General features: G+C 41.4%; 1 protein-coding gene and 1 long non-coding RNA gene across 10 annotated transcripts; one reads left to right on the plus strand and one right to left on the minus strand.

Moving 5' to 3' along the window:
* Positions 1–52,826: 52,826 nt before the first annotated feature.
* Positions 52,827–68,857, minus strand: LOC148055576 (uncharacterized). Of its 2 annotated transcripts, none has more exons than XR_015705250.1 (3): positions 68,767–68,857; positions 68,615–68,689; positions 52,827–59,558 (listed from the first exon to the last, which is right to left on the minus strand). It is a non-coding gene; the product is annotated as an uncharacterized LOC148055576 (long non-coding RNA). The 2 variants fall into 2 exon arrangements; XR_015705251.1 differs by lacking the exon at positions 52,827–59,558 and adding an exon at positions 65,681–66,109.
* Positions 68,858–69,145: 288 nt separating this feature from the next.
* Positions 69,146–183,824, plus strand: ZSWIM6 (zinc finger SWIM-type containing 6). Of its 8 annotated transcripts, none has more exons than XM_087759762.1 (15): positions 69,146–69,659; positions 70,559–70,640; positions 132,262–132,618; positions 142,129–142,277; positions 142,806–142,956; positions 157,218–157,397; positions 158,992–159,168; positions 159,464–159,610; positions 162,611–162,757; positions 164,928–165,188; positions 168,445–168,580; positions 173,443–173,600; positions 174,128–174,291; positions 178,761–178,842; positions 181,214–183,824. In XM_087759762.1, the coding sequence occupies exons 1-15, from the start codon at positions 69,213–69,215 to the stop codon at positions 182,074–182,076; spliced, it is 3,501 nt and encodes a 1,166-aa protein (XP_087615888.1). In that variant the 5' UTR covers positions 69,146–69,212; the 3' UTR covers positions 182,077–183,824. The 8 variants fall into 8 exon arrangements, with proteins under 8 accessions (XP_087615888.1, XP_087615887.1, XP_087615890.1 ...); XM_087759761.1 differs by lacking the exon at positions 70,559–70,640 and adding an exon at positions 119,089–119,197; XM_087759764.1 differs by lacking the exons at positions 70,559–70,640; positions 157,218–157,397 and adding an exon at positions 119,089–119,197.
* The last annotated feature ends 104,534 nt before the right edge of the window (positions 183,825–288,358 follow it).

Here is a 288,358-nt window from a genome sequence, read left to right on the forward strand (position 1 = left end):
GGTGTTTGGTCTGTTATTTTACACATTATATAATGTTTGCTGGAGAAAGCCAATGGCTTTGGTGTCCTTTTTGAATGGAAGTGATTCATAATGTGGTTGAAGACTATGATTCAGCTTAACCCTTATATCACGTGGATACTGAATTACCTGCTCTCACTTGCATTTCAAGACTGCTTCAGCCTAATATGATACAATGTTCTTGATTCTGAGACTTGCCAGTAAACTCTCATTAACAAAGGAACACCTGCATAACTAGGACTATTTCTTCCATTCAAAGTTTTGCTTCATTTCTTTCCTTGAATTTTGTGCTTTTTCCTCCAATTTGCTTCTGAAAAGGGAAGCCTTTTACTCCCTGCTCCCATCAGGCATACATTACAGGAGGCAATGTCTTTTCTCCAAGGAAAGCTTTCAGTTCATCAAAAACACCAAGGAAGCATTTAAAAAACCAGAGGCCACACTTTTTCTTGCTCTGATTCAAAAACATTTTTCACATTAGTCACAGTCCTTTTCAAGGCAGGGAGAGGCGGGGCCCCTCGTTTTCATTCTTAAAACATTTTGAACCAAACAAGGATGTTTATACTCAGCCCTGAAGTTTAACTACTCCGTGCTTGTTGTGTTTATTTAATTGCTCAAACATTTCCACTGGAAATTCTCTCTCCATTTTGGAATGGAGAACAGAAAGACATGTGAGTTCTGGTGGTTCCCACAAACTGCCCCAATAATTGCATTGCCCACTCTAGCGGTGGAAATATCAGCCCTCAGACTCCTTTCTTAGATGACTCCTGGACCAGTTCTGCCTTGCTGATGTTGGTATTGAATTCCCCATTGACTTGAATGAAAGGAGAATCAAACTCACAGGAATGACAGTGAGAAGCAGGATGCCAATTTTATACCCACAAAACCATTGCTGACACCAGTCTAGGAGAGGCAGGTACTGAATTGTTTGGCTTTTTGGAAGCTGCTGCTTGATTCTACACCACTGGAGAATCTACAGAAACAAAAAATTGAATGCAGAGGAGAGGGCTATTTGAATTGTTTAGAGATGATTGCCTATGCTGAATTTGCATGTTGGGCAAGTGCTTTACAAAATGCCTCTGCCTCAGGGAGCTAATAAATTAAAACAGATTCATATAACCAGGACAGGTAAAACAAGTAGGAGGACTTCTTCCTTGCACTGCACTTTCCTCAGAAAGCACAGAATAGTTGTGTCCCAGTCCCCTGTATCAAGGATTCAAATTAGATCCCTTAATGCTAGCAGTGGCTGACTGGGGAGGAGATATTCTCAGATATTCTTTGCCCTCTTTAACATCCTAGTAGTGCCAGAGAAGTATAAACCAGCTTTAGTGTAACTGAGGATTGGGCTGGCACAATGTTAAGTTTGTTGCTTCTTTCATAGGAAATGCCTATATTAATTTACAAACACTCCCATAAATCACAACTGGAAAAAAATGTGTAAGTTAAATATCTTCCCTTTGCTGCCAAGGGGTAGAAATTGGGGCCTTACTGGTTATTTGCCCTTTGGAGACAGATCAGTAATGTGATGTGTGGATATCCTCCAAGCACAACTTCTGCATTTACATTGTATACATCCTTCGTGAGAGGTGCTGATAAACCACACCCAAACAATTCTGTTTTCTCAGGAATCTTCAGTCCTGATTCCAATCAGTTCCCTGGAAGCAACTTTTAACAAGACTATGACCTTCTACCAATTCTAGGCTGTGCAAAAGTTCCCCACAAAGGATCTGCATTATAAATAAACCATATGTGACCCATTGTGCTACACGTTCGTCTCTTATGTTGTGTTTAGCATCTTTCACCCTAAGTTGAGAATGCATTAAAAATGTATTGAACACAATATAGTAAATGAAAATGTAATAATGTAGTGATTTCATGAAATGGTATCAGTTTGATGCTCACTTAAAAATAATTTTTTATTGTGTCCTTCCGCTCTTTGAAATGTTGGCCACTTCACTAATGTTGTCAGTAAATATGGAAAAGAACATGAGATTCTGACATTTACCTTCTGAAATGTTTTAGGCAGGTTGCACTTTGATCTCAGTTGCACTTCTCATATATTTGGAGTTCAATACCAAAACTTCTTTGACTGTAACTTAGCCAGGAGCTCTCCCATGGCCCCACTTCTCTGCTAACTGGGGAAGTCTATAGTGGGAATGCTATATAATAGTGTCTGCTGATGTATTATTAAAGCTCTAATTTTAATAATGCACAAGGTAGGAAATTTCAAACTTATTTTCAGAGATGTTTCTGCCGTCATTTTTCACTTTTACACCCTGATAGGGCATTAAATTGCATAATCACAAAGCATCAGGTACCAGTGTGATGCAGTGAAAACTGAACTGCACTGTTGTCTGTAATGAACCATGCAGATATATATATACCTATAAATATATGTATAAGTACATGTGTAATTGTGCACATACATATATATATATATATATATATAAACACACACAGAATAGTGTTCTATCATACTGTATTTGGGGATATATATTGTACAATCATTCAATGTAAAGAAACACTTAACAGTAACGTCTATCACTGCTATCTTTAAAGGTAGTTGGGATTATGCTATGTGAACACCAGAGGGATTTGATTTAATGTCTGTGCAGAAAGTGGTAAATTAAGAGGGAAAGTAATTCTATAAACACAATTCTCAGTTACACAAAAGCTTCTTTAAGATGGGCCTAATTGTATCTACATTTATGCCTGCTTTAATGTCCTTGTATTTTGCCTAAGTGATATAAAGGGGCCATAATGTGAATATGTCTGTCTTTGTAGTTAGTATTATTGCACTTATGTTAAAGGTTTTTATTGTTTTGATTTTGGTTTGGATGGAGATTTGTATATAATTACTTACTACTTGTTTGGTTAACAATTATAGCATAAATACAATGCATTAGATAACCTCACAGGCTGCTGAAAGTAGATATAGCTCAGACCACCTTAGTTTTCAGACCACTTCAGTATTATTGTATGAATCTTTCTCAGTTATGATTTGTGGTGTTTAAGAATGTTATTCTCGTTGACCAAAATTCCTTCAACCATTGCATTTTACTTCTCATAAAAAAATAAAGGACAACATAGTGCAATGCTTTCTTTTTACAGTCTACATTTCTTTTTATTTATTGATTTGATTTCTGCAGCACCAATTTGATTTCTTAGTGTATAAGGATACGTTAGTGTCCCTTTAAATCACTTGTGAACCTTTTAATAGTACCCTATGTGTTTATAGAAGCTGCCAGAAACCAGTCAAAGCAGCAGCATGCCCCTAGCTATACCTTGCATGTTTGTGTATTATTTAGTAAGTGTGGTTATTTGGGACTCAATTATACTGCATGGTTTCTTCATACTGTTTTTGTTGTGGAACAAGCAAAAGACCCACAGCTCTAAGTACCTTTCAGCATTTAGCATGCTGAAAGCCTGCAAGGTTTCAATACATACTTCAGTTCATCAGAATTTCCAATTGTGAATGCTCCTATTTACATATTGTCCCTCAAAAAATAAAGACACTCTAGGGACCAATGTTATGAAACCCCACCTACATCGTTCTTTGTATTTCCAGCCCTTCCATCTCTCAGGCCTCATCCTCTTCGAATGCCTGCAAGATAAGAGGGACTATGTAGCATGCCTGGAATGTTTCTAAATCCAGCAACCAGTAGAGAAAAGAAGGAATCAGATTCCAGAGCCTAGGGCCTTGTATGGGGAGTACTCTCTTACCCCTGGACTCCCAAATAGTTTGGAAAGCGTGTAGATTTGGGGCCCTGCTGCTGGGCCATAGCTATCTAACATGTATGTAGTTATAACATACAAGAAATGTAAAGCAGAAGATAAGGAATATGTAGTTCCTTTGTCTAAGTGTTGGTTAGCAGCTGTAATTCTGAGGGGTAGAAGAGCGATGGGGGGAAAGAATTGTCAGCGTTGGTAGCAGCTGGCTGTTGAATTTTTTTGGCTGTAATGTCAAACTACATCATCAGTAACCCAGTCATGGAATTCATCTGCCATACAACAGAATCACATCAGGTTGTCTGTAACCGGATTTTCAAATGGTGGCCCATGGGCCATCTCTAGACTTTAGGGCACATCAAGAAGATCTGACTCCAACAGTTGCCAATCCTTAGGATGGACCTAGGTTGTAGTGACAGCCACCAAGCCTTTCATGTAACCCAGACTGAAAAGCTTCCAGAAGCTGCCATTTGAATTGGCGCTGCTAACCATCATGATATTGAGATTCCTCAGACTGCTTCACAAGGTAATGGGCACAATGAACTGCATTTGAAGTGTTTTTACACAAATGCGTGCAGCATGAGGAAGAAGCAAGAGGAGCCAGATGCCTTGGCCCAGTCCCTGAGATATGACATCATCGGCATAAGTGAAACCTGGTGGGATGAGTCCTGTGACTGGCGTGCCATGATGGATGGTTACAGCTCTTCAGGAGGGATAGGCAGGGCAGGCGAGGCGGGTGGGGTGGCATTGTATGTAGTGGAGGGGCTGGAATGCACGGAGGTAGCAGTTGGCAATGGCACAGTTGAGAGCCTCTGGGTAAGGATTAAGGGACAGACAAATAAAGCAGATGTCGTTGTGGGAGTCTGCTATAGGCCACTGAGGCAGGATGACGACACGGATGAGTTATTCTTTAAGGAACTAAGGGATGCTTCTAAGTCATCTGCCATTGTCCTTATGGGTGACTTCAACTTGCCAGATGTCAACTGGGAATACCACAGAGCTGGTAGAAACAGGACCAGAAGATTCCTAAACCATCTGGAGTACCTGATGTACTTCTTGGTACAGGTACTAAGGGAACTGACCAGGAAAGGTGCCTTCCTCGATCTGTTTCTTATTGACAGAGAGGGTCTTGTGGGTGAAGTGGTGATTGGTGGCTGCCCTGGCCACAGTGACCATGAAGCAGTCAAGTTTAAAAGCTATGGTAACAGGATGAAAACTGCCAGCAGGACCTCAACTCTGGATATGAGGAGAGCTGATTTCAGGCTGCTCAGGGAACTACTTTGCAAGGTCCCCTGGGAAAAAGCTTTTGAAGGTGCTGGGGTCCACCAGTGCTGGTCACTTTTTAAGTACCACCTCCTAAGAGCACAGGAACAGGCAATTCTAAAATGTCGGAAGTCAAGCACGTGAGGCAGAAGGCTGGCTTGGCTGAGTAGGCATCTTATGCTAGAACTAAGACAAAAAAAGAAAATGTATGACCAGTGCAAGCAAGGTCAGGTGACATGGGAGGACTACAGAGAGGCTGTTCGCCACAATGGGGCCTGATGGGATTCATCCAAGGATACTTAAAGAGCTGGCTGATGTCATAGTGAGACCTGTCTCAATGATTTTTCAATGGTCTTGGGAATCTGGAGAGGTCCCAGTTGACTGGAAGCTGGCAAACATCGTCCCAATCTTCTTCAAGAAGGGCAGCGGGGATGACCCTGGTGACTACAGGCCTGTCAGTCTCACCTCTGTGCCTGGCAAAATCATGGAGAAGATTATTCTGGGAGTTATTGAAAAACACCTGAAAGACAAGGCAGTCATTGGCCCCAGCCAGCACGGGTTCACGAGGGGAAAGGTCTGCTTAACAAACTTAATTTCTTTATATGACAAGGTTACCCACCTAGCTGACCAAGGGAAGCCAGTCGATGTAATCTTTTTGGATTTCAGTAAAGCCTTCAATACTGTCTCTCACAGTATCCAGTATCACAAAATGTCCAGCATACAGCTGGATAAACACATAATGCAATGGGTGAGCAATTGGCTGACGGGTCGGGCTCAAAGGGTTATAGTAAATGGGGTTACATCGGGCTGGCGACCAGTCACTAGCGGGGTTCTGCAGGGATCCACCTTAGGGCCAGTGCTCTTTAATGGCTTCATAAATGACTTGGATGCAGGACTTGAAGGTTTGTTATCTAAGTTTGCTGATGACACAAAATTGGGAGGAGCTCTTGACACTCTGCAGGGCAGAGAGGCCCTGCAGAGAGATCTGGACAAATTAGAGAGCTGGGCAATCACCAACTGTATGAAGTTTAACAAGGGCAAGTGCCAGATCTTGCACCTGGCACAGGGCACCCCTGGCTGTACATACAGACTGGGGAATGAGAGGCTGGAGAGCAGCCCCGCGGAGAGGGATCTGGGGGTTCTGGTCGATGGCAAGTTGAACATGACCCAACAATATGCCCTGACAACCAGGAGGGCCAACTGTGTCCTGGGGTGCATCAAGCACTGTATTGCTAGCCAGTGGAGGGAGGTGATTGTCCCGCTCTACTCTGCACTGGTGCGGCCTCATCTTCAGTACTATGTGCAGTTTTGGGTGCCAAAGTACAAAAAGGATACGAAGCTACTAGAGAGTGTCCAGAGGAGAGCCACAAAGATGGTGAAGGGTTTAGAGGGGAAGCCGTATGAGGACTGGCTGAAGTCACTTGGTCTGTTCAGCCTGGAGAAGAGGAGACTGAGGGGAGACCTCATCATGGTCTACAGCTTCCTCACAAGGGGAAGAGGAGGGGCAGGCGCTGATCTCTTCTTCCTGGTGACCAATGATAGAACCAAAGGGAACGGCAGGAAGATGTGCCAGGGGAGGTTTAGGTTGGACATTAGGAAAAGGTTCTTCACGCAGAGGGTGGTGGAGCACTGGAACAGGCTCCCCTGGGAGGTCGTCACGGCACCAAGCCTGACAATATTGAAGAAGCATTTGGACAATGCCCTCAGACACATGGTGTGAATTTTGGGGTTGTCCTATGCAGGGACAGGAGTTGGACTCAATGATCCTTGTGGGTCCCTTCCAACTCAGGACATTCTATGATTCTATGAATCTATAATATGTACTGCCTGTGTTTTCAGCTCTTCCAAGCAAATGGGTAGTGCCATCAGCAATATTGTGGCAGTCAGAGAAGAAATCTGCTCAAGCAGGAGTCCACAACATCTTTTTCTTCTTCTGTGCGGCATATAGGCTGAGGAAGAACCACTTGCATTTTGGTGCTATGCCAGGAAACAGCTGTGCCCAGAGAGATCAACTCCATTCACTTATTTACACTGTGCATGGTGTTAAGCATTTTGGCTGCATGGACTTCTCTCTCAAGCTGCTGGCACTGCATCCTTCCAGCTGAGGAGGGGCCCCCTTCCAGAAACAGAGAACTGTTCTGTCCCTAATGCTCTCCCATTCCATCCCTATCCTGAATCAGATCCCATTCCTCGGTGTTTTTACACATGCCTCTTCCTCTGCTTCATTCACTGGATTTTTTTCGTCTCTGCTTCTGATTCAGCTGTGTCTCTAATGAGTATTGGTGGAGGGATTCATCTTGCCTACCTGCTACAACTGAGCCCTAATACCTCATTACAGCTGCTAAAAAGAAGTGCCAGTTTAAGGGTGAAATTTATCTGACCCAACTCAAACATTCAGTTTGGGATAGGATGAACTGTAACCCTGGAAATGCCTAGTTGTTTCTGCAGTAATGTTAAATGGACTTCATATGAGTAGACCATCCATAAACACCTACTTACATTCACTTAATCCCAAATGTACATGCCGCTCCTTTCTTCCTTCTTCTCGTGCTGTACCATAATAGCCCTCCCACCCAGAAATTACGTGACTCCTCATCATTACTCCAGAAGCATATGTGGGTGCTTCAGGCACACATACTCTTGGAAATCTAGTATAGCAGCCTCACAGCAAAGAGAATGGCATTCAGAAGACATTTTTCCTCCAATATAAAATGAATTTGCACTGTATAGTTTTCATGACTAGACTAGGCTTGCTTTCACACTACGTAAATGTTTAGTAAAAAAGATTCCTTGCCTTCAGAAATAGACACGATTTTATGTTTCTGTGTTTTGTGTTTCAGTATAGATTTTGATATTTTCTTTGCCTGCCGCTTTCCAGAATGACACTGTGCTTATTGGATTGTATCATGAACTACTTGGTATTGCCTAAACAGCTTTGAAAGCAATTTATAAACCAGAAAGTAACATCCAGGAGAGCCTTTATAAATGCACAAGAGAATCTTGTCATTACATCTGGAAATTAAAGTGTTTGTCTTGAGATTGTATGGCAGAAACTAGGCAAGCAATTTTTAACATGCATACTTGGTTAACATGTTTGTCTATAGAAAAAAATACCAATAAGGAAAGAAAAATTTATGACATAAAAATAAACATCTTAGTTATCTTCTAATAAAAACAGTTTAATTAATAGCAACATTGTGTGTATAAATGTCTATATGAATTCGAGTTATTGCACATCACATAAAGGAGAATCATCTGGTCTCTCAAGTCAGTGCTGTCCCACATAACAATAAAATTAGGTAGAGAATTCTTCAGCATCCTGGCAACAGAATCTCCTTGGAGTCATATGATGAGGAGGTGGGATTTTGTGCTCTCATGCATATCTATGAAGCAAAGCACATGGAAAGACCTTTACCAGTTAAAGGAACATCAGGGTGCCTTCAAATTGCTTTTCTTATTCTTCTTTCTCTAGCAGTATAACTCCTTCCTGAGTCCCACTCCCATTATTCAGGCTTCTCACAGGCCTCCCTGCACTGAGCGGGGGGCGTGTGCTGTTGTGACCTACGGAAGAGAATTGTGAAAGTGCTGAATGACCCATAACTGCAAACTGGGAGGCAGAGGGCTATGTTGCTTGGCTTGCTCTCACTCTTCCCATATTTATTTCACAGAAAGTGTGTATGCGTCATTTGTGAAATTCTTTGTGTTAGCTGTAAGCACTGTAGAAGTCAAAAGACACAAATTAATAGATAAACTGGCAATGTTTTTGAGAATCTCTCTGAGAGTCTCATATCTTCTACCTTCTCACTCTGTCTGTTGTCCAAAACCAAGGAAGCCCATAGGGCCAGAGCCTCTGCATAAGGAGCTGCTATGCCTCACATGAAGTAAGTATTTCTGTACACAATGTAATGCTTTTTAAGTATTTCTGCAGGTGCTTAAGTCATCTTCTTTTTGGAAGTTAGCAGCTTGTCTCATAATATCCTTGAGGTAGCCCAGGGAGATGTTACTATAAGTAATTCTTGTTCCCGGTGTGTATAATTCTTATATAACAAAATCACATATTTTCTTTAGGCTTTGAAAAGAATTGTTTTCATTTTCACTTTGTTTTTTACTTGCACAGATAAATGTCTAAAATGTCGTGGACGTCCCCTGGGGATGGATACACTTGGATTGCATGGGATAGCTCCCAACTTTGGTAGTAAACCATGACCAATTTTTGTTCTGTTGTGCCATGTATTCACCTATTCATAAGAAAAAAAAGGAAATGGACTTTTTTTCTATTGGCCTACACCAGACTAAAATTAGCTCTTTGTTGTATCCATTAAACTTGATTGCAGTTCTCTTATCTAACATGGAATTAAAAAGTTAAGAGGTAAGCATGTAAGAACCTGACAAAACTCTTATCTTTCTTTACACATGCAAAAACTTTTCTATTTTAGCTATTTTTGGACATGCAAAATGTTTACTTTAAAAAACCTAATCCCTATTTTCTCTTGAGCACAAGTAAAGATTTGTAAAGGGAATTCCACTTTAGTGATTAAAATATGAGCATATATATTTATAAGAAGAAAATATCCATCTATTTGTAGTTTTAAAATCATGCAATGGTGACTAACCACATGATTCAGTGCACTTAGAAGTCAGTGGAAGGTCTTCGATTAATTTCGGTGTGTACTGGATGAATTGGTGCTGTCGACCTCCATTTTGGGACATGGTCTAGTTTAAACTCATGTATATTAATGGATATAGATGTCTTCCTTTGTTCACAAGTGTAATACTTCAGCATTTTAAAGAAAATAAAACAATGCAAATGGATGTTCTCTCCTGCATTAAATGAAGTTCTGTTAATATTTACTTTGAATGGCTGTTTGCTTAGTGGAGCTAATGTGGAGCAGAGTCTACTTTGTCCACAGAATGACATTTCCAAGTGCTGAGTAAATGGCTAAGAAATTATAAAATTAGTTGTTCAAAATTTAGCCAAAGGGATGATACCAGTTTCTACAGAACTGTATGTATATTCCAGGTATTAAGTAGTTTCTATTGCTGAAGTGTAACAAACCAATTGCAAAAAGAAGTGTCAAAAGATTTTTTCCCCCTATCTTTAAGAGAAGTATTGCATTATGCCTTTTTTCTATAGCTTTTTTTTTAAAGTCATATTGAACAGGAAGCACTAAAAAAATACCTTTCTGAGATTGTTTATACTGTTTATACAGTACTTTCCATGAACAAAAATATAATTGTGAATCCAGCAGTGAGCACACAAAGAAAACAACCTGTTAGTTTTTTTTTTTTTTCTTTTTTTCTTCATGTTTATTTTAAAACATACTGCACTTCTATTTATAGGATAATGTTTCACAGCAGAAGCTATCCTGGCTTTGTGCAACTTCCTTGCCTATAGAAAGCTGTTTCTCCTGTGCCCACAGTCCTACTACTATATTAATTTAATTTATCAGCTTTCTTTTGGATAAGGAATAATTCTGGATATGTGTGACTAATGCAGGCCGCTTTCAGGTGATGAAGGTCATTCTTACTGAATGCACTGTACTCGGTACATAAATGATTGCTGTGATTTCAGCTAGATGGTCCTAATGATGCCCTAATGTGGTTGCACATCATTATCAATCTTCAGAATAATATTTAGATATTAATCTTTAATAATAATCATGTATCGTCAGTTATATATAAAGCATGAGTTTGGGGATACTGGTATATGTTTGGGACTAGGGCCCATATTTTGTCCATATTATCAGGTTATAGGAAGGTTATGGGAGTATAACCACATAGCACTGGCTTTTTATTACTGGTCGTAGTTTGTGTTTCAGTCAATAAATCTGCTTATAAAATACTTTGTATTAAGAAGCAAAATTAATATAACTGAATTGGTTATTGCTATTGCTGTTAATCACTGAGTTGCATAATGCACTACCTTCTCATGTGGAAGGTAAAAGCTAAGTTCATGTGGATTTTTTATAATTAGTTGCTAACAAATGTAGCTTGAAGCTTCTTGTGCTCTTCTCCAGGTAGTCTTTCAGTCTGAAATGTATGGCAAAAAAATATCCACCATACCTTTCAGCACCTGTTAGCTCTAAATATGGTTTCGTGGTTAACATCTACCCTCCTTTTCTCACAGCCATGCTAACTGGCATATCCATCTCTGTGGGGGCTGTCATGGTGCAATAATGGGTGGTCTATAACTACAATAACTCCTGAGTTAACTCAGGAGCAGGGAATAACCTTCTACAGGTGAGCCTGAAAATCCTGAGCCTCAGTGTGTTGCAGCTGCATACAGAAAATGGGTGAAATCCTGGCTTCGCTACAAGCAAGTGGCAAAGATCCCACTGCCTTCTTCACTATAGCCAGGATTTCACTAATTGAGTATTTGGAGTGGTAATCCTTCTCAAAGGCTGTTGTGGAGTGGCATTGGCAGACCAGTGGCTATCCTACTGCAAGCCTTTTCCTCCCAGCTGATGAATTGGAAGCAGCACCTCCTGTCAGGCTCTGTAAGAGGCACTGATTGAGGAGTGCTGTTTCAGGGTACAAGAAGCAGCAGCACAGCTGGAGTGAAACTAAAAGTGATAGGCCTCGTTTCAACATACAAGCTTGATTAAAAGCACTATACAGTGGGCATATTTCAATCAAATTTGAATTGAAACAAATACATGTGTTGAACAGCATTAACGAGGAGAGAGGTGAGAATGACAAGAAAGGAATACATTGGGCAGGGTCATGGAGAAACATGAGGATAAGAACATTTTAGTTAAGATTCGTATTTATATGGAGTTGCTCTTAGTCTTTGTACTTCCTCATTCTTATTCCCATTAGTGTAGTCTTACAATAGCCTGTCCCCACCTCTATTTTACAAACAGTGAGACTGAAACAGATGAATGGTGAGGATAAGACATATGGGTTCAAAATTAGCCTGGAAATGTTGCTGCCTCAGAGGGAATCGTTGCTCCTCCTTACTGCCTCCATGCTCCCCTGCACCTCTTTGGTGCTTGTGGGGCCACAAAGGAGGATGACTCAAGGAGCTAATCCAGAAGGTATGTGTGCCCCCACAAGTGAGTATTTCTGCCAGTTTAGCTCCTGGCTCTGTGAGGTCAGACCTATCCAAGAAAAGCAAAAGCAGCTCGTGTGAGAATCAGGTGGGAGCAGGGCAGCTCTTTTACCAGCAGTTAGCCAGCCGATCAGTTTTGCCATAACATGAAACCTCACTCTTAGTTATTCAGAACTTGGCTTCAGATATTTATGACTTCATCCAGAGAATATCCCATCTGACTGCAAAGAGAGCTGCAGGTGTCCAGCACTTTTGAAAAGACAGACTTGGTGTCTAAGGCAAAGCATCTGGAATTAGAAGCTGCTTTTGAATATTTGAATCTTTGTGATTCACTCAGTTAAGAAAGAAGCCAGTGGCACAGTCTGAAATAGATCTGCTGCCTCCTGCCTCTTAGGCACGCTCCCTGTGCAGTAATGCTCATGCTAGACCCTGCCATCTCCCACATACTTTGTGACTCATTCTGTCCCTAAAGTTATTTGCACCTGGTGTTTTATTAACAGTGTAATGGTTAAAAATATGGTCTTCAGAAGTGTTTAATTAAACCACAATAATTTTCTTATCATAAATCCCCAAGCTTTTATCCTTTGTATGTTCCCAAGTACCTGTATTCTTCCATGACATTTTGCCCTTGACTCTCTTCAGCAGCAGTTAGGCTCAGATGCACACATATAGGGAGGATGTAACGTCCATCTCCCTTACCTCCCGTTCCTGCTTGGTATACCCAGCATACTCTATTGCCATTAAATCCATCTTTAAAATTCCTTCCTTCCATGAAGCTCTCTTGTGCTCCTCAGCAAAGACAGATCACAGTTGTTTTTTTTTTTTCATTTCTGTACTGTTCTGTGTTGCTAAGTCAGAACACAATATCTTTAGAGCTGGCATACTGTCTATGTGCTTTACTAGAACAACAAAGGCACCTGCAGCCCTCATTAATATCCCTACTGCCATTGCTCCCCAGGAATCCTTAAACTCTTATTCCCTTTTACAGCGTAATCAGTTCCCTGTGTATGGATTTTGTATATCTTCTGGCATGACATTAGGCAGAGCTGAGTTTGTGAATGTGAGGTGCATATCCCAGAAAGACAGAAGTAAGCTGAGTAGCTAGCCAGATAGAAATTTCTCTGATAGAGTAGCCATTTAGGATCGCTTTGGTGATAAAGGCATAATATTTACAAAGAAGTGTGCCTGCATAGTGAAAATATTGTGACTATTGTGGGCCTTAAATGGAAGATGTTTGCAGATTGTTGTTGGAGGAGAAGCACAAGGTCAATTCTGACTTTTCCCCCAGGAGAAGGCCTGAGAGCCACTAAGCACTGCAGAATCATGCCCTTTGCTTGCTAGTCTGCTGTCCAGTAAACCTTGCTTCTTTGCTTACATTTGCTTCATAGCCTGTATCCTGGGCATTTGGATTGTCTTTTGTGAAGGGAGATTTGTGGACTTGAACTCACTGTGGCCAAAGAAGGATCTGAACTTGCATTTCCCACTTCAGATAAGCACTCTAGGCATTAGGTTGGATAGATAAGTTACCTGTGCCACCAGGAACAGGGTCTGAAAAGGATAACAAATGCAACTGCATTTTGTGAAGCATCTTATTCTGTCAGCTTCAGTTAGGTGTGCTTGGAGAACATTTACTGAGCAGGGCTTACATGTCACTTTCCAAGTTTCTAGGTCCTGTGGTGATTGTGTAGTGCTTGCCTGGTCTGGTGGGAGCAGTCACAAATCAGATAGTGCTTATGGGACTTTAAAGCCCAAAGGCTGTGAGCCTAATTCATAAAATGCCCACTGTGTGGATGAAGGGTGGCATCACAGATAGGGACTTAAAACACCTCAAACATGCCTAAATCTGATTTTGATTGCTCAAATCCATTGCTAATTTGTCTAAGGCTGCAAGAGGTAGCAGGCAGAAGAGATGTGAGCAGAATCCAGGGTATTCTCTGGACCAAACTCTTCTGCTCAAAGCCCTGCTTCAGCAAAACTCATGTATGTAGGTCTGAATGCTCAAGATCTCTCAGTGACTTCAACAGCCTGTTTGGCTAATATAGGGCTTTGCTGCATTATATTAGTCTCAAATTAGATTCTTTGTTCTAAGATATTTACCATTTCTGATTTTGGTTCCCAAGGTTATTACAGAAAAATAAAAACATCAGTAGGTCCAGGCTGTCCACTGAGCTGATACAGTGAGGGGTAAACTCCAGGTACAACCCAAATGGGACACAATTTATTCCCAGCATTTCAACCTTTAGCACTTCAAAGAGAAGAGCAGAAAGAAATTTTTGGAAGCAAGTATTTGCCTTTCCTGCAAATTCTCAGTTATGAAGTATGACATTATATGATTTCATTAAAAATAACTGATTCGTTATCAGCTGGGGTACATGAATAACCAGCCTCAGGTGGAAAGTTTCTGGAGTGACATTTCACATACTGGAGTGCCATACTTTTAGTAATATGCTAATAAGCCTTTGTTAAGGAATCTAAAAATAGCTTTGGGGATAAGCATTGAGTTTTAAATGAGGTTTCAGAGACAAAGTATGTACATCTGTGATTAAATTGTACATTATAGAACAACATATTTCTTAAAGTGAAATCCAATTTGGTGCTCTTGTATCTTCTGTAGCTGAGGCCAGTGAATTCAGATCCTTTCTGTTGATCATAAGTGATGGGAGTTTCATTCCGTTTACAATTTTGTGGACCAGAACTAGTGTATTCACAGCTCTGGTAGGCCTTGACTCCTACCACCAAGAAACAGTTGCTTTCTGTGGAAGTGCCTGATCTAAACCCTGCAGAAGCAGCTGCAAATGGAGATGAAATCAGCTTTGCTGATGACAGCTGAGCTGGCAGCCCATCTTTATTCTAAGAGTTGTAGTTATCCCTCCCAGTTTTACTGTGTTTCTGTGTTTTGTTTTATATTTAATGTTGTGGAAAATACACAATACACTGTAATGATGAGCAAAAGATGGCAAATGTTATTCTGGATTCCTAGACAATTACAGCAGTCCTGGTAATGGCAAACATCAGAACTACCAAGGAATGCTGAAACAGGAGAGCCATGACATGTCCTTTCCTTGTATTTCTTGGGCTGCTAGCTGTGTGTCCATTTCACTAGGACAAAGGCATTCTTTATTTTATAGGTTTAAAATGAATGATTATAATATGTATTGTGTGATTTTACTGGGTTTGGGGCAATGATTAACATGTGATAAGCTCCTCTGAGAGCAAAAACATTAAGTTGTTAACAAGTTGCACAGTGTGCATATGTAGAGTTTACAGTAAGATATTGGATATCTGCCATAAAGTGTTTAAGAGTGGCTGAGCAAAATCCTGCCGATTAAAGTAAGCATAGCTTTGCCACTAACTGCAGTAGATCAGGATTTCATGCACTGGGGAGGGCTACTGGAAAGAAGTTTGAGCAAAATTCAATATTGGCAACCTTTTTTTCTCTCATTCAGGAACTTAACCTAAAACGTAGCTTAGTAACGTCTTCTTGATAAGTGTTTACAAATCTTGTGACAAGAACTAGGGGCCATTGAAACTTCATGAAAAACCTTGATTAAAAAAGTAGCAAGGTGAGAAAAGTTTATTGCTCATCATCTCTTCTCTGCGTGACAAGACCAGCCACCACCCTGCATTCCAGTCAAGTTACTTGTTTTGGAGAACGTAATTCCTCTGACTTTTCCCCCTGCATGGAAAGTATCTAACAAAAAAAAAAAAACCCAAAAAAACCCAAACAACCCCAAACTTCAATAGAAAGCTTCTAAAAGATACTACATGATGTTTTCAGTAGCCAACCAGATGTGTCCAACCAGTATGCTGTGGAGCACATGAGACACAACTGCCAAGCAGCAGAACTGATGATTTGACTTTGATTTCCTTAAATTTAGCCTTCAGAATTATTCTTTATTCTCATTTTAGTCTTAGTGATTTTATATTTTAAGTGTCTTTGGGCATTTAAATCCATTTGGGTCAGAATTTTCTCTGTAATATCAGTTTTCTGTATCAATAGAAGAAATATCTACAGCAGGAGCTGACAAATGCTCTCCTTTAAATGGATGCGTTCTGGTGAAAGCATGGAAATATTATTTGTGGAAGCACATCTGTTCTCATGGCATGCACGATTCAAAGCTAAATTGTCAAGACTCGCCTCTGAATCAGAAAAACTAGGAAAGTGCTGGTAGAACAGTACAGCTCTAAAGAAAGCAGTATTTCTGTCATTTCAATGAATTGTAAGAGAGGAATTCACTTTGCTGATCAGAAGTTTTGCAAGTGGCAATTAGAGGTCACGCAGTACTTCTCTATAGGGGCAGATCCTTGATGTTTTACACAGCTTTCTCCATCCCAGTGATCAGAGGGGATTGGGGGAATCTTACCAATATGTCTAAATACCTGATGGGGGGGGGGAAATGAAGAAGAGGGAGCCAGACTCTTCTCAGTGGTGGCCAATGACAGAACAAGAGGCAACGGGCACAAATTGAAACACATGAAATTCCATCTGAACACAAGAAAACACTTTTTACTGTCAAACACTGGAACAGGTCACCCAGAAAGATTGTGGACTTTCCATCTGTGAAGATACTCAAAACGCAACTGGACATGGAGCTGGGCAACCTGCTGTAGCAGACCCCACTTGAGCAGGAGGCATGGATTAGTTGATCTCAAGAGGTCCCTTCCTGCCTTTGATGATTCTAACAGTGGCAGAGACTCAGGGTAGACTCTTCAAGTGCATCATTTCAAAAAAAGCCAAAAGGAATAGCAGCACATATTTTATTGCACCAACACTGACAAATACTGGCCACTGTAAAATTCAGGATGTTTTCTTTATCCACAATTGAGTTCCGTGTTAGTGTGAATTCTGTACCTGGCTGCCAGTGTTACCCTGGATTCATGGTAACATGGCTTCAGGGGTTTTTTGTTTCATTGGGTTTTAGTAAGCAAGATCTTAATTTATTTCTCATGTTAACAAAACTAGGAAAATACATTACTTTTTATCCTTTAAGTTGCATGAATGACCATTACTATGCCACGAAAACAACGCCACTAAAAACAGTTTATAAGAAATATGACAAATTTCTAGAAGGGAATCCCATCCTGAAATTAAAATGAAGGAAAATTCTCCCTTGAAGAGGGAAATGCTATATGAGTGCAAAATCGTATTGAGAAAGCTACACTCTGAAGACACGTTGTCAAGGCAAGTAACATGATTGTTTGGTGTTTACTGAGAGCGCAGCAGGAAAGAGGGATCTGTTTTCACACTGAAAGTGGCTGTTAGTGAAGAAAAAATTGACTAGTGTTTAATACTTAAGAGAGACAGGTACATAATACTGAAGTTTTCATGTAAGCAGAAGTATGAAACATCCAGTATAAGCTGACACCATGTAATTTAGTGAGAGACTTAAGGACAAAATGATAGTCTCACCCCTTAAGCTTGTATTCTTTTCTTCATTTTTCCTGTACCCTTGGTGTTTTTAGATATCCATGGAGGCTAGATAGAAATGTTACTATTCTTTAAAGTCTCATGCTAACATTTCCTCTATGTATCATTTATCTAATAAGCAAAAATGATTTTAGGGGACATTCCATTGTACTATTTCAATGAAAAATCCCACATCTGAACAGGCAATCTGACAGTTTAGAAAATGACTACTTTGATAAATGCACTGCAGTGTTTACAAGAACGTGTTTTATTTCTCTCTCAGACACATTTAATCGGTATATTAGATTGTAATGGTGCAAAGTCTAATAAGACTTTAATGGCAAGAATTTGGAGCAAGCATGCTTTGGCATACATTTCTTATGCAGATAATCTAAAATTTTCAGTAGTTAAACCTTTGTGGTACCTGTGAGCGTTACTGTTTTGCTTATAGAACTTATTTTATATTTAGTTTTTTTCTCCTCCTCCCTCTCTTGTGCTTTTCTCTTGGAGGTACACTATTTTCCAGAAAAAACAATGTTATTATTGCCCTAGAGATTCATCTATGCCTTCTAAATCAGTTTTAATGACATTTAAAATGTTCACAGTGGTTTTTGATAAATCAAAGTTTCTGATAATTCTTTTGATGACATGTGGTCAAAGTATGCTTATTGTTACCAATAACAGACTAATTCCTCCCCATTGTATTAATATACATTTCTGGTATCTATATTGCATACCTACCAAGTTTAGATGAATTAGAAAATATAGTTGTGTCTGTGCAGCTTTGATTGTACGGAGATGTTAGTAAATAGTTTGGGGAATGTTTCTGAGACTGTTTTGCTGCATGAGATGACCTTTTATTTCTAGTTTACTTTTTAATCCATTGGTGGTTTGTAAAAAAAAGTTCCATCCTAATGTGGCTCTGTTCAGTATGCTTGCTCTGCTGTTACAAAGCCAGCTAATCAGTACAGGGAGCACAGGCTAATAAATAATTATTAATCCCCAAATTATGTTGGAATCATATATGTCTAAGATACCAAAACGAGTAAGGCAGGTTATCTTTATATTATTCCCCTTAAAAAGTGTTGTTGCAATATTGGCCAAAACAAAGCTGGCAAAAAAATGCAAGTTAATTTCCATTTTTCTAGTGTTACAGTCAACAAGGAATTAAAAATAAAAACTCTAATGATAAAAGATTCATGCTGTTATAATAACAAAAAGAAGAAAGGACCTAGGGCTAACAAATGCCAAATGCAACTTTAGCATTCATGTCAAAGATGATCCCCTTGCCATCTTTGCTTTTTTAAATCCAAGTTTATTTAGTTAATTGGACAACATATGGCCCAGATTTTGCTTCCATCACAGCCTTGTCCATTTACAACACCAGTGGCCTGTATAACGGCAATTCAGAAATACTGCCAGGACAGAACTATTGTAAGCTGAGTCTTAAATATTTTCTACTTCAGGGAGCAGTAAAAGCTGAAGTAGAGAAGGCAGAGCAGTCTCAAGAGCCTGGGCCATGAACAACCCATGGGCACCTGTGCAAGGTGATCATGCAGAGGTTGGTCCCTGGTGTAAGCTACAAAGCTGTGGGGAGCACCTTAGCAGGGTAATCCATATGTCTGTCACAACTCATGCGGTGTAACAATGTGCATATCGGCCTTTCCTCAGGATGAGCTGAACTTCTGTTGTGCCTCCTCAGTGTAATACCTAATTTGTGAGGTATTACAGTTCTCTCCTTGGATGCAATGGAAAGATTCTCACTGACTTTGGTGGGCTTTGGGACAGTCTATGATTAGCTGATGATCATCTTCAAAAGATCACCATGAACATATGTATCTAATTTTCTATTTTAGAACTGTAATCTTCCAGCTGTGCTGCAATTACAAAGACCTATCAATTAAAAAAATATAACCATATCTTTATACAATAAACAGCAGCTGACGCAAACTATGAAGTAGAGTTTTTTAATCACCATATAAATAGAAGTTCTTAGAACACTTAACACATGCCAAACTTCATCAAAGTCATTGGGAGTTTGGGACAGAAAAAATGCTGTCTTGTGACACACTCTGTCTGACGTGCTTCAGATGCAAATCCCCCCACTGGACACTGTTGCAATAACATGCCTGTAGGGAAAAGCAAAAGGGCACTCACTTGCCTTTTGGGATTACTTTTGTAAACTGGCCCTGAAAGATGTTTCAGAAATTATAGCTGGAAGACGCAACTGCATGACTAAAGCCTACGTAGTTTGGGGACGTAAGGGCATCATATAAGACTAGTCACAGTTATACTGTTAACACATGCTCCAACCACATGCATACATGCTGCATTTTTTAAATGTTAAGGCCATGACAACTTTTGATCTTTGCTGTACTTGTAAGTATGTTCAAGGCAATGGCGCAGAACAATCTGAGCTGTTAAAAATTCTGCTGCACGCTTCCTTCTACTGGTGTGACTAACCATGAAATGGTACAGAAATCACACACAGGCTCCTAGCTCAGTACTGTAAGACAGAAAAAAAGAATGTTTTGACTACTTGGATCCTATGAGTTTTATTCATTAAGTTTTAGGGGTTTTTTAAGCATCTAAGTATTAGGCCTGATCCTGCTGCTTAAACCTCTTTGGAGTTAAATCCATTCATCCTGTATTAGTGGGTTTCCACACATTCCACCAATTTCAGTAGCATTGAATTTACCTAAATCTGCAGTAAGAAGACAGGAGAGGGGAGGGGAGGGGAGGGGAGGGGAGGGGAGGGAATATTATCAGTTGGAAGGGACCTACAACGATCATTTAGTCCAACTGCCTGACCAATTCAGGACTGACCAAGTTAAAGCATGCTGTTAAGGGCATTGTCCTAATGCCTCTTAAACTCTGACAGGCTTGGGGCATCAGCCACCTCTCTAGGAAGGCTATTCCAGTGCTTGACCTCCCTCTCAGTAAAGAAATGCTCCCTCATGTCCAGTCTAAACCTCCCCTGGTGAAGCTTTGAACCACTCCCATATGTCCTATCACTGGATACCAGGGAGAAGAGATCAGCACCTCCCTCTCCACTTCCCCTCCTCAGGAAGCTGCAGGGAGCAGCGAGGTCGCCCCTCAGGCTCCTTCTCTCCAAACTAGACAAGCCCAGAGTCCTCAGCCGCTCCTCACAGGACATGCCTTCCAGCCCTTTCACCAGCTTTGTTGCCCTCCTCTGGATGCATTGAAGGACCTTCACATCCCTCTTAAATTGTGGGGTCCAGAACTGCACACAGTACTCAAGCTGAGGCCACACCAACACTGAATACAGCAGGATAATAATTCCGTCTTTTGACGGGCTGGTTATGCTGTGTTTGATGCACCCCAGGATGTGGTTTGCCCTCTTGGCTGCCAGGGCACACTGCTGACTCCTATTGAGCCTGCTGTCGACCAGCACCCCCAGATCCCTTTCTGCAGGGCTGCTCTCCAGCCACTGCTCTCCCAGTTCACACTTGTGCCCAGCGTTACTCCATCCTAGGTGCAGACGACGACATTGTGTTCTTGTTAAATGTCATGCCATTAATCATTGCCCAGTGCTCCACTCTATCGAGATCCCTCTGCACGGCCTCTTGTCTCTTGAGACAGTCAACATCACCTCCCAGTTTGGTATCATCAGCAAACTTGCTAAAGGTGTGTTCAAGTCCTGCATCCAGATGACTGATCAATACATTGAACAGCACTGGCCCTAGAATTGAGCCCTGAGGAACACCGCTGGTGACCGGTTGCCAGCCAGATGTAGCCCCCTCCACTACAGCCCTTTGAGCCCTACCCTTCAGCCAGTTCTTCACCCAGTAAACTGTGAACCCACTCATCCCACAGTTGGACAACTTGTCCAGAAGGATGCTGTGAGGCACAGCATCAAAAGCCTTACTAAAATCCAGAAAAACTACATCCACTAGGTGGGTGACCTTATCATAGAAGGATATCAGAATAGTTAAACAGGACTTTCCTTTGTGAACCCACGTTGACTGTGCCTGATGATTGCATTACCCTTTAAATGCCTTTCCATAGCACCCAGTATAGTCTTCTCCATAATTGTTCCAGGAACTGAGGTTACACTAACAGGACTGTAGTTTCTTGGGTCTTCCCTCACACCCTTCTTGTGAATTGGAATAACATTGGCCAGCTTCCAGTCAGCGGGGGCCTCCCCAGACTCCCAAGACCTTTGGCAGATAATCGAGAGGGGTCCGCTAGCTCCTTCAGTACTCTGGGATGAATCCCATCAGGCCCCTGGACTCGTGAACATTCAGCTGATTCAAGTAGCCATCACAATTTCAGTGTCCACAAATGGAAAGTCCCTGTTCCCGCACTTGTGGTCCTCTGCCTCAGAGGACCACGCAGCCCAGGGTCTATCAGTATTATTAAAGACTGAGGCAAAAAAACCCCAATGAATGCCTCCGCTTTTTCTTCCTATCATCCCTGTTAGTCAGATGACCATCTTCAACAAGTATTGGTCCAAAGTTTTCTTTAGACCTCCCCTTGCTATTAGCATTTAAAAAAAAGCCCTTCTTGTTACCTGAAACAACACTGGCCAGCCTCAGCTGTAACTGAGCTTTAGCCTTTCATGTCTTCTCCTTGCAGGTATGAACCACAGCTCTGTAATCTTCCTGCGAAGCCTGACTTCGCTTCCAGAGATCATACAATTTCTTTCTCCTCTTGGCCTTCATGAGGAGTTCCCTGTTCAGCCCAGCTGGTCTTCTGCCCCACTTGCTTGACTTACCTAGAATTGGCTGCTCCTGTGCTTCTGAAAGGTGGTTGTTAAAGACCAACCAGCACTCGTGGACTCCTAAGCCCTCAAAAGCAGATTGCAGGGTACTCTGCTAAATAGCTCCTTGAATAGCTTCAGGTTTGCTCCCCTGACATCCAGGGTAGCAACTCTGCTGTCCTTTTTTCTCAGTGCACTGAAGATCTTAAACTCAACCATTTCATGATCACTGTGGCCAAGACAGCCACCTACTGTCACATCTCCCATGAGTCCTTCTCTGTTCACAAATACCAGAATATAATACCAGAATAATTGAAATATCTCCATGTTGAAATATGTGGGAACAAAAGGTTGTGCTGGTAGATCAACAATAGCTCCTGAGTTACTTACAATAGTTTTAATAGTTGTTCTGATCTCTAAGTGATCACAAAATCTCCTACTATTGGACTGTACAGACAGCTATGGCTAAGAATAATGGCAGCAAATAGAGTTTGGAAGGTGCATGAGCTGAAGAGAACAGCAAGAAAAATCCCCTTCTAAAAATGTCTTCTTTCATTTTATGGATGAAGAGCCACACATAACTGCGAAATGCAGACAAAGTTTAGAAAAATCTTAACCAGCAGAGAGGATGGAGGTGAACACAGAAGAACATGATGGAATTAGGAACACAGGCTGTGAAACAGCTGTTGCTTTGCCACACCTCCTCTTTGATTTGGAGGCTTCTTATCAGCTGGATCTTCTTCGAAAGGTCACAGCTCACCTCCTGTACTCTGCTTTCTGCAGTAAGGCTCAGATTTAGTGGTTTCCCTGAAAGGCAGTTCGTGTATTCTCACCAGTGGAACTTTTTCACCTGAATAGGCATAAACAAGAGCCCTAATGTGGGCTCTGTTTAGTGACTGGACCCTCTCAGGCACATAGGAAGTCATAGCATCTAAGTTTGCTCCACACAAACTATGATTCTGCTTCTGGCTCTGTCATTGGGCTCTTGCGTAAGTTGGGACTAGTTATTTCATCTTTTTGTGCCTTCCTTCCCCAGTCTGTTTGAGCAGGGTGGGGGGGAAACACAGAGATGAGCTCCAATGATAAAAAATACTAGGTTAAGTCCAAAGCCCTGAAATTGTTGTTATTTGAGGTTTTATTATTAATGTTACTCTTATTCAGTGAAATCATTGAATTCTGTCACTACTGATCATGGATTCATTGTGGTCAGACACATTTCATACTGATATTTGTTCATAAACATCTAAAAATTGTTTTTGCCATCATCTTTTTACTTGTAAATTTGAGACTTTTTTCATTGATGCTTCTTATGAACACTCATAGAAAGTACTTTCAAAATATCTGAAAGTGTCTACAGTGAGTTTGTTTATAAAAATAGAGTATATGTGTACATTTTCAGTGTACACACCTAAGTGTGGTTGTTACTTCTAATCACTATAATTTGAAAAGTTTATTTCCTGGTTCAGTGAAATGTGCTATTTTCTTTTTTTTTTTTTTCCTTTAAATGAAACTTTTATTAACACTGCAATTTCCTATTAGTAAATAGCAGACAAAAACTAACTGCAGGTAGGCTTCAGATATATGACATCAGAAACTATACCTAATCAGCCAGCCTTTTTTTTTTTTAGTTCAAGAAAACAAGGCAATGCTTTTCTTTGTTTTTCATCTCTATAGCAAACTTGTCATTGGATATTTTTTCCTGTGTGCCTCTGTGGTGTGTGTGTATATATATGTATCTATATTGATATATATGGCAGGTTAAAACTGACTCCCGAGCATGTCACCTGTTTAGAAATTATTTTTGCCTTAATGGATAGTGAGGAATTCCCCTGGAGCATTCCAAAAGGAAATCTGATTTTTCAGCTTGAGAAAAATGGCTGCTAATTCTAAACTACCATTTTCATTTTTCTACAGCAGAAATGCACATTTTCCCCAACCATAAAATTTTCTCATAATAGAAATGAGCCAGTCCCCAAGGGTGTGGTTATCAAAAGATAATCTCACCCCAATCTGATTAGAGGCATAAGGCTCATGCCTCAAAATGCTCCAGGGTGTGATTATCTTATGATAACCATACCCTGTATCATGTCTTATTGATTAACTAATAAAGCTTCAGCATTATTATTCAGAGGAGGAACTAAGATATCAGCAAGAGATCTGATTCTGGGATGGGAAAGATTCTTTGAAGCTCTCCAAATAACCTTTCTTGTTCTGATTATAGCATTTCTGAAATTATGGGATCACCAGATGACAGTTTTTGTTTCTTATTGGTGATTATATCAATGGTATATTAAAACTGAGCCATACCCAGATAAATACTTATGTAAAGACACATTTACACTAAACTGTTCCCTTTGCATTTATATTGCAGATTTAGGTTACACAGCAGAATAGAATTACATTCTCTGGAGAGGATTTTTTAGTCCAGACACTAACTGTGCACTTCATTCAGGGCAGCTCTAAGTTTTGTGTATGATTAACATCTGGAGGTATCTCTGTTCCACCAGGGGATTGCCCTCTCTGTGCCCGCACACTGTGTACAAAAAGGGACGATATAACCAGCCCTTGGGCTCCTGAGTCTCCCAGTCCGAGTCTTCCAGAGCTACAGGCTTAGTACAGCTGTTTATCCCTTAAATCTCCTAAAGAATAGCATGAAGTAGCCTTAAACCAGGGCTGGAGCTTTAACTGCAAAGCCACCTCCCCCCTCTGCAGTGTAGTTTGTTCTGTATAAAAAAAACCTACTTAATGATGTGGGACTTGCTTGAACAGGCAATCTGAAGGCTAATATCACAGCCAGCAGATTCTGATCTCCTCTGCATCAGTGAAAAGCTGGAATTATTTCACTGGCTTCAGTGGAGCAAACCCAGGTTAATAGATATATCTAAGAAGAAAATATGGCTGGTGTATGCAAAAAGAACCTCACTAGGAATTCCCTTGTAGTGCAACTTCTATGTACTGATGGCAAAGGAGACAATATGCCCCCTCTGTCAAGAGTTAGATGCTTTTTTTGGAAACAAAAGGCAATATTTACATCTGCATTGCAATCTCATCATTACATGAAAATTTAAAACAATGAAACAGTCGATCAAACCTCTCATGTAGGGATGTGCAGCTTACACCTAACAAAGGGATTGTTATACAGCAGTGCAATCCACACCACAGTAATCCACTCTAATGAATTCTTTGGCAAATTTACTGTGTCTGTTGTGTTGCCATCCACTCTGTTAATGGAGAATGTTAATTTCTGTAGCGAGCTGGAGAGTTGTCATCCTGCCCTTTCATGCTGTGTGGCAAAAATAGCTTGCTGTTTCTACTGCCAGCCCAGCTCCCTTTTGGCTAGTCCCAGAGGGAATGTGGGTATAGACTGGGCTCTGGAAACCACTGGCATTTTCATTATCACTTTACCTACAACATCCCAAAGCAGGTTCACATGACTAGTAGCCAAAAATGTTGTTTTCCTTCAGCATTCTCACAGATGCCTCCACCACTGTGGCAGTGCTGCCATTTTTAATTGGGAATTGCTAAAATCTCTGGAAGAGACAAGGTGTTAAGACTGTAACCTGTCTCTATTCAAAATTTCTTTCAGGATGTGAGTGATGTTATCCTAGGGCATGCACCCATAAGAGGAAGGATAAATCACTCTTTGGAGTCTCTCACCATTGAGAACAGTGAAAGAGTCAAGATGACTGGTTTGAATGGGATGCCTAGTTTTTATACAGCTAGGTGAGGTGAGGGGATGTCTGCCTTAACTATTATCCAGTCTTAACTGGAACTTGGGTTATTAGTTTTTATTATTAGTTATTATTATTAGTTATTATTAGTAGTAGTATACAATCTTCACTGTTGCACTTCCTTTTCTGATCTGTGTAGAAAATGCTGCATTGCCAGGCTGCATGCTGTGGAGCTCTGTCTGTCTTCTGCACTTAGGATTTAGTGCCAGAGCTCCCTATCTTCTGCACTATCTTCTGCACTTAGGATTTAGTGCCAGATGCCGGGCTTGCTCTCAAGACTCATCTTTCTCGGTACAATGGTTCTCCTGAAGAGAAACGTACAGTTCCTACTAAAGACACGTCCTAGCAAGGAAATTTCCCTCTTCAATGGTCCCCTTCTGTTCCATTGTTAATTACTATGAGTAGAGTTCATCCTGAATCATAATACATATTCTTCTTGTCTTGAATAGATTACAGTCCAGCTGTCAGAAAGGGAAGAGGCAGGGCAGATTTAGAAGCCCAGAAAGCAAAATGCACCCATAAAGTGGTCTTTTTTTAAACGTCGAGACATTTTATCACTCTCTCTCAACTCCCTATGACAGTTACTACTTTGTTTTTCTATGGTGTCCATAAAGTGTATTTGCAAAAGTGTTTCTGTTTTTATCCATATTTTTGTAGTGCAAAATGTTATGTTCTCTAAGAAAAAGGCTATGTACCATGAACTTAATCTTGTTCCAAGAATTCTTTTTTTTAATTATTCTTTTCAGAGAGGAGAAACCCAAATGGTAATCCTGACCATGAAAAATAAAGTCAGTATCTTTGCATTCCCTGAAACATCCTAGAATGAAAAGCACACCTTCAGGACAGGGCAAATAGGAGACTACTAGACCAAAGGACTCCCATGCTCCCCATTGTATATCACACTTTCTACTGATATTAACCAAAAGCCCACTGGCTGAAATACATGTAGTATGCAGTTCTGCTCCCTTCAATAGGATGGGCAAGGAACCTGACTTGCACTTGAAGAGCTTTGTAATAGTCCCAAAGCCCTTTTGAAATTTAAGAACTGATCATCTGTTTCCAACAGAATTACTTTACACGCAGAAAAATTTTAGTTGAATATAAAATCTCTACTCCTTCAAAATCTGAGTCATATTGGTATGAATGAAAAAAGTCTTGGGGCACTCTTTGTCAAATTCAGGCTTACATTCAATGGCTGGGCTGTTTTTTTCCAAGCTGGTCACAGATATACAAGCCAACAGCAGATACAGTGAGAATGTCCTTGTGCCTTTCTTTCTCTGGCATACAACTTCTCTTCCCCTGCTCTTGTTGCTTAATTGCCGTGGCCCTCACTGTGGGTACCTGTGCGGTGTCTGCCACAGCGAGGCCCTCCAAGTGTGAGCAGCAAGGAGTTCAGAACCCTGTGCAGCCTACGGAGTGTTTCTAGTAGCTACATAAGATGATTACTGATCTTCCAGCCCCCTTCGTTGCCAGCACAAATCCTCAGCAACCAAAAATGTCATTTCAATGAGGCAAGGATAATACATCTGAACCACAGTGATGCTGTAGAACAAGATGTTCTATGTTATCGTGAGCCTAAATGTGTGTGTGTGTGTACAATCTTCAGAAACTGGTAATACCTCATTTAAAACTTCAACTTTCCCTGACTTCTTGACCCATTTTCCCCAAATCTTAACAATATTTTAAACATCTTGGAAGAGCAGAGCATATAAACAGACTTTAATTTTCTGCACAATAATTTTAAAAAAAATAAATATTTAATTAAATCTTTATATAAAATAGAGACATAGAAGATGTTACATCTGGAAAATACTAATTCAAGAAGTCATATATAGTTTGTTGCCCATTTAAATGTAACAGCATGCAGTTATTCATGAGAGAGGATTTATTGTTTGTTTGCTAATTTGTTTAGGTCTTTTGTTGGCATTATCATAGAATCATAGAATCGTCAAGGTTGGAAAAGACCCTTAAGATCATCAAGTCCAACTGTCAACCTATCATTGCCAAGTCCATCTATACCATGTCTTCAAGCACCACATCTATCCGTTCTTTAAATACCTCCAGGGATGGAGACTCAACCACTTCCCTGGGCAGCTTGGTCCAATGCTTGACCACCCTCTTGGTGAAGAATTTTTTCCTAATGTCTAACCTAAACCTCCCCTGGCACAGCTTGAGGCTGATTCCTCTCGTTCTATCACTCGTTACTAGGGAGAAGAGGCCGACCCCCACCTCGCTACAACCTCCTTTCAGGTAGCTGTAGAGAGCAATAAGGTCTCCCCTCAGCCTCCTCTTCTCCAGGCTAAACAACCCCAGCTCCCTCAGCCGCTCCTCATAAGACTTGTGCTCTAGACCCTTCACCAACTTCGTTGCTCTCCTCTGGACATTCTCCAGCACCTCGATGTCCTTCTTGGAGTGAGGGGCCCAAAACTGAACACAGTACTCGAAGTGCGGCCTCACCAGTGCCGAGTACAGGGGCACTATCACCTCCCTGGTCCTGCTGGCCACACTATTCTTGATACAGTCCAGGACGCCATTGGCCCTCTTGGCCACCTGGGCACACTGCTGGCTCATGTTCAGGCGGCTGTCAACCAACACCCCCAGGTCCTTTTCTGCCAGGCAGCTCTCCAGCCACTCCTCCCCAAGCCTGTAGCATTGCATGGGGTTGTTGTGACCCAAGTGCAGGACCTGGCACTGAGCCTTGTTGAATCTCATGCAGCTGGCCCTGGCCCAATGATCCAGCCTGTCCAGGTCCCTCTGTAGGGCCTTCTACCCTCCAGCAGATCAACACTTCCACCCAACTTGGTGTCATCTGCAAACTTACTGAGGGTGCACTCGATCCCCTCATCCAGATCATCAATGAAGATATTGAACAGGACTGGCCCCAACACTGAGCCCTGGGGAACGCCACTCGTGACCAGCCACAAACTGGATTTGGCTCCATTCACCACCACTCTCTGGGCTCGGCCGTCCAGCCAGTTTTTAACCCAGCGCAGAGTGCACCCATCCAAGCCGTGTGCAGCCAGCTTCTCCAGGAGAATGCTGTGGGAGACAGTGTCAAAGGCCTTACTAAAGTCCAAGTAGACAACATCCACAGCCTTCCCCTCATCCACTAAGCGGGTCACCTTGTCATAGAAGGAGACCAGGTCAGTGAAACAGGATCTGCCTTTCATAAACCCACGCTGGCTGGGCCTGATCCCCTGGTTGTCCCGCACGTGCTGCACAATGGCACTCAAGATGACCTGCTCCATGACCTTTCCCGGCACCGAGGTCAGGGTGAAAGGCCTGTAGTTCCTGGGATCCTCCTTCCGACCCTTCTTGTAGAGGGGTGTCACGTTTGCTAGCTTCCAGTCATCCGGGACCTCCCCTGTTGACCAGGACTGCTGATAAATGATAGAGAGTGGCTTGGCAAGCTCCTCTGCCAGCTCCCTCAGTATCCTCAGGTGGATCCCATCTGGGCCCATGGACTTGTGTGCATCCAGGTGGAGGAGCAGGTCAGTGACTGCCACCTCTTCAACAACTGGGACTTCGCTCTGCATCCTATCTCCGTCTTCCAGCTCAGGGGCCTGAAAAACCCGAGGATGACTAGCTTGACTATTAAAGACTGAGGGAAAGAAGGCATTAAGTACCTCTGCCTTCTCCTCAGCCTTCGTGGCAAGGTTACCTTCTGTATCCAACAAAGGAGGGAGATTCTCCCTGGCCCTCCTTTTGTCACTAACATATTTATAAAAACTTTTTTTGTTCTCTTTAACAGCGGTGGCCAGTTTAAGTTCCAGCTGTGCCTTCGCCTTTCCGATCTTCTCCCTGCATATCCTCACAACATCCTTGTAGTCCTCCTGAGTCGCCTGCCCCTTCTTCCAAAGGCGGTAGGCTCTCCTTTTTTCCTGAGTTCCAGCCAAAGCTCTCCATCCAGCCAGGCCGGTCTTCTCCTCCGCCTGCTCGACTTGCGGCACATGGGGACGGCCTGGTCCTGCGCCTTTCATATTTCCTCCTTGAATAACATGCAGCCTTCCTGGACTCCTTTGCCCTCCAGGACTGCTTCCCAAGGGACTCTGTTAACCAGACTCCCGAACAGCCCAAAGTCCGCCCTTCTAAAGTTCAGGGTAGCGGTCTTGCTGACCCCCTTCCTTACCTCTCCTAGAATTGAAAACTCTATCATGTCATGGTCACTGAGCCCAAGGCAGCCTCCGACCACCACATTGCCCACCAGGCCCTCTCTGTTTGTGAACAGCAGGTCCAGCGGGGCACCTCCCCTGGTTGGCTCGCTTACCAGCTGCGTCAGGAAGCAGACAATCCTAGACAATGTGTTGGGTTTGGTACATGGCTACAGTTACAGAGTCACTGCTGTAATGAAAGGTTAAATGTCAGTATCCTCACTATTCCCAAATGGTGCTTTATTGCACAGATAGTTTCACTGATTCAATAGGAAAACTTGCACAGTGAAATATTCTTCAATACCAGAAAAGGAATAAGAGCCTGGTCCTGTGCCATTTGGGACACAGTTTTGTCCACTGGAAGTTGCAGAGTAGTTTTAAAAAATATATGGGTTATTTTCATCCCTGTAACAGGAAATGCAACTACCTAAATCAATACATAAAAAGGCAACCCATGGAGTTAAGTGTGATGCCTAAAAGTAGTAATGCAAGAGAAATGATACTTTACATGCTGTACAGTGCTATTTTAAGCAGAGGTTTTTGGCAGATATTAATTTTTTGTAATGACCACAAAAGTGTTGTTATTGTTGGATAAAAATAACAGCTGCAAGGGAGGCTGAAATTCTTTCTGAGATAACAAAGAACAAAGGAAAGACTTTGCATCAGGATTTGTGTCAGCTTTAACATCTAAATTGTGCTCTCAGCTCAGTAGGCAGGATTGTCACTGAAGGCATTGTGTGACCACATTAGGCCATGCCAAAGGGGAGAATTTGGCCCAAATGGGTAACAAAATGCAGGGCTGAGGGCCAGCAGCCAGTGAATGAATTGTCCTTTCATTGAAGCCCTCCAGAAAGTGAAGAGGCTCATCTCTAAGTCTGTGTGCTCTGGCAGAAAAGGGAGAAAGAGGGATTTAAGCCATGTCAGTGCTCTACCCTGGCTGTCAGTGCAGCCCAGCAAACTCTGGTGCTGAGTATCTACACTTCTGAAGAAATGGAATACACCTGAATGCCATTTTTAGAGTGCAGAGTGTTTTTGCTGCTGCTCAGAAAATGAGTAATGTCCCTAATTGAAGTCTTTTGTTTTCAGGTCTAGGACCAAACAAAACACAATACAGTCCCTAGTTCCCTAAGCCAGAAATGGGCCTTTGTGTATGATGTGTATCAATCTGGAATGTTTATTCTGTGCAAACCAAAGAACAACGGGATAAAGCAGAGTGTGCTCATTCCTGAATAAGTTAGTACATGTGCCCTGAAGACGTTCTCATCTTGCAGACTTTGGTCTACTGGTTCTTTGGTCTATGGCTTCGGAAAATTATATGCTTTTCTAAGTTTTTCACACCCCTTTTTAACAGATAGGACTGGCTCTGCACATTTTGGCAGTGCAATGTGGAATGAAAAATGCACATGTGAATGCTCTGAGAATGTATTTTTTTAATTACTGGAATATGTGTTTCACTTCACTTCACCGCAAAGACAAAAGGCAGAAGGGACTAGCAATGTGGAAGTCCCTCAGACACTGAGGCTAAGATACAAGATACATCATATTCTGCCCTTCAACACTGGGCCTGAGTCACACTGCCACCCTTTGCCGGGTGATGCACTGAGACAGAAGGATGCAACTCCCATCAGGCACAGTCAGTGCCAGCAGCCACTCACAGGTCACCCAAGTCCTCCGTATCAAACTTATTAGGGACCCAGACTAATCCATGAGCCTGTGCATTATGGTTCTCTTGAAAACATGTTTTCTCATTTTGGAAGATGATAATATAATTTGCTTCCAGTTACTGTGGATGTACAACGGGTTTGCTTGATTTAAAAGCTTTTCTCCAGTTGGGAATGAAGGACAGAACAAAATAACTTCATGCCGAATCCGTTCCCACTCTGTAGGTGACTTACAAGTTATATTTTAAGCACAACTTCATGTTTTCCTGGCTTTTGCCTTGAACTGGGCAATACGGACCCCTGTAAGATATAAATCCAAGCGTGTAAATAAATAAATACATAAATAAATCACAGATAGATGTTACTGCTGAGCAATACACACCTAAAGACAGGGTAAAGGGAATGAGGAGATGTACAAATGTTTGTTTCAATATAAAAGACATGTCTGTGGCCTTTTTGTTTGCTTCTTGCAAATATTTCCATGCTCTCTGATTACTGCAAAGATTGAATATTAAGCTAGACCTGAAGCAAATAAACCCTTGCACAAGACCTGTAAAAAGCCTATGAGCTTCTCATGAACCACTAGCACCTCGTCCCACTCCTCCAGTCCGAGCCACCAACGCCACTAGGCCATGAAGGAGAGGAGGCAGCAGGTAGGGCTAATGAGGTAGGGTGATGAGCTACAGTTTCTCCCCACCATGCTGCAAGTATACGGTAATGGAAAGCAGCCAGGCTAGTCCTAACACCTTCCCTCTCCAAACCTAAACCACCCTGTTTCAGTGATGATCTGCTGTAAGGGAGTCCCTCAGGGTCCATTGCACTCAGCAGTATGGCTTGTTTGAATTCTGTATACCTTTGGCCCTTGTTCTTAATGTGGCACCTGCCCTATGGGTCTTGTTGGAAAACTGGAGTCTTTTTTCTTTTCTTTAGAAAGGAGTGTACTGAGCATCCAGTGTGCTGCAGACTGGAAACTGGCAGGGCACAATCTGAGGCAGCCTAGAAAGAGATGTCCTATTGCTAGCTAAAACATATGTGAACAGCTTCTATTTCTCGTTCTATGAGGCCCTTCAGTGTCTTTGGTCTATAGCCAAAAAGAGACTTGGACATTATAATGCCGAAGGTCATAGTTCCTGAGTTATAGGCACCCAATGGCAGTTCTAACATCCAAATCTGATCTATGGGTATGCTGGAAATTTGGCACCTTGGAGTGGGATTTGTGGAAGGCAGCTGAGTGGGGAGCTGCCAAAGCTGGGCAATAGTGCTGCCAAGGAGAGAAGGATATGTTTTAAAATCTATCCTTTGCTGAGAATTTACAGTCTTACTCTCGGCAACAAAAGATGCCATTTTTGAATCACTCTGCTGAACCTTCTCCTTTCTCTGAAGGAGCAGAGAGCTTCATGTTTGGCTTTGAGAAAGCCCATGTTGCCCTGGTGCTCTGGAGTCCTCTGCAAGCCTCTGCTGAATGCCAGCTTGTCTCCATCAAGCTCTTTTCTTCCATGACGTTTGCAGAGGCCTGAATAAACCAGGCTGCAGATGTGCAATATGTACTGCCTGACAAGCTGTCTGTTACTGCCATTTTTCTTGTACTCCCCTCTGTGCCAGCTTATTGTCTCTTTTTTATATTAAGACTGTAAGGCGTTTAGGGAAGGATATGTCATTTTGCTCTTTGTTTTGCTTTTTGGTCTTTGCATGACATTAGTTCATTGTGGTCCTAGACCAGGAAAGAAATGCAGATCTTACTCTGTGTGTGTTCTTGCATCTATTCAGGGAATAGATGCAGTGTCACCTGATGTGTAACCAAGAAAGCAGAAATTAGGACTACTGGTGGTGAGCTTTTTACAAACAGTTTGTTGGTAAGGAATTACTTGCTGACTACCATAGCAGATAAGTAATTTGGAAATCTGGAGTCGTGGGTAAGTTCAAACAGTCTATATACTATACACTGTGTATTTATATATGGCCAGACACCTTTACATCTGAGCAATTCTTTGTTGTCTGCTTAAATAGGAGGGAGTGGAAGAGAGAAACCTTTGAGAGTCTTCCCCTGGGATGTCATGGGATCTATGATATCTGGGATAGACTTTTATTAAAAGGCTACCATGGCACAGGATGGGAATGGTGCATTAGTTGTCTTATGTGGTAACAAAACTGCTGCTAATCAACAGGCAGATCTATAATAGCTGGTTTGACCTGTTTCACTGCTAAATAAATATTTGGCTTCAGATAATAGTTAACATTAAAAAAGAAAAAAATCAACATTAACTTTGTAGGAGAACAGCTAGGGGATGGTATCCAAAGGAAACTCTCATGCCCACGTTTATTTTTATCTGTATTGCATTGAACTCATCTCACCTAATTTTTGCCATCTGAAGGTTAGACACCCCGTTGTCTAGACTCCCTCTCTAGCCTTTGGAGAAAGTGCTAGATGGAATGAATCACCTGCCAGCGGTGCTGTCTTTTAGATATCTGTCTCAGATGGCATGAACGGGTCTCTGGAAGTGCCTGTTTCTCTCCTTTATCTATAGGTGGAGGTTTATGACTACCCCAGCTAAAAGCCTAACTTTTAAATACACACAGCTGAGTAAGACCAACCCCGCCCTTCCATGTGTGCACGCCTCACCTTTCCATCTGCTCTCTTTCACTGGAAATGGAAAAGCTTTTTAAGTCAGGAATTGTCTTCTATGTGATAGGGTAGCACTATGCTACCCCTCACTTGCCAGCTCATTGTAATCACCAGGTCTGGGCAGGGAAGGGAAGTCCTGGGCTGATGAGACAACTCATCTCCCATGAAAAGCAGTGGGAAGTGCCAGGGCTTCTAGCTGTGCTGGGTGAACCAGCACCTCCTGGCCTCACAGGACTCAGGGTGGGATCTTCAAGGGTTCTGCAGGTTACTTGTGGCTATTGTACCAAATATATATGCATGTGCCACAAGAGTTGAACAAGCTAGAAGAACACACGTCAGATTTGCATAGGGCATAGGAAATAGATTTCCACATATAAATAGTGACACAGACATGCAATAGACATGGTTTTTTCATAGGAAGGAGGGACTGACAGAACTGCAGCTACATCCCCTCCTGGAGAGCTTCTCCATTACCCCGAGTAATTCCATCTGCAGCGGACTCCTAACTTGGGTCCCTTGTAGGAGGTGTGGAAAGAAATCAGACTGTGTCTGCCTCTTGCTTCTGCCAATAAAGCAAGAGTCATTCAAGTCATTCATTCTTGTGCTCCATGCAATAACAATCAGTTGTGGGCAAGCTGAGATGATTCCAAATTTCAATTTTCTTAGCAAAAAATTTAATAAACAGCATTGTGAAGCTCACATAGAGCTAGCCAGCTTAACCAGCTACCAAACCCTGCTCAGGAGAGAAAGCAGATAAAAACCAAATACATTATCACTCCACTTTAGCTAGCCCTTACCACAACTTCTTTCTCTCTACTTGTCTGCCACTCAGACATTTAGACAGGCTGTCATTATCAGCCACCCGCTGCCCCAGCTTTGCCCCAATTTTTTTAAGCCCTACAGCACTGTCATTTGATGTGTCTGGTGAGAGAATTAAAGTAGATGAAGACCGAGGATACCACTCCCTTAGGTAATGATATATTCTGATTCCCTCCAGCTATCTTCCTGACAACCCTGTCCTCCTCATCCTGGCCCTACTCCCCTCTTCCACAGACCGAAGAATAATTAAAACTCCTCTACATAAGTCATGGCTTCATTCAACATTCAGCTTAGACTCTGTTAAAAAATGCTTGTGACAGATGGGGTATATTCTGTGCCATAGCAGTAAGTTAGTTGGCATGCCATAGCCAGCAGGAAAAGCACACAAAAAATACCTGCCATGCAAAGGCCAGGAAGGAAAGGAGACAAAACCACTGAAGTGTTATGTACTTTTGAAACATAACCTTAAATAAGGCCTCATCAATTTAAACAACAAACACTAGACCTTGAAATTATTATGCAGGTACTATCCTGAATGCATTCAGCAGATATAAAACCACTGAAATATATCTTTTGATCCATCAGGTATGCAAGAGACCTTAGGATGAGGTGGGACATACAGTTATTTTGGAAATCCATCAGTAATGCAAGTCAGGAGAGCTGCACCTTAGAGATCAGCATGAGTGAGTCAAATTCACTTGCTCCAAACTATATTGGAAAGCAAACGGGAGATCTTTTTAATCAAGTGAAACACAGTTGCTTCAAGTTGCCTAATAAGGGAGCATTGGGAAGAAAGTTTCTAGAATAAGCAGTTTAAATACCATCAGGCTGTTAAAATGTGTATGCTGGGGTGATTCTGGAAATTTTCATTCTCAGAAGTTGTTCTTCCTATCAGCAGTAGCACTGCTTGTCTCTGGTGTAATTAGTCACATGTTTAGATGCAGCATTTGGCACTAGGAAGCTTCCTTGCTATCTTAAAAAGGCAGGCAAAGGAATCAAAAGCTGTGTCCAGAAAACCCTACAAAACTAATTTTTAACCCACACTCAGTCATTCTGACAAAATGATACTCTCTCAAAAAAGCAAAGCTCTCATGACTTGTGATATTATCACAGCCTTGGAATTTGTGCACAACCTTACTTGCAGAGTTACTGTTTTTTTTCTTAATTTTATTAAGTAGTTGATGGATCACATGCTATTGTAACAAGAAAAACAGGTTTGATAAAACAAAACAAATATGCCAGTGAATAGAACGTGTAGTCATAATTATTTTTTAAGAGATAAAATAGGCAAGCATGAGATGTAGGGCCAGAATAAGACTGAATGTGCCATGGTTTCCTTAATTATGTGCACACAGTTTCACGTTCCTCCAAGGTGGTACAAAGAATACGCACTGGCTGCCAGATGATTGTTCTCCAGGCATTTTTTCTTTGCTGCATATTGGGCAAGGCAACACACATGGCTCTAACCCAGGCTGAAAAGGGAGCCCTGGCTGCAATGAGCCAGGGAGCCCTGCAGTGTGCATTTATTCCATTCTACAAACTCCCCATCGCTTTCAGTGCAACCTGAATTGTCCATTTTATGTCAGGAAAGGGAGACTGTCTGAGAAACTGAGGTATTCCTTTAAGAGTAATAACCAATAGAACTGTGTTGCCTGGGCAATAATGGGTACCAGCTAACTACAGACTACTAACAACTCTTGGTGAGAAAGTTTAAAAGAGGAAGGAGAATGGCAATACTCAGTAAAGGAGAGGAAGTTCTTGCCATGACCAGACTGGAAGAACGAGCACAAATATGGGGAAGCAGAAAGACTTGTGCTGCCCAGATGTACTTAGGATCCCAAAAAGAGAGCTCTTATTTTTTTGCCAAGCTCTTAACTCTCTTGGTGTTTTTACCTATAAGTGAAAAGGGTGACTGCATGGTAAAAAGTTTGTTGACTGCATGGTAAAAAGTTTGTCTGTGAAGGCTGTAAATGCTCTACCTATCATGTAGTCCTCAGAGAGTTAAACTGGGAACTGGAACAGCTATGTCGTTGACTGCATAATCCCCAGAGAGGGCATCTGTGCCTGAGGAAGGTCCATGAAGGCACATGAAAGCTTAGACACTCTGTCGGTGCAACTCCAGCTGGGCTGGCTTGAAAGCAAATGAAATCTAAAAAGTGGATGCAATATGTCAGTCCTGTGACTACTTACAGAGAGGAACTCAACCAGGGCTATAACAAGAGTTCCTGCAGGTAAGCAGCTGTGGCTGAAGGTGTCAAATTGCCCCAAAGGTAAGCCAGTACAAGTTTTGTGGGTTTTCTTTTTGGTTTCATGACCTTCATAGATTAAGTTTTCAGGAGGTCATAAATCAACAATTATACACTTGATTAAAGTTTATTTGCATGTAAAATCCTATTGCTGTTTCATGACATAATTTAATGAACTGTCAGATACTGCTTTTTTCCTGTATGGTTGGTGCTGGTAGCTGTAGTTTTGGACTTACATGGTGAAGGGACTGGAGGGGTCCAGCAGGATGGTGCCTAGGTAGAAGTGTTGTTATCACCGTGTGTGAGGTGTCCGCTCTGCACACAGTTATATCTGTAACTAGCCAGTTACAAAAGAAAAAAGAGAATAAATTGTTCTTGGTCAAAAGGTCTTGCTTTAGTGGCTAATTCGAGAGTCTTTCTGCCAAACTCATGAAGAGGAGAATGTATTTACCCTCTTACCTGGGGAAATGGAAGGTGGCTTCCAAGAATGGGATCTGCTCCGGACTGGCTAAGGAAGAAGGTCTGAGCCTCCTAAAGACAGTTGTGCTGAGCTGGCTGGACAGGGAAACTGTATTTCTTTCATGTGTGTACTTTGCTTTGATATTTCCTGGTCAATAGCTGACCTTCTTGCCTGAGACTCAGAGGAGGTTTTATGGGAACAGCTCTGCTGAAGGTATAGGCTTTAACATGGAAGAGTCTGGGTTTTCTTGCTTGCATCTGTAACTAATAAAGGAAGAGGAGTCACTTTGCAACCTGTGCATTTTACACTCTGTTGCCTATTATTCATGGAGAGACCTGGGATAACAAATGATGCACTTTGCAGAGCCAGCCTAACCATTTGGAAGAACATTCACAGCAGGAAAAGCAGGGGGAGTGTGGGAGAGCATGGGTTGAGAGAGCAGCCTCGCTCCTCAAAACTGCTTTTGTAAAAAACCCCGTTAGACATGGGTGGCTCTGATCCTTTTGTTTTTTCTTAAGGGAAATATGATACAGCACAGCATACTGCCTACCAGTGATTCCTGACTATGCCAAGTGATGGGGTAAAAGAAACACATTTAAGAGGATATTTCTATAAAAGAAAAATTTAAAAAGACATCACGTTTGGTATTTTCATGTGAGCGCATTGATCTGAGGTTTGTCCTGTATAACAGGAATACCGTATCTAATTAAGTCTGAATGCATTTTTAACACATTTCTAGTTTTCTAAGCAAGTCAAAGATTTAACATGGCACTCTGATGACAACCTGAGAATATGACTTTTCAGTAAGTTGTAGTAGTTTTGCTTAACTTTCCTTACATGTGTTTGAATATATAGTGCATGAAGTAGAAGTAATGTGGGGATTGAGAGAGCAAATACCAAAAATCAGAAAATTCCCCAACTTGAGGGTGCCATATTAATTTGTCAGTGTGCATCTTGTATGTTTTACAGGAGTGAGCTAATAACGAACTGCCCTAGGCTTTCATTAGGTCTGCGTGTACCATATGGCGAGAATACCTTGGGCGTTCCTAGGCATATAGTCAGCCATCTGAACCATTCTGCTTATCTTAGCGAGGGTGTCAGAGCACATTTGAGACCAAATGGCGTCTAGATCTGCCTGCTTGATGTTACTTCTCTTTCTCCCCTTCATTGCTCCCCACCCATCTCCCTGGCTATGGTTCTGGAGTTTTTCTCATTGCTCCTGCCCCGTCCGCTCCACCAGCTCCCACAGCTCTTCGGCCTCCCTCGCTTGCCTGTGTATCCGCTCTAGTCACTTCCCCAGTTTCTGTGGCAACCTCACAGCTCCTGTGGGCTCCCCCATTCCCACCTTCAAGTTTCATTGCTGAATCCAACAAAAAAAGTGTGAGAATTGAGAAATGAAATAGAACGCGAAACTCGGGGCAGAGTTGTGAATGCTTTGATGCTGATCATGTAAAGGATCTCAGCGTGAGCCCAACTGCGTAAGCTGCCTTCTGCAGTGCAACTGGGATTGTGTGCATCTGCTAATCCTGACTCTGCCTGCATCCAAGGCTGTGTTTATTTTCACTACAGAGCTCTTATTCCACCCCTTCGTCTCTTTTTTATCTATCCCTACACAGTGAAGTAGCAGGAGCACTTTAAGCCTCATAACAGAACAGTATCAAGAGAGTAACAGATTAATGTTGGCTGGAGTGAGAGTGAACAAGTGACAAAAGAGAACATTAAAAGTTCACTATTTGTGATATATATTATGTTTTTTTCAATATCTAAGAGGCATTTGGAGAGGCAGAATATTAGGTCATTATTGATGCAGCTCTAGAGGGATGTAAAACAGTGCACTCAAACAGGTAAAATGCTACTGAAAATAATTTTGAAAACATTGTAAGGGGAAATATTGAATCATCATTCAAAGCCTCTTTACTGTGATATGGACATTGCTGCCATTATCAGTGACACTAAGTTGGTATTGGCTAACATGACTTACAGTGGCATAAACCTTGGGGTTAAAATTAGCTGGAAGTTTTTTTAGGGATGCCACTCCAACTGCAGTTATTTTCTGGGAGTGTTACCCACCTTCAGCTGTAGCCCTAAACCTGTTGTTATCACCATAAAACTCAGCAAGGACCAAGTGACAGCAGAAGAACTGAAGCATTCTGCGTAGCTCCAATCTCTGTTCCCCAAACCTCTCTTCTCAACTCTTCTCCTTGCCCAGTAACAGAAGTGATTTGAAGAACATCTTATTTTTAGGTAGGTCATCTTCCCATCTCTCCTTAAGAAATTAGTAGTCCCGGTGGTTTCTTTACTTCTGTTGTCACAATTATAAGTGCTGGAAGGTGAAAACTGTGAATTCAACCTGTGCAGATTGAGATGAATGCATAGGGTGGCAATGGAGAGAGCTGATGCTTTCAGTCATGGATGTAGTCAGCTGCTTCTTGACTTCCAGTGCTCCCACATAGCCAGTGATGTGGGGACCTCAGCAAACTGGTAGTGCCAAATAATTCAGTGTCATGCTCTTGGGCCAGCAAGATCCATTCTAAGGCATGCACAGGGATAAACATATGTCACACAGGTAATGGAAAATTTTAATCCATGTGAAGAGTCCTCCATCCATTCCCCTTCTTACTCATGCACTGTAATTTGCTTAGACAATTACCGTGCAAATTTAAACCAGTGCTGCAGCATGTATGGCACCTGATATTTGTATTTATGCAAAGAAACATGACACTAGGAAAAAAATGTAACTGCTTATTCTAATAGCATGTTATGCAGCTTGCAAGAGCCTAAAAAGTGCAACAATAGGGTTTAAATTCCCTGTAAGAAACAAGACAAGGATGCTCAATCTTGTTCTTCCCTGACTAATTACAGTGTGTGCTGGGATGCAGCCAGACACTGTGCACCCTGCAAGCCCTGGCAGACCACCAGAGCTGGTGAACTCAGATCCTTGGTCTGCCACTGCAGATAGATGCTTCTGTTTCTCCAGAATGAACTGTTTGTGTACTTGGTCTTTATGTGAAGTCCGTGGTCCCTGAACACCTCGCTCAGCATCCCACTGTGTTTTTGGCAAAGCAGGACTCCAGAAGGGTAACAGAAGTGATGGAGTGAGAAATGTATTATCAAAATATTTCTGTTTGGGGCAGTAGAGTACGTACTTGTTTCTCATATACACCAAACAGATCAATCTCGCTTGTTAATTTACTGCTGTGACTGCACAGCTGGGTGGATGTCGGTGATCTTCTAAACTTGAAGGAAAGAGCATATAACTGTTTCATAAATGTATATATATAGGCAAGAAAGACAAAAGACAGTGAGACACTCTAGCACTTTAAGATAGGGAGCAACCTACATGGCTTGATATCCATATTGTTTCAACATCCAAAGGTGAAGCAGGCCAGGAATCTAGAGCAAACCAACCACCACCTGTTTGTTAAATAGGAAACATTTTTAATGACAATGGGTCGTAGGAAAGATGCCGAAAGTTCTTCCAACACTAGCTTGTGCACCAGTTCAACAGTAGGTTTATGCACAATCAGCTTTTGCATCTTTTCTATTTATTTTACATTATTTTATTTATAAAATTTGTTTCCTTACCAACAAATATGGTGTTGACCTGGAAAAAAAGGGAAATTATTCAGACCTCCCTTCTTTGCTCCTGTCAGGAGAAAAAGGAAAAGTCAAAAACCAGACCTTAGAAGAACAATTATATCTCTTGTCCTTTGGATCTTCTTTCCCCATGACCCATCCCAAGTCAAGAACTTTTCTTTCTTTCTGAAAAAACTTTAAGAAGCTTTTCTGTGCACTAGGTATCATGAAACTTATTGATGGATCACAAATGGAAATTATCTGGTGATTTAGACCAGAACTTGCTGGTGAAATGTTGGTAAGCTGATACACTAAAACTGAACCTCTGTATGTTAATATGATTCAGACCAGAACACCTATATTTAAACAATGTATGTATTAAAAGAGTATTTAGGCTGGGTCTCATATTTCAGTGATGCAGAGATAAGCAAACAATTTTTTTTCCCTTTTAAACCAGAGTATATTAACTTTTCTAATTAATTTGCAATGTTGTTAGAAGATGGTGCTTATGACACATAAGAGAAGCATACCTGATCCTAAATGGATGCTACTGCTTAGTAACATCAATGCCTGCAGTGCAGGCAAAGCAGGGAGTACTGAAACTGGGAAGAATTTGAATTCTGGGATGATTTAACTTGTTTTTGTTGTTTTTAACTACTAAAGAAACACTTTTCTTATCTCTACAGCACTAGTTTTATACTAGATATATTTTATTTTTTCTGTGAGGAGTGTTCTTCTAAAAATCTCTAACCAAAAGGAGAAGGAAGATACTTTAATTGCATAAGGATTATTATCTTGCACCAGTTTGCAGATCTTTTCATACCTAGAGACCACAGCAAAGGTGAGAAGACCAGGCTGGGGCACTGGCTACATCCTGAAGCCCTTACTCGAGCCAAACTCCAATCTACCATGTCATTAAAGTGTCTTGTATTATAACAGAACCTGTGGGTCAAAATCAAATTTGAACGTCGGCCATCTCCTATCCTATCTTACAGATGTTCTACATTTATGACATGGTGTAACGGATTTTAGTGAAAGGAAGGTGCGGAAAACTAAAGGAAAACTAAAGGGAAACTAAAGGGAAAACAATATAAGCAGCGTTTGTACAGCAGACAGGAGCCTTCTCACCTGCTTAGTTGCTGTCAGCTGGCACAGTTACGTAGTATTGGTTGCAACTTCAATCACTGTAGTTACAGGTTCAGTTACAATTTGTTTGCATTACTCACAATGTTCCAAACCCTCAGCTGGCCCCGCCAGAAGATGAATATTTTCGGCAAGATTTTCAGTATATATGTGCAACTTTTTTTGAGCTTTTAACAAAGTTTGAATGAAGTAAGGCTGAAATTAAACTGTTCTGCATGCTTCTTTTAGAAAATCCTTAGGATGGCTATGATATGCATCAGACTTGCTTGTTCATTTTGGTAATGCCTTGATACTAGCATAGCTCCAGGACTCACGCTGTGAGTGCTTCAGGCGCATGGACAATTGTTTGGTTGGTTGCACAGCACCTGGCGTGCCAGGCAAGCGTGGGTGATGAGCGGCGTGTATAACAGATGACTGGAAAGGAGCAGTGTTGGTTCCATCTCAATCAGCTGGGTGTGAGATCCAGACCAGACAGTCTGTGCCTTCACTGGATGGCTTGTGCAAAGTCACACTACCCTGAGTATCTTGGCTCATGGTCTTCTTCCCCGGCATGCTTGTTTCTCCTCCGTGCCCACCGTACTGCAGGACCCGGGGCAGGTTACATTGCAGTTAGCACTTTTCCCTCTGCGCTGTGTTTAGCCTTTTTATACTTGTTGGGCAAAGCCCTCGACTAGTGCTTGGGCTGTCCCCTCAGCTAAAACTGAATGGATTCTTTAAATACATTAGCTGGGCTTTGGGTTTTCCAAGGTCTACAAGGGACACTAAAATGACGTTAAACTTGCCTTGCCGCTGTTCCTAGATGTACTGCTCTGTCCCATCTCTGTTTGTCTGGCTTGAATAGCGAGAGCAGACTGGTTTCACTTGCAGGTTCTCACTGAGAGGCATGCCATTATTCTTTTTTCCAGAACAGCTCATCATCCTTCTTTCACCCTTTCTAACATTAAAAATAACAATAACCCTGAAATGTGTCAATGAAGCACAGTTTCTTCCTCTGTTGTCTCATCAGAGAATTGGGACACTGTTTAGTCCATGATATCAAAAGTAAGGAAATGCAGTAATTGATTTGATGCTTTTAGTGATCTCCTGGTTTTATTATATGTTATTCTCCATTTTTCATGTCTAAGTCACAAGTATTTTAGCATCATTTTCCACACTTTTACATATTTACTGGGTCTTAAGACTATCGTTTTATTAATATGACAGGTACTGATGAAATAGAAATGTGGAACTTTTGCATGGTATAGAACAGAAGTGGTACACAAAACTGGCATAGAGATATTGTATATTTATTTAATGAATTTTTGTTTTGATTCTGATAACATCTTGTAAAAATCAGGGTTAGTGCAGTTCTCATGAAATTTTCTGCAAATTATCTTGAGGCAAGTATGGAGTAATTGGGTGTTGAAAAAATGTACTGTAGAAACAGCTCTGGACAAGTACAGCCTGTATTACTCAGGAAGTTGTAACATGTAAATACTTAAAGTGCATCTTTGAAATATAATGATACATAAATTCCTAGTCTAAGCATCATCAGCACAAGGACATTTATTGGCGTGGGTGGAAACATTTTGGAGATAGGGAGCTTGTTTCTTTTTCTCTTTGTTTTGTTAAAGTGAAATACAGGACTAAAAATGCAATAGTGAGCCAGTCTTGGCTTGGAGAATCCCAGAAAGTCCTCAGCCTCGTCAATGGCCCGTCAATGTTTTTGTCCTGTTGAGTCTGGCTGGAAAACAATAACTATCTATGAAAAAATTCAAAATGTCTTTCATTTCTGTATTGGCACCAGATAACACCTTTCACATTTTAAAGAGAAAGCGTAAAATTGCACTTTCCAGTAAAAGGAGAAAAGAGAAACAAGATGATCCCGCAATGACCAGTTCTGCAGAAGTGCTGGTATTTCCCAGCACGGGGGCAAGAGCGGGTCGGCCTCACAGCTTCAGCCCCGGCAGCTGCCTCCAAGGCCAGCGCGAGCAGCTGGAGCCTCCCTCCTGCAGCCCAGCATGGACAGCTCTTGATTATTTCTGTGAAGTTGAATATCTCTAGCAGAAAAGCAAGAAGGACGGAGCATCGCTCCATGGTCGGGACGCTGGCCATGGAGGTGGGAAAACCCTTTTTTCCTGATGCATCTGACTGGCACGGGGGCATCCCCTTCCTCCTCATCCCACAAAATCCGCCCTGGCCTGGCGACACTGTTCACATTTCTGTGTTGTTGTTGCTGTTGTCAAAACTGTGACATTCCTGGGAAACATTCAGTTTAACCAACTGTTATTTTTAGATGGAAAAAAGCTTTCCTCAAAAATGTTTCCACCTGCTGTGCTGAACACGTACCCACTCCTGTGCACAACCCAGTCATTTTGGAAGGATTGTTTGCAGCAGTCGTTATTTGTGAGACCCTCACCGTGGCCCGGTACCCCGTTAATTTAATTGGGGAAAATAGTAATACAAAACTGAGGGGGCTGTTATGAATTATTTAAGCCCTTCAAGCTGCGACTCACTTAAAAATCAGACCCTACAAACACAAAGCTACTACAGACATCCAGGTTGACAGCTAATCAAAAAAACAGTTGTTAAAAACATTTGGCATTTTGTCTTCAAACTTCTCAGAATTAGTAATGCTGATGACGTGTCTGCCAGCTTTACAGGAAGAGGAAACTTCCAACACTTGCCTATGGACATTATTACACAGATAAAATGTTTATTTGGTTTCTTTTTTTAAAATGAAACAGAGGCATACAACAAATGACTATCATAATTTAAAATATTGCTGTCTTTGTAACAATGCAGAGCAAAGCCTGATGATGCCTTGACTGATCTGAGAGAACCATATCCAGCTATGAGAGGACTTCAAATGAAAAACAGATAGGAGAGATGTCCATTTCCATTAGACACCAGCTTGTCAGGAATCCTTTCTCCCACTGGAGCAGCACTAGGGCTGAGTAGAGCACTGATGCTTGCAAGCCAGCCTGAAACTGGGGGCTTTGCACATGCAGGCTGACCTCCCACCTCCTCTGCCAAGCACAGCACTGCTCCAGAAAGGTGCCCCTGGGGCGCAAGGAGGGCTGGCAGGGTAAGAGAGACAATTTAGCCTACTTTAAGAGCCTTTTTTACAAAATTGCTTGGTAATTACAGAAAATACATTCTGATTCAGTATTTACATTGTAATTAGATTTATCCAGGAAAATCATTTTGGATTTAGTTTGACAAGGTTTGAATTGCAAAACAAGCTTTGCAACTATATTAATCAAGTCAGCTTGCTATGAGAATGACAGGCTGTTTTGCCACAGTGGGACTTTTGTGTTGGTAGACTCAAGTGCCAAAATAAGCAGAAATGATGCGCTGCTTCTCTAGCGGCAAGTATAGGCCAGTGTGTTTTCAATTCACCCTTTGAAGGTCTACCCACAAAATGATATAGGTGTAAGCCCTGTCAGAAGTTCGTTGCAGCTGAGAGGACAGCACGGGAACTATCTGCGCATGGGTCTGTGGAGCAGACAGCCGTTCTATCCAGCTGCAGCTCACCTGCATGGGAAAGCTCAGTTTAGACACAGTACCTGTAGGGTGCAATGATGTGGCTCCTTCATTTACTGCCTTTCCAGAGGCTGACCAACCAAACTGAATCTCTGCAACCCCATAGTTTGCGATCCACGACCAAAACTGAAATATGTGTAGAGTGGGGATGCTTGCTTAGGGCTCACTGGTGCTGCCCAGCCCCACAAAAGACCCCTGAGAGCTGCACGCTGCTCCCCTTCCCAGCACCCCGCGCCGGGGCCAGGGAATCGCTCTGGCAGCTGTTGCACCCCTGTCTGAAGGGCTCTGTGCATCTTCCTCCATTATGTGCTTGGGAATGCACCCACCCGTGCCCATGATGTGACAGGGCTGTTCCTGTGGTAGGAGGGTACAGACTACTCTCTCCTCTGACCGCATTATAATGGAAAGCTGGGGAGCTGGAGCCTGTGAGTGCCTCAATAGGAGGTAACGGGGCCCACCTCCACTAAAAAAAATCAGATAATGCTGCTCTAACATAATAATAAGCCCTTATGTAAGCACTTTTGATGTGAATGTTCACAGACAAGAAAAGGTCTTTGCCAAGGTCCCGTCCTGAACCCCTTAATTAAAGGAGTACTCCTGTTAATTTCATAAGATTACTTGCCTAAATATGTACCACTCCTGTGAAGAAAGTGATGTACTATTTAGCCCTAAACAAATTAGGCTATGCGAAGCAGATTGACAGGTGAGGAGACCATTAAAAGATGAAAAGGGATCACAGAGTCTGTTTTGTTTTGAATATTTGTTTGATTATTCTTTACAAGGGCACAGAGTGGAAGACATTCGCATTTTGTTTTTATTAGAAGTAATCCAGCCCTCTCCTAACCTTCATTTTAGGAGGCTAAATAAGCCAATTTATGGAAATGTGTTTGATTTGCCACTTCCTCTCTGAGAGCAGTTGTTGTATGTCCTGGGACACTCTGCATCTGGACGGCTTGTGTCCCCCAGCACCCCAGCCTGCTTCGCTTTCCCGAGTTCCTCCTGCGGTGCAGATACATCTGAGATCACCTGGAAAGCTGCTCCCACTGAACCCGATAGCCGTCTGGGAGACATCTGCGCCGCTTCAGGCTAAGCTGGATAAGCAGCAACTAGAAAACAAAACCTGCTTCAGAAGCATTAGGTGCATTGGTGGCAACGTAAAATAAAAATCGGAGAGGGAGCATGATCATTTCTATTTGAATCATGGTTGCAGTTCCTCGTAACTTTCTGCCTGAAGGCACGTTTGAAAAAAGTTCAGGCATCTTTTTTTTTTTTTTTTCTGAAGAATCAGCTGTAGGGCCTCAACACTGGGGTAGAAATAGAGGAGTTAGCACTCAGCCCAACAGCAGAGTGCCTCCACATGTCCCTTTGATTTTTGGGTCTACTTCAGCTGAATGCTAAGTCTTTGGAAATTGGATTTACCTATGGTCATTGATGACTGTTCATATAAGCATTTGCCAACAACTGCTGAAAGATCTCTGCTTTTTACCTTGTTTATCTGCACTCAGGTGTTTAGCAGAGCTCTCAAGCCAGACAGGTCCTACATCCAGATATCTTTGCTAAAAATCATGTCTTAGAGAAAAAATAGTGTTATTTTTTTCCCCTTCCTGAAATTTTGTCTTTCAGTTCAGTAAAGAGCAGGGTTGTTACCAGCTGGTGGTAGTACATTACCTTTCCTTTGCCATCACTGATGGCTCACAGGCTGTCTCCTTCTGCCAGAGTCCCCCCGTATCATATTTTGAAAGTGTTTTTTGATGAAAGGGGCTTTAGAAATATATTTCATAGTTTATTCTAATTCAGTGAGAAACAGTATATCAGATCACTTGTTTCACTAAGGTATGAGCCTAAGAACCAACTTAGTCAATGATACAGAATAAGAGTATCAGCTTTGGTTTCTAAAGAAACTGACAAACCAAGTCTACATTAATGGAAACAAAAGAGAGATTTATCTAATTTTCTTCCTGCACAATTATTTTCTGTAATCGCTGGGGCTTTGTTTCATGCACTTTCTCTGGTAGTGAATACTGTCAAGGAGGCGATGACAGAGAGTGCGAAACTCTTCCACAGGATATACTTGTGGTGCTTTTTTACCTATACTAGGCATATCATTTACTGAATGTAGGGTTTTAGATTAAAATATACATTTGGGTATTTAAGGTAATATAAATATAAAGCCCTTCAAGGTAACTAAAAGACTCCCTTTTAATTGTAGCTTTATTATCAGAGGTTTATTAAAATAATTCTCAGCAAAATTAACTTCCTTTCAAGGAAGAGAACACCGAATTAAAAGAAAAGTAATTCTGAATTATGTGCTAAGATACCCAGTAGGGGTTAAATTTAATCAATAGGCATTGCATCTAATGAGCCCAGTTGCAGAGCCACCCAATTAATGTATCCTTGTTACGGTGGAGTTAGTCTGAATTAAACACATACTACCAAGAAGGAACTAGCTATTTAATCAGCTCTGTTAAGACACTGAGTTTTTTAACCTGTTACTACTTAAAGCCGCTACATAATGATGAAAAGATATCTGTTGGTAAAGACAGGAACTTGATATCAAAGACTGAGACATCTGTTTTACTACAAGTATCTAAACAGCAGGTAATTTCTCTTAAACAATTACAAGGTAAATTTTCTTTGGTATTGGTTTATCCTAACTAATTTTTTTAAAAACAAAACAAACAAAAAGGATGGAACAAATGCTTGAATGAGTGACTCTGACAAACTAACACTGAGGAAATCTTATTAATTTAACATTGTTGAATGGGTTGAGTAGCAAAGCAGCTTGGAAACCAGAGTGGAAGAAACAGAAAATTTAAAAATGCTGTAAGCTTTAAATAAAACATAAAAAAAAATTGTGTATATGTGTGTGTGGGGAGGACCATTACACATGAGTCTGTGTCTGATATGTGGCATATAATTACAGGAAGTTTGTAGAAGGTGCCATGATACCTGTCAATTATCAGTAGGCACAAAATGCAGATAACATACATAATTCATCAGCATACTGCCCTTTGTTGTTAAGCCGACTGATTTAGCTCCATAACATAACTGCTTATTCAAAACAAGACATTTAAATTCAAATGAAATACTGTTACCTCTTCAAAATGTGTTCAGTTATTATACTGATTCAGATGTATATATATGCATTGCTAAATGTTAGCAAGGAAGACTACAACTACACAAATCTATATGTGCACACAAATCTGCTGTATTACGAGGAAGAAAAGAGGTGTTATCAATATCAGTCAGTCCTTATATTCTTGCATGAGAGAATCTGTTAGCCAATTCTGACTTTTAATGGAAAACATTTAACAATTAGAATTATTTTAGTGTTCTTAATATATTTGTTATTTATTCTGCTAGTCTCACGCAAATTATTTTAATAGTTGCAAATATACTTTAAATTGATTTAAAAAATAGTGTAGAGGTCAATTCAGCTTGATTTCTCCTGCTATAGCCTTTAATTGTGCTGCTTGAAGTCAGATGGATCTTAATAAAAAAGCCATCTATCTAGATAAGGGCTAGCAGTACGTACTGATCAGATATTGTGTGGAGGATTTTCAGGCTTTTTTCTGAGTAGAAGTGCCCTCACTTAAAATAAAAAAGTAAAAAACCAACATCTAGCAAGATTTTAAAAAGCCTAATAGAAATATGGAGGTTCTGGAAATTATTAGTATCCATTGCTTGGGTATGAAGAGACAGAAAACAGCTCAATGTTTGGAGGGAAACAGATCTGAGATACAATAGAAATTCATGTACAGTACAAAAAACATAAAGAGGAAAAAAATGAACTGCTTTTATTTACTATTTCAGAATACGAGAAGAAGACACATTGTGAAATCAACGGGATATCAGATAGAAAACTCATCAAGGGAAAAGCCTTCTACATAAAAGAAAGGCTTTCGCAGTTGGAGTTCACTCCCATAAGGTGAGTGGGAGCAAAAAGCTCTTTTGCGTAAGCAGGATTTCTACAAAGTTTGAACTTTTATGAGTGATGCGTGCATTCACTCCCATATATAAAGGAAGCTGTGTATGTTTTCATTGTGTACGAAGGTCCATGCTGCTGTACCAAAGCTGCCACTATCGGATGGATGCATTTCCCTTATGAGGAGGTTGTCTGCATTTGCCTGTGCTGGGTCTCATTCTGGATAGACAGATGAACTGTGCACCTAGAGTCAACTACATCTTGTGTTATTACTAAACAAGCATAAAAACCTTCTGAGAGGCAAATCCTTTTTATTCAGAAAATTATTTTCCTAGGAAGAATAACAAAACTAGTAAATCAGATGACATGTAGAGACACATGACATGGAAGTGATCTGAAAAGGAGAAGAAAGGTAGAAAAATGGGCAAGGGATCTGTCCTCTCCTCCTGGGCTGCAGTTAACCAAAGACCCTCACTGGCAGCTTCGCCTTGGCCTGTAACCCTTTCCAAGCTTCTGTATTGCCATTACTGGCCTGAATGAGGCCTTGAACAAGAACAAAACCTCCCACAGCTGAAGAGGAAATCCTACCAGTTCAGCTTAGTAAAAAGTTTTGGGTTAAGTTTTAAAAAAAACCTGTTGATGGGAATAGCAAAACAATAAGCAACTGATTACATCTCAGTTTATACAGTTTAAAAAAAGGCAGGACAGGCTGCAAAACTGGCTTTGTGGGAGGAGCTCAGGCTGACTCCCTTCCCCGCCTCTGAAGATTCCCCCGGAGCCCAAGTACTTTCCTCCCCAGCTGCCAAGGTGTTTATCCTCGCTGCGTGGGTTCTGGAGCCAACTGACAACTCAGGGGATGGGGCATCCTTTGGCGAGACCTGAGGAGAAGTGGCAGGTACTGCATCTTGTTTTATATTTTGTCATCCAAACTCATCTCTGACATAAAATGGTGTCTATTTGTTCTAGCAAATGCAAAATTGAATAGCCATAATTAAGATCAGGTTTTGGATATGGCCCTTTGGTTACCTGCAAATAAGTTAAAATCAATTTGTCAGCATGTAAAACAATACAAAGTGTTGCCATATTTGTGTCCAACACATAACATAGGCTATTTGTCTATCCATAGTAGCATTGCAAAAAGTAAGCAGCATATTTTGAAGCTCATGCAGAACAAAGTCATTTCGCATAAGTAGGTAAAGCTGTACTCAAACGTATGTATGTGCTGCATAAACAAAATATTTATTGTACTCACAAATTATCTGTACACCCTAAATGTAAAAATGACTGTACTACTGATTATTTCCCCTGAGGACACATAAAATGGCGCCAAAGGGCAGAACATTACCAGACTAGTTCAACCACACCTCAGGCTTCCTGCAGGCTCACTGAGATGATGATCTCCATACATTTATTTGTCTTTGTTGCCCTTTCTCTCACCCTTGGTGATTACTTCACACACATGGCCACTACGTGGGAACAATATGGCAGGAAGATGAGGAATGTAAGAGCTAGAAAGCAGTTTGGGATGGGCAGAGGACGTTGTCCCTCTGTAATAAGATGGAGTCACCCAAATACATGGACAGTGGTCAAACAGCAGTGAGGGTAAAGATACTGGGAGGCTGAGAAAAGGAAGGAAAAGAGAGGAAAAGAAGAGGAAGAAGAGAGAAGGGGAGGTCCTTGCTTAAGTTTTGCCACCAACCGATAGACAAGGACACTCTGGCTGCGCTTGATGGAGTTTTATTTACCTAGGGTCAGCTGGGTAATTTTTGTCATGCTTCTGTTTGCACCTCCAAAAGCCTCTTGAATGGTGAATGTGTTCCTTTTGCAGGTGCTAGGCTCTGCTGGGTGATGCAGCTACAGCAATTCTCCAAATCGACTAACTCCAGATCCCCTTAACAAGTCCCATAACTTGTAGAATCTGACGCATATTGCCAAAATATTTCTCCCAGTGTGGGACTGTAAACACCTAGTTTCTTTAGATTGGTGGTTCATAACTCATTCTTGTTTACATATTTCTAAGAAAATTTGACAATGAAGGAAAAAGCAAAAATACTTCCCCTGGCCTCCCCTCAACGCCACCACCTAACTGAAAGGTTTAGGGCTTAGTACTAGCTAAAGATAAAGTATATGGTAGAGTATTAAACAAAGGGGATGATGCAGAGGAAGCATGAAACAACCAGCCCTAGAGATGTAAAAGATGACTTTCAGGCAGCAGGAAAAAAAGTTCATCTCCTAAAATCCAGCATTCTGTCATTTATTAATGCTTCTACTCACGCATACCAGGAAAAGTTACTTTCAGGTCTAGATGAAGTCTCTGCAAGATGCAAAGACAGTCAGACCAGTGATTTCTGAGGAACAAGCTGGAATAAAAGTTTATTCTTTTTCTTGCTGACCTATTAAGGATTGTTTTAGAGCATGGACAAAAACTTCTGTCATTCACTAGAAGTGTCCCCACTGGGTAGCAGTCATGGAGTATGCCTGAGCCAGCACTCTACGTGATTTACAGAAAAGGTGGTATTTATAGCTACACCTTGTTGTTACTAAAATAAAGAGCACAATTGTATATACATTTTAAATAGGGGAAATTTGATGCTTTATGTCACAAGTAGTTCTTTACAGGCAAAATTGCATAACATACTCTAGTCATATAAAAATGATGACTTTTGTGGAGAGCTAAATCAAGAACTGTAAATAAAGAAGACACATTTTCTTCAAACATATAGTGATAGGCACTTTATTTACAGTATCACATTCTGGACTAGGTCAGAGACCGTGTTTTCTGTGAAACACTTTACAAATTCGTACCATATTCTTGATATAAATAGTTGATATCTGTGCAATCTCATATTCTTTACAAGTTCAAATTGATACCGAACATCAAGTAATGTTCACATGGCTTGAAGACGAATATAGAAATCAAAACTAAAACACATTAAAGTGATGAACCTAAGTAACTGCTCTAAAATATTGCATATGTATAATATATGTAATGTTCATGGTCAGTATAAAGATATGACTAGCTTCTAGCAGAGCCAAACTCACAGGCTTTGCCAAAGGAGTGTGGGCTTTCGGGTCTCCCAGCAAAGTTGCTGTCAAGGACTATGGTAGTCTCTGTTCAACTTTCATTTTTGATAAAACAGAGGACACAATCCCAGTTACTCAGATGCAGGACAAAGGGCTTTAATTCTCCAGTATGCAGTGGTCTGCTGGCAGCTGAGTAACAGGTATTAAGACAGCTAGACTGAGACACATACTAGGCACTTATCATTTTTCAGATTAGTTAAAGTAGCAGCTGCTTTTTATTACAGAGTTTTCAGATGCAGAACCTCAGATGGCATAAATTATCAAATCCATTGAAGTTGACTGGAACTATGATAATTTACAGCAGATGAGAATCTAAGCTATCATCGGAGATACAGCCTCACGACAGGAATCTTAAATGAGAAATGCTGCCTAGTGGATATAGCAAAAAGTCTGGAAAATCATTTGATCTGATTGTGTCAGTCAACCCATATGTTAAAAGCAAAGTGTGACAGTCTGGGGAATGCCTGCCAGTTTGTGGATATGATTTCATTGTAATTTAAAGTGCAGATTAGGCTCACCATTTTGTAGCAGAAACAAGATTATATCTACGGAGCTGAAACAACCTTCAAGAGTACCTCAGCCAGGAATACTTTCAGCCTGGAAGAGCAATTATATTGCTGTTACAAACAACTGACTGCTATTACAGCACTTTGACATAAACCTGGTGTGTATCGCAGGAAAACCTCATCAGAAGCCCAAAAGACTTGGGCTCTTTCAGAAGAGAAACCTCCTTCAATGCAAAGACAGGGAGCCAAACTGGGGATAGGAGGATGGAGAAGGTTTTGTCTTCTTTCCCCCCACAGCCACAGATCGAAATTTGTTTCTTCAGATGCCCATGAGAAAGGTGGAAATGATGGTCAAGAGTAGCTGTGCGTAGACCAGCTAATGCTGTGCTGCTTTGCAAGGTCTCTCCTTGTGACTTTGTTGCAACACAAGCAATAGCATCTGAGACACAAGACTCCAGTAGGACAAGGCAAAAATCAGCTGTGGAGGCCTGAGGTACTGAGCCATCGTCTTAATGATGATCAACATGACAGTCAACATGACAGTTGTACTTTGGAGCCTCCTGTCTCAGTGAGATCTGCCAGGCAGAGTCTTTACTATGGAGGGGACACACAAAGATCCAAAGTTAAAGATGATTCTTAAAAGCAGTCAATCCAAAACTGGGAATCTCAAGGCACAGAAACATCGGACCATCCACGTGAGAGGTTCAGGCGTATGACATAAGGCCTACTTAGAGACTTGATGCTTTGCTTACCCATAGATTTCCAGAGTAGCTCAAGTATAATCGAACAGCTATCTGGAGCAAAGATGGATGAGGAAGGAGTGACACATCACATGTACTCCTCAATGAGTGTTGACCAGCGAAACTACAAAGAACATGCAAGGCAGTCTGATGAGAATGTAGAAGAGAAAAGCTACCCCTAGAGGAGAATAAAGAATCTCCTCAGTAGTAAAATAACTGTTCGGGAGCTTAGTGAGAAACTAGCTTCATCCGAATAGAGGCTAAGCCCTGGAGCTACTGATATCAAGGACAGCAATTAGCGCAGCTCCCTCCTGGTCAGTGCTGCAATAGCGAGGTGACCAGTGCTACCTACTTCTTCCATGACACCACTGTGGCTCCTACTTCTCTTGATTTCTTAAGATCATGCAATTTATTAGCTTCTTCAATACATAACAGGAAAACACAGGGTCCTTTGTGATGCTTTTTAAACACATCCCTTCCTTATCAGCATCAAAGTAATTAAAGAAGTTGGGAGACTTGTATAGGATACCTAGGCCAACTTTGCACCAAAAGGCTGTTAAGAAGGATTGCTATCAGGTGTAAGGTCTCAGCTTAGAGGAAGCTTAACAGAAAAATTCAGATGATCAGTCATAAAGAAAAATGAGTGGCAACACAGATACAAATATCCAATTCTTGTTAGGGACTACTTGGAATGCTAATCTCATTCAAACATGCTCCCCAACTTATTTTAAATTTCTTATGTAATTATATTCTGTTTTCAAGTTCTTGTCACTGCACAGAGGTCCCTTTTGTATAAGTTCATATCCAGGTCGAGTTCAGAGAGGCTTCACAGCCATCAGAAACCAGACATTGTCCTTCTGCCAATGTGGTTTTGCCCCAAGCTGCAAGCAGGCTGAAGTAGCCATTGTAAGGGATATTTGCTTTTTTTATAACTTGCAGAAAGGAAGTTTTCAGCCAAGCAAGGATATAATTTTAGTTTTCTATGCACAAAGAGGGAATTGGTTTGGTGTAAATAATGATAAACTAATGTTACTAATTACTTTTGTACTTTTTATTTGAAGGACTAAATAACACTTTACAAACAAGTGCCCAAACACAAGTTGCAAGTTTTGGACAAGCTAGAAAATCAATTGTCAATATGGACATACCCTTAGTGCATTTAAAATCACAGAGGTATGCAAGAGTTAATACATGAGCAAAGAACCCAAAACAGTATTGGAGGCATAAATGACCACAAGCTTACATAGTAGCACAGAATCACCAGATACACTGTTAATTCACAAGACTGTTGCTCAGAAACTGGAATAAACAAGAAAAAGCAGTCCTAAAATGCCACATGTGGCTGCCTATCCTCTGCATACATCTTTAAAACAGGCTTGTATGCAGTTTGGATCCCTTGCCACACTATACCATTTACAGATGATTATGCCCTTTCGTAAACTGCTGCAGCTGCACTGAAGCTCCAGTACAAATGTCAGCATCCCTAGGCAAAAAACAGGATCATGAAGTAAACCTATAGTAGAGCTGAAGGAAGAACCAAACCACCTTGGTACCCATGAGAGATAAGGCTGGAACATCCACTGTGACCATCTGGGCTGATCTGTTTTGCCACAAGAAGTCCCTGAGATTTCCTGAACTACTGTGGAGTACAGCTAGAATATGTCTTTTAAGACAGACATGTCTTGAGGTTAAAAGTACTAGAGATGGAAAACCCATTATAATTTTCATTGAACTGTTCCAATGGTTAACTGCTCATTATTTAGGGAAAACTGTACCACTTGGTTCTAGTCTGATTTTTTTCAGTGTCAACATCCAGCAATTGGATCCTGTTATGTCTTTGTCAGCTAGATGGAAAATCCAGGTATTAAGTTTCTGTTTCATTGCAGATACTCTTGGACTGCAGTCAATACACTTTTCTGTTTGATAAACTAAGCAGAAAAACTTTTTTTGTATCATACCGCATGAATCAATGATTTTTCTGGCTCTTCTCTCCACCTTTTCTGTCTACCAACAATCTTCTTGAATCCTAAACTGGACGAAGCAAATTCCACCAAGAAATGTTTCAGTGCCAAACATAGAACTAGTACTGTCTTTGTAGTCCCTAGAAATTTCTCTTTGTATAGCCGACAATTACATGAGGCGTTTTGACCAAAACACCATATTTAAGAGTTCATTCATTGTTACCTTCCTCGACAAATCTCTCTGCGCCTCTTCATTCCTCCTCCAAATCCCCAAATAAAAACTTGTTAACAGAAGAAAAATTCCAACCAGCATTTTCAGTTCTTTTTATAGCCAGCAAAACACAAATGTCTGAAGATGAAAAAGGCAACAGCAACATCAACTTTGCCATAACATGACTGATGATTAGACTATGGGAATTATCTGCAGACATGGCTTTATTCCCTTTTTTGTTACAGCTGTACCAATAGACTTGTTCAGAAATTATCTGGAACAATTTCATAGAGCTCTAACTCTTGATACTAGTGAAGCTGAGAGAGACAAAGAAGAATGAGTGCATAGAAAGAAAAAGACATACTTTTTTGTTGAGCCCCACTAGTTTTAAGGCTGCCTTGCATGCATAAGCTGGGCCAGTTAGAGAGCCAAGAGATCATCTGTCATGGGGATTGTCTTCATAGGGGAAAAACATCGTCGGCAAACTTGCTGATGATTAGATGATAGTGTAATGTTGAATGATAGCAAATACACATACATGTGAAAAGGCAATGCAAGGCAGAGAAAGAGTAACAGAAGTAGTGACGCATCTATGGTATAAGACATATTTAAAAAGACTGGCTCAAGGTTCAAAAGTAGAGTAAATCTATACCATAAGGATGTTCTAGCATTACTTTGAGATGCCAAAATAAAGTTATGTAAGCATGTAACATAACTGAACGCTTTAGAGATGATCAGAGCCATGATACACAAGGAAACCCAGGAAAACAAATTGAAGGCTTAGACTCCCCTAAAACAAAAGGCTCTGTTTGCTAGCGAATTTTATTTTGAGAACACCTTGCTCAACTGACCTTCAGTGGCTCCAAATTTGGGTGTCTTCTCCATTCTTGAGCTCTGGTATTTGGTGGGCAGACCAAATGTACAGGTAAAAAGGACAATCTGCCTTCACTGTTCACAGATACATTACTTAACAGCCACAAAACTCTTGTCTGCGTGCACCCAGCTTATTAAATAAAGTCATCTGGACTGCATCAATTACTTATCTTTGTTGCTCATTACATCCCCGATATTTTGGGTCATCTATGAGTATCATTAATAATTTTGCACAATCTTTGATGTTATTTACAACAAACATTAAATAACACAAGTGTGCTGGTTTTGGCTGGGGTAGAGTTAATTTTCTTCCTAGTAGCTAGTATGGGGCTATGTTTTGGATTTGTGCCGAGAACAGTGTTGATAACACAGGGATGTTTCCGTTACTGCTGAGCAGTGCTTACACAGAGTCAAGGCCTTTTCTGCTTCTCACCCCACCCCACCAGCGAGGAGGCTGGGGCTGCACAAGAAGCTGGGAGGGGACACAGCTGGGACGGCTGATCCCAACTGACCAAAGGGCTGTTCCATACCATATGACATCATGCTCAGCATATAAAGCTGGGGGACGAAGAAGGAAGGTGGAGGCGTTTGGGGTGATGGAATTTGTCTTCCCAAGTAACCGTTACGCGTGATGGAGCCCTGCTTTCCTGGAGATGGCTGAACACCTGCCTGCTGATGGGAAGGAGTGAATGAATTCCTTGTTTTGCTTTGCTTGTGTGCACGGCTTTTGCTTCACCTGTTAAACTGTCTGTATCTCAACCCACGAGTTTTCTCACTTTTACTCTTCCAGTTCTCTCCCACATTCGACCGAGGGGGAGTGAGCAAGTGGCTGTGTGGGGCTTAGTTGCTGGACGGGGTTAAACCACGACAACATGGCCAAAAGCGATTCCTAAAATAACCCTAATATGAATATACTTGCTCAGTTAGAATCCTCCATTCACTGTTTTGTTTTCAGCTGTCAGTTAACCAATATTCTATTAATTAACAGGTCATATTGATTAAATTAGCCTGACATACAAAAAGTGTCAGGCAGTGGTAAGCAAAAATATTTGCAAAAAGTCTAAGTATTACATAAACACTACTGTTATGTAAACACTGTATTTTTTATCAAGTGTGTTGTTTAATAAAACTGTGGTCAGGTCTGTTTTTCATATACCCATATTGACCAACATTAGTTCTACTGATTTTCTTTAACAGCTTACCTATCAGTTATACATTTTTTGCCTACATGGATGCTAGCCAAAAATCATCTGGATTGTCCTCTTTACCCTTTTTACTGCCAGTACTTTAAACTTCGTCAAATCCTCTGGATTGTCTTTCTCAGTTTCAAATTTACTGAAAACAAACAGCAGCAATACAGACAGCTGTTTGGTCAGTTTGAATATAAACACTGAATTAAGGTTATCTGAACGTGTTACTTTAAACCTAGCTTTGATAGCTAACATGCTCCTGGGTTACTCCTGGAATAGGATGTGTTTTCTCACCTAGTGAAGTTACAGAAGTTTGGGGTTTACCCGCATGCTTCAAACATGAAAAATATTTAATTATTCAGTCTTCTGTCTTTTACTAGCAATATTTCCATAATTTCTATAGATCCACATGATTCTTATGACTAACACAACCTTCCCTAAATGTACCACTTCTAGCCATGAGAGCAGCAAGGTACATGAATGATGCTGTGTTCTTTGCAGACGTAATTGCCATTTACAGCACTGACTCACGGGAAGTAGTAACTCTACATAAAATATTCCATCAGACTGGCTGATGTGTTATCCCAAGATGGTGTGTTGAGGCAATAAAGAGCAGTCACTGTTCTGAGCATCTGTTGAAAGCGCAGAGTCAGCTTAAACTCCAGCCAACTTTCGAAAGTTAGTTAAAAGCATTTCTATATTTTCCTACACATCTCCTAAACGACTTGTGAAGCTTACTTACAGAAACATGTCTTTCCTGCTATGTGACAGATGCACACAAAAGAATAAACTGACTTAAACAAAAACAGTGAAGCTAACCACAGATAAAAGTGCAGGCAGAGTAACCAGGGAATTATTTTTGTTCAGCATTACTTGCAACAGCTGGTATGACTCAATGAGAAACGTGTAGTTGGGTTGACTCTGCTCCTTTCGGAAAGAAGTGACCTGTGGAGAGACATGAAGCAGCAAGCTATTATTCAATCCACTTTCATTCTGTCAGACCATAACTTCCCATATAAATGACTTCTGCAAGAACATCACAACGTGCAACAACAAAAAATATTTATTAGACTAAGTTTATGAATAGTTTATACCTGGGACAGCAGAGGACTAACTCAGATTTAGAACTTCCTTTTATATTCCCCTCCTTATTCCCATTCACCCCACACCTCTTTTCTTTATATGCAGCCAGTAGAACCTTCACCTTGTCTAGGAATTGTCATTCTTTATATTTTTTCCAAGTAGACTTGGAAAAAAGATTTTAGCTATCTTTGCATTGCAGCTGAGCATGAAAGGCTAGTAGTATTTGTATTTTTTACGTATACTTCACACAAAATTATGGTTGTTATGGGGCTAGTAAGAATCACCACTGGCTATTAGTATTTACACCATTATGCTTTCACTCATCAAGGCAAGATCTATACAAATGATACCACAAATACTCTTGCTGATATCAGCGTAAGCCAAAGTAGTAAATATTGCATAATGTTCACTCTGCAGATGCTGAAGTATATTCTCATCTGCACTGTAGTCTGAAACATGATTTTTCGGTTCTCAAGCTACTTTCAAACAGTTGTCTTCTGCATACTAATTTCAGTCTCGTGTTGGCAGATCCATACAGAGGGTGTCATGAATGTTGCCATGGTTATACTCCCCATTTAGTAAACAGTATGAAATAAACCCACATTCAATGTCAATAGTGCAACTTAGACCAATCCCCAGGTACTCTTAAAGTGGTTCCTCTTCATTTACACCCCTTAAAATCTGAGTAAGCAGAGATTGCAGTTTCATTTCCAAGTTGCCAGTACAGAGGACACCATGCCTTTTAAGAAGCGCTGAAACTTAGCAAGTGATTTTTCACTCCTAGGACCATCATTGCAGACAAGGCAAGAGATTCTGAGCAAAGGGAAAAAGTTGCCTTCTTCCCCTTAGCAGATGTGGTGACTGCAACTCACGAGTACCAGATGGAGGTTGCCACCACAGCATCAATTATTGGGAGAGGAAACTGCAACTTCTGCAAGGCCCAGAGCTATTTTAGGAGGATTTTCCTGATGCTAGAATCAGTCCAGGGTGGATCCAATTTCCCTGGCAGTAAATGCCATTTAGAGGGTGGAGTTGGCAAAGGACTGGGTTTATACATTCATCCTTCAAATCTTACTCGTATTAGTTTTGCCCTTCTCTTCCTCAGTTCTTCCACTCTTAACTCATATCCTAGTGATTTCTTATTTTCTTTTTTAAAAAAAGAATCTCTAGCTTTCCTAGTGAACTTCAAAAGCAGCCATTCAACTGCAGCCAGTAAACTTTTGTTTTAAAAAACAAAAATCAAAGCCTTTATGTTTGCAGAGATAAATTGAAAGATCAGAGTGGAATGCAAACTGACTCAGTACTGGTTGTCCAAGCGTGCATATGGAGAGCTTTGGTGCCTGCACTGCTGGCCCGAGCAGAGTGAAAACCATGCTCAGGCTCTGCTGCTCCTGCGCAGAACCATTGAAAGTGATTTTTGTGCTGTCTGTAACAAAGCTCTGAGAAGCATATATTAAAAGTACTAACTGGGAAGCAGTTCTGAGGTAGGGTACTGGAAAGATTCTTCCATCTGCTCAGACTGGGGGAGCAGTAACATAGCACCGGACCTTCACCACAACTGGATGAATTCAGAGGCTCCATAGAGACCTGTCCCTGCCCAGAGGCTCCATTTTTTGGAACCACTAAAAACCGTATTTTACATGAACACACCAGAATAGATTTCTACCCCTCCTGCTCATGGATCACAACATCCGCAGGATGACTGATGGTGACACCTGCCTAAGCTTGCAGTCACAGTATCTGACACAGTATCTCCTGGAGCATTCGAACCACACCACACACAGTGCCTGTACCTGTTCCTTCTGAAGGACCCCAGTACAGACCAGCAGAGGACAGTGTCTAGCAGTAAGACAGCTGTCCCATGAGTCCTGCCTAATGTATTGAAGCAAAGAAGCATGGATACGTACTAAGTATCAAGGGGTCCCTTCCTTTCCAGTAGTAAAACTGCCAAATTCTTGCAGCTCCTAATACCTCCCTGGAAGAGGCTCAAAGCATTAACTTTCCGGAAATATGAGAATACATTGTGCCACTATTATTCCAAGTGGAGAAGTGCAGCAGAGGCATATCTCTCAGCTCATCTTAATCCCTGGAGCACAGAAGAGGAAAAAGAAGAATGCTCTCCCTTTCTATTCAGAGCAACTTCAAAAGTCAGATGTTGTTATTCAGAGCAACTTCAAAAGTTAGATGTTGTTTAGTGACAGACCAGTAGGAAAAAAAAATTAAATCCCTGCTCCAACAAAGAGATTCCAATGAAACCTTTGAAGCTACTGAAGTGGAAAGAAGTACTGGTTTCTCTGACAAAATTTTACTGCAGAGCTCTAACCATAGCTTATCTCTATCCTCTGAATTTGATTACAAGGCTTAGCTTGGGATATTAGCTCTGGTACAATTTCCAAGACTGCAGGACAGGAAGAATAGGAAGAAGGAAGGTAAGCGGATGGAAAGTTTACAGGGCATTAGTCAGGACAGAGCAGTACAGTGTACAATGAAGGGGCAGCACCGAAGTAGGGTCAAAAGAAGATGGGAAAGAGAATGGAGGGATAGAAACAGGCAAATACACAATGAAAATACTTACAGTTGGGGTATAATATAAAAGTGACAGCACATCAGCATCATCCAAGATATACATTGGTAAGCTGTGTTTAACTTTGAAAGTTGACTGCTCCAAACAGATGCAGTATTCCACAGCTCAGTCACTAGGCATTGCAGGGATAACTTGGTAAAACAAGTACACATCAGTCTAATTAGCACTTGGGCTACAAAATTTCAAATGCTTTCTAAAGCCCTGGGACAAATGCCCAAGTTTTACTTAGTTAAACCCAACCTGCAAAAGTACTTCAATAGCACTTTGCTTAAGGATGGAGTTGACACCAAATACTGCTATACAGATACAAATAGAAGACTAAATTGGAGCAGGGGGGGAGAGAAGGAGTGAAAACAATTCCACAAAATGTTATACTCTCGCATTGAGTCTTATATTAATTATTCCTCAGTGCATAGTCCTCTTAGACCAAATGAAGCTTAACCAGATGGCACAGCATAATTTTTCTGCCATACAGAAAAATCTCAGTCCTAAATTCATAAGGTGTCTGAATTATACAGAAGCCCTCATATTTAGAGCACTACCTTGTTAAGTTTGTCTCTGATACAACCCTAGAAAAGAGTCAGCTGTAAATCCTGACTGGGTGTTTCAGTCCTAGCAAAGCTAGAGGCAGGTTTGCAATACTGTTCAAATACTTGTAAACGAAGAATTTAAGTACCTGTAGGAATCAATTTTTAAATAGACTGTTACGAAAAAAATCTTAAAGCCCAGCTCAGTTTCCCCAGCTTGCTAAATGCAATCACTGGTGACCAAGTTAGGGGAAGCAGACATTGTACCCAAGCTTTTTGTGTAATGCCAGTTTTTTAAAGAGGAACCATTTAAGTGTTGCTTAGCTGTCTCTGCCTTTTCTCTGCCTCCATACTTTCTGTGGGTCCTCAGCTATAATTTATAAAGGCAGAGAAGTTCACAGAAGGCTGGCAAGTATCCAAAGCCATTGCTGGCCAGTTAGCTATACTTTCCTCCTCCTTGCACTGCTGTCTTGGCTGTGCTGGTGGAGACAAGGAGGCACCAGCACAGCAAGGGTCCTACTGATACACACCTCATCTCTATAGCGCATAGGCAGGGGCTTCAGTTTTTGGCATATTTAAGCTGTTCCCTTCTAAGTACAGCTCTCTTGCCGTCCTGAATGAATCTGGACTCAGACTTCTTGAAATGGGAGAAAGAGGGTTTTGGAGGAGTTTTTTGTTGGTTTTTGGTTTGTTTGTTTTTGGTTTTTTTTGGGGGGTGGGGTGGGTGGGTGTTGCCTTTTTTTTTTTTTTTTTTTTTTCTTTAAATCCATTCTACCAGCACCTAGCATCCTGGAAAAAGCACTTGTCAGGATTTTAGGATATGTTGTTTCTCTCTCTTTGCCACAGGTGAAAATCTGGGTAAGCAATGCCTTTTGTTCCTGACATTAGTGGATTGAGGCTTGCATGCCCTTCTTCATGCAGAGTTTCTGCCCAAGAATTATTATGTTGCCTGCCACAGCAAGGTAGTTATTTGGTCTAACGCAAGGAAGTCTAAAGTAAAGTGCAGTTTAAAGGGAGGAAGCTCGAGAAGATAAAAAGGAGGTCTGTTAGTGTAGGATGCTTATCCACAAGAAGGCAGTCCGATAATGTTTCCTTTTAGACCACCAGTCCACTTCACTTTCTGTACATTACATGTTCTGAGGTGATCCTACATCTGCTGGTAGACCGATTGGTGGCATTTTGCACCTGATTAACTTCTGAACTGGCCTATCACATTTTTGGTGGAGGATGTATGACCAGAAGAGGATAAAGCTTTGAGGAATCTTTTTTTTTTTTTTTTTTAAACTACTTTACTACAATTAAGTGTATGTATTTGCAGTAAAGAGAGAGAATACCTATAAGAAAGTTATTTTAAAACCTGAAGTTTTCATCAAATTTGCTTTTATTTTGGTATTAGAAAAATATAACCCTTTAAAAATAAAGTTTACAAAAGCCTGTGAGAGGAATAACACTGATTTTACTTTGAGTGTTCATGAATTCTGCAACTTGGATCTATAGAAGGTCACAACAAACCCAGAGGGATGTTAAATCTAGATTCCTCTCAGAGACAGGATTTTCTGCTTTTGACTTTTTGCAACTAGTAAGTAAGTTAAAACTCTGAAGAAAGGTGAGACACTCTTATTCCTCTATTCCAAGACTTTGAAATTCTGAACCCTCTAAATCAGTCCAACATGTTTAATTTTAAGAAGCCACTTGCACATTATCATTTTACAGTGATGCTTTTATCCCTAGTAACTTAGTAGTGAGCTAAACTGCCCCAACAGCTATCCCAACACAAGGCTCCTTATAAGGAAGAAATAATTCATTCCCAGGGTCTATTCTCAATAAATGTAAACTGAATGTGCTCATTGCTTGAGGAAATACAGAGCAGCATTAATTCACACAGCTCTGGGACTATGGCAGACACAATGCCTTCCCCTTCAGTCCATCTCAGAATGACTTCATACGTCAAGTATCAAGCCACAAAAAGGCAGAGGAGACAGAAATGAATGTCAAGAGGATTTAGCTCAAATTAAGATGTTTGTCTCTCTTCATTATTCTAGAATACTGGTAAAGCACCCTTAGTATTTTAAGTACATTTTCCTAAACGCTTTTAGATTCTAGCCTCTGACTCCAGTTTTGGAATCATCATGGAATTTAATTAGAATAAAAAGCTGCACTTTGAAAGGGCTCATTCAGTGCTGCTGGTTTATTTTCACTTTAACAGAGAGACTCTGAAGCACTGGCAATATTTATCCTACAGTGTTTGATTTAAAAGGCTAGTAAAAGGCAAGTGTTCTTTTTTTTAACTCCTTAAATTAAAAATAGTTTCTGATCATAATGAAGGAAACCGTTTTAAGAAAACATTGTAAAACCAAAGTTATTGACCAACTACACTGTTTTCTTCATTGACCAATCTTAAGATGATAACTTCACCGATGCTCACCACGACTGCCCATTTTTCCTGTATTTGAATTTCCAGAGTGACTACACTGCAAAGCGCAGTGATAATTCACTATGTTTACCTACAGCAGGGTTTTTCAAGCTTTCAAATGATAAATGTTAGAATACATTTGGTATCTGTAAAACCTATAGCTTTCTTATAAGAACTGAAGTGCCTAGTTATCTAAAAAGGCTTAAAGAAACAGGATAAAAAAAGACTTTGCTTAGCATTGTAAATTCAGCTGTTTCAGTAGGTCCATCAGTCATTCTTGTATTTGATTATTTTACTGCTGTCACCTCAAGTAATTTTTCTTGTGGTGTTTTTTTTTTTTTTTTTTTTTTGGCTAAAGCTCTAGCTTGAGAACCCTCTGGCCTCCCTTCCCCAGTTTCCTCCTCTTCATCTCTGACCCCCTACCTCCCCATGTTTAGAAATATTTTATGCAGCACATGAATCCAGATTCTTGTTCAGCTTCAGTGCAGGAATGCTGAGTCTCATCTTTCCAGATAAGATTTAACCACCAGAGTGACTCGTGTTGGCCAGCATTAGGTTGTCTGCCATCCATTTGTCTACATTTAGACCATTATCTGCTTCGTACAAAGACAACTGTTCAGCTGTATGCGATCTTTCTTTTAAATCAGCACAACTGGTAGAATGCTCAAGCCCCACGTGTTTTACTGGAATGAGCAAAAATGACTGCAAGTGGCCTAACGCTTTGAAAGATTATTAAGAAGGAATTTCACTGAGTGGTGGCCAAGGGTATTTTTCCAAGCAGCTCATAGAATAGCCTTTGATTATGTGCAGGAAGTTAACCAAGTCAAGGTTGCTGTTCTGCAGCCATTCCTTCTTCTCTGCGTAGCTCTGGAACACAGACCTCCCAAAACTGTGAGGCAGAAAAAGAAGAAATGAACGCTCAGTTCAGCAAGGTCTTTGCACAAGAAGAACATCCACTGAAAGAAAAACTAACTAGAATTTAAAATACGGTTCAGGTGTGGCTTTAACACATTTTAGTTTCTTCCCTGGAGTTAATGCATCTTCCCACTTGCTTTCAGAAAAGTAAAGGAGCTCAAGGGGAAAAACTGGCAGGACAAAGGAACTTCAGTCTCAGATGATAATTTGCAAGCCGTTGTGGTGCTACACCAGTGCAGAGGGAGCCCAAGGAGAAGCATACCTGGTGCTTATGGCGGAATGCCAAGAGCAAAGATGCCATTACCTCTTCATGGGCTCTATAGCCCAGAAATAAAAAAGCTTCACCAGCATCCCGTGTAGCTACTGATATTCATAGACTTAATGGGAAATAGCTATTCCTGTTGAGTGGCAGATGGATGAAAGAGGTGGATCTATGGGCTTTTCTCGGGGATTTCTTAAGCAAATTTAATAATTTCTGCCAGATCTGAAAAGACAGAAGAATGACCAAGTTGAGATAAACGACACATGGGCTACTTATGCTGATTATGGATGTTTTGTTGTTCACGAGCATTCCTCTCACTCTTCTTACTTCTCAATTTTTCCTGTAAAGTTTCTTTACTATGATGGGAAGAATTCTTTCAGTGGCATTAGTGTGTTATTTTTACTGCAGCAGGTGGCTAAGACCTGGTAAAGAACAGCCATTACCCAATTTAGAAGAGCATTTTTACTGACTTGCTAGACACTTGTTTAAAACAGAAATAGCGCTAGGACAACATAGAAGAAAAATTGCTTCGAGATGTGAACAATTATTAACAAAGAGTAAGTGGTGGGGTGAAAATTAAATATCATTTTCCTCTGCTCTCATACACGTGCAATCATGAAGTTCTTTTTTTACCTCCTACACATTCCACTGCTCTCAGAAATACCAAAACCAATACCATATTAATAGGAAAAAGAAAGTACTACATCCTCATCTCTGGCCTTTAGCATTCAGGCTCCTTAACACCTCCAAAATATAGCTGGAGATAAGTTTATAAATCCAGTAGATCACTTGTAAAATATATGCCTAAAATGAGGAAGAGGCCAGTTAATATCCCAGCAAGGTATCTGTGGACTTATGAAACTCGCACCTCAAGAGTAATTATTTTGTGTGGTCTATACTCAGAAGCACAAGCATCAGTTCATACACATTTCTTACCCAGAAGGTAGCTCTCACGATCCCAAAGAAAAAAAAAAAAACTTGTAGTATATACAAAAAGTAAACTATACAGAACATAGCTTAGGCCCCGTCTGTAGTCCGCAGTTTAAACTCCTTGGTTAAAAAAAAAATCAGTTGTTTTCTTACTATAAGCAACTGACTGCAGAAAAAGAAAAAAAAAAAAAAAAGTTCTAGATGTAAAAAAATTCTCTACCTGTCAAATTCCAAATCAGCGCTACTGTCTAAGAGCTAACAAGCATATAAAGAAAGCCAGTGCTTGCACATTCTAAACCACCTTCAGGTTTCTGCTGATCTTTCTTCAAAGTCAGCAAGTCTGATAGGGTTCATTCAATTTGCCATCCACTTTTAACGGAAAATGCAGTTTCTGCAAACCTCTTCAACCCCCTGTTTATAAAATAAGCTATTGTTCTAGTCTGGGGTTTTGGTGGAAACAAAAAGTAGATGTTAAGTTTCGAGTCAAGCTTGATGTCATTCGTACTTCTTCGATCCCGGCACACTTGACACTCTCTCGCCGCCTTCCCTGACGAGGCCGCCTCACCTCCCAGCTGGAGACGTGCGTTGCATCATGGAAAATGTAGTCTAGCTGGGTAAACCAGCCTACGTGAATGAAGCCAGCAGGCGCTCCAATTACGGCCTCTGCATTGCACGCTAGCAAGTGCTGGTTCATTGTTAAATCCAAGCCGGATGCATAAGTATTGTTGTCAACCGCCAGTCGCCAAAAATGCAACATCCATGCCAAAGTTCCAAAATAATTAATAAAAAAATGTTGATTGCTCTAAAACGATACGTCAAAATAGGAGAGACGGTATCGGCTTTATTTGCGAGCCCTGATCCGTGCCGTACAGTGTTCTCCTAATACGCTACGTGAGCAGCGTGGCTGTGATGAGGGCCAGAACCCCCTGCTGCAAGCAGGGGCAGCGGCTGGTCTTTACCCCGCGCTACCCAGCAGCCGGATACCCTCAGCCTGCCGCCGTCGTTCATCTTCTCATTATTTTAATTTTTTTTTTTTAATTTTTTCAGGAAGGCCGTTTAATCTGAGGAGTCGGTGCGATCCCGAACGGTACGTTGTTTTTGGGTGGGTTTTGTTTGTTTGTTTGTTTGTTTTTCAGCGAACGCGGAAAAACAAACCGAATCCTCGCCACTTCGCGCTCTGCCGCACCCTCGCCCCTCGCTAAACACCAGCCGGGGCAGGTGGCCAGCGCCGCCCCCGGCGCGGCCCCTTCCCGACACCCGGGCCTTGATTGCCTTCAATTGACTCACCGCGGGTCTGTGGCCACCGGCCCTTCACCTTGGGCTACCGGAGCTCTTCCAAGCCGGACCATCTGCGAAGCCAAGCTGGCAACGGGGAGGAGTGTTGGGGGCGGGGTGGGGGGTGGGGGGGGGGTTGCAAACCCGCGCGCGCGCACCGTTACCGTAGTGCCTCTAGTAGAGGGGTAAGCATATGGGGCGCGCCTCGCTCAGATGCCTCCCGGGCCGGTTGCGGGCACGGGTCGGTGCATCCACCCGGGCTCCTGCTCCAGAGGCGGGCCGAAACGGGCTTTGCCCGTTTCGGCCCGCCTCTGGGGCAGGAGCCCAGGCCTTTTGCCCCTTCGCGCCCCTCCTACCTGCCCTCCGAGACTCCACCACCCTTCCCCGGCCCGTTCTATTTACGTTTGTGACGGCGATTTGCATACGGCACCGCCCCTGCCTCCATATAAGGGCAGGAGGGGGGCGTGTCCCGCCTGGCGGCCGTTCGCTGCCTTCCTGGAGCCGTTTATAGGGTACAGCCACTTCCGCTGTCTGCTTAGAAGCGGCGCGATCATGGCGGAGCGCGGTCAGCTCCCTCCCCCCGCCAAGCGCCTCTGCTGCAGACCCGGCTATGGCTCGGGGTGCAGGCCGGGCCAGCGGGCGGGCGGCGCCGGACCCGGCAGCGGGGCGCTCTGCGCCGGACCCTCCTCCGCAGCCGCCGCCGCCGCCCTGGGGCTGCTGCCGCTCGGCAAGACGCAGAGCCCCGAGTCCCTGCTGGACATCGCGGCTCGCAAGGTGGCGGAGAAGTGGCCCTTCCAGCGGGTGGAGGAGCGGTTCGAGCGGATCCCGGAGCCGGTGCAGCGCAGGATCGTCTACTGGTCCTTCCCCCGCAGCGAGAGGGAGATCTGCATGTACTCCTCCTTCAACACCGGCGCCGAGGACCCCGCCGCCGCCCCCGGGGGAGCCGTCACGGCGCCCGGCGGGGCCGCGGACGCCGCCGCCGACGAGAACCGCCTGCCCTTCCGCAGGGGCATCGCTCTGCTCGACGGCGGCTGCGTCGATAACGTCCTGCAAGTCGGTGAGTCACGGGCCGGGGCCGCGCTCCGGAGCCGGGCCGCCGCCAGCCGGGCAGGGCGCCGCCGGCCTCCCCCGCCGCGGGTCTCCCCCCTGCGTGTCACCCGCCTGCCACCCGGGCAGCCGCCTCCCGCCCGCCCTCCCTCCGCGGCCCCGGCGGCCGGAGCCTCCCCCGGCAGCCCCTGGAGCGGGGCGGGGGGCGTCCGGCAGCGCGGGCGGGGAGCTGCCCCCCGTCGCCCGGCCCGGACGAGCCCTTCGCTCCGCGGCTGTAATGCGGGCCGGGCAACTTCCTCCGCCGGTCTCCTCCCCCTCGCACCCGGGACACGGAGTAACTCCCTGGCTCCGTGACAGGGCCGCGGCCCCCGCCGCCGGGCGGGCCGCCCCCCGCCTGTCCCTTTAACTCCCCCCGCCCCCCGACGGCGCCGTGCCCGCTCCCGGTAATCTAGCCCGTGTAATCCCGTTTGGCTCTGCCCCCTCCCAGCGCCCACCCCCGGTAATCCGGGTCATCGCCTTACCCCGAGCCACAATAGCGAGGAGATGCCGCCCCCCCATCCCGGGGGGACCGCCGGTGGAAATGAATCAGCAGAAGGGCGGCCGGCGGGGGGGGGGGGGCGGGCGGGATGCGCCAGCGTCCAAAATAAAGACATAAAAGCGGTGCGAGACCCCGGCAGCGGGTGTGCGGGGGGATCGGCGAACAAAGGCATTTCTAGGGCAGCGGCGGCGGCGGCGACGGCGAGCCGGAGGGAGTGGGCGCGATCCGCCCCGCCTGGGGGGGGGTACGGGGAGGGGGGTTGCTTTGGGATGAGCCGCTTCGTGACAAGGTTGAGGGGGGGGCGGGAGCGCTGCTCTTCCTCCTCCTGGAACAATACCCCCCATCCTCTTCCTCTCCCCCACCCCCCCCAGCCCCGCCGCCTGCCGCTGCTCTTCACCCGCTGCGGGCGCCCCTGGTTAACTCCTCCCTGCCTGTGTTTAAAGGGCTGCAGAGGTGGGTACCCCCCTACTTTTGGGGGGGCTGTCTGCCGGGGGCGGCTCCCCCCCCGAACGGGGGGAGCCGCCCCCGGCAGACAGCCCCCCCCCCCCTCCGCCTTTGGGTGATGCTCTTTGTGCGACCCGGCTACTTTGTTCTCATTTTCATGTTTATTTGTGTCTTTTTTTTTTTTTTTTTTTTTTTCCCCCCCCCCTCTCTCTCCGGTTTTCTGTCGCTTCCCTTCCTCCTCCCCCGAAAAGGGGAAGGCAGACAAAAGAGGCTACTGTTCGCCTTTTGTTAGCGGCCGCGGCTCGGGGGGGGGGGGGGCGGGGGGGCACGGACGGGACGCCGGGATCCCCACCCCCTCCCCAAAATCCTGCGGGTTTGATTTGGCGGGCAGCTTGCAAACGTGCCATCAATTTTTTTTTCCCCGAAGGGAAACCGTGTCCCTGCTCCTAGGCTCAGTGCCCTTCCCTTCTGCCTAGGGGGAGTCCAATCTTTTTTTTTTTTTTTTTAATCTAATTAACTTTCTTATAAGTTTCATCTTTTGGCTTTCTCTTTCCAAAGGTCTGAGGCGCATCTGTGGTTCCTCAGGAGTGGCAAAACCAGAAGTAGGGCTTTTTTAGTTTGTTTGGCAGTGCTGAGATTATTTTGTTTTTTCTCTTTTGCTTGCACTTGATTCTGTTTGCAAGCGATGAGGAATGACAGGAGTGCACATAGGGAGGGTTTCTTGGCTGATTACATTTAAGCCAGGAATTCGCTGTGAAAATAAAGCCAAGGGGCGATAAATAAAAGATGCAATCTTCTGTAGGAGACAGACACCCAGCGTGGGCTTTGCTTCGCTTGCTTTCAGCAGTGGAATAGGCCTCAGTGAGTAGTTGTGGAAAAAAAAAAAAGTAACTTTTTGTATGGCTTCAAAAGGGGGGGGGGGGGCATTGAGTAATGTTGGCAAGGGTCAATGTGAAGAAAGAAAATATGCATAAATACAACTGAAGTGTTGACTGCTGCTTCTGGAGCCCTTAATTGCATTCCAAACAAATGCTATACCTGCTGCTGAAAATACATTTTCTTTGTTTTGTATTTTTTTTTTCCCCAACCTTATGTGAGCCTCCTTTGGAAGGCTGTGCAAAAGTAGTAGTGGAAACTGGTGATATGAAACATGTCAGTTGTTGTGACAGAGGCCTTTGGCTTGCCTGGCGAGGGAGTTGTGGAGCACTTGGGTAGGCTGGGTGGTGCTGTAGGAAAGTCCTTGTGTAATTTGGGTAGGTAGCTGTGTCATGAGGGCCAGCCTTTGCCAGCAAGATACTGCTTGTGAAGCAGAAACGTGCAACTGTTAAAGCCAATTCAACTGGAGTGAGTTACATTGGGCGGAGAATGGAATTGGTTCCATGTAATATGGCTGAATATATAGCATTGAGGAAAACTTAACATTGAGTTTATGTAAGTGCATGTTTAGTGACCATTTAAATGTGAACTTATGTTCTTTGCAGTATGAGTAATGGAAACTCTGTAAATGTTTACTGTTGTACTATGGAAAAGTGCAGTTATTGGACAAAGTACATTTTATTACATATCAATTCTAACAGCTTACTTGTAACTCTAAGTATTACTATAAACAGGGAATGCAGGATTTGATTTCTGAGGGAGATGCATAAATTTCAGTTCAGTGGTAGTTAAACGGAACCATTTGCTTCTGAATTTTACTTCTTTTTTTTTAATTCGCCAGTCTAGCCCTGAATAAACATTCAGACAATTTTATCATGGCAACTCATTTCAAGCACGAGAATTTCAAAACCCTTGTGCCTATGCTCTGCTAAAACTCTTCATGTCACCCTGCTTTGCGCCCCCCCAACTTCATCTCATGTGTGATGAAAAGAAAATCCTAAGTAAAAGGAAGATGACATTAGCAATATGCACAAATAATGTTCTTAATAATCAAGCAGTAAACTTGTCTGCTAGCCTATTTTGAAGTTGAACAATATTGTCCTAGCATAATAATTAGCCTCACTTAATTTTGAAAGATTTTTCTCCAAAGAAGTTGGTTTTGAAATTAAATTTGCACCTAATTTATTGATGTTTTTGTAGCTTTTTGGTATGTTTCAATTAGACATGAAGGATTTTCTTTTTTAGTTTATTTAAAAAAAACCACAAGAATGCGGGCTCCTAAAGCAAACCTTTTCAACTGCATGAAACAGAGCTTTTCTACTGTACGTGTTTTTTATTTATTTCAAACCAAGTATTTTTAGTAAAAATTATAGTCTAAACATGAAAGCACTTTGTGAGTAAATACAACAATCTGGAAGGAAAATTAGAAATTGACTGTGTTTCATTTGGCCAAATTTGAAGATGGCAGGAGCGAGCAGACAGTTTTAGATGGTGAAGTGTATATTTGGTTCCTGAGGTTAGCCCTGAATTAGTATACAGTACTGTATTGTCGTCACAGCTGTGGCTGTCAAGGTTAGGAAGAGGTGTGATCCCTCAATAGCCCAGTTGACCTGGTGAGAGTCCTTAATGCAGCTATTCTAGGAGAAGGAGGAAAAAAAAAAAAAACCAACCAACCAACGCTGTGCCTCTGCTGGTATGACTCTTCTTGCTTGGGGAAAGACAGAGACTGCCTTCGCTCTAGTGCTGTAAAGCTTGGCTTTACTGCTGTAGCTGCATCCACATTAGAAGTACTTGAAGTGTTTTTTTTGATATGGCATATAAGTACTCCTAGAGTATCCTTGTCTGTCTAATTTGAGGTCGGTTTGTCTTTGTTGCATAGATGCTGCTTGCTCATACAGGTCTTCCTTTAAGGCTTTACCGTCCTTTCCACGGCAGCGTGAGGCTTTGTAATCACGGTAATCATGCCTCTTAGGTATGAATGGCAAGGGAGTGAGTTGGAGGGAAGAGACTCCTAGGGAAGGAAAATAATGTAAAGAATTAATTGACTGGCACTTACCACAGCTCTAGAACTTAATGTTAATATTGTGAGATGGAAAACTGCCTTGTCTGTGGAAGAGTTCAGCCAAACAGCATCATCAGCATGGAGCTGCAGATTTTTCTGAAGCCCCTTGGTGATATGTGATCAGGAGGTTGTAACCAAAATACTTTTTAGAGAAAAACTAAGTAAAATGTTTCAAGTGTAAAATAATGGTTGGAGCTCCCTGGATGTTTCTTTCGTTGATTCTTACACGAAGTTAGACTTGCGATTTTTTTTTTCTAATTTTCTTTTAATGAGAAGTATTAATCTTCTGACTCAGAGATGCTTTTATCATCTATTGTTACAGCTGATTATTCCCTCCCCCTTTTCCTTTTTTTTTTTTTTTTTTTTCCCATCTTTAAATATGAACTAAAAGTTGGTGATTGCTTTCAAAACTGGGAGAAGCCATTTTTTTAACCAGGAAGAAGAGAAAGCTTTAACAACACCATGTTCGTAACTGCTACATGTAATTCTGGTGAAATGTGTATTGTAGTTGGCAAATTTCAGATCCTTGTAACGGATGATGATTCTAGTTTTTTGTTCTTTCTAGCCATCTTTACTCAAAATAATGTGAAGTTGTGGAGCAAGTTAACAAATGTAATTTCTCTTCTTTCAAGGTTTAATTGTTTGAGTGCCAACAATATAACCTGAAACACCTTTCTGTTGATAAAACCACACCAAGTATTTTATTAGCAAAGCTGGCACAAACGTTTTTGTGTTGTGGTTTGAAATGCATTTTTTAGCAGACATGATCATCTTCCGTGATGCATGCGATATAGATCTAATTGTTGATGACACCTGTAGGACACATAGATTTAGTAAAAAAAAATTATTTAATGCAAGTTAACACTCAGTTGCCTGACAGAAGGAAGGCAGTCATTTGTGGAAATGCAAGCACTGTGTTTTGCATTAACTTGTTGGTGTCCTGTGATAGCAAATTGTCCTGGTATGCGTAGTGACCTTTTTCCAAGGGGAAAAGGTTGTGTTAAACTCTGCCTCTTGAGGAGAAGTTTATCTGCTGGCTTGCTGAAGGAACAAGCATGGTTTCTTCCGCAGTCAGCCTGATGTTGGGGTTTGGTTAGGAATGTATGACTAAAACAAGTAATCCAGAATTTGTTAATACAATATTGTGGTAGGGGAGTAAACAAATGTCGTCTGACTTTTTTGATGGACTTTTTTTGACTTAGTTCCAAGACTACTAGAGTCTTGCGAAAATATCTTCACTGATTCCAGTTTCAGTTTGCTTTAAGAAATAACTACCAATATTTCCAAGTTCTGGAACAGAAACAAGTAAACTAATTTTTACATATTTCTTCCTGAAAGGGAGACATCTGAATGCATTCCAGTTTCCTTGTTAGATTTGGAATGCAATGCATTAATTAGGGAATGCACAAGCTATTTTCAGTGTGTGTGCTCTAATGTACTATCCTTGACCTTGAATAATGTCTTTGGAAACCCTAAAAAAAAAAAAGGAAGGGAAAAGAAGGAAAAAAGCTTTCTTTCAAGACGAGATCACTAAATGTGGAAAACTTTGTGAATCGGCTTCTGTTTCTTTTCAGTCCTTCTGAAAATATCTAATCTGGATTTCAAGAGAAAGTAAGCATTTGAGAGTCATTTCAAGATACGAAAATAAAACTTTATCCTTTATGTAATTATGAATAGTAGGATAAATGGAATAGGACAGTGTCAATACTGCTCTAGAGTTTATTTAGCTTTTAAGGAGAAAATGAATTGTAAATCACTACCTATCACAGTTTTTAAAACAAGGAATCTTCTTTTATGGAAAAGTTTTATATTGGGTTGACCTAACAAAACTTTTCGTTGTTTGTTTAAGGTCAGTTTTCATGTTTCTCATGTTTCATTTTTCTCCTAACTTCAAGGCTTTCCTCACTTCCAAGAAAACAATTTTCATTTTCAAAGCTTGCTTTCTGTTTTAGAAAGTGATTCCATCTCTGTATATGATCAGATGTTTTGGTATGTAGCAATTCTTTAATTTGAGCCAGTTGTCATGCCAGCAACTGATGCCTGCGTGTGCTTTCTCTCTCCCTGTACTCTAGCTTTCAGAGATGAACAATTAATTAAAAGCAAAGTCTGTGTGAGGGTAGGCTGCAACTATTTAAAAGTCAGCATTGGACGAACTGGTCTCCTTCATCAGTAGCAAGTTGCCGCGTTTTGCTGTATCATTTGCTTTTTTTTCATGCACCTGGTAAAATTGAACCCTTCCATAAGACTCTGGTAAAGTTCTAAGTTTAAAAAAAAAAACCTACTCCAAGTGAAAAAAGTATATTATCCTGTATAGCAGTTTTGACTAGTGAAGGATAAAATACATTAGATGGCATGCTATAAGATATGTCTGCATCGGTTCAATTTTAATGTTGCCTGCTGTCTAGGTAATCTAGTTATACGTCAAGACAAATCGTGAGGTTTTGTAGTAGTGTAACAAAATGAGTGCAAAGTTATGGTAGTATAGGAATGCAGTTGACATCCCTTAATTTGCTTTCTCTTTAGCTGGTTTTCTTTGGGGATTAGGTGGGAGAATTTACTGCATCTTTAAAAAAAAAACAAAACAAAACACCAAGCAAAAAACAAACAAACAAAAAAAATAAAAAAAAGACCACACTATTTTAACTGACAAAAGCTATCCTAATTCATGAATATGCTGTCTGTGACAGGAACTAATTTGAAATTTTAAAAAGCTTTCATGTGCAACAAGGGTACAGATTTAATGCGAATTCTGATTGCCTGGAATGCGGTCAGCCTGACAGCATGTGAATACTTGAGTACTGTCCAACAACTGCACTTGTTGTTCTGGGAGATCTGTCTCCTTGAACTTCCAGTTTTTCCTCTCAGTTTACTATCTAAGACGACCCATGTAAAATGCTTCTCTCAGCTGGATATGTATGCAGCCCTTGACATGGCTTCATAACCTTCTGTGACCTCGATCACTAGAGATGTCGGCTGGTACTGTACACTGGTTTGCATTCTCCTTCTAGCTACATGCCAATTACCATGATTTATGTGATGCCCTTGCGGTGCATTACCCTGCCATCCTCTGACGAAGTAGCAATATGCATCCAGTCTTTGTTGCCTTGGCCCCCGCTATTGAAGACCGGGACGTCTAGAAAACTTGTGATGTAAGTCACTATCTTAAAATAGTTTTTTCTGACTTAATTCTGCAAATGTGCAAACAGACCAGAGCAGTGTAGCCTTCTAATAGTAACTACAGTGTAGAGGATTCCTTTGTGGTTAAGTCAGAACTGATAAAAGGCTTGCTGTAGGAGCTGAGCGGTCGTACAAAAGACTTTTTCTGGTTTGACACAATTCAGTGTAGGCTGAAGTGTCTCCTAATGTGGGCTTTTTACCAACACTTTATTAAACCCTTCTGAAAAATGAAAAACAAATTGTGAAAGAGGGGGTTCTTTAACAGTGTTTAAAGTCTATTTTAAGGTAATTGTGATGTGCACCATCACACACCATAAAAAGGAGAGCTTAATCTTTTTTTTTTTTATTTTTTACTCTAACCCTCTACTCCTTGTTGCAAGCGAGTACATTCGTCAGTCTTGAAATATCTGGAAATTTTTGCTTTGGAAATGCATGGGCAGTGGCTGAGAAGGTCTGATGCTAATTGGAAGGATGCAGTAAAACCTGTCAGTAAGTTTAAATTCACACTAGTAGAGCTGGCTGATCAGATAAATCAGAAGCTCATTTACTGAATTAATGCGCTAAAAATTCAGGTGACTTACATTTTGTAGTGCTTTATTTAACAATTTGCCTGTTTACATAAGTCATCTTTCATTGTTAATTGGTGTCAGACCTTTAATACATTATGGGATTGTTGGAAAAAATAAGTGGGGGAAAATAGCATAATAGGAAGAAATTTCACAGAAGTAGGCATTAATATATATCTTCATCGTGCCTATTTTTTTTTTTTTTTGGACAAAAGTTAATTGCATGCAAATGATCATTTTAAAGGCTGGGAAAATCAAATGCTGCATAGCTGTATGACTTCTAAGAAATGAGACACTTTGTTGTACACGTGCCAAATTTAACTGCTAACTGGTTACTGACAGCCAGTAGTAATGCAAATACAGTGCAGGAACTGTGCAGGAATTGTGCAGCTGACTACAATATTTAATTTATACTGACTAATGAAATAAAGAACATTTGACCATTGAGGCACTTAAAATTGGATAAACTGTTTTACAAAGTGTGAGACAAATTTACAATCTGTAGTAGAGTAGAGGATCAAGTTTGCATGTATTCTAATTATTTTTGTGTTTTTAAAACTTGTGTTAAAAGCAAGGTTTTGGGTTAAAGGCTTTTACCAGCACTGGCTCTCTCAGATTTCTTTCCTTATGCTTAAAGTTCGACTCTTATTTGATACTAGCGGCCTGCCTTCTCTCTGCATAGCAGAGTTCAGCTATGTGTGCAGGGCATAGTGGCAGCACAGGCTCTCTTCAGCAAATCAGCTTCTAGCTTATCCTTGTCAAGAGCAGCTGGTGAGGTTTATTATTAGTATTTAATTTCTACATTCAGCTTTGATATTTTGACTGGCCTAAAGTTCATAGTGCACCAATCCATACTTGGTGATTAATGATGGGATTGATAGTACGTTTATGGAAAATATAAAGAAATGCAGGTAGTGTCGTGTTCAGGGTTTCATATGCTTGGTGGTTGGTCGTTTATGCCACTTACCTGCAGCTTTGGTTATGAAAGGATGGTAGATAAAATGTCTGTGTTAAGAATTCATGAACAAATACATCTACAGATAGTCTTCCTAGAATCTTCTGGAAAATGTGAGCGAATCAGCGAAGTTGAGTGGAGAATCTTACAGTAAGCTATTGATTACTTGCACAGCAGTTGCCTCAATGAAGCACTTATTTTGCTTCTCCTGTTTGTGGAATACAATGCACTGCTTTGGGAGGGTAAAGAATACTCTTAGTAAAACACTCGTTTGCATATTTACAAAGCTGGCCTCAGTGACCACATTAAGCATGGCTTGTGCTTCTTCAGAACAATTCTGCTGAGTCTGCTGATTTTGAAAGTTCAAGAACAGGGAAAAAATCAATAGTCTAAATGAATTGTTTAATATATTCGCTAAAGGAAGGAAACCTGTAACACTTTTATTCCGAAATACTGTGTTATGACCAGTGACAACTGGGACAACTGGCTGTGCTGCTGCTGTTGTACATGCAAAATGAGTCTCTGTTCCTCCATTGATTTAGGTTGTAAACTGAAACCTTGCAAACTGACTACAATTAGTGTCTTGGGGATAAAATATCAAGTCCGTTATATTCTGTATCTCTGTCTGGATTTAGTGTAGCTATATTACACAGAAGCATGAAACTTCAATTTTGCTTCTTCTAGAGCAGAGGAATAAGGGTGACGTAAAATGTGAGGCTGTGTTTTAGCTTTTTGTTATTGCAAGTCACGATACATGAGAGAGCCATCATGCGGCTTTCCTGGTCAAATCTAAATGCATGAATTAACAGAGGTGACTTCAGCTAAATGTGCTACTAATGCATGAACGGTAGGCAGTGACTAGGAATGGGACGTGATGTAACAAACGCTGTGGTGGTCTGATGGGATAAGGAAGCTGAGAATAACTTGATTAGTGCTACTTAAAAATTTTAGAAGCAGCATACCACTTAGTTTTACTGACAGTTTTCAGTGGTCAAACTTTACATTGTCCTGTATCCTAGCAGTAACTTCCAGGCTTGATTTCTAGGTAGTTATGTAGATGATAAATGTAAGCGGCTGTTTGGTGGCAGAAGTGAAGAAGTGTTTAGGAGGAAACAAGAGTTTGGCTCATTGAATAAGATGTACTTGAAGAGAAGAGAGGTGGTAAAATGCTAAGTTGACCTTTACAGATGAGAGGCTGGGAAGAGAAGTGGGGAAGTGGTGATGCCTAAGATAAGGTAGAGGTCAAAGACCTCAGTAGATCCCTGAAGAGGTATATTTAAGGAGGATATAGTCTGAATGACTGTTCCCTCTATATAGCCTACATCTAATTTTACTTCCCAATTTCAATTTTATAGATGAGAGAACATTTCCTTTGTGTATCAGATATGTGTTTCAGAGAGCGCTGAATTTCTGTTTATTTGAAGGGTGTTTGGATTGTACTTTATCAGAAGTAGAAGCTATTTCTGTTGAGTCATGGTGGAGCCTCCACCATTACAGTGGTAAAACAAAACCATTGACTTCATTTTGTACAACTATTTGAAACAGATTTACTAATAAAATTAAATGTGCATTGATAAGATCATAGAATATAACTGAATTTCTTTTACTATAAGCCACAGTCAAATTGTGGTTTAATTCTCCTCAACAGGCAATGAATGGCTTAATTTTAAAGCATTGTATATTGCAAAAAGAGGAGACATGTTTCTTATCTTTTTTCCCCCACAGTAGTGAGTATTTGTGGTACCCAAACTCGTGAACAACAGAGATATATTTTTCCCAGGGCTATATATTGTGCTGACCTGAGAATAAGGTTTGGGGGGGGGGGCAGTGAAGAAAGACAGGAGTCTGGTGAAGAGTGATGCACAGCTTTATTAGGCACTTCTTTAGACAAAGGTAGGAAGTAGGAAGGGGAAAGAGGAAGAGAACTGTCTGAGTTGCTACACTGGTGATCAGAAGGACTGGAGAAGTTTTTCCTGTGGATAAGAGGCCATGTGGAAGACAAACCTGACGTTGGTAGGGGTAGAAATGGTAAAGATTGGAAATGTAGAACAAATGCAAGCATTGTAATCTCGGGAGCTAAGATATCCAAAGCTTTGTTGGGTTTAAAAGGGAAGACTTGTATATGCACTGGGGGACAAGGAAGAATGCTGATGTGGTCAGAAAACTGAATACTAGCATGTAGAGTACGTTTGAAGGGAGCAAGATGGCAGTAAGATCAAAGCTGCTACTTCCTGATTACTCAAAGTGTGAAATGATAGCTAGTGAAATGTTAGACTGGATGAATGGAAAGAAATGTGAATCATGGGCACGCACTTCAGTGAATCCTGCCTGTTATGAGGTCCATCTTCCCCTCCCTCCTTGAATAACAAAAGGAAGTTAAGAAGTAGAGGTAAAATGTTGAGAAACGTCTACTGAAAGGAGGAAGCGGAGAAGGATGACTGTGCAATGAGACACTGAGCTGTGATTTTAGGAAGTAAAAGGAGAACCACAGAAGCCAGTAAAGGTCAAAAGTTCTGGGAGAGGAATCATCACTTTTTATAAGCACTGAAAGGTAAAGGAATCCAAATCCTGAAACACACCCAGAGAAGATCTCCACTGGGAACCTTGGTGAGAGCCATCCCAGTGTGATGCACTGCACTGGAACCAGCAGAGGCCCAATGGCAGAACCACATTCCAGGCAAGGGCCTTGGTGTACTCAGTGACTTGGCTGTGGGAGCGAGAAGATGGTGATGTGGGACAGGTGGTGGTGTGATACAAAACAAACATCTCGGGCAAAAGTTAATGGATGAATGAGGTGGGGGAGTCAGCAGCATAAGAGTGCAAAAAGAAGTCTGTGTATTAGCCTAGCACAGGTGTAGTTTGATTGCTTACGCGGGGTGGGGGGGGTAATCTGTTGCTGTGTTTTGGGCCAGACAGCCAGGGAGGGATAGCATCGCATTCAATCTTGATGAGGAAATGAATGTCCTGAGCCTGGGGATGGGGGAGTATGGTGTGAGTGAATAAGACAGAGTCAGAGCAGATCCACCTGTATTGCAGCTGATGCTGGTTTGAAATGCCAGGAGTGGGAAGGGTATGTTTGCAGGGTGGGCTGGAGGTGGGACTGCTGCAGAGGCAGCCTGCAGTTTAATCTTCCATCAGTAGCTGAGTACAAACAGTGTAAGTTGCTAGCAGCATGTTCAGCACAGGCTGGAGGAAGGGACCTTTGACAGGCTCATTACCTGCAGAGCTCCATGCCCTCACCCCCTGCTCTGGGCACCAAGCGGCTCCTCTTCCACAGGCAAAAGCACTGCTGGGCCTTTGGTCACTTTACTTTCCTGCAGGGAATGTATCTGTGAGCAGGGGGCTGTTGTGAGTTTTATTAGCAACATGTGCTGTAGATGTCTAATAGCAGTGTCCAGTGTGGTGGTTACAGCTCGTTAGCCCTGACATGGGCATGCTGGTGCAGCGATACAGGGCCTCCATTAGCTTGAGCTGTGCCTGTCAGCTGTTCAGAAGTGCTTGTATTGCCCTACAAAACCTGGGCTGTGTCATAAAGGTGCTGATCAAAGGCAGAGACCAGTAGTCTACGTTCTTCGTAAATACAGGTTTAAAGCCAAAATACAAGCCTGATATCTGTCTTCTTCCTAAGGCTGCTAACCTTAGGTTGCCTGACAAAGATTATAAATGACAAAGGCCATAAACCTGTACTCTGAGCGAAGTTAAAACTGTATTTCCAGTTAGGATTCAGCAGCGTTATCACTCTTGCCCCTCCCTGTTTGTAGGGAGGGGGCACATTCCTGGTTGACCAAGCCTGCTGCCCTAAGGAAAGCTGCTGATACAGCAGCAAGGCATGGCTGTGAGCGCAGGAGTCCTTCTCCAAGAGCCCATTTCGGCAGACTTGCTCCCTCTTGTCACTCAGTGAGCTCTTCCAAGGACGGCCTATGAAACAGGCCTATCGAAATAAATGTTTTCCATTGTGAAATGCTCTAGTCATGAATATGGTAAATGAAATAACTGACTCATTTGCTGTGCCGTGACTCGTTTACTGCTCTGTGCCTCATTGTGTAACTCTAAGAACAGAAAATGTACATTGCTGTGCTTATAAACTTGTATTTTGGAATGGTTTTTTTGTGATTGTCATTTGCAGACTTCACTCACTGTGAAGACCCCTGTGTGTTATTTACCCTGAAGTTATGTGGTTGCTTTAGGCTGGCTTAAATGCGGACTGCTATCAAAGGGACGCTGCAGTTCTCCTCAAGCTTGCAGCTTGTGCCAGGGCTTGTGGAGCTGCGTGGTGAGCCAGAAAGCTGTCCTGCTTATGAATTTGAATCTCGCTGGGTGAGTTTTACCCGGTTTATTGGCCAAGAAAATGCTACTGTTGATTCAAAGGAGAGGAGGTTGCAAGAGGGGGGCACTGAGAAGGGCAGGGCTCCTTTCTGTGTCTGTCAAACTTAGACTGGCTTAAAGTGATCATGAAGCCCCAACTGCTCTCTGGGGAAAAGAGATGGCTGCTGTGCTTGGGAATTCACCTGTGCCAAAAGGCAGCCTGTTTGTTCCAGAGACAGCAGCATGGGCCTTTCCTGAGCCAGGGTTGTGTGTTGGGCCTGTATGAGTGAGTCGTCATCCACTTCTCTTCATCTACAGTGTTTTTCTGTGTTACAAAACCTTGGCCAAGTGATGAGTACCCTTCCCATACTCCACCAGTAGTTAAAAGAAAGCCAGACAAATCTTTAATTCTACAGGAAAGGGGAAGGAAATGCCTGTTTACTCCAATCATACAGGTTCACTTCTCTCTATGTCTGCATAGCTGTTGCAAAAGGTGCTTTTTGCCTTCAAAGTTTGTATCTTTCCTCTTCTTTTGAGACGGTGCTGAGCTTTAGCATATTTACGTATAACACAGACTTCCACGGCAATTTTTCTGCTTATTATGCAGTTGTTTGGTGACCAAATAACGTGGTCTATGTTTATTTTCATTCATAGCTGTTGACTTCAATCACTAAAGTAAGCGTTCATAGCTTTTTGTCTGGTTAGGCCTGCTGAGCCACCATAGCTAAGAATGAGCTGGAATCTCCTCTTTGCTTCTTGGACTTTGATCTGTTGCCACTCAGCAGCCTCACTGGAGGCTTCAGGGTCATGGTAGTATAGCAGTTGTCTTGCATGGTCTTTATTACTGGTAGTAATGCCTGAGAAGGAAATGATGGAGGATGACTTGGAGATCTCAAGCTGAGTTTGTTGGGCTGGCACGTAGCAGGAAGAAACCCTTATTGCTTCTAGACTGAGTACTTCTGATATGGACCTCACTGAGAGTCTAGAATAGCTTTGTGGGGTTCCAGTATCATTACTGCTTCCCCAAGTAGAACAGCAATTGAGCAGAATGTTTGTGCTTTTGTATAACTTGCTTAGTATGGAAGCTAAATGACAGACAGCTGCTCTGTTAAGTGAGGTGTATTTGCTGAAATGATCTGTTCTCAGGACTCAAAGCCGATGGGTGACCTATTCCAGATGGACCTAACTAATGCAGAACTAAGCTTGCCCATAACTGGTGGAGGAAGAAGTGCATTGGAAGCCCTGTTGCACACTTCACAGTGCCGATGAGTCCATTTTTAGGGCAGAAATGGCTTTGCTTTACCGTAAAGAGAGATTTCATGGGGCTTTATGTGGGCCTGTCTGGGAGAGGATGCTTTGGCTTTCTCAACTGCTTCACTGGGGGAATTTAAAGCTTATTACTGGCTTGCTTTCAACAGTAGCCTGCTTCAATGTGGAAGGATTGATCTGGGTTGCTCACTTCCTAGAGCCCTCCTACAGGTCTGCCTACACAGTTGTGGCTGTCAGACTCTTTAGGGAATGCATGAGTGAGAGACTGGGTCCTTAAGTTGTATTGAGCTTAAGCAGGGTACTTTACGTCTCTTGGTTGTCTCCTGCTGGAGGGGAGCCTCCATGACGTCCAACCCTAATTGAAGTGTCTAGTTCCTTCCTAACCTCTGCAGGTGGTGGTTATTGTAGATGTTTATCCAGGCTCCTAAGTCAAATATTCCTCATTTGAGGAAGGCGAAGTTACTTAGGCTGGTATCTTTCCTGTTCCACTGCTGCACCGCTAACAGTCTTACAAAATTAGATGGCTCCTTTCTGTCAAACCATGTTTTAGGCTTATCACAGGTGCTTAATGTGGTACTTCTGTAAGCTGACCATGATTTCTGTGGGCTAGCTTTGTTAAAGAAATACCAGCTTAAACTCTTCTCCACTTAGGAGAATGAAGAGCAGTCAGGTATATCAGTCCTTCAGTTTTTGTACCGATTAGTGTGGTTTCATGGCTGTCTTCCTTTTAACCTCCCCATCTCTACCCCTACTTCCTCTGCTATTTTGAAGACATACAATCAGGGGAAGCTGGCTGCTCAGAACAGGGTATTGAGCTATACACAGTGCTGTTGCTCACATGAAGCGAACAAATAGGAAAAAGAACAATCCCCGTGAGTAATGCAAGAAGTTCTTTAAACACAGTCAAATAAAACAAAAGTGTTCAATTTTGAAGCTTTTCAGCATAAGAAATACTATCCCAGGAAGGATGAAGGGTTATGGGCCCTGAGTGGGAGGAGGGGAGCAGTGCTTGTAGGCTTCCTTTATCTTTATGAAATTCTAAGTTATGTGAATTCTTAAGTTAAGTGAATTTAAGAATTTTAAGTTAATTGAATTTTCTTTGTGAAATTCTAAGAAAAGTTATTTCATCTGCTATGGGTGGATGTGTGTACTTTAATTATTTAATTACTATATTTGCACAAATCCAAGAATGTGACACAGGTTCAAGTTAGTTTAGAAAAAGCATTTTAAGTCACATTTTATTTATAACTGGGTATGTTTTGTCTTTAATCTGGGGAAAACTTTTTTTCCTCAGTGAAAAAGCATTATTTTATTGGAAAGGCACTTAAAAGAGGGTTAAAAACCTGGGATTTTTTTTTCAGTACAGTTGAGTGAGCCTCGTCAAATCTGCCAAACTTAAAACTTATTGGGATTGATGTTTTTTTAATGGAACAGACAGCTCAGAGTGGATGTTCTCATCACAACTCTGCGGTTGAGTGAAAAACAGTCTACCACCAAAAACTAAAAGAGCGTACCTAGCTCTTTGTGTACAGATTTGCTCACAAGTTCAGAATTTTGCAGAACTGGTTCAGGAATCCTGACTTGCACTTGCCATCCTTGCCAAAGCCCTCCAGAAGCATTACGTAAATACCTTCACACCAGCTGGAGGTGAGACTGCTGCCTGGGGGTGCATAGAATCATAGAACTGTTAAGGTTGGAAAAGACCCTTAAGATCATTGAGTCCAACCGTTAACCTGTCGCTGCCAAGTCCACCACTAAACCATGTCCTGAAGCACCACATCTACCCTTTTAAATACCTCCAGGGATGTGGACTCAACCACTTCCCTGGGCAGCCTGGTCCAATGCCTGACCACCGTTTCGGTTAAGAAGTTTTTCCTAATATCCAAGCTAAGCCTCCCCTGGTGCAGCTTGAGGCCGTTTCCTCTTGTCCTATCGCTTGTTACTAGGGGGAAGAGATTGACCCCCACCTTGCTACAACCTCCTTTCAGGTAGTTGTAGAGAGTGATAAGGTCTTCCCTCAGCCTCCTCTTCTTCAGACTAAACAACCTCAGCTCCCTCAGCCGCTCCCCATAAGACTTGTGCTCTAGACCCTTCACCAACTTCATTGCCCTCCTCTGGACACACTCCAGCACCTCGATATCCTTCTTGGAGTGAGGGGCCCAAAACTGAACACAGTACTCGAGGTGCGGCCTCACCAGTGCCGAGTACAGGGGCACTATCACCTCTCTGGTCCTGCTGGCCACACTATTCCTGATACAAGCATGGCCAGAAGCTGCTGTGTGTCAGCTGCTCACTGTAATTTCCTCTCCTCAGACCTTTGTCTTGCATATTCCTCAAAGACAGCTGACTGCTTTCCACCAAGGGGTAAAGTCCTGTGGATTACTTTCCAGTCACTGTTGGAAGACTGTCCATAAGGCAGTTTCGATGGAGCAATGAATGTGCCACCAGCTGTGCCTTTGCATAGTTTTTTGTTGCTGCAGTAGGTGTGAAGTTACAGAAGGTTGTTTGACCCAGAACAGAAGTCTAAGACAACTCTTGGATTTTAAATTTTGAAGATATGAGGGAGAGGTCATACTGGATTCAGATAACTATTACTACTAAAATTGTTTGTGTAGTTTTATCTGCTTTGGTGCTTGTTGAATTCAGGCTAGAGTTCCTGTCAGTTACACTGTGCAGGTGGCAGGTTTAGTTCATCTAGTAGTCTCTTTAAATGTATGCATCTTTAATGACAAAGTTGTGTGCAAACTAGGAGCTGGGACTCATGAAATTACTTTTACCACACAATTTCTGCTAAATGCATCCCAGAAGAACCTGGAGTGTGTACAGTGATTTGATAGGCTTCCATCAAGTTGAATCTGTTACAGATTCAGGATGGAAGTACTGGATCGGTTTCAGCTCAGAATACTTGGGCAGAAACAACAGGCACAAAACTGGCTAGTCTGAGTCTTTAAGAGGTGCCCTTTAATAGTACCTTCCCACAAATAGCATTACACCAGGTAATAAAGCAAATAGAAGATGTTTTATGCATAATGATTGAAACTTTAGCTATTGGGAGGCCTCAGAACACTGTTCATTTGAATTGTGTATGAAACTTGCTTTTAGATAGGAGTGGCTATTCTTGACTTAGACCATTGTGAACACCTAGTAGACTGAGAAATTAAAAGCAGTGTGTCAGTTTTGGAAATACTGACATCCTTAAAAGAAGGAAAAATGTATACTGAATGATGAATTATGGTGAATATGCAGGTCCACACTGTGCTTATCGTTAAGCTTCATGATGGTTTCAGTGCATTTCTTTTTCTTCTTCCCGCCACCACATAGTAGTGATGAGAAGAAAAGACAAAGGCAAACGTGGATGAGAAGAAAAGACAAAGGCAAACCTGAACCCTGGGCTGCTTACTATGAAGAGACAGTTGAGATTTAAACCACCTGTTTGTAAGCAGAATGTGACATTGACTTCATTAGATGCAATGGTTGTGAACCTTTTGAAATCCTTCAACTGTTAATTGCTAAAAACTTGAAGTACATTCCTGATGATTGCAAACTTTTTAATATCTTTTTGCATTCTGGTTATTCTGAATACAATTGGGCACATCTTGATTAAGCCTGCTTTAATTTGATGCATACGGAGAGAGTGAACAGAACACAAAGGGGAAATCTCAGCTGAAAGCTGGAATAGTTTCACTCAGCCTGGTCACTTAAGAAAAAATGTATTGCCTCAGAAGATGGGATAAAGTATGTGTGTGCTGTATCTTGGTCATCGTTTGAAGTTTATACCTGAAATAAAATATCAAACTGGGAACTGTACCATAATTGGAAGGTTATTTTAGAGAGGAAAACATAGCAGGTGAAGGGAATCTGTGGCTTTTAACCAGTTCACTGAAAGTTATGAAATTCTTGAGCATGCCTGGAAAGGTAGAATAACTTTTTACTTCTGTTGACAGTGTTCAGAGTTGATATACATCTACCTGGTAGATTCATATCGGCCCACTTAAAGCAGGAACAGGACTTGTTGGAAAACCTTCATTAACCCTCTGTGCTGATGACAACTCTGCTGTTCCTCTTGCTAACGCTGTCGCATTTCACATTAGCACTTAGCAGGGGGATAGCCTATTTTTGGCACTCTGAGGTTAATTATGTTTAGCATGCTGTTTACACAGACTAATTTTGAAGGCTTATACAATATAGGTGTAAGAGGAAGGGGGGAAAAAATCTCTTGGAATATATTGAAATGCTTACATGTTTTGGAGACTTTCTTCCATTGTAAACACAGAAACTACTTGCCAGCCTTCATTTTCTGCCAGTGGTAATAGGTTTTCCATACATCCACAGGTGTTTATTGTGTGAACAGCTGACAAAAGCTCAGGCTTTCAGGGGTAAGGTGAGCTGGCCTCTGGGTAGAACAAAAACCTTTAGTAGGGGGGAAAGGCTTTTTTCTCCAGAAGCACAAGTGTAAAGGCAGCTGGCAGCATGAGTGCAAATAGGAAACATGTCTGGAAACTTAATTCCCCCAATTGTGGTGTTAACTGAAGCACAAAGATTTATTTTTATCGTACTGTCTTTAAGGATGTTAATACTTAGAAAATAAAACTGTATTCTTTTGTATGCTGCTTTTTGGATTGTAAAAAAAAAATGCTGTAATGCACGCAGAATAATTCTGTTAAAATAGAGGGAAGGAAGTGCTTGCACAAGTGGTGTGATTTGTCTTGTGGTGAGGAATGGGGGGGTCGCTGGGGTTAAACTAGATTAAATAAATAAACCCTGTAGGTCTTGGAGCTCTTGGGTTTTCCTGAATTCAGCATTATGTGGGAGTGTTATGGAAATAGTCATTCAAAATAAGCAACCCCTGATGTTTGTAAACCAGTATCTTGATGTGCTCCCTTTTGTAATGCTCGTTCCACAGCCATAGTACCTCTTGTTTGCATGTGTTATTACTTAGATAACCTTAAGGGGATGCTACTCATCTCCCCCTTGTTCTTCCTTTATATCTAAACCATTACCACAAACCCTTGATCTAAACTCTTGAGTTGTTTGTTTATTCTGCCGTTTAACCCTATAACTCGGCAGCAATGCTCGGAGAGAACTTTCTTAAGGAGAAATGCGTGTTCTGCTTTGAAGGGTAGCCGCTGCTAGCGTGTGGCACTGGGCTGCGGGAGGGCGGTGCTGGCAGAAATCAAATCAAGTTCTCCAGGCACAAAGAAGAGGAACTTGAGTGCAACAGCATGATAACAAGAAAGCAGCCCAATTGCACTGTACAGGCTAAATGACGTATAGAAAGTAAGCTCTTCCACAAATGGAGCAAGGCAGTGTTGCACAATTCGGCTTGTTCATTTGCTGAGAGTACATTGCTTTGCCTTGAAGACTAAAACAAAAAAAGGTTTTATTACAACCTTCATAATTGGCAAACAGATGTTTTTCTACTTTGGTTTGTAAACTGTTCTGAATCTACCAGTCTAAAACCAACAACAGAAACTACTTCCTTTAATTTGAAGAACATTTCTAATACGATGTGCTACCTCTTAAAATGTGTGCTATTGAACACTTTGGGAGGCTTCCTGGAGAAAAGAGGTTTAAACCTAGCTGGGTTACGTGATATCAAACAAAAGAGCATTTCCATGTTTAACATTTCATTGGGACCTTTAACTGATACTGAATATTAAAAATGAAAATATTTAAATTCACTAATTAGAATAAGCTGTTTTACTGTGGTAGTTGAAGTACATTTTTTATCTTGTTCAGTTCTGTGCCAGTCATAAAATCTTAAAAATATGGTGGTTCTAAGTTCCATGTCTTGCATGTAGTAGGCATTGAACTTAGTTACAGCAGACTTGAGCACTTAGGCTGCTTTTGGAGAGGATAAGATGCAATGTGTTCATTGAAGAATAGAAAACAACTTTAAATTGGTTACAGCCACCTCTTTTCTGAGAGGTGTTTTTAAATCACTCTGCTTTGCAATTATTCAACTATATTGTCTGTAAAGAGCAAGAGATTGTCAGATTTTAGGATTCTTTTCTTAAAGGGCATAGTGCATATTTGAAAACCGTTGAGTTGAAACAGTTCACTGACTTATGTATAGGACTATGAAAACACAGTATGCTCAACACTAAACGATACAGTGAATTATACCATTCAGAATGTTTTTCTGTATTAGAGATAAAGCTGAACTCACTCTGACATAGAAAGGTCATGGATGGCAATCACTCTGTTCGCCCCACCAAGCCAAAATGACCTATCTCTGTTGTAGGCTTGACACTCTTTTTTTTTTATCTCGCTTGTGGCAAGCTCTTTGTTAGCTATTGAAGGCACCTTTTACGTTATGGAGAGCAGCATTACTGAAGCTCAAGAAGTCATTTTGGGGTCCCTTTGGCTAGATATTGGTATCAACATGTTCCCTTTCCTGCTCTTCTGGTCCCCTCTCCAAATTTTTGTTTTGTACCGTGTTCATCTGTTGCAAATGACTAGTGGGATGAGTCTCTTGTCCATGACCCTCACTGCTGTAGTTTTTTCTTATCTCATGTCATTTGAAAGCTTGGTTGGGTTCTTTTGTAGTTTGGTACTCTAGATCAAGTTTTTTTTTACTGTATTTATTATCGGTTGTGTTTTTGAAACTTTGTATAAAAAGTCACCTTTTTCAAGGGGCATCTGCAGTTCTTGAAACATGGTTCATCCTGTAAGGAGCTGTATGCAGTAACGCTAATTAAAAGTTATAGTATACTTTTTCTTTGTTTTAGAACTTGATTGCCTTTCTAGAAAGATAGGGCTGGGTTATACTATGACATGTGTTTGCACAGCGTGTCATTGGACATTCCTGGTGCTAACATAGCTTTGGCTACATCTGCAGTTGAAGAACATCCACTCTTGCAGTGTTGATGGGTCTTAAATTGAGTTCACATCAATTACATGTGCTGTGAGGCATGTACTGCTAATGTGGAACCTACTGACAGCTGATTAAGTGATTGCAGAACTTAAACCTAATTTTCACTGAAAGCATAAATGATTGGAGTCATATTTGTAGAGTACTTTATACCTAAGTCTGTGGACAAGCATATAGCTCAACAGTAATTATGCAGCTAATCACTTGGTGCCTGTTTGTATTTGGCACTAAAACGTCTTTAAAAACAAAACAAAACAAAAACAAACAAACAAAAAAAAAAACCCAAAACCCCCTACAATAAAAACCACACACTAAACCCCAAACCAGGTCCTTGCTGGTTTCTTTCAAGAAATAACCGCTCCATGAAGAATGAGCTTTAACAAGAGATTCTTAAACAAAAACAACACAGCCCCTTTTCCTTTGAGCTTTTCAAATCTTTCGGCAGGCATTAACCACTTTTGATGGTGTGTTGGCTGGCAGCTGAATTTAAGCTTTAGAACTTTTGGACAGTTATCAATATAGCTTATGTCTATTGTCTCCTTGGGTTGTGGCATTGTGGGTTTTTGTTTGTTTGTTTTTTAAATGACTAGCTGAAAGTCTTTAGTCTGGATTTTTGGCAGAGTTAATCCAGGGAGAAAACTAGTTCTGTTTCTGGGATTTTGACCTCTCCGTCAACACTGAAGAATATTGATGGGCATGCTTACCAAACTGATAGGGCGATACATGCAAGCTGTTTAGGAATCAACTGTTTTATCCAACTCCCTCCCAAGATTTCTGTCTAGTTTAAAGCCATGGCCTAGAAGACTGGTGAGGAAGTCACTCTCATGGTAAAAAAGTGTTTCCTTATGATCAGGAGGAACCTCCTGTGTTTCACTTCATCCTGTTACAGGGCGCCACTGGCAAGAGCCTGGCTCAATGTTCTTTACACTCTCCCTTCTCTTATTTGTACGAATTGATGAGATCCCCCTGAACCTTCTCTTCTCCAGCCTGAACAATCCCAGCTCTCTCAGCCTTTTCTCTTACGTGACGTGCTTCAGTCCCTGCATCATCTTTGTGGCCCTTTGCTGGATTCTCTCCAGTATGTCCGTGTCTGCCTGGTACTGTGGAGCCCAGTGCTGGACACAGGACTCCAGGTGTGGCCTCAGTAGTGTGAGCAGAGGGGGAGGATCACCTCCCTCAACCTGCTGGCAGCACTCCTCCTGCAGCCCAGGATGTCACTACCTGCTGCAAGGGCTCCTGTTGGACGTGGTGTCCACAAGAACCCCCAGGTTCTTTTCTGCAAAGCTGTTTTCGAGTTGGTTGGCCCACAGCACAATACATAGCACAATACAAATACCTGGCCACATAAAAAAGATTTTTTTATATACTGTTGATGGAGTTACATTTTCTGTGCAACAGTACAGATACAGCTTGTGTTACTGCAGAGCTGAATGTCAATGACCAGAGGCTTGCATAGCAGGTAATGCATCAGAACTTGATTTATTCTTGGGCACGGGAGGCTTCATGCAAAGAAGTTCTGACCAAGACAGTGGACCGTGGATCTGAGCCTGTGGGAGCTGCCTTTCTGCAGCCCATGGGATGCAATGGCACATTAAGGTTTGGGTTTTGTTCAGTAAGCTCAGTGATGTTGTGCAGGTGCAGTTTAGCTTATTGCAAATGACTGCTGGGTCTGAGAAATCTTGCGCTCAGTCCCAACGTACCTTTAAGAAACATTTTGGGTCTTGACTTCAAGCACAGTATGCATCACTTTGGGGGGGGGTAAAAAAAAACCCCAACATTTTTACTTCTCAAATTTACTCAACTTTTGCTTGGGAAGGGGGATGACTGTTGGAGCAAGAAGAAAAGCTATATAAAATGGCTAGCCATGTTCTTAATCCAGGGTGCAGATACCATGGTGATAGCTGTAAACAGTTGTCATGTGTTGAAAGTTTGAAAAAATTTCTGCTCTATTTGGAAGTGCAAGTTGCACGCACTTTCTTCAAACTAGTTCTTGGTGGAGCAGGACTCAGTGGAAATAATTTGATTTTTTCAGCCTGGAAGTTCAGCGTAATTAATGGTGATTCTGGCTGAGAGTGGAATACAAATTACTTGCTTCTAAGTATCCTTCCAAGCTTGTTAATGAACAAGCGCTTGCACTTGTTTGTGAAGTTGGGATTTTCTTTGTTGTATTGATATTTTTTTCCTAATATAAGTCAAAAGTTTAAGCATTTTGAAGCTTCTAATTATTTTTCAGCTAACAATCAAAAGAGAGCAATTTAACTTTTTTTGGATTCAGACTACCCTTAACCCCAAACAGCAGTGAAATAAAAACACTTGGCTTAAAAAGCAATCACCACTCCTCATTTGCCCTGTCTGTGTAATTGGAACAATTTCATTCTTAAGTCTAAGAGGGAATAGTTTTCAAGGTTGAATTTGTAACACTGGCATTAATACCTATCTGTTAGTGGATGGGGATTGGAATTGGTGCTGCTTTTATTTGGGAGGAGCTACAGAATGACTTCATGAATTGTGTATTTTCTTCTCTGTTAGCATATTGTTTGCTAACCAGTGTTAGTTTGTTATAGTCATTTCTATGATTTGCTTGGATTTCTGCTTAACTTGGTTGCAGGTGACCAGCTGCTGCTTTGGTTCTCACAGACAGGTCTCAGGGGCCTGAGCGTGCTAATGTAAGGTTTACCTGGATTGCCCCTCTCCCCCCCTTTTCCCATTCCCCCAGATTATCTTGAATAGAGCAAAGCATGGGTAAAGAGGAGTTGAGGATATCTCTTGGAGAAGTTTTCGTTACTGTATTTTCCATTCTGCATACAATAGAAAACTGCTGCAATTTTTAATAAGTGCTTTTAATGGGAGGTCATCAGAGAGCTCTACGGTCGTTTAACCTTTTGGCTTTATTACTAGCCTCAGCTGAAATGGAAATAGTGGTGTAGGTGGAGAAGGCTGTCTGTCAGGACCTGTTCCTTGCCCTTTCTTCCTTCTCCCGATCTCTGTTCCACCAGCAAATGTCAAGATAGCTCCGTCTGGCTCTTCCAGAATGTAAATAAATCTTAAGATGAATCTCTTACAACTAGATGATACTTCAAAACAAAAATTATAGTTGCAAAATACATCTGAGTGGCTACTTTCTGGTCAAATGGCAATGAATGTTTTAATGTAGAGCAGAGAATGCTGTGAGAGTGAAGTAGTTTTCATGGCAATGATTATTTGTCCTTAATAGCCATCATATTTTTATATTTTATTCAGTTTATCACAGTTAGGGAAAGTGACGGGCAAGAAAAACAGCTGCAAAATTACATTTGAAAAGTGAAATTAGTTCATGTTCTTTTAGCAGCAAATCTTTCCTTGAAAGTGGTCTAAGAGGCTCTCAGTTTCCACAGTCTATGTGACTTCCGTGTACAGTAAGACTTACAAAATAAGCATTTTCATGCAGGTGAAGAGGTAACTAAATAGCAAGATGACTTTTTTTCCCTTCCCTAACGAAAAGTTGAGTTTTCTGTTTGCAGTTCCACTCAGAAGCTAGCTTTCAAATGGATTGGTGGACAACTGATTCATGCTCCACTCTGCTCTTCCTTCCATGCTGTTTGAGAAGTCACTTTTATTTGCAGAAGATAAGTAGTGCAGGAGGGACTTTAAAAGAAAGAAAGAAAGGATTACCACATTTTTAAAGAGGTTTATTTCTTAAAGCTTACATATAGGGTCCACTATTGGTTTTGTAGTCATTATACTAAACAACTTCAAACTCTGTTTTTTGATTACAGTTGAGAAATACAGGTAGGCTGTGGTTTAGATAGAAGGCTGGTGTATGGATGGAAGACTGGAAAGTAGGTGATAAAACAGATGTAGATACAGATACCACCTTGCAGTCAAAGTTTTAGCCCTCACTCTTTGAAGTGCAGTAATGATACAGCTTTATAGATGTTTGCAGATAATTCCTCCCAAATAAAACAAAAAGAAGGAAGCAAGAAAATGTTCTGGAAACAAGTAACTATAGTGTCTTTGACTTTTAACCCCAGTTTATGTGCTTGACCCCATCACAGTAGAATTCTAATATATTGTTCCCTTTGCAAATTCTCGTTTTTTAAAATGGTCTTCCTTTGGGGGAATTTAGGCAAAATTTCCTACTTCCCCTCCCCAACAGTGAAGATCTGCTTATGTCTTTGAACACTTGGTGGAAAACCTGAAGCATTTTCAGCCATTACTTCTCGATGTTTAAGGATGAAGTCATAGCCACAACCTAATTGTCAAATACTCGCTTCTTGTTGGGTGTGTGCATTTAGGTGGACCTAAGCTGACTTGGAATCTGTAAAGCTGTAGCCTTTCTACATACTCTTGAGGACATCTTGCAGTAGGTGGATATAAACATGCAGGAAAAGGTCATGGTAGAGATTATATGGCTGACTCAGTGTTTTATTTAGAATACATTGCAGAAATAGTTGCTTTAAGAGGATGTTAAAAAAACCTCTTAAGTTATGGAAAAAGACATGGAGTTGACCTTGAATGTAATACAGAAGGTTTCATGGTAATTAAAGATAGGTTGATATATTGCGTAATGGATCACTGAAGATGTGTGACTAGGTAGAAATTTAAAATGTTTAGGATCATGCCAGACACAAGAAAGTATCTCAAGTGCAGCCAGAGGACTCATAATTATTATGTTAGTGACAAGTGAGCTTTGCTCATTCACGTTCCCTCTGTGCCATGAACATGTTTAGCAAAGTATTCGTTTCACCAGTCCCATCCCCACTAAAATTTTGCCTTGCATCATTTAAAATTATTTTAATCCAGTCATCCAAATTGGTAAGAAAATGTCTGTCTGAGTACAAGGGAGCTAGAGTAAATCAGATTTTTCCAATTAAGACTTAATTACGGAGAACTTGGAGTTTTACAAGTCCATAGTGAAGTGGCATAGTAATGGAATTTAGGGACTGAAGAGCATGTTAATGGGTTTGAATTTAAATACCTAACCAAACAAGGCAAACGGATGATTTCAGTCCAAAAGGCAAAGTTATTTGGGTCTAAGCAACTTGGTTTGGCAGGGCTGTTGGGGCAAATATGTGGGTAGGGTTTTTGTTTTGTTTTGGGTTTTGTTGTTTTTTTTCCTAACAGAGAAATTGCCAGCTAATAAAACTCATCTTAGCTCCTTCTCTTCGGGTCCTACTGCCTCTACAGTTCACTGTCACTGGACAGCAATATGACTGAGATGACATTGGTGTGTTTGGGATCTTCTTTAGAAGTTCTGCACACTTTATTCAGTTTTCTGATCTGCTTTGTCAAGATGACAGTGACGGAAGAGTTCTCATCAGCAGAGGATGTAAGCAGGCAAACCACAGTCTGTTGGCTCTGGCTGTTTGTGCTTCAGATCCTTTTCTTGGTAATTAAGAGTGGCAGGTTGGGCTAACTTCTGTCTTTCCTGCAATTTTTGGAACATAAAATAGAGCTCTGTGAGGTTCAGGCTTTGGCGAGCAGATGTGCTTCTGTTTTGCCAGAGCAGAGGCTCTGTCTTTTCTTCAGTGTCTTTAGGTTAAGAAGTTACTGCTTTGTCCAGAGATTAGACCATGTCTCATGAGGTAACTAGGATGAAACCATATTTCCTTCCCAGTTCCCTCATTCTGTGCAGGGCCAGTGAAGCAACATGGGAAACTGGCTTGCAAGTGCATCAGTAGATCCTACCCAGCCCATTTCATTTGACAGAAAGGGAAGTGACACTCCTGGTCTGGCCAGCACCATCCTGGAGGGAGAAGATAATGTAACTTAGAGAAGTATTTGCTAGCTTGGAAGTAGATGTTGCTGCAACCAGATCTGTGACGGCAGGTAGTTAAATACTTTGGTTTCACCTGTAAACCATTCATGTCTTCACCTTCTATAGTAATTACTAAGGTTGTCCCTTCCATCAAAAGCAAGCTTCATTGGAACATGAGACATGGAGTGAATTCTCAGTAGGAGTTTTGGCATAGCTTTGGCTTACATGTTATAATTTATGCCCTTGCATGGTGACTAAGTATGGTATCAGGTTTTCAGATAAAATCTGAGGTAACCACCACCACCTAATTAAAAGACTTGAAAGGCTGCTCTTTCTAAAGATAATTTTTTAAAAAGTTGCATTCCCTGAAGTAACAGCAATGAAATAAAAGGGTTTGAAGTAGAGAATTTTCATTGTGACTTAGTCCTTGAGAAATACAGTAGTTTCGGAGCAATGAAAAGGAAATTGTGTGTAAATGTTGTTTGTATTTCATTGTTGCTAAGTTCTTTGTATTAAAACTTAGGAGACTTTTCTCCAACAAAGTTGGCCATTCTGAGGAAACAGGTACTCCCTGGGGACCATTTTCTTCCCTAAAGATCTCTGGGGAAGATGACTTATGCAGGGTTTTGTCGGTTTCTACATCTCAATTTTGCAAAGCAGTTTCTGTCATTTAGTCTGTTGGGAAGTTTCCAGGAGGCTACTGAGAGGTTAGGTGGCTGCTAATCTGCTTTGACCTCCACCTCATCTCAGAGAGACTGCCCCTTTACAAAGACAGTCTGGATCAAACTCCTTGGGACCTCAGTACTGTTGTTGTTAGCTGACAGACCTTCCTGTTTTTTACATCCTATCCTTAACTTGGGGACAAAATCTTGTAATGCATCAGGATACAAATGAACACACCTTCTCCTGCCCCGCACAGCATTCTGTAAATAGAATTAGAGCCTGGAGGCTTTGTTACTAACTGTGAACATTACTGCTGTAGGCGGTGTTTTTGCTATGATGTTTAAACATCCTGCAAGTTTGGCATTTTACTAGTGTCTCAATTTTTTTTTTTTCTGCAATGGTAGCTTTTCTTGGATAGTAAATATGATATTACCCACTTTTCTGGCATTTGTTGGGGTAGCTTTGAGTCACTAATGCCTCTTAATTTTGCCCTATAGCAGTTGCACTGCAATGTTTCAATGTACTTGGCAATCCTATTTGTTCATTTTATTTTGTTTTGTCTCAGGAATACCACAGTTCTAACAACTGGCTTTTCTGTGTTGGTGCAAGGCAGGAATGTTTCCATTTTTTTCTGATCCATTAAAATGTCAGTAAGAAGGGGCGATTCCTCAGAAGAGTCTGTTTTGAACAGATTAATGGTCTAGCAGCTTATGAGCTGTGTTTAAGTATCTTAAGTTCCTTCTTTCCATGATGATTTCTGTTGTCCAATACGCAATTGTAAGGACTGTACTGCTGGAGCATCCTAATATACTGCCATTGTATTCTTATGTTTTGTTTGAACCCTGTGATGACACTCCTTCAGTTGCTAGAGTTGCAGTTCTAATTAACTGATGATGCTTCCTTGCAGATTACTGCATTTTATTATGAATGCTATCTTGTAGGCAGAAAATACAAGGCAGTTTGTAGTTTGAACTACAACAGCTCTGTGTAAGGGCTGGAAGATACCACAGTAAACTCCAGCATGTTGCATAAGCAGCGTTTGTGCTAATTCTTGTGGGGGCTTGACATTTCAAGAAAACTGGTTTAACCCTTTCTAAACGTTTGCAAAACTGTTCTGAAAGAGAGTAACTGGCAATATATACTCTGAACCATGTCATACTGAAACACAGAGGTTGGAACTTAGTGTCTTTTACTTGAAATTGCATGGGGTACAGTTTTGTGTATTCAGGGTGCTTGTGAAAGTTTCAGACTGCTTCATGAGGGTTTATGGTGTGGTGGCTTGTTAGCTAAAGTAGTGGTGAGAATAAAAACAGTTCAGGGACTGATGTTTTTGTGTCAGGTCAGCAACTTAACTGACATGTAGTTTCTGGGGCTTTTTACAATTTGAAAGTGCAGTGGGGAGAGGAAAAATGTTACCGGTGTGTGTTTGTCTACTGTCTTTGTGTGGAAGCTGTTGTGTTTTTCGTTTAGCCAGTTTTACTTTGAAATTTACATTTTGAACTAGTAAAACCTATCAAAATAATTTCTAAGATGGGTTAAATATTTGCAAGTACATTTTGTCATGTGCTGTGGCCAGTGAGGGAACTCAATGCATACTTAAGTATGATTTAGGTTGTGGTTTCACATACATTTCTTGCAATGTCAGTATGAGCTGGAGTTGCTCTCAGCTGCTTCTTTCTGTCTTTGCCCTACTCCTTTACTTGTGCCAGCAGAAGTGGGGTTTTTGTTTTGTGTGTGGCCTGGTGTGGTGATGTGGGTCAGGGAGCTTACCCAGTGATTTTTTTTTTTTCTTTTCTCCCCTTGATTCAGTTCAGGACATAAGACCACAGAGAGGAGTTTTGGTGAAACTTGAGAGGACAGAATAGGGGGCAAAAACGAGTGTCAGTGGCTGGTGCAGTCTGCAGCAGCTTCTGCCGCTTCCCTAATGCTGAAAGTAACACAGGTGAGGTCATGCCTGTAGGTATGTTAGCCTGAGGTGCTATGGATTTCCCAATGCTAATCATAAGCCATTAATGGAATACTTTATTACCTTCTTTCTTCTAATCTGTGCTTATGCTAAGGCAGAAAATCTTTGTCCAAGGAGGAGCATGGAGTCCCCTTTGTATCTAGCTTATCTAGTTTCTCCTAGCCAGCTCTTAAATTACATTAGGCCCGGCTGCTGAAGTTTTTCCAAAAAACAAGATGGAAGGCGGAAACAATAACCATCCCCTGCCACCCAAAACTATGAGGAGGAAGAAAAATACCTGACAGCAAAGTGTCCCTTTCCCCCAGATGCTTTCAAGGATTTGGTTTATCTGATGTAGTTCTGCACGTAAAAAAGACCATGTAACAGCCTCCATGGGCAAGCTTTTTTACACTTCTGTCTTTGCTGGTTGAAAAACAGGAATGTATGCTGCCCTGCTTCCTGAAATACATCCAGGTTGGCTGGGAAAATTGAAGGGAGAGTTGTTCCCTGTGCAGCATCTGTCATTCCTTACGTCTTTGCTGTAGAGTTCATGAAATAGCCTGATGCTCAAAGCTTCATTCATATGCCACAATGCAAAGTCGTAATAGCTGCTTGAAATTGCTTGGTATCTGTGCACTTAACTATCTATTGCAGTACAAAGTGTAAAGGTAGGTAAGGGACAAGTTAAGGTCACTTGAATCTCCCTTTATTTTTACGCCTCTTATGAATGAAATATGGGTTTGTAGAGACGACCAAGAACGAGATCTTTTGAAAGTGCAGAGCTCACAGAAGAAAACCATGTCTTAATGCATAAGAAATGTAAGAGTTCAGTTTGTTCTTAAATAGAACTTGAAGAGTTGCCAACTTTAAAAAGGGTGCATTTTAGCATTGAAGTTTGTCTAGTTGCAAGGCTAGTAATTCATATTTAACTGCAATAAAAATAAAAATGCTTATTGGTTATAAAAGCCACCTTAGCTTTTCTCTTCCGATGGAAATTTTAACTGTATGATCTTTATGCTGAGTTGTCCTTTTGCTTCCCTTCACTTCCTTGTTCATGTGTTAGAGCAGTTTTTCCTCTCTGAATTTTCTTCTGTACTATTAATGTTTAGAAGCTTTTTACAATCATACTTATCCACCTCGCAAGGAGTGATTGATTTGTTTAGTGTTTATAAAGTCATCGTCTTTCATTGATTTGGTAGAGATGTCCATAGGTGACTGAAGGATTTCTTCCGAGCTCGTGTACGCTGCCACTCCAGTACTGCCCCATCTATTCTGCCCTTATCCGCCTCTACTCTACTGCACGATGTTTATAATTTTGTCCTGTTTGTGCTAGATCCTCTGTAAACTCATGTTTCCAGTCAGTCCTGGCTCTGAAAAGTTTATTCTTAAATTATTATGCAAAAGAGTGTAGCAAAAAAAAAAAGGGAAGGGGAAGAGTGAATGAGAACAATGAGAACAAAGATGTGTGGTTTCACAGGCTAAATAGGTACATAATTAGTGTTGTGTCAACTGAAGTGTTCAAAAATCATGATTAACTTGTGAAATCAAAAGGCTTAAAAAGTAATAATAAAAATCTCTAGGAGATAGTTCTGAAATTCCATAGTTACTTGCCTCTTGTAATGCTTCAGGAGTTCGCAGTTTTCAAACTGTCCTCTGCAGCTAAAAAAACAACCCAAAGGCCAAAAAGCAGACAGAAATAAAACTTTACTGTTTTAAATGAGAGAAGCCCGATGGCAAGTAGAAAACAGTGAGAAATTTAAGAATGGGATTATTCTTGGAAGACTTTTGAAGATAGCAGTAGCTGCCCATGCCAGTACTGAGATGTTCAGCTTTTTCAAATGGTTAAGCTAGTAGTGAAACACAAACCTGGTGATACTAAATGCTGCTAGGATCGTAACGGCCTGTAGACCATCAGTCATTTCCCTGTTTTCAGATCCTGAGAGGAGCCAGAAACAGCACGTGATGTGGTTGGCTTCTGTGCTAATGACCTTTTTTCTTTTGAGGACTAGTGAGATAATTGCAATGGTGATATGGTAAAAACCACCGAAAGGACATTGTTCTCAATGAGAGAGCTACGTGGAATCACCCTGAGGAAGTGTTATAAACATAGCAGAAAGTTAAATCTAAATTTAAAATACCTGTCCACTTGTGCATCTGAAAGTAACTGTTAGTTTCAATTCTGTAATATTCTGTAGTGTCTAAAGAGGACATATACTAAATGTTTCTCAACTTGTGTTCTATCAGCAAAGGTGATTTAGGGCATTACTGGAACAGTAGGAACAGGGGAGGCTTATGGGGAGCTATTTGTAATAGTTCATGCAAGTACCACAAATGTAAACCCAAAACTAGGAAGGTGGAAGCTCAATAACTGAAATCCTTTTAATGCTGCTGTCAGTTACCCACTGGAACATTTTAGTCAGTTTGTGGAATTGGCATTGTTAGGAATATTTCAGGAAGATTAATGTCTTTATAAATCTGTGAATCGTACACTGCAATGATTAGAATAGATCAGATACAGCAACAGATCCTTTCCAACTCAGTTATCTGTTAAATGTAGAAGAAATACAGAGCTCTCATGTTTAAAGCAGAGACCAAATTTGTAAACGTCAAGAAAACTAAAAGTTATGGCCCCCACAGCAAGTATTAAGTCATCCCCCAGTGCGCTTGAGTTTTGTGTTGCTGTATATGCTGATAAAATCTTGCCTTAAAATATGTATGTTGTGGCAGTTATAGTAGCTATGGGGAACTTCTATTCAAATAAGCACCCTGGTGCTTTGAAGGTGTTGAACTAGTTCATTCCATGCATACTGGTGTCAGTTATGCCTTCAGATAAAATGCTTCTACTTGTTGTAGTTAACTCTTCAATTTGTCCAGCTTGCCACCGCAATGCAATCTGTGCAAGATTCATAAAACTTAACATAAAAGGAATTGTAGAAATGTTAGGTATTTGTTAATATTTGAAATCATTCATGCTATCAGTTAAAATTGCATGTGCCATATGTGTTGCTGTCTTGTGACATTGTAAAGCTTCAGCTCTGGAGAGTCTTGACAGGTGGAGCTTCTATACTTCTAAAGGTGGTGGCTACAGAATACTGGAAAAGGGACTTTTCTTGAAACCATGCTTTAGACTGCATAGGTGGCATGAAGGGCGTGGGGGGGAAGAGACATCTTTTCTTTTCTCCCACCCTACCTGCTCATTCAATTTAGGAGTACAGGTTGATAATGTGATCTCTCTTTCAAATTAAACAGTAGCATGAAGAAATTATGGTTCAGAAGTCAAAGCTTTTGTTTTGCTTTAACTGACACCGAGCAATGTCCTGTTCTGAAGAATGCTAGGTGAGATGTCTGTCTTTCTGTTTTGTCTTGTTTTGTTTTCTTTTTGAAGTTGGAAACTTTAAAAATCAGAACTTGTTTTTATGATTAAAAACATGAACATCCATTGTAGGGACTCTAATTTGTCATTTAAAAAAAAAGGTAAGGGTAAACTTACGAGCCCTTGCCAACACTGTACTTGCCCCTCTTCAGGAAGTACGTAGATTTTTTTTTTTTCTTTGGACTTGGGTCATCTGACATGGTTACAGGAATATGATTACTTGTGCTGTAAATGGTGGTGGCAATCTGGAAGCAGCTGATCAAAACCAAACATCTGTGAAGTGCTTTCCTGCTTTTTGTAACGAATTTTCTGTGACAGAGTTGTGCATTGCCAGCAATCTACATGCTAGCTGAATTAAAAATAATTTCTAATTTTACTATTACATTTCTCAGATTATTTGATTCAGGTTTGCAGTATCTATAATGCTGTGGTACTGAGGTGATGCTGACAGTCAATATCGAAGAGTTTTATACAAATATTTCTTAGGGTGATTACTGTTTCAAAATTAGTGCCCCTTGCTGGGTGAGGCAGCATCTACTGAGTAGATGTTCACCTAAAAGGGCAAAACCTTGGTATGTTCTAGAGAAGTATTTTTGTATGGCATGTATTCAGAAAAGCAGAGCTAAATTTGATGATGTAGAATAGGGATCTGTGAGAAAATGTCACAGAATGGCAGACAGAGTATGCTTTATCTGGGAATTTGTTGAATGCTGTGGGTGACACTTGCACTTGACAGTGTTAAATTAGTTTGAGCTCTTGTGTTTAACTTCATTCTTAAACTTCTTTTGAAAAAGAGGTTCAGGGGTAGCGAAGCTTTCTTTGATGCTTGTCGTTATTCTTGGTATTAGTTGCAAAACAACTGGTGCGTGTTTGGAGGGGGAGAGTTTGAGCAGCGACAGTTCTGTAGCTGTAATGGGGCTACAGTCCGGCTGCAGAAGTCTAAAACGGGGTCGTCTTTTTCAGAGTCACAAAACAGAGTGGATGGGGTGGTGGGAAGGAATTTACTACACCGCAGTGTCTTCACAGCTTTAGAACAGGAGCCACGCGGTCTCAAAAGTAGCAAGGCTATGTGAATGAAATGTGGAAACTAAGGTTACGTGACTTTCAGAAGGCTTTCTTCATTTTCTTCAGACTTGTAGAGATTATTGGAAATCATTTGCATAGCAGATGTAGCAGGCTGTTACCACAGCTATTCTTAGCCTCCTCCCCACCTCTGGTTTTAGATCTGCTTGCGTTGAGTTCTCTCTTAGCTCGGATGGCCAGCACAGCGTGACAAGGGCCGCGTCGTGTTGTGTTCGCCCTGAGCCCCGAACCAACCCCACTGCGGTACCAGTGGCCGTCTGCCACGTGTGTGGGTCGGTCTGTGTGACCAGTGGCACTTTCAGGATTCACGTGTAAGTATCATGTATAAAAATCAGATTAAAATCAGAGCTGCCGTCAATACGGCCTCTGTCTGGCTGTCAGCGCACAGACTCGGGTAGAGCCAGGGGCAGCGAAGGCGATGCTCTGGCCGTGGATGTGACTGCCGAGTTTTACATCCTCTTTGCCGCGCTTGGGGCGAGTTCCGCTTCCTCCGGCGCGCAGTTTTGAGGACCAAACGTGACGGTAACTCCCCGGTCGCTGCAGCCTCGCCGTTTGTTTTCTGGTGCTGCTGACGGAGCGTTGCCGGCGGGCGAGAAAGCGCCGCGGCCGTAAACGCGATTTCAGGGTGGGGGGGCGCGGGTGAACAAGGGGTTAAAGGTGGAAGGGGCCGAGGCATTATGCAAGCTGTTAAGTAAAAAGGAAGTGCATTACAAAATGCTGAGCTCAGTAGTCTGGCTCCCGGCCAAGCCTTTGCTTTCTTCACTACAGCTGAGGGCTTTCTAAGCTTCCCACCAGTGGGTTTGTCTGAACTGTTGAGGAATGCTGCCGCCGCCGCCAGCTGACGTCAGGGCGGGCGGTTCAGCTGAGGGCCAGGCGGGCGGGCGGCGGCAGCGCGGGGGAGCGGGCCTCCGCCTCACCGCCCGCCTCACCGCCCGCCTCACCGCCCGCCTCACCGCCCGCCTCACCGCCCGCCTCACCGCCCGCCTCACCGCCCGCCTCTCCCGCGCCCCTGCCCCGCCGGCGCCCAGCGGCCTCCCCGCCGCTTCCCTCGCCGCCTTCCCCGCGCTCCGTCAGGCCGGGGCCTGCGGCATGAAGGCGAAGTTGCCGTTTGACTGAAAAAAAAAAAAAAAAAAAAAAGCGTCTCCCCCGCAACGGCACAGGTTCTGCTTTTGCATTTCGTTTTCAGTGCTGCAGATGGGCCTGTGGAGAGGGCGCAAAAAAATCGCCTTCAGCTTTCAAGGTGTCAGGGTTGGCAGATTTTGGGAGGCAGCGAGTGTCTTCCACCGTCAGAGCTCCTTCTGCCAGTCCGGTCGGGTGGCGGAAGCAGAGTAGCGGTCGGGACACCACGGTGCCATCGCAGCCCCTTTTTTCTTAAACAAGGGGAAAACTTGGGTAGAAAAGTATTTTGAAGGTGGCAAGGTGTGAAGCTTTCAGTTAAAAATGAATAAAGTTAGCGTGGTATTGGATTTGATTGCCTTCTGGGTGATGTTCTCTTCAGCTCTATAATCAGATTCAGTGCGGATCTATGGTTCTCGATTATTATGAAACAAATACAAAAAATGATCGTATCTGGAAAATATGCAGGCTGCGACAGTGACAGAAAGCATGTTTCACTATCAGTGTTACTGGCAATATAGGTAAATGGAGCATTACTTAAATGTTTCCTTTTTTAAAGGATTTTGGGAGAACTGTTGATTGCAGAGACTTCTGGGCTGCCTGGGTACTTGCTAAGCAGGTCTAGGCAGCTTTTTTGAAGCTACTCCCTTGACTTTTTAAATTCAGTTTGTTTAGGGCTACCTTTCCTGCTATAACCAGTCTTGTTGCTTCTAGTCTTCACTAGTAAATCTGCAAAACTTTTGGGGCAGTTTTTCTCATCACAGGTCTCTGGTGCGCTTGTCACCAAGTCTTGTATAAAACAGTCTAATTCTGTTGTAAATCAGAGATACAGGTTGCAGGACTCCATTTGGAGTTTAAATATAAATACATGATGGAACCAATTGACTAATAGTTCTATGAAGGAGAGGGGAGATGGAGGGGAAAAAAAAAAACCTCAAGCAAAGCCCATTTCTCTTTGCTCTTCCACTTCCTATCCTGTGAATGATATTGCAGATGTAGGTGGCATCAGTATAGTTACCTGTTCCTAATAATAAAGAAAACAAATTTTGAAACTGTTAAAAAGAAACTTGTTTGTGCAAGGCAGGACTGGTTCATGAAATTCATTGTCAGATGGTATTGGGGCCAAGTCTTAAGTGGAGCCAAAAAAGACCAGATGTACTGGTATGGAAAACACCTTTTAAAATTTGAGACATAACCTAGTCAGTGGTTGGGGCTTTAGGAGTCAGAAGTAGTGAATTTCTTCTGTACTACTGAGGTGCAGCTTGACTCTGGGTGAGTCACTCTGCTTGTATGTGTTGCTTTCTCCACTGTCCTTTTCCTGTCTTGTCTGTTGGAGATCATTATTAAATTTCATGACTGCTGCTGGACAGTGCATACCACAGCGGTGCCTCAAGTTCTGTCTGGGGCATCCGGGCAGTAGTAATACAGTAGTGTGACTACGAGGAAGTCTCTGGGTTGCCTCTGTGAATCAGACTAGTTTTACATCTCTCATTCTGGTGAGCACAATCTGGGATTTCCTCTTGAGCTATAAAATGACTAAGTCTAGTTAAATGCAGCATAGATAATACAAAACAGGAGTTTGGAGCTTTCAAGCTTCCTAAATACTGCTGTGTATTGAATAGAAATTGCAAATACTGGGTTTGAGCCATGAGAGACTCATTGAAGTTCTGCATTTCTGCAAAGAAGAGGCACCACATAAAGCTTAACATATTGCTTGCTTCTGAAGTTCACTGTCAGAGGTTTAATTTGATGTGTGGAGATGGCTTAAACTTGAAGGTTGTGGATTTTACTAAAATGTCTACGTAACCATGCATTTTCTTCTATTTTTCTTTTTTGATTAAATCTATGAATTAACATGGCAGAAGCAATCTTGGTTGTGTAGTTGGCTTTCATTGGTGTTATTGTAGATAGTGTTCCTCATATTTGCTGTTTCACTTCTCTTTTTCAGAGCCTGGTTCTTCAAGGTGCAGTGCTCCTTGCTCTTGTACCTCGAAGTCCCTCATCATCATGACTCATAATGAAAGAGACCTAGAAGCAGTTCGGAGAGAGATGCCCTTCCCCTGTAAACTGAAGGGAAACATACCCAGTAATGTATCCGCTAAGAAATCCTCTGCAGCATAGTGTTTACTGTAATTTTGAGAACAACAGAAGTATAAAGCAGTGCTGCAGTACCGGTACCCAAATGGCATGTTGTTTTCCCTTTGTGCTGTACTGGCTGATGGTCCTGTCTTGTACAGGTCTTGTCCATCTGTACTGGTGCAATATTAGTAATTCAGTACAATGTCAGCGTAAGTGTGCAGGAGCAAAACACCACAATGCTTCTAAAAAAGTTAAAACAACATTGTAGCAACTCCTTTGCAATTACAGGTGTTGTGTCCCTCTGTTAGTGGGCAGAGAGTAATAGTCAAAGAGGTCAGGCTCCTAATAGACGCCATGTGTCTACTAGCTGCTTTCCCTGGGTGATCCTCCTTTTCCCTGACAAAGTATTAAGTGCCCTGTTGTTGTTTTCGTGTATCAGCTATCTGGGCAAAGGGTTACTTGAGCTAAATCTGCATCTTTGCCTTGAGTTTTAATAACTAAATAATTTGAGACACAACATATCCTTGCCTCACTTCTTTGCTAGAGGCATTAACTAAAAGGCAATTTCACACACAGCTTCTGCAGAAGCTACTTTAGTGAGGGCTGTGATTAAGACACCACTTTTTCTTACTCTCCTTTCCCCCACTAGGTCTGTCTTTGGGGACTGCCCATCTGGTGAACTCGTGCAGCCAGAAGGCTGAGAGCAGAGAACTCTCACAGCTGGAGGATAAATTGGAAATAATAAATTAGGCAGCTATTTGATTAGGTAAGAAAATAACACTCAATAGAACTAGTTTCCGGGGTATTATGAGTAGCCAAAATAATTTGATTTTAAGTGCAGCAAAAGGCATTTCTAGTGATGCTAAGTAGAACTCTTTGCTGAAGGTGAATGTGAAAGTTTACCAAGTGTCTCCCCCTGCCCTTTTTAATGTGCCATGGCACAAAAATGGCTTTGTTTTGCAGCTGTTTCTTAATTTTCATGGGGTGGGGATGGAAATGCCCCTCTAGCTTTAAAAAGGCAGAGTTGTTTTGTTGTTGGTTTGTTGTGTTTTGCTCTCTCTCCCGCCTCTGGTTTGGTGAATCAGGAGAACGAAAATCTCTCTTGCTTGACGCTTGCCTTGATGGGATTTGGACACGGTAGGGGTGACAAATAAACAACCTGTCTGTCCCATCCCATTTGCTGCATATCACTTCCTTTTTCATCTCTCCTTCCCCAGACACTTGGCAGCTTTTGCTTCAAGTCTGTCTGCCCAGCATCCCATATTGTCCCTATGCCAGGATGTGAGCCATAGTGACATAGTGTAATTGGTGCCCTTTGCCAGGAGATCCTGGGGGGCTGCAGGAGTCTCAGCTGAGCTGCAGCAAGGAGAAACTGCATGTTAATGCCTCCGGGAACCCCACACCAAATGCAGTGTGTGGCTCAGAGAGCTCTTCTGCACAGTGTAGACCCAGACCTGTCTGCGGGTGGCTGGCTTGACTGTTACAACAGTCATTTAAATCTTTGTCCTAATGCTTCTAATAACAGTAAAATAACTGTATCCACAGGGGACTGTAGCTAAATGAGCGAACAGAGCCTTTTCTTAAACTTGCGTTAAAATGCCTTTTCAGTCCCCGTAGAAAGTTTTTTGTTAACTTTGACCTCTTGTATCTTTTTGATTTGAACCTCGATTTGAATCGTGTATGTTTTGGGTCTGAACCTTGATTTGAATCTTGTATATCTTTTGAATTTTGATTTGACCATATTCCACTCTTTTACCTTATTCTGCAAAATATAAACTGCGTTTTATTAACTTTAGGGTGTAAATGGCACAACTCATTGTGCTGAGTGTATCTTTTGTTTGCATACTGAAAGCAAGACACCAGTTGGGGTGGTTTGGATGTGGCTGGCCTGTGCTAGTAGGAGGCCCAGAGTTAAGAAAAGCTGTATCCTGCTCAGTTGGAATTTGGTTAAAGAGATTTTGAGTCCTCTGTGTTGTTAATTGCTTCTGATGGTTCAAGTGTGGATGATTATTTTCCATGAAACATAGTATAACCTTGTTCTAGCCTTGAGAAGTATTAGAGCTCTTTTGTACTAGCTGACAAATTCTTGTAACACAGTGTGATACTTGTGTCACAGAGATACTGTAATAGTACATTGAGATCCTGCATTGTCTGCATTTCTCCAGTGCTTTGAGATTTGTTGTTATCTGTGGGAGCAGACTGGAAGAGTACAAGCTTGGTTTTGGCCGACTTCATGAGATTTTGGGAACTCTTTCTCTTGAGGCTATTTCAGAGTATGCTCTTTGAAGTAACAGTTGCTACACAGATCCTTATAATTGACATGTTGTAAAGCTAACTGAAATTAAAAAGAATAAGTTTTGACATAATTGCTCCTGCCTGTCTGGAATTACATGGTGGTTTTAATAGGAGTTTATTAAAAACTTACTAGCTGCAAGATTGATAATGTAGAAGTATGGTATCTGGCCTTTCATGCTGATAACAGCATACTCTAAAAGACTAATTCATCTGTGTTCGGAAGTAACTTCTATGGGTAACTCTGTACTAATACTTTCTTTTCCGTGCATTGATGTTTCAACAAATAACACAAATAACAATTACAGGAAAGTGACAAAGCAGCATTTTTATAAGCAGATTTATGCAGGTTGGGTTTTTTTCTTTGCTCACTGCTCTTTTTCCTGTTTTGGCATAAAGCAATGAGATACTTTTCACATCAACAGGTGGAAACACGAAGAAAATTTTGACTTCACTTGCCTGTGTAAGAATCTGTTGTCTGAAATCTTTACCTGTCTTCAAAACAGCTGTTTTTGTACTAGCAATTTACAACTGTATTTACTATGAACTAGTGCTTAGCAACATCTAGGCAGTGCTTTTGCTGCTACAGACTACTCCATCACAGAGTCTATATGGTCTAGTTGATTTTGAGGTGAGCAGTGTCTGTTTAAGACACCATGAAGTGTCTGAGTTTCTGTGAGTCTTGCCCTGGCTGGAAGTGAAAACATTTGGTAATAGATACTTGAGCTTTTGGGGATGTTGAGTCTGAAACAGTTCTGACTGTGAAAGAGCAGAGAGGAGATTCTTCTTTTTGGCTGAAAAGTTTGGACAATTCTTAAAAGTTTTTACCGTGAATGTGGCTTGTTCGCCATAAACACAAATTCAGCACTGAAGGGAGCATTGAAAACCAATCCCCGGTGAATTCTGGGTGATACTTCTTGGCAAGTGGGGATGTTTCCCAGGGAGGTTGCCAATATAAACATCTTGTGTGTATGTGTGCTACCTTGGGCTCCTCCTGCTGCCCCACCTCTTTGAAACAACTTACTTGGCACTGACTTTGTCTGCCACTGTTGTGCAGGCTGCTGGAGTTGAGCTGGTGGTGCTATTGTTTGGGAATTAACTGTCTAAAATTAGAGTCTCACTTTAACCAGCAAGACCTCCATGTAGCAGGGAATGTTACCTGCAGTTTGTCTTCCTGCTTCTGTCTACTGGGAGGGGGAAACAAATGCAACACAACTGAACAGATTTCAGAGAGCTGGAGAAAGCAAATCACGAGGTATGAGTTTTTGCTCAAACTGTACCTGTTTGGAATAATTTGAGTTCAGCTTGATTGTTTTTGAACAAATTTGTGGGTTTGCAAGTATTTTGTAAGCTTGTAAGGTTTTCACAGAAATGCAATTCTTAGTTTAGCCAATGCTAGTTGTGAAGGGTTGATGAAAACCACATGTGCTTTCAGAGACTGTAGGAAGGCTTAATGTTAGAGAACCTGGTCCCAAATACCGTACTGTTATCTGATTTAAAAGCACATAGGCTCTGTTTATTTCTTTTAAAACCCCTGAGACTTATAAATAATTGTATTTGTGTTATAAGTAGAGACATAGTTTGACTAGCAAGATGAGCAGTATTGTGTTAACAATTGCAAGTTAGTGCAAAGCATGCTTGGAGGTTGTTGCTGTTAGTGGGGATTTCACATTGTGAGTATTGGAGCTTGTCTGTGTGGAGGGGAGGAGAAAGTTGGCAAAAAGTATTTCTTGAGTAATTAAACAATATTTTTATTGGACACCGTTTCAACTACCTGCTTAATTTGTGAGGCTTAATTAAGATATAGACAGCTTGTGGTGACATGGACATAAAATCAATGCCTAGTTTGCCTGAGTAAAAGTCTCGTTTTCCTTTTGGGGTCTGGCTATGTCTTTTCCTTTTTTCTTTTCTTTCTTTTTAAAGAAAAAATCATTAGCAATTCAGAGAGCAGAAGCAAATAGCCATTTTTAAAATTCATGTCCTCAAATGTTAATTTGATGCTTTGAGGCATAAATGACCTTTCTAACCAGCCCAAACTTGTCAAACAAAGGAACGATAGAAACAAGCTGCTTTGTTCTAATACAACAGGCTGCTTTTCAGGGAGAATTTCAAAACAATTTTGCCTCCCTTTTCTCAACAACATTAAATTAAACTTTGGCCTGTGCTACACTTGAATTTAGATGTGTATGCATCATTGGAGAGATGGTGATGGAATCTAGATAACCTGTGCAAACTGAACCATAGACTTCATCCTAGGAAGCCCAGAGCAAGTGAATAATGCTTTCATCCATAGCTACCCCAGCTGGTATTACTTAACACTGGAAAAGCAGTTAGGTGTGGGTCAGAAGCTGAGGGGAGGATTAAAAGGGGATTTCTGTTTGTCACAAAACAAATAGTGGGGCGGAAAGAGGGGACGAGAGAAAGAAAATGACCGCCTTTCATTGAAGTGTTTAGATTGCTGTATACACCTTGGAGGTCAGATTTAAAAACTATAGATCTTTTTCTAGCTCCTATGGATTTCATTGACACTGGAACTGTATGTAAGTATATGCTGTGCAAACAGAAAAAATACTTAGTACATCAGTGCCAACTCTCTGTCATTATCAGGTTTACCAGATAAAAGAAACACATAAAAGGTCAGGGTGGAAGATATAAGGCAATATCAAAAATGAATATGTCTTTATACAAGGTAATGCATTCTTTTTTTGTGCTTCTTTCCAAAAAGAAGTTAAACTAAATTTGGTGCTTGAATACCATTCTTCCCTGCCAGCTGTGCTTGTAGCATCTGAAATTAATCTTTTGAAAGAGTGATGTGTTTCTGAAGCAAGCATCACAGTAGTAAACTTTTTCTCTAGGTGATGAGTAGAATTAGAGTAGTAATCTGGTGTTGCAGTTCTTGTATCTTGTCTGGTTTTATTTTACCTATATTTTTTGTCTTTGCTCACTCCAAACAAGGAATATATAATTCTTGAATTTGTTCAAACTTCACAAATTGAAAGACGTCTTTTAATTGTTCACTATTTTTTCCATTACTTACCTGTTCAGAGATTTGCCTGACATGTTCTGCTGTGTAACCTGTATTGGCTTTGGTTATCTGAAGCACGGTCCTGCCGTAAGTTTCCCAGCTAGATGGGAGGAGACAGCACTGGTCATTTTCAAATACTCAGCAGCTGAGCAGTATTGTAAAATCTCAGGATCATGTTATTACTTTTCATTAATATTTGGTTACTTGCATCCTTTATGTTAGGGTTTATTTTTTCTTGGAGTATTTTACTTTGATAGACTCCCTGGTTCCATGTGTATTGCGTGATTTTCCTACATAATTGTGTGATGTTGGGTTTTTTGATTGCTTATGGATCAAATGTATATACATTTTGGTTTTTTAGATTTTCTTTTTGTTTTGATCCCTAGCAAGAGGAAGGTGCTCTTATGGCCTGACATCTTGTATAAAGCACTCAAGGCAGCTCAGGCTAAAACTTGGCCAGATGCTGTACCTGTGTCAGTCATGGTGGACTGGAACATGTCACTTTTACAGGGGCTGCGGTTATCTGACTCGAAAGAGAGGAGAAACAAAAGTAAAAGCTGCATTATTGCTTCCAAAAATACTGAATTCTTTCTAAAACATCAACACGTGAACAAACTGTGGGACACAAAGTTCTGCTCTGTGGATGAGAACAAAGAAAGCCTTCTTTTCTACTATAGTGTCTGCAAAATCAGCCTGCAGAGCTCTTCTGGACTGTAAAGCGCTTTATCAGTCTGCAGTCTTCATTCAGATCTAGGAACGAGCTGTGACTGCCACAAGGAATGCATATGCATTTACTAAACTCGTACAGAGTTACTGGTGGAAAACTTGGGCCAACAGCCCATAGCTCAACATATTGACATAAGTACGAACAACGCTTGTTAATTATCCCATAGCTTATTAAGTTTGCAGTTGATTCTGGTAGTTGATCCAAATTGCTGTCAGACTGTATTTTCTTGCACACAAACACATGTGCTTTTGCTTTAAATTGGTACAGCTATTTCAATTCTAGTTATACATGTTTTAAGCAACTGCTAGATTCTTTTATATTTGGTTATTTGAGTACTGAAGTGAGTATCTGGATGGAGCTTTAGGCAAGGTTTTAAACACAGTAGAACTTCAAAAAAAAAAAAAATGCTGTAATTACATTGTCACTGGCTTTTATCCAGCCAAGGTTTATCTACTCTCTGAGGCCACAGCGTTTTTTTAAAGATTGGAATTCCTCTATATGCTATACACCTATAAGATATCCACACAGTAAGCTGCTGAAAATGCTTCTTCATCTGTTTGGCCTTGAGTGTGTTTTGTGCTGCCATGACAACTTGGTCACAAAGAGTCTTGGGTTTGTGGTTTCCAGGCCTGATTAATACAATGTACTGTAATTAGAAATAGGAAAAACCCCCACAGGCTCTTTTCCAATTTAAATATTCTCACTGCTCCCAAGACTTCCCCAGCTTTCATTGTGCATTGTTTCAGATTAGTCATAATTGAAATATTTATTTTGTTTAGTGTGGCCCAGACACCAGGAAGAGTCCCTGGAATTTATCAGAGCTTTCAGCCTCTGAACAGCCTGGTTCTGGTGTCTCTTTGAGAGGGTTGTATGATTTCATATGCACACTAAGAATGACCTGAGGTACTAGTATAACAGCATTTCTGTGTTGTACTTTTATAGCACCAGTGCTTATCCAGAAGAGAATTACAGATAATACAAGCAAGACTACTTATTTTGCTCTTGACACATTCTTCAGTCGCTGTTACTTCTTTCCTGTGCCAGTGGAGATGGGAAATGAGTTGAAGAACATGAAAGCACTGAAATGGGAAAGCAAGCAAAGCGCAAAGCTACATATATTTAATTTTGCTAGGTACAATGGTAATTGGTTTGACAAAGTAGTTTTAGAGTTTTTCCATTTTTTTTAATGTGAATTGTAACTTAACCAAATGGCATTACTTAAATTTTTTGACTGCAGCTGCTGTGGAAATGTGTGCACAGCTACTGTTTTGGTAAACAAAGCCTAGTAGCCAGATGGCAGCAATATTTAAAAAGTTGAGCGATATGGTTTGGGAAGCATCCAACTGGAGTATGCTGTGCTTTGCTTAGGTACCTTAGATTTAGTACACAGTGGAAGACTTTAAATGTGTTATCACTGTAGTGGCTTGAAAGAACAAATAGACTATTATGTAGAATACAAATAATGCTTATTAAACTTGCAGTTGATTTTTTTCTGATAGATGATCCAAATTGCTGTCAGACTGTATTTACTTGCACATAAACAGATGTGCTCCGGCTCTAAATCAGGATAACTATTCCAAACCTAGTTATGCATGTTTTAAACAACTGTTAAATACTATGTTTCAAATAATTTCTGGTTTCATGAAGGCTTAATTTTTCTAATGGGTCCTTTCCTTACCCTTACTCTGTTCCATCCTCCTACTTGAAAGGTTCAAACTTGATATATTTGTCTAGCTGCTGTATGACTGGAGAACTGCTGTTGAGGGAAGAATGAAAATAGTTTTCTTGCAGGGTATGGATGCCCAGAGTACTCTGCTCTTTTTATATTTTTAATCTGTTGGGTAATTGTTTACTGTGGTGCATTAAAATAGTCAGCTTAGTGGTTTTGCCTAGTTTCTAAAAGTAGGCTATAGACTAGGCTGGAAGATTCTTAGCATCAACTTAGCCACTGTCAAATTTATTGGGAGATAATGAATCGGATCCAGGTTGTGGTGACACAGCTATGGGAAAATGCGATCCTCGAGCTATTAAGTGGCAAAATAACCTTTTCTAAGACATAAAGTAAGTATCATCAACAAATGGTGGCGGACTTCTTTCTTTCTTTATTAAAAAATGGGGTAGGTCTTCTTGCAAGGCTGCCTGCCTCTCCCCCTGCCCCAGCTTTTGATGTGGGAAAAGTGCATTGTGAAACAGTTGAAGCAAAGAAGCCGGACACCACCACCCCCCCACCACCCGCCCCCCCCCCCCCAATCCTGTCTAGACTGCCTGTTTCTCATGCACTGCTCCTGCTCTTCCTTGGAGCAGACATTACTCACAGGTTGTGCTGCTTGCTGCTCCGTGAGCAGCAGTGTGGGCTCTTTTCCTCTCTTCATCTGGAGTTCACCTTCTGCTGGTGTTAAACATCCTTCTCATCTGAGGGGGTCAGTTTACCCTGCAAGCTTTTTACATACTTCTGCTTTTCAGAGTGCTGCGCATAGGAATCAGTTTTTTGCAACTGCAGCCTGACTCTCCTCTGGGGCTGGGAGAGGCCGGGTGTTGCACAGGCATTCCTCCAGGATAGCCGTCAGCCTTGCCGTGGCTTAGCCCACTGTGCCATCGCGCTGTCCCTTCACTATCTTTCCTCAACGTGGCCCTGTGCAATCTATAATGAAGGGAGAAGTAGCTGCTCCCCCCCCCCCCCCCCCCCCCCCGTGCAGTTGATTTTTGTGGATTATGGGTATAAATAATACTCTAGTGCTGCAAACCTTAGCAAACTGCCTCTGGTGTGTTGGAAGCTTTTTCCCTGCCCTTTGAAGTGGTGGTGGAGTTGTGTCAGTGGTGTGCAGCATCCAAGTGTGGGAGTGAGTAGCTTCCTTACAGCAGGGCCTTTGGAGTCCTGGGGAAAACAAAGCAAAACAAACTTCATTAGGTCTTTGGAGGCACAGGTACTTAATGAGATTACAGTCATTTTCTGTCTCTTCGTTACCCTTAAAGAACGGTAAGAATGGAAGTTTTCTCTGTTTTCAAGAAAGGGGTCTTCTTACTGGAGAACTTCAGGCCAGGAGCTCTGAATCCAAACAAATGTTGTTCTTTTTTTATTAAGGCTTTTTTTCTTGTTTAATAGGTAATTAAGCAAGGAAAAAAATGGTTAAGTAGTTGGTTTTCAGTAAGTTTTACTCCTGATTTCAATATTAACTCTAAAAGAATAACTACAAGTAGTATTTGTTTTGGGCTGGTCAGATTGTAGAACATCTCTAAAGCAATTACTCCTTCTCTTACTAAACCACCATTTCATTATAGCAATAAGTCCTACAAATGTCCTCAGAAACACTTTTGACTATAAAAACAGTTTATCTAAAAATTCCCTGTCCAAATGTGGTAAACAATAAGGTTGCAGGGACAGCTAGATTAAAAACAAAATCCCTGAAACTCACCTGAAATAGAAATAAGGCTTGTGGCTTTTCCAGTGTTCATTTATTTGGAAGACAGACTGAAGAGAAAATACAAAGGTTACTTCACTTAATATCCTGGACAACTGGACAATTTATTTCTTCAGTTTAGCTTTTTCCAGAAATGAAGTATTAACCTTCTTTAAAAGGTGGTTTCTTCAGCTGTCTTTTGTTTTTCATGGTCTAGAAGGTTTGGAATTTGCATTGCCCTCTCATGCAAAAAGCAAACATCACCTTTCAAAACAAAATGTGTGGACTGTGACATACTTACTCTTAAAGAAAATAAGTTCTTTTTTCCTGACCAGTTTTATCTCTGGCAGGAATATTTTAAAAAGCACATTAAATTTGCAGAACTAGAATATAACAGTTCCATTTTCTACTTAATGAATTTTATGTAGAAGAATAAAAAAAAATAAAAATATATTAGCCTTTTTTAGAAGAGTCTTGGTTCTGCTTCATGATTTTGGTATTTGGATTGTTTCTCTTCATATGGACTACAAAGGGGTTGTCTTTGTTAAATATGCCTGTGGTGGAAGAACTAGATTTTTTTTTGTTTGCTTTTTCTGAATCTAGCATAATTCATTTGAGAAATGACTCTGCTCACCCTCATGTGCTTCATAGATTTCAATAGTTGTGATGGTCCTTTCTCAGTGATAGGGTCACTATTGCTTCATCTTGAGAGGTATTGATGTGTTGTTTGAATAGCTTACTGCTTTAAAAGGAGAAGCTTTGTATGTTCCCATAACAGCACAAAAAAAGATTAAAATATTCTTTTTGCTTTATAGAATGTCTTAAGGAGATCCAAAACGGAGGTCAACTGACAGTTTTTCCTGTTGTTCTGATTGCACGCAAACTCTGTGTGTGTGTGCATATGTGTGTAAGGGGCGGGAGTGGGGGGGCAATGTTGGTCTACCCTTCTGCAGTTCCTCCCTGGTACAATCTTCTCAGCATCTGCAGTCCGTACTCTGATCAGCGGTGCGTAGCAGGCAGCAACCTACTTCAGCCTGCTGATTTCTCTAAGCTGTCAGGCAATGCAGTGATGCTCTGCTTTACGAAATTCTCAGGGTGGTATTTGGGTTGCACATCAGACCAGCCTACATGTGTGTGTTGGGTGAGCAGAAAGGCCCGGTCCACGAGTCCTTTGGTCTTCAGGAATGAGGCTTGTCTACTTTGTAAATAAAAAAGGGATAGGAAAGCCTTGGGCATCCTTTCATATCAAAACAATGGGCTGTTTGACTGTCACATGCTCACAGCAGATAAGAGAAGACTAGATTGAGGCTCTGTCTGGCTGACAAAGGCTGTCTCTGCCACTTCTTTCTCATCTGTAGATCTGTTTGTAGCTTGGAACAAGGAGAATGGACCAGTTTGGATTTTGTTTCTGACATCCTACAGCAGCCTGTGGGGGTACTTCAGTGTTGCTAATAGCCCCCAGATCTTCCTAACATCAAAACGATCTGAAAACTAATTCTACAGCAAATGTCTGCCTGCATAATCCTAAGCGTCTAGTTGAGATAAAGCTTGTTTTAGCGAAGTATATTGGAATCTCCTTCACCTTGCGTTACATTCGCCCTCCAACAGAGAGCAGATTATCACTTGTTCCGAAGGAGGTTTAAAGTAGTATTTCCCAGAGGGCATTGCTTCAGTAATGCAGAGTAGATTCATTACCTTTACTTGGACTGCTTTGGAAATATGTAATTCAAGTCAAAATCTGAGCCGGGAACCATACATGCCAGTACTCGCTGCTTTCTACACAGGATGGCCAATCATTTTGTCACCTGAGAAGACATTTGGCATAGGAGCCTACTGAAGTCTTTCCTGAAGGACGTGAAACATTTTATATGTGCTGGTCCAATACTTGACTCCAAACCCCTTGTTTCTCTAGTTTAAAACTTTGATTTCTTTCCTCTGAGGTAGTTTGCTATTGTGAACAAAATGATTAACAACTGTATGAAATTAATATTACTGCTTTTGAGTATACTTTAGTAGAAAGAATAAGATCTGTTGTGAAGGCCACTGCTCTAATTCACATTTCTAGTGGCAGGAGTAGCCTGGAGTAGGTTTCCCCCCCAGTTTTTGAGGTAAGATTCCCTTTCCACTTCCCTTCATATCAAAACAATGTAAAACTATAGACTGGGGAGTGAAACCCAGGAAATAAAGTAAATTATATTAACAGTTGCAGGCCAGAAGCTTGTCACATTTGGTTATCTCGCCCTGAGTCCTGGGGTTTTTTGGTCTAGAAAAGTCTACAAGCTGCTCATTTGGGGCTCTGTTACAAAGAACACCAGGGAGAAGGCCTAATAAAAACTACAATGTTTTTCAAAGGGAATAATGCTACTTAAGAGTACATAATATCTGAACAAACAGGCAATGAACAGCATATTATTCTGCACATTATGCAGCAGCATTAAATATACATATTAGTAAGGTAGCAGATGCCGTAGTTGTGAAATTGCCATGTAAAGTAGCAGTCTTTAGCAGCAGGGTGCTGCTCTATGTGAGACTCCTTCACATGTAATGAATAGCTAATTTCAGCTCTATAGTCCATGAGAGACCGGAGGGTATCGGGGAGGGGGAGAGCGTTCCAGCAACCAAAACCAGCAGGATGTGCTGAGATGTGCTTTTAATGGAGCAACATTTCTGAGCTCTTGGGGGTAAATTCATAAAGAAGGATGCTCATACGTTACTTTGTATTCAAACTGAGGAATTATTGCTGCAAACGAACAAGTAGGCATGTGAAGTGCATGTTGCGTGAATGAGATGGTCATAGGTTTTCATGCCTCTTCTGAGGTGGTGGATGTCTTGTTTTTTACTTTTTTTTTGTGCAACCAACAGATGAAATAAAAGCAAGCAAAAGCATACAGGAGACCTGGCACTGAAAAGGTGAGCAATGTTTTCCCTCTTTCAGAGCATGCGAGGACGCTTGTTGATCCAATTAATGTATGTCACAGATTGGAAGATTCAGCTAGCAACTGAATCTGGCACTCGCACATCTCATGGGCATTGTCTTGCGAGAGGTGAGAACTAGCAGTTTTCTGGCTGAGAAATAGGGTTTTCTTGCTGAGTAAGCAGGGACCAACAAGCTTTGGGTATTCCAGGTTCATTACTGATAATTCTGTGGTTTTAAAGTATTTTGAAAATAGTTGGTCTGATGTTCAAATATTTATGTAGGGAAGCAACCCTATTTAACCTTAAAACATCATCATTGCTTGTTAGGACCAAGCTAGGGCTGTGAATCAGAACTTCTAAGACATGCTTGGAGAATTTAAGAAGGGCAGGAGGTATCATATGGACATCTGTCGTGCTCTGATCCAGAGATCCAGACTGCACAGAGGAAAGCCAGATTTCTAAGGAAATGGCTGATAATGTTTGCAGCTCCTGATATCTGTCTCACTCCTTATCAGAGGAGGAAGCCTTCTGTTTGACTAAGTAAACAGGAAAAACTAGATGTGGGGGTAGTAATCCTTTCTACATAGTCTGATCTACCATGGTATAGTGAATGATTTATTTAAACCATTTCAGAACAGATAAAAATAACTTGAATCATAGTCGACCTTCTGGAAGCATGATGCTAGTTAAACAGTTCTTTTACTTCCTATTTGACTGAAGAGGGTATGGATGGGTATTTTTGGGGAGTCATTTTAAAGTGGACAACGCTGCCATAGTGCCCAGCTGCTTCCTTCAAAATACTCTGCTGAGAGAGAGCAGGGGAGATTCGTGGAAAGGGATGGAGATGATGTTGCATGGGAAAAGACTGAGAGCATTCTTTCTAGATACATTTTTTTTCTTTTGAACCATTTAAAGTATGCAGAAAATAAATCAATAGTCTTCTATGTAAGGGGCCTGACTTTGAAATATTTAAGTTTATTTTGATGACACCTGCGATATTGACAGTGTTAGAAGTTAAAGGCCCAGTTTCCAGTTTATGGTTCTTCATCATCGTAACAGAGGCTAGATACAGAATTTCTGTTTCTGCCTTTCTTCTTGTGATAGAGAACTACTTTAAATACTAGCAGGTCTCTTGATCTAAGTATCTTGGGCAACACTGAAAACTAATTTGTATGTAATCTTGTCTCTGTCTTGCTATTTAAGTGCATTGTGACAACACAGCCTTAGGCAGGTGACAACGGTGTGATGTAATAGTCCAGTATGTTGCTAAATTTAATCTTAATTTAATCTAAACCAGAAAATAGTCTTTAACCATTAGTAATAATATCAACAGCTGGTGTTAGAGGCATGATTACTGTTCAGCTTTTTTGCCAGAAAAGGACACCCTCTGTCTTGACATGCATCTGATTCAGAATTTGTATAAATGTCTTTTTTTTTTCCTTCAAGAACTTGGAATGGTCTTCCTTTTTTTTCCCTCCCAATTATGTTTATGTAGGTTATGATAAAAGTGAAGAGCATAGACAGAGAACCCCTTCTAATCACAAAAGGTAGACCTATAGGCATGAGACCTGCATCAAAAAGGAGTTTTAGTACTACTACAAGACCAATGTCTAGTTTGAGATAAGTAAAATCAACAAACAACCTTGAGTCACAAAATTAGTCAGCAATGTACTTCAGTCTTGTGGGTTGGGTTTCATGTTCATCAGCAAGCCTAACCCTTGACTGTTTTAGTAGGCAACCAAAGCTATCAAAACGAGGCATTAACCACACTTCCACAAGTACACCACCTACCAGCTTATCACAAATGCTAATAGTTGTAGTATAGATAAGTTATCAGAAGCTAAGCCCAAAAATAAATGCCAAGAGACTGTAGGGATCTGGAAGGGAGAGTTACTTCTTCATTGCATGACAGCAGTTTGTTGCTTGGCTCACTGGTAGATAGACTTGCCATCCTTGAGCTTTTTGTCTTCTGTCTCCTTGGTTTTGTGTCTCCCTGCAGTGCACTGTAAAAGTGAAATACATGATGGTGGTTTTGTATTTGTTTCCTTTTCCTCTGTCAAAAGGTAGTTGTAAGGTGCTCCTTGGCTTGTCAGAGAAAGTTAGAAATGTTACATTTTACCAGATGTGCATTTTGTTGGGGTCGTCAGTCTGATAGCTTATGTACTGTAAAACCTGGTTTGGAGGCCAAGCCACAGCATGCTGAATTCCAGTAACTTGCTTAATAAATCTAAATAACAAATTAGATTGTGTTTAGCTGTATAATTTGTTCTCCTTCCTTAGATTATTTGTTTTCTTTAATTTGATTGTGCAGTTCTGTTTTTTCCTTCGTTCCCCTGCCTTTCTGAACTTTTCACTTATCTCTGTCTATGCTGTTGTCTGGAGAGTATTGATGTTGTGGGTATGAGGCAAGAATTTAAAAAGAGAAATCTCATGTTGCATTTTATTGTTCAACCCTATGCATGTTAATAGAGGCTTGGATAACATGTTATGTACTAATATATTGTCTAGAATATGATTAACAGCTAGAATAACTGTAGCTTGTTAAACTTCTGGGTGCTGCAGGTTAGAGGTAAATATTCCTAAGAATTTCTTGGCTCTGGCAAGGAAGAATGGTATGCCTTGCTCATTCAAGGAGAACTAGTGTGTGGCTTTAGAGGAAGGGGTGGCCTCCTAAATTACCTCTTTAAGAAAACTGCATATTAATCTCACCTGCATTGTATGAGGAGCAGCTGTGTGCTCTGAATGTGCTAGTGTTGGCTTAGTCAGTAGAAGAATGTAGATCAGGCTCCCACACACATGCCTACCCTTACTTTTTCCAAGTGCTTGCTGTGCATGCAGCTCCCAGAAATCAAGAGATGCCAAGAAATTGGGGCCTGGGAACATAAATAATTTTTTTGTTTGAACTAACAGATATTTGTATTTTATAAACATGAAAAGTTATGTGAGCAGCTTACACTCAAAATTGTCTGTGCCTTTGGAAATCCATTTTTCTTACAGGAAACCTATTCATTTGGCATTCCATGTCTGGAAAGAGGTGGTACACCTCTATATGGAGGAGTACTACTATGGCAAGTTTATCAGCCAGTTTTGATGGGGTGCAGTAGCCACAACTACTGTATATTGGTTTGATTTCATTGAGTAATAATTGGAACAGCAAGAAGTGAATTAGGATCTAGCCTAGCAAAAGTATGGAAAAACTGTGAACCGCAAGAACCTTATTTCATACAATATATCCACTTGCATGGGTTTAGGCTGTGTGCTGGTGTTATCAAGGATATTCTGATGTATAAGTGACCTTTGTATGACCCTTTTTTTAAAACACTTTTATTGTTAATTACAATAGTTCTTGGGATTCCAGTCTGCATTTGGGGCTCCACTGCAGTTGGTCCTGGACAGCTAGAAAAAAAGGTGCTTCCCCTGACGTTGGCTTCAGCCATGCAAGGATGACTCACTTGTGATGTTGGTGGTTTTCTAGACTTTCATCCTGGAACTCTTTCAACACTATGGTTTTAGTGGCTTTTTCTCTGCTGCTTTGTCAGGAAATACTACGTCATACTTCATTATTTTTGCTGGAATCCCTTGTAATGCTCTGGTGACCAGAGGAAGTTGCTGAAAACATTTATCTTGTAAAATTTACTGTCCAAAATGAACTGAGCCCTGCCCAAAGTCCTATGCAGTGACTGTTGTTTCTACACTTAAAAACCCCTTTTTCTCTTTTTACTTCCACTTTGAGTATGAATAAAACAAGTTCAGTGAACATCCTGAGTCTTGCAGTAGTACAAGCATTTGTTAAAAAATGAAAAGGAATAAAAACATTTTGTAAATGTTAAGAATGAATATTTAGTATACAAGTGGAAGAATAGAATCATGGCCATAAAGAAACGGTCTCTCTCACTTTCTGGGAGTTTTAATGCCATTTTTAATTTGGCACAAGTGCAGCATTGATCTCTCCTCCTCCCCCCACCTTAAACAAAAGAAAATGATTTATTCCACGACTAGTAATGGAAACGGGAGTGGTAGTTTCCTCTTTAGGCCAACTATAACATTTCCTGATGGAAGGTCAGTTTAGTTTCAAAATCATATTGGCTTGTGCTTTTGCATAACTTAAACTAGAACTGTTTGAGTACAATCTTAAATTACTAGATGAGTTAAATGTTTTGTCTTGTTGGAATGACCTAAATACCTTTTACTGCAGGATGCCTGTGTTTCAGACATCCTGTGCTGGGTTTTCCCAAACTGTAAATATGGCTGTGGAAATCCAGATGCACTCTTTTCAGGAAGTAGTAATTTTCTAATATTTTAAAAATATCTTCCCAAGTTTATATCAGTGATTGCTATTGTCTTCCTTTTTAGGGTTTTATCCACTTCCCATTAAAAAATACAGTGGGAGTTTGATCAAGTCCTTATCAAGAGGATGAGAAAGCAGTTTTTCCTCATGATAAAGCATTGTTATGAGTCAAGCAGGATGTAATTTTTAAGGTTTTTTCCTTCTTGCTTTCATCCGTCTTCTGACGAAGCTCCGTGCTGTTCTGTGGCTTATGTTAGTTGAATTCAGTTTGTCTTTGAAAAGCCGTGTAGACAACTGCTGCTAGTCATGCTTTATTTGTAAAAGCCGAGCAATGTTGGAGCCTTACAGGGGCACTGTATTTAATTAAATTAAGTCGAAGATGATCCCTAACTTAAGACAATAAAGTGAAGCTGATGCAGCCTGTGTGACATAAGCAAAGGATATGTGGTAGCGGCAATAAAGAGTGTGAAAAGAGCAGAGATGTGGTTGGACTAGCAGAGGGAAATGTTGAAATAAAAAAAAAAAATTTGGTTAGACTGGGTTCTTCCTCTCTTTCCTTCCCTTAAAAATCAGCAGGTCTTGCTGGAGGTGTTCTTCAGGCTCAGATGATTTAATTTCTGTTACTTCCTTTTGGTGGAGACAGATGATTCTTAGTTGAAGGTAAGCCTTTACATGTAGACGTGCAATACAGAAAATTTCTCCTCTTAGCAAGGGGATGTAAATAGTAACTTTAAAAAATGACCATATTATACCTGTTTGACAGGCATCTTCTAGGTTGCTTAAAAGAATTGATAGTCTCTAAATATTTACTTTCATGAATGTAAAAGTAGCCTATTTCTTGTTGTATTGCTTTAAGGATATTTTAATGAAAGCAGGAGGTTTAATCTGAGTTTGTTTGGTTTTGCTCTTCCTCATTTGCAGTCACTTTCCCATTTGTGATATTTATACTTGTGCTGTAGCAAGTAAGCATAATTTCTCCCTGCAAATGTGATGCGAAAACTAAGTAGCAGTATAATGTGAAATGGCATCACCTTGGGAGATAGATAGCCTGGGCTATGGGATGAGCCTCTGCTGCCTGCGTCCTGCAGGAGGGATGTCAGCTTCTGCTCACTGTAGTAGAGCAAATTCCTCCTCAAAAGCTAGCAACAAATGTCCTTGCACTGATCCTCTGAAGACTGTTTGTGGTCAGTCCTTGTTCTTGGGCACCCTCAATGTGTCCCTGGGATGCAGATCCTTGCAGACTGTTTGCACATCCTGCTGTCTCAGTCTGTTCCCTTTGCAAGAAAACAAGGGCCTGTGAAGTTCATCAGCAGAATGAAGGTTTGTTTATCAAAATTTAAATGTAGATTAGTAATCTGTCTTAACCTCTTCTTTTTTCCAGCCTTTGTTATGGCTGAATGTAAACTTGAGCCTGATGCTGGCCTACATCTATATTCTATTACAATTCACCTATAAACATTTTAGTGTATGTTAGCTGGACAGTCTGGGCAGCACAGTTAGTTAAAAGCTCAATTATTTTGGAGTAGCTCCACTTATAGCAACTTCCTTGAGTATTAATTGTCCTTTTTTTCCTTATCCTTAATTTTGAATTTACTTCCAGTTTCTGTTCAGCACCAGTGTAGTTTTGATGACTCCCATTTCACATTTTTGCCGCAGCGAGCTGCTGTATGATGGATCCAGCCAGTTTCCCTCAGCTCAGATAGCCTATTAAGTCTCCCTCAAAAGTTTGAGGCTTACTATATTCCATGCGTTATAAACAATGAAATGTTAATTTGCCCACATTCTGCAAAGCTTATGATTTCTTTGGCATCCTTGATTTTTTTAATAGCTGTCACATGATCTCTGTGGGGTATATTATTAGAAAAATTGTCATATATAAATAAACCTCCTGTCTGCTGGTGTCTCACAGTAAACTGTACCTTCCTACCCATCAGCTTCAAGGTTTCCAGGCTCACATTGAGATTTCTTTTTTATTTCGTTTATGGTGCTCTTATGATATGTTGTACTGAGAGAGGATCTGTTTAGACTCTTAGCTTAGAGAAGCAAAGTTTGTTTTACACTGATGCCCTTTTTAAAAAAACAAACAAACAAAAACCAAAACCCCAAAAGGCTTGGGTTGTATACCCGATAGAGGGTGACCTGCAGCCATGGATTGCTAGCCTTCTTGACCTGACAGGAGTCAGTCAGCATTCACGCTTCTAGCAAATGCTCAGCACTATGTTAAGCGTTTAATTGAAGAGACTTGTCTGCTTCTGCTCTGCTTCTGCTTTGTTTGCCATAGCATCCCAGATCACAATCTGAGCATCACTGTGGTAGAGGTAGAGTTCTATATTAGTGCTCTCTGACAGGTATTTTTTTAACATATCTCTTATTTACACCAAGGTTTTGCTTTGCCCACATGGCTAATGCTACAAACACCTAAAATGGCGTTGATTATATCCATATTAAATGAGTTGGAGTGCAGATGACTTTCAGGTTTTGCAGAGGTGTAATCTGAGGCTGTGAGCAGTGCTGGTGAGAACGTCATTCTGTAGTTTGTATGGGGTTCCTCTGGGGTGTGTTGCAAGTTGTTTAACCACCAGGATAGCAGTGAAACCTTGAGGGACCCTTGGGGCCATGCTCATGGGGTGCGTGTTTTGTTCAATGCCTCCACCTCCAGACAGCATGAGCTGCTGCAGTCTGCATCTGTCTTAAAACGGCCCAGATACAACAGTCCCCTGTTGGGCAGGGGAAGGCATTTGCTGTGGTATTTGCTGTTTTGAAGAGCCTTGCCTTCTCTTTAGGGAAGAGTAGTCTGGATGGATCTTTCCCATCCATAGTCATCCATGACCCCAGTGTGGACCACAGTGATAAGCGGTCGCTTTTGAGCAGCAGAGATGTGATCAAGCTTGGCTTGAGGGATTAGTGGAGGCCTTTGTCTAATGAATGTAATCAGTTGAACAGTTCTCAGACTTGAAGGTTTGCTGAAGTAAGTCCTGGAAGATTTTTTTTTTTTTTAAATGCAACTGTTGAATTCACAGTATTAGGACAAATAAATCTTGCTGTTAAAGTCATAAGTGCTGTCACTGTTACAGCGTGCATGTTCTTGGACGCACGACAGCAGTAGTGAACTTTCAACTTGTCAGTGGAGTGTGCGCATGGAGTTATTTAATGCTACTCTATCTCTTGCTTGCAAAAGTCCCGAAATATCAAATCCTGACTATTGTCTTTATGAAAGGGAGTTGTGAAATCTGGGCGGTTGTTTGTGATGGGTCCTCTGTTAATGTTTGGTTGCAGCAGTAATGCCAAATTTGTTCTAGGTGGCCATGCTCTCAAAACATAAGCTCTTCTATACCCTGTGCACTCATTACATACAGTAAACATCTTATGTGCTGTTCTTGTTAATTAATCATCTCCCCCCTTTCCCCCCGTTACCTTTGTACTGGCATGTTTAAGGTACTGTGGGTAAGTATTTTCCATTTTAAATCAATGTTTTCTCTGGTTTATAAATAGGCTGTGAACATTAGCTTCAGGCTGAGTGGTGGCATGCAAAGTTTTGACTTCATAGTAATTTCAAAGTGTGTTGTTATCTGTTTTTAGAGTGTTCCAAAGTTCAGACAGAATTGAATGTAGGATACTAGTTTGCCGTCTTAAAGGAAAACCACTTCTTAAAAGACAAAATTCAAATGAGGTAGACATGGTTTAGACTTTTGCTTGTCTTGGGAAAAAAATGCAACCACTGTTGTAAGTTGTGAAAAAATAGCTAATGGGCATAGTTGGAAACTACTTTCCATAAACATTTCTTGTTGTTTGGTAGGCAAGATGAAGCAGAGGTGTTTTTCACTTTACACAGTGATTATGTGTTTGCCAAGTACTATAGTAGTCTGAATAAATCTTAGCTGGTAGGCCTGCAAGTTAATTTAAGTGACTGTTAAAGACAGAGGGTATGATTCTGATTACCAACATAAAGTTATGTAGTGGGAGGCTACCCGCATGGGTCTTGCATGCTGAAGATTCTCCAGCTCCTAGAACAAGCACTTCCATTTTTTTTATTTCCCCCCCCCCCCCCCCCCCCCGTAAGTAACTTTATCTGCTGGTCTCTTCTTCTGTGAATGTAAAACAGCTCATGTGTTTTCCTGACAAGGAACATATATATGGTCCTTGTAAACTACTGGGAAAAAGAGTCAGTGGATCAATATTAAGGAACATATTCGTTTTCCAAATACAGTTGGTAGTCTATTTTCTAATTTTAGGATAATGTCCATAGTAGATGAGGCATGCATGGGGTTCTCAAAAGATACATGGCAGAAAGATATTCAAAAGCACTGATTTTTAAGCTTTAGGGTATTTCTGTAATCCAATTCTGACACTTTTATATTTTCTGTAAAGGATAAACAATACCCACTGGCGACGTATGCTTGCATTTCAATCAAAGCTTTCAATTGCAAGTGTGAGTTTAAAGTGATTTTTTTTTTTTTTAACCACTGGAATTCTTGACAGCACAGATATATTTTTGATATATGCAATGCAGGTTTGCATTTCTTAATACATTTTTTTAAAGTACTATTATTGTATGTTCATAAAAATAGCCTTCTGTTTTTTTTAAGCTGGTAATGTGTCTGTTTTGATGTCATGTTATTGGAATTTTTGAATAGGCAGCAAAAAAGTTTGAGAAAGAATTATTTTTTTGAAATAAACTTGACTTCGTAATAGCTTGCTGTATTGTTGACTGAATCACAAATGAAAGCGGCTCCCCTTGAATGAGAAGGTTGTTTTCTTTAATTTCTTTTTCCTCTGTCTACAGGGACATCTTAAAATTTTCAATTCTAAACTACTGAGAAAAAAGAAACCAACCGTCTAAAATTTTAGATTGAATTACTATTTTGATCTTAAAGGTCTTTTCCAACCTTAACAATTCTATGATTCTGTGATTTATAGTTAATTTAAAAGTTGTATTGTACTCATTTTATTTCCTTGAAACACACCACCATATAATCTCAGCATAATTCCTCCCCTGCCCCTCAGCATTTTACATGGCTTGTTGGTCTGATAGTTTTTGTTCATTTTTGGTATGTATCTTTTTAAAATGCACCTTTGGACTTGGGTATATTGAGGAAGATTCTTTGTAACACCAGGTGACAGCAGAAATGAATTAAGCTTGTGAGATGTCATTGATGATGCTTATTTAGTGCAGTAACTTTGCTGCTTATCCCATTGGATTAGTGGAACTCACTATTTCAAAATTTGTTTTTGACTTGAGTAACTAAAAGCAGACCTGCTGCTGCTTCTCCACATGACACCATTGTCATTTCTTCTCTTTAGTGCCTTACAGTTTGAAGTTTCTTTTGTTTTATTCTAAAGTATTTATTTTTTTATGACAAGCGTACGTACTTGTGCTGGCAAATGCTACATTGTAGTAATGTGAATTTTCATTTAGCAGACAGCTTTACAGTCCCAGAAAGTTTTTAGTTAATGGATTGGATGCTGTCAAACAGATTTTGGCAAAAATTGCTTCGTAAAATTCACTGACTTCTTAATGCTTTCCTCCTGATGGCACTTTGGCACAGTCCCCTTCCAAAAGTACGGAAACTGAAAATGCTATTTTTTTGGCTGTTAAATAATTTTTGCGGTGTGTTTGAGGTGCGTGTTCAACAGAAGCAAAATAGCTTTGTAAAAGAGCTTCATTTGATACATTGTCTTAATGCTCCAGCTGCTTTTCTAAACGCATTTTTGCGGAATCCGAATCCTCTGCGCATTGAAAATGTCAGCAGAGCTTGAATTACTGGTCACGTGCTGGTTTGAAAACAGTAAAACATTTCGAACTGCAGCAGCTGAAGGGAAAAGGTGAAACATGCCTGCTCTATAAATAGCTTCTGTAGTGAACACAGGGTTTTCTGCCTGCAACTCTTTTGTTGTCTTTAGATAATAATGAATGAGCTTCTTAGTTTAAAAGTGAAATGTTAGTGTCGGGTTTTTTTGGAATGGATAAATATTTTCAGGAAAGGTTTGTAACTTTGAGTAAAAGAGGAATTTTCCCTTTGAAGGGAAATACCTGTTTGGAGTGAGGGCTTGCAGCTTTTAGCTGAAGTGACTTTCTGCTCCTTTGGATCTGTTAGTGAAATGTCATTATCTTTGTGTCCCCACACAGGTGATTCCTTTTGCCTTCTTCCAGGAGCATGTAACATCTCTCTTCTCGGCAGGCTATAAATTACTGCCAGTGAAAGCTTCCTAGCAAAGCACAGTGTGTCAATTTTTTATCTGCTACTAACTTTTCATACTTTATTTGGAGAATATTAGATGGTTAGGTTAAAGATTAAGGCTATGTCTGCAGGAGGGGAACAGCCCTCCCTGTTGAGTACTCTGCAATGTTGGAGGCAGTGCAGAAGGTGGCATTTGATGTCTGATAGGCTAAATTATAACAGCCCTACCAGGGCTTCTGAGCTGAAATTTCCTGAGTTGTTTTCTCTGGTGTGTTGAAACCCTTTTAAAGGTCGTATTTACGAATAACAATTTCTTTCTTTAAAAACACAAACCGAAAAAGAGGTGGAAAATAGTGTTTCATAATTACCACGCATAGTACATCATTGTGGCATATTTAATACAGAACTCCTACATTTTAGCCTGCAAGGGCAGCTGATGTTTTTGTTTAAACCGTCTGTAATTTCAGAAGGGTAGGCTAGGTAACTTGACTGTATTAGTGCTGTCATTGTTTAGATCAGGATCCGTGTTTATAAATGTTGCTGCTTGTAACATGAATTCTCAAAAAATCTCAGTGGAGAGGGAGGGTGAGCCGTGTTTGTGTCTGATGGTGTAAAGACTTAAAGGCAGGCCTGCTGTTTACTCTAAATATTTCTGGAGACGCTCATTTTTCCAAGAAGATTTTAACTTTTTTGAATGCTTGCATTATATACTGACAAATTAAAAATGGTAATATTGTTGGAGTAGCTTGTTGGGCTTTTTCTGTTTTTAAAATCAGTTTAATAGAAAAATCTTCCATTGGGTGTTTTTCTATTGGAATTAATAGGAGTTCAGGTACTTACTGGGAGTAGGAAGGAGTGGGATCAGGCTCTTTGTGTTCAAGTGTTAGGCTTTTCCTCAGCTCATAGATGAGCGAGAGTTTTATGTATGCTTCATAGGAAAGAGATATTAAAAAGAAAAATCTCCCATGCAGTTTCTTTGGGACCACCAATCCAACCTTCACTTACTGGGAATTAACCTGAAATAGATAGAGCTGGCTAAATTTTAACAAAGCCCCTCATTTTGAGAGAAGGCACTTGTAAGAGCATGCTGTGACTACTTAAAAGCCAAAGGCAAAGGCAGAGGGAGGAGCTCACGATGCAAGGGGCAATTCTGCTCTGCTTCTCTGCAAGTGTTAGGTGGAGAGAAGAGCAAGAATACCATGTACGACTAGGCTTGTTCATCCACTCCCCTTCCTCTGTGCACTTTACAGCTTTCTGCCTCTTCACCCTCGACTCTTAACTACTGTTACTGGTAAACATCCTCTTGTAAAGTTGAGGTTAGGATGCGCATAGGACCTTCCTCAGTGTGGAGTATTGGATTACTGCAGTTGAATGTAATCCAAACAGTGATGCTGACTGCACAACCTGCTCTGAAATGTACAGTGTAAACAGGGAAAAAACGAGAGATTTTTCCTTTTTGTTTCCTGTAACTTGAAGAGCTTTTTTTAAAACAATTGGAGATACATTTTGGACTAGACCTATGTATATATTTTTCTTTTCCACCGAATTTTCATGTGATACTCCTTCCTACAATACACTTTTCTGGTATTTCAAGAATACTAAATCAGTTTTGGACTTTGAGGGAGTGTGGTTTTATATTATTTCCATTATAAATAGTTAACGTGTAACATCTTACTTGTAGTCTCCATCCCAGATTTTATGTGCACTGTCCAAGCTTAATACTGGTACGGCATATGAAATTTAGCCTCTGACTTAATGCCTGAGTCAAAACCAATGTCATGCTTACATAAAATCCAAAAGAAACCCCGAAATTCTGCTATTCAGTGATAAAGTATTGAGAGCCAAACCTGGGCTTTCATGTTGGGCAAACAGAGATGGGTTTGGGTCTGATTTTCATAGTTTGAGACCTTGGTTCAACAGGGTGCTGTGTCGAGTAGTGGCATCTTTGCTGAAGCAAGCATCTTTCTTATGGTATACTATACCTTCTCACAAGAAACGTAACTCTTTTGCCTTGTGCTTTATGATGCTGAATGGAAAACAGGACCATACTGCAGACTTCTGAAACAGTGCGCGCATGTCTCATTCAGTATTATAAATGTGATATCCTGTGTATTGGTTACTGCAGCAGTTTTCATCTCCAAAGAGCTACACAAACACAGCCGTCCTCCTGGGTCGTTTGGGTGAAGGTGAGCTTTAACATGAGCTCAGAGGTGGGAGAGGTGAAAGCAAAGAGGTTAAGTGACTTTGTCAGTGAGTCAGTGGCAGAGTTGAGACGAGGACCTGGGTTCGTGCCACTAGAGTGCACTACTTCCCTCTTACTTATTGAGAGAATGGTTAAATTTGCTGGCAGGTGCTGCAGGCTCCCTGGTGGGGGCTTGGGAAAATTGCTGCCAACTTGCTGAGGTCCTGGGAGTTTCACATTGGCTTAATCAGCTGCAGCTATCATTTACCAAATAAATGGTTTTCTTACTATCAAACTTTTATGAATGTTGTGTTTGAATGGCAAAGAGGGCTTATAAGCTAGCTTTTTACCCCCCCTTTTGATTTTATTGGAGATGAAAAGGGTACATACGAAAGATAGGGTTAATCAATTTGTAATGAAAGCAAGCTCTTTAAGATATATTATGTCTCAGAAATAGATGATGACTTTTATCAGTGAAAAGTTTTTTTTAGTATTTTACTTATATTAAGTTCTCTTTTTTTTTTTTTTTTTTTTGCTGCACAGGTTTCCACTTGAGTGGCACAGTGACAGAGCCTGCAATGCAATCGGAGCCAGAAACTGTTTGCAGTGTAGCTATCAGCTTTGATCGTTGCAAGATTACCTCAGTGACCTGTAGCTGTGGAAACAAGGACATATTTTACTGTGCCCATGTTGTGGCGCTTTCCTTATACCGGATCCGCAAGCCAGATCAGGTCAAACTGCATCTTCCCATTTCAGAGACACTCTTTCAAATGAACAGAGACCAACTACAAAAATTTGTACAGTATTTGATCACAGTGCACCACACAGAAGTTTTGCCAACTGCTCAAAAATTAGCAGATGAAATTCTTTCTCAGAATTCAGAAATCAATCAAGTCCATGGTGAGTTTGATACTTGTTCTTCCTTTTGCTTCATTCCCTCTGTGGTTTTCAGCTTTTTTATGGCATTCAGGAGTGTGACCTGCTAACGTCCCTTCCAACCTGAATTGTTCTGTGATTCTGTGGTGCTCACTAAAGAGGATTCTGTTATTGAACCTTCACTTTTAAGATGTTTAGAAAGCAGTACTCTTTGGAAAAGAGAAAAGAATTCATAAGCAATGAGCTTGATGTCTCCAGCGCTGTTAATACGTGGCCTGATCTGCTTCACACTTGTATTTTCCAGCTATGAAAAACTGAGTAGTGGTGTTCTTTGTATAGCCGCATTGCTTAAAGGAACTATGTTACAACTTATCAATGGCATCTTTTTGTTTTCTTTTTTTTCAACTAATCTTCTGACATTTTGGTTGTGTAATTTTGTTTTAATGGCAAAGCATAAAAGCAAGCAGGTGTTACTGTTTTTTTCAGGTATTAAATATACTTTCATTATCCTTTGGGTTTTGATTTCTATATGAAGTCAGGAAAAATATAAAACCTGTATTTGTATGCCTTTTTCTTGTTAGTGCTGCAGCAGCTTACAGCATCAGGAAAGGTCTTGATTTTTCCTGCTCTTTCTGCTTCACATGGTTTTAATGGCTCTCAGGTTTTTGTACTGAGCATCTTATGTTTGTTAAAGGGTGCTAGGTGTGACTTGAGGCTTCTGACGTGGCTTTTTTATGGACCCTGCTGAACTGAAAGTGGGTAATAGTGGGTTTAAGGTGGCCCAGGTGGTTTATGGGAGTCCTGTGTTCCTGTAAGGTCACCTGTTAGAAATGCCCTCTAAGGTGACCAGAGCTGTAAGCTTAGAGGGGAAGAATAAGTTATCTAAATATCTAGAGGTATCTTTTTTGTTTGTTCATTGGCAGGAACAGTTCTTCTGTGTTAGATATTTAAGAGGGATGACCATTATTCCAAAGAATTTGCAATACAAACACAACCAAGCTGCTTAATATTAGAGGAATAAAAACACGTGTGTGTTTAGATACAGTGTAGGCAGAACAAAAGAAGGGAGTCTTTCCAATAACAGGACTCATCTAGAGCCTAGCCCCAATCCTTAGGTCGGGTGACCCTGGCAGGCGCAGGCAGGCGGTGCTGCAAGAAGGTGAATTTCAGGAGCGGTGCTCTTTTTTGGCTTTGGGGGCTATGCGGACGTGGCCAGAGGCAAGGCGATTGCTCTAGTTGTTATGGAACCTAATGAGAAGGTGATTGGCAGAGCAGCCTGGTGATGGTGGAAAGAAAGGGAAGGTAAAGCAGATGCAGGACATTAAGCAATAGAGGAGGATGCTCAGATGTTGCAAGCTGAAGGCATGCATCGCATGAGAGTTGGTAATAGCTTGAACATAAGGAATTAAGGGGAAGGAAGAATTCTGGTGAGTATGCAAGTGGCACAGAAGATTCGAACAGTCAAGGGAGATTCAAACAGAAAAGGGGAAGGCAAGAGTGGGAAAGGAAGGACAGATGATAGCTACTACAGCCATATATAGCCATACTATCGCTAATGTGAGAGAAATGATAAGCTGTTGCAGAGAGTGCTTAAATTTGATCAACGTTAAGTCTGTAATTATACTAATCATAGGCATGTTAGTCTTTGTCAACTATTTTCTTATTGTCAAAATATCTCATTACTCATTAGTATTTAAAGTATTTTTAGAGAGGTATTTGATGTTTATATCACAGCCCAAATAGCAAAAAAAATAGGAAACAAAAAACTAAGTTGATGATCAATTATGAAATTTCACAACAGATTTGACTAGGGTAGTTTAGAATTATCCACAAAACTAAAATGTTTTACACATGTTGCTGTGTTCCTAGTAAGTGAGATTTCAGTATGTCTTTACTGACTGTTGGTATTTCTTAATAAAATACCAAAAACTGAAGTAGAAAATCCAGGCAGCATAAGAAAATAAACTATTATTACCAAAGAAAGCTGGTTTACAAAAGAGGATATATAGTCTCCTGCTTTTCCTTTCAGAGTCCCATAAAACCATGGTCTGATTTTTCTTTTAATAGGTTTACAATGTTAAAAAATTACAGGATTCTTTTAAGGAAAAAGTAAGTTCGTCTGATTATGTAGCAAGTAAGTGTTCTTCTGGGATTCATACTGTAATTCTGTTATTTTTAATTTAAGAAATTTGATTAAAGATCAAAATAATAAAGTTAACCAAAAGAATCTGTGAAAAATAACTGAAAGAAATCTCTCTCTCTGGTTCTAATAGCATGGGCTGGTGAACATAAGATCACTCTTCACTCTGTCATATCTCCTGTGCTGCAGATGTTCAGTTTGTAATACAAAACTGTCTTGTAGACCTGCCTTGCTTTAAACAGTTTAACCCCACTAAACTAGTGTTTGAAGAGGAATTATATTGAACACCGCTTGAAGGCACAGGTAAGTAAGAGGAAGAACTTAAAAAAACTTGCTTATAAAAGTAAGAGGAGACCTGGCACAGAAACACCAGAAACAGCTTTGATCAAAGGGATGTCCTGAATCTGGAGTTGGAAGACAACATTCTTTTCAATGTTACCTAAAGGTGTTTTAATTTCAGGGTTGTTGCCTATAAAACTTCAGTTCTGCTCCCCCCCCGGTGGCTGTGCTAGTTCTAGTTTTCATATGTTTTCTGCAACAGGCAAAAGAAATCAGCTCTTGAATACTATTTATTCATACATAAGAATGATCTGGGACTTTGAAGAGCTCTGACCACAGCGGTCTTGTTGACTTGCTTATGAGCTGGCTAGGGAAATGGAACAACTCTGCAGTACTTTCCTTTCACAAAAGGTGAATTGGATAATTGTTCATTTGCCCAAAATTCTGTCTTATGCAGCATTCAATGACTGGCTTTGGCCACCTTCCTTATGAAGGGCATTACTGGGGGAACTACTGAAGTGACTTAAACTGATGACACGGGTTTTGAAATGACAAATCCCTTTTAAAAAGTTCCTCAGTGGTTACAAATGATGCAATATTCTCTCTTGCTTCATAGTGAGCTTCATTGCAGGAAGAAATAAGGGGATGCTGTTAGAAGCACAGGAATGTGTTGTCTATTCACTAACTTCTTTAGGAGAGCTGAGCGATTTATTGGGAATCCTTTTCTGTATTTGCCATGCTAATTTTCACTTGGTGGTGATTACATTACAAGAGGGTTTTGCATATTTTTAGAGCAGAAAAGCACCTCTTACATTTGAGAAGATTTATTGTGTTCTGATTTTCTCATATGACTGCTACAGCTGTACGTGTTCCTGATGATTTCCCAACTGGACATCTGTGGGGTCTAGTCTTCTGTACTGTAGGTATTCATACTGATACCCTAATGTCTGCACTGCATAACTGTTGGCTTCACATTGGGTTTCAATTTGGGGATGCTGACTCAGGAAGCTGGATGTAGATTTGGATCCTGCTTAGCTGAGGCATTTTTCCTCCCTGTTAATTTTTGTACTACTGTAGCAGAGGAAGCTGGCAGGTGTGTAAGGCTAGGAAGAGAACAGTCAGGGTGATGGATTATCAGCCGGGTTTGTCATCCTGGATCTGTCTTTTCTTAGGTATGAAACTTTCACTTACATTGGTTGGAAGTTCAAACTACATTCCTGAGAATTTGAATGGAAATAAGAAAGCAACTGCAAGGCGAGGGGGGTGGGGAGGAGGGAAGGTCTGTTTGCATATTGATCTCATATTAGCATTGATTTGTTATTATATGCATAGTGAAAAAGATTCTGCCTCTTATTCGTGTAAGGACCTAGCAAACCAATTTCGCTTTTACCTTTTAAGCTGTACTGTTTTTTTCCTGAGTATTTAGTGCTGCTGTTGCAATCTCTCTTCTTAGAAGAATTACATGGATTTCTCCAGACTTTCTGCCATTCTCTGATTCTTCAACTCAAAATACGAGCCACTTGCCAGTACAAAACCACATGCAGATGAACTCAGATTTAAGAGGGAGGAACTTGAGAGAAAGCAGTTTAAGTACATTTGTCTTCTCAGAAGCAGAGGTACCTGAGTAGTTGTTTCTGTATTTGTCCAGGCAGATGCAGGTCCATCTTCTGCAAACACTAATCTGTAACATATATTAGGAGTGCCGGTGGAGGCATTCAAGAAGGAAACATCTATCCAAAAAATTGCTTTAAAGGAAAATTTCGGAGTATCTAGTGCTGTTCCTATATATTGTAAGTTCCAAAGGGCAATCCGGAGGTACAGGTGAATATATGTTAATATGAACTTACTATATTTCACTGAAATGATGGGGATTTTAGTAGAAAATTGTAGGGTAGGACAGGGCTGAACAACAGAATACAATGTATTGCTGGTCTACTAGAAAAGGGAATGTTTAATGTTAAAGAAGCTACATTATTAAAAAAAAGGAATCTTTCATATGACCCTGCTTACACCGGGAGAATTGTTTGAGAGACTAGTTGCAAAAGAAGAATGTAGGAAATGGCAGGTGAGTTTCCTTTCAAGAAGGATGAAAGTGAAGTGCTCCAGTGCTTGGCGTGCGAATTGTTTAGTGAACCAGATTTGGGAAGGAAGGAACAACAAGAATAGCCAAAACTAGAGAAATTTCAAAACCCAAATGGAGTTAAATAGGTGGTACAATGTAAAATAAAATGAAAGATTGATAGCTACAAAATAACACGAAAAAATAATTTCTGGAATTGATATTTTTAGGGAAGGTTTTTTTAGATACATTAAACATTAAAATAAAACTTGTTATATAGAATATAGTGAGATTTTGTTTTGAGACATGGAAGGTAAAAATAAATGAAAATAATGCATGCTAGTCTGTACTGATAAGAAAGTTTTTTTTATCTGCCACACACAAGTAGACTTTGAAACTTATTGCTATATAATGTTTGTGAGACCTGGATTTTAGCAGAAGAGGTTAGATATTGTCAGCAGTTAAGTTTATGCATTTTGCTGTACGTGCAGATGGAAGGGAAAGAATTTTTTGGAAGTTAAAAACCTGTTGGGGCTTTATTAACTTTCCTCAGCAACTTAGCATGGCCTGTCCTGTCTTTCTATTTTCTGTTGTTAGCACTGGCTGCTTCACAGCAGTTGCTGTTTTTCTTTGACGCTGTGTGCTGCTGAACAGTGTTATATTCCACCCGAGAGTTCTGAAATTAAGTACAAGATGAAGTGACTTATGTCTAAACTTTGAATCATTTGGGGAATCAAAGGCATAATGGTATTTTTGAATCATTAATTTTATGATCTTTGTTTTATGTAATTACTGTTTAGAATAATTCTGAGCACACTCAGTTTATAAAATCAATTACTATTCTGTTGTGAATCAGCATACAGAAGTACTGGTTTCTAGCTGGGACCATTCAGTCTTTGCATAGTACTCAGTAAGTCATGCTTTTTATTTGTAACCATTTTTCCATGTCTTCTCCTTAATGCTGCTGTGGGATGACATTTAATAGAATTTAGCTGATCTATAGTTCATTTTTGTATACTTAATAAGATTTTTATAAAAATGAAGTTCAAAAAAGTTTCAGTATGGCTATGAGTGAGTAACTTGGCATGGTTTCATTTGAAGATAACTCCTATGGTACTTCAGAAAGGATCAGGGAAGTAGTTTGCCTTAAAGACTACTTTCTGTTGCTTTAACTAAATTTAACTGTTGATCTGCACCTGAGTAGTTTGCAATATAGGCAATTCTTAGCTTATTTTAGTCAATGCTCCTTGCTTTGCTTCTACTTATTTTTTGATGTTAAGTACTCCGTATACAACACCAGTTTTTAAACGTGGTTGCTCATATTGAAAGCAGTTGCTCTTAAAATTTCTGGTAAATGATCGAAGTGTTTATTTTTTTAAAATGCTGCTGCTTCTTAAACTTTGGCGTTGATTATATTTAACATGTAACCTGCTAAGACCATAAATATAAAAGGCTGCAACCCTGTTCTCAAATTTTGTTTTGGCGTTCAGTGTTACAAACAATTGTGCACAAGTATTCCTGCTTTGATTGCTTAGATTGCAATTTAGTAGTTTTAGTAAAAGAGCATGAGTAAGTATGTATGGCCGTATCTATATACTGAGTATAAATACTTTATTTATTGTCTTTAACTGTAAGTACATGATGTAAAACCTATTTCAAAGACCAGTCATGACAGAAGTTAAAAAAGCCAGAGGTTGGAGAGAGATTAATATGTTACTGTCTATAAACTGACACAGTTTAATTACAGGTTTTAATATTTAGTATAATTATACAGTGCTTTTCACTTTCATAGTTCAAATGTGAACTAATTTATCCTCATGACACCCTTCTAAAGCACGTAAGTAATACTTACCCCAAGTTTACAAGTGGGGAACGGGATTTGGCCTTGGTACCAAACTGCGCTGCAGAGATTAAATTTAGGGCTGCCGACGTTCCTCTCTGTAGCCAAACTGTCCATGTGCTGAAGCCTCACGGTGCCTGTTCAGGGTCCGCGCTGCACCCTGAGCCAAGCCACCACCTTTGGGCTGAACCTTCAGCTGTGCCTGCTGTTGAGCCTGAGCCTTCCTGCTGGCTATTGCTGGGGCTTCATCTCACAGCTCCTAAGGCAGCTCCCTCCTGTTGCTCATTCAGATAGTTTGTCTGCTCACCTGGTCCCATGTCTTCAGAAGAAAAGTGGCAGTGTAGAAATCCTGTCCGTTGCCCAAGAGTGATCTGTGTTTGAGTGGGAGAGGTAACAGGCTAGATCAATCAGTGTTTGCCTGACTAAGTGAATGTAGTGATCTTGAAAAGTGCCTGGATGAGAGATGTGGAGATGGTTGTGTCTCGACCCCAAAACAAAAGTGATGTAGGCAATGGAAGCTGAGGCTTCCCCAGCAGCACCGCTACGATGTCTGGCTGCTGCCGTGGGGGGAAGGTGGTTTGGACTTATGTCCGATCAGACACGCTGTCTCCATGCCTTGTTAGTCCATGCTATTGCTGGGGACTGCCAACGGTGTTGAAAGATCAATGAATTACAACTGTAGCTGGTGCCAGTTACATGTATACTGAAATTTCTTTATACAGCCTGATTAAAAATTTTGATAATACTGAGTGTAGCCTATGTAAGATCTTGTAAGGGAACATTGCTCTGAGTCAAACATATCTGTAGTACCACGCTGAACAGCATCATAGAGCTCAGACCCTTGGCTTGTTGTCTTCAGCTTTTACAGTCTTCTAGCCTGCTGGCATGAAAATAATCCTGGTGTAAGTATAGTGATGCTGAGCCCCTGGGGAAGGTATATTTGGGATCTTGCTGGGAGACGAAGCCTGGGTGGGGGCAGTGCTGCTGGCCTGGGGCAGCAGATGCCCTTGTTCTCGTAAAGGAACCCTGTTGTTAAAGAATCTGCAGTAGCTGTGTTGAAATTTAACCTTCTAGCACAAACTGACTGATGAGCTTTTGATAAAATGTAAACAGTTACGGAAGGAATTTTGGTTTTTTCCCTAAATAGGGAAGCTTAGCTGAGGAATCTTAGGCTATTTTTAGTTCAATTTAAAAGTAGCCATACCAAGATTATTTAAAGATAAATCTCCATTGAAGTGAGGGATAAATATAAGTGTATTTTGTATATTGGTGCTCTTATATAGTTCCTTTTCACAGGTCTTTTCTCTGTGTTTGAACAATGAAATATTTAAACTATTTGCAAGGTGATACTGCAAACCTGGGTCTGTGTGACAGCTGCACTGCTTGTTCTCACGTGGCTTCATTTCCCTTTTTATCTCTTTCTTTGCAACTGAAGACTTATCAGTATGTGTTTCATGTAGCTGACTGAATTGAAAGCCCCTTAAAACTAACATACTAAAGATGGAAGCACTCACAGAAGAGGAGGTTTTTCATTCCTTGGTTTTTGTACTGTCTTGGGCTTGATTCCTGTCTTCTGAGACACTGTTATGGTTCCTGCAGAAGGCAGGACAGTTCATTCACATCTTCAAAGACACAATTTCTTACTAGGCTAAATATATACATACACACACAAACACACTTATATACACACCATTGTATCGTTCCCAGATGTAGGCTCTGAAGTTGGAGGCAGTTTAGGAAGTTGCTGAGCTGGAAGATTTTTTTTTTTTTTTTTTACTCTTAGCAACTAGTAGACAAGACATCCCTCTGCTTTAAATCTTCCGGTTGTATTTCCATTGAATAAAGATTCCAGCATTCCCTGCAACTGCTTAAAAGCTTTACCTACATGGCAGAGCTGCAATTGTGAAATGAAAGCTCGAATCAATGGAATCAATGTTTAATTCCTATACCCCTGAAGAGTTGTAGCTGTCTTTGCTTTTCAAGTTCACAGGACTTCTTTGAAAAAGCAAGTTTTTACCAATCTGACTATGTAATTTTCCTTCCCCACCAGTATCCTTGTGTTTTGTTGGTGGTTTTTTTTTTGGGTGTTTTTTTTTTTTTTTTGTTACAGAGGTAACATGGACTCGGATTTAAGTGATAGATTGTGTAACGTGATTCAATTTCTAACATCTTCTCAAAATCTAACTGAGATGGAGATTACACAGTTGTGACAAGCCCAAAATCGAAGTGTCAAGTTAACTTGAGCCTTGGGCTTGCTTAAAATACCTTATATCTGGTATGGTGATGCACTGCCTTGAGTTGTTTCCTGGACAGCCTAGAGAAATGCTTTTCAGCCTTTTCAGTTTGAATACCTTTTAAAAAATATCCAGTGGAAGTGCAGGCTTCTTCAGAAAAATACAGATTGCTAGATGATGCAAGAACTTGTTTTAGTTAATTTTGTTAGCCTTTAGAAGAGGCCACCAGTGGAAAATCACTGATCTCAACTGCAGAATTTGAGTTAGAGCAGCCTGTGGCCAAAGCACTGTCTGATGTAAATCTAGTCATGTCCGTTCACACTAGGCTAATTCAAGTAGAGTTGCTCTGAATTAACTCTGTGCTGATTACATTGTCTTTGTAAAAATGCTCCTTTGGAATCACCACAGTCTTAAACAGCTGTAACTCTTACTTATGATGGAAATGCCTTTAGTGCTTTGAGACTTTGGATTTGTTTGGGGATTTTTTTTTACTCTTTGTTTAGCTTTGCAGAGCCATCACAGCTCAGTGGCACCGAGGTGGTGATATTCATGTTCATCGATAGCAGTGCTCACTAGCAGTCACTTAAACCTGAGCAAGATTGCTGAAGGTACAGGAATAACACAGATGTTTTGGGGAGAGTGGTTTTAACATCATAGTTAATAGAAATACTATGCAAAGTCTAATTTTCCTTGTAAAAGCATTCTAGTGTAGCTGCTGAGATAGGAAGAAAAAACCTTACCTTAATGTTTTGTTATAAAATATTGTTTATTTAAATTACTTTTCACAGGCTGTAATTTCTAAGTGCTTAAGACTACTGAGGAGAAATTTAACTCTATTTAAAAGAATGTTTAGATTAAAGCCAAGACATCCAAAACAGCACAAAACACAAATCCAAAAACCTTGCAGTAGTCCTTTCCCCTGGACCCATGAACCTTTCTTCTTTATATAGAACATAATGATTTCTTTTCTTGCTGTTTGCAGGTGCTCCTGACCCAACAGCAGGTGCTAGCATAGATGATGAAAACTGCTGGCATTTGGATGAGGAACAGGTCCAGGAACAGGTTAAACTCTTCCTCTCCCAGGGTGGATACCATGGATCAGGGAAGCAACTCAATTTGCTTTTTGCAAAGGTGTGTTGAGTACTCTGAACCTTCCCTTTTTTCACTCCCCTAGTCCCCAAGCCAGTCTGTACTTGTTTGTGTCTTACTCAATGTCTCATTCTAAAACAAGACAAAGCCTTGGGAACATAGTGGCAACTTAATAATGAGTTGTGCAGCAATGGACCACAGTCTGATGTGTCTTGAGATCTGTTTAAGGATATGAAGTAACATTTCAATCATTTGCAGCTTTGCTGTTCTCTTCCTTCCCACCCCCAAAATGTTGGAGAAACCTGTAGAAATACATCTTGCAGCAATTTGCATAATACACCTGTGGATTACGTGTGGAAGAAGTGTCTTTGAGGAATTGCAATGGGATACTGAAACCAAAAATTGTTAAAACTGGGAAGGCAGACTACTTTTTCTACTTAAAAATTTCACATCACATATATAAATTACATTTCTTATTTAACAGAGGTGGAATATTTAACACTGCAGCATACTGTCTGTACTGTGATTTCTTTGTTTTTTCAAGTTTGTATTAAAAGACTCATTTCCTAGGTGCGAGAGATGCTAAAGATGAGAGATTCAAATGGAGCTCGCATGTTGACGTTGATAACAGAACAGTTCATGGCTGACCCTCGTCTGTCACTTTGGAGACAACAAGGAACTGCAATGACTGACAAGTATAGGCAGCTCTGGGATGAACTGGGTAAATGCACAGACTTAAAATCATTTAGGTGTTCATATGTATAATGAAGAAACAATTATGTATTTGGGGTGGAGAGAAACCTTATTGTGGTACTAGGTAAAGCAGGTTAAGAGTTTTCTGCAGTTTTGCCTGTTCAGTTAAGGTTGGGTGAAATTCAATTTCTGATGACAGTGTGAGACAATTGAAGTTGGAGGAGAGGAAGCATGGTATGAAACAAGTACAATTGCAACAGGTTGTAAGTACCTGAGGATCTAAAAAGAATAAAGCAGAAAGTGGAAACGTAGCTACACAACTGAGCGTAAGTATATAATCCACTAGTGCTAAACTGGAAAGGTTAAGGAAGAAATCGATTCACAACTAGAGAGAAATAGAAGGCAAAAAGAGAAGATTCATTAAGAGTATGAGAAGATAGCAGCAAAGGAAGGTAGAAGTCCATTACTGAGCAGGAAAGGAGATCAAATAACAGAGGGCTAAAACAATTAACACTGCTTTTACAGGAAAGGTCAGTTGTGACCAGATACATGACTTAGTTGTACAATGGAGAGAGGAACACAGGCTGAAATGGGAAAGGAATATTTAAGCTGGTAAGGTCTGAGGACACTTGCTCTAAAGTGTTCCAGAAACTCACTAATACTGTTTTGAATTACTGCTTCAGAAGTTCTCAAAATCTATAGGATTTTGTGGTAGGGAGGACAAAGTCAAAACAACTTGACCGTAAGTGTCACCATTGTAGGTGAGTGGAAGGAATATTAAGTAACCACAAACATTGCTTTCCTAGGTATAAGGTACTGGAACAAACTACAAATCAGTTAGTGTGTAAGTGTGCAGAAGATAAAAGCGATAAAAGACAACCTGAATTATTTAAAATACAGTGGTAAATCTAATTTGTTTCTCTAAAAGATAATTCACTGAGTGTAAGAGTGAAGGGATTCATGTGTATATCTTAGCTGTAGTAAGGTTTTGAATGCTGTCTTGGAGGCTTTCTCAAAGCAAGCTGAAGACACACAGTGTAAATGGAATCGCTTTGTGGTTCATGGAACTTGGAGTAGTTATCTGTGCTCTCAATCTGGAAGGACACTTCAAGTCTAGACTTAAAGGAGTATGGAGATGTGTTCTGGTCAATATTGCTATGCCTGACTTATATGGCATGGGACATAGAAATAAATAAATATTAAATAAAAATGAATCAACAAAAAAAACTTACAGATGATGCCCTATGGGACATTATGTAAACACTGCAGAGAAGAGAGCCAAAGACCATAATGCTCTTGATATATATTCTAAAGGTCCAAAATCAAGCTAAGTGAAATTAATCCAGGCAAGAATAACATGCTTCATTTAGAAAGGAAGCATCAAAAGCAAAACTTAAGCTTTCCTTGTTAAAGGTTAAAGATGACAATGATTGGTTGCATGTTGACTGGTGGAGCTAAGACTGGATATAAACTCTTCAGCGTAACTTATGTTCACTCTAAATGAAGCATTAGGCTAATAAAGCACTAGCGATCTAGTTGAGATTATAGACTTCTGTGGTAGAAAGCCTTAATATCACAGCAGGCAAAGCTCTGTCAGACAGAGTGTAGATATACTACTTGTCTTCAAGAGTAACAACCCTTTTAGTATGTAATTTTTATGATGCCTTGGCTTGTTGGGGAATAACAGTTTTTGCCAAGCAGGGCACGTGCTTAGCTGGACATGTACGCAGCAAAATTGTATTCAATTGTATTCCACCATACTGAAAACTGGAGGGTCTCATGCTTCATTGCTTATGTGGGTTGAGCTGGTAGGTGGTGGGAGAGGCAGAAATGTGTTCTCCATCTGTTACCTGTAGCAGTCTTACCACATGCTGCCAATAAACATAAAAGATTTTGTTAAATTTTCTTAGTGGTTCCTCTTCTTGTTTCATCAGTTTCATATTAACGTCATCTTCTTGACAGCACCTGTCTGAAGGTAGAGGAGGTGGAATCTCTTTGCCTGCAGCATTGAATAGGCAATATTTTAGATTAATTGAATTGATTAGTTTACCTCTGTTTAATCAGAATTATAGGTGCCACTCCCAAAAAGCTGCAGTGCAACCTCTAGCCTCATCACTACTGCAGCTGCTTTATTTGCAATCTGAGGCAGACCCTCTTTGAGCCCTGAACTGCTCTGCTGCATCTAGCAGTATCAAAATGTGTTGATTGTGTACCATGGTTTCAATTGCAAATACGTTTCAATCACTTCAGGTGTGTGGTAGGCGAAGGTAGAACTTCAGTTGGTTCTTACACCTTCAGCTTGTGTTTATGTTGCTAAAATGTCCATTTCTTCCCCACACCAGTAGGGTTCTTCCCACGGGTGCTTAGCAAGTTCATTCAAAATTGCTGTTAATTGGATGAATATCTCCAGCTTGACTCCTCCCTTGTGTGAAAGATAGAAGCTGCTGCCATGTTTTTGCTAGGATTTCACCTTGAGTTTCACTCAAATTAAACACATCCCTTTTTCCAGGTGAAATGTGCATCTCTAGAGAAAAAAAAAAAAAAAAAAAAGAATGTGCAAAAGTTGAAGGAGATTTTAAGGGAGACCAGAGTTTACAACAGCAAGCTGCAGAAGGAAGAGCAGGATGGCCCTGGCAACATATGATTGTGCCAGTAGTGGCAGAGAACTCAGACATTGGGTTTAAGGGGGTGATGTTGTTATGTTCTAAAATAATGTTGGCTTCCTATCTTGTCATCCTCTAGGATGTCAGAGAACTAAAATATCAATAAAGGGAGTGAGACAGGCCTTTACATACTTTACTTTTTATATTATCTGTTCAGAGTAATCTGGGAGTGGCATATATGTATGTCTTTAAAAAAATGTTTTATCTAATCTCATTTATTTCACAGGTAGGTAGCAATTTTAACATTGTAGGTATGGAGAATTTTAGGACATAAAAAGTATGTAAATATAGCCTCTGCTTAGTAAAGGCTTGCTTGCTTGGCCTGGTATGCTGTCTGCCAACTGCTACACATATGGCCACTTTGTCAGTTCCATCTTGGCATAGGTTTTTAGGAATACTTAGATAACTTCAGCTTTGCTCCTTGACTGGGTCACTTGAGCCTTTCATTAGAACTTAACTGATGCTTCCTGCCTGGCATTGGCAAGGGTACTGGAAGGACAAACTGGGCTCTTATCAGAGTTCCTGCTGAAGTTTATGGCAAATTGTTGACTTCAGTAGAAGTCAGATTGGGTTTGAATGTTTGAAAGTGCTGATTAAAGAAAATAAATAAAACAAACAAAAAACCAACACACCACAAAAAAAACCCCACCCAAAACCCACTAATACTTCACATGTAAGTATGAACCTGGCAATTTTCTAATACAATGTCCTGATTCCATAAGCAATTTATGATTCAAAAGCCTCAAGTTAACAAAAAAGCCTTATACATAACTAGCTAGTTGTTTTTTAAAGCCTTTAGATCAGGAGGAAGAATATAATAATTATGCTCAGCAAATTCCCTGGTTGTACATCAAAGAATGGGTTGAGCTAAATGCTACTTATGGAACTCCAAAGGTGTAGTATTGGAAAGATCAAGATTACAGGTCAAAGCTATAAGGCTTGCTCATATACTTCTCATACTAGAATAATTTAGATGCAACTTCAGTGATGCACTGGTGAACACTTCCAACTTGCCACAGTAATATATGAATGCGCTTTCCAGAGTTTAGAGTGGAGTTGGAATTCTTCGTGTTGTTGCTGTTTAAATGGTGTCTCAGTAGGTAAATTTCACATGCTGATCTCTCTTGGTGACCATGGTTGAAGACTTCAGTATATCGGAATGATTAATTATCTGAAGCCCCTTGGTTTGCCTTTTTAATTAAATTCTATTGGTAAAATGAGTGGATATGGAAATGCACAGTAAATACCTGCTGTTGCCTGTTGAGCCGAGATCTCTGATTTGAAGAAAAGGTCAGTTAACCTTCTTTATAGTCTAGACAGAAAAAATGGACCATCGTACTACAGCAGTAATTCGTTAATGTTCATCCATGAAAAATTAAGTAGAAGTTGCTTATTCTCTACAAAAGTGAAAAGATCCCCTTAAAAAAGGGGGAAAATTTGACTTTGTGCCCCAGCCCAGGGATCACGATGGCTGTGAGGCTCTGCTTTGGAATTAAATGTTGAGCACTGCCAGATGCCAGACATCGTGAAGAGGCTGAGTTTTGTCGGCAAATGGGATCTGCAAGTTAATTGGTGTTTTCTGCAGGCTTCTGGCTGTGAAATGAAATTGGAAGCCCTTTAGCCACATGGATAATACAGGACCTGAATACAAATGTCACATGTCACCATCAGGGCCCACTGTGAAACAATAGTGTTCCCACTCGAATGCTGCGCCATTACAGATCATTTAAATATGGGGATTACATTTAAACTAAAAGCCCCATTTGCCTTTTACTGCAATTTAAATGTCCTCTTAGCAAAAGCTAAGTGACAAATTAAATGAAAAAAGTGCCCACATTTTTAAAGCTGTAATGCAAAACAACCTTTTATTGCTTCTCATGTGCCACGAATGAATCATTATACTTGTCAACCCTAAACCAAGCCATAATTGGAACAGCTACTGTTATCAAAGCGGGGTTGCTCTTCTGACAGCTTAATAAAGCTGAAACTGTTAAATTAAATCCCAGATGCTTAATCTGATGAAAGCAGTCAAGTAGAAGAATCTAAGACAAGTATCTACTGCGTGGTGGAGTGATGGAGCCCAACAGCTTGTCAACACGTAGATTACAGGATCAGATATTTTTTTGTGTGTGAACTACCATTTTCGGTATCTTTATATCCTCTTGCTTGCCTTCCGGGTGAAGAAACTTCACATAATTTGCATGTTTCAAAACAAACATTTCTAGTAGATTTCCTCCATTTTGATATTTAAGAACTGTTTAAGGGGGAGGAGAGCTGTTTTGGTTTTTTTTAAAGTCAAGGATCAGTTTCTTGTGGAACAAAAATATGATGCCTGTGTTATGGGGAAGACAATGTGTCCAAAGAGCTCTTGCAACGCAGGGCAGTGGATGAAATTGGTGAATGTGTTCTGGGTTTGCATCATGCTGATCCTGGTCTTTGTTGGTCCTCTCATTTTATGACGTTGAGGAGAACTTAAAAGGTATTCTGTGCTTCCAGCTGGGTAGTCTCCACATTTTAATACATAAGCTTCTCCTGTCTACCTCAACCACTTGTTGGTATCTAAAGTTTTTAAGTGTAGGAACCTCTCACAATACTGCCATGAGCCTTATTCATGGGATAAAGCTTTCCTGAGGGACATCTTTAGAATCCATTCTGTTATGCATACTAAATGGGTTGTTGTCATAAAAGTATTTCCCGAGTGGAATAACGTGTCTTTGCCTTAGTAGTTCTAGTAGTTGTAGTAGTTTTTCACTAGCACTTTACCCTGTTGTGGGCCGCTTCTTAAATGTTGGAACAGCCTGATGGTCTACTTTGAATTCACATTTGCTGATCTTTTCATCACTTCCTGGATTAGAGTGATACATTCTTGTGTTAAAATTTAAAACTAAAATAACGCTTTACAAGGTCATGTCACATAAAGAAATAGTACAATATATTTCCTGAAGGATCATGCCTAAATTTTTATTAGTAACGCTTTGCTCCTCATCTAAAACTTAATTCTAAATGTTGAGTTCAGGCAAGGAATCATTATAGATTAATTACAAGAGATTTAATTATCATTTTGCCATGAGCAAACTACTGATTGAGTGTTAAATAATGCTTTTTTTTTTTTATTTGGAAACCACTCTGAATTTTTCTGGTAAAAGTTTAAGTTCGTCTCCAGAAAATACCAAGTGAGATTCTTTTAACCTTAACTAAATGAAGCTATTCTTCATCTGTATTTCTATCTCAGGCATTCCTTCCCTTTGCAATTAGAGAGACAAACCTGTATGAATGGGACATGCTGGCTGTTCTAAACAGATTATCTCTGCTTAGTACTTACGTAGAGGGGGAAAAAAAGGACAAAAGCAGCTCGGGTTGTTGCCAGTATGCCCCTAGAGAAATTCCTTCCTGATGCCAGATTTGGTGACTACTTCAGGGTTGCCATGAAAAAGAATCACTGAAGTTAAGCATTCATTACAGTTTTTGTGCTCCAATACCATTTTTCTGGAGCTGCAGTACTTTGTGCAATCCCTTTTTAGGATCAGCTATGCAGTAGAAACATTCACTTTTCCCCATATTTTATGGTATTTCAAAAATGGTGCAGCAAGGCTCTAAGTTTCAAATTTGAGTGCCAAGCTTATATCCCTATTTTCATGATTTCTTCAAGTATCCCAAGTTTTAATTGCATCGTGGTCTGCCTTAAAGCTAAGGACAGTACCAGTACCCTCCACCTGTAGAAAACAGTTAACAAATTTCTGAGTTTAGATTAATCAGTTGCAGATAGTACATTTCTGGTCTTGAAGTGAAAGCTGTAGGAAGACCTGTATTTCAAAGGAGGTGGGATGCACCATGCTTTGCACCATTTCCCTTGGTCTTTCATTGTGGGACTTCTAGGTAGAGTGATATCTTACACATATTTGTGTCTTCAACTGTATCATATCCAGTAGGCTGCCTTTGCTTAATTGATAATCCCTCTCTTACTTTCATTTTATTTACTCTTAGCTGCCATGGTGTGGTTGCTATACAGTTATAAAACACGTGTGCCTTCAGTTGCTCTTTCACAGAATAAGCTGTTAATATATGTCAGAGTATTTGAATGATTTGTGCTGTTGGAGGCACTAGATTAATAGTACTTCTGAGTTAGCATCACGAGACAGTTTTGCTGCTCTAAGACCTGAGTTATGGATGACAAAGAAATTGCTGTCATGGCCCTGGAGTGTCTCGGTTGTTGCTGTCACCTTCATTTGCCTGGTGAACGAAGCCAGGCTGCAGTTCTGTGAAGATGGGTTCTATCCATCTTCTCTGAAGATGATTTCCTTCCTCCTTCATTATCGGCTTGTGCCATAATGATATTTGAAAAGAAGGTATATGAGGCCAGAGTATGACAGTAGGTGGGAGGTATTTTCAAAGAGAGTATTCTTTCCTGTGGCGTTTATCAGATTTGAGGAATAATGGTGAAAGTAATTAACTTTAGTCTATAAGCATAGCTTGAGGGGCTTATTTTTAATGCCATACAGAAAGTTTGAGATTCCATTTAGTTCAGTTGGATTGGAATTACTTTTACAGCAGGGGCCAAATTTCTTGAAGTACCCACATTAAAACAGTTTTTGAAGTTTTTATTCCTAAGCTGTTGAACTGATTTACTTATAAATGTCCTAAAAAATTGTTCTGTATTAGAGCTGGTACAAAACTCACTGCAGCCCTAACTGTGGAATTGTGACTGCCAAGATTAAGGGCAGAGTTCTACTGTGAGCCCAAGCTGGTACTTAGCATTATTTTTTTCCTTCCTCTCACTCTTTATTTTTAATACTTCAGTAACATTAAGCTGCCATTTAATTTTCCAATACCACTTCTAGTAAATACCAGAGCTAGAGAGAAGTAATAGATTTATGGAGAGGAATTACTGAATCTTCACTGATTTCTCTGAGCTTTACTGCGGTCCAGCAATCTAGCCTTGTGATGTTTTCCAGTTTTCTGTCTTGAATGCGTACTGGAAAAATAACTGAAAAATTGGAAAAGTAATTTAAAGTGAGAGGTGCAAGAATCTCGGTCTGCTCGAGTCTGTCAAAGCAAGACAAAGGAAATCCTTCATAATTTAAGATACCTACATAGCCTAAAAAATTGATAGAGAAGACACTCCTGCCAAGCAAATAAAACGTAGCTGAAAATTGTGATTGGAGCTGGACAAATTTAACTAGAAAACTAGAAATAAGCTTAGAATTTTGAGTTGTGATAGCCAGGCAGTAGATCAGCTAGCTAGATTCGTGTATTAGAAATCTTAATTGAAGTATGCTGTTATTGTAAAAACTCAACAATCACTTTTGGAATGGAAGGCGAAAGTAACTCAGGAAATCTTAGAGTAGGAAGGAATTCAGGCTAGACAATCAGAATGTGTTCTTCTGGCCAGTTACAGTGGGCTACTTACATTCTGTGTGCATAGTTGTGGCAATCGTACTTTTTCTGAACTTCATGCAAGGAAGTGTTTGCACTTGCTTCACATTTTTAAAAAAATGAGATGTATTTTCATCCCTTTCTTTTATGAATATTTTGTTTTGTTTGATGAACTTATCAAACTTCCCAGTTTTGTATCTTCCTAAAAAAAATTAACTGTGCGAATTCATTCATCTCAATGATAAATTTAAATAGAGGTAATAGGTTGGTGTATTTATAGTTAGTAATTGCATTAACTTTTCTTCTGAAAATTGTCAAGGTCTCTGACAATACACTCTGACTGCTGAGAGTGTATTACCAGGTAAAATATTTGATAAAATATCTGATGTCTATTTTGGGCAGGAGCACACTTTGTTCACCACCTAGCTGTAAATACTGGCAACTACTTAAAATTGTGAAGAATCATATTAAGATACTCATAAAGGAGTGTTTTTGTACTATTTGTGCTAGTATTAGCAATGCATTTGCCTTCAATTGATTGTTTGTGAACAAATGAATGGTTTTGTGAATATTAGGGCAGTTAATCAGTGAGATTAATTTGCAGGTGCTTTATACTTCTGTCTAGCTTTGTAGGCTAATAGCCCATGCGTTGCTACAGTGGTAAGGTTATAGGGTATTACAGGTGCATGGGGAGGATCTAATGGACATGTGACAGATCCTAAGTGCTCTCCTAGGGAGATAGTAGTCTGAGGCTATGACACTGTAAACTGCACCATTCAAGCAAATTTCTGTTCTTACATGAAACCCTTTGGTCAAATGGCAGAGTGTCTGCAAAGACACAGCCGTTTTTAAAACAAACTCAGAAAGGCATAGCCCAGAACAATGGGCTCATGCAAAATGGCAGAAGTGCTCGGTTAGTTTATTTTTCCATTGTGCCAGAAGTTGAAAACGTAGGAAGACGAGCAGGATTTTTTGTTGCTTGACACACAGAGATCAGAGCATGTAGTTGATGATAGCTTGGAATAGAATCTCAATATGTAAATACCTGTTTCCTTTCAGCTGAATACATGCGTGCCTTTAGCCATTGGGAGCAGCAGTATGCAGCAAGAGAGAACGGGAAACTTAAGGAAGCAGGCATTTTTTTTGTCCCGGGGTTACACCTCCCTCTAATGTGCATTCAGAGTTTAGTGTGCAGAAGGGCAATGATTCCCTCTTGCCATCAGTGCTGCAGGTAATCTATTGCATTAATCAGCCAGCTAGTGTGAAATGCATGGGGAGTGATTATACTATCATACACAATACAATCAGCATGAAACACTTGTCAAGACCAATACATCAAAGTTTAATTCAGTAATAGAATGAATTAGAGCAAAATGAAACATTCTGTTCTCCAAGAAACACAGCACCCATAGAAAGCCCTTTTTTCTGAGGGCTGCACAGAGAAACTAGAATGCATTAAGGAATTGTTTTTATGAATAAAATTGCAACTTGGATCCAACTGAATGCTAAGAGTACTTTTCCTTGGGGTTCTTATCGAGGAGAGAACAGCACTGAAGTGCTTTGCCTATCTTAACTATTCCATAAAAGAAACTGTTTAATTGGACCATTCTCCAGTGGGACTTCTGATTATGCTTTGTTCTAATGGAGATCTCTCCGTGCCTGGAGGAGGGAGGTGGCTTTGCCAGTCATTCTGAATGCACTTGTCCTCCTTGTTGAGAAGCAATAAATACCACACACTACCTTCTTTGAGGTTTCCAAGTGGCTATCCTGGTGTAAGTGCATATGTGTTTAAAAACCAGATGTAAACCACTTTAAAATCCTTTGCTGACACTTCTACTTTAAAGGGGTCATAGGTTCTGTCTCCTAGTATTGTTTCTATTCTGGCACTTCCAATGCTGGAAAATGATGCTTTTCTAATAGAATTGATTAGGTTCAAACGGGGCACAGTAGCAAGTGTGCAGCAAGTGCTGAAGCTGATTTGTGTGTTGCACAAAGGGAATGATCTTCATTACCAGGTTCCATTTTCTTTGAAATGATCAAATGCTACCAAGCTTGTAGCTTATGGGGTTTTATTTTTTGAGAGAGATGTCCATTAATGGGAGGGGCAAAGAAATGTCACAGTAGATGTGCATCTGTTTCTTGCGTGTTTGAATTTTGCAAATGAATGGATTGATCTTAAGTATATTAAATCTAAAATTCCACAGCAAAGGCCAAGTCTCAACCATTGATTACACAGGTATTGTAAATGAGGAAATGCTGACCCAAGCTTAGCTACACAGCAGCCCTGAGAAGGTAGCATGTATTTCTAGGAAAAGCAGATTTCTTGGGAAAACTGTAATCAAACAGTCAAACAGAATTGTACACTGGATCTTCAGTCATGGTCAGTGTCCTAGCCCCCCACTAAAACTGTTTCCATCGCCACCTTCCCATTTACTAGGGCAAGAGTAAAATGTAATGGGATTTATAAAAAATGAGCAAAGCTCAATCTCTCAGGAGAGTCTGTATACGTTCCTTGCACTTCCTTTGGCTTCATGAATACATGCATACACAGGATGTGTAATTATTACAACATCTACTTTTACAGTGACTGAATACTTCTTAATGTTTTTCAATTTGCATATTTAAATCCTAATCAGTGTAAAGGCATGCTGTCCCTTCTCCCCCATGAATTCAAAGTTATGGATGTCTACTGAGAAATGCAAACGTACTGATGTTCCCTTGTATGTACAAGGAAGGCATGCATTTTGTAAAGCAGTAATGTAACCTATTTTTTCTTTTTTGTGGTGTGAGGCACACTAAAAATGAATGACAACTGTGCATTTTCAAAAGGAGGGCTGTCTGCACCAAAGGTCTGTTTTGGCAAAGCTGGCATTTTCCAGGTCAAAAGGATTAGTGTTGAACCAAAATAGGCAGTTGGGGGAAAAAATTTTGTATATTGGGTTGTGATCATTTTGCCACTGTGCTGCGAGTTTTCTATTGGAAAGATGTAGGTCGCAGTCAAGGGATCCAAATCAGAACTTTCCTTTTGGTTTCGTAGCATGTAGTTTGGGGGGAGAAGATGTGTCAGCCTGCTGAGAACCCATATGAAGAGATACCCAGTGCCTGGGAAAAGGGAGACAGGAGGAGGAGAGCAAGCTGTGTTAGAAAAACTGTGTGTAAACACAAAGACATTCTCTGTTGGGGTTTTTTAGTTTTGGGTTTGGGTTTTTTTGTTTTGGTTTTTGGTTGGGTTTTTTGTTTTGTTTTTTCTCATTTAATGAGACATTTGTTCATAGTGCAGGTGGCATTGGGTGACATTAAATCTAGTCAGACAGGTAAACTTGAGAATGCCAGGAATGTGTTCTGGGAAACTTCTTTTGAGTATAGACTGTTGCCAACAGCAGTTTCCAGGCTGAAGTCACTGGAAATGGATTTAGATACCTTCCCCACAAATTACAAGTGGCTGCCCTTCATTTTTCCATAAGCCTTATCGGTAGTAAGGAGTAAACATGATCAGCAGTTTCCCCGTACGGAAGCCATTAGGCAGAAAATACCGGATCTCTTGTTTAAGGCCAGTATAAGCCTTCAGGTTGGTGGTGACATTTAAGAGTCGGCTCAGGGGGGCTTCCACTGAGCAGCATCAGAGTGAAGTAGGGAGAATATACTCCAGGCTCCTTCCAGTTGGCATGTGGTAAAAATCTGGGCACAAGTGAACATTTTCCTCAGACTTTTCAGCACTAGGAGCAGGACAGGAACCAACGAATTGAAAGAGTGAGAATAGAGCAGATGTCAGGAGAGGGGGAAGGTGCTTGGGGAGCAGGAGGAGGAAGAAATATGAATACAGGCAGGCACACACATGCTAGGGAAAAAGAAAGAAACAAAAAAAATCACACACACACACACACAAAAAAACTCAACCAAAAAACCTAGACACCCAAATAGGCTGAAGAGTGTGGGGTCATTGGCATTGTGCATCCTTCTCCCAGATGGTAGCCTTTGTAGCACTACAGGAGTGGAGCCTGAGGCTCTTTCTGTTCCCTTCTCTTCTTGTGGGGGAGTTTTGTCTCACACTCCTCTTCCTGCAGGGAATCAGGCAGCCGTGAAAGCTGGGAGAGATCTCAGATGTGCATGCAGCTCGCCCTGAAGTCACTGGGAGCAGAGTGCAGTTGGGTTCTATTGAAATTTTAAGTGGTTTGTGTGGGGTTTATTAGAAATACACTTGTCCTTGTGCTTCATTTGCATGAAAATAGCCTGGGTTTCTGAGACAATCTCTTCTAACAATGTAGTTATGCTTGACATAGTTTCCCTTTTTAAACCAAAGAAGTTTTTAAAGGATTTTGGTACTTTGGGATATCTCTTCCCTCTCCTGCCTCTTAGATGTACCGCATGCATAGGGGAGCTTCTGAAGAAGGCGAGTGAATTCCTTTGCCTCTAGTGGTGTTTCTGAGACGTGGAAAAAGAAAAGGCTACTCATTTCGTAGGGGTGTTCCGCCTTGCTGGATGATTGAAATACTTACCAAATGCAGTTAAGGTATTCCACTTTGCTTTTGTTTCAGTCTGAAAACACTGGGAATCTGGTTACAAAGTATTAAATTGGCTTTTTTTTTGTTAGATGCTGAAAAGTACAGTGTCTCCTTAGTGCCCTCAAGTGATATTTGATTTTGAAAATAAATAAGCAAGCTGAAGTTAACTGTTCTCCAAGGCTTTCCAGTATGCCCCATCTTCTGTTTTGTTTTGCAGATTGCAAGAAATACAGTCATTCTGTCTTGGGCAGTGCTGAATGCATTGATGTTTAATAATAAGAACCAGTGGTAATTTGACTCTGTTTGGAGAGTGAAGCGTGTTGACGAGTGTGTCTAAAGAAAGTCATATGATTTGATTTTAAAAGAAGTTTTTTAAAATAGTATTTGCCTTATTCACTGCCATGGCAAGTTTCAGACACTTGAAAAAAAAACCCAACAGTTTGCTGTACTGTATTGAACTACTGTGCAGTAATCTGCAGTAGTGCAGTGTCTCTCTTGTGTTCGACACTGTACCGTATCATATTTTGTTGTGGTTTTCAGATTTCTTTGATATTACTTCCCCATTCCATGTTGGTCTGAATAGCAGGGAACTTGCAACCTTAAGGATCAAGCTGTGTTTCCACTGGCTCCTGTGCTGTGGCATCCCAACATGCCGGGTTACTTTAGGAATGAATGTAATGTGATGGCCTGTGCTCTGGGTATCCATTTTGCATTCTTAGTTAGCAAAAGAATACTTGAATGTGAGAATTTTATTATCCTAGAAGAACCAGCTGGGTTTTTATTCTCTTTTTTTTCAGCCTGTCATGAAGACTGCATAGTTTAAGCATATTCTCTAAATCTCTTGTAGTGTATAAGGCATGTTCTCAATGAACAAATGAACTGTTGCTAAACAGTACTTTGAGATGTCTTGATGCTTCTGTCAAAGTTCACACTGATGAGACAGCTGATTTAGAGAAAAATCTTCCCATTTGAAAATTGTTGCTAGAGACCCTGATGTGTTTACGGCTGCCCTGCTATATAGTCTCAGTGAGCAGGTTCCAAAGTGATGGTATGTGTGAAATGTCAGCACAAATTAGCTTTCCCTTTGAGCTCCATAAACAGAAAATGTAAAACAAATTTTCTAGTGTAACCAAATTACTGAAGTAATTACAGTAAAAATATCTTATTCCTATTAGACTGCACAAAACCAGTGTTTTCTGGATCTCTGAGACCCAGACGTGTTTGGGAATGAGTTATATGATCAGCAGTACTTCTGCTGGGTTCAGAGCGTGGAAGTATATATTTATAAAATACATGTCTTACTAATGCACTTCTTTGGTTCCTGTAATGTGAAGCTGGAAGATGCATAGTTCTTGTTCATAGAAAACAACATTTGCTTCTAGTACAAAAATTAGAACAACAACTTGGGTAATTTCCTGCTGTAACTTGATGTGAATTCTTGTTTGCTTTTGACTGATGTTCCTGTCTGAGCCATACATTGTGAACTGTGGGTTTTCTAATACAAAAGACCTCTTAATGCCTTTTAATGGAGAAGGTTGGTTTGGTACCGTCTTTCAACTGCTTCAGATGGGCCATGCCAGCTCCAAGATCCTGCACTGAGAATTCAGTCTGCCTGGTGTTAGGCATAGCTGGGAAGCAAGCAGTGTAGCCTTTGAGGGGAGAAAAAGTGTTACAGTATAGAAGTTTGCAATTAGTCATTGGCTGCTGCATTTTTAATAGAAAACATAATTTAGCAATTTTTTTAAAATCAGGTGCTCTGTGGATGTGTATAGTCTTAAATCCCCACTGCAAGTTGGAGCAGAAGGCCAGTTGGCTAAAACAGCTGAAAAAATGGAACAGTGTGGATGTTTGTCCCTGGGAAGATGGAAACCATGGAAACGAGCTGCCCAATTTAACCAATGCTTTGCCTCAGGGTGCAAATGCTAACCAAGGTGAGCCTAAACATATGCACTGACTGCAACATATAATATAACCTCTATCTTATATACTCTAGCCTTGCAGAATTCAGCACTCTTTCCTGGGACAAGTAACTTCCTTTTTGAGGATTGACCAGCCAAAGTTATTTTCACTAATACTGTCCTTGCAGAAAGGATAAATAGGTGTTTTATTTGTGCTGGGGCTACAAAGTTTTCAAAGCAAGTATTGTGTTTAGTTAGGTCTTCTAACTTTTCACTTGGTGCTTCTAAATACGTGTTGCATGAAAACTGGATGTCCTTGAAGTATGTCATGTAAAAGCCTGTTGTTTCGTTGCTTGACTATAATCTTGTATTCCTTCTGGTATTGGGGGTTTTTATTTTGTTTGCAGTTACAAAGCCTTTGATACCTATTTAAAGAGAGATCTGTTGCAACTGCATTAAACTTGAGTGTGTGAGAAACTAAAGCAGCTATCTGTGGGATATGCTCTCTATGTGCAGTCTGCATTGCCAGGTGTGTGGGGGGGTGCAGAGGCAACACTGCCGTCTTGGAGGAGATGTCTCTTCTTACTCAATATCATGCTTTCTAATCTAAAACGTGATTATAAAATCTGACAGAAGCCTTGTCCAGTCATCTTCAAGCAAAGATGTCTACTTTGCTAATAACTGGGGAAGATGCAGGATATTTACCTGGGAGAAAAACCTCGTAATCCTCAAAACCCTCAGTATTTTGATACGTATTTCATATAATTATGATAAAGTTAAAATTAAATGCTTGGGAGCTGGTGGATTTGGAGTTACATGGGTTTTTCCTTGTTTTCTTTTCTTGGAAGATTACCTCTGAAGGAAATAGACTTGGTTCATTTTTAAATCTCGCAGCTAGCCAGGGACAAAAGTTCATTCAGCATCTAACTCCATACAGAGGTGTTTTGATTTCTGTATCTCGTGATGTTCAGCCCAACCTGGGCAGACTGGTGGTAACTCTGACACGGCATCCCAGTGTTCATAGACATGGTGCCATGTTGACAGAGTGATTTTGCCATAGGAAGATGTCCAGTAGGATTATGTCAGTCCCATGGCCTCAGTACCTCACTTTCTTTACAGTATTTGTATATGTTTATGACAAAAAAAAAATTATACAAGTCCTCAAAGTTAATGTTGCTTCTCAAAGAGAACAACTAAAAACCTTTCATGCGATGTTTATCCGTGCCTTATTCTGGCAGCTTTGGGTCTGAGGAGGAGAGAAGCTGGGGATACTTGAGTAGCTGTGTGCCATGTACTTTCTAGTTTGGTTTTAAGGGAGTCCTGTATGTGCTGTTTAATGTCCTTCATTTCTAGCTGTTCCCTCTGCAAAATCCTGTTTAGCATCAGCCATGCTGGTTTGTAGATCGCTCTCTCTGAATGCAAAGTGAATGGCACACACTTCGTCTGAGCTGTTGGGTAATAATAGGATGTGAAATGTCATCTGCGGGCTGCTCGGTGCAGAGGGGGGCAAGGCAGGCTGCCCTTGGTTGGGGGTTGAATAGGCAGAAGACAAGAATCCTGTGAATGACTGATTCACATATGAATGAGTAAAAGCTGATGCAGCTTTCTGAACTTGTGAAAATGACAGATTCATCGAACAGGCCACATCGGACGGTGTTCACTCGAGCCATTGAGGCGTGCGATCTGCACTGGCAGGACAGCCACTTACAGCACATTATCAGCAGTGACCTATACACCAACTACTGTTACCATGACGACACTGAAAACTCGCTCTTTGACTCTCACGGGTGGCCCCTCTGGCATGGTAAGTGGCTAAACCGGAAAGACGTTTCCATGACTTGTTGCTTTGTTCATTTTCTATGGTATTATTGGGGGCGGGGGGGGGGGAGATGGTGGGGAAATGAATGAAAAGCCTTGCAAAAAGAACAGAGGCTCCCTTGAGATGCTGGCTCAGAAGCAGTCCTTTAAGTGTCTCTTGCATAGTTTTAAAAACAAAACAAAAAAAACCCAAACAAAAAAGCCCTTTTGAGTAACGTAGCCAAACAGGCCATTGCAGACATGGAAGCATTGCTATTCTTCAATTATTTTCTCCATTTTAGAACATGTTCCTACAGCCTGTGCAAGGGTGGATGCATTACGATCTCATGGATACCCACGAGAAGCACTGAGACTAGCAATAGCTATTGTTAATACACTAAGAAGGCAGCAGCAGAAACAGCTGGAAATGTTCCGGGCTCAGAAGAAAGGTAATTGCGGGAAAGAGAAAGGCAAAGGACGTGCCGAGGTGACAATAACACCAGACTGGAACTTTGCTTGAGAAAACCAGTTTTGAAACTAAAGCAAAAGGGGTGACTTTAATTCTTTGGTCCAAATGATTGTAGTGATAATGTCACATTCTGGATGTCAGAGGTTTTCTGTAAACTGGGTTGTGAGCTGTGCAGGGCAAGAGCTCTGTTCTGCCCTCTGCCATAGGTCTGGCATGATGGGGCCTTTAATCAGGGTTTTTGGTCACACAGCGAAAATACTCACCCTTTGTAATTTACAGGCTTTTAAACAGAGCTTTGCATTTGGCATGTCAGGTATTTACAATATTTTTTTTTTTCTCTGATATATAATTTAGCTGAGCTATATATTTCTGAGGTGTAAGCCTGAAGTGACATCGAGGGTAACAATGAGGCAAAGTCTGCACTACAGAAATCGATCACATTTGGCAGTTTGTTCCAAAAGAGTCTCTTATGCTTAAAATTTTGGTGTTTCTGAATAGAGGTGGATTGCTTTTTTTGTTTGTTTTTGAAATACTGGTTTTTATAAAATGTTCTGTGGTGTTCCTCTGAGCACTACCCCTGTATTTTTTTGAAGGAACATTCTCCTTCAGATAGAGTTTCTGTGCCGTGTGGTCCTTGCTACCCAAAATAATCCCACACTGCACTTCGTTGTTATTTTGAAGAGGCAGCGGAAGAAGGGGATGGCTTTCTGATTACAGAATGCTTGGGGAAAAACTGGAATTACTTTCTCAGCTGCTACAAAAATCCCTTAATTCAAATTTTATTTTAGATCTTTGTTGCTACTCTTATCTATGTGTATCCTCATGCATTGTAGGCAAAAATACCAGTGTGAAGTCATATGTGTAAATTTTTCAAGTGTGTGTGCAAATGTTTTCCCAGAAATGAGCATTTAGAAGACAAGGTAGACACCTGACTGAAAAAAAATTAACTGGCAGTTCCTATGTGCCTCCATTTTTTTTTTTCCACGGTACCCAAGGAAAAAGGTTTTTTTGAGCACTATTGTGGACCCTAGATTTGAACAAAACTTAAAAGAACTTCGTATTCGTACTTAGGAGAATTTGCCAAGTATTCTTGTCATGTAATGTATCTTTCCTTAACAAGTGTTCCCTTAAAAGCTTTGCAGCTTTTCTAGCTTCTCAGACTGGGGGTTAAGAAGGGAGAGCCTGTGTCAGTGTGTGTATGTGTGTATGTACCCCTGGCAGGTGTGAAGGGTCTACTGCAAGTGTGCTGGTCGGGATACTGCTTTTCATTCCCAGTTGCTACTGCAGTATCTAAACATTTAGTAGTTCTGCTTAAGTTCCTTTCGGTGTGCGCAGTTTCCATACCTGTCAACTAGTATCATGCTATTATAAATAAAAAAATGGAGTGTATGAAATGCAATCCATCCTACCCTAAAACAAAGAAGTTTGTCATTTCTATATTGTCACTGTTTTGTTTATTTTTTTCCTGTTGTGTGGGATTTTTAAAAAACCACTCTTTTAATACTGCAAAACATGCTGGTCTTCTCTATAAGCAGATGAATTCTGCAGTTGCAGCCCAGCTTTAAGCTTTAGTTTAGCGAACACCACTTGCTTTTACTTAGCTTTTATTCATGTGACTGATCCAATGTCCGTGGAACCACTTGTGTGATTTAAAGTTAAATGTCTATATGAGTGGAGGACTGAAGCCTTTGTTTAGCATGACATGAGTGAAGCTCATAAGTAGGCACAATAGAATAAATAGAACATAGGTGAGTCAGTAAGAAGTCACTGTGATAGTCATTTTTGGTAATATTACTTGCTTCTGCCTGTCATCTTTAGTACATGCTATTTGTTAGTAAGACAATGATTTACTTGTTTGTTTTTCATATCACATATCAATGGATTCTTTAAAAAAAAAAAAAAAAACCACCCTTCCAACAGTGTGGCTGTGTTTCATTTTGTGGCCCCACACATTTAAATAGGTAAGAAACAGGATTTAAAAGCTCTGTGATAATACGTATGGTTACTCAGAAAGATGGCACTTCATGAACAAGAGAGAACGGAGGCAGGTACAAGTCAGTGTGTAACAGGCAGAGAAACAAAGCATCCATAATGGCTTGTATACAGTTTTTGAATGTCCACCCATAATGGGTCTGATCTCGCATACTTCAGTCGTGTGTGTGTCTAGGAGGAAAAAAAGTTGGGAGGTGGAGTCAAAAGGGAGCTGTTGCCATAAGACTCTTAGTAAAAAAAGGGATTTGGGGAATCTCTTAACGTCTGTTACCACAACCACGCTTCCTTCAATTCACTGTGCTGAACAATTTTTTCGTGTTCTAACCGAATGAAGGGTGAGGGCTACAAAACAAAGTATCCGTGAAGGTATTTGTTGACTGAAATTTTAGAACGACAAAAAATGCAGTTAAAGGACAATTGATCCAGTTAAAGGACAATTTTTTCTTATATGCCTCATTTAAACATTTAATTCTTTTTTTAAAGGAGCTGTCATCCTGACTTTATTACTTCAATAAATATTTAGATGCAGGATAAGCTCATATTTTATTTATGAAATTGGAACATATTTTAGAATATTTTCATTCATTTCAGTGCCATCAGATTCACTTAAAATGTAAAATTGCTACTGCGTCTTTTTGAATGAGGAAACTGTTGTGAATATTTTACCAAAAAAAGTATTTTCTGTAATTTTTCAGCAGATGTTTTCAGAAGAGTTACTGGTATCAAGTAAGAGATTTCAAAAGGCACTGCAGTTGAAATTTTTGACTCATTTGCTAGTGCTCAAAATACTTGGCCTTCGTTCTTAACATACTCACAAAGGGCACTGAATTCACCCTGAAAGATACTATTTCCTCCTAAGCAGAAGCTACTGGAAGTGCTTTGAATTTCGTACTGAGAGCATTTTAGTCTGTTTTACTTTTATAATTGTTTTGAGGGGCTAACATGTGCTCTCTTTCCCTTCCTTCTCCCTCCGTCTTTTCTGTCACAGAACTTCTTCACAGAGGAGTAACCTCAATAACGAACCTTGAAGGTTGGGTGGGACACCCTTTGGACCCCGTTGGCACGCTCTTCAGTAGCCTGATGGAAGCCTGCAGGGTGGATGATGAGAGCTTCCATGGATTCTCGGACTTCACGGGTAAGGCCAAGCAAAGGGAGCAATCTTCTATATGTCTTCATTTACCAGAGGCATTTTTCTATCTTGCCTTTCTGAATCAGCTTCACAGCTAGTGTTTTCATAGTATAAAAACTCACATTTGCATTCTGTAAGAAAACTCAAGGTAGAGAAAAATCTTTAAAGTAAGACATGAAAGCACTTAAAAAAATTACTAGTTACTCATTCTTGAAGACAATTCTGTATTTCACACTTGAAATAAAACGAAATAAGACTTTATAGCAGCAGCCCTCTTCCACATACGTTTCTCTGTCCTCTTTCTGAGAAGTTGCAGGAAATCACAGGATCACAAAATTGCTGAGGTTGGAAGGTACCTCTGGAGGTCATCTAGCCTTCCTGCTCTCCTCAGAGCAGGGTCACCTAGAGCAGGTTGCCCAAGGCTGTGTCCAGTTGGGTTTTGAATAACTCCATGAACACTGTACAACCTTTCTGGGCGATCTCTTGCAGTGTTCAACCATCCTCACAGTAAAAAAGTGTTTTCTTATGCTCAGATGGAATTTCCTGTATTTCAGTTTGTGCCCATTGCCTCTTGTCCTGTCACAGGATACCACTGAGAAGAGTCTGGCACTGTCTTGTTTACATTCTCCCATCAGATATTTATACATTTTGGTAAGATCCTCCTGAGCCTTCTCTTTTCCAGGCTAAATAATCCCACCTGTCTCACTCTCATTATATGAGAGATGCTGCAGTCCTTTAATCATCTTTGTGGCCCCACACTGGATCTGCTTCCGTATGTCCATGTACAGGGGAGCCCACAACTGGACACGGCACTCCAGGTGTGGGCTCACCGGTGCTGAGCAGAGGGAAAGGGTCACATCCCTCAACCTGCTGGCAACAATCCTCCTAATGCAGACCAGGATGTTATTGGACTTCTTAGCTACAAGTGTACATAATACTTCAAATTAATGACAAAACACTTAAAATTGGTAACATACATGGTTTGTAAATTATATGAATTGGAAAGCAGTGTCACAGTTACCAATACATGATTTAGGATAGCATGTGTACGGCCATTGTAATTTCAGTATTTGCTTCCCAGGAGCTTAACTAAGTCCTTAGTCTCTTTTCACCTCTGCAGTAGCTTCTTATCACCACCTGTGTGGACAGAAACTGGATTCATCCCTGTACCTGCAGCTCTTTTATGCGTACATCCACAGTCTTCTTGGGGCTTTGCCTCAAAACTCCTTTTATTCAATTAGATTTTCTTCAATAAATTTCCAATCCCATATCCACCAATTTTGGAAGAACTTTTAATTAAAAGAAATTGGAAATCAGATTCTTTGTGATTATAAAAAAAACAAAACAACTCCATGAAATAAAAAGTCTGCATCAAAAAGTAACGTTCTCTTACACATGTGCAATCTACCAAATGCATTCAGCCTTCCCATTTGCTGCAGGTGTCCTTCTCCTTACATATGTCCATTGTAACTATTTGTTCCCAAATTAGACTGTAAACTGCTACAGGTTGGAACAGTGTTTTGTCATATGGTGTGTCTGTGAAGTGCCAAATGAATCTTCAAAGCAATTTATGGCTTGGCCTGTGTGAAATTTACATGTAATCTTTACTAAAAGTAGGACTTCTAGTGTTAATAATATGCATTTTTATCATAAATACAACGGTAACAAATAAAAAAGCCTGAAAAGAGTGCTAGCAAACAGAGGATGCTTTAAAGTTATGGAGATGCCACGCCTATTGTATTTGCACAATCCTAATAGCTTCAACCAAAGTCTATGTAGGTGTATAAGCACCTTTCCCTTACTCTTACGCATCAAGGCTTTAAGGAGATACAGAAATAGGTGGGGAAAAAAATTGAAATGGATCTTCCAATTTTGGCCTCGTTAACACAAAGCTGGAGAAACTGTCTTTCTCTAAATCATGCAGTTTAAAAATGAAAACTTCTGTTTTTACTTGAGTGGGTTATTTAAAACCTAATTTTTTGGTGTGCATTTCTCCCATGTGGAATTGGATGGGATATTTTTAGATTGGATCATTGGATTTTCAGATTGTGCTAGAAATTTACATCATTAAAAAAATTAATACTAACAGGGGAAGCATTTGTATACATGGCACTATAGGCAGATTATGCATTAGAATGATTTACTGATGTGTTTTTCTTTGTGTCACCTCTTACAGAGAGCATGGGGCAATGCAAATCTCTGGAGTACCAGCACCTGCCTGCACATAAGTTCTTAGAAGAAGGGGAATCTTATTTAACGCTCGCTGTGGAAGTAGCATTGATAGGGCTGGGACAGCAACGAATAATGCCAGATGGCTTGTATGCACAAGAGAAGGTTTGTCGAAATGAGGAGCAGCTCATTTCTAAGCTACAGGAAATTGAATTGGATGATACTCTGGTGAAGATTTTTCGAAAACAAGCAGTCTTCCTATTAGAAGGTAGCTCAATATAGATGCTAACTGCTTCTTTAAACTGTCCTCACTTGCACAAGCACACAGAACTAGTATTCCTGTGGAAACCGCCCTACATACTTCAGATGGTTTTTTGATGTAGAACGCCAGCAAAATTGTGTTTCCAATCTCTTATGAAAATTGAACATACTTCAGCTATCACATGACTGTAGAGATAAGGCATTTATTGACCTATAAGACTTCTGTTTTAATTTTGATTACATTTTGTTCTTTAGATTTGTCACATGTCATAATCTCAGTGTCCTGATTATACAACCCAGGCTCACAATTAAATAATATAGACATCAGTTATCATCAACAGTTCTCAGGAAGCAAAATTCTAAGTGTTCCTTGTATCCTGAAAAAGGGACTGGCAGCTTTGTAAATGTATGAAGATTTTTACCTCTGTTCCCAAGTGAAGAGCTCAGAAAATGCACTTAGAATTGCTGGAACAGAAATGTAACGTTTTATTTGTAGCAATTAGGAAAATGACTTGCCTCTGAAGTTTGTATCATATGTGAAAACTGAAATACATGGTCAAATATTGAGGCTTAAGGCCTGGTCTTGTGACTAAATTTTGAACAGGACGAACAATTTGTGTCTGGGAATTAGCCAGTGTGTTGTAATAAAATCTGTACAAAAAAGTGCATACTTTTGCCATAGATTTAAAAAGGCTTAACATGTAGCACTTAAGACTCTTGTTCAGAGAGTAGTCTCATGGGTTCTGAGGTTGTCTTTCTGGTTTTTGTTTTTTTTTTTAATGGAAGAAAAAACTTTAGAGGAACCAATTAGCTAAAGGCATGGCCCAAGTTTTGAGTGCTTGCTCAAGGGATGGTGGGGAGTGTGGTACTGCTCTAGGTAAGTTGTGAAGACACATCAGTCAGGGTTTGCTTTCTTTCTGTAAGACAATTGTCTTTTAAAACTTCCTCTTTAATGGAAGAGGTGCAGTATGTTGTTTAGGGTTCTCAGCTTTTAGTCACTATTTTTGCCCAAGTCCTTTAAGACTTTGGTACCTACTGATGGTACCATTTGAAACTGCAGAGAAGCCACACCATGGAGAGAGTTTCCATTATGGTGTGGTTGTACTGCTGCTTTATGGCCTTTGGACAAGAACAGCTGCTTGCTAGATCCAACTATTAACCACCATACAGGAATCCTATGGATTAGAAAATCAATTTGCTCCATCTGTTTATTGGTAAAGATGCTTTATGAGGAAAAGGCAGGATTTCTCTGAAGTGTTCTCTGATAATTCTAGTTTACTACTTTGATCACTGAAATTCTTTTAATGTTTTCTTAGAGTAGTAAACAAGTGATCATAGCAGGAAATCTGCTAATACAACTACCTACAGAATTGCTGTGGTGAGCAGTGTGCAGTGATGGTCTTGCATTACTGTGTGCTAAGAAATCTGGCTTTCCTGAAATAGCTTCAGTTTACTCCAGGTTAGGCAGAAACTGGCAGGTCACATGGAGGAAAAACTGTGCAGTGATTTAAGATGCTAATCATATCAATTGTGTTTTTATAGTTAAAGTCCTGTAGATACAATAAAGAAAGCTTAATCCAATATTAAGCTGATTTCTATGCTGTTAATGCAGATTAATGCATGCTGTATGTAGCTACCATTTGAGTGCGTGGGAAAGCAGAACGTAAGACTCTTTTGCAAGAACTGTTCTAATTTTTTGCTTGACTGCTAAGTTAATGGCAGAATATATTTTCATATAAATGCTTTGTCATGTATTCTTCGTGTCCTAACTGAGTTTCTGACTGGACCACCAACTGGCAAACATACATGAAATGCTTTTTTCATTGAAGCAATGCCAGCTAGTTTTGAATGGCTTTCAACTTCATTTTAAATGATTGAGACACACTGTCACCTACTAAATCTTCACTGACGTTTCCTTTGTAATCAGACCCAGTCTTCAGAAATGCCCACCTATGGAGCTCAGAATTTTTTCATGACTAGTGATTTTTATCTTTGCGTGTTGTGCTAAGGCACCAGTCAGAAAAACATTGCTGAAACAGCTTGGCTCTTTCTCGTGGTCTGCTCTCCTCGTCTGCTTCAGTGTAGAGTCAGCCATGTTAGTTTGAACCGCTGCTGGAAGCAGTTTAAATGATAGATGTGACTCTGCAGTGAAGGAGTGCACTCTCATGGTCATTTATCCATCCATCCAAGTGTGGTGGGCTGGAATCTCTAGTAGAAGTAGTAGTGACTTCTAGGACTGCTGGCTGCTATCTGTGCAATAATAGTCCAGTAATGCTTAATGTAGGATTCTGTGTCTTGCAACATTTAATGCCTGAACCTCTAGTCACTGAAGTCAAAACCTGTTTGACACAGTTTTCCTATTAACAGGAATAACAGTCTTAAGGTTGCAGGAAAAATGTAAAAATGGGATTCATATGCACCATCAACATTCAGAACTCAGCAAGGAAATAGGTGCATTTTACTTTTTTTGTTGTTGTCAATCCTGACGCTGCTGTTATGAAGTTGAAATACTACACTGGCTGCACTGAGTGTGAGCAAAATCCATTGCCCCAACAATGGGGATAGTTTTCCCACAACAAATACAATTTTTAAGATCATGTGGCTATAATGGTCTCACAAAACCAGCTTTGGTGCAAGATCTGACCTAGTCTTCTCTGGAGACCAAGTCCAGACCAAAGGATTATTTAAATGCCTAATATCAGGTGAGACATTAATAGGGATCAGGTGATACTGTGGTGGTTGGTCATGTAACTTCAATTGAAGATACACATTTTTCCACTGTAACCACTCTTGGTTTTGTTTTGTTGTTTGTTTGTTTGTTTTCTGGTGGATTTGTGATAAAGCAGTCACGCAACCGCAGGGTGCATAGGCATTCATGTGCACAATGTAACTACATGGAGGCAAAGCTAGGATTATCACTTTCTACTTTTGCATACCATAGGCTTGCTGAATGAGCCCCATGCAGCACTGGAACCATTCTGTCATTTGTATGTGCACTGGTAGAGTGCTTGGTACTATACTATTTGCAATCTGTCTTGTTGTCTCAAAGAATATATGGTATTTAATATACTTGTAATACACTGTATATATGTGATATATGTGTAACATTTCACAGAAAATAGCAATATAACTTTACCTTTTGTACAGCAAACTCTGTCACTGAATACCAATTCTAACTGAAGGTATAGTGAATGTTTTCAAAGGTCCAGAAGTTGCATTTTAGCAGTATGTAAAGACTGACATTCTCTTTCTCTTTCCGGCAGCTGGACCATATAGTGGCTTAGGCGAAGTTATCCATCGAGAGAGCGTTCCAATGCACACATTTGCCAAGTATCTCTTCACCTCTCTCCTACCTCATGATGCTGAATTGGCATACAAAACTGCACTGAGAGCCATGCGGTATGTATTCATGAGTCATCTAGCAAGAGCACAAGTAGCGGTTGGGAAAAGGGAAAGAAGCTTGGTAATCAAGACAGAGTCTTTTTGGTTTTGTTTTTTTTTTTTCCTAAAAGAAGCATTCTGCCTTTAAGGAGAAATTATTTTAGTTTTGTCACCTCTAAAAGCAATGGGTGTCTGTAGTAAGTACAGTATAATAATTTGTAAATGTACAATTAGTGTTTATCTACAACTGTAAAACAGCGTTCTCTGTTACAAATCCTTCTAGAATCCCACTCATGGGGCACGTGATTTTGTGTTAAACAATGACAGCTTTAGCATGTGCGTTCTCTCACCCATGTGGTTGTGTGTGTGATGGTATTGGTGATGAAATGAAGAAAGAGGTATCTCACCAGCAGGCTCAGGATCATCTGCTGCTTAGCCTGTTCGGTATAACTATTTGTTCCACTTCCCTGCTTTATAAATTAACTCTCAGTGATAGATTTGAAACCATATGGTGTGGTCTGAGCCAGTACATTTTTCTTGTGCTTCATAATGAAGCTGTCTTGCCCATTTCTGCATGAATGTTGGGATTTCAATGGAGTATGTCATGTGACAACAAAATGACTGACTTGCATCCTATTTGTCTTCAGTAATCAGGAAAAAGATGTTTCTCAGGGAGTGCTCAGTGTGTGCTGGCTTTATCTCAGTGCAGCTCAGATTGGTAATGGTGGCTAAGAAAAGCCTTCTGAAGGAATTTAAGGGCCTAAATGATCAGCGATAAATTTGTTGTCCACATACAATGCAGGGAAGAAACTGGTCCCATCTGGATTGTCTGGTTGCTGTCAAGAACCTTGTAGTTGATGGTTGACAAAGAATAGCCACAACTGAATACTAAGAGCAATCAAGTCACAGATTTCTTTTATTAAAAAAAAAACACAAAGTGTTGGCTTTTCCTGTCATTATTATCAGAATGATTGCACAGTGATTGAAGGACACACTATCCACATAAGTAGTATTTAGCGTCATCAGACAGGTTGTGTCCTAGTGGTTTGGAGGTGTGTATTCTGGAGCTAGTTTCTCCAAAATACGAAATGGGGAGAAAATAATTCTGTTCAAAGGACTAAACGGGAGGGCATGCATAAGAACAAAACATAGCTACTATCAGGCCAGGCCAAAGGTCTGCTTAGCCTGTTTTTTTTGCCTCCAAGAATGTCTAGTAATGCATGTTAAGGAAAGAGTCTAAGAAATATGAAGAGTGACCTTGCATACTTGCTGCTTATGATTAGCATTTTAGGAAATAGATTGAGAAGACAAAAGTGCATTACTGATGAACTATTGAGAACATTCAAACATATGATCAGAAGGCTGTCTGGGCCATCGAGGTACACCACTCTTATCACATGTTAAGTGCATCAATAACCCTGGTCATATCAAATCAGCAAGGTAGTATGAGATGTGGGTGGGTTTTTTGTTGGTTTGTTTTGGTTTTTTTTTTTTGTTGTTAGAAAAAAACGTCAATTTTATAAACTAGACTTGTGTCCTTGTATTCATTTTCAGTTACTACCTTAAAGTGTTTCTCAGAGATTGTTTGTGTGGAGTTTTCCTCCTTAAACTAAACTACTGAAACCGTGCTGAAAGGCTGGAATAGACATCCATGAGCAGCTTTGCACAGTGCACTGAACGCTTCAGTGAACGTGACGCAGAATGCCATTCCTTTTGAACAAGGATTTGGGCTTTCCCCAGAAGCCAGTCGTACCTGAATTTTTTTTCTGGAAGTTTCCTTTCTCAACTGGAAAAACAAGCAAGACACTGAAAGATCCAAATGATGAAATCTCCAGTTAGTCATGGGTAGCTCCAGCCATCTTTTGGTATGAAGCTGTCATCTCAGCCAAAGAAGTTACTTTTCAAACAGACCAGTATAAGAAAGAGTTGTCTGTTTGCTTCCATCTGGTAAAATCACAGGAGACATTCAGCGTAATCAGGGCTGTTCTCCATAGCCATTTTGTCATCACTTTATAAGGCAGATTAGAGTTCACCCCTAGACAATAATCAGTCTTTCTGTATTTTCATATTTGTCGCTCTTCAGAAGCGTGGACTGCTGTCTTGAACTGTGGTGATGGCAGATTTAGACACTTTCTATTCCATGTCTGTCTGCATTCCTCAGCACTGCTCAAATTCTGAAGAAGGTTGGTTACTCTTTGCATTTGCACCAAAGCGATAGTTCAGTGTATAAAGGATTCCTAATACAAACCAAATTGAAAAGTAACTTAATACTGCCTTGATGGGGGAAGAAAAAAGCAAACATGAAGACTGAATGTCTGTCTCATGGTTTTGAGGTTGAATGGATCAGAAGAGGAAAACTTGAGCATCTTTTCTTCCATGGCAGGGACGAAATGGCTGTGGCAAGGATGAAAATCTCATGTGGAACTAAGTAAAGGTGCTGCATAGAAGTCTGTGCGGTTGCTCATGCTTTTAGAAGTGGAGCATATTTCTTTCTTCACTTCAATATTTATTAAAGCAGTTAACTTCCCAAGACTGCAGCTAGTTGCTCTCCAGACATAGTGTTTAGTGTCAGTCTACACACAAGTCTACACAGGTCAATGACCCATGATGGCAGCTCTGGAGTATTTTACCTCCCTGTATTCAAAATCATCTGTTGCTGTTTCATTTGTTTGAATCCTATTTTAGTGTGTGGAACACTCAGTATGAAATCAATGGAAGCTGAGACCATAAAGGTTTTCATGCATACACCTCAGGTCTGCAAGGACAGAGTTGTGCTATCCTTGATGGTTGCTTCCGTCTACAGTTCTCTGCTTGCAGCACAGAAACATATGGAACAGAGCCTTGGAGAATGTGGATCTGCAGTGACCTAGGTGACTGCTCACTTGGAATCTGAACTTGAATGTTTGGCTTAGTTTGGCTGATCCCTTGTTCAGCCTGAATTTCACCCAGGCTTTGGGTGCCAGACTTTAATGGTGATGTTTAATCACAAGGTAGCTTTGCTAAAACCTGGCTAAATAATTGATGTTTGAAAGCAGGGGGGTGGGGGGAGTGAAGAATGCTAAATCGGCTTGTGCTCGTTCTGATGTTCCCTAATCTTGCCAAAATGGCATGAAAGCCACCAATTCACAACAGCATTTCTTTTCACAGCAAAAGAACATAGAAGCTGGCAATGAAATCAGAAGTGACAAAAGATTTCCCCAAAACAGCCTCTTTCTTTCATGCTCTTTGTCTGTTTACTCATAACCTAATAATCCTTTTTTGCATTAGGTAGTTGGGATTTTTACTGTTTATTGAAACCGTCTAATAGGGCATCTCTCCCCCCACCCTCTGTCTATGCTTGGAAAAAATCAGCTGAAGAGTTTATATGTATTTTATTTTTATCTATATAAAGCTATATAATGAAGTGTCTCAGTGGTACTAGGGAAGAGATTTGACTCTTGATACAAGTCAAAAGGGAAGTCTTTTTTTTTTCATATTAGCATGCACATACATGTGTCTGAAAATGTTAGTATAACGTGCTGATAGTTATTTACATGGTGTGTTCTATTTATATGTGCCTGCTAGATACTCTCCTGTATATTCAGAATTACCTTTCTCAGGGAATTCTTAAGGATACTTTCTTATGCTTCAGGAACATACAGAAAACTGATGGAACTTAAAACTGTCTTACTGTGAAAAAAAGACATGCACTCCAGTTACTTAAAGAACTTAGGTATTTATTTAAGTGCAAGAAATTGTAACTTACGTTTAAATGAGCTCATTCCGTAAGAAATATTCTATCACAGAAAATCACAATGCATTGGATTTTCAGTATTCAGGAGTTGCAATTTTATTGACAAATGATTACTTCCTGCTAGAAAATCACTTGCATATGAAAGCTGGTAGAAACAGAACTCGGATGTTAACCCTGATGCACTGGAAAGGCTTTTCTTCTGGACATTGTCTTATTACTATCACTCGATGTCTTGTTAACTGTTCATGTCCTGAAACTATGCTTATTTGTATTGAATAAAAATGCATATTTTTGTTCACTGCTACTTCTGACACTGGCATTTATATAGTATCTAGTGTACTGGTTGTATCTATTGTATTATAAGGACCATCAGTTGAGTCTTTGTTGTGGGCTGTCACTTGTATTGTAGTAGTCAACAATAAACACATTAATTTCAATTTTCTAAATAAGAATTCTCCTTGGTGGATTGACACATGCTCAAAGAAATTTTTGCTTCAGGATTAGAAAATGGAGTCTGAAAAGTAACTTTAAAGGGAAGTTCCTCTGTCACTGCTGTTTGGGACCCTAACATCAGATTATGGTACATTTTATGAAGTAGGCAGACTAAAGTTTAAGGACTTTAAAAAGTAGTCATAGTTGAACAGTAAAATGTCCTCTTTGGGCATAAATTCATATCTGAATTTATTGCAAGGTCAAAATCTGAATGACTTGTTGAATATCCCTCTCCCTTACTTTGAGCATTTTTAAGTGAAGAAAGTATGTTCCAAATACTGAAAAAAATTTACATGTCCTCAGTACAGTGGAGAACTACTCCCCTTTCCTTCCAGAGGGCTGTGGTTCAAAGACTGAAACAAGGCAGGGAGAAAAGCTTCAGCTGTATGCATGATGCAGAAAGTCTCTGCTGTCTTTACTAATGGGTGGCTTAAGTGTCCTGTGAATTCCTGCAGATGCCCACTGATGTAGGCAGGTTTGGCAAATGGACTTTTAAGATTCCCCAAGAAGAGAAGTGGTTTTCCCATCTTTTTTTTTTATAACCAAAAAGGCACATTTCATAAACAAGGTCAAGTGTTCTTACAGCTTTAGTTTTGCTCATGAGTAACCTAATGTAATAATGATTTAATGAATGAGGACTTCTTCCTTATTTCAGGTTGCTAGTATTGGAATCTACAGCTCCTTCGGGAGACATGTCCCGCCCACACCACATTGCATCAGTTGTTCCAAACCGGTATCCCCGCTGGTTCACCCTAAGTCACATCGAATCCCAGCAGTGTGAGCTGGCATCAACCATGCTAACAGCAGCCAAAGGTACGTTGCTGTCAGTTATGTACTGAACTAAATGTATGCTTTTAATATTGCATGGAGTAAACAGATTATAAAACTTGTGTTCAGGAATCCAAATTGCAGTCTGACAGGAGCTTGAAATGAGTACAACAAACTGAACTGGCTTAAACCTGTCACTTAGTTTTCTAGCAAAGTAGTTAAGCTAGCTAGGTAGACAGATGAACTTGATTTGAGGCTTATGAGACAGCTTTTTGTTCTTCTGACACACGGCATAGACTGTGCGACCCAGGAGTGGACAAATCACTTCTAAAATTCACTAATCAGGATGACTTTTGGTGATGCATTGCACTAACACCATCAGGCACTAGAAGAGTTTGTGCTGTCTTATGTCTTTCATTCGTACATGATTTAATTATGGAAGGTTTCTAAAAACAAAGTGAGTATAATTGAAACAACATACTATTGCATAGCAATGGCAGGCTCATTTATAATACGTCTCTGGATGTTTTAGGAGCTTGTTCCATTTTGGTGATTCTCTTTGCACCTTGCAGGTGATGTTCGGAGGCTGGAAACAGTGTTAGAATCCATCCAGAAAAATATCCACTCCTCGTCACACATCTTCAAACTTGCCCAGGATGCATTTAAAATAGCAACACTCATGGACAGCTTGCCAGACATCACTCTTCTGAAAGTTTCTCTGGAGTTGGGCCTTCAGGTATCTCCCTCGTTCATTATTACTACAGTAGAAGAAAGGAATTTGACCCAGCGTCAATGGATATAGCTTCTAAGCACTGTGGACCATGCCCTCTTCAGGCTCTGTCTGAAGTTTTTAAGTTCTGTTTTCTGATATAAAGCTTAATGAACCAGTAAACACAGACTAAGGGTCTGTTCAGCCCCTTTATGCTGTTTGGGTGGAAGAGAGAGCTGGGAGCGGCTGGCTGCAGGGCACTCCTCTGTGCAGGGGTGAGAGAGGACAAGTGCAATGGGTTCAGGAGTATGTGTGGGACTGGCAAGAAAGCAAAATTATTCTGCTTGCCAGAAATGCACTGCATTTTCTGCACGGCCTTGCGGGGTTTCTTACCATTTCTTCCCTTCCTTTCCCTTAAATGAGATTTGGTAGATGCTTGTTGAATCACTAGAGAAAGCCAAGGTCAACCATAATGACCTGTTTCTAAGGCAGACTGTGCTAACAGCAGCACTCTCGCTTCCTTCATCAAAATCCTGTACTTTACCAGCTGTGGGATGGCCAGATGCATCAAACTCAGCTTGAGGTGTAGAAGAACCTCAGAAAGGTTTTCAGGCTTTTAGGAGAGATTTTGCAAGCTAAAAGGAGACAGCTAAGTTTTTGGTATCTGTAGTAATACTGTCTGACACTGATGAATCTTGGAGTTTACACAGTTCCTTTCAACAAAAATAAATCTCTTCATCCCTCTTCAGAGATTTCTTAAAAAAAAACATGCAAATATCAGAAAATCATTTTTACTTTGCTTCAATAGACAAAGCTCCAAAGACTTCTGGGGAAAGGATATTATCCCAGTTACTTCTCATGCCAAAGAAGGGTACTATTTGCTTATTCTAGATGTTTAGAAGCTTAAAGTCTTTAATCAGAAAGCTGAAATTCTGTATACTTTGTTAGCCTTTCATATTCCAAAGGTTGCTGTGGAAATCTGCTTCTTTTTTCACATCTTTCTGCCTCAAATGTTTGCTTACTTGAGAGAGAGAAAGATCCTTATGATAGACCTGTGTGTCACCTCAAGCATTCATAAAGTATCATTCAGTGGTAGTAGCACACTTTGGATATCACTGTATTCATGGATACCCCTTTGTGGTTGATGGTGTCATCAGAACGTCTTCAGTGAGATCTAGTGAAAGAAATACCATGAACCCATACTTTCTCCTCAGTTGTAGGGTTCAGAACAAACTGGTGTAGAACTTGTCCACTGTTCTGTCCCAAGCTTACAAAGGTGTTTTAAGAATCTTAAAGGTAGTTTGCTTTCCAGAAGGAAGATGCATAGCAGTTTTTTGGTAGTAACTCACAGCTGTGTAGGTTTCTATACTAACGCTTTTCCTGCAAAAACCTTAGTGTCAGCGCTGTCTCTAGTGGTCTACAGATGCTTCCTCCTTCCCTGCCCCCCTGACTTAATGGCAATTAGATTGTCTGCATTCACTATCTGGTATCTGACTATTTATGACATGTGCCTTAGAAAACTCCTTCTCCCCTCACATGGTAAACTAAACAGCAGTGTCCTCGCAGGTGTATTGTTCTGCCTCAGCTACAGCAATGACATGTTGGGCTGAGGAGATGACACCAACAATTTCACAATTCTCTCACTGGGATCTCTGTGGCAGAAAAGCCTCTTATACTGTTCTAGATTTGGGAGTAGTGTATAGACTCCTGGGTTCTTTCTCCCTGTTTCCAATGGCAGCATGTGTTATGTGACTCAGCAGAGGGAGGGCTTTTAAAGTGGCTGTGGAAAGAGGTCATCAGCATGGCCAAATGGGCATGGAGCATCTCAGGTGTATTCTGTCCTTCAGAACCGTCACAGATGCTGTAAGATCTGCAGGTAGAGGAGGGGCTTCTATTCCTCTGTTTGCCTGTTGTATGCTACATGAGTGCAAGTAAGTATTACTGCACACATGCAAACAGGTACTGCTGGCAGAACTGCTGAGCGAGTTAGTGCAGGTGATCACTCCATGTGTATTTGGCAAGTGGTGTCCTTTCCCCCAAAACCTATGAATGAATAAATAAATAAACCTCCTTCCAATGTGCATGATGAAGAGGTTTTGCATTGGTCTGGGAGCAAATAGTTGGTTGGCCATTTCTTGTATCTCTTACGGGTGGTGAGAACTTCTGTTACTCTATAAGAAATTCTTATAAAGATCTATCAAGACAAAGTCAGGGTTATTCTGTGTGGAAGAGAGCTTGGCTTTCAGATAAGCTATGTAATTCCCAGGGGTGTCTTGTCATTTTCACACTTCCTGACTTGTTGAGAAGCTCTCTGCAGTTGATAACACAGATCTTGGGTAGATCTTGGACAGATGTGGAACTTCCTTTTAGGAAGAGGTAGCTCAAGAATGTATTGAGCAGAATTGAAATAGTTCTTTATCTACGTGTGCTACAGTATGAATTAACTTCATCTCCTCCTTGGTCAGGACATCAATACATGCTTTATTTGAAATCCTTGGGTTTTTTATCGTCAATAAAGGGTGCCTCTCTTGCTGTTCTCATCTTGTCAGTTTAATCAAATAAAAGGAACCTAATTCCAGAATAGTTCGTCAAGAAACTAGATATGGTATTGTTTTTTGCTCTCAAGTTAGGACTGTCTACACTGGAAGTACTATTATGCCTACTGCATGTGCTGGAGGCTCTTCTGCCTGCTGATCCTTTTACAGAGCACCACAGTGAGGGAAGTCATCAAAGAAGACTTTCAGAGAAGTCATCATTCACACTGTTTCGGTTTTCTTTTTTTTTTTTTTTTTAACCTTATTTCCTCCCTCACCAGTAGCAGAATTTGGTCCATAACCCTGTATTTTCTCTTGGATTCACTCTGTTTGGGGGAAGCTGAAAATTCATCGTGGATATTGGAAGAGTGTTAGCGTCCAATTTGTGTGTGCATCAATACAGGAAGTCACCTAGACTCCTTCCCTTTGATGGACAAAATGGGACAGACAATTGCCCTCCAGTGCATTTTGACTTGGGGCTGCCTGTTTTTCTTCCAGAAAGACTTCAGGCAAAGGCTAGTTCCATGATTTACCTTAGCCATATTTTGAAATGCATTGGGCTGCTCCTTACAGATCAGTTTGCTTTCTTTCAAAATTCTATTCTCCAATCTAGCACTTAGATTACTATTTAGTTAAAATGATACCACAATGTCTGAGGCCAACAAAGCTGACGTTATCCTGTAACTTCGGGTGATGTACAGTCACCAGGGTCTCAAGGTGGGAATGTTTGGAGGCCAGCTTGGAACCAGTCATGGTTTCTTATAACTAGACTTCTTAAAGACGATCTGTGCATTTGTGCTCCTCAGCAGTCTTTCCACCTTCTTAATTATCGTATGTACAGCATAGGACTAAAGGAGGTGGCAGGAGTAACAAACATGACAGAGGGCTACATGCCACTTTGAAGTCACCTTAGGATTGGGAGGGGATATCGGTTGAGAACCCTCTTACAAATGCTGCTGACTCCAACCTGTTTTGTGAGTGCATTTGTTGAGTTTAATATGTAAAGATCATCGCTGAGAGCTCTGATTGACCTATTATGCTCTTTATTTCATTGCTACAAATAGTAATACCGTAGTATGATCACTATGTATGATCACTATGTATGATCACATGATCACTATGTATGATCAAGTAGTAGAAAACTACTTGCTTTCTTCATCTAGATATCTGTGGGGTGTGTCCAGGTAGCTGAAGCAAACTTTACATGCAATTTCCCTGCACTGTTTGTTTTACTGAATAAACATATTTGCCTGTGTTTTGAGAAACAGCATAGGCAATAACCACAAGTGATCTAAAATATGGGCACTATAATCAAAGCTTAAAGTCCTTTTTCTAGGATTCTGATCATTTTACAATGGAACTTCTTTGCAGGGACTCCTTGTTCAGAGAGAGAAATAATTGCTGTGGACTTTTTAATAATACCTGGGTATATCTGGAATTGTATATATATCTTTGCAGAATAAGCAGCCAGTGAAATCTCAGTACACTAACTCATGTCTGTGTTGTTGAAGTCAATGAAAAGAAATGCAGATGAGGGAAAGATTAAAGGGGTTAGTTTGCCCAACAAGTGTTGACACATTTCCACTTTAAAGACTACTGTGCATAGAGGGAGGAGACATGATATAATTTAATTTGAATAGTTGGTAATTCATCGGGCTTTTTTGTTGTTAGGGGAGTTGTGGGGTGTTTTTTTTTTCTTCCCCACGGATAAGATGGTCTCTTCTCTAGCCTTGAAGTATCTGCAGTTGAAATTACTCTCTGTATGCTATTCTAAGGTAGCTGAGCAATATTTTTCAAATCCTTTGACGTATCAGCTAAAAAAGAGGTAGCAGAGTGGAGAGGGCAAGAGGCTGCCATTTTGAACCTTAGTGTATTTGAGTAACTTAAAATCCCTAATCATTGGTATATTGCCTTGGTTTGCAATAGGATTAATTGTGTATTTTGTTTGTGTTGTTTTAACAGGTGATGCGGATGACGCTATCAACACTGAATTGGCGACGGCGGGAAATGGTGAGGTGGTTGGTAACATGTGCAACAGAAGTAGGTATGTTCTGAGATGCTTCTCTTGTCAGCTAATCTTAGAGGGCTTGATCTTGCTTGTCAACACCCACGTTCTGCAAATGTCTCCCACTTTCTATTCATCTATAAAACTCCTTTGGTGAGAATACATTATGGCAATGATGAGTGGTTGTTTTTAGGCACAGACCAAGTGAGACAATAGTTGAGCAATGCAGTGTGACTTCATTCCCCTGTAAGGCGGGCATGTGCAAAACCTTTGGGAAATGCCCCAGATTTCCCCTTGTTGCCTCCATGATGGGTTTGGGTTTGAGGCTGCAGTAGAGAAAAGGCTCGTTGTTATGGGCTGTTGCACTGTGCTACAACTTTGCTTGCTCTGAAAGGCCAAGCGGGGCTCTGAAAGGCAGGTGAGAGAGCTGGTCAGCTGTGGGAAGAGGAACCAGAAAACAGGTGAATGGAATGCTGAGGATGCCTCCTGCTGTGTGGCAGACAGGATGTCCTGAAGGGGTTCTCATTATTAGGTTTGGGTTTGTTTTTTTTTTTTAAGCCCCTGGGTAAATCCAAGCTTAGAGTGTAATGCTTCTTTGTTATGTGGCTGTGACCTTGTCAGGCCTGTCCTCTGCACTGTAAAGCAAACCAAATACCAGTGCACTCGTCGTTAACCAGGTAAGGTGAAAATAAGGTGGGAACAGAACCAGTCTTATGCTAAGAGGACAGCAGCGGGAGAATAGTGCACTCAGCAGGATGTTCTGTTCATTTCTGGTCTTTGCCATAGATTTCCTCTGTGTCTTGATGAGGTGTCCCTTAGCTTCTGTATTCCAGTTTACCATCTGCAAGATGAGGATACAGAATCTGAAAGTGGAGTGCATTAATGTGTAGCTGTAAAAAAAAAAAAAATATATAATCAGCAGCTGTGGTAGTGGGGACAATATAAGTACTTACAATAAGGGAGCAGTTTTAATTGTCACTGAAGGTATTTCTGGAAAGCATGTTTCCCTGCTGTATTTATTCCTTTTTCATACATCTGAGTTGGATTGTATTGCATAGATGCTGCTTGAGTTTCAGAATTTCAGAGGATTGCTGCTGCTTATTCTCTGGATTAGTTTATTGTTTGCTTTATGCTTAACTGGGAAATTAATGTTGTCAGTAGCATGCAAAAATACAGCTTGCTTTTGTATGCCCTCAGCTAGAAAGTGGTTTGTGTCTGCAAATTTTCATTCAATGCTCTTGTTTTATTGCTTTTATATCTTTGCTAAGATAATTATTGCTGACACTATCTCACAGATATTAGGGCCTGGGTGTTATTTTGTGTGGTTGCATATCGGCAAATAAAATGCTGGGTTTAATACTGCTTTAAATTAGTTTACATATTCTAATAGAAGTATCACATAAAGAACCTATAATGTCATGCAAAGTACTCTTGAGACTTAATCAAGATGGTAAAGCAAGGAATCTGTTTATTTAAATGAAGATCTGGTATTCTCTGGCTATGCTGAATTGTTGTAGATGAGTGAAGGGGTGCACAGGAAGCATCAGAGTCCTACAGAGAAAATGAGGACCTCTGGGTGTGGTTTAGGTGGGCTCACAGATGTGTGTAAACTACCTCTAGCAATAATAAGGCACTCTAGTTGGCTATAAGGTTCAATTTATGGAACCCATTAGTCACTGTTTCCCCCTTCCTCCCCCTGCCCAGCACACACACACAAACACACACATGCCAGGAATAAAGTGACACTAAGGAAAATATCTATTTCAGATAATACCCATATTCATATTGCTCAGAGTATTTCTTTAATAAGGATCTTGATGTTCAGGCGCTTATGAATTTGATACAAGATGTATCTGAAAAGCCTGTTGGGAGGAGGTGGGGGTTAGGATTTTTTTTTTTTTTTAAGGTGTGCGTAGTGTGTTCTGTTAAGGTGTGCCATGGTGTTCTATTAAGAAAGCCATTTAGCATACTGTATATTCTTTTGTGCATGCACTACTGTGCCTTGAGATGCACAGGGAGAAAAGAAGTTAAAATTGCCTTTTTTAAAAGTGTTCAGTGTGAGGGCTGCTTTTGAGTGATGTGATGAGACCAAATGAGCCAGAACTTGTTATCCAAATTGTCTTAAATAACAAGTAAAACAGCTCAGTTGTCACACTGGGAGATTAAAGCTTATCTTGCGGGCTTTTTTTTGTTATTCTCTGCATTTCGGTGATTGCTAAAGAGTTTGCACAGTGGCCTTCATTTTAATGTCCTTTTCCAGCCATGCTATCTGGTTTAGTCCTTCTTGCTGAAGTGCATCCCCTTGAATGTACTGACAACCTTTTAGACTTCGGCAAATGTAATCTCTTGCTGAACATCTGTATCTGCTAGGTTTTATCAGTTGTGGCTGATCCTTTCTTTCTTTCTCCAGGTGTTTATGCACTGGATAGTATCATGCAAAACTGGTTTACACTTTTCACTCCAACAGAAGCCACTAGTATTGTTGCTACAACAGTGATGTCCAACAGCACCATCGTCCGTCTGCATCTGGACTGCCATCAGCAGGAGAAGTTGGCCGGCAGTGCTAGGACGCTTGCTCTACAGTGTGCCATGAAGGATCCTCAAAACTGTGCCCTCTCTGCACTGACCTTATGTGAAAAGGATCACATAGCTTTTGAGACCGCTTACCAAATCGTTCTAGATGCTGCTACAACCGGCATGAGCTACTCACAGCTTTTTACTATAGCACGATACATGGAGCACCGTGGTTACCCCATGCGGGCATACAAGCTGGCCACTTTGGCCATGACACATCTCAACCTGAGTTACAATCAGGACACACACCCTGCCATTAATGACGTTCTGTGGGCATGTGCGCTCAGCCACTCCCTTGGGAAAAATGAGCTAGCAGCTATAATACCTCTGGTGGTCAAAAGTGTCAAATGTGCAACAGTACTGTCAGACATTTTGCGTAGGTGTACTTTGACCACTCCTGGCATGGTGGGACTTCATGGAAGGAGGAACTCTGGTAAGCTCATGTCACTGGACAAAGCCCCTTTGCGGCAACTCTTGGATGCCACGATCGGAGCCTACATTAATACAACTCACTCACGTCTCACTCACATCAGCCCGCGACACTATAGCGAGTTTATAGAGTTCCTCAGCAAGGCCCGAGAGACCTTCTTAATGGCTCATGATGGTCACATCCAGTTTACACAGTTCATTGACAACCTAAAACAAATCTACAAAGGCAAAAAGAAACTGATGATGCTGGTTCGTGAGCGGTTTGGTTGACGAAAATGTGTGAATGGGGGGATTGGGGGGGTGGGAGGGGTGGTTTGTTTTTACTTGAGCCTGCCTTTGTATCCTTTTTAACTTAAAGAAACAGAGCCACACCGGTATTATATGTGTATAGTTATATTGAGTTTGCAAACTAAACTGTCATGTTGTGAAAGTTTGTGTGTTTATTTTTTTTTCCTTTTTTCTGTTTTGTATGAGAGAGAGGTTAAAAAAGGTTTGGTTTACACTGAGTATATGTTGTCAAGTGGCAAAAGCCCACATTGCTCTCCTGTTCTTTCTGTATACGTTCACAGCCTCAAAAAACAAACATATATTGCAATGGCTTTAAAAACCAAACAAAACACCTCCATCCTGTGATAAGTACCTCGAATGGATTCAGCTTTACTCCTTTGTAACTCATCCTTACATTTCAGCGTATTTAAACAAACCAACAAATGAAATACTAATAGTTAAAAGGCTGACCACGTGGCTTTGCAGTGCTGTTCATCCAGAAGCATGGCACACAATGCTTGTGCATGTGGAAACTTAGCGACTGTCAACATACATTCTCAGGGATTTATCAAAAAAATTAAAAAAAGAATGAGAGCATTTATTGTACTGTATATATATTATAGTATATGTCTGAATATTGAAAAATATAACATTAACTAATTTATAAAAAAATCTATGTAATGCAAAATACTTGAAGCTGCAGTAGCTTGGTTTTAAACAAAAAAGAAAACCTATCAGAAGGACTAAAGTGCGCCTTGCTTCAGGGTTGGCTCAGGTGGTGAACTATATGCTGGGCATCTATGCAGAGCCACCTTTTGGAATGCATGGTTGGACTGATAACCTATTGGGGAAAATTTTATATATATATATTTATACAACCCGTGTATACATATATATGTATACACACATACACACATGCTTGTAACAGGCACTATAGTAAAGAAGGACAACAAAAAATACACAGCCAGAGCAGCAAGCCTTAGCATTAAGAATACAGTATGCCAGAATTGGGGTTTGTGCCTCCTAGCCTAGAAGACTTAAAGAAATATCCTTTTTGACACAAAACGCAAAATGTTTTCAAAATGATTGACATGATACATTACGCCTTTGCAGTGAGCTAATAATAAGCTAACCTTTGTGCACAAATAACATATATATATATATTATATATATATATTCTGCATAGGTATTTTGACTTTGTGCAGGACAGAAAGTTGTGTAGGTATGACTGTTCTACTTTTCAGTTTGTTTTTTTAATATATTTTATTTTCTCTAGAATTACTCAAACAAAAGCAGCCTTCTATCTTGCCTTGTCTTAATGCTTTAAAATAACCAAACTGGAGATCTAACTACCAAACTGTTCATTATATTATTAAATACCAACTTTGGTTACAGTATAGTGTCTTTACTTTAGCTGATGGTTCTGTATCCTTGTGCTTTTTAAAGCAGTTTTTATGTTTTGGTGCAAAAGTTGTCCAGTGTCTCTTGTTCCCTTCATTAGAGAACATGCTAGAGGTATGTTTGTAGGTATTTTTGTTTAGAAAAACTATTTCATGCTCTCCATTTTATTTATTATAATAGGTAAAAAGGTTGTACTTCATCACCCATGTAAACATGCTCATGAAGTTGAAAGTAATTAAGATTTGATACACTGATATCAATTTATTTATGTAACTAAATCACTGTTTTATAAACTTGTTAATGATCAACAATTTTTTTGTTTTGATTAAAATTAGTTTTTTGAAAGTTGATTCTGCCTCCTTTATGGTGTCTGTTGCTGGAGTTGAATTGTGTACAGATAGTTCACAGATCTTAAATGCAACTTTGCTTGCAACTTTGGTGCATTATGGTGGTAAGCAATATGACCACCAAGCCCAGGAAATAAATGTTTTGTTCCTCAAAAATCTGCTGAGGAGTGCCAGTGTTCACAGTTGCTGGTAGAAGAAGAGCTGGTGCATCAGAGAAGGGACCAAATACTGCCTATAAGCGTAGATATGTGGTCCATACAATGAACAGTAAGCTTTGACATACTGCCCTGGTAGGATGGTAGAGTGTGCGGGGGTATGTTCCCACTCTGGATTATTTGGGTGGCCATGAGAGTTGAGATGTGTTGCAAATATATAAAAGGACAGTTCTTGCTGTTCTTGGATTGACTTCTCTAAAGTATTTTGTGTATTTTGAACCATGCAGCTCACTCCACTGAGCATGGAGTTCTTGCTTTCCAGCTGACAGCCAACATTTCTGCTTTCTTGGAGCCCTTGCCCTTGCAGGAGTTGTGTGAGTTTTCCAGCCCTCAGTGAAGAATGGGATACGGCATGGTTGAAAACTGAAGAGGAGCTTCCTGCTTTACTAACGTCTTTATCATGTTATGTGATGTCATATTTGACTACGTAATCTGAACACCTTCACTTTTTTTTTGTTTTTAGTATCTTCAGCTGAAAAGAGAATTAGCATGCAGTAAGCAACTATCAAGAGATGCCAACGTACCCATGAATTCTGACAGTGAGGCTTGCGTCACTGGAAGATTAAGGAGGAAAAGGTCTGAATCTTTGTACAACTTGTCATGTAAAATATGAGTCTTTACGAAGCCTTCCTAACAGCTGAGTTGTCCTGACCTAATAGTACTAACCTTCTGTAGCATCTGTGACTTCTGTCCCTTCCAAGTATTGAATCCTCAATTTCATGTTTGCTTAGTTACTTTGTCCTAGATGAATTTTCTGCTACAGACAGTAAGGAATTAAGGATACTCCATTCTGTAATAGGGTTTGTGTGGTGGTTTGGTTTTGTTTTGGTTTTGGTTTTTTTTTTTTGCTTCTTACAAATAATTCAGTATTAAGGATATTGTGGATTATGTAGATTGCAAAACTGAAGCCTATTTGAAGATCAGGCTTTAGAATTACATGCAGTCCTGATGGTTGCCACCTGTTTTTGAGGAGCACAATGGCTTATTCTTCTTTCAGAACTGATGGAAGTTTATTTGACTTGTTTTCATGACAGTAAAAGCTCTTCTGTGTCCGCAGTGGTGCTGTGCAGTGCAGTTCAGACCATGTTAAAAGCCCTCAAGTACCAGCAGAGGCTTGGCCAATCTCTCTAGCAAACATATTTTTGTCATGTGAATGTTGTCTATCTGGACTTCAGTAAGACCTTTGACAAGGTTTCCCACAGCATTCTCCTGGAGAAAATGGCTGCTTATGGCTTGGACAAGTATACTCTTTGCTGGGTAAAAAAACTGGCTGGATGGCTGAGCCCAGAGAGTGGTGGTAAATGGAGTCAAACCCAGTTGGAGGCCAGTCATGAGTGGTGTCCCTCAGGGCTCAGTGTTGGGGCCGGTCCTGTTCAACATCTTCATTGATGATCTGGATGAGGGGATCGAGTGCACCCTCAGTAAGTTTGCAGATGACACCAAGTTGGGTGGGAATGTTGATCTGCTGGAGGGTAGAAGGCCCTACAGAGGGATCTGGACAGGCTGGATCGATGGGCTGAGGCCAACTGCATGAGATTCAACAAGGCCAAGTGCCAGGTCCTGCACTTGGTTCACAACAACCCCATGCAGTGCTACAGGCTTGGGGAAGAGTGGCTGCAGAGCTGCCTGGTGGAAAAGGACCTGCAGGTGTTGATCGACAGCTGGCTGAACATGAGCCAGCAGAGTGCTCAGGTGGCCAAGAGGGCCAATAGCATCCTGGATTGTATCAGAAATAGTGTGGCCAGCAGGACCAGGGAGGTGATCGTCCCCCTGTACTCGGCACTGGTGAGGCTGCACCTCGAGTACTGTGTTCAGTTTTGGGCCCCGCACTACAAGGAGGACATCGAGGTGCTGGAGCGTGTCCAGAGGAGGGCAACAAAGTTGGTGAAGGGTCTAGAGAACAGGTCTTATGAGGAGAGGCTGAGGGATCTGGGGTTGTTTAGTTTGGAGAAGAGGAAGCTGAGGGGAGACCTTATTGCTCTCTACAACTACCTGAAAGGAGGTTGTAGCGAGGTGGGGGTTGGCCTCTTCTCCCAAGTAACAAGCGATAGGACAAGGAGAAATGGCCTCAAGTTGCATCAGGGCAGTCTTGGGTTGGATATTAGGAAAAACTTCTTCACTGAAAGGGTAGTCAGGCATTGGACCAGGCTGCCCAGGGAAGTGGTCGAGTCCTCATCCCTGGAGGTATTTAGAAGATGTGTAGATGTAGTGCTTAGGGCCATGGTTTAGTGGTGGACTTGGCAGTGCTAGGTTAATGGTTGGACTTGATCATCTTAAAGGTCTTTTCCAACCTAAACAATTCTATGATTCTATGTCTAGATACATACTGCTCTTGTTTTGTAGACATAGGAAGAACCCAGGAATGGGATTCCACAAAAGAAAAGCTTGAGGGCTCTTTTGGTGAAAACCAATCAAATATTTTATGATTTCTAAAACTACATATTGCAATTAATTCTGAAGCATAAGGAAGCAGAGTCAAAATACAGTCTCAAATTCCTTATCTTCTCTTCAGAGCCATATATTTGAGATACACAACTGAACACCACTGCTATCATTGTGTCCAAGTGTTTGAGTGCTTTTCAACACTCCTTTAAATGAGAACTGTTTTTAAATCCAGGATTGCTATTCAGTAGTGAAGTGAACTGAGCATGATTCTTCAATATCTTAGGTTACTATTGAATCTTCTGTTCTTTTGGTGAGTTGAGTGAAATCCTGAAAGATGTAATATTATTTCTGTGTTATGAGACTGTCTTGCATCCCAAGAAACTGACTTTTGCTCATAAGTTTGTTTTCAGATTTTTCTTTATTGATTCTGCCAGAACAGAAGCCAGAGAGATTTTCCTTACCCAAATTACATTACCTTCATTTAGCTTTTTAGTGTTTCAACACTTACTTCATTTCCACATGCAGTTTTCCCATTAGAGAAAACTGTACAACTTTTCAGCATGAAAAAGGCACATACGGGAGCCTCAGACGTCAAGGTGCAACTGAAATCCAAGACCACTTCCCTTGGAATTCTTCACGTCTTGTTCTCAAAATCTTTTGCTTTTACTGCTATGGCAGTGGAGTTAAATCTGGATTGCATGTACTTGATAAGGGATTAATTAGATTAATTGAGAGAAATTGTAGGTAACGTTCTGAGGCTAGAGCTGCAACAAGAAGACTGGAACTGTATTTCACTGTGGTTGTCTACTAGAACAGATGGAGCTCTTTCAAGACAGTGCATCTGCTAATAGGTGCAATCAGCGCTTTGGATGACCAATTGACAGTTGTTGCAGTACAAATGAAATTCTGGAGGACTTTTTTTTTTTTTTAAACTATCGAAAAGTAAAATTGGCTTCCGAGTATTTTTAAGGATACAAGATACTCTGACTGCTTTGCATCAGTAAATTTCTTTTCTATAGAAAACCCGTGTTCCATCACTTTCTTTGTATATCTATACAAAGTTTCCTGCTGCAAGCTTTCAAAAGTCTCTGTGAAAGTCACTTTTTAATAATGCTTTAGTGTTCTGCCAAATTAGTTTGAGCTACAATTTTTTTTCAGGTTTGACTAGTACCAGTTAAGTTTTTTATATAAGTAGGTATAAGTTATATAAGTGCATCAAAATTGGGGTGCTGCTTATACAGAGGGGAAATTTCGCTTTCTGAGTTGTGCCAATTTAGATTTGTAGTTCCGTAGAGCAGATTTGCGCTAGGAGTAAATTTATTTTACTGAAATGCTTTCAATTTAATTAAAATACAAATTTTTACTGAAAAATCATCCAGCCTTCCATTTCTGCTTTAAAAACAAAAGTCCTGGTAATTCATCTACTTTTAATGCAGGATATAATTTGGAAAAATAGCAATATTGCTGATACCTTTACAGAATTGGAAAGGATGATACTCTCAGGTATTCTCTTGCTCTGCAGTTCTGGCTAGAGATAAAGTGTTCATAGACAAACATTTTCCATCCTTTTAAGTGCTTATCCCCTTGAAACTATAATTTTTGGAAGGATAGGTGGGGAAGCAAGGAGCACATGTCTAACCCTTGCCTCATGACAATGCAATGGGTAGTAGAGATTTAGGGGTGTTACAGCATGTTACAAACTACACTGAATGTGAGATTAAAAGCTTTGTAAGATTCTTAATTGGAGAGACAACAAAGTGTCAGGGATAGCTTTACTTGAGAGAAGAGGTTGCTAAGGTTTGCCTCCCTTGTAGAAGTGTACATTCCATACAGCCCATGGGAAGACAGGAGTCTTACCTCCGCTAAGACCCTGGGTTGTTGGCATCAAGTAGCACCTAGCTGTCAGCTGACATGTTTGAGATCCATCCTTACAGGTAGTATCAGTATCCCTAAAGTCAGTAAAAGTAGAGCATTGCATGCTCTGAGGAAAAGAACCTGCCTTAAAAAGAAAATTATATCTGCTGCTATATTTGCAGACATCTGCAAGGTCATAGGATCAAAGATTCCTATTAACATGTATTGACTACAAAGCACAAGCTACAACCAACCTTGACAGATTTCTATAGCTCTTGCTGTAGACAGCAATTATGACTAGAATGTACCACAATTATGAACTTCCCCAGGAGCCAGCCAGGGAGTAGCCTTTTACTGAGTTTTGTGCTAACTGCAGTTTATTGTTATAACTTTTTTTTTCCCCTCTTTAGCCTTTGTCTTTTTGTATGTGTAATTTCAAGAGCTTTGTATTTGGAATATTGCTTACCTGGAAGATGATGTTCTTGTGGTCTGATGATGTAAAATGAGCAATGGAGCTATTGGTAACTGTGATCCATGGTGTTGGAAGTACCTGTGGAGCAGTGAATGAGACGGGTGAGCTGTTCAGTAACTCTTGCTGTAGGGGCTGGTGAGCTGAGACCTAAGGCAGCAGCCACAGCTGACGTGCAGAATAGACACTATCTGCCTTCCCACCACTCTGACCTTGGAATTGCTTGTCCAACCACAGAGAAGGCTTGGTTTGGCGTCCCAGGAATCAAAGGCAAATCACTGTTCATAGAAGGATTCTGAAAAGTCGAAAAATGGACAAGGGTGATTAAGGACAGAGCTAAATATTCCTCTGGTGAAGTTACTGGAATTACATCAAGGCTAATCTTGGCAGACACCTTTGGGAAGCCTGTTAGTTATAAGAACAACAGTGGTGAGAGATGTAGTGCCAAATTCTGCCCGGTCAGTGGGCAGGAAAAATCATTTGGGGTTTGTGGCCTCCAACTCCAGATGACCTGAATCTCATTAAACAGCACAATGACTATTTGTAATGCTTTGTTTATCGCCTAGTTTTTCCAATGCACAGGGAAATGAGTCAGGCAGACTGCAACTCACCTCTTATCAGATGCATTACAAATGGTATCACTGAAGCCCTCTGTCCCCTCCAAAAACAGGGAGTCTGGGACAAAGGTTGGCCTTGCTTGAGCCATCTTGTCTATATGTTAAGGAACCCTTAGCAGCACAACCAAACCAATTCAGGAGGCTAAAGTTGCAACAGGGAAAACTGCATGAGACGCTTTCCTAGCAAGATCCTAGTTGTGTAATGCTTGACAGCAGTTGTTCGCTTAAATGAGTGGAAATCATGGTTTCTGAAGAAAACATGATTTCTTTTGTGCCTCTAATTGACATTTTAAACATGTTTAGTAGATCAGTATGGTAAGGAAAAATGTCCCGAAATAACCACCAAAGTGGAAGACATGATTGTCCTGCTAACTTGTTGCTGAAACGCACAAATGTACTTGAATAGTAGTTTCTTCACAGTCACGCTCTGCCTGCCTCACTGTGAAGACAGAGCTGTGAAAGGCAGCTCTTACTGACCACGCTGTGACAACCATCACCCCTCTCTGGCTGGTTTTGGTAGGGGAGAGGGTAAGGAGGTCCTGAGTTTAGAAGCCTTTTTTCTCTAGCCACCTGATGGCTGATTTCCAGGTATGGTGTGGATGCAGCAGTAACCATGGGAAGGCTCTGCCTGGTTACTCAGGATGTCTTTGTTCCACCATTCTGCTGCGTCAATACAAATGTCTGACCCAATGCATACTTTCTTCTCCAGTGCACTGCAATTTTTACATCCTCGAGGAGGCTGTCTCCACTCCTGTCTGCTGCAAGGTCTGGGGACTTCTGATTTTGAAAGCTGAGCTTCAACCATTCTCAAGAATCCAGGGTCTAAATTAAAAACACTAAGCACTACAAGACTTTTGATAGTCTGTTGTAAGCAGTATTGCTTGGTTGCTACATAGTCATTTAGGAGGTCTTTCATGTACTATGTCTAAATCATATAATGGGCAAGTGAGAAGCCTCATAGGCATGTTGGGAAATTTTGGTGTGAGATGATAGCTAAATACTGAAAAAGAAAATTCAGCATTGCCTTACGGAGAGGTGATTGCAGAGGGAAACTGTAGTTACAGAGTTTTCAAGCTGCTCTGAACCTCTCGGTCATCTAAGGGAAGGTTATTCCATATGAGAAAGATTAACTATTGAACTTGGCTTTGGGTTCACAGCCTGCATTTTTCCCAACTGTCGCTGTATCCAAATGTTGCATCTGGAACGATCCAGGACTTTTTCCATACCTCAGCAATTCTCTTTTTCCATTTCACCACTCACAAGGTCTATACAGCATTATACTATGTTCCTCATGCTGGGCTGCATTACCGTAATGTAGCAAATAGAGTCTGGCCAGGTTTGGTTTGGTTTTGTCTGGAAACCTGGAGCCTTACACTGGTCAGTTCCTGCCTCTCAGAGATAACTAGGGACTATATATACTGTTTTCATCTGAGTGGCCATGGCTCATGAGGAAGTGATACAATGCTATTCAGAGTTTGATGTAATTCGTTTTGTGAGTGTATTGACTTCCTTACAAAGGAAATACAGTCCATAAAAGCCAGAAGCTAACAAAAGAAGCAATTTCTTTGTAAAAGGCAAAGATTTTCCAACATTTGGTCTTTCATCAGAAGGAATCAAATCAGGAAAACGGTAATTACTGACAGGAGTTTGGAGTACATCACTAAGCATACTCACTGCCAAGGCGTAAGTTCTCCACTCCTAGAAAAGTCCAGACAAACCTGACAGGATGATTTGGTCTTTTAGTTGCCTGTTGTTTAGTACCCAGATGGTCTGTTTAGTTTGGGGGTGTGTGGGGGAGATCTAATTGGATGCACTAAAATGGCACTTGACTCTATTTAGTCCAGTGTGAAAATGCTACTTTACGCACCTGTTTTGTCCTGTGAACCGGAGAATAACATGTATTTCTGGCACACTTGCCACATTGGCAATCTCCCTGTGCTATCTTGTTGCTCACTCTGCTTTACTTACAATACATCTAGGTTATCTGTTACCGGCAGCAATGCTGAGTCTCTGTTTTCTACTGATGGGAAATAAAATGAAAGACATTTCTAGCACTTGGACTGGTGCTTGAGAAGTGCAGCTGCACTGATAGCTCTGAGCAGAAGCCTGACTTTAGCATCTGCTGAGTTCAGAGCCTGAACTTGCCAGTAATTTCACAGGGGTATCGTCCTTGCTGCTATTCAAGTGTCTGCTTACAGGTGAGCGTGTTCAGCGGGAGCAAACATAGACTGACCTCATGGTGTGAGGACAAGGGGGTTGTCCAAGCCCAAACATGGCTATTAACCACAGGTCCACCAGCGCTTGTGGACCGATGCACAGAACAGGCTGGCTTGCTAGCTGGTATCCGTAGCTTCGGTCTTTGCAAGGAGCATGTATATCCTGCAAGGATGTGCTATGGCTGGGCCAGAGGACAGCAAGTGGGGCAAAACAACCAGGGAACATGTTTGTTTCTGGCCACAACTACAGGGCTTGATACACCATGAGCATAGGTAGCCCTGGAGAAACGGCTTGTTTTGTCTTTCCCTAGTACTAAATGCTTCTCTACTGGACAAATAGTGGTAAGGACTAAGGCAGCAGGGTGAGCCCTGTGCAGGGCAAGCAACTGAGAGAGATCACAGGTCTTCCTTAGAGCCTCCCTGTGTTGAGTCATCCCATCCCATCCCATCCATGAGCCTGAGTGACTGCTGCCTCTGTGCCTTTGTTTGAAGTGAATGCTCTTTTGTGCAGCTCTTGGCTTTCTGCAGATGTTTCAACTTGCCAGCAATTCTGGTTATTTTCTGTATGTAAGACTTGTGAGGAATTAAACTGCTTATTGAACTGCCACACTGTGCATTTGTGATTAAATTCAGAAATGATAGAGTTTTGGAATTCTGCTATAAAGAATATTCCTTGGCTTTTTCAGTGGGTCCTTGATGCCTGGCTTTTCCAGACTGGTGGTTTTCAGCTTGCTGCATTTATTTCACGATGGGCCACACAACTGCAGAGCCCTCTTGATGCTACAGAAAATACATACAAGGCACAGGTCTCTGGATGCTGTAATTCCGAAAGACTAAATACATCTGGCTTCAGTTTTATTCAACAAATTCTTGTGCTATATACGGGATGAGTAGCTGTTCCCACAGCAGACCTCAGGGATCCCTAACATGAAGACCAGATGTAAGTCTGGAACCGCCTTATTGATTTAGGGCTCTGGATTAGCAAGATGCAGGAGCAGACAGCTGAGTTTCTGTGTGGGAATAGTCTCTGTGAGGTCAATGGTACTTCTCACTTTCCTTGAAGTCCTCCTTAAAAAGAGGACTTAGAAGCACAGTGGAGAGCACAGCCTGCTCTTTTAGCAGCTGGTGGGAGCTGCACTGTCTGCACAAAGTACGTCACCCCTGGGGGCATCTGCCCAGAGCTGCTGGGGGTGACTCCCCACTTGCACCCCTCCCTGCAAAGCTCCACCGATGGGTCCCAGGAGAAGCCTGTCCTGCTCTGCTTGGAGAGACCTTTGGGAGACAGAGTGCTCCTCGGAGATTCAGAAATGGACGTGAGTGAGTACACTAGGGAGGCTGGGGAGGGAACAGCCAGGCTTTCTTAAATGAAGAAGCTTTTCCTTTAATTTCCTTTGTTTTCTTTTTAACAGCTTAAAATAAAAAGCTGGAGAAGCTTTTCCTTTAATTTCCTTTGTTTTCTTTTTAACAGCTTAAAATAAAAAGCTGGACAGGAGTGAAAATTAAAACTTAAACAAATTGCTTCTTGGCTGCTCTGGTTCACTTGCTGATGTTTTGTAAATGCATCAAAGCTCTCCACAGCCCAGTGTTTAAAAAAAAGAATTCTCCTATTCAAAGGTAGCCTTTGTAAGCACCTGCTAAAGGTGGTTTTCAGACTGCTGATTGTTTACCAAATAGCTCATTATAGGCCTGCTGCAGAAATGTGCAAGGGGAGGATGAGGGAGGTTCCCTCCCTAGGTGAAACTCCCATAGTAGTAACATCATAACCCTCAGGAGAAGTGGGTATGGTATAAGAGCAGTGGCTTTTAAGGTTTGAAAAACAAATTATAACTGGCTACAACAGGAGAGCAGTGAAAAAGCTGTGTCAGAGGCTGAAGACAAATTATTCTTTTGATTTAGATCATTTTGGGCTACAGAACTGCATTAAAGACTAAGATCCCGCAATTGCTTGTATATGTGTGTGTGTGTGCATGCACACTTTTTAAAGTCCTGGGATAGAAACAGATGAATTGTGTCTGTCTCTGCCAAGTGCCATATGTTTACAGCTGAGTTATAAAACACTTTAAAATAGGGGTTTATAATGGAAATACTGACACATCCTTAAATATGTTGATGCTAATAGGCACCACTATAATAAATCCCATAGAGGTTTTAAAAGATATATCTGTTGTTCTGGAAGAGGATATACTGGCTTCTGCCTGAATTGAAGCTTGTCATTTCTGCTTTTTAAACCATATGAGTCTTCAATGGCATCTAAGAAGCCCTGCATTATATCTAACGCTTCAGATGGTGCCAGCTTGTAGCAAAATAGTGTGTTTGATATCTAAAAGCTTTTCCAATTGCAATATGGGAACCACAGCCCTTTTCAGAACGTGTAATTTTACCTATGTGTGTGTGATACAGCGCATAAAGGCATTCCAGCTTCTTCCCTACATTTTATTTCCTGAAATAAATCCCAATATGGAGCAACTGTTCTAGTTTTTTGTGTGCTGGCTGCAATCACCAAACTCCCGCTTTTGTTAAAATCCTTCCAGGAGAAACTTACCTTCTTGTGGTAACTTTATTCTTAATTATTTTGTTACAGATTTTAATTGGCTTCTGACTTTCCTATAGGCAACAGTAGATAGAAGCATGCTGCAGCATTTAGCATTAGCTGTAGCTAAAACCTTTCACCCAAGCTCTTGCGAGTGCTTTCAGAGGGGATCCTTCCTTGCTGCTAGGTGAGAGATAGCCACCTTGGGGCCAGAGCAAGGCAGCTGTGCTGCACAGCTGTGCAGCATCGTGGGGTAGCTCAGGGGCATGGAGCTTGCCTGCCGTGCTTGATACGGCAAAGTGGATTGGTAAGCCTGAATGTGGTGATACGGTTTGGACTTGTGCTGTGGTCCTGGGAAGAACATCCTCACAGAGGAAAGCAGGGTAAGCAGGGAATGGAGATGTTAAACACAGCAGTGCTGCTATTCTGTTGGACGTTGCTGGAGAGTTTCCTGGGGCTTGCTACCACGGTCTTCGCTTTCTCTTGCATTAGGTTTAGTGACAGCACATATTTTCTGTGGTTGTGTTTTTTTGTTGTTGCATTTCTTTGTTGTTCCCCATGGAACAAAGTGTTGCCTGGCACGGGGTCTCCTGGTGCGTGCCAGCAGCCCGCTGCAGCTGGAGAAAAGCCTCCTGCCCTGAGTAAACCATGTGGGATGAAACTATGTTGACTGTAGGGTGAAAAATTGTACAGTATGTCTGAGGAGGCTCAAAGACAAGGCAGGGAGTATTGCAGGGTCGGCGTCTGGGGCCATGCTTTCACAGGGAAGTGAAAAGGGGGCCAGGTTTCTTTGGGGTGAAACGCTCAACTGGGTGTTGACGGGAAGAAGCTGAAAAATCCCCATGATAGAGAAAACAAGGTGGCTCATACTGTTTGTAGGAGTGATGTCCTTGCTGTCTTCTGAGCTGTGGTGTGACCAGTGGTTATTACAACTGGGGGCAGCAGAAATCAGGCAGTCTGATAGAACTAGCTGATTGACTGCTTTTCCCCTCTGCTGGAGTTGTGGAATTCCTTTTGTATCTTGAGCAAATTCCTCTCGCAAATGTCCCAGAAACTTCCTAATTTCCAGTGTGCGCTAGAAGGCTGAGGGGAGGCAGGTGCCATGTCAGTCAACAGGCAGAGTGGGGAGCACAGCAACCTTCTTCAAAACCTCAGGCCAGAGAGGTGGGCTGCAGGCTCAGTACTGCACAGCACAGGGTGGGAAGAACACCGGTGCCCTCAGCTCATGACGGTGGCAGCTCTGTCCTTTCAACAAGTGAGGAAGGGGCTCAGCTGCAATATTTCCAGCTACAATTTTGCATTTATGTGCATGAGGGATTCTTTGGTGCATACGTTAGGAGAGAGCACACAGCCTGTGAAGTGACCTACAGAGCCACTGCAAAGGCACCAGCTTCCGGAAAGTCTGCGGTTCATGCAGGTGCATCTAATGTCATTCCTTCTGCAAGAGAGCAGCAGAACATTGAACTCAATATCCTGAAGCTCCATGAGCTTATTTATCAGGTTTTCCTTCCAAAGACTCAGTTTTCCCTCTAACCTGCCTTCCCTCTGCATCAGTACCAGAAAGAGATGGTTCTCTCAGGTTAGGGTCCTATTCTTAAGTAAAATATTACCCCAACGTGGACCCACAGCATGTGACCCAGGTGGCAACAAAAAACAAAACCTGTGCAACAAATTCAGTCTTTAAGCAAGGCCGTACTTGTGTGACTGATGGGAGTTTACTTCAGTAAACCTCAGAACTGCAAATAATCACGAGAAACCTACTGTTTGTATTAGACTAATCACAAATACAGCAGTGGCTATGTTACCTGAATAAATCACTCATTGCGAGCTGCTTTGTGGCTTCCTATGATAATTAATAATTCCTGAATTGAAGTTGTCAGACAAGGGTAAATGTTTATATTATGCTAGTATCTGAAGACCCCAGCAAGGGGCTGTGTTTCCTTGCCTTGCCTGTGTCTCCAGCATAGGCATAGGAATCGGCACAGGCAGAATCCTGCCAGTCAAAACTATATGGCATTTCCCTGATGACTCCTTTCCTTCCCAAGCCTGGTACCTTTCCAAGAAAGGAGAATGGCTGCTGCTGTGCAGTATATTCTGGCTAATCAATCTACATCTCCACTACTCAGGTAGTGTCAGTGTGGTAGCATATGAACCTCAGATATAAACTGCAATACATAATTTATGTAGTAATTGGAAGGAAAATTAAGTTATAAGTTGGCAATACTTGCGGGATTGTTTACTGTCTTTCACAGAGAAGAACAAAATTGGAGGGATAAGGAGCAGCAGGCTGTTTAGCTTTCTGACACAGCTGGATAAAGACAGCCTTATCTGAATAGCATTGCTGTTAGCACTAGGTTTTTCATCCATGCATTTTGGTTCCTCAACAGTGGGACAGTGGATGAGTTGGATCTTATTATTAAGTACCATGTAAAATTAATAAGCATAGAGAAAAAGTGCTTTCAGATCTTGAGAGAATTAAAGAGTGTCAGTGACAACATGGACTTAAATATGTAATGGGAAATAAGCTGCATTCAGGGATTTCTATAATAAAGATAATGGAATCCTTAAATGCAAGTGAGTCAATGAGCTTTTGTTTTGATCTTAATTGCTCTGTAGAAACTGCTGTAATGATGGATATAGTTACAAAACATTGGTATCCCATCATGTTTACAGCAGGACTTGGGTAATATTGATAGGAACCACCTGTGCTGTAACCATATTCCCAGACTGTGCCCTTCTGAGGTCCATTGTTAAAATACAGTTTGGGAATTCGGTTTAAAAACAGCCCGGGCTCAACAAAACTAAGTAATGCTTTAGATGAAACCATACAGTGTGACTAGCTGGTCTTCTAAACAGTTCCTGATAGGATCACATTAAAATCAATTGCCTCAAATATGGCCTACTTAGCTGAGGCAATTTCTTCAGCTGATCTTGAATCAGTCTTTCCTCTCCTATGTACCTTTCCGGAAAGATCAAGTTTATTCTCTTCTTCCTAAACTATGGCAAGTTGCATGCTCCTGTCAGCTCATACCAGAACTGACTGTGTGAATTAAATGCTATTGAGCAGCCTCTTCTGAAAATGATGGTAATCGAATGCTATGGTTTGCTTGGTAGGCACTTTTTAATTAGCAAAAGTAATCAGGTATTTTGTTTTGTTTTTCCAGAGCAGCCCTCTGTAATCTACAGGACATGGCAGAAGGCAGCCAGCCAGGGCAGTGACCTGTTCAGGTTTAAGCTTTGGGAATTTCCCAGGCTTGAGTGCCTACAGGTACCTTCCAGGCAGCAGGATGTTTGCGACATGTCGGAAAAGTGTCTCAACATGGCTCCTAAAGAGAATGGCTGGAAAGGAAATTTTCCTTCATCATAGGCTCTATTGGCAGATTTTTTACAGGTAAAGCTGGTTATATTCAGTACTAAATATGACATTGTAAACAAGAAACTTAAGAGGAATGGAGGAACCTTGTCTATTGGTTAAAAATGTTTTAAAATCTATTGTCGTGAAACGTGTACTGTCATTCCCTATTCAAAAGTTTTCTGGTTAAAGTCATGTGCAGAAGAGACTGTTCCCAACAGTTATCCTCACCTCTGCTCCTCACCAAAGAGCACTGCATGGGTAGTGCTACAAATGTCTTCTCAGCAAGCAGAGGTGGGCTTTGGCAATACCTACTGAACCAGATAATGACAGATTGGAGGATGCCTGTGGGTTATTGCATGCCATTTTTGCTGAAGTATGTTCAGTTCTTAGGTGATATTTTAGGAGTACCTATTTTAAAAGAGAACCATCAGCGTGACATTTAGCTCCTAAGAGTTTCCAGGACAGGACTGAGCCAGGTGCCTGTTACTCACAGGTGTTATGCCCACTCCATACATGACGCAACAGCCAAGGGTCTCACAGGGAAAGGAGGTTGATTTCACCCAAGAGATTTCTCCCACAGCAGGAAGTTGACAACACCAGCTCCTGAAGCACCCAGGGCTGCGTGGCTGGAAGAACACGTAGGTATGCTTTGTTGAACTAATTCACAAATTATGTAAACCATGCCTAGAAATACCAAAGCCAGCACAAGCTGCTGAAACTTGTGTTAGGACTAGGGCAGTCTAACTGGCTTCATAACTTATTTTTGCATCATAGCCACTGTTGAGTGCAAGAGAACGAATAACTCCTCTCTTTGACTCTGTTGACATACATGCCTCCTGTTATTCCAACCAGTCATCCCCAAAATGCAAGCACCTCCTCCACCGACATTCTTTTAATATGGGGAGTGAGCAAGAATATTTCAGTTATAGCTACCAACCAAACATAAGTTGTAACTTTTGCAATGTGTGACTGCAGCTTTTAAAGGCATATTTGCGCTAACTTTACTTAGCTTGGATAGCAAGAGTGGAGGCATACTTTTCATCACAGGCTACACAAAGCAGGCTTGCTACATGCTCACTTGGATGATTAGTTTGGTGCCTAAGTTCAACAGAACTATGAATAATTATTTCCATATAATATTTCCATTATTTCCACATATTTCTGTACATTCAAGTGGGAAGGAAAAACTGCTAAATTCACAATTACAGTAAATGAGCTGAATACAATGCAGACATATGTATAGCACTAAAAGAGAATGATCTTTATATATGAAATCCGAGAAATTCACAGCCGTTGTGCGGGATGCATTTGTAAAAACAGACCAAATGGAACAGTTGGAGTCACTAGAGAGCTAGATAGGAATTTGGGGTGGGAAAAAAGTCAGCAATGTGTATTATTCATCATTTGTCATTTGCAGTTGAGGAAATGGAATGCCCTCTGACACATCTGAAGAAGTTCATGATTTATTGGAAGTAGTGAAAGAAGTATAAAGCCAAATAGTAATATAAACCCCTGGGGATGTCTTGCTACAGTCTTTTACATAGCATTAGAGCCACTGTAAATGTTTGGACTAAGATAAAAACCCTGGCAAACATTTGGCATTAAATGCTTGAGATAGGAAACTATTCATTCTTTGAAGTCAAGAGATTTTAGCCTTGTCCAGTATCATAATACTAAGAAAAGCTACCTTTATTTAAAAATCATTCAAACTCACAGAAACTGAAGACATTATGATGAGACTTCTGCTCTCTTTCACCCTACACCCATCCTCTTTTTACTGGAGGTGCCCCAGATGATGAATGGTATTAGCTACAGCACCTCAGCTTTGCAGACCTTTTGTTGCAGCAGGAGAGGCCTATTAATTCACAGTGATCATAGTGGGCATTGTATGAGTTTTGCTTTTGACCTGGGAAAATATTGCCATCATTTACTTTCAGTAGCCAGTACAAACAGAACCATTTCATAGAAAGTGGCCAGATGGAACAAAATACTCAATGGCTTAAAAAATAGTTATTACATATATGCAGTAGTCGTTATGGAAATGTAGTGAGCCAATTTGAGTAACTGTTTTCCAAATATTACCTATAAACTTCATTTCTGCATGCAAGTCTAAATGAGCAGCAGTGCAGCTTCCTAAACTGGAAATCAGCAAATACTCCTGAGAGGCAGCACCGCTTCAACAAATGGTATGTATGCAGCCATTCGTGTCTGGACTTGATCCTACGCAACCTGACATTTGTGGCATAAACACTCACTGGTTTCTTCCTGCTGCTGCATTGGAGGTTACTTGCTTTGCTTTGTAGACCAGGAATTCCATGCATTAGAGCATGGATGGAAATAAGAGGAAGAGGATATAGAGAAAACTAAATCAGGAATTCACCTGTCAAGGGTCCAAACACCAGAAAGCCCATGCTCTCTAAGTATGCGTTCTATGGTCTTTTAAATAGCACTCAAGCCACTGTAAACAGTTGGGCTCAGACAAAAATAAGCGGTGCTAGAAAGGTAGTCTGTAGCTGTATGTTATGTAACAACTCTAAAATTCATCTAAATTCTTGTGTTTTGTCCTTAGATAGTGCTTTTCCTCTAAATGATCACATATCTGAATTTGCCTTGGAAATAAGCATCGATACACACAAAAGGCAGCAGATCAGACTTTGTGCATGGTAAGCAGGGGAAAAATCCAAAGCTGGTAGTTTACCAGTGCAAGTACAACTTAGTTCAGTTATTCAAATGTCAAGAAAGTGCACCCAGCAAATAATATGGAATAGTGCTGTAAGTGATATCCTAAGGCAGAAGAACAGGAACCACATGTCAGTGTCAAGTAGCTCCATGCAGTTATAAAATGGCTGTGTCAAACAGACCAGGGTTAATCTCAGCTTTTGTGTGTTGAAGTGGCATACAATACTCTTGCAGTTTAAAAACCAAGTTCCTTTCTTTTTTTAATTATCTCATTTTTTCATGTGCTGGAACATATCATTAATATTAGACCTTACTTTCACACCCCCTTCATTATTTTTGTTTTTTCCCCTATGCAAGATAATTTTAGCAGCCAGCTTCAAGAATGTAAGTGCGCACTTCAGCTGACTTTAGACACAACGGTTCCAAATTCCTACATAGTGCATGGCACTGAGTTCACGCTCTAGCAGTTTGGCCATAGAAATTGTCAGCCATTTAAGCAGAGTTCAAACACAGCTTGGCAATGCTGCTTATAGCCCAGAGTAGGCACAGCTGAAGATCAGGAATGCCTAGTGAGTTTTTCCTAAGCGTGCTGCAAGGCAGACACATCTGTGTTTTGCAATGCATGCAGGCGACTAGCCCAAACAGTTGATAAAATGTTCCTCTTTTGTCCGTTGCCATTGAAGTCTCTGGCACCCTTCACGAGTACCTCAGCACGTACTGACATCTCTGCAAGAATAGTATAATGATTTGGCCTGTCTTGTCTAGTCTTATTTTCCTCTTTTTTTTTTTTTTCCCTCTCCAAATGATAGGTACTTGTAACACACTATGATGGCTTCCCAGCTGCTTGTCCCCTTTGGACAGTCTCTTACACAATCTACATGAAGCTATGTGGTCCATCATCATCTTTCAACAGTGAAGGCACCTTTCATTATGCGTTGCTGTCAGCTAGGCCAGCCCTTAGCCTTCCTGCAAAAGGAGTTAATGTTCCTGAATCAGCCCAACCTTCCTGTTTTTTGCCCAGCTAGTTTTTCTACCGATGAGCTGACAGAGTTAGCAATTGCAATGCTGTTGCCCGCAAATTCCACTACCCTGGTCTCTTACAGGGCTATATACCACATACATTGCCTTTCAGTGCATGTGTGCTGAAGACTTCTTAGGACAGAAAAGCACTAGAAAGGTTCTGCAGAGACCGTGGATGGATGTGTACATAGATGGAAGTGTAAAAGCAAGATTGAAAGCACTGGTTTAATCTCATTGAAATAAACATTTACAGCTTTTCTGACCTTTTCCTGTAGATCATGTCAAGCCTTTCATCAAGTTCAGTGTGATTTAAAATTTAGAGCAACACTCCCTTTAGGCTGTTACATTAAAGTCCAGATGCGAGTGAACGTTCAGGCTCAATCTGAAATTTTCCACCAACTTCCAAATTCATAACCTGCAGGCAATTGCAAGAAGGTTGGCTGCACATGCCTATTCATTGATCCCAAACAGGGAGTCTTTGTACGCAATGGAAGAAGGATGATGATGTTTCCCCTACTGCTTTGAAATAAAGATAATTTACTAACATGACAATTTTTTGAGAACGTGCTTTTGGCACATTTTGTTCTAATCTTTAGTTTGCGGGCCATTTTCTTATTTACTCTACTGAAATAGGATGAAGAAATATTTCTTATTACCTAAAATTTATACTTCCTCTGCAACATTAAATATTCTGCAGCTGCTCTAGTCTTCACTTAAGGCCATAGATCTGTATCATGTTAAGAACATGATGACGTGCACAGAATCTCTTAACGAGGGTGATGCAAATAGGACTTTGGGAAACCAGCTTTGACTTTGGTCAAGGAGGTAGGACAGAATTTAGGAATACTTTTTGGAGGAACAGCTCATATCGCTGCAGGCTCAGGGACAGGATTGAACGTGTTTCAGCCACCTACCTGCTGAACTCCTCCTGGTTTGTGCTAGCAGGGAAGGAGTGTCCCCCAGCCTGAATCGCAATCTCTCAGCCCTGGACACCTCTGATTAGCAGCACTGTTTGGCAGTACTGTGTTGCAATTCATTCCTAGCCCCAGTTCCAACTCCATCCTCCGTTTCTGCCCTGTAATTTGCTTGAGGTCCTACACGAGGCCAGATCCTTACCACAGGCTCAAAGAATATTTCTTGCCTAGTCAGCAAGTAGCCTTTTCCCACTGTGTTATGCTGCTAAAGCAGCTTTTGAGGGACTGGAAGATAGAAACACTCTTTAGATGGATGCAGCTATTCAGCCTCATGCTGAAATTTTGTCCGAGTGCTCAGATTTCTAACACCCTAATGGTGTAATTCTTGTGTTTACAGTGTCATTTATGGTCTAGACAGCTGTGGTGCACTTTGTTTGGTGACCAGCCAGCCTCAGGTCTGTCTTGGGCACCTTGGTTGTTTTGGCTAAGCCTGTGAAACCTGCTGCCTGCTCTTAGCTCATGTCCAGGAGTGAGGCAAGCAGGGGTACATCCTGTACTCATTCCTTGCTTGTATGTATGCCATTAAAAGGAATGCAATAATGTAGTGTGTTTATTATTGTTAATCATTTGCTATAACAAGTTTAGATTTTTTTTTTTAGGCTAATCACATTTTTTTATTAGGTGTATAAATACATATAGTTGAGCATCTCTCCTTAAAAGGGGAAATAAGGATGCTTGAGACAGCAAGGCAGGAAGAGGGTTCATGGATTCTTCAAATGGCCATGCTGCTTAGAGATGAACAAATCAACCCCAAATCTGTGACCTGAGTCCCACCACCACCACTCCCCTGCCTGAACGTTTCAGGAGTCTGGAGTTTGTATGTGGGTGTTGCCCCTTGGCCTCCTCTTTAACTTCATGGTTACTGGAAAATCACGCTGAATCACTCTGCTGGTGCCTCTTGCACATCCTGTGTTTCCTCAGACTTCCCCATTCTCTTTCCTTCTCTTTCCACCTCCTCACCCCCGTCCAGCATTGCATGTGCTATTCTGAGGTTGCAAACCGTGCTGTGCCAGGATTTATCTCCCTGCCCGTGGTCAGCAGTCTTTGCTAGAACTGGGCTTTCTTATTGAATACCTTACCTGTGCTATGAAGATAGCTAGCAACACAGGAAACTTTTCAAAATCAGGCACATTTTAAAACCCTATGAATTTCATGTGAGAATAAATCATAGAAAGAGTCATTTTCTTCTCATGCTGAATAGGGAACTGCATTAAAATTGGGAAACAAAATGATTCATAAAGGAACTTTATTTGTTTCATGTTAAGACATCCATCCTAAGCTTTCTCAACTCCCCCTCTGCCTTTTTTTCTTAATTTTGAGAAAAAGACACAGTTCTCCTCCCCCATCCAAGAATGAAATGATGAAACATCTTGTTTTGGGGTCAAATTAAGAATTTTAATCCACAATGAAGCCTCCCCTGCCAAAAAGCAGATAAACTCCTTTAGGTTGACTCATAACAAAAAACGTGTTCTTGGTGTCACCAACAAACCGAATTATTCCATTATTCACACAACTTGAGGGAAAGGCCTGCTTTGAGTCAAGGGCTGGAAAATGAACTTGATGTTGCATTTGACTTTGCCGATCCTCAGAAAGGGAGGACGTTTGAGTCAGCTACAGATCGGTGACATCCTCAAGCAGCCAGCCTTGTGTAATAGGGACACAAAGTGTGGTGAGGTGGCCTTAGGCAGAGGCCTGATGTGGACAAGAGTACTGGAGTGCCTTTTTACGCCTCTGCCCAAAAGGTCCACTGCAGCAACCTCCATTTCCTCTGCCTGGGTGGAGGGGAGCCGTCAGCACAGGGCTCTTCCCCAGAAGCAATGATCGTTACCTCAGCGACGCTCCCAGCCCCACTAATTCTCAGAGCAAATGACCCAAGGCAGCTCATCTGAACTAAGCCTGCCGTTCAACAGCATGTCGCGTTCAGCGATTAGGCTGGAGCCTGCTGCTTCAGTTTCCAAGTTTTATTAATTTCAGTGTTTATTGCTGTTGGCTGTGCTTTTCAATAGGTGGTGTTTTTTGTGCTACAGATGGAAAATAGGCACATACAAGGAGCTGTCTTCAAATGCAAGCCTTGAGGGGCCTGAACTTGAGAACATTAGCGTGTGCTTGTGGTGTGCCACCAAGTGCAGGCGGCAATTCAAAAGTATCTGCACCTCTGTTTACAGGGGCTATGTTCAAGGACTTTCCTAAGTCATATGAAACAAAGTAGACGTGGCAGGAGACTGTGCTACTCAAGCAGCTCCTCAGTGCTGACATCCCTCACGAAGCAGGAGAGCACCTAGGCTGTCTAATTGCCTTAATGGGCACTCATGTCTTCATGCTGACGCACGAGATGTTTTGCTTCCAGCAAAGCAGGAGGATCGTGCTCAAACTAATGCATTCGAGCATTCTAGGAGGGTGGGAGGTCGCTGGGTGGGAGTCCTCCAGCTAAAAGGGGACCTGGGCTGTGTGCTATCAAAAAGAGCTTGAAAAGCATTGTAAAAAGTCACTGCAGCTTCACTAGCAGAAGTTGTGACTGTCCTACTGTTCCCAGCTGCCGGAGAAGGGATTTCTTCCCCTGTCCCCGTGGCAGGATGAGGAGCATTTGGGGATGCATCTTTTGCCCTTCACTCCTCGGTCTTGCTGGGGTGCTTGTCTGGGCTGGGGCCTCAGCCATGCCAGCCACTCCCTCCTGTGGCTCCTTGCTCAGCAACACCCCTGGAGAAGAGGATCAGTTATTACCATGCTTACCTTACACAGCACTTGTAGGGTCCGTACAAATATCAGTTAACCCTTGCAGCATCTGAGTGATGTTGTTAAGTGTGTATTTAACCAAGGAAACCCAATTTATTCCCCTGATTCTCCAGAGATAAGGGAGGATCCAGTGCTGGAGGGCAGCATGGTCAAGGGGTGACTCATCCCATCGCCTCTGAGGAAGAAATGAGCCTTTCTCTACATGAGACTTCCCTTTCTTCTGAAGGACAATAGGAGAAGAGAAACCTAAAGAGCAGAAGGAATGGTGTAAACCAAGAGGAAGCAGGAAAAGAGGATGGAGTAAGACAGAGTGGCAGAAAGACACTGCCGCAAGACAAAGACGTGACTATGAAAACAAACCTACTGAATGATAGCGGAAAATACATTGAGACATCTCTAGGGAGATGGATTAGCTGCAAGGGCGGTTCACTAGGTAGCTCCACTCCTCTGACACCATCTCCTGCTGCACAGTGTTGTCCTCATAGTCAATATTTCTTGTTCAATGGACACTGCAGGTGAAGGCAGGTAATGGCGAATGGGTGTGAGTTCAGTTATTCAAGACAGAAAAATCTTACACCATGTTATACCTTAGTTCAAATGAGCCAAGCACACCAGTTGAAAATATGCAAACTGTTTTTTCAGTCTCTCTCTCTCTCTTACCATCTCTTATAGTTGGGTGTTTTGGGTAACAAAGCACAGGATATAGTGCAGAAACTACCACCATTTTTTGAGGCTAAAACTCTGGCACCTACAAAATCAATAACACTCATTAGAAACACGGGTTTTTGCACAGGTCTTGTTTCTTGACCCATTTCACTGGTTTGTTGCTTTTATATTAAAAATGTACCCATCAAATATTGTTTATACTCTTTCCTCCCTATAAAACTTCTACCTTCGCAGCTTCTCCCTGGCCTTTCCTCACCTCTGGCATTTTTGTTTCTAAGGCAGCTCTGGAAGACCTTTCACCTAGTTTGAAAATGTATCTGTTAAAAAGTTAACTTTTTCACTGAAAATATGATGGACCATCTCACACCCTCCCTTAGGCCTGGCCTCAGAGGTCCTCCCCTGTCCCCTGCCCTGTCCCCATGCCTTCAGCGTGCTCAGGGCCATGGCACACAGAGAGCTGGAGGGAAGTGAAGCTTCTGTCAGCTCTTCTGGAGGCCCTGCAATGTACTGCACCTCCCCTCTGGCGGTGAGGACTGACACATGAGAATAATTTCCAGGGTTAGTGAGAGAGAAATAATTGAAAATAGGAACAAGAGGCCAGATTCAGAGCATCTGCTTGGAGCTTCCCTTGTAGACCTTGCACTGTCTAAAAATTCAGGTGTCCAACACCAGCAGGGTGGTTCAGAGGTCGAAACAGGACCCATCGATGGGAAGGGTAACGCAACTCCAAAGGGTAACCCCCAAATTCCCCATACCAAGTAGGCAGCAACCTGGAGCCAGTCAGCAGAAGACATGAAGCCAGCTGTCCTCCTCTGTTCCTCCTCCTCCCTGGTGCCTGGATCAGGGCTGTACCCTGGGTTCTCTCCATCCCCTCAGAACCCAGAGTGTAGTGACTGCCTTGGTGCTGGGTGAGCAGGCTTTGCTGCTTGGAAGATGTTTTTCACCACACCAGTGCTACCCTCTGCCATTGCCTGTGCTGCGGTTCAGAGGGTTTCTCCAGAAAAAGACCTCAGGTCAGAACTACCTTCTCTTACCAGCTACCAGGCTAGGAGGTTACAAAATCAGGTTTTCTTGAGTTTTGGATTTGGTTTTGTCCGTCCATCTGTCCATCCGCCTGGCTTCAGGACACTCATCATTTCGACAAAGGAATTGGAAATGTTATAGGTATTGGTGAAAAAGTGCATATGACTGATTATTCTCATTTTTAAAACACGCAACTTGAAAATGTGTCTTGGTCTGGGGGGGGGCTACAAGGAGAGCAGAAAAAATACTGTTTGGCTTTGGTGACCAATCACACAGTCCAACTAGTGAGCAAGCAATAACTGTGGCACAGCATCCACAAGTAAGTACACAGTCTGCAAGATGTTCCCATGCATTATTCAGTGAGTAATTCTAAATAATGAAAACACTGAAATCTTTGTGTAGATATAATAGGAGGGACCAAATTAAATGCATTGTTCAATAGGGGAAGCTGACCGAGCTCTAGTGAAGAACAGCAGCAGCTGTTCAGAAAACCTGTGGGTCTATGTAACATGAATTTATTGTGTGCTAGCAACAGTAATCCAAGTCCATCAATCTGTAGTGGCTGGTAGGTATCATTCAAAGTGACGAAGCAGTTTTAAGACTATGTAAGCTTCACCCAGAGTCTACACCTTCACTGCAAAGTCGCCTTCTGACTAATTTTCATTTTCCACATTGACTCCTCCAGAGCTGACTGTGATAAGCGGAGCACCAGCTGTGGTGCTGGGCACCACCTGCGTGACACTGGTCTGGGGTTTGCAGCACACGGTGATCCCAGCCGTGGCTGAATGAACTGTGGGTACTCAGACTATAGCCTGTTCCCCCACTTAACATCAGATATGCATTGAGACCTTTGTGTGTAGCTTAGCGTTGAATTAATGGCAGGAACAGGTTATAATCTGAACCGATTTTTGCAGGCAAGATAGGTACTTATTTATATCAACTTGGGGATGTAACAGCTTTGCATGCATTTGGTTGTTTTATTCTGAGCTGCAGCACATATTGAAATAGAGCAGAACAATAACTCTTTCTTCCCGTAAGGTACCCATCAAAGTGATCATATGGGTAAAAATAGCTCACGACCAGCACCATCCTGGAATTTTATTTCCTACGTTATGATCTAGAGGAGAGGGGCTAAAGTTTATAGCTGTTGTAGCAAATTTCCCTGTTGTTTTTGAAATGTTCCTACTTGATGCAAGGCAAACCTTAGGAAAGTTATTGAAGGGCAGAAGGGAATTACAGTGGATTTATATTGAAACAAGAAAACTAGATCATGGTAAGATGTTTTGCCAAGGCATAACTTTTCATAAAGCCAAACACAGGTGAGTAAATTGTAGTAAAAAGTTGCACGTGCTTTTATTGATTTTTGATTGTGTTTTTAATTTTGTCCACACAGCCAATGAAGACCTGACAGTGGGAGAAAGAACAGTAATGAGAAATTGAATCAGTCATTCATTTGAAGGTAAGCCAAAACCAACAGTATGGAGAGAAAGGAAGAAACTTGTGAAAGATCTGCTTACTGCTATATTTCCAACATTCAGCTCCTTAGCTTTAATAGTGCTTAAAATACCAGTCACAGTTTGTGGCTGTGAAGGAAAATACGCAATGTTTTCTGATGATTGAGTGGTTTATTCTAAAGGCACCACAGGAGAAGAATGTCTTGGGGCTTCATCAGGTTTTAAATGTTGTACAAGAAGTCAGAAAGAAATTGATCTAAAAGATGCAGTAAATGGATTTACAAGTCTTATTGACTACCCTACTGAGTTACTGCTTCCAAAAAGCTCTGAAGTCCAGGTCTGTACAAAAGGCCTTCCTTTCAGATATTCAGCCTGCACAATCTGCTGGCATTCAGCATTGATACATGCTTTTATTTTTATTGGAAAAATACAAGAGGCAGGTTGCTGAAGTTCTGTTTTTTCTCAGGTTTTGGTGATCTGAAATCACAAGAGTTTTGGAGTATCCGCGTTCTCCTTGTGCAAACGCCTGAAGTTTTGGGATGTTGTGATGGAACATGAACCACACTTAATTTTACAGTAATCTTTACAGACAGCCAAAGTACTGCAGCTGTACATCCATTAGCAACATAAGTTTTATTCAAAACACTTCAGAAATCTAGATGAGGTTGTGTTTTTACTAGAATCATGAAGTTGTATGGGAACATCTACCCCCCTCAAACCTCTGACTTCTTACCACTGTGAGAGAGCATGGCTGTTATCTGAATGCCCGTTGTCACAGGCTGCAGTGCCATCATGCCTTCTTTTACAGGCATGCCTGTAAGAGGCATGTCAAAATGAAGAACTGGCCACAAAGTGGTTTGGTGAAGAAGCTGTGTCTGTCAACTGTATTCTGATTTGGCATTATAGAATAGGTATGACCTCCACCTGTGGGGTTTGGGAGTGAAGCAGTTCTGGCCTGTATTATCTCGTTTGAGGAGCTGTAGCTGTGGGAAGGGAGTTTGGGTTATTATGGAGGGAGAAAGGGGTCTGAAGGGAGCAGCTTGAGATTTTGGAAAAAGACATACTTCTGCCTTGAAATGTAGGTCTCTGAGGCTATTGTCCCAGGAATCTGGGCCAGAGCTGCCATCGCCAGTTCTGGAGAGGTCCCAGCTGCTCTGTCACTGAAACTGAGGACAACAGGTCCTCTTGGAAAATGTGGTATCCTCAGCAGCTCTGGCAGTTGTCCTTGCTTGGAGTAGCTCAGCCTGGGACTGAACAGAGCTACAACAACACTCTTCAGGAAAGCCACAGAAAATCAGAAACAACCCATGAGTCTTCTAGAAAGGCGCAGAAACATATCTCACCCCTCTACCCCCGAAATTTGTTTCCTAACCAAAAGTGTTCTTTCACAACATCTCAGCATTAAGTTTTGTTTGGTAGGAGATGAATAATTTTAATCTTGAGGGAAAAAAAAGTGATTTTAAAGTTATTTCAGTTTATTTAAGAAAATCTACGGAAGTATGGTCTATCCTTTCTTTGTACCTTCAACATGGAAAAAGACTGGCAGAGTTCATGCGAAGCAGAATTTTACCTGCATTTTAGCTTGTTGAAGGACAACCATTAATGAAACATTCTGTCAGGGTTAACAACCATGGAAATGTTAGACTAGGCAGGGAATCTTTAATATCAACCCTCCAAAAGTCTACTTTCATTTTCAAAAGCATTTTTTGATCAAATACACATCAAAACAAAGTGAATAAAGAACAGAAAAATATCTGTTTCCTAAATGGCAAAAGTTGCAGAGAAAATTTTTCTGCCTTTTGTAACTGTATTCTATCTTCTAGTTCAAAACAGTTGTGATATATTAGAAAGGAGGGAAAACAAGAGTGAAACTTCAAAACAATGCAACGTTTCATTGCTTTTTTAAAACTGAAGTAATCAAACCTTTTTTTTTCTCTATTTTTCTCAACACCATCCTTTTTCTCACCAGAAAAATCTCACTGTCAAATTTGGAACAGGGTCTCCTCATTACTAAGGGCATTTCTTCACTGCATCTCTAGCTTTGAATATATCTGCGCTGGCTTTGGATGGCAGCAACCAGGAGCTCTAACCAGGTTAGCTGTGAGCCTCACCATGCAAACCATTTACCCGCACTCTCGGTCAAGATTTCTGCCTACGTTGAGCTTCGTGTTGCTGTAACATCCTGCTGGCTGTACCCAAGTCAAACTACTGTCGAACTGCCTTGCCCACGTACGTCTGAGCAAGCAGCCAGTCTCAGCATTGATTGTGACACTAACGTACCCACAGCACTGGCACACTTCAAAGGCAGGATCTCTCCATCACCACAATCCAGGCCTGCAGTTTGGAGGGGGTAATCCACAAAGCAGTTATTGCAGAGTACTGGTTTCCAAAGATTTGTTATCAGCAGTGTGGGAACAGCAGCTTGAGTAAATTTAGAAGAAGATTAGAAAAATATTTCCTGCCTGTGAAAGTAGAACAATATGCCAAGAATGTGTGTGAAGCCCATAATTTGGTGCTTTTCAGCTCCAGACTGTAAGGAACAGCCCTGCAATGTCAGGGAAGGATGTGACTGCTCTAAGTGATTTCTCTTCATCTCTGCTTTTAAAAATGTATATTGTGTATATTAGATATCTATTGATACACTGGGGTTAATGTAACTCCTTATGTGAACAGATTGTAAAGTTGTGTGGGTTGATGTGAGCACACCTTGTTTTGAATGATATAGCAGGGGTGCCCTTGCACGATGGATTGTGATGGGGGGGAAAGGCTGGTGGCACACATCTTCAGCCAGGAAGAGGTGTTAGTACCTTCACTGTCCATCTCTTCCTCCCCTGCAACTGCACAGGCCTCGTATAGTGCCAGTATTGCACTCACCTTCAGTGCGTGTCTGAAACTAGAGAATTAGAAAGAAGATACAGTCTCATACTGGAAAGACCAGCACATTGATGGGGGAGGAGGGAAAAAAGGGTAGTAGACAGGGAACAAAAGGAGAAATTAAATCCCCCGTGGCGCCAGGGTAAATCTCTGCCTGGTATATGGTTCCAGTACAAAGTTCTTGTGAAGTAATTTTGGGCACGCAGATAGACCACGTCAGCTGTTTCTTGATTACAGACTGTGAGTATGCTCTTGCCCATGGTGTATGTGGAGCAACTCTTTCCCTGAGCAGGGAGAGAGACTCTGGTGTACATCTGCCCTGGAGTAAGAGCATCCCCATGGGTGGCTATCCAAGCAGCCAGCAGCATCCTGTTTGTTCACATCTCAGCTTAGCCTGTGGTAAGCTGTTTGCATACCGTATGTGAAGATCTTAGGAAGAAAACAGCTTGTTTAAGACTTAAATATCAACTTTCTTTTTCTAAAGGAGAGAGGATTTCCTGAAATATTTTAATCTGGGATTTATTTATAGAATTTACATTTGAATTCAGTAAAAAGTTATCAACACTGACAATGAAAAACTCAGTAGCTCTACAGCAGCATCACAGACGATGCCAGCAGGGCCTTTGGCATCACGTGATATGATTAATATGAAAATCTCTGCTGCTGCAGTATATCACTACAGTGTTTAATGTCTTTTTCTCAATGGATACTGAAGGTGAGCATAGGTATTTTATGCTAGGAGACAATTCATTATTCCAGGCACAAAATCCTCTGCTACGAACCACAATACACCATCATTCAAATGAGCCATGCACAACAGGAGAAAAATATCTAGGCAGATTTTTTTCCTCTTTCCTTCTGCAAGGCTTTTTGGTTTTTTCCCAAGCGCTGTAATCGTAAGCAGGCTGATAGTTTGAATATTGGAGCATATGGGATACAGGGGTGTCCTCTCTATTTCATTTTGTACATAACTGCTCCGCAATTATGGTAGCAACTGGGGCTCTAGTTGATCTTGCTACACAACAATCTTTTTTATCATGCATTTTTTTCAGGTTTTCATGCTAAAAACATACCAATGGGGTAAAATTTGTCTAAATTGTTCTGTAAGTTTTTACTTTCAGAATTTTATTTTGGCCGGTATTCATCCCTTACTTCTTGTGTTTTAACATAGCTCAGCAGGTGTTTTTTGTTCATTTTTCTTTTCTATGCCATTATCTTTCATTTCATGCATAGTACCATGGGAATACATTTTCCTGTAGTATTTTCAGTGGCACATGTAATGGAAAACATAGTGTGCTTCATGTCCTTTTTGTGAAGCCATTTGTTGTGCCTGTGTACATGTGAATATGGAGATAATATATACATTTTCGTGGTTAATTATAGACTAAGTAATTTTTGTCTGATAGAAATCTAATCTATTTTATGAAGATAACCATTGTGTAACAGAAGAAAATAATACGAGCACTGGACAAAGAATGCTAAACAATTAAACCTTGAATGCACAAATCTCATTACTGGATTCCTTTTGTGTCCGGCCTGCTATATTCCACTCTGCTGTCAATGACTGGGGTTCCCACTGACCCAGCTATCACATAATTATGAAAAACAGGACATGCACAACAATAACTACAAGAGCCCAGAAGGGAAATTACAGCACCGTGACCGTTTGCCACGTATACAAGAACTCGCTTCAAGATGACAGAGGTATGGCTCAGGAATGGCCGGTGCTGCCACAGGACTTGGAGAAGGTCATCCAGTGCCTGGGAAGTTCGGTCTGTCTTGCAAGCTCAGGTTCACACTGGTCACAAGAGCTGGGATTCAGGTACAGAGGAACGACTCAATCGGCAGTAGCAGCTGCAGAGTGTGGCAAAGAGCCGCACAGCTGATTGGTCCTAGGCCGTAGGGCACAGAGGACATCAGGAACCCCCTGGTCTTGGTACCTGGTTTGCAGGTGCCCGGCACTTGGATGTATGGGTCCAGACTCCAGACTTGAAACAGCATCTGGAGGAAACATAATAGTCTATGTTATTCAGAGAAGGAGACTACACAGCCCAAAAGCCCTCCTGCTCTTACAGTGTATGACAATTTCCTCTTTGATTTTTTCCATGTTAGGCTTCGAGACACATCAAAGAAGAAAGAAGGAATGAAACTGTGCCGAGGAGAGCACTGATGCTGACATGTTTTGCAACAGCAATCCCTTGTAAACTAATGAAGGCCCCACTTGGTACCTCAGGGTACATGGCAGCAGGCATTCTGCTGCATACAGTCATACAGCTATATCTAATGGCACCAAGCCCCTGACTTGGTTGTCTACCTACCCCACAACAGCAAGTGTGCAGCAGGTGGGTCCCTGGGGAGATGGGCATCTTGCCTGGAGCCCACTGCTGGCTTGTTCAGCAAAGAGACAGACAGCACGCACCTGCCACTGTCATCTGGGAAGGAGAAACTGATCCTGGAAGGAAGCCCTGATTCTCAGCAGCCTGAGGTACAGCTAGTATGGCTGTGCCTGTCTGGATGGATACAGGTGCCAAAAGAGATCTGGCTCTTTCCAGCGTCGTTTTCACGTGTGATGAAGGGGTGTGTGTGGTGTCACTGAAGGAGTGGCCGTGGGTCCCAGCAGGCGTCAGGGAATGTCTGAGCCTCTGGGGCACTCGGGCTGAACATCAGTCCACATCTGCAAGGCTACTTCATTCCTAGTGAGCTCATAACTTTTGGGGAACTTAACTTCCCAGATGAATGTGGCTTAATGGCTTCAGCAGCGGACATTCTTCAGTTGTTTTTTTTTTTTTAAATACATATTTGAAATATAAATCTGAGGAGGCAGAGAGGCTGGGTATAAATTTTTGGCATTTTTCTTCCTATTGCATAGGAGAAAGATGTTTTTCCCTAGATCTCATATATGCTAAGTGTTTTCTGTGAGGTTGCTTATGGACTTTGATCATACAGTAAAAATACAAATTCCAAGCTGTGATAATAGTCATCACTTTGGTGACAAAGGTCTGCTCACACTGGGGACATGGGGAGGGATGGAATGCATGTTAATGTGGCAGAGGAGGAGATAGAGGAGCTGTGTGCTGGTGGAAAGGCTGCAAACAGGAATGAAAAGCAGTGTAAAAATGCAGTCAGCCATTTAGGCTTCCTCATGCTATTTTTGTGAAGACATTCTTTGTCCAAATGAGGAATGAAATAGGACAATGGGCTGGGTGGTGGCTGCTGGAGGTGTAGGAAGCATTGCTGGCACTAAAGGGGGTTGGAGAATCTCAGAGGCAGGAACAGATTAAATTGTGGATGGGACTAACAGATGTGGTGTGGGATTTGCTGCTGCATACAGAGGGTCACTCATTCACCAGGGAACAAACATTTCTGCTATAAGGATGTTGAATGGCAACAGAAAAAAGTCCTGAGACCCTCTGTTGAGTGTAAAGTAGCTGTAAATATAATGCACCTGTGAAAAAAATGCAACCTTAGATGGCATCATCAGAGTTAGGGAAATACCTTGTACATGCCAGAGGGTGCAGTACTGAAGAGATCCCATCTGGAAATGTGTATATAGGTCTGGTCTCCTGCGTTTAGTGAAGGTACTCACATAGGAGCTGGGCAGAGGGAGGTTCTGAGGACTGCCACAGCAATGGTAGCCTGCCCTAGGAGACAGGCTCCCAGCTTCTTCCCTTCACTGGCAGAGAAAGGGACAAGGCCACTACCTGTAAATAGTTTGGGAAGCATAGCGGTTTAATGTCAAGAGGGAAAAGAGAGAGTTACAGCTAACAGAAAATATTAACTTAAAAACAACTGCCTAATAACCATCCCTGGAAAAATTTGAGCGAGGAATTAGCAACAAATTTCTTTTGACCATAAGAGTGTGGTGTTTTAACATCTCCTGCTCATACTGTTGGGGACATAAACCTGTTTTTACATTTTGCTTAATCTGTTTATGAAACAGTATGCTTGATGCCATTGCCTGGGGCAGCAGGGTCCGTCCTCTATGTTCCTTCCAGCCTTGTTTTCCATGGGAGCTGGATTCAGAGGAGACTTTAGTTTAAGTAATGCTGAGAGAAGATCTGGCATGAGGACAGCTTCTATAAAGGTGTAAGTCAGAACCTTAAGAAATGTTCCTAGAAACAGTGGAATATGTGTTCATCTTATACAGTAAGAGACAATCCCTTACTCAATGCCAGACTGTCAATCATCATTCATATTTGCTAAGAGTCTACCAAGAACTATTTTATTGAAGAAGAAAAGGTGTATTTTTGTCAATATTTGCAGCAAAAAAAACCCCAAAACTCATAGTGTTGTGCTACTATGAGTTGACATGCAGCTCCCCCGCAGCACTGCCAGACCCCGGCTGCAGCGGGCTGGGTACCATGGGTAACTTCACGGTAACATATTTCATCTGAGCTATATCTCGAGAGGTGGCAGGTATTGGTTTGGCCATGGCAGCACTTGTCAGGGTGACTCACTCATTCAGGACAGTGAGAAAGGGTTATGGTGGGGTTGGCAATGGGACAAGGCTGAGCCCACAGAGGAGGGAGTAGCATACATTGCCCAGCTAAGTAAAGATCACATGTGTAAGCACACCACCGTGAATCAGAAGAGAGATGAATTATTTGGGAATCCTCTGTGAAAAGCCCACCTGTGACTCAGCTAGACTCAGCGGCCAAGACAGCTTATACCTCCAAAACATGCTTCCCAAAGCATAAGAGTTTTTTCCCTTTGTGTACTTCAGCTTTCCAGGGTCCAAATCTGGCTCAGACCCTTAGTACAGTGACCTGGCAACATCAGCTCTCTTGAATATTTATAAGAGAAATAGACAGATGTCTCAATCTACTTGTCTTGTCCATATCGATAAAATTCTGCCACGGTATTCAAAGCCTTCGTGACAGTCTCAGGAAAAGCATCAATATGCTGGAAGACCCCCTGCATTTCCCTAAATAGTAGAGTGGCTCCTCTCACCAGCACAAAATATTTTGAAAAAGAATGTTCTTCTGCAGCACCTGTATGGCCACCTTCTCAATGGACATGTACAGTATTTAAATGAAATACTAGGCAGTTCATGCAGTCCTGCAAGAAGCAGTGATTTCTCCTGAAAATAGAAATGGCTTGCCCTTAGGCTGTTGTAAATGGTTATAAGCTTTGTCTTATTGCATTCATTCCTCTGGAAGAGAGGGGTAGTAGCGTTCCATATCACACATGAAAGAGAAATCTTTCTTATCATGTGAATCAGCGTAAGCTCAGTGTCCCCCAGTGCGGGCAGATAAGACAGAGTTCAGAGTTCAGCCAAACCTTAAAGATTCAGAATTTCTCCAGAAAAAGTTCAGCTTATTAAGGAAAGCCCTCCAAGGCTTCTCTGGGATTTCTAAGCCCATCCCTCCTGCTGCCCAGGGAGGACACAGGGAGGTCCCACCTCCCCCCTGAGCCTGCAGGCAGCCATGGTTCAGAGCAGATTTGGGCTTCTCCTGCCTCTCCTGGGAGGGGGCACAGGACCCTTTCGCACAGGTGAGGCACTGTGGATTGGGTATGTCCCTTAGAAAGGCACCATCTCCAGCATGCTTGGGCTCTGATTTGGGGAATAAAGCATATTCTTCTATGAAAAAGTGTTATTAATTAATTCAGGGAAGTCCTATGGCCTGTGTAACTGAAGTGGTCAGGTTAGATGATCACAGTTGCCCCTATCTGCCCTTACATGATGTATTTAATTTATATATATGGTGGGATTTAGCTCACTTAAGATAAATAACTGTACCCATAGGTCAGTATCTCACTGTACTGTCAATTCTTAATGACCCTCCACAGTCAGCTCAGTGCCACTGCTTGCCAGAATTGTCATCCACAAGGAGATAAAGACAGAAACGAGGCAGGCAAGTCTCGTAGCTAACATCATACCCATGTAAACACACAAAATCAAATGGAATTAGTATATAGACAGAGTCCCCAGTTCGGTACAGTCAAATTCTCATTTTTCTGAATCAATTCCCATATCCCACATCCAGCATCAAAATTATTGCTTTTTGGTGCTGATCTGGTGAGTGTGTTTGGCAAAGCACTCTGGAATTGCACAGAAAATTATAAGCTACCCACCCAGTTTTTTCTAACCAACCACCATGTAGAATATGTTAGAAATATACAGTGTTACTGCAGAATTTCATAGGATTGTTAAAATACATAGAAAGGAGATTATTCTTTATGAAAGCTATTGGGTTTTGGAATTATTTCATTGGATTCCTACTGATCTCAGCCCTATCACTTACATGCAACTTTTACATACGGAGGTAGGTATAAGACCTTCCAGAAGGCTGTAGCTGAGGTGTACCATAACCCTGCTGAACTAAACACAGACATCCTCACTTACACTAGGATGATCTCTATTTGTCCACCTTTGGTAACTCTGGTAGAAAAAAAGAGGCACTTTCCATAGCCTGAAAATGGGACAGGATTAAATTTAATGTAATAAGACCTCACACTGTATAGCTAAATACATGCACAGTCATCCATTAATCAACCCTAACAGGTTGTGAAGAAAATAATATTCCCATTTTATAGATGAAGAAACTTAAGAAATGGAGTTCAGAATAATATTTAGAAAAGGAAGAAGTTCCTAGCTCTTCTTTAATAGATTATCCTTCAAAATGAAGGGGAGTGTCTGGACCTCAGACCACCTATTAGGAGAGAGGGGCCCAGAGCAAGACACCTTGGAAGTTTACACAAAATTAGAAAGTGCAAACAGTGTTGCTCAAGCCCATCTCCATTTGATGTGGTTTAGAAAAGCTTTATTTGTCTTCAAAGGAATAATGGTTTGCTCTCTCATTTCTTCACTAATGAGCCCTTCAGAAATGTAAAATACTTCTGTCAGGAATCTACTTCAGGGTATCTCTCTTCTTCCCAAGCTGGCTGCTTGCACCAATGGAGGCAGAAACCATCTACAGCACTGTGGACACAGGTTTGGCTACTGGTGACTGCACCACGGACATACCCTGAAATAGTGGTTGACCACACATCATTGTAGTGATTTGAAATGCATGCTGTATCAAACTCCCCTGCTGTGGCGGTGGGCAGGGGAAGGACTGGAGTCAGGCAGGGCTCCCAGCTCACCCCCAGCATGTGGTGCTCCCTGCAATCTGCCAGAGCCTCCTTCCCATGCATGTGTGGGTGGTGGCGATCACTGGGCTCCTGGGTGGAGAACTTTGCTCCCTCCCCGCAGCTCCCTGAACCTCCACCCAGCTTCTGGGGGGCAGGCTTACCCTACACGCTGTTTCTTACCTTCAAAACGTACTTGTTTTTCTCCAAGCTACTAATGGCCTCTTGAAGAGCTCTCCTGTCTCCAGAAAAGGCAATTTGGGGTAATTTCTGGAACCCACCTCCCCTCCCCATTTTCCCCTGTATTTTTCTCCTGTTATTTTTCTATTCCAATGCAGATTTTTTCATCGAGGGTGTCACCAGTCACTTGCAGTGTTTTCCTCTCTGTTTTGTCTTGTCTGGCAGTACATCAAGCTGCACGCTGCAGAACGCAGTGATATGGAAAGGAGCAGGAGTCTGAAATTCATTTTAGTGAGTTCATGCAAACTCCCCCTCCCACCTCTGTGCATGCTCAGGAAGTGGAGAGCAAATTCAAGAACACGTATAGAAAAGGATCATGTAAAAATAAAATTGAAAAGATGTAAGGAAAAGTGGATATATAAAAAGCTCAGCATATCTTTTAACATGATAGTGGGGAGATATTTTATATCAGCAAATTATCAAAGCAAGCTGAGGTTTGGGACTCTGTAGTCTCTCTGTGCTCTTGTCTGACCTTCAAACACTGTTCACTGTGTTCACAATACAAGTAATAATTAGACCAGGCAAAATCAGTAAAGACGCATGATAGCTCAGTGTAGTGATTGATGTTAGATCACTTTAGCCCATGACTATATACACAATTGGTAGGGGAGAGTTAAGGGCTGACTTTTCTAAGCTGTGATGTAGATACACATATGTGGAAGTGTAATGGAGTAAGAAGGTGCATAACTGGGCACACAGAGCTTTCAGATGTGTGACAAAGTCTTGCCACCTCCGTGCCCACTGTCTACATCCCCCCACTCCATGGAGCCACATGTGCAGACTTTGCCTTCTGCATATTTCTAAGAAGTGCTATGCGAGTTCACCAGTTAAAACCTGGAAAATGCGAAAACATTAATGAGAGAAAGTTAAATGATCCATTTTGAGTATTTCAACTTCCTCAGCATCAATGTGCAGAGGGATGCCCATGTTGAAATGCTCCTCAGGTCAGCTCCTGATGTAAACCGCCCATGTCTCAGCTATGGGGCGAGGGCAATGCATGCCGATGTTTCCACTTTCCTTCTGAAGGCCTGGAGGTCACTGTATCAGATCTTCTGCCTGGTGAAGTTAATGAGCGCTGGTTAACTTAAACTTTGGAGAAGCTGCAGAAAGGTTTGGCTTGGTTTTGTATCCAGATGTGGTTCCATCACTTGCCTGAACAGAAGTGCAGGACTTGAGAGACTACCTTGGTTCTTGCTTTAGCTTTTTTTGGAGCATTCCAGATTTTGCTTTCATCCTCCCATGCCCATGAAAATCAAACTTAAACACATCAAAGCAGGCACTAATAAATGAAAAGAGCATGCACTTTCATATGCAATTACATGCCTTGTACATGAGGCATTCGTTCCCCAATACAATTTTAAAGCCATGCAAGCTCGCCAAATTCCAGTGTATACTGAGATGTTTTCTGGAAATAGAGAGGTAATTAGAATTTTGTGACTAGCCATCAGTGCGGATACATAAAGCTCAGGAAAGGTATAATTTTTTTGTCTGTATAAAATCTTATAGTATTATAATTAGAGCTGTTCTGAGAACATAAATTCATAGGCACTTAGGATTGGGAGGTACTTGCTGTACTGTCACATCCAGTTCTCTACTTTTGAAGGCAACTGTGTCATATAATGCCTGCTGCAAACTTCCCAAGTAGTATCCCAAAGGTAGCTTAGTGATCTATTTTCATTTTTCTTCATTTCCCCGTGTTGTTGGAAAGACATGAGCTGTGAATTCAGTTTGATAATGAATGTTCCACAAAAAGTGAAATAGGGCTAGATTTGTTAAGCACCTAATTCTTCACATAATTCTTGCAGCTAATTTAAGAAGACCTGCTAATGACACAATGAGATGCTACCTGGGCAATCATTGTACTTCTTAAGAAAAGAGCAGCCCTGAGGATCTGCTACTCAGAAATACAGACCCCTCAACAGTGCAGTGCTTATGCCCAGATCCTAAATCATGGACCCTCTCTAACTGAGAGTACTATAATGTACAGACCAAGTCCTTGGATATGTGATTTGATAAAATTTGTAAGTATTGCATTGTGTTTATGTGGTGTATTCTGTGTAATCCTCAAAGCTTATGCTGCTCTATAGGAAAGCTTAGCTGCATTATTATCAAGACAAATGGCACAACAGCATTTTTCCAATATATTGGGCTCTGCTAATATGGCATAAAAAAATCCTTTAGATGGTGTTGGCAATAGTTAATGCTTATCACCTACATAGATGTAATCTTTATCCTAATTATTATTTTTTTTGCCAAACACTATTGGCTGGCTGCTATTTATAAGAGCTGGCCCGAGTTCGTGATGTTTCCTTCCTTCATCAACAGGGAGAAATGGGTTTCTCCTGGTGTTGTTCAGAGTAGTGCAGCTGTGCTACCTGTTGGTATAACCCCCCCGCAGGAGCTTTTCCATGTCCAAACACAGTCACACTGGCTTTTGTGACTACCCACCAGCAGTGGTGACCATGATCAACATGCCTCCTCCTGGAGGCTGCACACTCTGGTGTTTGGTGTGATGGAAAGGGTCAAACTGAGTCCAGGACACAGAAATTTTCTTGCTACCTACAGAGCTACAGGACCAAGCCCCGTGTCCTGCTATTGATTACTCACGTCATACAAGTACTTTCATTAACTGAGCAAGCATATGATAGAGGTCAATTCCTTGTCCACTGAGAAGCACACAGAGGCACCATATCTTTTCGAGGAAGCACCATCACTGAGTATCTATACTTACAAAAAAAGTCATAAAAGAGTGAGCGAAATTTCCAAAATAGCATGTCTGCAAAGAACGCCTACCACCAAAGCACACCTACTCCTGTCAGTTGCAGCCCAACACCCTCAGGGGCGTTTGTGGCTTAGTAAAGTGCACCAAAATCCTCATTTGACCTCATTTCTGCTGCCCACACTGTATTAACCTGTATTTTGCCACACTGGGGATAAACCAGAATGTGTGGAGGGGTGCCAAGGCAGGCCTGAAAAGAGAGCTAGGCAGCCCAGCTTTTTTCCTCTCCCCTCCTCATTTTTCTCCTCCAGAGCACTCTGGACTCTGCATTCAGTCATGGGTGAAGGTGGGAAGTGAAGCAAATGAGAGTCATGGCAGATGTTTGCCAATCTACGAACTCTGTGGACATGCTGCCCAGCAGGGACTGGCCAGGGCTGCAAGACCCCAAGTGGACCAGCACCTGCAAAAAAAAAAAAAAAAAGTTAGTACTGCATGTGATATCGTCTTTACTGAGTTCAATAAAAAAATTAAAAAAATATTAAAATTACCATAGAACCAACCAACACACAGCTCATAGCCCACACAGCAGACTTGGCCTCCCACTTTTGGGTTTGTACTGGAAATGGAGGGTAATAAACCTGGTTTTGTGGGTCATTCAATATGCTAAGTGGGTGGTAGCTGGGAAATGAGAGACAGAGGTAAAAAAACCTTTTCTGATTACTAAAATATGAGGATCTGTCTCCATCCATGAAAAAATAAAAAGATAGATGTTCACATGCAACTCCAGGGGCTTATTAATTAGGGGATGGAAGAAGTGAAATATGTAAAAGTTTGGTATCTTAATGTTTGCAGGTACCAAAATTTCTCTTGAGCCTTTAGTGACTACTACTCAGCTCTTTATGTTCTGGAAGTTCAGTAAAATATCTTATTAAATTCCAGACCTGATATGTATTGCAGTGCAGAAGCAGCTGGTAATTTTGAAGGAATATTTGTGTTAACTGCTGTATTCTGTGGAGACTTAATATAAAGAAATGTATTCAGGAACTCAGTTCGCTATATTGGCAATGGGAATTGGGAGTGTCACTGAAAGGAGCTGCCTCTTATTCGTTTCTCAGGTTTAATTTTATTAACAGATGCAAATGATTTGTTAAACAAATATAAAACAAAAGGAAAAGGAGAATGAACTCTGTGTCATCACTGGGCTCTTCAGTCTAAACATCCCATTAACAATAACCAAAAAATCCTAGGTACCAGGTGCATTTTATCTGGGGTTTGCACTATATTCTTATTAAAAGGCCTTGAAAGGAAATGGCTAAAGAAACTACCTTAAAACTTCAGCATTTTTGTGTCAGTCACACATTTCTTTGAAGGCCAGGTCCCTGTCTAAGGTCTAATGTGTTTGGAGAGCAAAAAGAGCTGTGTGTTATTAGGCAGAATCCCTTTTATACACAGCGAATTGGATCAATTTGACCCTGATTGTCTCTCTCCACTTTATTGTCCCACTACTTCAAACAGCCGGCCCTTGGCATTATCTTAAGGAAGGGGCTGATTGAACTCTAGGTCTCGCACTTGTCGGTTGTGGATAATGTTGGCTTCAGTCAGTCATGTTCGCACATAAATGAGCCATGACAGAGACAGACTGGTGAATAGAAAAAGCAGTTTTATTGTGGGTAACTTTCCTGTGTAAATGCAACAAATAATAAAATCTACTCCTCAGGAAAACAGCCTGAAATATGTAACCGAGTGATATACTATCTCTTTTGATAGCAGGAATTGCACATTTTGAAATGGGCACCTTGTGGGGAGAAGTGGTAAAAGAGCTGTAATTATAAACTGCTTCTGTTCTGTAACGTGAGCTAACGAATGAACAGGGTTCCAGCCCCGCTCACGCTTGTGAACAGAAGAGGTTGCTGTGTACAGAGAATTGCAGTGGCATCGTTATGACATCAATTCTTCCTCAGAGAAAAGTGACGCATATCTTGAGTAAAACGGCAGAAATAGAACCCCCCACCCTTTTCTCCCTTTGGGTTTTTCTTTCTTTCTGCTTGTCTAGAAATCAGAAATCTCAAAACAAACTTCCTTCGAGCCAGAGAGTGAAAAGCACGATTCAAGTGCAGAGCCCTCTAATTGGAAAAAATTAAAACCAATATAAGCGCATTTCTATCCATGTGATGTCACTGCAACTCTGCTGTGTACAGTGTGGAAAGAAATTAAAAAGAGAAAGGAAGGAAGGGTGGAAGGAACGAAGGTTTTTTCCCTAAAGCAAATAGAACTCCAACACACTTTCAAAGCAATTTGCATAAACGTCTCTCCCATGATTTTTTTATTTATGGCCCCTAAGTTTTTAATGAAATACTAATTAATACTATCACCAGAATTGTCTCCCATCCTCAGCTCTTCGTAGCTTTGTCACTTTGATTAATGCATAGCCATTTATTAACTTATTTAACAAGCTGAGGTGCCTCATGACAAACCAGATTAAATTATCCCCATAACAGTCTCATTACTGCAAAAAAGGAGTTTTAAACTTAATAAAAATTATCCTCAATAACGTTAAAGCTTTTTCATTGCAACCTTAGAAGATGGAAATAGTTTTCTTGTTTGATTTATAATACGTGGAGTTGTATAAAGCATATATTAATAAAATTTATATGTTCATTTAAGCTTGATCATTGCAGTGGTTCTGTAGCCCTGGGTGCTTATTATTTAACTTTTGCTGTATTTATGAAGATAATTAATGTTCTGACCAGACAGGGACTAAAATACCCACTAGAATGAGATAATTAGGGGCATAAATAACATTTAGGTCTTGTGTTTTGCTTTTTTAATTAAATGTTTTTTTTTTCCAGCTAAACCTGATAAAGAAGACATCAGAGTTTACCTGGGGATGATGATGACATTGCATGAAGCAACTTAACAGTGCTGGAGCCATCTGGGAAGCCATGCCGGGGACTGCTGGACTCTGCTTGGTGGAGAGGGGTGCAACGCTGTGGGACCCCACTGCCCCCATGCCAGCAGGGCCCGTTTATCCCCAGGCAGCCCAAATCCCACCCTCTTGCCTCTCGTCCCCACCAAGAGGGGAGCGGAGACGAGATCCGGCATCCCACAAGAAAGCCTCGCTGCCACTGAGGCAAGGAGGATGGAAACACCAAGTTAGTGGGTAATGAGGATATTCATAATGAAGCCGCGCTGAAAGCCACAGCCCGCTGTCAGGCTGCAAGGGACGGGGAGCCGCCGCCAGCCGTGGGAGCCCCTCTGACATACAGGCTGCTGGGCTCCCAGAGGACGTAGGGTTTTCTGAGCTGCAGTCCTTCTGCTATTTGTTTTCCACAGGCAGGAAGGGTTGAAACAGGCTGGCAGGCAGCTCCTAGATCTTCCTTCTTCCCCTGGGTTATTTTCATAATGTTGTATTTATTATTTATTCCAATTTCCTTTAACGAGGAAGTCCCTGTCATTCTACCTACCTGCACCTTAAACAACACGTATAAATCATATAAAAATAACCGGAATCTAGTCATTTGATTGGGAAGGCAAAGCCACCCCTCCTTAGCACCCAGTTTCTCTATTCCTGTGCGTTCCCCAACAGGGAGCAGAGACAACGGGAGCAGTCTCAGACAGTAGCAAGCACATTGAGATGAAAGGGAAGGTATGCTCCTGAGCTGAAGAGATGTGGAAAAGATGCTCACTGTTCATTGTTGTGTCTGAGAAATAAATCAAGTGATACTTCATGGGGCAAAAAAACCGCTACGGCCTGGTAATCTGAAGTACGTTGTCAGAAGTTCCCAGTGACTGCATGCAAAGAGCAGTTGCACACCTAAATAGTTTTTGAGATTGGATATTAAACACCAGTTTTACTGTCTATGAGGTTAGTCCTTATTCAGGTAAACAAAGGTCACCTCTCAGGGTTCTTTGTCCCCAGTGACCTGGGTTTCACTGTGTAATATGACCCAGTAAAGCTAATTAGTACAATAGTCTTTTCACCAACCTCTGACGAATATTTGCGGCAAAATGACACTTTCTAGCTGCAGAGCCTCAGGACATATAAAAAGCAAAAGTGTGTGGCAGGTTAAAATTAAAACCCAATGACAGCAATCTCTGTAGAAACTAATCAACAGCCTGTACTACTCTTGCATTTCTTCTGAGGTAAGTCAGCTTTACCATATTCTCACTTAGGGCCTCCTCTTTCTTTTTCTCTTGCCTCTTCTTACTATCTCCCACTGGGTATTTATTTTGTGAAAATTGAAGATGGGTGATGGCAGGTTGCTGTGCAGATAGAGGTGAAGCTTTACAAGACACAGCACCCAAAGGCCTTCACCCGAGTTTGTTTAAGAGTTTGCTAATGATTGCAGAGTCTGGGCTAAGCCTAGGTTAAATAAGCACATCTTCTTGATTCCTGCTATTAAATAAATTAAAACAAATGATTCCTCAGAGGAGAAGGAAGCACAGAAAAACACAGCAGTGCGGAAGAATCAGGCAGCGCCTTGCAGGATCGTTATACCATAACGAATGCTTGCCAACCTCCCTGACTGCAGGAGAGGGCACGTCGGTGGCTATGAAAATCAGACAGTGGGCTCGGCTTCTCCTTCTGCTTGGGAGAGTGGAAGATTTCCATCCTGTTACCTCTTCATCTTGTGCATGGGGACTCTGCAGAGACCTTTTGCATCGCACTTAGCCCTCTATGAAGTTTGTGGGTTGCTATGAGAGCAAGGGTAGCTTGAAGGACTTTTGCCAGTCTGAGTCCCTTTCAAAACCTTGAGCTTCAGGGCCAAAATATGGCTATAGAAGAGCTCAAGGATTTTGAACCTGTGTTGAATTAAATAGCCCGAGGCAAGGGATTGCTACAAGTAACAAGGAAGTTATGCTAGATCCAAAAGAAAAGAGAAGAGAGAAAAAAGGACAAAATGGGTCTGAGTCAGTTAGGAGATACAAAGTCATGGATTCAGTTCCTAACAGTGGAAATGCCATTAGATATACTAGTAGAAAAAGTGGAGGAGTAAAACTAACATTATCTGTTTTTAATATATGATACATACAATATGAAAAGCTACTTACAGGTTGATCTTAAAAATAATAATTAAAAACAATACAGCTTAAATGCCGATTTCCTATTCTTAGCTCCCCTGCTCCATGTGGACAGAAGACTAACTGGAAGCAAGAAAAGTAAAACATTGCTATCAGTAAAACAACCAGACCCTAAAAGACACCAACAGACATTACAGAGGATGCTCAATAGAAGAGGATCTAAGAATGAGAAAGTCCCAACTATCTTTTTCAAATTAAAACTCAAGATTAAACCTCTAGGTAACCTTCCTCAGGTTAGAACAATAAATGGTCTTACAATTTTACTCACAGATCTTTACAGCTTCTTTCTTGATGTACAATACCTTTATTATACCAGTTTCAGGTCTCTATTGCACTTGCCAGCGTTGCATAATTTTGCTGAATTGCAGCGTGGTTGATGTTTCTGTATAATAAATAGCTCCATCTTGTAATATTTGGTTTCTTGCCCCCATTATTCTTATGAGAAGGTTGTTTAACCACCTCACTCCCCTGGGGAAGACTCCTTCTTATTTCCATCTTACACCTATTCCTGTCAATCTTACATACATATATATATGTTCTTCACCCAGCATTGTCCCTTTGCTTAAATAGCGTTTCCTTATCCTTCTGTCTGTAAACATGGGTGACAATCTCCCTTAACCTTCATTTGCTCTGCTAAAGACATTGAGCTCCTTTCTGTCACATTCACAGAGACATGCACCTTGCTGGTGGTTCAGTTCAGTCCCTGATTTTCTGATACCAAAAGGACCTTTCTTTTTCTCTGGTGTTTTGTTCCCAGCCAACAAAACCTTAGATTGTTTTCTGGCCAAAGTTCCTGTCTTTCTTTGGTCTCTCAGCAGATGACCTTCATTCTGACTATAAATTTAATCCTTATGTATTGTGGTCATCCCCAATGTCGTTCACTGCTTCTGAGATGACATTGTGATCCTCATCTGTATTGATCATGCCTTCCACCTGAGTGATACTAGTGGATTTAATTAACACAATACTAAATCCTGTGTCTTGTGTGTCCATGTGTGCGCATGCGTGTGAGGGTGTATATATGCTCTCTTGTAAAAATAGAGAAAAATAATATGAGTTTTTTTTAAATACAAGAATTTCCAGCATACGAATCCAAAATAGGATTCTTCAGTGAGGTTCATAAAATAGATAGTTTAGTCCTATGGAATATCATACTGAGGTATCTGACTCACATGCTCCTAAAAATCTTAATGTTAAAGAAAAGAAAATGACTGGAGCAATTTCTAAGTGCAAGGCATTATTTGTAAGGACCAAATTTCTCTGGACCAATTCAACTAAAGGAGAGTTTGGATCATTAAATAAGATACTGCATCCTTAATAATTTTCTCATATTTTCTTGATAAGAGTAACCTGGGAGAATTCACAGTGTGAGAAAACGCACAGTGTCTATCTGCTGAAAGAATTGCGTTTCCACCAGCCAAACTGGTGCATGGTTACCTTGGAGAGCAGACAACTGTTGTCACTTCTTGCTTAGTTGATGGATAAGACATAAAATTAAATTTCAAGGTGGAGAAGCACCCAAGGGGTTGCTCAGACTCCCTCAATACATGAGATGTCTTTGACACCACTGCATAGGTTCTTCTGCACTTTTTATACAGCAGAGTTGATAAATGCATTAAATGCATAAAATATTTATTGATGCTGGGACAGGATACAACACGACAAGAAAGGAGGTCTTTCCTTACAATGCTACAACATATGAAAATTGAAACTGTATTTCCCCCCACTCAGAAGCGTTATGCAAGTGACAATTTTTTCTTTGAAGAATTAAAGTACAGAAATGGTCTGGCAATTGAAAGTTGCAGGTTTGCAGAACCAGGTTTATTCTGTTTTTAAGTAAATCACTGTGCAAATTGAGGAAACAATATTGCTAGCCATTATCTCTTTAACACATTCCAATTTAGTTCCAGCTGCTAGGTAAGACTTAACAAGATATGTCAATTTAACTACATCAGACTAGATGATAAGAGACTTCCATGTCAGGAGAGGAATGAAAGTTTTGCTTATATGGAAAGGGGGTGGCAGAGTCATCCTCACTGCATACTGTGTGCACTAACACGGTGTTCAATTATTTAAGTGAATTGAGGAAATGTGCTGAACATGCAGCTGTAGATACCTCTGTTTAGCAGCAGAGCAGGCACAAGGCTACCTCTGCAAGTGCAGCTCCAATGCACTTGCTCCAGTGGTGCACACTCCTGGTGACTGGTGGATCAATCTCCACATGTGCTTAATCCTCCACCTCTGCTACGACTTCTTCTCATGAAGTCAGTCCAATTTGTCTTCTATGTTTGATTGTTCTATGCTTATATTTGATTGTTCTATACTTTTCTGAGTACCTAATAATCCATGTCTGACATAGTATTATCTCTAGGAAATTCGATGGTTATTTGGCAAGACATTTGTCAGCTATCATGTCCAAGAATAAGTAAGCTGTACCATTAGTTGTTGCATTTGCTTCTTAATCTGTATCTGAGAGGTCAATGACACAACAGTGATACATCCCTGGTAGTATTTATCTCTATAATAACTTTATAGAGATATTCATCCATTTCTAAATGCAACCCTGTAGTTGACAACAAGTACTATTCTAGGAGAAGTTTGGAATTTGATACTTTTTGATATAAGTCAAAGTTACACAAGCTGCTCATTTGTTTCTCAACGACCTCATCCAACAGTTTAGACAAATTCAGTCCTTTCACAGATGATAATGCCTCTCTGACCAATGTTCACACTCTTATTCATGTATTTCATTTCTCCATACTAGCCATCCATTGAGGAGCCTTGGTCTATTGCCACATTGTTTCCTTTTTTTTTTTTTTCTTTAAATCTGATTTTCTGATCCTTGTATGTCAAAACCCAAAGGGGAGATTGCCTCTCTCCTGCCTTTCTTCCATTCCATGTCTTTCAAAGTGGATGTGTATGTCCAGCCAAATTTCAACTATCTAACAAACAAGAAGATGATTTATCCAATAGAGCATCCAACAAGCTCTTCAGGGAACTGCTGTATAAATAAATAAATAAATTACTAGCATAATAATTGCTCCTGATGTCACATCATAGACATCATTGGGTGCTCAATAAGGTAAGAACTGCTCAGCTTAATCTTACAGTCTTTTTCCTTGCTTAAGTGTCACACAATGACACTACTAACACAAAAAGAGATGTCAGAAGTGGTTATAATTAGATAACATTAGGAACATTATAATATTTCTGTATTCTGTATGCAGAATGCTGGCTCAAATTCACCCCCAAATAGACTGCCTTTCTGTGTTACATGGCAGATTATATGAAATATACAGTCATCATTATACCATGCCACATTCAAAAAATACTGTCATCAAAATGGCAAATAAATGATAATTTTACTATTTTATTGTACCAATTGTGCAAATAAAATATAACCTTTTTAGTTTTCTGGTGATCTCTCTGACTTTTGAAATCACATAATCTTGACATAAATAATGGTTCATTATCCTCTAACAAAGGCACCTAGGAAATTAATCTACAGCATTAAGACTCTGAAAGACAAGCTCTGGAAAATATTGCTGCAGAGGTCTAGGAAGTTACTACTGCAGTTGTCTTTTTGGCTTTCTTGCTGGAAGTTAGCTTCTCAGTAGCAGAGTGGGTAGGAAGAGCATGTCCTCCTACCTTAGCTGCTCCAGGGCACATACTCGTGTGCTTGCTTAACCTGCTGAAAGAAGTGCATTGAGTCACAGGTTTCTTTCTTCCAGCCCTGCTATGCAAGGTGTGTTGCTCAGAAGGGAGTGACAGCAAACAGCCAATGGACTCATAATGTCGTTAGCTGCTGCAGTGGTCAGCTGAGTGCCTGTATCAGATCCCCAACACCCATAGATGCTAGACAAGGACTTACATTTAAAGCATGGAAGTCTGGAAATATCTGCAATTTGCAGTCCTGCTAGATATATTTTTGATTTTGAAGACAGCTTGTATTTTGTTTATTTGTGTGAATAGTTTAATTTCAGTTCTGATCCTATTAAGACAAAAGCTCTTTCCGTGTATTATTGGTACTGTCCTCATACAGTTTGTTTAATGGTGACAGAGGGCTAAGCAGACAAAGGTATTCTTTGCCCCATAGGATCTAAGAGATAGAAAGAGAAAACAGACATTGCCTTGGGAAATTCAGAGACAGCTCTTAAATATGCTCTCCTATCTTTCTAGAAAATATTAGTATGGAAAGAAATGTCTGCATACCTGCCAAATTTAAGATGACTGCCTTTTTTCATATTATATGTTTTCTAACATTCAGTCCTAAAAATTTACAGTTGTCATCCTCTGAATACATCCTGTCTTACATCCCTTTCTGTATCTATTCCTGTTTAAATCCTGTACCAAGGGCAAACAATATTCATCACCAACCACATTGTTTTGGCACATATGCTGGTACCGAAGAAGGGTAGAACAGCTTCTGTATAGCTTCTGATGGAGAATATTAATTCAGAAACAGAACAGCTACTGCACCATTATTTCTGAATGGGTACTTTTCTTTCCTGTAAGTCTTTGAGGTTGAAGCGTTCATATACTTCTTAACATGGGTGTATTTATCAGGCTATTTTAGTTAATTTGCTGGCAGCTACCAGCCTGTCATTATGTCACAGGTATTGCACATAACTATTTTAAGCTGTTGCTGAGAGCATCTCTGTATGTAATGCCTGTTCCTTATAAAGAAATCCCAGCTGAGGCAATTTCCAAGAGCATCCCTGGGACTGGAGTTGCACTGGCCATTGTGGGTGCATGAGAGCCTCCAGAAGGTGAAGGCTGGGAACCAGCCCGTTCCCCTCGTCTCGAGCTGTGTTCCCAGCTCCTCTTCCACTGCTGTGGCTGCCGCAGAAGAAGAGCTGGGATGACAGCCTGAGAGAAGGGTAGCAGAATGCTCTCCCACCTTGCATACCTCCAGGTATGGAAGATGAAACAATATTTCAGGGTTGCAGCGTGAGTATGGATCAAGTTGTTTTATTTGTAATGCTTGTCTATAATTTTAGGTCAGTCACTTTCAGCTTTTTTTAATTTCTGTGCAGGGAAACACTGGCAATGAGGGCAGAGATGTCTAGTGGTCAAGCTGTGGTCAGTTGGGGTGTGGTAGATAACCACCAGATGGTTGACTGGTGACTCCATGCCTGCAGGTCAGATAGCCTGAATGCACCCCTGTTACATCCCTCTTGGTGGGGCCCAGCAGATGAGGGAGGAAAGCTTACTAGATGGTCTGTACTGAAACCTCTACTTACTCTCGCTGTAGCCATGCTGATGCCCTGGCTCCCACGCAAATTTGGTGTTACATCTTTGCTGCAGTGAAGTTTTCTTCTCCTACAGACCCATGAGACAGAAGCGTGTATATGGAGAAGTACAGCCTTTTACAGGTATTGAGCCTAAGCAACACCAGAATTGATGGAGAACAGCTTTAACTTAGGTGTATTCATTTGGGACATGTAACTATTGAAGTTCACACAAACCACTACTCATCACACAGTAGGTAATGCACAGCACCAGGATGTACAGATTACCTGGTAGAAGAAAAAATGACAGTTACAGAAATAAGTGCCCTACAATGGTATGTACAAAAGACAAAGAGCTGGGCTCATTCTCCAAATTTCCAGAAAATTTTTGCCAGCAACTGGCTTTCTAGATCCTCATGGGTGTCAGTTTCCCAGGCTCTCTTCTCATCTCTGCTTGCTCTCAATGAGAATGGAAATGAAATATTTCCTGAAATGAAACACTATGAAGAGCCATGGCTTGAGCAGCTAGCATTTTAAAATGTGATATGCTTACTAGCTCCTGCTGCAAGATCTGTACTCCTTGTGTCCTCTGTAAAAAGAAATGTTGCAACCCATCCCTTAGGCTTGTATACAGCACCACACAGAATTTGCTTTTAGTTAAAATGATGACACTTCTGTATGTTCATTTTTTTAAGGAAGTCTTCAAATGTGTTATATGCATTTAACTTGTACCTGTAAATTCACCAGTGCAAGATGGACCAAGATAAGCAAGGTTTCAGCTGATAATGGGTGTCTACATATTAATGAATGACAAATGATGCAACTTTATATCAGCTGAATTAAGCTAATGCACCTTTATGCAATATAAAATTATACCTTTAGATACAATAGCACAACTTCTTATAGGGATGAGATCAGATATAGAACTGGTAAATTATATGGTTTTGGGTTTCCAAAAAGCTTGCTGCCATCCATTGCAAGAGGCTACTAGGAAGTCTAAATAATTGCAGAGGAAACAACAATGTTCTGTCATAGTTCAGAAGCTGGCAGAGCTGAGACAGAGATGAGTGGAGATAAAGCAATTTCCCAACATGAAAGCAGCAAAACATGAGGATACTATGACTGGTATCATGACATGACTTGTCTGGTTTTCTTCTATGTACTCTAGGGATCATTTTGAACCCTGCTTTGGCAGAAATAATCTGTGTTGATCCAAAAGTGCTAAGATATTTTTGCAGAAAATTACTGCCTTAATTTCCATTTCACAAGTTTGGAAGGGTTTCTTAAGTCAATCCCATTGTTCGATACAGGTCTATCAAAAATCTTTGCAAGAACATGGGCTGTTTTAGAGGCAGAAGGAGGAACTGGAATGTCAGATTTGGTCTCTTCCAGTATCTCTTTCCCTTCTGCAGTTCTCTCTTTTTTCATTTTGCCACTGAAGAAAAAAGAAAATGGATGAAGAAAAAAAGGGTGCATTTCGAAGGTTCTTTCTTTAAAAAAATCCAGCAGGTTCTGTGTGTAGTAATCATGGATAATAACCAAGGGGGAGAAGGAACAGACCTGACTACCCGCTCTGCTGCTGCGAGCAGGGCTGGGGCCCGGACAGTCCAGCCTGTATCACCACCAGTGAAACACTGGCTTGCAGGGGAGCCTGACCCTGCAAATAGCCTGAAACCGCAAAGTCACTCGTTTCACCTCATGCTGCTAAGCTGGGTGCAAGCTGGGGCTGCTTTCTCCCTGTGGAGGAGTAGGGGAGGGTGAGGAAAGGAGTTCCTCTTATATTCCCTCCTCCTCAAGTTGCACCGTACTATTGCCCCACGCTTCCTCAGCTCCCAAACCCTGTTCAGCCCTGGGAGAACAGATCTGCATGGCCTGTGCAGTGGGGAGGGGTGAGAGGCAGCTGTGCTGGGATGGCTCCATGGCTCTGCCACACACAAGGACCTCAGGTGAGCGACAGGGTCCCTGGGCTCCCTCGGGTGCACAGCGCAATCTGACAGAACATTAGGGAGGGCTGCGGAGAGAAGCTGTAAGCGTGAGTAAACAGCTCAGATAACCTGATACTGGAAATGAACAAATAATTTGTAATGAGTAATGTATTGATGATTTGCCTCTCTTTCTGATTACAAATTGTCCATGCACAAGTCACAGTTTATCAAATATTCACTTTTCGAAACACCAAATTACTGTGAATAATTCATGAGGTGCACCTTCTTCCTGTGTTATTTGTTTTAAATATTTAATACTCACAATATGTGAGTTGTCTTGATTGAACACGTATGCCACGTGGTGCAGCTCTGTTACGCTCGTGCACAATCTCACTCCCAAGAGTCAGGTGTGTGGCAGGGATGCTGATAATGGCTTACACAGGGAGCTTTCCGGAGCATTGCCTCTCCAGCGTGTCCTCTGGTGTAGCAGCTTTCCTACATGTACCCAACAAAAAACACAGACAGGATAGAAACAAACCCAGGCAGCTGTGACCAAATCACAGCAGAATTATTAGTGGCTTTCCATGATGTGCAAGTCGGGGACACATTTAGCTTTTTGCTCTCAGGATCTGTTCTGGTCTTTATGAGAACATTCAAAAACTTCTCCAATGCAAGGTAAAAGAGCCTGAATCATCCCCCCTTTATAAACCTTGCATTGCAATGTTTTTCAGGGATGCTGAAATCAAGTAGCACTGTCTCCCCTGCCCTTGTCCCCCTGTTCAAGGTTCACATAATTTTGGGCCTTCTGATTCCTCACCCGTCACTCAGGGAATCCCTAGGGATAATGCTAATGACTCAGCCCATCCCCTGAGCACCTTAAGCTGGAGATCATCATGCCACATTATTTGAAGACATTTGACTTTTCCTTATACTCTCTAAGCTTAACAAAGGCAGATATTTTGCTCCTTTTCTTGCCAGTGTCATCTGTGCTATTTACTTGCTCACAACTACTATTTTTTTGTAAAACTTTTCCAGATCTCTGAAGCTGTATCACAAATACTGTTCTCTCAGTTTCTCATGCTGGAGCTGTTTCTCTCCTATAAATAAGAAAAAGCTTACCAGAGTAGGACCTCAAACAAGAACCTTCCAAACTGCTAGAGATGACATAAGTCAGCAGATCATGAGGTCTTTCCTGGATCTTGATGAAAATATTTTTTGTTGGAGCATTCCTAATCCATCTTTCATACTAGGTACCTCACTTCCTACAGCCTGGCTTCTGGAGAACACCATGTCTCCTTTTCTGTCATTCTGCCTAAAACAGGGAAAAATTACTGCCCTCTGCACATGTTGCGTTAAAACAGAGTGGAAAAAGGGCATTGAACAGGCTAATTCTATAAAAGCTAAGCTAAATATATGTCTGCATAAGTCTGTAATAGCAAATCATATGGCAGGTAAGTGAGGCTTTTCAGAAGCCCTTGCTGTAACTGCAGGGTGAATCAGTCCTGAGGAGATATTTTTCTTCCCTAGATTTTGGAGACTTTTGCTACATCTCATGGATCGTATTACCATGTCCTCCATATGCTTCAGTGGAGCTTGTGAAATGGGACACATTCGTCTGGGTTCCATACATGTGCCCATCTCAACTCATGATGCCATGCAAGGATGAGGACTTGTCCAAACCAGGAGATGCACGACGGCAGGATTTTTCTGGTGAGCATCATCAGACTGTTCAGGCTGGCTAAAGAATGCACAGATGGGAAAGATTCCCAGGCCAGTTGTTTCAGGCAACAATATTCTATAGCTTGTTTGTAGCCCTGTAGAAGGAGTAGGTAGGGTATGTGTTTTTAGAGTGCATGCTGCATAACTGGTTATTTCATACGCTCTCCCTGTTTTGCAGATAGGAAGATAGAGGTATGCACTTCCACACCAGCGAGTATAAGCTCATTGTATAAATCCACACTCAAACTTCTGAATAAATGATCTAATATTCAGAGCTATTCTCTTTCTCGGATGCCACAGATTTAATATCACTTAAAATTAAATGCATAACTGTTGGACCCTGTATTTAAAAACATTGGTCCTAACCACCCTTGCTTTCAGATGAAACTTCTGATGTGAAGAACTTGCCAAAGGCAGTGAGGCCAGGTATGGGCAGAGCTGAGAACAGAAAAGAGCCTCCCAGCTCGGTGCCTGATTCACCCAGTTTCGTTTGGCATTATGTAAGGAAGCCAAGTGAGTTGTCGATGTCTTATTTAGCGTTCTGCATCTCCAGGATGCACTGATCTCATCCAAGGTAACACAAAAATTCCTGTATTTTTGGCCTCAACTCATGGATTTGCAAAATTGAGCTAGAACCATCTTCTGGAGAAAAAAAGGCAATTCTTTTTTATTTTAGCATCTTCTTTGCTTTTCTGTCTCTTCTTTGCTGTCTCCTAAGAGCTAGAAATTCACCAACTTTTTGTTACAAAATGAAACCACTACCGACAGTCTCTGCTATGATCCAAAACTGCTGATGACTGCGCAGTTTGAGTGAGAACCGCTTGGTTTGAGTTCTATATTTTTTAGGATTTTAATTTATTTTCCACACAGTCTGATAAAAAAAAGTTGCTGTCACAGTCTCACATGCTGGTTTTACCCATTATTATCACTCTCTCCAGTATACCTTTGTCTTGAAACTTCTGTACATAAGTTTGCTAGCATATACAATAAGGTAGGTGCCCAATTTAAAAATGCTTTCCCATGCGCTATCGATTTGCTTCAAAGAAATTATTTTTGTTTCAGGGGACACTGCCTCTCACATTCCTAGAGAAACTAATTTTAACCTAATCACTAAAATTTGCATGTAAAGTACATATTGCAATTAAAGTACCCAATATTGCTATAGGGAGAAGACTTTTGGGTCTGAGGTTTTGGGATACTTCAAAAAAGGCAGAAAGAAATATCTTAATCCTGATTTCCTCAGAGTGAAGAGTCAGGGAAGGGGGAGAAAGAAGAAAGAGACTCATATAAAATGAGGGGACTAGGTGAGGGCAGCTGCAGTGTGTCTTTGGTGAGTGATGATTCGTGAGGCAGGTGCCATACAGGAACAACTTCCTCGTGGTAACATTTTTTATGCTGGGAAATCAACCCTAATGGACTTGCCTCACTTCAGTCTCTTTACAGATAAGATGATAAAAAAATTCCTCACACTTGTGCCCAGGAGATTGCCACCTTGCTGTTCCTGAGCATCTCTGCACATCAGCTGCCATGCAAGGAATAGCCAGACATTCATTGTCCACTGCCCAAGAGGCAGGAACACAGTAAACAGAGCTGCAGCCAGGGGACAAAGCCAGGATTTCAGATATTTTTGTTTGACTTGGCTTCAAGAATCAAATTTAAGAAAAATGAAAAGAACATTTTATTTCAACTTCATTCTATAGAATTTAATTTCAATAAGACCAAAATTGTTTCATTTTGAAGAGGTGAGAGTTTTCTCTTTGGGTTTGACTTTTCCCTTGCGTTGTCTTTCAGGTGGCACATACACTCACATCCTTGCTGAGGGCTTGGGTTCCAACTGCTCTGTGTTTTCCAACGAAAAACAATCCTACAGGAACATTTTGGACAAACTTTGCTAGACAGGAAATGTATGTCCAAGTTTAAACTCATGACTGAACGAAGAAGGAAGAAGTTATCTGTACAAGCTTCTATCCATAGCAGGAAAGCCTCAGTTTGCATGAGTGACTTTAACCATTAACCTTGCCAGGAGACTGTTAGAAGCAAAACAAATGGCATGAAAAGCAATGGGAAAGGTACTGTCAGTGTGACTCTTGCCTGCAGAGCTAGCAGCGGGAAAATTATTTGTTGGAGAATATTCCGTACAGCTTGCAACTTGTCTCCTGACCAGCAACAAAGAGGACATTAAACTGTTAAAGCTGCCACTTTTGGGGAGATCAAGGGTGGAGCAGTTGGCAGTAAGTGGGCATGAAGCTTTGAGAAGAGGAAAAACATTACTGCAGATGATGGGGTAAAAAAAGCTATGCCTGGGAGTGTTCCCAGGAGCTGGGACAGGATCATCTGCATGGCAAAGTCCTCACGATGACCCCAGCCCAGGGTGGCTGACAGGGGTCTGGACCCCAAACACTGTTCAAGGACCATTCCTCGCAGGTGGTTTGCAGGCAGCCACACAGTTTCAGTGTGTCAGAGTACTTGCTCAGGTAGAAGTGGGCTGTTGCAAGCCTGCTGGCGTCCATGCCAAGTTGGCTCCCTGACATGAGCCTTTTCAAGAAATGCCCAGGGAGCACCAGAGCTGTGAACCCCTTCTGCAGCACTGGAGGGAGCATTGAGATACCCATGGGTCTGTCTTCTCGCAACAGACTGGTTTTATGTCCGCATGCTGTTTTATAACTTGCAGATTACTGAGTTACAATAATACCCTGGAAAATAAAGTTAAAATACCCTGGAAAAGGCAGATCAGTACTCAGAGAGATCCTCCTGGGACACCAACATAAGGCTCTCTGTCTGGAAGATCATCATCTTGGGAGCACCTTCATCAGAGATGGGCTTCATCACAGGAGTTGTCAGTTCATCAACCCCACATCTGCTTTAGGATACATGCACTCCCACGTTGGCACTGCTGATTTCTCTTCTTTCTCTGCCAAGGGTCCTTAGGATGGCTAATCCATGTGCAGATATCTGTGTTTGGCCAGATTAATATCATTCCACACCTCTGACCTCACAGAAACCAGTGCAACGCTCACTTCTGTAAGTTAGTAGAACAGAGGAAAGACAATAACTACAGAAATTTTCATTTATAAGTACAGGAGAAAGCAATGTATGCAACAGCTGTTGCAGAGGACTTCTTTAAGTAAGGTAGTCCTCAGCACCCTAAAAATAGTTAATATAGAATTGATTCAAAGCCTGTTTAAATTAGCAGGAGATTTCCATTTTGAAAGGGTCTGGATTGAGGTCACAGGTGGGAATTACTGAATAACCAGACCAGAAAGAAAGATTAGGGTGGAAAAGGATATGTTCCTGATGAGATAGGAGAGAGATGCATGGAAGGCTGCTCCAGAGCATCCAGGGTAGGAGGCTTATGTTTGAAGCATGAGAAAGCAACAGACCAGAGGGAAGAGTGGGGAAGCTGCAGGAGCAGAGCTCAGTCACAGTGCTTCAGCAGAGATGGGAAGATCTCGATGTGGCCAGCCTGGGAGCAGATGGGATCATTCACCACCTCCTTCCCCAAAAAAGGCCAATGAAAATCTGGAGGGCTGGAAAGTAATCACTTTCCTTCAGATTCGCCCCATCCCATCTAAACTCACTGAGTTGTGTAGGTAAGCTGGACCCAGGGGAAGTAGAGAAAGCAGAACTCCTTGCAGGCTGTTTTTCCTGAATCTGTGCTGTTTTTCATGGCATGAACAGGTGCTCCATGCTCACACCACCTACATGTGACACCTTCACCTGAACATCACTACCCAGCTGCAGATGTCATGGCTTACAGGATTCTAAGGGATGGGGCTTGCTCCATGACAGTCAAAAAGGCATGACCTCCATGCCCTGAATGGCTGAATGAGGTGGCTTGTCTGCAAATCAGTGCTTCAGGTATGTCCTCCTGCTTGTCTCATTGCCTTGAGTTGTACTTTAGGTAGGATGAAACACACTTGGTCAGGAAATCTTATGATTTGTGCCCTGTACACTGACAGCAGATAACGCTTTTTAATGGATTCAGTCTTCCCCTACAGCAGGGTCAGCAGTAAAAAATTCACCTGTGTCATGAATTATATATAAACCTTTAGTTTATACCTGTTTGTTTAGAGCAGGATGCTGAACAGAGAATTGCAAATTTGCCCAGTCTGAAGAAGGAAGGTTTGTAACTATTAGGACAGCTGTCCCTAGAGCCTGCTTCTGCATGCATGAGGAAAAACGACTGTCTCATTTTAAGGAAAAGGGCATGAGGAAGAAGGAAGATTGAATAATTTTGTGCCAAAGTCTTAAGGCAGGAGCAAGACAGCAAGAGGCTGATAGTGATGTTTTCATTTCACAGGAAGATGGAAGCTTCCTTGGTCTCCTAAGCCAAAATATTGAGGTTTCATCTGGTTAAGGTGGTATCTACCTCTTTAATAGGACTGTGACTCAGAGAACAGGTGATGGCTGCTTCTTTCTGTGTATAGAACTATAATCCTTCTCAATTATCAGAGACATAAATTACTATTATTTCTATACCAGATCGAACATCTTCCTTAAATATGTGAAAGAAAAATTGTAGGTTGTCTAGTGAATTTTCCTCTTGGAAAAACTGCCTATTCTTAATATACAAGTTCAATGAAAGTTCAAAAGTTTATCAGTGCAAAGACTGTATTCTAATAATTTATCTGCCAGCTTCTCAGCTCATATTTTGATACTTTGAGGTAAGAGACATTTTTGTACTGCCTTCATGTAAAAGTAATCAAACAGTACTTTTCACAAGCCTATCACAATATCTATTGATCATGATCAAACTACAGATAGTGTTAGTATTAGAGGGCTCCTGTGCAGGACAATTTGTCAATCACCAGAGCAAACCGACGTTGACTGTCGCAGGACGCTGTTTTCCTCAGCCAGTATAACTCCATCAGGTTTCACCCTATGAAGAACTGCCATGAGGCAATGCTCAAGGCGTTTGCAGGTAAATCAGATGTTTTCACACTTTGTGGGCTCAGTGACCCTCATTCACAGGGTAATAAAGGGACCATTGGATGTAGTCTCAGCGCTATTAGTAGTATTATTAACAGCCTGCTGTGGAAAAGTGAGATGTCAAAGAGCAGGAAAGAACAAAGTGCCTACCTCTGTGAAGTGGGGTAAAATAAAGAGTAGTTCAGGATTATGGAGCTCCTAAGTTATTCTTAGTTCCTGGAAAAAGTTGAAATAATTAACACAAACCATTTTAAAACGTCTAGGAGAAAACAAGGTGAGTAGAAGCAAGTATAGATTTGCCAAGAATAAACAATACTGGTCAGTCTAACATGACTTGATAAACACTTTTCAGACAGAGAAACAGGAGTGATCCAATATTTTGATTTTAGGGAGATTTTCATGCTATTACATATAACTTTTTCCTAACCTGCCTAAGAATAGCCTGGATGGGGCAGCTTCTAAGATGGGGGCAATATTATCTGGGTGACAAGAAACAGCCAGGATGTACTAGTAAAACAAGTTGTAGGTTGTGAGGTTCTGTAAGAGTCAGTCCTTGGTCCAGTTCTCTTCAATATTTTCAATATCAAGGTATATGGGGGAAAATAAAGTATGCTTATTAAATTTTCAAAAGGCACCTCACTGGGACTGACCAGATAATTTGGAAGATAAAGCTAAAATTAAAAATTGTCTGGGGAAGATGCTCTGAGAAAGTAGAGTGTCAATAATGTAAAATGCAAGGTACTGTTCTTGGGAAGGCTTCATCAAATAAACATAGATAGAGACCAGCTGGCAAAATACAGGTTCTTCATGAAACCATCAGAGGACCACCGTGAATCATGAGCTGAGGAAGAGGAAATACTTGCAAAACCAGCAAAAGTTATAGTAATATAAACAGAAACTTAAGACGTGTGAGAAATCCTTCCAATCTCTTCAGCCCCAGTGAGCCTGAACTGCCCGCACAGCTGCAGGGCTGAGTCCCATGTTGGGTGATGTCTTTTGAAAAACATGTGGATCAACAGTAGAAAGTCCAGAGGAGATCACTAAAACTGGCCAGAAGTCTAGAGAAGAAGTGAACAAACCATCTGGGGTTATTTTAGCCTACGTTGCAGAGGACAGAGGGAGGAATCAACCCTAACAAACATAGCAACACAAAATTGCAGAAGGCGATGATTTGTTTTCCACATCCATGGTGACCAAGATAAGTCTTAGGCAGTTTAAATTCAGGTGAGACACTACGAAAAACCTGCTAGTGGGAAAGATAATGAAGGACTGGAACAGAGAGACTAAGCTATAAGGAAGGTCATCCCAGAAGAGGATGCACAGCTGTGTCCCCCGTGCAGTCCCTATGGGTTGCTGGCTGGTGGACTTGTGTGTTTAGAGAGAGCAGAAAGATGTCACATAGTGCCAGCAGCTACTTCACAAAAAAAAACCAGCAGAATTTCCATTTTAAGCCTAATTATATTCCTTCCTCCCCTGGCCTTACTGATTTCAACCTTGACAAGTTTTCCTAATGCCAGGTCTAGCTTATCTACAAAATCTGTGAAAAATCAGACACAATACCCTGAAATGGAATAATAATAATAAAAAAATAGATCTGATTGAAAACCATATCTAGAGAATAAGTAAAAATTTTATTGGATGAAACATTCACTGGACTTCTTGAGCTGTGACTTAATATCTGGAACGAAAATTTATTTGCTTACCCAAGTTTTTTCTTGCCGAGAAAGACATTGACATGAGGATGACGATTACAGCATGATAGATGGCTGAAGGAAACTTAAACATTGGGATGTTCTTGGGGAGGGATTGGTCTTGTTTGGTTGTTTTTCAAGTAAACTTCTAGGTTTTTGTCCTACAAAAACAAAGCTTTAGAGTACCAATTGTTCAGTCTGGAGGGACATCTGTAGTCCTAGGATGTGTCTTTCTAAACTCTCTCAAGATACACTTTCACAGCTCATCTATAACCAACACCTTTTCTCAGGACAGACGTCTTGGAGTGAACTCAGCAGAGTCATGCTGCTGTAGACTTTGGGTAAGTGAGAGGCGTGTGACTTGCATTTCTTTCTCTGACTCATAAGTCAACGGAAAAGATTTTAATGTGCTTGCAGTATATTGCTCCCCCAAATGGAGTGTGAATTATGTTACTTTCTATATGGCCACCCAACTGTGGAACACTCTTCAAAGTGACAACTATAAATTAAAAAGAAATGCATTTTTAAATAGGTTTCTCAGTTTGAAACATGGTAACTTGTCTCACTTTCCAGACTAGTACTAGAAATGTGATCAAAGTAGGCATCATTCCCTGGTTCAGCATTGGTATATAGTATAATAAATACTGCCATTTAGGGTGGAAAAAAAGGCTGTTAATTTTTATCATATGCAGTAACATGGAACAACAGTATCTAGCAAGTTCATTGCCTCTGACCTCATGCTTGCTAAATGGCATCCGTAAATACTGAACATGCCTGTGACATATTTTTGGTATCTCAGATTACACATTTCTAGAGTTTAGGGAATGCCTGACCAGGGGTGAACTTCTTTGGCACATCATCTTTTTTCCAGAACATATTGTTCTTGGATCTATCCCAAAACATACACAGGGATGGTCCAACGTTTCTGTGGGCAGCCTTTTTCTTTTCCTTGGGCAGTTCAGCTTTTGTTTTGGATGCAAACCAATCCTTAATGCTATTGTCATCTAAGCCTGTCTATTGTTTAGTGTTCATCCCTCAAGAAAAATAAAGAATGCTCTAGAAAAATCCAAGCAATTCTAGTAGAATCAGCCAATGTCCAACCAACCAATTTATTTTGGATACTTCTTAATCCTTTCTATTCATTGTTATTCAGATTTTTCATGAAATGCCAAAACACACTTAAGAACACTTCTTTTCTATGTCCCTTACTAATTTATTACCAGTTTCTGAAGACACTGTCCTGTTATTCTTGAAGATAATGAAAAACTCCCCTTGGCTTCAGTATCAGCAGAAAATTACCCTAAGTGAGCAGTTTTGTCAGTTGGAAATTATTTATTTCTTAAAGGGCTTAGTCCTTTGAGTTACTGAATGTCTGCTAGCAAGGCCTGACGACGTTCAGCTTCCACTGATGTCTGTGGGGGCTGAGAGCACTCAGTAACTTGTAGTACTCCATCAAAATTAACAGAGAGAAGTAAATTCCAGTAAAGTGTAAACCACAAAGTAACAACTTTTCTGGCATCTGTATTCTTTTTATCACAGTATATAACCTGAATGCTGTGTGGAAATTATACCTTTTCAGCTATAGCAACTTCTTCCAAAGTTTAGACACATTCTTACACTGAGAAATGTTTGCCACATTCTGTTCATGCTCATAAGGTCGTGACTAAGATAAATAGATTTTAGAGAAACATTAGAGTGGGAGTATGTGGGAGGAATTTCATATTACTAGCTCATTTTTTAGCAGATAGAATTTTAAAAGCTTGTTGAATTTTGTGTTTGATTGCATTAGAAGGGAATATGACAATGGTTCCTATAGAATATACATCCTTATAGAATAGTACAATTTAATGTGGTATGAAATGGAGGATATTGTGGAAAGCTACTAAATAACATCTGAGGAAAACAACTTTAAATCCTGACATTTCGAAGCATGGCAAATGGATGTTGATGGCGACAAGACTTTAAATAACTTTAAAAGGGTGTAAGACTTGGCCCAGTTTCTCTCTGAGCTAGTGACAGGACTCCTAGTGCGTGTTAATGAGAACTGGATGAGGCATCAAATCCCAAAGTCTTGCTTTGGTGTACCATAAATCCCCATTCTGGCACAACTCCTCCAGGGCTGTGTCCTGGGCTGTCTGTGCCTCTGCCAAGACTCTGCCACTCCCACTGGCCTCCGCCAGGTCGCTTCAGAGACTTGTGGCTGAGCCAAAGCAAGACTATATTTTATGTGTATTTCAGCTGCAATAATAGATTTCTTTCAGGGAAGGTGAAGATCATATTTAGAAGCCATGAGTAAGACTTTGTCCAGTGAGATTTCCACAGGAGGGAGGGTGGGGAGTGACTATGAGTGAGAATGGACCAGGAAGAAACAGGGCACCCAGCTGATTTAGGCCTTTTCTACAAGTTTTATCAGTCATATAGGTATAACCTGATCATAGACAAGCATAGCTCTTGGTAACAGAGGAATAACTGCAAGCATAAGAACAAACAGTACAAAGTGTGGGCTCTTGAGGGACAGCAGGAGATGAACTTCAGCAAATGACAGAGAGAGAAACAGAATAGCCTTACTGAGGGAGCCAAGGGGAGAAGTCAAGGAGAAGTCCCAGGTTGAGGAAGGCTGAAGGTGTTATCAGCAGCCAAGGAAGTCAAAACAAAGAGCTTAGCAGAAAAGGTTAAGAGGTTTTATGTGTCACCAGCCTCTGTTGGTAATGACTTTACTGGAGAATGAACTCAGGAAGTTACTCTAGACTAAATACCTGTCTAAATCACAAACGCAATAGAAACAGATCTATAAGTAAATCTTATTTTTTTTAACATGTGATCAGTTTTCCCAGGACAAGACCTTTTCTAACCCTTTAAATTGTATGAACTGGTTTCCTTAGGAGCCCTTGGGACAACAAATCCAGTGCTAGGCATAGAATCAAAACTTGTACTTTTTCCATGGCTGGTGGTAGGGTCCTTCACAAACCATGTGCAATGTATTGCATATTTCTCTTCACAAAACCCCATGTGCAATGTATTGCACATTTGTCTTTATTTCTCAGTTGGGCTGTCTCATTAACCTTGCTCTTCCCTCACAGGTACTTGATAACACTTCCAGCCTTCCTCAGCCTGGGACTTCTTGACAGCAGCAGTTACAAAGGGGACACTTGAGATCCTCCTTTGCAGCCATCTGGAGAGGCTAGGGGGTGCTCTTGGCATGAAGGCCCATTGCGCTATGCCCATGGACTAGCTGTGCAGAGCAGCCCATCCACTGGGCCCCCACAATGGCTAATGTGGCTTGGGCACTGCTGTTTGCACTGGGAAGCTGAAAAGAGGGAGGGTTTCCAGAGGTACTGTGACACCAAGGTGACTCTTCCAAGCATGGTGCCTAGCCCCTCTCTTGCCTCCAGCAGGAGCAGGGCAAGCAGGGTTGTAATGTTGCTTTATAGACCCAATGAATAAATTTAACAAGGATAAAATTGTTTGCTGTGTAGTGCCAGTTGTGTGCCACTGCCAAGTCCTACTCACCAGCTGTGGTTAAAGGTTTGCCCATGCAATCTGTAGATGCACTCAACCTGCATTTACTACAACAATTGAGGGTCTTGAACCCACCCGTTCAGTTTCTGCTTTCAATCTCCTGTGCCTTTAACTGGGATGCTTGCATTCACTCTAAGATCACTAAGCGAGAATACCTGTCAAGAAGTAATGAATATTTGCCAAGCAACCATGTTAATCACCTCATTTCAGTCTGCTTGTATACTTACAGCAACGTGACTGCACAACGTGCCTTGCTTGGTATTCATGCAAAAAGCTGCACGTGCCACAGGGAGAATGGAAAAGCTGCCCAGGAAGACCTGGGAAGCACTGCAGCATGGGAAGGACAGTGCGCAGTGACCCCCGGGAGTGGGCGGCAGGGGCTGCCAGGAAGTATATTTCCTCTCTGGAGGGGTTATGTTGGTGTGTGGGGGCTTTGTTTGGTTAATTAGACAGATAACTGCATCTTCATGCTCATAAGTGGTGGTAGCTCACTTTATAGGAAGGCCTGAGAAGCCAGGAAAGGGACAGAATAAAGAAAATCCATAGCAGGATGTTTGCTATGCTCCGGCTCCTCTGCATTTAACCAAAGTTTTTTAATCCTCATGTTGAGCTTTTTCATCACACATTCATTTCAAATGCAGGCTCAGTGTTTTGAAGGGCACTTTGTAATGGTTTTATCCAGATTCAGATTATTTGCAATCCAGAGGGAAAGCACGCATTCTTTGCAAGGCAAGTAGAAAACATATCTGAACACAAATCAAAAGAATGATTACGGCACGCACGCTCTGTACCCATTACTGAATCCCCAAGGCTCTTTCTGTTTGTTTAGGCGCTTTTTCTTCTGCTGCCTCTGGTTGGACTGGGTGTAAACTCAGCAATGAGTAAGAATGGTTAAAATGGATAACATAAAAAGATGTGACATTCTTGAAAGATCCCATGTTTCAAACTTAGATTCAAGTGAAAGCTACCAAAGGAACACCTCCCAGTGGTCTCAAGTAGATCTTTCTTCAGCACATCAGAGGTTTGCATATCCATCTGTCATAGGGTGCTCTTCTGATCTCATTTCAATCCCAGGCAAGCTCAGATTCACTGTGTAACGAAAAATGGCATTTGCACAAAGTGGAGGGAAAAAGCATTGTTTCTACAGCACATTATGTTTTACACTGCTCATGAGACGGTGTTTCATATCCCATAAAAAAAAAATATCTGTAACTTACCGTACATACCAGAAAAAGCAACATTGTGCCTTTAAAAGAGATGTCTTGTTTCTGAAAACACTTTATCTCTCACATTTCCCTACCCACAAAGTAGCCTGTGTTTATAAGCAGATCCACTCAACCCCCTAATAATGACCTAGAGTAAACATCTGACATGCACTGCTTTCAAGCTCCTCTTTGTTTAGGCATGAATTGTTCATTTTTATGTCTTTTGTATACTGCCTAAAGGAAAGACAAATGATACAAGGGATGTTTTACATTATCAATTGTGGCAGAGGTTATGCCTGTGTTTATCTGATCCTCTTTTATTGCCTTACAAATGGTAAGATAAACTGCTGGGCATACAATGGTCATTAATTTCAGGGCACATTTTCACATTGGATTTTTAATTTAAAATATATTAGATACAAGATAGCCAGTTGTCAAGGTGCCTAGTCATTTGCAAAACCTGTGGCAATCTCATGTAATAAAAAATTTCTTCCCAATATTAGGGCTCAACTAATTTTACAATATGAGTGTCTACTCTGTTTGCATTAGGAAACACCTATTTTCCTGCCTGCCCAGTTTCACAGTTCAATCAGCTGTGGCAGTTTTGGAGTGCCCCATCTCACCGAGCACACCCTCCACTGCCATCCACCAGTGCCAAACAAAACAGCAACACTGAAACCTGTTAAATGTGCGACTACACAGGGTGAGGGAGAGCTGGGGGGGGTGGGGGGGGCAGGCGAAGAAAAGAGCATGGTAGATATACTCCTGTAAAATAACTGTGTATCTTAGTGGATCCTGTGTCCTTGCTGCAATTATCTGTCTTGGGAGAGCTTAATAAAATCAATACAGAACTTTGAAGGGGAAAAAAAATAGCACAGAAAAAATGTGCTTTTTTTGTTTTGGGCTTAAGATTTCTTTGTTACTTGACAGGACTCACTGTCATATACGCTACTTGCTTTATCTGAAAGTAGTCGAAGCTCCAAACGTAGATCTATCATTGAAACAACTTGCTGCCTTGCTTTTCAGCTCTGGGTCTTGAGCCAGTTTTCAGAGTTTTCTGAGAAAAAACACTGGAAAAATATTTGCATCAGAGGCTGTGCCTCAGCCTAGTATCACCCTGAATGCTGAAGCACTGGCACAGCTGAAGGTGCCTAATGCTTCCTAGGAAAGGTACTGTTTTTCAGCCTCTCACGACTTTGCCATGGCTTGGTCTGGCATTTCTGTGCTTCCTCCTCCAGGAAGAAAAGAAGTCTTTTTTGAACTTTCAGCAAAAAGCATTCAGTGCACTCCGAGAATGAGGCTAACAAACAGGAGGCAGCTGTTAACAGCCCTGGGTTTTGTTTCTTTTGTATCTTTGATGGCATTTAGTAGTCTGAAAATTGGCAAAGGAGTCATCCAGTGACTAGGCAGGTGTCTTTTGCTGCCCTTATGAGGGACTACTAGGATGTGGCTAAATTATAAGACCAGAGGCTGATTTGCTGCATACTGAAAGAATTAAGACAGCTCTAGTCCAAACTCTTTCCCTCACAGTCTTTGTTTTTCGAGAGCTGTTTTGTATGTAACTGGGAGGATGATGCTTCAGGTAAATACTGTCCTCCTGATCTAACACAGAGGTGAGGAACAGCTTTGTGGGATGCCTTCATGTGCTCAGTTGCTGGCAAGTGAAGAACAATCTTTGAAGTCACTGTCTTTTTCCAACTAGGTCTTTGCAATAATCTTGACCCTGAAATTTCAAACCTGGCAAAACCCATGACTGTGCAGCATCTCCAGGGACCCACTTCCAAAGTGCAAGGAGCAATTTTTCCCCTCCACTGTGGGATCACCTCACTGCTCCCCACCAAGAAAGGCGGAGGGATTACCTGATTTCTGACACTACAGAAGCAGACCAGTATTTTCTCTTCCACAGAAATTGTGCTTTCATTGTGAATGCTCTGGGCATCTCTCCTCCCACTCCCCCAACAAGCTTTTTATCTGGTCCCTGGGGAGGCAAAGGGCGCGTGGTGGCAGAGACCCCGGGGACCCGGGGCTCGGTGTTGCACAACCACACTCCGCTCACTCTGCATGGGGGAGAGAACGTACCTGAGGTCGCTTGGGGAGCTGCAGCATGGAGTTTGAATGATTTCACTGGTTATTTTCTTACTCCTTACAGCTTGTGAGGTGCAGCTGGGCTGCTTCACAATAGATGTAAGGTCTACTGGTTCCAGCCTGAGAGCATAGCGGGACCCTGGAGTTAAATGGGGTGCAGCACACTGGAGTTACAAAAGGTGTAGACTCACGGACACACAAGACATTGTGCATTTAGCTTTTTTGGCTTTTTCTGTGGCTGCACTGATCCTTGCCAGCCCAGCTGCACAGCTCTGTAGGAAGGGAAATGACAACAGGCTATTTGCAGGGCTGTATAGCCTTATACTCAACTCCCCTTCAGAATTACACTTCTCTGAGGGTTATATCCCACTATTGATTGACTTTAAATAGCAGTAGCCAAGCTTTGGTAAAATAAATCTTACTTAGGGACTGTTATAAACAGAAAAGAAACCACATCTCTGTATACAGGGCACAAAACAGTTAACAGGTGGGGTGGGGGAAAGAAGATGGAAGTAATTTTATTTAATATTACCAAAAGGGCAAACAGGTGAAAGCAAAGTCAGTTACACTGTTTTACTTGTTGTTATTTGCCTGCTCCCAGTGAGCTGCATGGGCAGGATGCTGTGCAGAGAAGAGGGGTGACTGTGGATAGGCAAGAAGCCATGCAGGAGCTCAGGACTATCTGCAGAGGAGAAAGGAGGATGATGTGAAGGAGTAGGAAGGGCAGAATTCTCACTTCCAAGTCCCTCTCTCCCTTTTATCACATCCCTGTTCCCCGTCAGCAGGAGTGTGTCAGCAGTTTGCTGCTATATGGCATCTACATTACAACACAGTATTGCTGCACCCCAACTGTCTGTCTGGGGCTAACAAAGGCCATGGCAGCAGTCTAATCACAGCAGCATGAAGCACAGTGCCTGCTAACTGCCCAGATATTTGATTTGCTGCCTGAACCAGTTTCGGATCCTGCACTGAACTTGATGTTGTCCCGCCTTGACTTTCCCTGTACATGGCTGGACTTGCTGGGAGCCAGCTTGGATGTGCCTGAGCCACACAACAGGCCCAGCACATGGTGTAGGCACAGCACACCATGCCTCTAGAGAAAAATGTGGGGCAAACCCAAGGAAAATAAATGTCTAAAATAAAGTTACTACTGTAGCCACTTCCTTCTGGCCCTTAACCACCTTACTGTCCCCCAGGCTTGTGAATTGAAGGATCCCTGTGACTATAACCCCCTCCCCAAAAAGTGCTCTGGCTGGGAGAGGGGTTCTACTAACTTCAGTTACCAGCATTACCTCCTTGTGTTCCCTCAACTGACGTTCAGGCAGTGCAGTGACAGCTGGGCTGGTATTATCTCTGTCAGGCATCTAGGAAGTGGCAATTTCCCGTCTGGAAAAACCCACTCCTTCCCTGAACATTAAGGTGAAACTTCTTCAGTTTTGGGTGCCAGCTCACACTAAACAACTGCTCTTCTTTCCAAATCAAAGCTGAGCAAATATTTGGTGCTGAATAATTTATTTGATCATTGTTGCTTCCTTCCCTTCCCTTCCCTTCCCTTCCCTTCCCTTCCCTTCCCTTCCCTTCCCTTCCCTTCCCTTCCCTTCCCTTCCCTTCCCTTCCCTTCCCTTCCCTTCCCTTCCCTTCCCTTCCCTTCCCTTCCCTTCCCTTCCCTTCCCTTCCCTTCCCTTCCCTTCCCTTCCCTTCCCTTCCCTTCCCTTCCCTTCCCTTCCCTTCCCTTCCCTTCCCTTCCCTTCCCTTCCCTTCCCTTCCCTTCCCTTCCCTTCCCTTCCCTTCCCTTCCTTCCCTTCCCTTCCCTTCCCTTCCCTTCCCTTCCCTTCCCTTCCCTTCCCTTCCCTCCCCTCCCCTCCCCTCCCCTCCCCTCCCCTCCCCTCCCCTCCCCTCCCCTCCCCTTTAGAAACTCAGAGTCCTGCTGTTGCTAGTGATGTACCCCAGACAAACTCAGTGTCCTGTGGTGGGAGGCACAGAGAGAAGTCGTTAAGTTGTGGAGGCAGGTCCCCAGTCCCCTTCCAGACGTGAGTCACACCATATTTATTTGTAGAGTAATGCTGGTTCACGTGAGACTGAACCTGGGTCCTCTTGGCAGCAAGAAGTAATCTTCTCCACACCTACCTTCCTCATCTCCTGCCCCTCAGCTGCTGTTTTTGGCTGAACCAGGCAGGCTGTGTTTTCTGTCCTAGAGGGCTCGGTTGTAATGCTTTGCATCACGGCTGCATTCATTGCAGAGATGACCGTGCTTTAATAGGAGAGGAAGCCATCCTTGCATAGAGTTGGTGTGTCAGTGTGGGTTTATAAAGCAAGCTGAGGTCCTCTGGGAGGAGAGGCACAACAGAAATGTAAGATTATAATCATTATCACCATTAAACACACAAAGCAAGAAGATTAATATTTTCTCCCATATAATAAAATCACTCTTTTGTAGCGGAGTGTTGCAGCACATCTCACAAAGAACATCGCACTAATCAGTTTATTAGACAGTCTCAGGAGCAAGTGGGTAACGAAGGCACAGAGAGGGAGACTTTCTTTTGTCTCTTGCTTTGTTAGGAGGAGGGAAAGGCACATGGGGGAAAAGGGAGATAAGAAAGAGCCATCCTCTTACTGCAGTAGCTCTCCACTTATTAAAAAGGAAAATGCCTGGAATTTGTGGTGAAAAGGCACCTGTGTCCATATTTATCCTAAAGTATGGAGGGGCTGACTGTAGCTGTCTTCTGTGTTTCCCCAGGGCAATAAAAGAGCAAGTTTCCTCCCAGCTGCCTGCATTGACTGGCAAAGCACAGGAAAGGTGGGAGCACAGAGGAAAGGAGTGGCGGCTTACCCGGCTGGTACCTCCTCAGCCCCACACACAGCGACACAGGAGCTGAGGGAATTGGGCTCTCTCTGCCAGCTTCAGCAGGCTTTGTGGCAGGCTCTACAAAAACACCTCAGAGCATCAGATCCTAATTTTCTTGGGGCTTATTAGGCAAATGCATAGCTGAAATAAAAAAAAAAAAAGAAAAATAAAAAAGAAAAAAGAAGGAAAAAAAGAAAAAAATGTTTCTCTTCCTCCCTGCTGTTTCTCTTCCAACTATCAAATTTCTGAACTTGAGATATGTTTCTTTTACCATATATTGGTCTGCACAAAGGACAGGTATAACCCACATATATATTATACATACATACATGTATTATATATACACATATATTATGTGACATAATATTGTCAAGTCATTTACAGCCTTTCCTGCTAAGCTTGTTTAGGTTGTTTATGAAGTGATTGTCACAATACAAGGGATGCAAATCTGCAGTCACTCTTCTTCTCCTCTCAGGTTCCTCTCAGTCTGTGGATTGGGCAGGTGGGCAGAAACAAATCCTCAAGGCGAGAGTGCACAGGCCACAAACTCTGCCAGCCTCCTTGATATTGCATCTATTCTTGCACCAAAGCAATTACCCTGTGATGTGGCCAGTGCCCAGAAAAATCTCCCTGCCAGAAATACTGAAAGACCTATCACAAAAATGAATGAGACCCAGGTATGTCTTTCCTTTAATTCATTAGTTTCAGTATTTGTGACCCCCAACAAAGCAGCATAGATGGAGAACAGGACAAGGGTAAAAAGACTTCTTTGGAAGAAGGCAAAGAAGCGATAAGTCAGAGTGACAGTGGATGCCATTTCTCTCTTCCCGTGGATGACAGGACTGCTCTCCAATCTTCTGCTCCTCATCAGTCGATGGCAGGCTTCATTGGCAGGAGACTGTCAAAAATCAATCCCAGTGTTCCTCATATGCACCTGGATGGGGTGACAATTAACACGGGTCTGTTCCTGCCCTTGTTATGTACCGTCTTATTTACTGTAAAAGCTGTGTAATTGGTTTCCACCTGACATTGGGATCTTAACTGCTGGTTCATCTTATCTCTGAAGCCCTTATGAGGGTTGCAGCAATATGGGCATTAGTCATTTCAAAGTGATGTCTTTTCCTGCTTACCTACATACTCTTCTTTGAGATATTTCAGATTTTATGTCCTTCCCTCTCATTGGATCATAGCTTTGTCTGCCATGTTTTGCTGCAAATATTCGATTTATGCAAATTCTTAACTCAGTTGCTGCTGAAGGAAGAGATGATTGGCTTATGCAGCTCTGCAAAACCTGGGACTTGGGGCTGTCCCCTTATTTCAAACACTCAGTGATTCAGAAGTAGGCGAGGTGTGCAGGGAGTCCTGAATTTTGTGTGAGGCTTTCTTGTTTTCCAGGCTGCAGGCACTGTGGGATTACAAAACTGGATCAGTCCTTGAAATAAAGTGGAATCAAGACACCTTTGATTCTGTCTACATAACAAAAAGTCAAGACGATGAATCGATCAAAGCAGTTGGTGCCCAAAATCTGCACGACAGGCATTTCAGAGGTTTTACTTTGAATTAGGAGACAGCCTGGATGTTACTCACCTTTCAAGCATGCTGCTGCTCCAAACCAGACATGCAAATGCGGATAGATCCTACCCTGATCCCATGTCATATCAGGACAGATACAAGTGGTCTGCAGCGTCTTTATACCCAGTGCCCAGTGCTGAATTTGTTACGAGGATATGATGGGTAGAGAGGTGATGCCACTTCTTCTTCCAGGTGTCGCCTTCATCCAAGTGTTCCTATCTGCTGTCAGCTCCCCCCTTGAGCTAACCTAATGGGCCTCTGCTTCTCATCAAAGGAGACTTCTTCCCATGAAGCTCAGTTCTGCACTCAAAGAAATGTTAACAAATAGGTAGGAATGCACATATTTTTAAAGTCATAAAATAATGAAATTAATAAAAAATTACATCTGTAGTGTACACACAACTGCTTCTGCCACCTCCCCGTGTGATCCCTGTGTGATTGCCCAGGCACTTACACAGGCACAAAGTAAGGCACGCTGTCAGGTTACTGCACTAGTTTTGGAAGTGACTGGACCAGATGATTTCCCATCTTAACTAGTTATAATTCTGTGCTACTCATCCTATTTGCTGGTTAATATATTTTTTTTTTACTGCCAGGTTTCCCATGACACTTTTTGAGGAAGCTCCCTGTAAGCTTCTGCAAGACACTATAATTATTATCCTCATATCTCACTTACCTCCCCTTTTCCATAGTGTCTATAAAAGCCCAGCAATGCTCAGGCTGCTGATTTGCTACCAGTGTTCCTACTCTGGTGAAAAAGAGTACTGCACAAGATGCCAGCAGAGCTCAGTCTTTGTATGTATGAAATCTGGTGGTATCTGAAATCTGGATAGGCAAAATTGTTCTACCAAATTTTCTTTATTCCATCTTCCACAAAAATAATTTTAAAAAATCACGGTTTTCTTGTTCAGAAAACATACTTAATTTTAAGAATGAGGTGCTGTTGGAGGTAGAGGTATCCCAGAAAACTTGATACTGAAGCAAAGTGATAAATTGTAAAGGAGTAAGCTACCTGCTTCAGCGGAAGGCACGGAACAGCGCCAGAAGGCTTAGAGATGAAATGGCTGAGCTGAAGCAAACACAACTTTACTGAAACTGGAAACGTTATCTGAAAATTTATGCATGGAAAATGCTGTATTTACCTTCAAAAATGAATGACCTGGAAAATCTGGCATGCTAGTTTTTGAATTGTTGGAATTATAGTTAAAACAATAAAAAAAGCATTAAAGATCACAATGGAGTCTAATTGGCACAATTTCTTCAAAGGAAAATGGTGACTCTCTAATCTCCTAGAATGCACTAATAAATTAATAGAGGATAAAAACTATTTGGACTTTTGATAGCTGTTAGTATAGTCCACCAAGAGAAGCTACAAAAGAAACAAAGTGGCCAAGTACACAGAGGAAAAACTGTCCTGCTTCGGAAACTGGCTAAGAAACACAAAAGAAGAACAGGCTGTAAATTGCTGAAATGGCAAAGGTTAACAGTGGGAACTTTTGATCACATTTTTAATAGAACAGGTTTCTGCTTAAAAAAAAAAGCAAATTTATTTAAATCACATTGTCTTATAGGAACGTGTTAATTTCAATGAAATTTGCAATGGAAAAGGTCAAAATGAGTCACCTGAACTTTACAGTTTTAATTATGTTGCAACATTTCATTATAACTAGAATTTCATTTCATGACATGAATATTTAAGGTTATTATTTTAGTTATATTTACAATTTACTATAAAAGTAAAAATGTTAAAGCAAAAATATTTGGGCAAAGTTGAAACTAAACATTTCAAAACTACAGAGGAAAAAATCTCTCAAATGTCTTAAATCCTTTTTTTTCCAGAACTTTTGTTCTGCATGAAATGGAAATTTTCTTTCTGGACAAGAATTAAATAAAAAAAAAAAAAAGCAGCAAGATTTCAAACTACTGACATTTTCTTTAGGATGGTGCTTTGTTGCATTTAATAATAAAAAAGATGGACCAAGTCCCACTCTAGAATTAGCATGCTCTAACCTATTTGTTAAAATCAAAAAAAGCAGCTGGGAAGTTGAGTTAGAGCTCTTGCAATAGCCATCACATTATCATTAATCAAACATTAATCAAACACTGAAAAGATTTAGAGAAAATTCCCAGGCTGAGACAGGCAAGATGAACACAGAGCAGCAGTTTAGCAGGTGAGGCTCAGTGTTGCTATCTGAGCTGTAAGCGGGGAACGGTCTGTCCTACCCATACATTATTTTTCAGATGCTAAGGGCATGTCTACAGGGCACATCCTCAGTGATTTTACTGATTCAATACCCAACAGAGCTCATTCGTTATGCTCATGAATAGTGCTGTGTGGAGATATCAGTAATTAAGTGCAGATATTCACAAAATACACCCAGAGTATAATTTTCCAAAGTGTGTAAAAGTCACCTGGGAGTCATCGCTGTGGACAAATGGATGAAGACCTTAGCTCAGCAACAGCAACAGTCAGCAGCCCTACCAGGGCATAAGGATCCATCATGAATAGCTTCAAGAACAACACATGAGAGACCACAATGTAATTACATAAATCAAGTGTATGCTGTCACGTGGAGGGCTGTGTTCAGTTCTCACCGCTCTGTCCCACAGATGTGACAGAAACAGTAAAAATTCAGGGACAACTTCAAAGACAAGAAAGGTTTAGAGGGCTGGAAAAGCTCTCATGCCCTGAGGTGTGGAAAAGACCAGCAGCACTCATGTACGTGTTTTGCCCTGCAAGGAGCATCCCAAGATCAATAGGATGCCCAGCTCTGTCCCCTGAGTGAACACTGGCATTGAGGTACATGTGAACGTGAGGCTGTGCAAAGAACATGCGTGGCTCCAGCCTCAGGAAACAGCTTCACTGGAGCTTCCCAGTGCAGGCTGATCCTGCAGGCAAAGCACCAAAGTGAAAGGGACACAATGAAAGTACATCAAATAATAAATGGTATAGAAAAGGTGCATGGAGGATTAATAAAGCTATATTTAATTAAGATAAAGGTGTCATGTTAAAAATGAAATAATTGCTTTTTCACACAGCACATAAGCCAGATTACAGAACTTGGTGCCGCCGTGCAGAACTGAACCAGATTTAGCAGAATTCAGAACAGAATTAGGAGCAGACGTAGAGTGCAGGAACATCCAGTGGTAACGTGGTAAATAGTTTTCAGCAGTGCTCTGTAATCATACATGGTCTTGCATTCACATATAGTCTTTCTATAATTGGGTTTGGACAGAAAAGTTAACACAATTATATTTAAGACAGAGTTTTGGTTTTTTATATAATACTGAAAGTCTTTGGACTTTGTGGAATTCTGGAAATGGTGGCAAACACCTAGTTCATAGAGAATATTATACCCAACATATAACTTAAATCAATTTAAGGAGTGCCCTTGAGAGAACAATAACATCCAAAGAATTCTGCAAACAGACTTTAAATTATATAATAAAGTTGGTTTTTTTTTTTTTTATTTTAGCCCAGTAAATGTTCTCTGTACCGGTAAGAATAAAGATCAATAGTTTCTTTCTGAAACTGGTTCTACAGATTCAAACACTCCATAGGACTTTATCCCATCCACAGGTTCTGCAGGTAAGCTCCTCGTCCCTGCTGTAGATCTCACATTATAGCAGGAAGGGCTCCTAAAGCCTTGGGGTTTTGCTGAGGGCATTTTCCCCACAAAAGTGCAAGGGAACTGTGTTTGAACACGGCTGCCGAGGTCAGGAGTGGGTGGCAGCCCTTGGAGGCGTGGGCCTCTCTGGGTGATTCTGGGGTGGGAGAAGAGGTGATGCCCCAGCCCAGCCCATGCCTGGCAAGGTGTGAGGCTGCCCCTCTCCTGCTGGCTCAGGTCTGTACCATGAAACCTCATCCTCTAGCTTTTTGGGGTGACTTCTAGACAAGCTTTGTGGTTCAACCCCTGCTAAGCGCATCTTATTGCTTTTCTCTATAAGCATGTTTTTAAAAAACTTTTGCATGACTTGAAACCACTACCAAAACTGCAGTGGTTTTCTGCAACTAAAGCAACCAACTAAAAGCCAAGTTGAAAGGAGCTGTGGGAAAATAATACCCATGGGCAGCTGGGAGGCTCCTTGCCTGGTTCAGTAATGTTGCTTTGAGATTCACCTTTGATCTAATGCCTGGGCAGCTCTATCTGTTTCTAAAAAAAACCCTTCTGCTTCATGAATATCTTTTTAGCTAGTTGAAAGTGCTCCCATGTTTGTTTAGGTGAAATCAGCTGGTCTGCAAATGACTGTGTATGCCTTGTGCAAATTTAGGCTCTGCTTTCTGGCCTACAAATGTCCCAAACCATTGCTCTAATAATTTCAGTTTTTCCTTATGGATTAGAAAAACTCTTGCTCTGAAAAAAAAAAAAAAAAATTACATAATTTCTTCTGCACTACTGCATATGGAGGCTTTTTTGAGCTTATAGTAGATATCCATGTGATTTAAGTGAAGCTGCCTATTTTTAACACAATATGAAATCTATCTGAATATAAATACATTCCATGTGGCACTTTGTGGTACTGTCTTGAAAATATTGTAATAATTAGTGGGGAGCCACAGTAGAAAACCTCTTAATTCTGTGCTGCCACCCTCCCATTCCTCAGTACCACAGATGAAACAGAGTGGGTCACATCTGCAGTATTATGTAGGGGTTTGTTTGATATACAGTACTGCATTATACACATATTCAAAACTGTAATAACACTAAAGCGTGAAATAGCTTACTCCTGAAAATATTCATGGCAGGGTGTAGATGCAGCCTCTTGCTCCTGAGCCAGCATATACGTCTGGATCAATGACCAGAACTGGCAGGGGTCTGCTGGAAGGAATCCATTACCAGGGTCTGTCACGCCACAGTTTTGTGCAGAGAAGCTGAACAGTGGGATAAGGAGCAATCAAAATACATATACAATAAATCACCAACAAAATTTTGCTATGTTCAGTTTCCATAACATTTTCCCTCCATCGTCACCTTCTATTACAACTGACTTTTTTTTGTGTAGCAGAACAACGATAAGGAAAATGTTTTGCTGGAGCCTAGGCCTTTTCCTTTGTGCTGCTGCCCTTGGAATCAATTTCTTTATCTTAGTCTGACCTTGGTATCCATTTTTCTCAGTTCAATTCAGCTGTAAAATCTTGAACTTCTTTAGACCTTCCCCCATCCCCCAGATACCCAGTGCAAGGGACATTTGTACAAGGAAACTGAAGACTGGAAGGTTCTTGCAAAGAAGAATCGTAACTAGATAAACAGAACCTGAATGCACTCAATCTAACATGTGCCTTATTTACACAAAACACCATTAGCCTGATCCTGTTTGTTCAAAGTGCAGCAGAGGCAACTTAGCTTGCATGCCTGAATAGGGTGCTTTAGATAATACCATGTGTCTTCAGACATGCAAGAACTATTTCCATAATATATAAGGAAAAATGTTGTATTTAATCCATCACCAGTGGGTTCACATAGCGTAAGGATTGGATTTCTTTTTTCACGTTCTTACATCGCTGCTTTCATTAATATTAGGCTGGGACTGAAGTGAAAATGAAGTGCCAATTTCAGCATACAAGCTAGGGAAGACAAGCGACAAATAAAACAGAAAAGAAACTATCTTACCAGCCAAAGAAATAAAAACACATTTAAAATGAATAATCTGCATTGCAGAAGCTGTCGCTGTCTCTCTGTTCTCCATGCAAGCCCCGCTGGGAAGCCATCGGTGAGAAGCAGCCTGCTGCACCTCAGGGCACTGGTCATTGGCAGAGGAAAGTGAGGAGGGCTGGGGTGGGCTGCTGTGGGATGGCCAACACGCTCCATCAGAGGGGTGAGCAGTAAATTTAAGGCAGCCAGCAGAGCAGCCACAGGCCGTGAGCTGGACACTGCAAGTCCTTTGCTAGAAGATCTTCACCCTGCAAATGATGTGGCTCCCAGAATAGCCCTGCCTGCCAGGAGCTGACCAAAATGAGAAAAAAGCAATTGGTCATGGAAAAAGTCCAGGGAAGGTTCTGGTTGTCCCTTGTTGGCTCTGCTGTGTCACCGCAGAGAGCCTGGATGCCAATTTGCCAGCGCATGCCTCAAGCAGTCCAGTCCCAATGGAAGCCATCTAAGAAGAGCTGTGAGACTGTGTTCAGGGCACTTTTTGGTTTACAGAGGTTGCAGCACAATGTACCAGCATGGGATGCTCTGCCACCGTGCTAGCCTTCAGCTTTCCTCCTGGGCAGGTTTCTGTTGGGGTGCATCCGTGACTGAGGGGCAGGTGTAGAAGGTGCCTTGGTCCTTGTCTGGAGAGATGAGCAAGTGAGGTCTAGTTGTAGGACTGCAAAGTTTCTTACGCATGCATTTGGGTCTTGGCAATAACAGCACCCACTCTTGTCCCAGGATGCCTTCCTCTCTCCACAGCTCCAAGTCATGGCTGGCTGGCCTCCAACATGAAGATGGCTTCCCTGACTCCAGAGCAACTGTAGGGGGAAAAAATAAGGAGCAAGACTGTAGAATTGTTACCAACTGTATTAGCATGAGACTTTGAAATAAAAGAAATATGTCTGGTGTGACAGGGAGCACAGCTGTAGTGGTGATACAGAGAAGCCCCATGCCTGGCCAGGGCTTTCAGACATCAGGACTGCAGGATGTTTCATTCTCATTACCACAGCCACGCAAGATGTTAAAAAACTCATTGTGCTTTAGCTAACAACTAAGACAAACTTTGTAGAGGGGATGCTTTCACTTACAAGCTGCTCTTGCCTGTGCTGCGTGACACCAAGAATGCTGCTGAAGCAGCCCTGGCCCCTCAGGGGATGCTCTGTGCCCTGGGGACAGGGTTGCTTTCCTCAGGGAGACAGTGGTTTTGGGGACCAGGGGTGGAGCATGGTCACCTTGGGGCTGCCAGGCTGCCCTCTGCCCACCATGGCTGCCCACATCCCACTGACGTCCCTGTCCAAAGAGTGAATTAATAACCAGGAAATGAGACAGAAATGGCGTCCGGAGGGGTCTTGGCATTTGAATGTCACCACAAGCACGCAGCACAGGAGAGTAAAGGTTTCTTTCTGTCCCTGTGCTTACCGCTGTCTGCGCATTGACTTGTTTCCTGACACATGAACCATGACTTGAAAGGAATTCAGGCTCCAGCAAATTTTGCATTGCGCTTCAATGTGGCCTCTGGGATTGAATAAGGGCAGATCTATTACACTGTTGCCATGGCGACCCTGGCACAGCCTCGATGAGTAGCGCTGATGCTGGCAGCCCCGCAGAAGGCGGTGGCACAGGCGGCACAGCCAGACGCGGGGACACCCCGAGGGGCGCAGCGCCCACGCACCCTACCCAGCCCGTGCCCAGCAAGGGCCTGGCTGCACCAGGCGGATGGGGAAGCAGAAGACACTGAATCCTCTCCCAGGGTCCTGCAAAATTAGTCTCTGATTTATTTGAGGGGGAATCAGGCTCCTGCAGTAAAAGTGAGAAGGTTGTCCTTTGCCTCGGTTGGAACAGGCGGTGTGAATCCTGGTGTCTGGCTGTTTAGGAATCAATGGTGAGCCTGTAAGGACACCCTGCGCTTACTAAGGGGGGGCGATCGCAGTGATCGATTTTAATCATTAAAATCATTTTATAACAAAGAAACAAAGGAAACTGATCTTTCTTTTCTTCTCCTTCTCGTGAGCAATCTCAGGTTGCAGATATTGATTCTTCTTGCTCGGATGGACTTTATTTATTTTCTATCATGGACATGAATGTTTAGTTTTGGTAAATTCTACTTTAGCCTTTTTGCCTTCATGTTTTTCCCTTTTGCATGGTCAGTGGTGGAAGTTTGTATTTCCCCTTTTTGCTCAAGCAATGACAGTACAGTTTGTCGTGAGCTGCAATCATGACAATAGTTTGATTCACAGCATCTCAGCTTCAGCATACGGTAACTAAGCCCAGGACTGAAAAGCACTTACAATGGGAGACTAAAACCTGCCTTCGACACTTGATGAGATTATTATTATAGAGTGCAAAAAGCTTTTGCTTTCTTTTCTGCTGCTTTGCAGACCTCATAAGGCCCTGCTTAGATTTCTGCATAGTTAATTTGTCAGTTTATAAATTACCACATTACGTTAACACTGAATGCTTCAAAACACAAATATATGCACAGAGGGCTTGAATATTTGAAGTGTTTTAGTACTATAGGGAAATAATTTTGTTGTCAAGCTGTGGCAGATATAGAAGTGCTAGGGGATACATGACCATTTCATCAGGACGGTGTCGATGATGGCCTATGAACATCCAAGGGGGGAAATCATCTTTTATCACTATTGTGTACCATGCAGGTCCAGATGGAGGATAAAACATGCATGAGTTGCCCGCAGCTCTGAAAATAATTATACTCATTTGCCAGAAATGTAGAAAGTGCATCCAACCAAGTTGCCACCCATCATAGTGACACTCCGTTTGCATACTGATGAAGTTTAAAGCCAGAGACAATGGTGTTGGTATCAATAGCAGAGGGGGCTGGGAATCACCAGTGCTATAGGATTAATAGCGCCATCATTTTATATTATGCAGCATTTCACTTATGCTGCATATCAAAAAACTCCTGGTGCTGACGCTCACCTAACTGTTTACAAGATTGGTTTGGTTTAAGACTCCAAATATTACAAGAGATTCTGAGGAGTGGGGAACGAAGACTATTATATCCACCCCCTGCGAAGGGCTTCTCGGCAATTACATGCGATGCACTATGAATGTATACGCAGATCTATGTGTGCGTGTGTGTATGGCAGGGGAGTCACACATGCTATGCACACTCACAGTCTCCCTCCTCCTCTCCAGAAGACTGCACTGGAATATGAGCGAAATATAATATGCACATGCTAAGATGTGGTGCCACTGCAGAGTAATTGATGAATGGGTTTTTAAAGTGTAGAATGAGAATGAATACAAGTAGGACCCAGGAGAATAATTCTTTATATTGCAATCAGCACTGCTTATATGTAGTTGGTTTAATAGTAGAAATCAGCAATAAAGAATACAGACTTTGTTATTTAATCCTTACCAACTGAAAAAGAAAATTATTTTGTAATACTTCTTCCACGATTAGACACATTATTTTAAAATGGAATAATTTTGAGGCATTATTCAGTTTTAAATCACCACCAAGTAAAATAACCAATCAATGCTATCATAAAGTGAGATGATGTCTGCACTTTCTTTAAATAATTAATTCAAGTTATATATACATATATAGACACTATGATGTATGCATAATATGCATATATGCCATTTTGACTATTCCAGTACTCCTTGCGTTCCTTAAAATATTCATGGTAAAGTACTGTCTCAATATGCTTTCGCATATGTGCTTGTTATCACATTGCTAGTTAAAGTATGCCTTCAAAAATAAAAAAAATAAACCCTGAAGTAGTTATTTTATTCATTGATGTATATAGGACCTTTTCCTATTTTGATGAAGAACCTCACCTACCTACAGCTGCAAATACGTTGGCAAATATTAAGAAAAGAATGTTGACATAGCACGTATCCAAGTGTAGGCAGAAGAACATCATGCTTATCTATAAAATGACTAGTCTGTAGTATCCTGCAAGCTAGAGGACACATCTAATAAAAACGGGCAAAGCAGTTATGTTTTACAAAAACATAGTTTAGGCTTCCAATTTTATTTTAGTTCTGGTAAAACACCAGTAAAAAAATGGTAAAAAAATGTAAATGTAAAAATGGTGAAAAAATGTAATCACCATAATAACATAAGGATCCGAGATGATCTCTAATGTAATTCCATAGATCATTTATGTGACACCACCAATGAATCAGGCCTATGTGTTTTATCGTTTGATAGAATGTCAACAGTTTGATACTTTATGCTTTCGAGGCTTTAAAAAATAGCTTTTCAGGAAAAATGGATGATGGAGTAATGAAAATGTGCTTGCTCAACACTGCAGCAGATTGATCTGGATCTAAGTATAACACTAGGCAAAATTAATTCTTGTTTTGTGTAAACAAAAAAGAGCAGAGGAACTATGGACTTTGTGGCCTCACTGCTTGTGGGCCCATTTCCTTTTCTTGGTGACACATTTCACTAAGTGATAGTACAGTTTTTATGAAGTCCAGCTGTCATCAGAGGCTGCAGGACAGTGAACACTAATGCTGCCATTATTGTACACTGTCTTATTAACATGCACTGTATGCTAGTTATAGGGACAGTCCTGGCATTTGGTGGAGTAATGAAGTAGAAGCAATATCTTGCAGTTATTTGGCCAGCAAAAAACAAAGATGGTGATTTGAACAAGGAAAAATCTAGGAACTGAGATGCAACAAGATCAGACCTGTAGAGTAAATTCCAGGGCCAAAAGGATTTCAAAAATACTTCATTGAACTAAGGATAGCAGAAAACAATTAAAACTTTATTATGAAGAGACATTTCTACCAGAAAAGCCAAATAAAGTCACAAGATTATTTTCAGATCTAATTTGACAACATAATCCAACATCTAAATGGAAAAAAAAAAACAAAACCAAACCAAACCCTGCAGCAAAAAAATAAGTTTAAATCACCTCAAATATGAAACATGACTTTACACAGGATTTCTGCAGCCATAATAAGGCAGGTACTCAGGTGGGGAACCAAGCATAAGGGCAAGGCAGAGGGAGTTGAAGCCAGGTTTCATAAGGTGACCTTCCAAAGCATAGGGGATGCAGAAGTCTCATCCCTGGAGGTTTCCTTCTTGCCTCAGAAGCCTGGCTGACAGGGGACCTTGCCAGTCACCAGTTTGTTCCTAACCTCCTTTACTTTGGAAAAGCCATTGCAGAGTTGGCAAAAGGGCAAGCTCAACTACCGTCTGACTGGCTGGGGTGTTTCCCTGTAGGAAGCAGTACCTCCAAGGGACTCTGAAATGCACCTGTGGGACCAGCTGCTGCAACACGCACTGCGCCAAATGAAGCAGAAGTCTGTAGATGCCTTGATTCTGGCCAGTTGCTGAACAATACCTGCCACTACCTATAAAGCAAACCTCAGAAAAATTCCCGAGTGTCAGAAGGGATCAGTTAAAAAATGCATCATGAAATTGCTGGACGTGGCAAGGACAGCTGGAGATGGTTTAAACAGGACTTTCCCCTGTCTCTGCAAGCTGTAAGCACCACCAAGGGGGAAGATCATCAGAAAGCAGCTTTATTTCTGGCAATCATTGGTTCTCAGACTCTTGATGTTCTTAATAGTTTTCAGCTAATCCATGCAGAGAGGGCTATGAAACTGTCATACATAAATTTGAGGAATCCTGCACTCTGTATAAATGTATTGGCTTTCATAAGATTCTTCAGCATATGGTTTATATGTTTTTCAGTAGAGACAAGAGGAAGAAAGTGAGAAAACTGAAGTCTTCTGAATGATTGAACCCCAAGGGGGCAATCTCGCTGTTGGGCAGGAGGGGTTAACTGCGCCCCTGATTAGGGATGAGGTCCTTGTGCCAGACGTTCTGGGGAACAATCAGAGGACCCAGAAATAACTTTTGACAAGACAGTCAGAATTTTCCAGGCAAATGTAGTCGGCTGCTTCCGCCTGAAGCTGAGGGAAAGCAGAGACTGCTGTACACTCTGAGCTCTGAGGGATCCAAAACGGCACAAAAATAAACAAGTGACAGAAAGAGTCACCAGGATCAAAGCTGGAATCGATAAAAAACTAGCACTGACCTGAATACACTATGGCGAAGTACACAAGTCAAGACAGTGCCCAGCATTTAAAAAACGAGGCATTACAATAGATTATAGAGCTTCAAAAAATTTCCAAGGATTTGCACAGTGCTCGACTCAGAGAGGATGACAACAGCACCACTAGCTCACAGAAAATCCTCTGCAAAGCATTCACCGGTATCATGGCTCAGGGTGAATGGACCATTAACTTATACTAGACATACAGAAATGCTGGCTGGGGGGACATATCTAGTCCAGAATTCTGCTCAAAGCAGGACTTTCACCAGCACGAGATCAGGTCTGCCATGGTTTTATCTACTCCAGTCTTGAAAACCTGCAGGGATGGAGATTCACCAGTATCTTTCAGCAACCTGCCCCAGGGCTGTGCTGCCCACCTTGTCATACTGCTCTCGGATGGATCATTCAGTAGTAACAGGGTAGGAACATATGTCCATAGTGCTAGAAACTGTGGTGTGAGCATGTCAAGGAAAGCACAGACAGCAAAGGTTACTAATACAGCTGAAAACTTGTGGACTAGTCTTTTTTTTTAAACAAGGATTTTTTGGTCAAGGATACCAAAGAGGCATGAAGGCAAACCTTAAGTGTTTTGCAACACTGAGATAATTATTGAGGTCCCACTCTAAGCTGAAGTCTGTCTTATTCACAGGTACTTCCAAAGATCATGCTGGTGCTGCACTCATACCTCTGTCAGGTCATATCTGGAGAGTTTTAATGAATATGTCATAGGTATCAGTGAAAACTGGAAGTCAGTATGCTTACATAGGCAAGGATGCTCAGTCCTTACATGTGAAAGGTTTCAGAACTTTATTTTTGAGAGGCCAGTGTCAGTGGAGAGTGATTGTATAACATTCAGCATGATGGCCAAAATGAGCCTCACAAGTGTTATCCAAGAGTAAAGGTATTTCATTTTCTCCGAAGATTTATGATTTGCTGTTTGAATGCAATACTAGGAAAGATCTGGATACTGCAAAAGCACTTGACATTGTAATGTCTGACAAAGGCTGCTTATGTTTGTAAAGCAGGACTTTCAAGCAAGAAAATCTTGTTTAGACAAGGTAATCACTAGTCCCTGTTACCTTTCATTTGGTTTGGTGGAAAACAGTACCAAAATACTGAATTTATATTTATTTGCCATGGCTATTTACTGCTTCTATTATAGGACATTGTCCAGGAAGTATGAGTTGTCCCATACTGCCATTCTAGTCAACAAAAACCTGAAAAAAACAGAATGCTTGTGTAGCTAGAAGGTAATCCTAGCTTTATTGGAGATTTACAGATGTGCGGAAGGGAAGGGAAGGGAAGGGAAGGGAAGGGAAGGGAAGGGAAAAGAAAAAGAATGATGACTTGGGATCCAAGAAAATGTGCATTTGAGAAAAACAATGCTGTTTGAAACTGTGGCTGCAAACAGTATCAAGGCCAGAAAAGGAAGAGCTGCTGTTGTGTGAGGGTGCCTCCTAAAATGGAGAAACTACTGACTGTAGCTGAGCCGTTCTCCCAATCCCAGAAGTCACATAGAGATGGGATACAGAATTAAGTGTTTTTCAAAGAAATGTGTCACACAAGCTTTAATCATTCTTGCTTGAGACAGCTGACAACAGGGGAATGGTTTACACATGAGCGGAGGGTTCCACTATGCAGTGGCTAGCATCTCTAGTTATTTTAGTTAATACATGGGTTATAAGAATTTCAAATGTTGTATCAGAATGATTTTTGACTATTATTGATAATGTGTTTAATTTGAAGGGGTAAGTGTGGGGACTTGAATCTTGAAAGGCTCCAATAGCACGTGGCTGAGACAGGGGATGGAGACATTTGTGTTGCACAGATTTGATGAACCAGGGCTGAGACAGTGGGCGGGTGAGTTTAGTCAGGCTTTTGATCCTGAGCACTTGATGAATAATGCAGCCATCTAAATACTGCATAAATAAAAGCTGAGTTTCCTGGCAGATCTGGTACTTCTGACTAAGGGATAACATGGTTAATATCTCCCCAGAGGTTAAAATCAGCAACAAGGACTGGTGTCAGTCAGTGTATCTAAAGGGCCCTGATAATATCAAGTCCCACATCTCTATCCAAAAGCATACGCTAGCTCTGGTTCTCACAACTAATCAAAAAGATCATGTTTTTGTAATGACCCATTTCTTCCCACTAAGAAACAGGAGTGAAACCCTGGGAATGTGAAACCTAAATATAATTTAATTGGAGAAACAAACAGAAAAGACTTCACCGAAGACATATATAATAAAATCATAAAAGAAAGCATACGTCAGCAAAGAGCAGTGTTGGCTTGCTTTTGGAGGGGTAAAATATTATGATCTCCCATTCTAAAGAAAACATACATGAGTTATAATATGATTTAAAATTATTACTAAATGTGGTAAAAAATATACCAGTGTGGCAAGTTACTCATTCCTAGGAATGATGGCAAAATGGTTGAGAGATGAAGCTGACTATAACAAGGGAGGTGTCTTTAGGTGGGATTGCAGGAGCGGGGTTCCTTTTGTCTTTCTCCCTCAGTAATAGCGGGGGGGGGGGCATGTTGTAATAGTGAGACTATGAAATAGCACTGTATTTCAGTTTTTATGATTCCAATTCTGGGTAAATAAATCATTATATAATTGACAAACCAAAACCTCCAGACCATCTTTTTTTAGACATCCATTTTTCCACATGCATTCAATGAATGATAAACCAAAGAAATCAGAAGCTATTGGGACAGAAAATTCTTAAGAGACAATACAAAGCATACTATGTCTAGACCTTAATCCAGATTTTGCACACAGTTCTGTACATGCAGATGAACTGCTCACTTGCGAAATGTTCACCCATATAGGGCACATAGTGATAAAATGAGATCCAAATTTTAAAGCAATGCATCCAAGCCTCTGTCAGTCCAATTTACTTCAAGGAGTCACCAGACAAGTCCATACACACACGCGTGCGTGAGTGCATGCACACACACAATGTCCACCTGTGCAAACCTCATTCATCTCAACAGCCTGATAATTAATTTCCAACATTTACAAACACTTTTCAAACATCATTCAACTGTCCAAAGCCCCCAGACACTCAACAGGCAGACAAATGGGGCCCCATTCGAAAGATGGAAGAGCATGAGGAGAAGGGATATGCCACCCCCACCACTGGTTCCATCAGTGACCGCGGGCACATGCCTGGGGAGCTTTGTCTTCAAGTGACCATGATGCGGCTGAATGCCCAGGGAGTAATTTCAACAGACGCAAATCAATATCGCTGCCAGGCATCAATATATCTTGTAGCAGTCCTTTCCCTGGATGAGACGTAAATAATTATGTCTCTTTCTACACTGACAGATCAGCCCACACTCAGATGCTGGAAAGTGTCTTAACAAACCTTTTGTCCACAGCTTTAGGATCCCCGTTTAATTTCACCACTCAGGCTTTGGCTCTCTGGGTGCAAGGAGCAAGTGGTCAAGAGTAGGCATCCTGGCAGTCTACATTGTGCCAGAAGGGTGCAAAAGGTAGCCAGGATTCAAGTTTTACAGAGAAGCATCTCCTAAACATGCAAAGTTCATCTGAATACCTACTGCAGAAGATAGATCATTCGCTCACTCCATCAGACCCACTTCATGTTGCTACCGTGCCCAGATTTAGAGATGAATCAGACTTCCAGATCAAACTGAAGTGCTCTTTGTTCTGCCTACCTCTAGCTTCACCTCTACTGAGAAGTGTTTTCTTCACAGCTACCTATTTAAAGCAGAACCTAAAAATGCAAAGGTATGCATCAAAACTTTGACAGCAAACAGCAGCTCCTCATGCAGCCTCATCACACTGGCATGTGAGGAGGAGCCGGGAAACCTTCCTTCCTGGGGAGCCTGCTGAGGCATATAGGCTTTTGTAGTATCTCTGAGCTGTAATAAGAGAAACATATAATAAGAAGTCAGGTGGAAGGATTCCTTCATGTTGATTTGGTCTAAAAGTCTTCTGAATTAATTGCTTGAAGCAGTTAGGAAAGCTGATTGAGTATAATAGTTCGAGAGTCACTTTCATTTGTCTTGGTGGAGACTGTCGATTAGGCTTTAATATAGCACTGCACATGTCAACAATCTACAACATTGCTGTTAGCACTAGAGAAGCCTCTTGCCATGTGGTTGGCCTTAACATGGAAAGAGTCATATGGTCTACAAACAAATTTAGCATATCTGAAAAAAAAAAAATATGCTCAGGAGCTATACTGCATATCCACATAGACATACCTGGCACATCTGCTGTGAAACAAAAACCTAAAAGTCACCCTAGCAATAAGGTATTTCTGAAAAAAAAGTCTTCAAAAAGCAAAGGATCACTGAGCCTTGGAAACTCTACTGTTGTAGCTCTACTGCCCCCTGAAAATCCTTACCTCACCCAGGCCAGTGGTCTATATAAAATTTTGGGAAGAGAAAAAAATAGATATAGTTACTTATTTCTGAGTAGACAGTAAGAAGAACACTGTGGAAGTGAGAAATCTTTGTGATCTGGAGTACCATGGAAAAGCAGACAAAACTGCAATTCTGTTTTTTTCTAGGTGCTCAGCAGAAATAAGTTGTAGCAAAGTAAAGTCTCTAGTAATTGCCTTGCATGGAGTGACGCGGCAAGGCACTGCAGAGTCGCAGGGGGACGGGGCTGCAGGAAGGACCATTATTCACATCAGGTGTGATTATGTTATGCTGCATTGTTGAGACCATGTTGAAAGGATTATTTCTCTATTGTTTTCTTGCACCCTGTTTTTATGAGGTCAGGCTGTTTAGAGCCCCTTCTTTTACATCTAGCAAGAGAAATATGGATGACTAATTTTAAATTGGTTAACTGTGCCCAGAACTCTCCTCTCAGGTTGCTGAGGTCAGTGTTTTGTTATGGTGTTTTGCTTTTTCTTTTTTTCCTTTTTTCCTTTTGTTTTAATATACTTCTGGCATATAGTATGCCAGAAGTTTGTATAAAAATGTTATAATGTCACACATTCCTAGTCCTGTACTATTTGCTTTTCATATTGTGGCTGGTAGATGAGTATGCCTTTGATCTGTGTTATTTCTGTTTAATATTTTTGGTCTTTTAGTTGCAAATTGAGATCTTCTTGGGTTTTGTTTCCCTCAAAATAAAAGAATAACAAGATCGGTAGGCCCATCCTCTCCCTCACCTGGAGCCATCCTGTGCCAGTGCACTGGGCAGCATTTGTGGCTCCAGCAGCAGGTCTGTTTTCTCCAGGGTGGTGGTGTACCCCCGCAGGGACACCCTAGGTGCTGTGTCCTGCTGACAGGCCCCCTGGCCTGCTGACCACGCTTCCCAGCTGCCCTGGATTTTATGTTCATTTGATCCCTGTTTAACTCCTTGTTAGACATGGCTGTCTCTTATTTTCTCATGTCATACCAGCTTTTCAAATCACAAATCAAAAGGATCATGAAAAGGTCTGACCACCAGATAGCACAGCTATCTACAGCTTTGGGGGTTCCTTGTTAATTTGGGCAGTAGTTACCTATTGTGTGTAGTGCTGTACGGTTGTAAGAACAAATCCTTGCCTGGAGGAGTTTACAGTCTAAACATGGAGACCAGATAAAGGTGTAAGGGGAAAAAGAGATGCGAGGTGTCACCCAGAGTGGCACATTTTGTTAGTGGCTGATCTAAGATAAGAGCCCAGATTTCCTCCTTCTCAGTCTCTATATGGTCACTCACACTAAGTCTTTTGTTACTTTTGTACAGCATTTGTACAGCACTGCTTGAGTCAGACCCAGGGAGCTACTGAGGAGACCTCCCTCTCATGCCAGTTAGACTCTGGATCACGTTTGTCCCTAGTGTGATTGCACTGATCCAACAACTACAACAGAGCAGCTACGAACTAGGCTGGTTGTTTCATGGATGGTGTTTTATTTGTCATAAGGTTTTGTTTGCATCATGCCTTTTTCTCATTTCTAACTGTGGCAGTATTAGCCCAGCTAGGCTTAGAGTCTACCTCAGATGCTGAGCCCACTTGTTCTTAGCTCTGCACAAGCACAGAATGAAAAGGCACTCCTCATACCCATTGAAGCCAAACATATGACTAGATACAGATGGTGGATGAGGACAGGCAGGTAACGAAATATGAAGAAACTACTACCAAGGGCAGACCAATCCCTGATCTCAACTGGAGACACTGGGGAACTTTGGAGCACCACAGCCCCAGCTGCCTCACAGGAGATGGGCATGAGTCAAGGGCAGCATGAGCAGGAAGGTTTCAGCTCCGGGCTCTCCCCCATACCTTTATGCCCGGTCAGCTGGCATGGCGCTTCACAGACATTCACAGTGTGACCTTCAGCAAGTATGAGTCATGGCAAAGGAGAGGAGGGAGGCGAGACTCCAAGGAGAAAAATGGATATTTAAGGGGAGTTTCTTCCCATCAGCACCAAGGGCAGAATGATAGGAAATACCTGGCTGTTTGCTTTAAAATAAAAAGAGGGATGATTGCAGCAGGCAGGTCTGGTAGAGACAAGGTCAACACCACTGGCTTTGTAGAGGAGACAGGGAAAGAGAGGAAGGTCTGATATGATGGAGAAAGGTCAAGCAGGGGATGCATACAAAGTGCCCCTGTAGGATATTACCTTGACTGTTCAATACGAGCCAGAAGAAGCCTCAGTGGCATCTCTGCTGTCTGCACTGAGGTTGTGATTTCAGCAGGACCTAAAAAAACTGGATTTTTGAGGGGGGTTGCCTGGCTAATACAGACTGGAAAACAACAGCCAGCTTTACTAGTGTGCATTCAAGACCACTGAAAATCTCCAGTGGTGAAGGTGCTCAAAAGACCTGGGTTTTCTTAACTGTTCTCAGTTAGGTGACTAAGAAGGGGAAGATAACAGTATAGGAGTCAGTGACTGGTTTGCTGAAGGAAAATAAGAGCACCTGTGCTCTCTGTAGCCTCCAGGGAGAAGAAAGAGATATTCAGCTAGAGTAAAGGTGGAAACGGGACTAAGGAAACTTCTGAGGACAGTACTTTTAAAAGGACCAGTATTTCTGAAGATATCAAGAATTTCCTTGGATAATAGAGTTATCTAAAATAATAGCAGCAAATAGCTTGGAAAGGACACGTAATACTATAGAAATGTGTTTGTAATGACAGCTTTGGAAACATCATCACATCAGAGGAAGGGTAGTAGGTGAAATGAACTTCTGCTTGACCCTGCATGGCAGGCTCAAGTTCCCAGGGTGACAGGTCTTTCTTGACTTTGTTTTGAGCTCTTGGCCTTGTTGGTTTCCATATTTCATTGACTTCCTATAGTCCACTGTTAACTTCCATGGAAAATTTTTGTCATCCCTTCCCATTGTTAGAGCTGGTAAAGTGTCACGTTCCTTTAATTATTTTTAACACGGAGACTCTTTCATGTTTCTTTTGTATTTGATTACCTCACTTGGTTTTTCTGGAGCACCAATCTAGTCACTGTAGTGACTGATTCCAATTGCAGTAAATTTTTCCCAGTATAAACGAAACCTATAATAATAATAATAATAACAACAACAACAACAACAACAACAACAACAATAATAATAATAATAATAACAATAATAATAATAATAATACCCCAAACTCTGAAACTAAAGCCAAGCATATAATTTTAACATAAAATGGTTTAAATACATTTAAAGGGGCTGATAAGCTGTTATAGACCTGGACGATATGACCAATACTGAAGAATTTACATGGGTTTTAAATCACAGCTTATGTTCAGAGGACCGTAGATGACTGAAGATCAACAATTGCAAAGAAATCTTTAGATTGCCATTTTGGAATTGTGTCCATTAGTAGGCCAGAACAATTAAACCAATTTTAAAGAATGAGAAGTCTGTCAAGGTATATGTATTTACATTTGCAGATACAGTATATGAGGTTGGATTGAATATAATAATTTTCTCTCAACAGTATATATAGATACACACTTCCTACATTCATTTGTGAAGATGTCTTTGAAATTTATTCATTGAAGCTAATTATAGAGGTTTAACACTTCTCTTCATTTAATGCTATAAAATTAATGACCCTTCATTTTTACCTCCAATGCAAATGATCATGTCATCTCCAACTGCATGCAGCTCTTTTTCTCATATGCTGAATATGATTAGTTTTCCTCAAGCAGAATTAGAGCATGTGATTCTCTGCGATTAGGCAAGAGCAATGTCTCCTGGTGCTATTTCAAAGCTTTTGTTATGATGTAGTATTCTTAACAAACAGGATTTCAGAAATGCATACTGCAAAAATGTTAAGACAAGTAAGCTCTAGAGGCTGTGACCTTCAGAGAGCACAGGCAAAAACAACAATAGCAACTTATAAATCTCCAGCATCTTCATATGAGATTAGCCAGACATTACAACAAACACTTGCAAGAAAATAGGGATACAGCTACTTCTGAAAGAATATGCCATGTGGTTTGAAAATACTTCCATAGAGCTCCATCCAGCTCCAGCTGAAGCAAATGGCTTGAACGATTTTAATGGGAGCCAGATAAAGCCTGTAATAGACTTTTTTTTTTTTTTTTTTTTTTTTTTTTTTTTTTTTTTACACCAGTATTCTATATTTGCCTAAGAGAGAATTTCTCAAAAATCAGACAGGCATCACCTCATTTTCTAGAAGTTAGACATCTAAGCTCAAAACACAAAGCTGTGCACGCTCACAGCATATATTCATTTTCCTCCATTTTGGTTGTCAATCAACTGCTTGTGCATGAGGGTGACAGAGCAGACATCTACCATTAAAGACTGAAAACCAGACATAATTTTTAACATGTGTTTCTAGCTGTGAGATATTCTGCTTGCAAACATGGCAGAAAAATGTTGCAGCCATAAAAAATAATTTGTGATTCAATGATTTTAAGATATATCCTCTGTAGGAGTGAACTCAGAGTAACTACCCACCTCCTTTATTTAGAAGGGATATTGATGGAACGGGTGTTGTTCCAGAAGGACCCAAAGCAAAGAAAAGTAGAGCTAAAATAATAAAAAGGATACATTTTAATCTTAAAAAATACTTTGTTGTTGTAGTTTTCGTGCTTATTATTCTATCATAGAGCTTTTACTAGACAACAGATATGATAACCTGGGAAAGGTGGCGTGAAAGCAAGGAGGAGCTTGTCCCACAGCTTGGAGCTGCACCCAGATCCAGCCAAGAGCACGAGTCTCAGATGAGCAGGAGAGGATCTGGTGTTAGTGCAGTGGTTGGGGTGGTCAGGGCACTTGGCTGGCAGGGGAGAACTAGGACACTGTCTCTGGCTCTCTGGAACAGGAATAAAACCTACGCTAGTCTTTTACTGAGATTTCACACCACAACTCCTGACCATCTCAATAGGAATATGAAAATGTGAGCAAAATATCCTGGGGAAGTATCCCAACTTTTCTGCCATGCTGTGACCAATAGATTTAATAGCTGTCGACACTGTTTTCACTGAGTTAAAAATACAAAGAGGCAAACCAGGACTGCAAAATAATTTGTGACCAACCTGTGGGTGTGTGCCAGCTGCTCTAGCAAGGTTTGTATGCAGCCACCATCCTCAGAAATTCACTGCACCTTCCTAATGCAGAGTGAAAGCAAAGGTCTTTGGTTGTGCTCAGTGAAAGAGTCCGAGCAATTATTGGAGAAATACAAGCACAGCAAGTTCCCACAAACAAGTGTTTTGTGTAAACAATGGCAATCACAAAGCTTATTCTTTCCTTATTCAAGCAAGACAGAGGAACTTGAGATCACCCATTTAAAATAAAATAAAATTAGAGAAACAACAATACTTCTAAATTGTGCCTTTCAGGTATCAACTAACAATTTTTGGCTTCTTTATAGAGCCGGGATGTTGAACACAAGTAGTTTGGGAACAGAGTATGCCCATTTGCTCGTGGTGGAGCAGTGGTTTCTGTCTGAAGCATTATGCAAGGGAAGTTGATTTTCCGTGCTTACTCCCTAGCATACCTGAAGTGTCCTGTTGCTCTCGGGACCTGCTCTGAGCTGGGCACCGGTGACTGTTCCCACACCTGAAGCATCAAAAATCCTAAGGAAAAGCTCCCATCACGGCTCCATTGATAGATACATTTCTTGTGGAGGGTAGGCATCTGGCTGGAAGTGCCAGGAAACTGCACATCCCTGAGTGCAGAGGACATCCTCCATGAGTAAAAAGGAGATTTTCAATTTCAGCCCTCCACATTATCTCTGTAGCATGGTCCACAGGCAATCAAATTCACTTTGTCTTTTTCCTTATCTTCAGGGAAAGATGCTACAACCTCCACTTGCACCTAGTCATTTCAGACACTGTTTGCAGTGCCCATGTCTGAGATATCTGGTGAATGTGCAGGGAATATTCCTGCCACTTCAGAATAGGTGTTGATGCTCACTCTGTGTTCCACAGAAAGCTGGACTTGAGGTCCAAGATCTCGTCAGGACAGTTGTAATTTTGGCATTTCCAGTGGTCAAAGTACACTATCTATACTGCGCTCCTGTGTGAACAGACTACAGTTCTTCTCCTAACAGGTCAACTCCTGTCTTAAACATCGCCAAGTATTTGTGTCTCATCCCCAGTAATATTTTGTTGATGGTTAGTTGAAGAACATCTGTAGCAGCTGATGACTTTTCCCAGTTGTTTGAATGGTTGCTGAGATGGCTTCACCTATGACCCTTTCTTTAAGCATTCAAAATTCAAAGTCGTACAGTCACTCATTTTGCAGCTCCACAAGCAGTAGGCAATGGGAGGCGCTTTGCTCTAAATCTCTACACCATGTTCCCTGAGTAGTTTTTAATTGCCTTTTTGATAATACTAAAGGTACATTGTCAAGCATCAACATCAACTTTTGCATTCCTGGCTCTATACAAGTTGTCTTGGCCACAAATCTTTTACCTGCTTTCTCATTACTCTCAGGAACATTGCATTAGGTCCAGACTTCTAGAAACTGAGTTACGTCATTCTAACTAACTAGCTCTTGTTTGAATAAATGACACAATTCTTTCCTTGTGTTTTCCTTTCTGCTTCTCAGATGTGTTTTGAAATACATGTGTACATGTACATATATATGGCAATCCTGTTAGTAATTATTATGATCCTAGAGCATAAATTTAATACAATAAATACCTGGGTAGAAACAGAAGTCAGTTCTCAATGATTTATGTTAGGAGTGAAAGTGTCTGCTAAATCAGAAGTCCACCAAAGCTGAGAGGTAATCCAACGCTAAATACCTACTTTGCATGTGGTTTTAATGATTATAAAGAAACAAACCTTTGAATCTCAGCACCTCTGTGCTTTTGGGAAGATAAGATCCAGATCTGTCCTTTGTGAAGCCCTCTGCAATGCCACACCATTGGCAAGGAATATGTATTTTTCTAAGCTACTCATGGTTTCTTCTAACTACCTCTGCATTTTCAGTCTGTGTGGTGTGTACTCAGAGGGCTGAGTTTCACTTTAAGTTGCAGATTTAAAAAAGCAGAAAAGCTAAAAGCTGAACCAAAACTATGGAGGCCAGCTGATTTCATATAAGCCATGAGAAGCTGAGAATTTTGCCTGGTTTTCACAGACAGTTGCAGATCTGCCTGTGCTCACTTGTAAAGGCTGCAGACCATCAGTGAATTAGAGAACAACTGTGCAGTGTGTGCAGTGTGTACCAAATCTTGAGCTCAGGAGAGCAGGAGAATGGAGGTGGAAACGCTGCTGCACATGCACCATACTCTTTGTTAGGGCTCAGGGGAATGTAGCAGGTGCTGTACCAGGGTGCTCGTCTTAACCGAAAAGGAGATTTTACAAGAAGCGTGATCCTGAGAATGACATTAACGTCCTGTGTAGGATGGCTCCAGGTCTAAAGCTCAAGGTCACAGATCTCTTTAGGATGCAATGTAAGGAAAGCAGTGGGGATCACTTCTGGATATCTTTGTAGAGCCTGGAACTGGAGAAGGGACATCCAAATAAAAAGAATGAGAGACAAAAAGGTGGTGGTGGGAAAACAAGGGAAAAAAAACAATGAACCCTTTCCAGCTTAATTTTAAAATCAACCGGGAGCTGCTGTTTTCTATTAACATTAGGCAAAGCTATCTCTGATGCCTTTGTCCTTTCTGCTCTCCCCAGAACAGTCTCTAGTAAATTACTAGGATTCAAGTCTCTGATGATCCCATTCTTATTTCTGTTCTGGCTATGCTGATGGTTATATAGAAAAAAACACAGATTTTCAATCCTCTGTGACTGTCTCAGTCCTCTTGCAGCCTGTCTGCTTCTTGATTGTTGCTACACTTTCTACTAGAGACAAACAGGGATTCCCATGGGCTTAGAAATGTTTCAGCTGTAACAACAGTAAGGTGAGACCCTGAGTGAAACTCCATGCAGCAGCCTCAACACCGCACATTGTACCCTTTGGAAGAGGAAAGATAGCCCAGAATATGGGGTGACAATGTCATTTTTGTTATTGCTGGCAGATGCTATCTTTGAAACTGCATCCATCCAACAACATGGTTGATTATTTGACATGACACAGATGATTCTATTTTATCTTGTTCCCTAATAATTCCAGAGAAAGCTGTGATGGAGAGCACTCCAGTCTGTGGAGCACATCCCTATACAGGCTTGCAGCTGTATTGTGAGAACAGCTCCACCCCTGCTCTGCACCACGGTGCTGCTCTCTGGGCAGCCGTAGTGAAGCCCGGGAGAGTCACACTACCACAGGGCAAGCCTCGAGTCAGCGTGGTGATGGGCTTACATCTTCCCTTTCCTCCTTGAGGCTTCGGTGCAGGATTTGACTAAAGCAAAGGCGTTACAGCTGAGGTCACTTTATGTAGCTGCTTTTGCTCATTCTGCATTTTGGGGGTCACCATGTTGGAATGTGTAATAAAAAAAATCCTCTGCCTACCAGCTCACGTGTTCAGTATCCCAAAGGGCTCCCACCATGCATGGTCAGCAAGCTCCTGGAGGCAAAGTGGTGCAGCAGAGCCCTGTCTGGTGACACACCAGCAGTCTCAGACAGCTTCATAAGTGAAGACCAGTGTTTAGCTCTGTGTCAGAGTGACCGCTTGCCATTGGCAGCTGTCTCTCCCAGGGTTCCTTACTGAATTTATAGGAAAATTACAATGATTTTAACCACAGCTTATAGAACTATTGAGATGGGCTAGCTAAGAGTAAATGAAACAGGAATCTTTGAAACCATTGAAAAAATCACTTTCCTCTCTGAGAGAAGTTCTAGCAAAGACCTGTTTCCACTGAAAGCAGGGAGAATTATCTGTCACTAAATCAAAGCAGAGCTGGTTTAATGAGAAGATGTCTATGTCAGTCTATCTTCCCTTGCTGCCTGTTGAACATCTCAGTGGTGCCAAGTGACCTATCTGACCCCATGTAATATCTTATCTCTTGCAAGGTCCCTGCGTAGCAATGTAGATGGTGGGGAAGGAGTGGGAAGTCACTTCTGAGCACACCTGCCCATCTCTGCTAGCAGGAAAGGTTATGAGCAAATCTGCATTCATTTACATACCTTCCAGCAGCAGTAACCATCATCTCATTCTACAATTTTCCAGTAACCAGACTACAAATAGGGAGTTTATATGGAGTTAATTTCTGAGATGCCTTATTTGTAAAATCAAAGTATCTCCAGCATCATTTTGGTGGTCATAAATTCCTTGGACGGGGTGAAGCATGCTTACTGCCTATTTACTACTTGCTGCTTGCCAGTCTATCAAAGGTAATTGGAAAGGCAAATTGTTTTCAACATTATCTCTTGTAATGCAAGTATTTTTTTTTTTTTTTCTGAAAAAGCTGCAATGCTGACCTCAGTTACCAGATGTTTCACATATACTTGAACATACGTACTAGCCCAGTGCTGGTCAGAAGATGTGACCCTTAATCCTGAATGCTACTGAACTATCTGACCTGGTCCAGGAAAACATTTAACAGAATCACTTAATTGTTTGAACACATATAGATATAATGCATAACTAAATCTTTCCAGAAAGACTTTTTTATTTTCTAGACAGATCATTATTCACTACAATAAAGTTTTGGGTTTAGTGAAACCATTCACTTGAACTCAGGACCAAAAAATACACCTTGAAAGGTGAAAAAGTCTTGCTACTTTTTAACTTGAAAAAATAACCATATGTTGACCATTTAAGAAAAATCATGTGTTGAGGAGATTGACATACTCTTCATATTACAGTGGAAAAAAATTTTAATGCTACCTGTCTTGGTCTGACCAACATTTATCTCCTCCCTCTGGAAACATTTCAGCCAATAAAAATAGGAAGGCAATAAAAGAAGATATGTGTTGCAATGTAAAGTAAAAGCAAGTGAAGAGTCTTACAACTGTTAGATTTGTGAATTTTATTTATTTGTAGTGGTAAGTGTTATAGTATTTCCCTGGTCCACATCCATAGCACTGTTTCCTTGAGGACAAAGAATTGCAGATTATTTTGCTGGGTTGAGTTTTATTATTTCATGCTGCTACCCAGATAGTGGATGGCTGCCAGTTTCTTCATGTATGTTGTTTTGGGCCTGGTTACTAGTTGGGGGTCTTTCTAGAAGAGTCTTTCTTTTTTACCTTCAATAGCTGTTTTAAAAGTTTGATTATTGTTTGCACTTTTAAATGTCTAAGCATCTTAGTAAGCATAGAGGTATGTATCTATGTAATGTGATCTATATTTATCTCCTACCTAAGGCTGTGCATACATTCATTTTACTTAACCATTCTTCTGGTCCTGCACAGTCCCTTACCTATTCCAGCAGAAAGAGAGTTAGTGATAGCTTTCAGATGTAACTCCTCAGCTAGAAAACAAAGCAATATAGAGAGGGTTTTTTTGTCTGTATGGGGTTTTCAGGATGGGAGGAAAGAGGGGAAGCATGTCCAACAGGCAACCCAAGCAGCGCTTATTCTGGCTGGGGGACTTTGCAGCCTGCAGGAAAGGCATAGCAGGCATGGGACCTCCTTGCCATGCCCGCCTGACCTCCAGCCTCCGCTCAGCTCTAGATCTAACCTAAGACTGACTGTCCCTGTGGTTTACCTTTGAGAAACATTATTTTTATGCAACACGGGTAAAAACAGACTCTCTTTTTTGCCTCATAGTCTTTATTAATGTGTTAGAAACCACAGAAGCACCTGAGAATGGTCAGATGGGAATTAGGGCTTCTTCCCCCCAAAAGGTGTCGGGATCAATAGCCCAACTGAAGTGCATCTACACTGATGCATGCAGCATGGGCAACAAACAGGAGGAGCTGGAAGTCATTGTGCAGCAGGAAAACTATGATATAGTTGCCATTACGGAAACATGGTGGGATGACTCGCACAACTGGAGTGCTGCAATGGATGGTTATAAAGTCTTCAGAAGAAACAGGCAAAGAATGAGAGGCAGTGAGGTAGCCCTGTATGTTAGGGAGTTTTCACTGTCTAGAGCTTAATGATGGTGATGATAGGGTTCAGTGTTTATGGGTAAGAATCAGGGGGAAGGCCAACAAGGCAGATATCGTGGTGGGAGCCTGTTATAGACCACTCAACCAGGATGAAGAGGCAGATAAAGTATTCTATAAGCAGCTGAAGTCTCACAGTTGCTAGCCCTTGTTCTCATGGGGGACTTCAACTTACCAGATGTCTGCTGGAAATACAATACAGCAGAGAGGAAACAGTCTAGGAGGTTCCTGGAGTGTGTCGAAGATAACTTCCTGACACAGCTGGTGAGTGAGCCAATTAGGGAAGGTGCCCCACTGGACCTCTTGTTAGTGAACAGATAAGGACTTGTGGGTGATGTGATGGTTGCAGGCCATCTTGGGCATAGTGATGACAAAATGATAGAATTCTTGATTCTTGGAGAAGTAAGGAGGGGGTCAGCAGAACTGCTACTTTGGACTTTCGGAGGGCAGATTTTGGCCTGTCTAGGAGCCTGGCTGACAGAGTCCATTGGGAGGCATTCCTGAAAAGCAAAGGAGTCCAGGAAAGCTGGACATTCTCCAAGAAGTAAATCTTACAGATGCAGGAGCAGGCCATCCTCATGTGCTGAAAGATGAGCTGATGGGGAAGAAGACCAGCCTGGCTGAACAAAGAGCTTTGGCTGAAACTCAGGAAAAAACGGAGAGTTTATGACCTTTGGAAGAACGGGCAGGCAACGCAGGAGGACTACAAGGATGTCATGAGGTTATGCAAAGAGAAAATTAGAAGGGACAAAGCCCAGCTAGAACTTAATCTGGCTACTGCCATAAAAGACAATAAAAAATGTTTCTACAAATACATTAGCAACAAAAAGAGAGCTAAGGAGAATCTCCATCCTTTATTGGATGTGGGGGGAAACACAGTGACACGGGATGAGGAAAAGGATGAGGTACTTAATGCCTTCTTTGCCTCAGTTCTACTATTAAAGACCAGTTGTTCTCAGGGTACCCAGCCCCCTGAGCAGGAAGACAGGGACAGGGAGCAGAATGAAGCCCCCATAATCCAAGAAGAAATGGTTAGTGACTTGCTACACCACTTAGACACACACAAGTCTATGGGTCCAGATGGGATCCACCCAAGGGTACTGAGGGAGCTGGTGGAGGTGCTCAACAAGCCACTTTCTGTCATCTGTCAGCAGTCTCGACTAACTGAGGAGGTCCCAGTTGACTGGAAGTTAGCAAATATGACGTCCATCTACAAGAAGGGCCACAAGGAGGATCCAGGGAACTACAGGCCTGTTAGCCTGACCTCGGTGCCAGGAAAGCTTATAGAGCAGCTCACCTTGAATGCCATCATGAGGCATGTACAGGAAAAACAGGTGATCAGGCCCAGGCATCATGGGTTTATGAAAGGCAGGTCTTGCTTGACTACCCTGATCTCCTGCTATGACAAGGTGACCCTTGGTGGATGAGGGGAAGGCTGTGGATGTTGTCTACCTAGGCTTCAGTGAAGCCTTTGACAACATTTCCCACAGCATTCTCTTGGAGAAACTTGCTGCTCGTGGCTTGGACGAGCATACTGTTCTCTGGGTAAAAAAACTGGCTGAATGGCTAGGGCCAAAAAGTTGTGATAAATGGAGTTAAATCCAGCTGGCAGCCGGTCATGCATGGTGTGCCTCACGGCTCAGTATTGGGGTCAGTTCTGTTTAATATCTTTGTCAATGATCTCGATGAGGGGATCAAGTGCACCCTCAGTAAGTTTGCTTGACCAGCCTGATCTCCTTCTATGACAAGGTGACCCACTTAGTGGATGAGGGGAAGGCTGTGGATGTTGTCTACCTGGACATAAGTAAGGGCTTTGACGCTATCTCCCAGCATTGTCCTGGAGAAACTGGCTGCTCATGGCTTGGATAAGTGCACTCTCTGCTCGATAAAAAACTGGCTGAATGGCCGAGTCCAGAGAGTGGTGGTGAATGGAGTCAAATCCAGTTGGTGGCCAGTCACGAGTGGTGTTCCCCAGGGCTCAGTGTTGGGGCCGGTCCTGTTAAATATCATAGAATCATAGAATAATAGAATCGTCAAGGTTGGAAAAGACCCTTAAGATCATCGAGTCCAGCCATCAACCTATCACTGCCAAGTCCGTCACTAAACCATGTCTTCAAGCACCACATCTATCCGTTCTTTAAATACCTCCAGGGATGGACACTCAACCACTTCCCTGGGCAGCTTGGTCCAATGCTTGACCACCCTCTCGGTGAAGAAGTTTTTCCTAATGTCTAACCTAAACTTCCCCTGGCGCAGCTTGAGGCCATTTCCTCTCATCCTATCACTTGTTACTAGGGAGAAAAGACCGACCCCCACCTCACTACAACCTCCTTTCAGGTACTTGTAGAGAGCAATAACGTCTCCCCTCAGCCTCCTCTTCTCCAGACTAAACAACCCCAGATCCCTCAGCCGCTCCTCGTAAGACTTGTGCTCTAGACCCTTCACCAACTTCGTTGCCCTTCTCTGGACACGCTCCAGCACCCCCATGTCCTTCTTGGAGTGAGGGGCCCAAAACTGAACACAGTACTCAAGGTGCGGCCTCACCAGTGCCAAGTACAGGGGCACTATCACTTCCCTGGTCCTGCTGGCCACACTATTCTTGATACAAGCCAGGATGCCATTGGCCCTCTTGGCCACCTGGGTACACTGCTGGCTCATGTTCAGGCGGCTGTCAACCAACACCCCCAGGTCCTTTTCTGCCAGACAGCTCTCCAGCCACTCCTCCCCCAGCCTGTAGCGTTGCATGGCGTTGTTGTGACCCAAGTTCAGGACCCGGCCCTTGGCCTTGTTGAATCTCATACAGTTGTTCCTGGCCCATCGATCCAGCCTGTCCAGGTCCCTCTGTAGGGCCTTCTACCCTCCAGCAGATCAACACTTCCACCCAACTTGGTGTCATCTGCAAACTTACTGAGGGTGCACTCCATCCCCTCATCCAGGTCATCAATGAAGATATTGAACAGGACTGGCCCCAACACTGAGCCCTGGGGAACACCACTCATGACCGGCCACCAACTGGAGTTGGCTCCATTCACCACCACTCTCTGGGCTCAGCCGTCCAGCCAGTTTTTAAGCCAGCACAGAGCGCACTTATCCAAGCCGTGTGCAGCCAGCTTCTCCAGGAGAATGCTGTGGGAGACAGTGTCAAAGGCCTTACTTAAGTCCAAGTGGACAACATCCACAGCCTTCCCCTCATCCACTAAGTGGGTCACCTTGTCATAGAAGGAGACCAGGTTAGTGAAACAGGACCTCCCTTTCATAAACCCACGCTGGCTGGGCCTGATCCCTCGGTTGTCCCGCACTTGCTGCACAATGGCACTCAAGATGACCTGCTCCATGACCTTCCCCGGCACCGAGGTGAGGCTGACAGGCCTGTAGTTCCTGGGATCCTCCTTCCGACCCTTCTTGTAGAGGGGCGTCACGTTTGCTAACTTCCAGTCATCTGGGACCTCCCCGGTTGACCAGGACTGCTGATAAATGATAGAGAGTGGCTTGGCAAGCTCCTCTGCCAGCTCCCTCAGTATCCTCAGGTGGATCCCATCTGGCCTCATAGACTTGTGGGCATCCAGGTGGAGAAGAAGGTCGCTAACTGCTACCTCTTCGATTACTGGGGCTTCACTCTGCGTCCTATCTCCATCTCCCAGCTCAGGGGCCTGAAAAACCCGAGGATGACTAGCTTGACTATTAAAGGCTGAGGCAAAGAAGGCATTAAGTACCTCTGCCTTCTCCTCATCCTTCATGGCAAGGTTACCTTCTGTATCCAACAAAGGAGGGAGATTCTCCCTGGCCCTCCTTTTGTCACTAACATATTTATAAAAACTTTTCTTGTAATCTGTAACGGCGGTGGCCAGTTTAAGTTCCAGTTGCGCCTTCGCCTTTCTAATCTTCTCTCTGCATATCGTCACAACATTCTTGTAGTCCCCCTGAGTCACTTGCCTCTTCTTCCAAAGGTGGTAGGCTCTCCTTTTTTTCCTGAGTTCCAGCCAAAGCTCTCCATCCAGCCAGGCCGGTCTTCTCCTCCGCCTGCTCGACTTGCGGCACATGGGGACGGCCTGCTCCTGCGCCTTTCATATTTCCTCCTTGAATAACATCCAGCTTTCCTGGACTCCTTTGCCCTCCAGGACTGCTTCCCACAGGACTCTGTTAACCAGACTCCCGAACAGCCCAAAGTTCGCCCTTCTAAAGTTCAGGGTAGCGGTCTTGCTGACCCCCTTCCTTACCTCTCCTAGAATTGAAAACTCTATCATTTCATGGTCGTTGAGCCCAAGACAGCCTCCGACTACCACATCGCCCACCAGGCCCTCTCTGTTCGTGAACAGTAGGTCCAGCGGGGCACCTCCCCTGGTTGGCTTGCTTACCAGCTGCGTCAGGAAGTTCTCTTCCACACACTCCAGGAACCTCCAAGACTGCTTTCTCTCTGCTGTGTTGTATTTCCAGCAGATATCTGGTAAGTTGAAGTCTCCCACGAGAACAACAGCTATTTTCATTGATGATCTGGATGAGTGGATTGAGTGCACCCTCAGTAAGTTCACAGACAACACCAGGTTGGGTGGGAATGTTGATCTGCTGGAGGGTAGGAAGACTCTACAGAGAGATCTGGACCGGCTGGATCGATGGGCCGAGGCCAGCTGTATGAGATTCAACAAGGCCAAGTGCCGGGTCCTGAACTTGGGTCACAACAACCCCATGCAATGCTACAGGCTTGGGGAGGAGTGGCTGGAGAGCTGTCTGGCAGAAAAGGACCTGGGGCTGTAGGTGGACAAGTGACTGAATATAAGTCAGCAATGTGCCCAGGTGGCCAAGAAGGCCAAGAGCATCCTGGCTTGTATCAGGAATAGTGTGGCCAGCAGGACTAGGGAAGTGATTGTCCTCCTGTACTGAGCACTGGTGAGGCTGCACCTCGAATATTGTGCTCTGTTTTGGGCCCCTCACTACAAGAGAGACACTGAGGTGCTGGAGCATGTCCAAGGAAGAGCAGCAAAGCTGGTGAAGTGTCTGGAGCACAAGTCATATGAGGAGCGGCTGAAGGAACTGTGGTTGTTTAGCCTGGAGAAAAGACCTTACCACTCTCTACAACGACCTGAAAGGAGGTGGGGGTCAGTCTCTTCTCCCAAGTAACAAGTGACAGGACAAAAGTAAACATCTTCAAGTTGTGCCACGGGAGGTTTAGACTGGATATTAGGAAAAATTTCTTCACAGAAAAGGTTGTAAAGCACTGGAACAGGCTGCCCAGGGAAGCGGTTGAGTCCCTATCTCTGGAGGTATTCAAAAAACATGTGGATGTGGTGCTTAGGGACATGGTTTAGTGGTGGACTTGGCAGTTGTTAGATTAATGGTTGGACCTGATGATCTTGAAGATCTTTTCCAACCTAAATATGATTCTATGATTCTTTGATTCTGTGATTCTCTAAATTGGTCTGTAACCTACCAGCTCCAGGTACTGCAGTCCAAAAAGTGCATGAGCTTGAAATGACAGAGGAGTGCAGAGAGAAACTAGTCATGATGGTATAAATGCAGTTTCCAATAATTTCAGGATAAAAAGTTAACTGAGCAAGTTAAAATTATTTATGTAGAAAAGAGGCATCACCCTGAGATCAGTTTATGACCTCATTTACACCATCAGCACCCCATCTCTGGTGTCAGCTTTCTGGGATTTGTACCATTTCCAGGAAAGCACACTCTTCCACATGTGTGCTGAGAAGTTGGTCATGAGGTCCCTCAATGGTGACAGTGGCCTGCTCCTGGCCCTGGGGTTCACTGCTGGACCACACAGGGACCCGTACACCTCTGTGTGCATATTAGCCTTCACCTCTCAGTGTTGGCTGCTTGTTGCTGTCTGGACCAATGGCTTTGCCAGATCCATCCCTCCTCAAAGTGCTCAAAGACCAGGTGCCACACTTCTTCTGTGGTTGGTTCTGAGTGTTGGTCAACAACATAGATATCTTTACACCAGGGGCTGCAAGTTAAGCAACACATGGGTCTTTTTTGAGTTGACCGATATAGCCGCCCACATGCCAAGAGACCCACTTGTGATGTGCTTTTCTACCTCATTTTCGTTAGTGCCAACCCTACTTGTCTGCAATGTCCTTTCCCTGCCATCAGCCAGACTCCCCTGATAATGCCTACCACTACCCTCCCTTGTCCAATGAGCTGCTCACCCAGGATTTCTTTCAAACCACCTTATACGGTATAGTTTGAAAAGGTGACACTGATATCACCAGAGATAGGTTTCCACTGTGAAATTCTGACATCCAAATGAGTTTAAAATTTCTTCTTTCTCTGCTGCTGTCTCAGTGACTGTGCAAGTTGTGACTGAAGCAATAACTGACAGGTTTTGGCAAGTGCAGCTTTTAAGTAACTGTTGAGGACACTGATGCCCAGAATAACTATATAAAACTGTAAATATAAAATAGTTTAAAGAGGAATCAAATGAGTCACACTTATCTTTCATATGAAGACATAAAAAATGTCCTTTTTTGCAGACTTTTTCCATCTTACAGAGAAGAAACATGCAGATCCTTGCATGTCACATTCTGCCATCAGTTAGTAGGGAAATCAGCTGTCTTCAGTGGGGATATGTGGGTATAACTGAAGGCAATATTTAGGCCTATATCTCCAGTCTCACTGAAAAATGTGTTAATTTAAAAATAAAACAAGGCTCTGGGAATTTTTCAGGATCCTATTAATTAATTTCAAAAGTTCCATTAGTTTGATGGAAGAAAGGCCATACACTATAATCATCTGCCAGCTGGTGATTCGTGATTTTGAAGTAGATTTAGGGACACGGTCTCAGCCTCTGGCTCCTTTGCTTTGCTGAGCAACCAGAGTCCAAAGTGGCCTCCAAAGACTCTCACACATATTGGCTTGGATGTTCTCCAGGAGCCTCCCGTTCCTGTCCTCACCTTTTAATGGAAAGGACACAACAGATTTGCCTGGTGGGTACTCCAGCACTGGGTTAGCATGGCAAAACATCTTTTAGGAAAGTCCATAGTCTGCTGTAAACTACATCACACTGCTTTCGCCCCAGGAAAGGTCAATCATGGGAAAGAGGACAACGAGCTCCTCTGTGTCTGCTCAGCTGCCCAGAGACCACCTTCATTTGGCTGGGGACCCAAACCCGCAAGGATTTCTTCCAAAGTGGCACACTGAGAACAGCATTTCTGGCTGCCAGGCTTGTCACATCCCACTGGCTCCCAGATGTGATTTACTCAGTGTACAAATAAAACCCTGTCTTTGCTCAGTCCTGGTCTTGAAGACTCAAGTGAATTTGACAGCCAGTCTGGGCTCTTTTTTCTTTGCTCTGGTAATGACATGTGAAAGTGGAAATTCAAAAGTTTCCACAGAAATGCTGCCTTACATATTTTACTTTTCGCCTTCATTTAGAGACACAGCCAAATATGGGAGTTTACTGAGAAACTGACTGTACACTCGGAGTCACCAACACCAGGGACCAGGACTTTGTAGATGCGTGAACAAGGGATGACAGAGCTCTCAATGGACAATGCTGCTCTCAGTCCTACTCTTGTTGAAACCAATAGCCAAACCACTACCATGCCAGGACCAGCACTGGGATGAGAGTGGGACATTTGGGATGGGGAGCTGAGATGAAATGACACTGGTGGTAGGATATGAGACATGAAGCTGCAAAGGGTAGTAGCAGAAAAAGACAGGGTCTGTTCATGGCTGTATAGGGGGAAGTGGAGTCCTGCAGCTGTGTGGGCCCTTAGAATCACAGAATCATAGAAAAGTTTGGTTTGGAAGAGACCTTTAAAGGTCATCTAGTCCAACCCCCCTGCAATGAGCAGTGACATCTTCAACTAGATCAGGTTGCTCAGAGCCCCATCCAACCTGCCCTTGAACGTTTCCAAGCATGGGGCATCTACCACATCTCTGGGCAACCTGTTCCAGTGTTTCACCACCCTCATTGTAAAAAATTTCTTCCTTATATCTACTCTGAATCTACCTCCTTTCAGTTTAAAACCATTACCCCTTGTCCTATCACTACAGGCCCTATTAAAAGGTCTGTCTGCATCTTTCATATAAGCCCTCCTTAAGTATTCAAAGGCTGCAATAAGGGGTCCCCAGAGCCTTCTCTTCTCCAGACTGAACAACCCCAGCTCTTTCACCCTTTCCTCATAGCAGAGGTGTTCCAGCGCCCTGATCATTTTTGTGACCTTCCTCTGGACCTGTTCCAACAGGCCCATGTCTTTCCTGTGCTGAGGACCCCAGAGCTGGATGTGGTACTCCAGGTGGGGTCTCACCAGAGCAGAGTAGATGGGCAGAATCACCTCCCTCGACCTGCTGGACACCCTTCTTTTGATGCAGCCCAGGAGACGGTTGGCTTTCTGGGCTGCAAGTGCACATTGCCAGCCCATGTCCAGTTCTTCATCCACCACTACCCCCAAGTCCTTCTCCTCAGAGCTGCTCTCACTCCTTTCATCCCCCAACCACTATTATTATTATTATTATTATTATTATTATTATTATTATTATTATTATTATTGTTGTTGTTGTTGTTGTTGTTATTGTTGTTGTTGTTGTTGTTGTTATTGGGGTTGCCCCAACCCAGGTGCAGGACGTT

Source organism: Nipponia nippon, unplaced genomic scaffold, assembly GCF_047370975.1.
Source record: "Nipponia nippon isolate SJK-2023a ecotype South Korea unplaced genomic scaffold, ASM4737097v1 scaffold_20, whole genome shotgun sequence".
NCBI lineage: Eukaryota > Metazoa > Chordata > Aves > Pelecaniformes > Threskiornithidae > Nipponia > Nipponia nippon.

Excerpts from the sequence above, each read along its gene's own strand:
- ZSWIM6 (XM_087759761.1), top strand. The coding sequence starts at position 69,213 with ATGGCTCGGGGTGCAGGCCGGGCCAGCGGGCGGGCGGCGCCGGACCCG. Across the intron at positions 119,198-132,261 it reads TGGGCATTGTCTTGCGAGAG|GTTTCCACTTGAGTGGCACA; the intron begins GTGAGAACTAGC and ends TTTGCTGCACAG. Across the intron at positions 173,601-174,127 it reads CATGCTAACAGCAGCCAAAG|GTGATGTTCGGAGGCTGGAA; the intron begins GTACGTTGCTGT and ends TGCACCTTGCAG.